This window comes from Ovis canadensis, chromosome 4 (genome assembly GCF_042477335.2).
Source record: "Ovis canadensis isolate MfBH-ARS-UI-01 breed Bighorn chromosome 4, ARS-UI_OviCan_v2, whole genome shotgun sequence".
NCBI classification, from domain to species: Eukaryota; Metazoa; Chordata; class Mammalia; order Artiodactyla; family Bovidae; genus Ovis; species Ovis canadensis.
The window spans coordinates 108,988,026-109,262,316 of NC_091248.1; the positions used below are offsets into that span (position 1 = coordinate 108,988,026).

Here is a 274,291-nt window from a genome sequence, read left to right on the forward strand (position 1 = left end):
TGGAGAATTCCATGGACAGAAGAGCCTAGCAGGCTACAGTCTAGCTGCAAAAGGAAAGCCAGTGATTCTTGCTGCTCAAAAGACATCCTTTAAAAAGAACTCAAGCCTTTCCCAAAAGGTAGCTTTAGCCATCGTCAAACTCTTCCTTAACAGCAGCACAGCTCAGACTAGTAGAACACTAGTCTTTCATGAGAATGAAACAAGCTATGAGAACCCACCAACACTATAAGTCACTTCTGGATTCACTTATATGGCTGCTGAGTGCCAAAAAAAGGGGGGAAGACCTAATCACTTTGGAGGAGAAATTAATGCCAGCTGCAGTGGTCAGGATCAACTCCCCAAAATAGTGGGTTTAATTAGAGCAAAGTTTCAAGGGAAGGGCAGATGGGGAGGAGACATCCCCAGAGATCAGGAAGAGGAGGTACATGTGCAGAGAGCCCAGCAAGGAGCAGCCTACACTGGCTAAAGCCAAGGATCCAGGTGGATAAGGCTAGCCTGGGGCCATATTGTGGAGGGCTTTAAATGTCAGGCCAAGCAATTTACCGGAACGAAACCGATCAAACAAGTGTTTTAGGAAGATGAATTTGAAGAGGACGTGCAGGATAAATTGGAAAATCTGGAAGCATGGCAACAATTAGGAAGCTGTAAGATTAATTAGGCTGTTGTAGTAGTCCTATGTGAGTTGATAAGGATATAAATGAGCATAGTGGCAGCAGAGATGGAAAGAGACAGCTGCAAGAGACATTGTTAAGAAAGAATGGATGAGATTGCTGCCTGATTGGACTGGGGACCCAGGGAGCTCAAGGAATCAAGATGAAAGCAGAGTTTTGAGCATGGGCGACTGGTAGGACAATGAACAAAGAAAGGGATGTGAGAAGAGGGAGCTGTTTCAGTACATATGAATCCAGTGCCACACATGAAGAATGTGCAGGATATCCAAGTGGAAATGTCTAACAGGTCACAGGAAATTTAACACTAGAGCTCAGGAGAGACAGTTATGGTTGGTGATGAACTTGGGAATCAAGTGCAGAGTAAGTCATAGAATGAATGAGACCTTTAAGGAAAAGCATGAACAGTGAGACAGAGGACCAAAGCCTGACCTTTAAGGAATGTCCGCATTCAAAGGATTTATATATATATATATTTTACAAAGCTGAGTTTAGAAGTGTCAACTATATACATGCTGCTTGTCTTCACCACTGAAATATCAGTTCAAAGTGTGTATCTGTTTGAGAAAGCCAAGCAACACAGTATTTTTATGTCACAGTAGGAACTAAATTATAAACACCTAAACATGCTTCTAAAACAAATCTGGCTGAAGAAAAGGCTGATATTCATAAAGAAGAAAGAATGATACAGTGAACATAATCTAAAAGATTAGTGTATTTGACCCCATAAGGATGAGTCAAGTGAAGAAAAATTTGTGAGAAATATACTATAAATAACATTTAATTAGAGAAAAGATTATTTACTCATTTTAACAGAAGTACCAAAAAATTTACCACATTTGCAATGCAGTGTCTTCTTGAAGTGTGAAGTCAAACTAATTCATTAAAATATTTTTAATAAAAGCTATAGTAAGTATATGTTGGCTGAAACATTTGTGAAGACAAATTAATATATGAAAGCTACCCAGAGTATAGTAACCCATACCACCCTTAGTAGGCAAACAAAATCTTTCCTTTTTTAACAAGTACCATTACTTTATGTGAAATATTTACTGTATGTTGCATTTTTGACACATAAACTTTAATATAAGAAATGACATATTATCTTTTATTTTTTATAATTGTGAAGTAGATACACAAACTTTTGAAGTGGTAGACTTAGATTGTAAAATGTTCTTATATTTAACATGCTTAATTGGTATTTTATCCTAACAAATTTAGCACATATCAAAAGCAGTTATAAGATAGAAACCTCCTTTCTTTTGGACATCTGACTTTTTAAAAACAGGAACAAGATTTACAAATTATACAAAAGCAGCAGCATATATAACACCGACATGGAGTTTTTGAGAAGATACTGGTTTCCCAGGTAAAGCAGTCTCTAATATGTCAACCCAGAAAACATATACAGATGCTAGCTAGCCTTAGATATACTACTTATACATTTAAAAAAAAAAGATGGAGAGTCAAGCAAAACTTACAAATTTGGTAATTTCCTACTTTCCAGATATTTTGAACACATCTAAGAAATTTAAACAGATAAGATAGAATATGATCTTAAAGAAGGGAACTCAATATTAGGGAATAGTGAAACTGAGTTATTAAAACCAAGGCAATTGTTTTCTTGATGTCTTCAGTCTCTTCACTAAGACCTAAATAGTTTAATTCTATCAGCTAAATTTAACCCAAGTTGACTTTTTATTTTTCTGTTTAGTTTACGGTCTTTTAGTCACATCAAGTCTTTGATGTAATTTTACGCTCACAGCACATTACAATTCAGACAAGGTGTGTTTCAAGTGCTTAATAGCCTTCGGTGGCTGCTGTAATTGAACAGCTCAGGTGTAAAGAGACATAAAGAGATACATGTGCACATGTGATTTCAAACCACTTCTTGGTGATAAGAAGCTAAGTTGACAGGTACCAGGAGAGGTAACAGTCAGAGGGTCTGGGGGACTTGGGTGGCGGTGGTGGGAATGGAAAGGGGATGGGGAGGGGATAGTCCCCTGGGAAAGCAACGTTTAGGCAGAACTTAGAAGGGTGCTGAGGAGGGTCAGAAAGACCAAGGGTGGGGCAGGAATGTCTCAGGCAGTGGGAGTGCGTGGGAGCCACTGAGAGGGCCAGTCTGGCTGGGGCAGGGAAGGACAGAGGCAAGGCAAGACTAGAGTGGAAGGGGTTGAGGGCATCACAGAGAAGACCATGCAGCATTTTTCAATCCATGTTCAAAAACTGTGAACTTCATAGAGAGCTGACCTTTTAAACATTAATACCATCAAATCTCTTTCAATAATATTTTAAAAATACACATGAATTAACATTATTTAGAAGTTTATCTCATTTCTTTACATCTGGGCCTTGGGCTGATTTGCCAAACACTGGGGAAATATAGACATTAAAAAAAATGAGCAATTTGCTTGTTTCTTTTTAATTATTTATACTAAATAATTCAATTGAAAAAACAATTTTGTGGGGAACAATACGGTGAATGATTCTTATTTGGCGGTTACAATGAAGAAGGACTCAAATTAATTAAGGGGTGACCACACTGTTTTGTGTCAACAAAAATCTGAAGGGTTGTAGTTTTTTCTGAAATGATAAAAAATTGAAGGTAATTTTTCTTGGTGTAGAATATGTTTCACACTAGCTATTTTCTGTTACATCTAAAGAGTTTGTAACATACACATAGTATCTTATTTCAGAAGAGGCAGTGACTCAGATGCTTAGATTCAACTTCTGATTCAGTCAAATGAAGTCCAAATGTTTGGAATTAAATTATCCACTACTCTCCAAAAATCCACAAAATATTCACACCAGAGAGGCCAAGATTAACTCTCCTAAAAAAAGAAAAAAAAAAAAAAAATTAGTGAAATTGATTGCCAAGCATTTAAGGTATTCCCCCGCCCCCGCCCCAAATAATAGGAGTCTTTACAAGGAATACAAGTTTAATTGACATTTAGTGCTTTTCTGCAATCAGTTATGTTATACATGGTTTATCAGATGAATTCTAGTAACAGTTATTACTTTCTTACCTGTGCTTAAAACCCAAATTTAGAACAAATGGTTTATGGAGTGTTGAAAATTAATTCTTCAGTGGAACTCAAGAACTACTATAACAGATGGAGTTAACAGGACAATTTTAGCAAGTAAGTAAAAGTGTCAATTAAATTTTTAAAAATGGAGATTTAGAGATGCTAGGCCTTTTAGAGACTTTACATATTTGATTTCAATTAGGAGTTTTCTAATTATTTGGGATGCTTCAGTAAATACAGGTATTACTAATATAGCTTAAATTAAGCCTTACTGCATATAATATAAAGAAAAATCTACTCCCTAGAGTAATACAACTGTATTCAAAGTAAGAGGGAAGGAGAAGAGCGCCAAAAGAGAACAGTGACTCATCCAACAGGATGACAAAGGAGAACTACACATCTCCACTATCTGGAGCTAGAAGAGTTTTAAGTGGTTGCTTTTGGGAGGTGGGCTTGGGGAATACTGGGAATGCCTTATTTCTGTCATGAAATTTTAGCACACTGTGACTTTTAAAATTATGAGTTTGTATTACTTTTAATAAAAAAAATTTTAAATATACCAAAAATGCCCTTCAAAAAGGGTAATTTCATCAACTGTGTTTTTTCTCCATACCCTCAACAACATGGCAAATGAGAAATTTCAGTATGATAGGGGAAAAAAAAAATTACAATTATAATGCTTTGTCTCAGTTTGTCACTTAGTTTCAAACTTTATGGTGTCTTTTGCTAAACAGGACACTTTACTGTGCAGTCAATTCTGTCTAGATTTTTTTCCTTCTTGGAAGTAAAACATTCATATCATTCTAGCAACTGCACAAATACATGGCACTGAATTGGTAATGCATTTGTATCAATCTGCTGTATTATGGGCATGATTCCAAGTGGACTATATTTGAGCCACTTGCTTATTTCCTTTATGACACAGGAGGGCAGTTTTTAACATTTGGTTGTTCTACAATGTATTAAAAAGATCAATCATATTTTAAAAGCTAGTAATTTCAGTTTTTTCCCCCTGGATTAAAAAAAATCAAATAAATAAAAAACAGATTTAGTTTAAAATGTTTCACTTATGTTTCCATATATAAGGGGCTCATTCAGAGAAAATAAGCACTTTAAGAACTGTATCAATTCTTTTGGGCCTCTGAGTAAATCACTGTCCCACTAAGTACTTTAAACTATGGCATTCAACACAAACTTGTATCAGTTATCAATTTAGATTTTTAGAGGAAAAGATAAATTTTCAATTAAAGTATTCACTATTTAAAATACTGCTAAATTAATTCCCCACTTCAAAAGAGCCTTCCAGAAACACTTTTAAATGAAGAATTACAAAGCCATAGCACATCCCATCTTTCTAATATATGTGTATCTATAACCAAATGCTGCTAGAAAATTTAGGGAAAAAAGTCTATTTATTGACACAGAAAAATATCCAAGCTACACCATAAGATTAAAAGGCAGCTCACAAGGTAATATGTTTGGGTACAATATATTTTTAAACAATATGAAAAAGAAAAACAGAATCAACTTTCCCCATAAAGTAACTGGAAAAACATACACTTCAAACTGAACCCAGTGGATACCTTGAAGGAGTGGCATTGAGAGAGAGTTGATCAGAGGGGAGTTTTCAATTTCTAGTTTATACACTGCTGTACTGTTTAAATATTTCTATATTGAGCATGCATTATTTTTGTAATTAAAAAATAAAAGAACCATGGTAGCAGAGATGCCTGACAAAAGTGAGTTTCCTATTTAATCTTTCTTACATTAAAAAAATACATGCTATAGGAAGCTGATAAATTTCTTAGAAAGCTGTTTATCAATTTCAGTTTATGTCCTAAAATCTTTGCATCTAATATGTTAAATTAAAGATAGAAAAAAAAAAAAGATAGGAATTTGTCTTTCTCCAGTGCAGTGCTGTCCAACAGAAAGATTAATATATAACCTTAAAAACTAAACAGTAAAAAGAAACAGGTGAAAATAATTTTATACTTCATTTAACTCAGTATATCCAACATATTATTTCAACATGTAATCAATACACAAAATTATTAAAGAGATATTTCACTTTATGATTTGATACTAGGTCTTTAAATTCTAGTCTACATATTTCACACTGTAGTGCGTGTGCACATGCTCAGTTGTGTCTGACTCTTCGCAACCCCATGGACTGCTGCCCTCCAGGCACCTCTGTCCATGAAATTTCCCAGCAAGAATACTGGAGTGGGTTGCCATTTCCTCCTCCAGGGGACCTTTTACATTGACAGCCCATGTCAGTCTAGACTAGTCATGTTTCAAATGCTCAATGCCACACACATGTGGCTGGTGGCTGCTGTGTGGGACAGTGCCGTTCTAAACCTGTATTAAATAGGACACATAAATAGAACTGAACAGAAACACGCAGATCAGAGCTGAACAGACTGATGCTTTCTACTCAGCTCTTTCCTTGTCATTTTTTTTAGCCTCAGGTTACTTAGTGCAGGCAGAGATGCACCCAGAACCCAGATTCTCAGACTTCCAGCCCATGCATTACCAGATTTACCCAGCATTAGCTGGGGTCCATTTACTTCACATACTGTTTTAAAGCGCTGAAATTTCAAATCACCAAAATGACAAGACAGCAATTTTGAGTTTACTGTAACAGTATGTGATCTTCATTACTAAGTATTTAGAAGACACAAAGTAAATAATTTCAACTGACCATTTTTCCATTCCAATTAACAGTATTATGGAATGGGTGCTGACTCAGTCTCTTTGGAAGTGTAAATATTTTGTAGAAGGCTCTGTGTCTGAAATGGGATAGCCTGAACAAACAGGACTCCAGTTGGTTTGTTTGTTTTTTTAATTTTAAAGTGGCGAGAGCCTGATATATCTGAATTGTCCCTCTGGGGGAACACCACTGTAAAAGCCAATAATGTGGTCGAATTATCTTTTTATCAATAGGGAAATGGATTAATGGACTTGCTCAAGATGGCAGAAATGGTTAGTGAAAGCGCTGAGCCAGTACTAGAAGCCATATCTTGTATTGTTTAGTCCACAAATCTTTTCACTATATGACGCTGCCTTCTGCACAATCCGAACGTAAGAAAAATCGTATAAAATAAGTACTTGTATTTTTAAAGCATTAATACCTACCCAAGCATTCCTGACTCTTTGGTTTTTATAATGTAGAGGAACATCAACAGTGTATGAAACATATTATTTCGGCCCTGGAACAAAGACAAAAAAACCCACCAAGATTTAAACCAAACTAGGACAAAAATTCAGTCTGAGTGCTAAGTGTGGATCCTATCAATTTATATTCTACTAATTCAGAATTCCATGTAATTCAGGCTTTCATTCATTCATTAAACAAAGTACCTACTTTTGTGCTATACGTGGGACTTCTGTGGTGAATAAAACAGAGAGGATCCATGTAATCAAGGAGCTTAAAGTCTAGCAGAAGGAAAAGGCAGACAGGAAACTCAGAACTAACGTGTGATGAATGTTATGAGAGAGGAGGAGGTGCAGGGTGCCATGGGAACAAATACATAAAAACTAGAGCAGTGAAGCAATGCCTCCCTGAGAAGAGATATTTTTAAGTTGAGACCTGAAAGATAAGCAGAAATAAACACACTGGGAAGTTCCCACACGAGGGGAGCAGCATTTACGAAGGACTGGATGGGAGATACTCTGAAGCTGGTACCTCTGTATCCTACACACAAAAGCAACAGTTTAAACAAAAGTTTTGAGATTAAAAAACCTTTAATCACACATTAAAATACATTATGATATATAACAGTATAAGTAATATATTAAATGTAAATTTATTTTATCTACAAGGGACAAGGCAGTATTTTGCTAGCACTAAACTCAAACTATTGATAGCTCCTGATCGAGATTTTCAGTTTACTGATTAACTTATACCTGTCCACTCTGATTTAAGTGTTTTGCCTAAAATATCTTTAGGATATATGATTTTTAAAGACAGTATTTCTTTAAATGGCCCAAATTATTTATACTTACAAAGCTGAAATATTAAACTAAAAAAAAGATGAAATATTCTCTCCTGGGTATCTGACAGAATGAAGAATATAATTTATGATTTAGTCTATGTAAAATTTCTTTAGTAAAGATGCTGGTAACAAAATAACCACAAAGGTCATGAACAGAACTGACGTTTATAATTAAGAGTAAAATGCCTGGATAGAAGTATAAACTGGTACAATAAATTTTTTCATATAGTAATTTAATAATATATTTTAACAGCCTTGAAAATATTCTATTACCTAGAATTCCATTTTTTGACTTTGAGCTAAAAAATTACCCAAAATATAGACAGTTATATGCATAAAGGTATTTACGACAATGAAGAATTAGAAACATCCAAAATGTCCAACTGTAGGGAGTGTTGCATAAATTATATCTTTATTATGAAGTTTTAAAATAGTCATTAAAAAGTGTTTTTATGAAGACTTTTAAAGTCATGGAAAATTATGTTATAATGTTAATTTTTTAAAGGATATAGAACTATACAAATATGATTTCAACCCATAAAAAAGTACAGAGAAAACCAAAATGAAAAAAAAAAAACACCAAACAGTAATAGCTTCCTCTAAATAATGGAATGAATTTTTCTTCCTTTTCTTCATACTTTTCCAAATTAAGTATATATTACTTTCAGAATTTTTTTTAAAAAGGGATATAAAAATAGCACTTTCCCCCTAACTTAAGAAGTTTACCTATTTCATAAAGAGAATCTAATTTTAAAAGAAATATCAAAGTAAGTCATCCATGCCATCAGTAATAGCAACTGCTCTATTTAGAAGCACCTTTGGAAGATTGTAGACATGGCGCTGGTAGGTGAGCTCATAATGGGGAGGGTTGACAGCACTCTGATAAATGCAGAAAACGTTCTCATTTGTCACATCTGTAAAGGAAATAGGCTACATTAAAAACCAAACGAAAAGCCCCCACTACATTATTTTACGTGAAAAGCTCAACTCATTCTTTTAGGAGAGGTTGTTTATACCTGGTTTATTTGGTGTCTGAACAAAGTGCTGAGAAGTAAATGTTTTTCCATCAGGATATTTAGGATGCGGAGGTAATCTGGAATCAAGGTAGGTGCAAAATACATGCATGACGATCTGAAGACAAAGAAATAATTTTTCAAAGTCAGCATGAAAACCTATGTGTGGTACTTTTCAAACATCTGTTTATAATGATTGCAATTTTTAAACTGTTCCCCAGAGAAAGAATTAGCAAAAATGCTTTTAAGTGGTTATATTTGTAAGATGAAATCTATAAAATGAAAAGATAAAAGACATTCCTAATGTTGTGTTAAGTGGATTATTCACCCTCATATAGTTAATTAACAGCAAAATCAAGATAAAATACACATATATTTAATTCTTGAATATCAGCATTTAAAACTTCATTTTCACATGCAACAGTCATTTTAAGAAAATAAACATAATTCTGAGAAACTATTAAATGCTCAAAACTTTACAGTCTTTGATCTCATAAATCTAATTCTAGGAATGTTTCTTAAAGTCATAACCCCAAATTAGAAGGAAACATGCATTATGTTACTCCCGACAGTATTTAAGATAGAAAAACAAAAATCCTGCCCCCTGCCCCCGCCACTACATATTTCCAAAACTTTTAGGTCAGTTAAATGACAGTGAGTAATAATGCAAATACTTAAACACTGAAAAGTGAAAGAAAGCAGGACACAAATTTTACAATTACATCTATGATTAAAAAAACATTAAAAATACCACAATCTAAGTAAAGAAAAAATAAGAAAATACACCAAAATATTAACAGTGGTTGGGTTAAGATGCCAGTACAATTTTAATTTTTTATTTCTACTTAATTTCTAAAGTTTTTTTATTAAAAAAAAAAATTTTTTTTTTCTTTTTTTCTTTTTCAGCCATGGCATGCAGCTTGCAGGATCTTAGTTCCCTGACCAGGGATTGAACCTGGGCTTACAGCAGTGAAAGCAGTGAGTCCTAACCACTGGACCACCAAGGAATTCCCTCTATGTTCTTTTAATGCTTATTTTATAATGGAAAAATAAACCCATAACAAAAGTGTCAAACTGAGAAAAATAAAAATAAATAAATAATAAAACAAAAATAAAATAAAATAAGTAAAAATAAAAATAAAACTGAGGACTTACAGCAGAATCTGTGGGCAGGTCTGTATCCCACTTGCGACCTTTAAAGTCTCCACCTCTATTCCATCGAAACGAGCTCATACAGCCTCCCTGAGAAAGTTCTGTAGCAACATAGGTGAAATTTAAAAAGCTAAGAATGTATAAGAAAGAAGAAACAGGCTAAGGGGTTACAACAAGGAAAGTGTGTGTATGTATATATAGAGAGAATCAAATATGGTGAAAGGATGGTAATTGTTCAATCTAGAAGCCCCATCTAAATGTTCACTGTGTTTTTTAGACAGTTTTATACTCGACATATACAACTTTATATATATATGTATACACACTCTGTATATATGTGCACACACACAGCTTTTTTTGGATGTATTACTATCCTGTTAACTATGAGGCAAAGTGAAGAGTTAGTCACTCAGTTGTGCCCAGCTCTTTGCAACCCCATGGACTGTAGCCTGTCAGACTTCTTCATCCATGGGGTTTTCCAGGCAAGAATACTGGAGTGGGTTGCCATTTTCTCCTCCAGGGGATCTTCCCGAACCAGGGATCAAAGCTGGGTCTCCCGGCATTGGCAGGTGGATTCTTTATCTCTGCACCACCTGGCTATGTATATAAGCTCTATTTTTCATAATATAAAAGTATGAGGTGTGATCACTGTGTTTGTGGTTCTCTTTTTAAAAGGCCTTATCCTCTTCTACAGATACATATCAAGATCCTTGCAGATCTGATGATGACATACAGAACTGGCCTCTAAGAATGCAGGAAGGGAGGAGGCAGATGGGACTATGGAAAGGGTGAGGGCTGCGCAGGGACTGATGGCTGCTAGAACTGGGTGCTAGGTAGAAGGCTGAGCAGACTCTCGTGTCTAGTTTTAAGTATGTTTGGATTCTCCTTATACAGAACATTCCTGGGGAGGAGAGGGTGGGGTGAATGAGGGAGTAGCACTGACATACACTGCCACGTGTCAAGCAGCTGGCCAGCGGGAAGCCGCAGCACAGCGCAGGGAGCTCAGCTCGGAGCTCTGTGACGACCCAGGTGGGTGAGACCTGCGGGGAGTGGTGCCAGGGAGGCTCACAAGGGAAGGGAGGACATATGTATGGCGGAAACTTACACATTATAAAGCAATTATACTCAAAAAAAAAGTCATGATACATTATACTCAATAAATAATTTGAGTATATATTATACTCAAAAAATAGTCATGATACAGAAGGGGCAACATAACACTTGCAAATTAAGATTTACGATAAACCTAAAAAGTGAAATAATATTTCTAAAACTTGTTTTAGTGATGAGACCATTTTACAGAGTCTATCCAAACAAATGTAGGGAGCCATAAACAGAGTATGTGGGGGTATCAGGGAGGCTAAATATCCTGATTCTCAAGTCAGTCTCCTGAGAAGATTGTGTACGTGTGTATACGTGCACACTCTCTGTCACTCAGTCATGTCTGACTCTTTTGAGACTTCACAGACTGCAGCCCGCCCAGGCTCCTTTGTCTATGGGATTTTACAGGCGAGAATACTGGAGTGGGTTGCCATTCTCTTCTCCAGAGGATCTTCCCAACCCAGGAAAATAACCAGGGTTATTTTCCCCAAATAACCAGGATATAACACAAATATAAAGAAGCAACATATTATACATGACCTATCAAAACTGAAAGAAATAAGATCAGCATACTAACATTATAAAGAATGTCACTGCGGCATCCACTCTTGGTGGTTTAAGAATAGAAAATGAATGAAATATTCACGTGAACCCATTCAGCTCATATTTAAGTTTCCCTATATAGGACAAAATTATTACTGTATTCAAGGATAACTACATTATTTTGACCATTTTTAAGAGCTCTCATTTTTTTCCCTCTTCAAATCAATAATTACCTTTGATCCTGTCAAACAAGTATTCCTGATTTGGAGTGAGGTCTAGATACTGCACGATTGTATTCAGAGTTGGAATGAGTGGAGCTTTGACTAAAGCAGCCTGTTTCAAGCTAGTAATACTAGCCTCTGTTAAAATTAAAACACACAGGACACACAGGTTATTCTTCATGTCGACCTTCAAAAGAACTTCAAATGCTCTTCCCTGAATAGACGTTGAAGGAATAAATAAAAGCAACGATAGTTTATCTTAACAACCTGCATTATCTATTTTACCTACAATTTACTTGACCATTTCTGGCAAGGTGGCAGCTATATAAACAACTAATACACAGGAGATTCTTGTGGGGTGTATATATTAATAAAAAGATACACAATAGCTTTCAAAATCAGATTGAATTAAAAGATGTCTATATGCCACTGACAAGTGAAAACTTTATGACAGTGATTTCTCTCTTCATTTCATGAAAGACTACTATCCAAAGAAATTAATAAACCAACAGAAAGTTTCAAAATGTCCAACCTTATTATACAATGTTGGGAAAAGAGGCTTTCTTATAGGTGACATTATTGCTAGAATATAAATTCATTTTAAGCTTTTTGATGGATTATGTACAAAGGCTTAATACATTTATACCTATTGAACTTACAACTTTACCTCTCAGAAATTATTGTAAAGAAGTAATTATAAATGTACACAAATATTTAAGTAAAAGGACAGTTACTCACAGCACTATTAGTAAGGGGAAAATCTTCTATTAAATAACAAAGATCAGTTAAATACAATATATTACATCCACAGAAAAGAAATATAAACTAGCCATAAAAATAGTACTGGAAAATACTTAACAAAAGGAAAAAGTGGAGGGAAAAAAGGAGGTATGACTTTAATTCAATTAAAAATATATACACATACATACTATTTGCTCAACTCCCAAATACATACTTTCCACATGTTAATGTTCTTAAATTATAACATACAACTGATATATACAGTATCATAGTATCTTTCTCCAAAAAAAGAATATACAATTGTAACTAAAACTGACTGATTCTCCATGTTTTTTTTAAATTTATTTTTAAATTGATGGACAATTGCTTTAAAGAATTTTACTGCTTTCTGCCAAATAAAAACATGAATCAGCCATAGGTATACATATGTCCCCTCCTTCTTGAAAGATCTTTCTACGAAAACTAAAACTGAACAGTTTTCATGATTAAAGTAAAAAACAAAACAAAAAACCAACTGACCGATTGTGGTTATCTCCTGAAGTACAATCACAGGTAATATTCTTTGTGTATTTCTATGTTGTTGCTGTTTAGTCGCTGAGTTGTGTCCAACTCTTTTGTGACCCCATGGACTATAGCCCACCAGACTCCTCTGTCCATGGGATTTCCCAGGCAAGAATACTGGAGTGGGTTGCCATTTCCTTCTCCAGGGGATGTTCCCAAACCAGGGATTGAACCTACACTGGCAGGTGGATTCTTTACCACCAGGAAAGCCCACTTTCCAAATTTTCTACAATGAACATACACATGTTGTTTTTGCAGTCATAAAACAACGCTGTTCTTTTCTAAAAAGCACATCACACTGGTAAAATGTGAAAGATACTTATTTTTATAGCTTATAAAAAAACTCAAAAAAGGTAACTGTAAGTTCAAATAATAGTACCAAGACCTAGGAAGTAACCCTTCTAACTTTGGAGTCAGAGAGCTCTGGCCTCAAATCACTGCTCTGTGACACTGGGCTAGTTACTTTACCTCTCTGAGTCCTAGCGGCCTGTTCCATAGAATAGGCACTAAAAGCTAGCTTTCAAGGTTAATGTAAATGTTGTGTACATTACATATAAAACATCTGGGGACTTCCGCAATGCAGGGGGCCCAGGTTTGATCCCTGGTCAGGGAACTAGATCCCACATGCTGCAACTAAGTAAGACCCAGCACAGCCAAATAAATAAATAAACAAACTGGGGTACTCAGCAAATGTTGTTGTTCAGTCGCTCAGTTGTGTCTGACTCTTTGTGACCCCTTGACTGCGGCACGTCAAGCTTTCCTGTCCTTCACTATCTCCCAGAGTTTGCTCAAACTCATGTCCACTGAGTCAATGATGCCAGTACTTTAGCAATGTACAATTCTATACTTAACCCAGAGAATAAAGACGGATGAAAAGATACCCAAAGCAAATGGAAAGTGTTAATTGCAATCCAAAGCTTTTACATATTTCAAAGAGAAATCCATTCTCTAGAAAGATCTGGTTGACTAAAATACTCCTTGTATTTTTGAAACTTCACTACTTAGCACTAAGTAAGTTATAGTATATATACTTTAGGCAAATTATATTATACTAAACTTTAACAGTTTTATTTTTAGCAGATAAATTGAAAATTGAGGACTTTAAATTAGCATTGTTATACATTTTTTATGCTTTGTACAATTTTGTAATTAATATCTAATAAGCTACTTGTATAAATAAAGAACTTGAATAAATAAAGAACATCTACAACTCAATAATAAAGACAACTCAATTTAAAAATGGGTAAAGGGGAAAAAAAAATGGGTAAAAGATCTGAAAAGGTATTTCTCCTAAGATGATATACAAATGGCCCAGCACATGAATAGATGCTCAGTATCATTAGCCATCAGGAAAATATAAAAAAAAAAAGAAAAAAAGGTAACAAAGGATGCTGTTAAATAGCCCATTACAAGAAGAAATTTTCCACTTGGCAGATTCACTGAAGGAACTCAAATGCTGGGCTCTGTTCTCACATACCTCCTATTTGCAGCTCTGGACAACCCATTCGCCTCATCTGCGTGCTGACAGACTCAATCTCTTGCACAAGCGGCACTAATATTGTCTCGTTGATCCACTAGGGAGAAATGAGATGAACAATTTTACACACATAATTTTAAAGCATTTCTCAAAAGATTTTCATGAAAGTTTTTTTTACTGTCTTGTACACTAATATTAATAGAGTACATAGTGAAAGAGAATGGAAGTAACAGCACCCAAAGCCTACAGAGTTAAGTAAATATGCTAACAGAATGTAAGTTAATGAAGTTATACTCTTAAATCAGATATGCCTGTTTGCCTGTTTTTTGAAGATATAAAATTTACAGTTACATGTTAAGTTTTTCTTACATTCTTCTTTCTATGATTATATATTAATACTTAGCTAAAAGGATCATCTTTAGTTTATATTTCTAGGGTAATCAGTCACATATTTATGCATGTAGCATTTTTTACTGGTTTGTGATTAGTATAATAGTTTTTAAAACAAGCATAACTGATTCTCTCTCAGCAGGCTCCCTCAATTCCCTAACCATGTGGAAAACTGATATTATTATATTAAAACTAGTTTGTGAATATTATACTATTCACTTTAGGACGAGGAATTTCAAACACCACTTTGCATGGCTGGTATCAAACTCATGCCGGTATGTGAGAAGACTGTTCAAAGAATCCACACCCAACCTGGTTTGTGTGTTATGGGTTTCGGGTGAGTGTTCAACACCAACTTCAACTACCCTTTCTGCTACCACATTTCTGTTTAACCATAAAGCAGAAGGATGAGAAAAAGTTTCAGATCAAATACAAGTTAAACAATTCTTAATAAAATTTTTGAATTAAAAAACCTCTGAAAATGATGTTTTTATAATTTAGTTAGCGAGAAAATTTGATATATTGGCAAGACCTGAATTGAATTCCTATGAAACTATTTTTAGACTTTATCTTACTCAGCATGATTGCTCATGTTTTGCTGCAAACAATAATGTGGTTGATTACTGAGTACTAAAAAGATCCTGCTAGTGTATTATAAAATATATGGTATATGTATACACTGCTTTTCAAAAGAAACTACACAAAATCCTCTAAATTTCAGACCGTTGTAGCCTAAGGAATTCAGATCAAGGATTGTGTTTGCATTTCTTCCAAGCTAATACTCCTGACCAAGACTTTGTCTTTTAAATATATTAGCATTTTTAGATAAGCCTATAAGTGGAAATAAAAGGAAATACAGTTCTAGGAAATCATTTCACTTGTTCATTCTTCCAACATTTATTAAATGTATCCTACTTGGCAGCCGCATTTAGGCTGCAACAAAATTGTTTGAGATGCAGGAGGGAGATCCAGGCCTCACTCCTAGAAGGCCTCACTGAGTAGTTCTAGCGCTGGCTCTGGAATTTTTATTCAAAAAAGCCAACCAGGCTTCTGGTTCAATAAAGTAGCCTACTATTTTCACCATACCCTCTCTTGACACCCTATGTAAATTATAGCAAAAGAACAAAAAATGAGTACAAACGACTTCAATATATAATATTTCCAGAAGATGGGGAGTCAGTGAGTAAATGGTGGAGGATGAAACAGTGGAAGAAGCTTCTACAGAGTCTAAGTGGAGCATCCCGTAGTGGAGGAGGGGCCAATTTACCCCCTAGACCGGGGACATGTGGGTACCACAGAGAGCAATAGAATGAGGTAGGGTTGAAACCAGGGAACTCACTCACTCTGTATGTGGGAGAGCTGGCTTTTGCCAACCTCTAGGCCAAAGATTAGAACGCTCTTCTCATGAAAAACTGAAGAAAAGGATGCAATCTGAAGTAGCTTCAAGTATATGTTATGGTCTTTAACACTGAAGTTTTCAGAGAATAATGACCTCATTTTTGCTTCCCTCACATGTCTAGACACACAACAGGCTCTGATAGGAAAGCTCTCTGAAAAGCAAAACTGAGATGTTGGGAAAGGGAAGATCTTAATAACTAAATACACTGTTCCTTTATCCACTCAAAATACGGTGATTTGCTAAGTATTGAGGGGGAAAAAGGCCCAAGAATGCAGATACCATGTGGTAAACGTCATGTTTATCCTTATGTGCGTCACCCATAGGGCAGTTTTAGTAATATTTAATTCTGATAGTCTAATAACTAACACCTCTAACTGATATGCTAATAACATACTTTGTGTATGAAGAGGCACTAATACTGTCCACAGAGTAATGTCAAAACTCACATTTCTGAACTTAGCTGTCCATGAATCCATATGATCAAGAAGTTGTCTATTCATAGTTACTCTTGCCCAAACCTGTTAAAAAAAAACATGTTTAGAATCAGTGAGGAAAAGTCTTGCCAGGTTATCAGTCATCCCTTCCCCCAACCTCAGAAATATTTTGAATACTTTGGAAAAAACTTCATGATCATCAATACTGACCTGATTAACATGTAGTAGTTGCTATTCATGCACATACATTTAAAATTCCTTACACTGGTATGTTTAAATATTCTTTTTAAGGAGAAAATTCAAAATCCTTTATTTGCTACTAAACTGATGAAACTACAAAATATTCTGTATCAAATGTATATTCTAGTCAAATGTTCTAATCTAAATGTTATTTTAAGATCAAGAATCTTATATATGTTAAGTACAAATAGATACCTGAGATATCTTTTTATGAATGAGTGCCACAAAATTTGTTTTCGGTAGGACACTAATGTTAACTCTGTGTTGTAAAGAGTAAAATGTAGAATATAATTCAAGTTTCAGTACACAGGTTAGCTAGGGGTCTTTCTAGTGTTTGAGAAAGTTGACAGTGAAGTCGCTCAGTTGTGTCCGACTCTTTGAGACGCTATGGACTGTAGTGGTTTGCCATTCCCTTCTCCAGAGGATCTTGTGACCCAGGGATTGAATCCAGGTCTCCCACACTACGGGTGGACTCTCTACCATCTGAGCCACCAGGAAAGCCCCTTTCTAGTGTATAACATGTGCCAGATTTACAGTTCTAGCCAGTAAAAGCGGATGTTACAGAAAACAACTTCCAGAAGTAGAAAAGAAGACTTGAACAACCTGTAAATCACAAACATCAAGTCACTTTCATTTTCCACTTACCTCCTCTGCAGCTTGTTTAGAGCTGAGATCGGCTTCATCTTTGTTAGCACATGGCGCCTGAGACCTACAGGCAAGCTGATACTGAAACTTCTTCAAAGTCTGTGCATAATCCCCCACAGAACGATTGTAGTTCCAGAAAGTAGGACTGGTGGACGGCGACGTAGAATCTGGGCTTCCTACAACGATGCATGTAAGGAGTATCAGTGTGCTGTACTGATTTTGATATCAGGGGCTGGTATATGAGCTCTGGGTATCTAGGAACCTATGCAATGGCAACCCAAGACAAAGCCTTCTCTCCTCCCAACATTATCTTTAGAGAAATGGAGTGCTTGTGCTAAATATTAAAAAGAACTTTTCCTGAGCAGTATCACTTTAACAGCCATAAGATTTCTAAGTGGTTGAAAGTGTCTGCTTATTTTTGTTGTAAAATTAAGCTTGTTTCATTCTCTAAGACTTTCCGATGATTCAGAGAGAAACAAAAGACAAATTTCATCAGGAAATAAATAGGCTAAGTTCTTGCTTGAATTTTTAGAAGCTCTTTCTGAATGGGATAACTACAGCCTCCTATTAATATACTAGTCTTTTGGCTAGCAGCTAAACTTAACTCTTCCCAGCACTACACTGTGGTCTATTTATAGTCTGTAGTAATTCTTGTGTTGTATTAAAAGAGACCGTCTGCTGATTACACTTCTAAGTTTATCATTTTACTTTTAGGAAACATAAACAGTCACATTTAGGGACTTTACCACAGTACTTAACCACACTTTAAGGTTTATCTCCTTTCCCAAACAAAATCTGAGCTCCTTGAGGGCAGGGAGTATTTTTTTCCCTAGTTTTATCTAGCACGTGTGCTCAATCGTGTCTGACTCTTTATAACCCCATGCACTATAGCCCACCAGGCTCCTCTGTCCATGGAATTTTCCAGGCAAGAATACTAGAGTGGGTTGCCATTTCCTATTACAGGGGAATCTTCCCAACCCAGGGACTGAACCGACGTCTTTTGCACCAGCAGGCGGGTTCTTTACCTCTGCGCCACCTGGGAAGCCCAGCATCTAGCACAATTCCTTAGTAAACAGCAAATTTTCAAGACAATCATATGATACTTTGTTGCCGTTCAGTCACTCAATCCTATCTGACTCAGTCATGTCTGACTCTTACTGGCCCCATGGACTGCAGCACCCCAGGGATCCCTGTCCTTTACCATCTCCCAGAGCTTGGTCAAACTCACGTTCATTGATACTTAGGAAGAGTTTTTTTTTTCAAAGTTTAACTGATGTCAAAATATCAATTGATATTTCATACCCTCACAGAGAAATCACAAACAGAGACTAGCTTTTTTAATCTTAGCAGTATTTTTAAAAGGCATGACTGTAAAATAATAAAACTGGTTTTCTTTTGATGTTTAGAGGCATGGAGGAGGAGAAATCATGAAAGGGACATGTGGCAGTGTTTCAAGTCACAGCATCAAAACCTTGGAGGCGAGCCAGTCTTATGCTGGTAGTACTGGTGAAAGTATGCTCCATACTGGCATAAAAATAATAGCTATATATAATAAAGAAACATCACACCTGGTATGATATTTTCCAAGTAGAACTTCTGGCAACATTGACTTAGAGGAATGAATTAATGTCAAGAAAAGTTTTAAACAAGTACAACGACTGAATAAATAGGGAATAAAAAAGGAAGAGACATGGGGTCATGATAAGAGCAAACAGTTTACCCTATTTTGACTAATTGTTTTGACTGTTAACTTTAAAAATGGTAATCAAGCTTTCTGAGGGCAAAGCTGAACTTAAGGAAAATTTCAAAGAAGATTGGCTTTAGATGACAAAATACATTTGCAGATGACAGAAATACATTTTTATATCTGTTGTACATGAGCTAAAGTACAAGGCAAAGATATAGCAAGAAGTGACACAATAGGGCCTCTCTGTAATGACCATCACCACCAAAACAGCACAAAATCTGTAGCTGAACAATCCCAAAGACGTAAGAATAATAAAATATATAATTTAAATGAATAATGGAGCTTGCAGATATGTAATGGGAATAGCCGCTAAAAATGAAGAGGGAATTGAAAATCAGAGTGGCCAGTGGTCTGTGTGTGAAGTGATACTGCAGTTGCTCTGGAGAATTTTGTAGGCTTTGGGAAACCTATCAGTGTGGATTTCAGTGCCTGGGAACTGGAAATGTGCATAAGGTATCGGGCTAGACTGAGACCTCCTTCCCACCTCTATTCCCTGCACCTGGCACACAGCTGACGACCTCAAGGGGCTGTATTCTCAGTGGATAAGGAAGAGAACATCTGTTCACTGACACCAGGAGGTAACAAGGAAGCCTGTCTCTCTTAGGTTGTTTTTAAAAAGAAATCCTCGGAGATTTAAAAATTACAGATCTGCCTTCATGTGGGTTTACAGCACCCATTTACATTCCCTGTAAGGTCCAGGAACCTCCAAGCCCAGAAATTACTTAAATTAACTCAGGATCAATGATATTCCTCAATCACCAGAAAGAGGCAAATATGAAACTGCTAGGAGGAAACAAGAGGCTTCCATCCAGCCTGCCTAGGACAAAAAAAGCACAGATGAAACTCTACAGAAGACGAGCTTACCAAAAGTGAAAAATGCGTAAAACACAAAGAAACCTATCTCCAAGCAAATGCATCAACAAGAAAAAAAATGTGAGTATGTAACCAAGAACTTTAGATAATGGAATTTTAAAGTATGCTTAAAGTGACTGAGATAAGAAAAAGAATGGAAAACATATGAACAAAGCAAGGTACTCTAAAATAAATCAGGCATATATCAAAGAGAAGCAAATAAAATGTTGAAACCAGGAAAAAAAAAAAATTTAAAAACTCAGTGAGTTAAACAGCAGTTTAAAGTTTAAATTAAAAAGACAGAACCATTGGTCCTAACTGGATAAAACAAATTGTGGGGTGAGGAGTAAAACAGAATGCTCTTCTTTATAGCAGAATGCCAAACTACTAAATATACACTGAAGAAATGGAAATATAGAAAGTCTCCATTTTGCAACTACTACTGTAGTAACTCACTGGATCATCAATGGATGCTAAAACTGCTGGAGTAAAAGACTGCTTAAGGGAACGGGACAGTCATAAGTCTCAAAAGCATCATACTATAGATTGTTTATAAATTGGAGAAGGGAAAAGCTACTGTGAACAAACTGCCATCACTATGACCAGGAGATCCAATTTAACTTTGCCAATAGAGGGACAAATGATATCATGTATCCTCTGATGTGATGCACTGAAAGGAACATACCACCAGCTAAGTTTTATTCTTGCCAAAAAATATTTAAGATGAATCTAACAATGAGAAAACCATCACACAAATACAAATATACAAAACTGGCCTTGTATCTTCAAAATGTAAACGTCATAAAAGACAAAAAAGAGAACACACACTCATAAATGGTCCAGATGAAAAAAGACTAAAGAAGCCTGACAGTTAAATGAAATATGTGGTCCCTGACTGGATCCTCCATCAATAAAAGAGCTACCAAGGTCATTATTGGGTCCACTGGAGGAAATGTAAATATAAAGAACAGTAGTAACTTAAATATGAAAATCATATGGTAGTCAGAAAGGAAAATGTCCTTGTTCTTAGGAGATGCATGTGAACTACCTTCTGAGAAACCTGTGTACAGGTCAAGAAGCAACAGTTTAGAACCAGATATGGAACAACAGATTGGTTCCAAATTGCAAAAGGAATCCGGCAAGGCTATATATTGTCACCCTGCTTATTTAACTTCTATGGAGAGTACATCATGTGAAATGATGGGCTAGATGAAGCACAAGCTGGAATCAAGATTGCCAGGAGAAATATCAACAACCTCGTAAATGCTGATGACACCACTCTAATGGCAGAAAATGAAGAGGAACTACAGAGCCTCTTGATGAGGGTGAAAGAGGAAAGTGAAAATGTTAGCTGAAAACTCAACATTCAAAAAGTGAAGATCATGGCATCTGGTTTCATCACTTCATGGCAAACAGAAGGGGAAAAAGTGGAAGCAGTGACAGACTTTATTTTCTTGGGCTCCAAAATCACTGCAGATGGTGACTGCAGCCATGAAATTAAAAGATGCTCCTTGCAAGGAAAGCTATGACAAACCCAGACAGTGTATCAAAAGGCAGAGACATCACTTTGACAACAAAGGTGTGTATAAGTCAAAGCTGTGGTTTTTCCAGTAGTCAGGTATGGATGTGAGAGCTCGATGATAAAGCCGGCTGAGCGCTGAAGAACAGATGCTTTTGAACTGTTGGTGTTGGAGAGGACTCCTGAGAGGTCCCTAGATTACAAGGAAATCAAACCAGTCAATCCTAAAGGAAATCAACCCTGAATATTCAGTGGAAGGACTGATGCTGAAGCTGAGGCTTCAATACCTTGGCCACCTCATGCAAACAATTATCTCAACGGCAAAGACTGATGCTGGGCAAGACAGAAGGCAAAAGGAGAAGGTGACGACAGAGGATGAGATGGTCAGATAGCATCACTGACTCAACAGACATGAATTTGAGCAAGCTCTAGGAGATAGTGAAAGACAGAGAAGTCTGCCGTGCTGCAGTGAGTGTCCATTTTCTCGTTATTGGAGAAAGGAGTTATAAATATGTAAAGGAAGGAGGCTAAGACAAACCCTGTATAGTTGGACTGGAATTGGAGGTATCATAGGAATTCATGGTTTTAATATAGATAGATGGATTCCCTGGTGGCTCAGACATTAAAGAGTCTGCTTGCAATGTGGGAGAGCTGGGTTTGATCCCTGGGTCGGGAAGATCTCCTGGAGAAGGAAATGGCAACCCACTCCAATATTCTTGCCTGGAAAATCCCATGGACGGAGGACCCTGGTAGGCTACAGTCTGTAGGGGTGCAAGGAGTTGGACACAACTGACCAACTTCACTTTCACTTTCATGGATGGATGGAGAAATATACAAGTGTGTGTGTGTGAGTGTGTTTCCATATGTTTCCTAACTGTCTTGCTCAGTGGACTTAAGATTAACCATGGCATATCCAGTGCACAGACATTAATTACGAGATAGCTTTCTCCACTAGAAGCAAACATGACCCCCTGGAAAAACAGACTAATTCCAAAGCTAGTTACTAGAGAAAGAAGAGCCTGGAATATCTTATGGGAGGTGGGCTGGGGGTAGGGTTGGGGGAAGGGGGAGGAGTGTTCAAAGAATGATACCAGAAGAACACAGAAGCTAGACAATCATACTAGCCAAATCTGAGACAATCTAAGCATCAAAACAAATAACCTAACTGGAGAAAAGAAGCTCTACCTTACAGGAGAATACTAACAAATATAGATATTTAACAAGTGGCTGCACAACAAACTGAATGTACATAATGCTAAATGATACACTTAAGATGTTTAAAATGGAAACTCTTTGTAAATTTAACCACACACACAACAAAAAAGGGATAAATAAAGGAATGAAAAAAATTAGAGAAGTACCATGACAACCAGTAATAATTAACTTTGAAAAGAATCTTAAAAGGGTATTAAAGCCATTAAGTGAAAATCTGATAAGGAAAAGGACATTTATAGTCTCAAAGTAGTTTTCCACAAAATATTAATACAGATTAATTCATACAAAATACTTAATTACCTAAAACCTATGGGCCCAGAAGGCTTAAAAGTATACAGATGGACATAGATACACAGGCAAATAACACCCAGAAGAAAATCAGTATAGCTGTTAATGTCAGACACAATAGACTCAAAGGCAAAAAGCCTAAGAGATAAAGATAAAAGGAGTAACTGACTAGAAGGATATTCTGAATTTACATGCACATAACATAATCTCATAAATAATTAGCAAATTTGACAGTTACAGGGAGACATTTATTGGGAAACAATCAGTGGGTGCATTTAGCACACTTTCTTAGTAACAAATTAAGCAGATCAAAATTAATAAAGAATTTAAGAATACCATTATGAAGCTTGACTCAATGAACAAACATGAAGCCCAATATTTGTAGACTATGCATTCTTTTCAACACACTAAGATCCACTCACAAAAAGTGGTCATAAGTAGCAGGCCTAGGTACAAGTTTCAAAAACTATGAAAAAATTAATAGGGTACAGACCAAAATCTCTAGTCACTGTACAATTAACTTAGGAGAGGGGAAAAAAAAAGATAACGAAGCCTTCCATTTCCCATATTTGGAAATTCAAAGCAACACCAATCACCCATCATACTTCCCAACAGTATTGCTAAATAACTTGTATAGGTCAAAGAAGAAATAAAAATGGAAGCCAGAAAACATCTGGCTGTGACAAAGGCAATGTAGAGGGTACACAGGGTTCTTTGAATTTTACTCTATAATTTTCGGTTTCCTTGAAATATTTCCAAATTTAAAAAGAAGAAAAAGCATGTATCGACAAATAACAAGGTAATATTGATTTGTTTCTTTGACATCTGTGGCACTTTCAGGCACAATTAAATTAAAAATCAATAGAGAGACTTCGAGTGACACAAAGAGCCATGGCCCAATAACTGGCTTCCTCACTGCGGCCGTGCTTTAGCACCGAGGGCGCTTTCTGTGCAAGTTCCTGAGGGGGAAAAATCATTACTTGGCTCGATAACCTAATTTGGTTTCAAATAATTGACTTTGTAATAATCAAATCCACCCCAAAGAGATTAAGATTTGCTAACATTGTTTCCCAAGGTAAACGAGAGACAAGTTAAAAACTGTTCTGAAGAACAGCAGCATGTCTGGTGGAAACCCATGCTCCCTCCATTCTCCCTGCTACACCGACCTTCGCAAGAACTACCCCAAAGAGACGACCCTCACTTCACCACGCCCTGCCAGACACCATTCAAAAACATTTTATAACCCCAACTTTTAAACAAATTATAAATTACGTTATACGAAAAAGCTTTTAATCGTAAATGAAAGGTTTAAGATTTCTGCTAGCTCAGTTCTATTTTACGTCTTAAATTTTGGTGAACTTGATTCTAACAGCACAAAATACAAAAACAAAATAAATTCCTCTGCTAAGCTACACAAGGTGTATTAGTAAAAAGACTTAAAACATGCATGGGACCAAAGTAAGAAAAATAATAGATGAACAACAGCACAACACCTCAAATATGTATATTTGTAAAATATATTCATACCCAGCTTAACTCTATGCTGTTTTTCTTCTTCACTTCTAAGGAAAGTATCCAAGGTTCGCAGGTCGGTCATGTAGTCTTCTTTGTCAGTAGGGGAGTTGTAGACGGTGGGTGAGGAACGGTAGCGAGATCTCAATCCACTGCTCTCCACTGGACCAACAGTGGTAGGATATGGAGAAGAAGGAGAGGGACTATAGCTTGCCAGCTGAACAAAGTAAAAGAACTTGATTTTATTTCTCTTTAATTGATATGTCTTTGTTTTGGTTTTTGAACTTTCAAAAAGTAACACACCAACTAGAATGGTCAAAATCCAGAGCACTGACAACATCAAACGCTGGCAAGGATGTAGAGTAACAGGAACTTGGATTCATTGCTGGTAAGAATGCAAAACAGTAGTCATTTTGGAAGACAGTTTGGCACTTTCGTACAAAACTAAACCATACAATAGCAAACATCCTGCTCCCTCGAATTTACCCAAAAAAGCTGCAAGTTTATATCCATACAAAGACTTGCACACAGGTCTTGTTTTCATTGCCAGACACTCCTCATTTAACAAGAGATATTAGGGAACCATCACCCCACATGCCATGCTGTATGCCCCCAAATAAAATTAAACAAATAAATAAATAAAGAGTCTGCAGAAAAATCCTAGATGGTTACCCTCAGTACATTGTCTTTTGCAAAAGCTAAATCTTTTTTTTTTTTTTTTTTTGAGGATTCTTTTAAGATGTGATATAAAGAACTTCTAACTGAGTTCTATTCTTGGCTCTTTTTAAAATTTTTGGCTGTGCTGGGTCTTCACTGCTGTTCGAGCAGGTTTTTCTCTAGCTGTGGAGAGTGGAGGCTTCTCTCTCCTGTGTGGGCTTCTCATTGCAGTTGTTTCTCTTATTAAGCAGTGGCTGCACATGGGCAGTAGCTGTGCCCCCAGGTTCTGGAGGGCAGGCTCAGGAACTGCAGTGCAAGGTTTAGTTGTCTCATGGCAATCTTCCCAGACTAGGGATCAAACCCATGTCTCCTGTACTGGCTGGCAGATTCTTCACCACTGAGTCACCAGGGAAGCCCTATTCTTGGCTCTTAAATAGGCAAATTTGGGCAAGTCAATTACCCACTGGTTCTGGGTTTCTTCATTGATTAAAAAAAAAAAAAGGAGTTTTGATTCACTAGGTGATTTTCAATTCAAACCTCCCACTTCTAAAATAGTAATCAAAATGTAAGTAGTAAGAGAAGCAGTAAGTAAAACAGTAGGAGATAAGAGTCCTACCTTGTTATAACCACTGATGGGTGAGTAGGTCACTCCGGGGCTGTAAGAACCACTGCCACCTGACGACAGACCCTGCAGCTGAGGGCTATATCCAGTTATACAGCTGGTGGTGAACTTGGGGCTGGTACTGGGTGAGCGAGATGGGCTATAACTTAACACACTCTGACCCTGAATTGAAGAAGGTGGAGAGGGGGGGATTTGGGCTGCTGCCAGATCACGTGGAGGAGTAGTCTGTACAACTAGAAGGAACAAATAACTGTGTGTAAGTATACCGCCTGCCAAGGCAGGAGACACAAGAGATGAGAGTTCGACCCCTGGGTTAGGAAGATCCCCTGGAGGAGGAAATGGCAACCCACTCCCCAGACAGAGGAGCCCCAAGGGCCACAGTCCATAGATCAAAAATTTTACCAGTGAGTTTCAAAGAGTTGGAAAGAATCCACGACTGAGCAACTGAGCACACATACAGTAAATAAAGTTTCTATGAAAACAAATGCAGTGAACTGAATCTTTTTTTGGTCAGGGAAATGGCAAGTAAGTGTGACTTGGTTGTTAAATTATATAAAGTAGTATTACCAAAATATCACAAAAGGTTGTGTACCATTTTCCATCAAGTTAAAAATAAGAAACTGGCTTTAATGCAGCAAAAATTAATCACTTAATTTTAACTGTAATTAAACAATGGAACAAACTTCCATGAGGCTATGAATGTTATTTAATTTATATAAATAGGAATATAATCATTGATCTTAAGACAATTTATTGTAAAACTGTTTAATAGAGTTGAATCAGATGGCATTAGAAATCCCTTCTAGCTGAGTTTATGAGAAAATTAAATTGAGAGATTTACTGCCAAACTTTCCCCTCACCTTTGCAAAAGGTATAAAACACTTACCAGCTGTTTTCAACCCTAAAAGTGTTTGCTGTCCAGGGCTAACAACCAGACTTGTTGGTGCCACAGTGTATTTGAAATACCTCCAAAAGTCAAATAAGGCGTTTAGACTGAAGAGAGACGCAAGGGCAAGCTCTGGAAGAGAACAATTTATTTTTTAAAAGGGGAGTGGAACATTTAAATGGGGGAAACAAAACCATGCATACTTTAGCAAATTATCAACAAAAAAATTAAAAACTATATTCTTATTCCTCATTAACAGTTAACATTTAATGAATGTCTATTATGTGTAGGGCATTTACCAGCGAGTTTCAAAATATTATCATTAATCCTTTTACAATTAACATTTTCACCTTTATTTTAAAGTTCTGCCAACAGTTGTAAAGAAGTCAGGTGACTTTTGCAATAGCACACAGCTAGTTACTGAAGCCATGATTCTAACTCAGGTATATAGAAACTCTTGCTCTTCCACTTGCCCCATCACTTCCCTATCACAGACTTTAATGTATGTATTAGACTTTGGAATTTATTTTAATGGCCACAAAGATTCTTTATACCTAAGGACTACTGAAGAACAGAGAGAGGAAGGAATGAGGAAACTGAGGAAGGTATCAATGGGAAAAAAATCTGGTTGGTCTTGAAAGGTGAAAACGTAGAGAAGTAAGGAAGGCAATTCAGGGAGAATAACAAATACAAATCTTACCAGCTCCACAGTTTATTTTTCTTCACAGAACTCATGATTACCTGAAATTGTACTGTTTATTAACTTGATTGTCTCTTCTACTAGAGTATTCCTCCCATGAGAGTACGGACCTTGTTCCCTTCCTGGTGTATTCCCAGTTTTGGGAACATAGCAGGCATTCAAATATGTGTTGAATTAAGGAATGAATACTAAGTTGAATTCAACTTGAGTGCAGTTTTTCATTGGGAGTAACTCTAAATCACAGTGAAAATTACTTACCTATATACCAGAGGGGCCAATATGTCACATTATAATAAGAACTAATCAATTTTCCAGTCCTGAAAAAAATCAGAAAGGCTTTTTAATATTAAGACACAGATACACACATCCCAAAAATCAGAACACAAAACCTGTGGAACCAACTGTTGGCCTCTTCAATTTTTACTTTTTTCCCATTTTTTTTGGCTAATTAACTTACATTTCAGTATATATCATTCCAGCCATAGACACATTTAGGAGTCCCCAAGCTAAAACCACTTTCCTAGCTTCTGTTTCTCTTCTCATCTTGATGGTTCTGTCAATAAGGGAAGCACTTGGGTTTGGCTCCCCTTGCATCTGTTCAAAATAAAAAAGCTTAGGAATTAATCAAAAGGAACTACTGCTCTAAGTAAGAAATCAAACTTGTGTCTATTATAGTTGTTCAGTCGCCCAGTGGGTAACTTAAAATTGCACATACTTTTTCCTCATCTTTCAAATGTTTTTCCAAGTTGTTTTTGCCCTTTAATGTTAGTTAATACCCTTTATTAATACCCTTTAATATGAAAAACAAACCCTAAATGACAGCTTCATTGGCATCACAGTGTACTCAATAGAGAACTGGGTGGTCCCTTCAGAGAATAACATTACCAATAAAGAAAACCGTCTTACTTTGCAATTCAAGGGTTAGTGTTGTATTTTTGGAATGTGTAACAAGGACCAGGCCAAGACCTATAAGAAATCCAAAATACCAAGTTTGGTGAGAAAATATTCCAAATAAAATATGTCATTATTCTCCTGCTACATGCTTGTGCAGAAATCATTAACTGCCTACGATCTTTACCAACTCTGCATCCAGGCCATCTTTGTGTTGCTAATAAAAGTATAAGGATTTAAGTTTTAGAAGGGCGAGTACTCGCGGTGTGAAGGGAGTAAAGGTGAGTGGGGACAGTGAGCAGTTTTGGTCCACATTGGGATGTATACTTCGTCTGTTTCGCTAGGGCCAATCTTTTGCAGACAAGTGTTAAGGTCTGTTCCTGCTCTAAGGAGTCATATCCCATTAAGTACAGACCAGTACCCTTCCTGCCACCCTGACCAGGAGCCAATATTCCCCAGTGCAGAAAGCTTCCCTCCCTGGCTGTCCCAGTACAAACTTTAGCAACTCCTATGGCTTCTTTCCTCCCTTCCACTACGGGCAGTAGGTGGTCTGGCCACATTCCCCTTTGGCTCAACCCTCCCCAGGTCCGCGGGCGCGAAACTCCTACGGGCCGCGCGGACTCCTACTCCAGGAAGCACAAAGATGACCCCGAAAACGCACCGTGTTCTTCGGCCGGAAGCGGCGGGTTCGCGCCACTCTCCACTGCACATGCGCGAAAGCAAGCGCGACAGCGAAATCGACCCACTCGTGCGTCTACAGTTACCGGAAGGACGGGACTGTCTCTTCTCGCGGGAAGAAGAGGAGGGGCGGGGGAAAGGAGGCTAGGAGCGTTACCAGGGAAACAGCCTCCGCATCTGTGGCTCCCACTTTGCTGCGGGGAGAAAGCTGAGCAGCAAAAATTCAGACCAGGTTCTGAACCCACAGTTAAAAAGTAATAACTATAACAAGCTGATTTTCTATATATTAATATCATTTTAGCTTCCTTTGGGCGTTTATGGACTCATATTTTTGAGCAGATTTTATTAAGCAATGTGGGTAATTGTAGGATGCAGAGTACTTGGTAATGTGTCCAGACACCGTCAGCAATGAGAAAGAATTTTTCACACCTCTGTGTTAAAAAAAATTATGTGTCCTGACCCCATGTAAAATTTTAAATATCCGTGTAATGAGGTTGCAGTAGTAACAAGAAAAACCAAATTGTGTTTTGTTAAAGTTGTTAGTGGTTTTGAGGTTTTACAAAGAAACAGTCTTTACTTTTCATGCATATTCTTTGGAAGAACTTCTAATCCTGAGGAAAAGGTTCATCAGGGAGTTCAGTTTGCTTTTATTTAGCAAATACAATGTGCCGCTGAACCGCACGCGGGATAATGTGAAAGTAAAACTTTCCCTGGTTTCTGCCTGGAGTAGCTCAGAGAGGGGATTGGGGTGGAATGGGGAGGCGGGAAGGTGAGCCCCAAGGAAGCGTGGCGGGCCCAGCCAGAGATCCCCGAAAGCTTCCTGGAGGAGGGGACGCCGGCCTGAAACAGTCAAGGTCCAGGATGCACAAGGTCTGGAGACTTGCTTGTGGGGATGCAGAGAAGCGTGCCTCTAATAAAAACATCACACTGTGTCCTGATAAGCTAGTGGATTGTCACAGCACGTCTCAATGGCCAGAAATTTTCCTAAAATGCTGCTAAGGTCCAACAGAAGAAAATGAAGTTTTCTTGTGGTATTGCATGTTAATGAAAATCTGCAGGTATGCTATGCTCTTAAAGATCTAACCAATTTTTTTAAAGTGGAGTTTTTATAATTTTTAGATTGCCTTAGCAGCAACCGTGCTTTGCTCTAGTTTTAGATTTAGGGATGAACTAACTTGAAAATTGTTCAAATGTTCAAAATTAGAATGGAGAAGGAAATGGCAACCCACTCCAGTGTTCTTGCCCAGAGAATCCCATGGACAGAGGAGCCTGGTGGGCTATAGTCCATGGGATCGAGAAGAAGAGTCGGACACAACTGAAAAACTAACACACACACAAAATTGGAATACCAGTTTCCTCCCCAACACATGTCTGAAAGAAACTGTACATGTTTGATGTAACTCACAACAGACACATCTATGTTTTCCCTCTTAATGTAATCTGTGAATTACTGTGCATTTATTCAAGGCTTAGAAAGGAACACTGCTGCTAAGTCACTTCAGTCGTGTCCGACTCTGTGCGACCCCATAGACAGCAGCCCAACAGGCTCCCCTGTCCCTGGGATTCTCCAGGCAAGAACACTGGAATGGGTTGCCATTTCCTTCTCCAATGCATGAAAGTGAAAAGTGAAAGTGAAGTCACTCAGTTGTATCCGACCCTCAGCGACCCCATGGACTGCAGCCTATCAGGCTCCTCCATCCATGGGATTTTCCAGGCAAGAGTACTGGAGTGGGTGCCATCACCTTCTCCAGAAAGGAACACTACTACTACCTAATTTAGATACATTGTTGGCATTATGTATGAGTTTTCCAGGGTTGCCATAGGAAAATACCACAGACTGCATCGCTTAAACAGTAGGAATCAATTCTTTTCACAGTTGTAGATGTTGGAAATCTAAGACCAAGGTGCTAGCAGGATTGATTTCTCCTGAGCCTGTGTCCTTTGGCTTGCAGATGGCTCTCTTCTGTGTCCTCACATAGCCTTTTCTTTTTTTCCCCTGTGCTTGCACATTCTTGATGTCTCTTCCTTTTCTCATAAGAACACCAGTCATTTTGGACTAGGGCCCCATCCTTATGACTTCATTTACCGTAATTATCTCTTTTTAGGCTCTATCTACAATTATAGTCAAATCAGGGCTTGAGGTTTCAACATAGGCTTTTTGGGGACCACAGTTCAGTCTACAACACGTTAGAACTATGTATGTTAAATTACAGTGGTATGATATATATCACAGAGACTGAAAAATGAAACTAGAAACTTAGAGACTTAGATTTACGTAAAGAAAATACCATGTATACAAGTTTCAAGACACACAAAAAGATTAAGGCAGAATGCACCATATTGAGGTATGGGGAATTACCTTAAATTTTCATAGATGTGACTTACACAAACCTTCCAAAAATTTAGCAATCCAAGAAATGTTTGTCAGTTCCTGTCACAATTAATGAAGTGTATATGTCATAATAGGTTGCCAAGGAAGTTGTCATACACCTCAAGTACTTCCTAGTCATCTTCATCCCTATGAGCATGTTTTGTTTTCAAAGCAAGAAGTCATCATGGGAGATCTTTTTTCTTTATTTTGGGAGGTGGATCCTCCCGCCATTCCTATAAGTTTTACCATTCCAAATCAAGATTATGAATGCCGGAAGGATGACTCTTGTGGGGTAATAGGGAACTTCCTGCTTTGGTATTTTGTCATTATACTGGTCCTGATGTTCTTCTCTCGGGCTTCTATCTGGGTAGGATATGATTTTTCATTTTAAATAATATATATTTAAATAAATTTACTGTATACTAGGGAATTTCCATAAAATAAATTTTACAGTGGTGAAACTAGTTTTTCCAAGTTTGTTTTCTAGTTTTGAAAATAATGCAGTATCATTCTAGAGGATCCAAAAATATAGAAAAGGATGAAGAAAATTTATCTACTGTTTCTTATTTCCTAGAGATAACCACTGTTAACATTTTGGAGTATGTTCTTCTAGTTCTTTTTTTTTTGTATCATAGTATATCTCTCTTCATATCTATTTTTTATCTTAGATGGTTTGCATTATGTTGTATAGATTTTCATATCTTGCTTTTATAAACTTAACATTATGTTGTAATACTTCATCAAATTATTTTCACACAGAAGAAGCACTCTTAATAACTGAATAATTTTGTCTTATGGTTGCACCATAGCAAATCTGCAGTTTTGAGACATTTAGATTGTTCTCAGTTGCTAAGTTCTCCACATGCTAAGTAAGCTGGGATAAAACTTCCCTGCTGGTTAATGACCTCCAAATTCCCTTTGTTACCATGTAATTCTAATCAAAGATTCCAAAGTTGTCATATTTATAGGATACATGTTGTGGGAATGAGGCAGTACATTATTCACACAGAATAAGATCCAGAACTAAACTAAACAGAGCTAAAGCCACCCCTCTGGACCACTACTAGGAGAAGAAAATGCCATCTTGGCCTTCTCTGTGGCTCAGATGGTAACGAATCTTCCTATAATGCGGGAGACCTGGTTTTGATCCCCAGGTTGGGAAGATTGCCTGGAGATGGAAATGGCAACGTACTCCAGTACTCTTGCCTGGAAAATCCTATGGATGGAGGAGCCTGGTAGGCTACAGTTCATGGGGTTGTAAAGAGTCGGACACAACTGAGTGACTTATACTGTCTTTCTTTCTTTCTTTCACCCGCTCCAGTATTCTTACCTGAAGAATTCCATGGACAGAGGAGCCTGGCAGGCTATTGTCCATGGTGTCACAGAGAGCTGGACGTGACTGAACAACTTTCACACACACACACAGGAGTGAGATAGTCCACTTAATCAGAGTTCTGATGCTCCCATATATTATGAGTAACCGAGGTCTTATAAGTCACTGATATGGAATCCTTGCTGGCTATTATTACCAGGCTGATGATTAATAAACCCACTACCATTTAGCCTTACAGCCAGAGCACTGGTCTGGCAATGGTCAGCTAGACTGAGTGCTATATCAGCTCTAGATGGATGGAGAGGAGGAGGCATATTTTGTCTGTGCCAGCTAGATTCCATTATAATAATCAAAGACTATTCTCCACCTCCTCCCCGTAAAAAGAAGTTTTATCTACAGTCTATATGCTTAAGGTAGATATTTTGCCAAAAGAATATTCAGAATACTGATAACTTATACAGGTCTTAGACTCTCTAGCTAACTACATTGAATTTGTCTAGACTGACAAGAAAAGCTACTTTAGAAAATTAATAAAAAATTGAAAATGACTCTTGACAGTTTCATCATGAAGACCATTTGAGAGGTCTAAGCTATTTCTCTGCTCCCATACTTGCACCAGCTTTTCGGAGTCATAGAGCAGCGAGCTTCAAGGACCTCAAATGAGCATATGGTCCAGCCTCCTCTTTGTAGGCAAGGAAGATATCAGTATCCTTCCTTTGTTTGTTTGTTGTTGTTGTTTTTTTCCATCGATAAAGCCCAAAGAGATTAAGTGACTTGTCCAATGTCATGAGTGGTTATGACAGAATAGACCCAGGTTTCCTGCCATATCATTTGTTTGTTTCATGGCATAGTTGAAATGTTGAATTATATCTATTCAGTGCTGATTAAAGTCCATGGGGTCGAAAAGAGTCGGATATGATTGAGCGATTGAACTGAACTAAGTGCTGATTAAAACCTTAATTATCTTAGAGGTTTTGTCTTTCTCTTTATACCCTTATGGCAGCTATAATCCATTCAACTGCTTCTTTTAAAGGGTCCCAGATTTGAAATCTGAGAACCACATGCGAGCTAGTCAAAAAGGATGAAATTTTTCCTTCACTTTGAACTTAATTTTCTCTGCTAAATTATGAACCTTTATTTACAAACCTTGAAGTAATGGTAAAATCATGATGGAAATGTGGTGACAATTATCCTCCAACATAAAGCACTCTGATCTCCTCTGGATTTGCCACCTTTTAAGACACAGGGACGAGGGAGCCTGGTGGGCTGCCGTCTATGGGGTCGTACAGTCGGACACGACTGAAGCGACTTAGAAGCAGCAAGACACATCTACCCTTTGGCTTTCATAGACTATATATGCTATATTTAGTTTATGTGTTTAGTGTTTATTCGGACAGTGCTGGTATTTTTCCAAACAGTACCAGTCCCAGTCCAAGCTCCTCTTTTTGCATATGTGGAAGTGGAGCTTAGAAGGGGTTAAGTGGCTTGGTAAAATCCCAGTGGTAGAAAGGCAGAGCCATAGCCCAGAGCTCCCCACCGTCCTACCCTCCCCTTTGGGGCAGGCACTTCTGCTGTTTTCACTCAACTGAGTCACACCCAGAGACACTTAATAAAATACTTTTGGTAACCATAGTTCATATGATTCCACTTAGCTTGATGTAAAATCTTTCTTTTGATTTTGTGATTGTATTTTGATTTGACACCAACTCAAATATGGAAGCTTTCCATGAAAAGAATATAAACCTAACTTTTTAAAGTTCATAAACTTCTAATATCTTCATAATCATCTCTAAACATTTTACATTTAAAATAAGCCCACCCAAAAACATTCTTCAAAAGGTATCCTTAAAGAGGATTCCACTCAAAATTCTCAGAAAATTATTTCAGTAACTCAAAAAACAAAGAGGTACCTCATTAGAGAAACTTACCAAACTTTGTGAAGATGGAGTATTAAGAAAAGAATGGGCCAAAGATCTCAGACTGCAGTTATAAATACCCAAGTATGGTACTTTTCAATCCAAAGGTAGTTTGGCTTTCTACACAAATTCATTTTTCCCCTAACTGTAGACAGTTTGAAGGATTAGATGGAAAAGAAAAATCAGTTTCAACTCTCAAAGCCGCTATTGCTAACTCTTGTGTGCATTCCTTGGCAGTTCTTCTTTTCATCTTTTTAGCTAAGTTGTGATCATACTGCATATACAAATTTGCATCTTGATTTTAGATTAATATTATAACATTTATTTCCTCATGTTATGACATAGCCTTATTATAATAATTTTTATAACTAGACATGATATGATTATATCATAATTTAACTATTTCTACTTTTGAATCTTGTATTTATATTATCCTAATTACATTGGGAGAATATGTCTATACACTAAACTTTCTTTTGGAGTTTATTTCTCAGTGATAGAGTCCCAGAATTATTATGTGCCAAAAGTGTTATGAGTATTTCTAAAGTACTTGATATATTCTGAAAGAGTTGCTTTGTGTGTGTATTTTTTGGCAAAACAATTTTTAGCATCAAAAAGTGGAATCTTGATCTGAAAAATGGGACAAATATATTTATGGAGTATTGGGGCAGAATATTTGAAATTGGAATTATTCAAAGAAATCAATTTCTGCTGGTTGCCATTTTCACAAGTAATATATTATGCTTGCATTTTGGAGGAATGTTTCTGAAGGATTTAGGAGATAGTAAGTCTATAAATTCATATAAAGATCTTAAAGAATTATCATAATGTGACCTGTAAAATGTCCTTTAAAAAGTAATTTAAAACTAATCCTAGTACTATCATTTTTTTAAGATTGTGTTTTGTGTTAGTTGCTCAGTCGTGTCTGACTGTTTGCAACCCCATAGACTAGCCTTCCAGGCTCCTCGTGGAATTCCTCGTGGAATTCTCTAGATGAGAATACTGGAGTGGGTAGCCATTCCCTTCTCCAGGAGATCTTCCCAACCCAGGGATGAACCCAAGTCTCCCACATTGCAGGCAGATTCTTTACTGTCTGAGTCATTTTTAAATGACATTTAAACAGTATTTCTCTATAATGTCAGTGAGTTCAGGAAAACTTTATAACGTATAGGTTGTCATTGGTCTTATTTTCTCTCAATCTTTTTTCCATTTTGCTGTTCAAAACATTTTGGTAGATCATGCTGTCAAAGCATGGTGTTCTTAATGGGCTGCAGAAGTAGGATCACTATAATAGGAACTCAATAAGTATTTATTGGACCGCACTGACTGCTTAAAATTAGACTGTCAAAGCAAAAATGAGTGAAAAACGACCAACTGAGATCACTATTACTAATCTGTATTTCTGAAATAGATGTCTGAGAAGAAAAAGGATGAAGACAATGGGACAAGTACTTCACCAAGTAAAGGTAAGAGCCAGTACTTATTTGATGTTGGACTATGATGAAAAAAAAATGTGTTGGGTGTGGAAAGCAGACAACAGAGATAAACAGTCAAGAGCATTATAGAGCCTCCCCAGACCTCTGGTGGCCCATGAATGAGCACTTTGCTTTGGTGCAGAAGGACAGCTTAGCTACTTCAGCAGAGCTGCTAGAGGCTATGCATTACTGGTAGGTAGAGCTCGAGCTGTCTTTTCATTTCTCAGCATTCTCCCATCACACAGCTTGCCTTTCACACATAATTATTGCTAGTGTTTCTGGAAGACTATGAGCTATACATGACATCTTTTTGAATAACTTATAACCAGTGGTGGAGAAGGAAATGGCAACCCACTCCAGTACTCTTGCCTGGAAAATCCCATGGACAGAGGAGCCTGGTAGGCTACAGTCCATGGGGTCGCAAAGAGTCAGGCACGACTGAGCGACTTCACTTCACTCACTTCATACTTTCTCACTGGAGAAGGAAATGGCAACCCACTCCAGTGTTCTTGCCTGGAGAATCCCATGGACAGAGGAGCCTGGCAGGCCACAGTCTGTGGGGTTGAAGAGAGTCAGACACAACTGGAGTGACTAAGCACGCACAAGCAGTGGTGTGCTGATAAGTCTTTAACAACTGGCTCTCCAAAAATGTGTGTGGTATATATCATTCAAAATTTTACTAGTATAAAGTATGTATATCAGATAATTTACAAATAATAAAATATATAATATACTTTATGGTGAATTCCATATAGACCACTGATTCTCACAAAGTACTTCTTTGATTTTGGCCACTTTCAGCCTTAGCCAACCTATAGTTACAACAGATAAATGGGTTTAGTCCCAATATGACTAAGGAATAGGACAAAAGAAACAGAAAGAGGTATGTTGGAACTTAACTTGGTTGTTAATGATGTGAGTGACTTCTTTGCTGAGCTAGATAATAGTTTTAGAATACTCTGGAAGAATATTTCCTCATTTTTGGTGCTGTTCACATTATAGCAGCTGCAGGCATGATACTTTTAAATGTTATCTGCATCAGTAACATATTCTCCACTACTTTGCATTGTGTGCCAAGTTGCTTCAGTCGTGTCCGACTCTTTGTGACCCCATGGACTGTAGCCCACCAGGCTCCTCTATCCATTGGATTCTCCAGGCAAGAATACCAGAGTGGGCTGCCATTTCCTCCTCCAGGGGATCTTCCCAACCCAGGGATTGAACCTAGGTCTCTTAAATCGCCTGCATTGGTAGGCAGGTTCTTTACCACTAGTGCCACCTGGGAAGCCTGTCTAGACGATCTACAGAACCTGTCTAGACAAATCTACATAAATGAAGACCTGATTCTTAGTGCTTGTTGATTTTTATCCCATCAAAACTACTTTCAGGTTACCAACATAATGTCTGGAGAAGGAAATGGCAACCCACTCCAGTATTCTTGCCTGGAGAATCCCAGGGATGGGGGAGCCCGGTCGGCTGCCGTCTATGGGGTCGCACAGAGTTGGACACGACTGAAGTGACTTAGCAGCAGCAGCAGCAGCAGCAGCAGCAGCAGCAGCAGCAACATAATATCACTGAACATGGGAGTTAGGAAGAGATGTATACCAGCGCATCATTACATAGTATTTTTAATATCCAGAAAGAACAGACATAAACAGTAGCTTCAAGAGCAAACCTCATAATGAAGTGTAGTAAAATAATTAAGGAAGTGATGAGTTTTGAGTATTTACTATATTTATTTGTAGCAAATTGATTTAGTGGTAAGCATGTATAATTTAATTTTTACTAATGGCTACATTTAACAGCCGTCTCGCAAAGTTCTGGAAAGTTTATCATTTCTTGTGAGCTGGCTGGTATGAGCCAAGTCCAGTACACCAGTGTATACAGAGAAAATCCTTTTTCATTTTCTGCTACCCAAATCACATTCATATACACACTTCAATCTGTCCAGTGGCTAGGACTCTGATCTTTCAATACGAGGGTCCTTGGTTTGATCCCTGGTTGGGGAACTAGATCCCACCTGCCACAACTAAGACCCTGTGCAGCCAAATAAGTAAATAAAAATATATTAAAAAAAAAAAAAAACCATCAAGGCAAAAGTTAAAAGGGTCCTCCTCAGAAAGGTTTGGAGACCTTTCCGTTGATATTATTTCAAGGGTCCATGAAACTTCAAAGGTAATATGTCAAGCATCTGTTTGATCCTTTTGGTTTTTAGGAGTTTGGGTATGGCACTGGAAAATGAAGTCAGCTGCCAACACTTGCAAATGAGTGGGGAAAAGTGGTGGCTTGGCAAATGGCAGCAAAGAGTGAGCCACACCATAGGCTTCCTTTTTAGTTAAGATGAGGTTATAGTAACCAAAAATGTGCCTAACTTGTTGATTTCTTTCATTGTTGTTAGAAAGCAAAGATATTTCCAATAAGCGGCGAGGCAAAGAGGGTGCCTGGGATTCTTTGCAAATGATGAAAAAACCAAAGCAGAGCCAACTTACCCCTGTAACTGACTCAGAAGTGGCTTTGGTCAATGCCTGTCTTGAACAAAGACGAGCAAGGCGCTATTCTGAATTCAGTCAAGTGAATCGGACCCAACATGACAGTGATACAACTGAGTGTGACAGTGAAGAATCTAACTCTGGAGCCTCCTCATGGAAGGAGAGTGAAAGTGAACCCCACCCATCACCAGCCAGTATTAAGAAGAGAAAAACAACTCAGAGGCAAAGGAATATGGGAGGTTACCAAATCAGGGAAAGGCCCTGCCTCCACTGCAAAGCCATGAGAACCAATGAATGGCTAACTCGCCATTTCCTTCAAAATGCTTCAGTAACAAGCTCAATGAAGGGAGATGAAAATTTTGGACTTGATATTAAGACAAAATTCAGTAAATTTTGAATTTTATCAAGTCCTTACCTCACTTGAAGCCAAATGAAAGAGATGAATAAAACATGAAAAGTCACCAGAGGTCTAGATGAGGAGGCTTTTACAATAAAGTCTCTCTACTAACAACAAAAACATTCTTGGAACCCAAGAGGTAAAATTTCAGATAATTCTTTGTCCAAAAACAGGCCAGTGAATTTGTTTATGGCACCGCTGAAGCATCAGAGATCTGTATCCACTATGATTTTTTTTATGCAAAAGAGCACAAGACAGATATTTTATGCCTTGAGTGTATGTATTTTGTTAATGTCTGTAATACAAATAAGGAAGGTCTTTGAAAATATATTTATGTTTAGAAACCACTTAAATTTATTCATATGTTTTGATTATCCAGTTGACTGAATGAATTAGGGAATGTTGGTTGGAATAGAATTGGCCCCAATTCCCCAGATCCATATTTACAGGTGAGTCTACCTGAGTTGTATATTTTTTTGGCAGCACAGCTTGTAGATCAGTTCCCCGACTGGGGATTGGACCTGGGCCCTCAGCAGTGAGAGCATGGCATCCTAACCATAGAGTCCTAACCACTGGACCACCAGGGAATTCCCTACATGAGCTGTATTGTTGCATATGTGTCAGCTTGGGGCTGGTGACAAGGAGCTGGAATGAGGCCTGATTCCTACAGTAGACCAGAAGGACAGCTGAGCCATGGGCTATCCTCGCTTATTGCAACTGGGGAGAGAAATCAAGCTCAACTCCAAATCAGCAAATTCAAGTGGGGGTTTGTAGCCAAGGGAAGAGTATCAGTGGATGGGATAGAAAATTCCTACAAGGAACCACCAGAGGTAGGAGAATTTGTGCTAAACTGACCTAGCATGATTCTTGCAAAAGGCAGACCAAGGACTTATACATCAAAAGTGGAGGATGAGGAACTGATCAGATGTCAAGGGTGATCAGACATCAAGGGTGGGAAACACTAAATTTACTTAACAGAATTCTTGCAAAAACTGGTCTGGGCAGCCAAAGGCAGGATGGGCACCAAGGGTGAGATCAGGGTAAGAAGAAGGCTCAGAGGAGACTAACTAGAATTTGTCAAAGAAAGAGTCTTTACTGAAAGTGAGTCTCAATCCAGATATACTTGGGCTAAGTTTTCCAGTTAGGTGGGGACCCCAGTGTGGGGCCGGGAATTCAAGCAGAGATGGTAGATAGTTGGCCATTCGGGAGGATGGCAGAACTCCAACTGGGATACAAAATAAGACCCAGATCCCAGAGAAGAGTCTGGCAAAGACAAGCCACAAGGGCTCTGCTCACTTAAGAAGGGCTTAAGTGTTCAGGAAAGATTTGGATACCACATTGATAAAGACTGCAGCTTAATACCAAGAACTGAGCCTTTTATGGGGTATTGGGAGAGATACAACAGAGCTATGACTGTGGACTTGGAGGTTACTCCTGATGACTTCAGGTTCCTTAACTGATGCCAACAAGGAGACCAGGGAGGCGATGTGGGAGCCCCAGCCATTGGAGCTAGGCCCCTGGAATCCAGGACATGGGGTGTCATTTCTGAGCTTTTTTGTAGAGACTGCCTTAACCATATTTCCTCAGGGTTCGAATTGGTCTGAGGCTGCAAGTGAAAAGCAGGACAGCTTCAAGATTTGACCTGGGCATCAACCTTTTCCACAAAGACTTCCTTTACTTCTTGATATCGTCCTCCACTTTGTCCCCTCAGGTGTAACCTGTGCCCTCCCTTATGCTCCAACGTACCTTGAAATGTTCTCTATCTCAGCACCTGTAACATTTTTTTTTTTAAGGGAAATTGGGGGCTCTTAGGTAATGAGGTTTTAAATTTTTTTAAAATTTATTTTTGGCTGTGCTGAGTCTTTGTTGCTATGTGTGGGCTTTTCTCTAGTTGCAGCGAGTGGGGGCTATTCTCTAGTTGTGGTGCATGGGTTTCCCGTGGTGGCTTCTCTTACCGCAGAGCACAGTCTCTCAGGCATGCAGGCTTTAGTAGTTGTGGCTCACAGGCTTAGTTGCCTTGTGGCACGTGGCATCTTTCTGGACCAGTGGTCGAATCTGTGTCCCCTGCATTGGTAGGTGGATTCTTAAGCAATGGACCACCAGGGAAGTTCATCACTCTTAGCATTTTAATGCCTGTATTTATTTGCAAGACCCTCTGTCATTTATATATATGTCCCTGGGTTGGGAAGATAAATATATATATATATAACATATATATATACACATATATACACACACATACATATATATACACATATACATATATATACATATACATATACATGTACATATATATATATATGTAACTTTAAAGGTACAGTCCATGACTTATCTTTGTATCTCTCTGACCCTGCACAGTGCCAAACAACATGATAGATAAATAATTTAGTTGAATTAATATGCAAAGGAATTCATGAATGCAAAAAAGAGAAACTGAGGAATGTAGAGGCAAAGAAAGCAGAGGAGCCAATACCTAAAATTTAGTGAATGATTCTGATATTTCTAACTTGATATGATCAAGATGCTTGTTACCTTGTTTATTTAAATAGCACCCAAATAATCAAACCCCAAGTACCAAAAACAAATGAAAAAATAAAAGGCTCAAAATATAGTAGTGAGTTGCGGGAGCAGGATTTAAATCTGAGTCATCTGACTTTGGAATTTGGGCTCTTAATTACTGTGGTCTTAACCACTATTCTCTGAAGCTGGAAAATCCTGATTTCAAGGTAAGTCAATTACCACCTCCTACACAGCCATAAGTGATTTTTAAAAAAAGCGTTAGTCACTCAGTTGTGTCTGACTCTTAGCGACCCATAGACTATAGCCTGCCAGGTTCCTCTGTCCATGGGTTTCTTCAGGCAAGAATACTGGACTGGGTTGCCATTCGCTTCCTAACCCAAGGATCGAACCCAGATCTCCTGCATTGCAGGTGGGTTTTTGACCAATCCGTCTGAGTTTCCCTGATAGCCCAGTTGGTAAAGAATCTGCTTGCAATGCAGGAGACTCCAGGTTGATTCCTGGGTTGGGAAGATCCCCTAGAGAAGGGATAGGCTACCCACTCCAGTATTCTTGGGCTTCCCTGTGGCTCAGCTGGTAAAGAATCTGCCTGCAATACAGGAGACCTGGGTTCGATCCCTGGGTTGGGAGAGGCTACCCGCTCCAGTATTCTGGCCTGGAGAATTCATAGTCCATGGGGTCTCAAGGAGTCAGACACGACTGAGAGACTTTCACTTCACTTTCACTGGGCCACCAGGGAAGCCCCATATCCAAGCTGATATAATCTCATCAGGAAAAGGAGGACAATGACAATTTTCCAGATAATAGAGTAAGTGACCATGCCCCAAATGTTTTGCTTGTGGATCCAAAAATATAACTGATGAACTACTATCCAAAAAGTCATTTATATCAAAGATTGCTACTTTTCATGGTCTCAGGTCAAAGTTGGGGGTGAGTGATGGCTGTATATTGGAAGAAGGAATCATGGACAAGTTAAATCAGGGGTTATAAATATGAAGGAGTTAGTCAGGATAGTTTGTAAGTACATTAAACCCAAAGCAGAGACCAAAAATAGCTGGAAGGACAGCCAAAGCCAAGGAGAGAAATACACTGAATCAAAGGAATAAGGCAAGGACAAGGACATGGAAGGGTGAGGAGCAAAAGCATGGCCAGGCTCACTGGAACTGTATTAATAAGTGAGGTATAGAACATGTGAAGTGGGAGAGAGTTCATGAAACTAAGGTTGCAAATACTAGTTTTGGCTTGGTGTTGATTGTACGCAGAGCCTGTGTGAGCTGTCAGGGTGTCCCTTGGGCTCTATAACAGTCCCTTCTTCAGTCTGTCCTTGCTGAATGGGATAAATTTAGCCACATCTGGTTTTTATGGTAGAAGGTTGTAACCTGTTCGGGTGGCTTGCTTGTGGGGAGGCATGGAATTCTTGGGCTTACTTCCTATCTGTTGCCCATCATTGCAACTAAATGACCAGAACTGACCTTTGTAGGAATGTCCACCTACATCAAGCATCACAACTCTTGTTAGGAACGGTGAAGGAGGGAACTATGGGATTCATTGAAGATTCTAACTGGGATAGATATAGTGAAAAATGATAGCATACACACAGGAGATGTTTGGAGAGAGGTTGGGGAGTAGGGGAACTGGAAAGTATGGCTACACTAGGTAGTCTCAAACTCTGAACCTCTCTGTCTTTCAAAGACCGGATGTTGTGGTTTGGGTGGGAGGGGAAACAAGCCAGTAGGTTAAACCAATAATAACAGCAACAGTAATAATACTGATCACAGATGACATTTAGAGAGTGTTTGCTATATGCCAGGCATTAAGTAAGCATTTTATAAGGATTAGTTTACCCTTCGCAAGCCTGCATCCAGTTTTATGGATGATATAACCGAGGTTCAGGGAAATCAAATGATATACCCAAGATCATGTAGCTGGTGAGTGTCTTGGATTTTGTCTGATCCCAAAGATTTTGTTTTTATGGTGGTGATAACATATTACCCATGTTCTTAATGGAGAGCAATTAGATAAGAACTTGAGAGACGAGACACCAAATACCAAACTGAGTCCAGAGACTAGAGAAGGACTGTTCATGGAAAATGGAGCCAAGAGCCAGAAATTGAGCTGAGACAGGAGCGATTAAGTGAAGTAGGATACGGCTCACACTGTTGAGTGGAGAGGCCTGACAGCATCATCTTGTCTCACCTGCAGTGGGTAAGCCTGGATGACTATCAGTAGATCAGGCAAAAACTCAGGGTAGACTTTTGAAAAAAGAAGGGAAATAGAAACTTAGCTGGAAGGGTAGATGAAGGTAGGAATGAGCTTTTTAGTGAATGTTGAGAAACAGGAGGCAGTAGTGACTAGAGCAGCGAGGTTCATGGGCAAGGATTTGAGAGAAGAATGGGGGGAGAAAATCAGATAGCTACAGTTCCTTCTATTATTACTGACCCTCCTATCTCAGGTCCCCAAAAGGGTCCTCCTGCCTTGTGTCATTGGAACCAACAGAATGAGGCTGAGCTGGGTTCAGAAGTAGAGGGACGCTGTGCTCTCCCGTCAAAGAATGGAGAGGTGGCAACTCGTGCCTCTGGAGTCCACACACTTCCCAAGAGGCCCTGGGCGGGGCTGCACCGAGGGATCTTGTCAGCAGTGATGGGGCGGAGATCTTGCAGCGTGGGTACGGCTGCTGTGCGCCAAGCTCCAGGTTGCACTGCCGGGAGCAGGGGGTCTGCACACGGCCCACTCTGCCGCCATCTTGAATTGCAGTGTTGGGAGCAGAGCTTCTGCACAGGGCCAGCCGAGCTGAGGTGTCCGAGCAGCCATTTTTCATAGAAACTCTCGGCTGAAGTGATGCGTGCGAGGCAGCACTCCATGAGCAAGTGAAACTAGACAAAGCACAAAGGAAAGGAAAGACGTGGGGGAAAAAAAGGTTACACTTTATTACCAAGATTTTATTTTTATTTTCTAGGAATTTTTAACGGGCTTTTCTGGTGACATCACCACTCACCCAGTTCTCTCACAAAAGAATACTATCTCCCAACAGATTCTAGGGTGCATGCGAGCTTCCTAAGTCGCTTTGGTCCTGTCTGACTCTTTGCGCCCCTATGAACCATATCCCGCCAGGCTCCTCTGTCCATGGGATTACCCCGGCAAGAATACTGGAGTCGGTTGCCATTTCCTCCTCCAGGGAATCTTCCCCACCCAGGGTTTGAACCCGTGTCTTTGATGTCTCCTGCATTGGCATGTGGGTTCTTTTCCACTAGTGCCACCAGATTCTAGGGTAGTGTTTCCAAAACAGTGACCCATTAATAGATTATGAAATTAATTTAGTTGGTAGTAACTAACGTTTATTAAAAAATAAACAAAATAAGGATAAGTATTGTTTTTGTTTCAGTGTGTGTACCAAGTTGCAATCACTGTAAAATGATTGGATATTTCTATCCTCTGGTAGGATAGAAAATAAAAGCCACCGCTCTGGAATAGTTTTTTTTTTGGTCAATTTTCTGTATTTGCCAGCTATTCCACTAAGTCAGTGGAGGCAGGTGTCACTCTACGCATTCGTGGTTGTTGTATGCTAGTAATTAGTAAATCTTCACTTACCCTATAGGATGGACCGACTGTCTAGATTAGTGAAAAGCTTGAATTAAATTATACGACTTTGAAAGAACTTGAGATTTATTATTTTCAAATAGAGTAAGTGAAAGCAAGCTAACCAACTGTTGCTTGGTACACTGGGGTGGATTTTGCCTTGGTGAATAAACAGGAGTAATTTGTAATTGACATTTCAAAGAAGCCTTAGAAACAGGCCAGCCTTTGTTTAAATCATAATTACCCTGTTTGTATGTAAAAGGATACTTCTAAAGCTTTTCAAAACAACTGGTTCTTTTAAGTAGATAATTATTCCCTTTCCAATCTTGTTTATACTATTCAGAATTGCAGTGAACTCTTTTTTTTTCCATAGATAGTACAAAGGTTAACTTCAGCCAGCCCTTCCTCAAATTATCACAAATTCCCAATTAGTGAATTCTAAACAGGGTTTCCCCTGTAACAATATACCAAAGACTTGTATGATGTGTTCTTTATTGCTTTGAATAACATCTGACAAGTTTCCAAGTACCAGGCCACCTGGATATTCTCTATCTGTCAGGAACATGTGGTCACAGAGGTGCACTGGAGGGTAAGAGGAAATACAAATCAGGCGCAAACATGCAGGGCAGTAAAGGAGACAAAAGGGAGAAAAGGCCCCTTCTCTCTGTCTATTTCTTTCCAGTATCTAATATATACCAACTGAAGTGTTCATTTGTAGGCACTTTATAGTGTAAAGAAGAGTTGCAATTTATATCTAAATTTAACAAAGCTACAGATGGAAATAGAAAACTAAACCTTTTTGTATGCATTCCGGCAGTTATTAGAGGGGGTTCAAGAGAAGCTGGCAGAGAAAGCACATATTACAAAAAAATTATACTTTTCTTTTTTTGTAAAACTTATCCCTCACTGCAGATTTCCACTTAGTGTGCAAAAGGAAATGCATGAAATACTTAAAATTTTTATAATCCCAGACAATCCGGTTTTCTAGTTCTTATCTTTTATCTTCTGAGCTTGGCCTCTTTCATAGGCAGATCCTCGGTCTGCCTGATTACAGGGGCCTGTTGTCTGTAATTGTCTTTGTTTATTAGGGCCCTCTGTCACCATGAAGTTTTCGTGTGTTCAAAATCTTGATTTAGCAGTGAGAACATCAGGCAGGGAGCCAACTCTGCTACTAATTAGTGTAAATCAAAAGGGGGAAGCAGGGAGATAAAAACCAGGTCCCCGTGGAAGGGGCTGCAGCCAGGGTTAGTAAGACTGATGTGGCAGGTCAGAGAGTTGAATGAGACAAAAGGCCTTAGAGAAATGCGACTTAGGGCCAGAGTCTTTTGTGTCTTTTCTTTGATTGCACCCCTTCAGATACAGCAAGAGTCTGTGGTAGCCTCCACTGATTGTTCTCCTTCTCCTTCTGTTAGCAGCTTCCCATTTTGTCCCTTTCTTCCCCTTCCCTCATAGGACTTAGGTCCCAGCTGGTCTAAGTCAATTAAGGTGGTTCCATTCCACTTGTCACCGAGTGGCATGTGACCTAATTCTGGAAAGGGACACTTGCTAGTGGGGACATTCTGGGAAAAGCTTCTTTGGTCTTAGAAAAGGCAAAATGGTCCCTTTCTGTTTAGCAGATGAAATTGTCACTTCAACTGTGACAGCTACCTGTTTCCATAAGGACATTAGTCTAAACATATTGGAGTGAGACTATGGAAAACCTAGATCCTGAGCTGCTAAATTACATTCTGGAAACATCCTACTTTTGGACTTCTTGTTGGGCAAGAAATTTTCCCTTAAACATTTTAAGTTGGCTTTTCTTGCAGCTGTTTTGGAGTCTTAGTCATCTTTTTCCTCTATAACTTTTAGAACAACTCCTTTTGCCTATTATAAAGTGCTCAGACATTAAATAAATGCTAAATAAGACATGTACTCCTTTGATGGAGCCTGTGGTGGTGTTAGTAAGAGCAGTTAATAGCTGAGAAAAGATCTTTATAAATGTTGTGGGTTTTTTGAGTTGACTGTTTCATCCCTGTTCTTTTCCATCAGTTTCCTCCCACCCCCGCCCTGATTCTCATGCATGTTGTTACAGTGTGATCCTGCCTGTTTCCACCCCTTCATCTTACCCAGGTATTGATTTCAGTAGAACTTTCTTCCAACCAAAATTCCTTCCTGAGAATTTGGAATTGGGAACAGGAAAGAGATCAGTCTCTTTAGGTGACTGGACTTAGAGCAAGTTTTCACATTTCCCTTTATGTAGATTGGAAACCAGGGAAAGTAGGTTGCAACAAGAACAAAAGAATGACACAGAGAAGGGCAGAGAGATGCAATGGAAAGTTCTGATGGTTTTCAAGTCTCTGGTTCCAGTTAATTCCCAAGGTTCATCTGTTTGCCCACTTAGAGGCATCATGACACTTCTCTAGCTGAATCTTATAAGTTCCCCTTTTTGCTTATGTTAACTTGAGTGAATTTCTTTTACTAGAGACTAAAAGAATCCTTAAAATAGTGGTATGCTGGTAAATGTTTAACAATTGTTTTTGTTAAAAGCCTTGATTTTGTAGCACTTGCTGATTTCTATGATATAAATACTCCCACTGTAGCTTATTTCAAATTACCTAGCCACCTTCCCACACTTGATTGCTCTGCCTGAAACACCAGTCACCAAGTCTTCAAATATTGGTCTCTTCAAATGTTGAACTGCCCCTCAATTTTAAGACCAATTTCAAAGCTCACTCCTCTAACATTTCCTGTGGATCTCCCAGGAAAGTTGGGTTCCCATAGTTGAGACCCCTATGTGTGTATGTATAGCCCATCTTGTTGTCATGAACCCCCAATCTTTCCTCTCATAGGTTTGATGTTCAAAAACTGGAATTTTTGGACAATGTGCATTGACACTCCTAAACCCCAGAACTTGGATTTTTGTACTTGAGCTCATGAAAGAACATTTCAGATGCATTGTTTAGGTTCAGTGATTTCAATATCTTGGTGCACTGGTAATTTGTACACCTATTTGAATAGTTACTCCTTGACATTTATACATGAAAAAATGAATGTGTTGATGTTAGTGATAAGAAGAGTATATCATAAATTTAGTTCATGAGACAAAGCTGGAAATCACTGGACACATTTGAAGGGGTATGTTTTAGCATCAGTTAGTCCAGTCTAGGGGTTAAGCGTGTTGACTTTGCTTATTTGTGGGAAAAAAAAAAATCAGAATTAAAGAACACATATAAGGTGCTGGAAAATATATTCTTGAAGACTATATTCTGAAAGGTGATGTGATCTAATTCCTTATATGAGAATTGAGTCCAGATGGAACAAAATTGAAAGACAAAACAAGAAAACTACAAAAGTACTAGAAAAACACACCAATAAAAAGTTTCCTAATCTCAAGTAGGGAAGACTTTTCCAAGCACAATACAAAGTCTAGACGCCTTAAGACAGAAGACAGATACTTGGACTGAATAAACCTATTTAAACTTTCATAGAGAGAGAGAGAGAGAGAGAGAGAATTGGAAAAAAAGAAAAAAAAACTCAATAAATAAAATGAAAAGACAAACTGGGAAAATTTTTGTAAGAAAATTAGGGCAGATCTTAATATCCCAAATATATAAAGAGTTTTAAAAATAAGATAAAGTCAAACAAGTTAGTAGAAAAATGGTCAAAGTATATGAATAGAAAGTTCATAGATGAGGAATGCCAAATGACAAAAAAAAAGTACACAAAAAGTTGTTCAACCTCACAAATAACTAAAGAAATAAAAACTAAAACTGAAATATTTTTATTTCAGATTTGTGTAGATCTAATGTGTGATGATACTAATATTGGGAAGCTGTGGAAAGCAGGCCCTTTCGAAGCAATGTTGGTGGGAAAGAAAATTGGTATAATTTGTTTGGAGGACAACCTGGGAATATAAAAAATGATCATACTCTGTGACCTAGCAGTTCCACGATTAAGAATTGGTAACATCCTTTCAGATGTGAAAAAAAAAAAAAATGTAGATACATACTTAAGAATATTCACTGAAGTATTATATACTTGCTTAGGTTGCCAGATTCCCAAAATCTACTTTTTAGAAATGACATTTTTATTATGTGCTTTCTGATTAGAAATACTCATGTGCATTGTATGAAATTCAAATAATGCAATTTTGTTAAAATGGAAAGAAAATTCTACCCTAAAGATGATAACTAACAGTTATGCTAACAGTTCAATGCATATTATTTCCAGGCCATTTTTGAACATAAACATATGTAATAAGTTGAACCCTTGCTTTCTCTAAACTTAGGAATGGGTTGGATTCAGATAAATATTTTGAGATGTATTTCTCCTCATCCCAACTCTTATGAGCTATCTGAAACTTACAAGCTGAATACATTCAGAAAGCTTAATATCCTTCACTATCTAAATTTACTAACCAAACTTTAATTCTTGCTGTCTAAATTCAGAAATAGATAAATTTAGATAGCCAGAGATAATTGTATGAATCTTTTTCCACAAAAGTTGAATTTTAATATATACTATTCAACAACTTGCTTTTTTTTTTTTTGCTTATAAATATACTTTTGACATCATTCCATCTAAGTTCATAAAGACCTATCTCATATCTTTTTCATGGTCACATAGCAGTCCATTGTTTAGTCACTCAGTTGTGTCTGACTCTTTTGTGATCCTGTGGGCTGTACCCCACCAGTCGCTTCTGTCCACAGGATTCTCCAGGCTAGAATACTGGAGTGGGTTGCCATTTCCTTCTTTAGGGGATCTTCCCCACTCAGGGATCGAACCTGCATCTCCTGCATTACAGGCAGATTCTTTATCACTAAGCCACAGGAGAAGCATTCTATTGCATAGCTCTATCCCTTGGACTGCAAGGAGCTCCAACCAGTCCATTCTGAAGGAGATCAGCCCTGGGATTTCTTTGGAAGGAATGATGCTAAAGCTGAAACTCCAGTACTTTGGACACCTCATGCGAAGAGTTGACTCATTGAAAAAGACTCTGATGCTGGGAAGGATTGGGGGCAGGAGGAGAAGGGGATGACAGAGGATGAGATGATTGGATGGCATCACTGACTCAATGGACGTGAATCTGAGTGAACTCCAGGAGTTGGTGATGGACAGGGAGGCCTGGTGTGCTGCAATTCATGGGGTCGCAAAGAGTCAGACACGACTGAGCAACTGAACTGAACTGAACTGATCATTTATTGAATGAGTTTCTTATTGATGAGCATTTTTTGGTAACCTTAGTTTATGTACTGACATGGAAAAGTGTCTAAGTGAGTTATACATGTGTATGTAGAATGTATATGTATTTCTTTTGTCTTTCCTTCCAGCTCTAAGAATTCATAAATATGTGTATTGGGGTTTTTTGGTTTGTTTTAAAATTTCAATCAGGTCCTATTTCTCTTAAACATGTGTGTGTGCCAAGTTGCTTCAGTAGTGTCAGATTCTGCAGCCCTATAGGCAGTAACCCACTAGGCTCCTCTGTCCATGGGATTCTTCAGGCAAGAATCCTGGAGTGGTTGCTATGCCTTCTTCCAAGAGATCTTGCTGACCCAGGGATTGAACCCTCATCTCTTATGTATCCTGTATTGGCAGGCAGGTTCTTTACCAGTAGTACCACCTGGGAAGCTCAAGAATGTATAACTTTTAGAGTTGCATGGTTTGGTTCTTAATTATAAGATATATTATAATTATACTTTTAATGTGTCCATGTTAGTTGCATCTCTCCATCTACAGTAAACTGTAGTCCTTTGAAATTGCAGGAATTGTCTTCACTTCTGTGTTTTCCAAAATGCCTATAAAAGTGTTCAGCACTCACTTTGGAAAACAGTTTGGCAGATCCTAAAAGAGTTAAACATAGAGTTACCCTCGGACCCAGAAATCCACTCTTTTACTTATTTAAATTTAAATCTGATTAACAATTCTATGTCTCTTTTACATCAACTATAGTTTTTTTTTTTTTAAATCTTTTGACCCCCTTTGCCCAAATAATACATTTTTTGAGCAAATCAGGAGGTTTTTTTTTTTATTCTTCAAAAAAAGTTTCTTGGCATTTAAAATATAATCTTGATGAAGATCTTGAAAGAAAATTACTAATTGAAATAATGTCACTGACATCTTTTTAAAAATTTTAATTCTGTAAACGTTATATACAAATAAAGCAACTGCTAAATTCCACAGGTGTAAAAATTACATATCTATTGCCATTGTTTGACAATTTCATCAAGAGAGTATAGATGAGAGCTTAGCCTGAAAGTTAAAAACACATCTTTTTTTATTTGGATTTTCTCAGGGGAAATAGCCTACAACAATGCATCTTCTGTTTGAGCATGTTTCAGGCTCTCCCCTGAGCCTGATCTTCTCCATATATGACGGGAAGAAGTGTGGAAAAGTAAATGTAACAAGTATTTGTTTTAGTGAAACCTTTAGAACCCATGTCTGAGCCTGGATTGGACACTAAGCCCAGGGATTTATAAAGGCCAAGCCTGCCCTCTGAGGTTTCAACCCTTGATATTCCCTATGAGTTGAGAAAAATAATGACTTCACCTTTGGTGTTTTTTTTTTATCATTTTTAATTGAAGTATAGTTGATTTACAATATTACATTTATTTCATATGTACAGCATAGTGATTCAGTATTTTTGCAAATTATACTCCCTTATAAGTTATTACAACATAATATATAGTATATATATTATAGTAAATATATAGTATATATTTGTTGCTTAATTTATTTGAAGTTAAAAAGTTGGATAGTATATATAGTCTATCTAAAATTTTATAAAAGAAAAAAATAACCTGGTTAATATATACCTGGAAAATAATTCTGATAAAATGTATATAACCAACTGGTAAGATCCCTTGAATTAGGAAATGGCAACCCACTCCAATATTCTTGCTTGGGAAATCCCATGGACAGAGGAGCCTGGTGGGCTGTAGTCCATGGGGTTGCAAAGAGTTGGATGACTTAGCAACTAAACAACAACAACAATAATCATCAGAGGAAGACTGGGATAAGGTGGGTGACAACATAAGAGGTAGTCACTTTTTTGCTATAATTTTCAGCAATATATGGATATTTTATTATAAGAATATTATTTTATGCATGGGGATGACCCAGAGAGATGTTATGGGGAGGGAGGTGGGAGGGGGGTTCATATTTGGGAACGCATGTAAGAATTAAAGATTTTAAAAGAATATTATTTTAGAAGCAGAAAAATATATAAAAAATATACAAATATAAGAGTGTTTCTTATGCTTTGAAATAGCAAAAAATTGGATGTCATAAATAAGGGATTGGTTAAATAAATTATATCCATATTATGGAATACAGTTTAGCTTTCCCCCAAATATAGTATCATCTCACACTTATACTGGAGAAGGCAATGGCACCCCACTCCAGTACCCTTGCCTGGAAAAATCCCATGGGTGGAGGAGCCTGGTGGACTGCAGTCCATGGGGTCACGAAGAGTTGGACGCAACTGAGCGACTTCACTTTCACTTTTCACTTTCATGCATTGGGGAAGGAAATGGCACCCCATTCCAGTGTTCTTGCCTAGAGAATCCCAGGGACAGGGGAGCCTGGTGGGCTGCCATCTATGGGGTCGCACAGAGTTGGACATGACTGAAGTGACTTAGCAGCGGCAGCAGCACACTTATACAAAGAACCAATAATAATGATATGTTTCTATATAGCTCAAATTGTTAATTATATCTAGTTAAATATCTCAACTTTCTGAGTTATTTCTGTAATGTTTCAATTCTTAATGAGCAGCATGAATTACTTTTGCAATTGGAATAAAAGGTTATTATTCAATGCATATTGAAATTATGGATTTTATAATATTTTTTAGGTTTTGAGAATTAAACCATTACCCCACCATGTTATATCAGATAAGCCTATTGCTTAACTTTTATGTGTTAGACTTTTGTATACATTTCTAGGAACACATAATGTATTTTAGTTAGAGACTGTTTAGATATCACTTTCCTTTTTTCTCTAGATCAGTGCTATTCAATAGAAATTTAATGCAAGCCACCTATGTCATTTTAAATTATCTAGTAACTACATTTTTTAATGTAGTTTTTTAAAACTTTTTTTGTAAAAGGAAATGTGATTAATTTTAATAATATAATTTATTAATTCAATATATGTAAAATACTATCATTTTGACATGTAATGAATATAAAAATTATTAATAACATATTTTACATTCTAATTTTCATACTAAGTCTTTGAAATCTGGTGTGTACTTTATATTGCAGCATATCTTAACTTGGATGCTAAATTTTCAACAGTTAAAATATCCTACCAAAACATTACATTATTTTTAAAGGAAGAATATTTTACACTCTGCTTCAGTTTTTAAACTTGAGTTAAAATTAATTAAAAATAAAAAATTCAGTTCCCTAGTCATACTAGTCATATTTCAAGTGGTCAATAGCTACATGTGGCTGGTGGCAACATACTTGAAACAGTGTGAATATAGATTTCCACTACTGCAGAAAGTTCTGCTAGACAGTGCTAGTCTAGACACTGAGCTCTTAACTGATAAAATCAGCTCATCTTCTGAGTCCTACTTATCAGTGCCTGTCACATAGTAGCTATTTCATAAATGAGGGATCCATTCATAAACCTGAGTTGGGGTGACCATAAATGGGAACCTGGTGCAGACTGAGAAGACCTTCACAGTATGGAGTTGGGTGGTTATCTCCCAGCTGAAGAAAGACAAATAGTTACTGTATCGGAGGTTTTTTGAGCCTGGTGTTTGCAAACAGCAAATGATCTACCAATTTCTATTTGTTTTTCCTGACTTAATATAAACAAGAATTTGTGGAATGGACTTTTAGACCTAAGCAAGTGCAGAGGTTGTGTTTGGAAGGCCAGGGCTCAGTGTAAACTGGGTCCTACTGAGTTGACACAGTGGCTGTCTGTTGGTGGCAAGTGAGGGCAGCACAGACGGTGGTGAGCTCTGAGGAGTTCCGAAGTATGGGTAGATGGGAAATGGGAGAGTATTAAGGTGAACCCAAAGCAAGAACTTGCAGACCAAAAGGAAAGCCAAGTCTATAAAGCACAGTATCAGTAAGGATGGCAAACCCAGTTGGGACCAAGGTATAAGGAAAGACGCCAGGATCTGTTTCTTCCCATCCCAACTTAGAGGGAGGTTTGGTCTTTTTTTTTAATGTAAATTATAAGCAAATTGAGAATTAAAGTTACTGTTAACCTCATAGAAGTATATAACCAAATCACTGGTTTAAATTTTGAGTGTATTTCCTTCCTATATAATCATTATTTTGAATGCATGTTTTATTTTATAAATGGATTTTAAAAAACACCTTAATATTCTGTAAACATCTTTCCATGTCTTTACATATTCTTCAGTTCAGTTCAGTTCAGTCGCTCAGTCGTGTCCAACTTTTTGTGACCCCCATGAATCTCAGCACACCAGGCCTCCCTGTCCGTCACCAACTCCCGGAGTTCACTCAGACTCATGTCCATCGAGTCAGTGATGCCATCCAGCCATCTCATCCTCGGTCATCCCCTTCTCCTCCTGCCCCCAATCCCTCCCAGCATCAGAGTCTTTTCCAATGAGTCAACTCTTCGCATGAGGTGGCCAAAGTACTGGAGTTTCAGCTTTAGCATCAGTCCTTCCAATGAACACCTAGGACTGATCTCCTTTAGAATGGACTGGTTGGATTGCCTTTCAGTCCAAGGGACTCTCAAGAGTTCTCCAACACCACAAGCATCAATTCTTCGGTGCTCAGCTTTCTTCACAGTCCAACTCTCACATCCATACATGATCACTGGAAAAACCATAGCCTTGACTAGACAGACCTTAGTCGGCAAAGTAATGTCTCTGCTTTTGAATATGCTATCTAGGTTGGTCATAACTTTCCTTCTAAGGAATAAGCGTCTTTTAATTTCATGGCTGCAATCACCATCTGCAGTGATTTTGGAGCCCCCCAAAATAAAGTCTGACACTGTTTCCACTATTTCCCCATCTATTTCCCATATATATTCTTAGTATTCTTTTATTTTTTAATTATCTATTTTATTTTTCGGCTGTGCTGGGTCTTCGTTGCTGCCTGCGGGCTTTCTCTAGCTGTGGTGAGCAGGGCAGGGGGCTACTCTCTAGTTGCCATATGAGGGCTTCTCATTGCATTCGCTTCTCCTATGGTGCACAGTCTTTAGATAGTGGGCTCTAGAATGTGGGCTTCAGTAGTTGTGGCTTATAGGCTTAGTTGTTCCATGGCATGTAGAATCTTCCTGGACCAGGAATCGAACCCATGTCCCCTGCATTGGCAGGCAGATTTTCTATCACTGGACCACCAGGAAAGTCCTTTTCTTATTATTCTTATACACCATTTTTAATGGGCCCCTTATTTTTGGTTGGTGTGGATTTGTTCCGTTTGATTTAACCAACTGTCAGTTAGAAGCCACTAAGATTTTTCACCATTTGAAACAATATAAATACTAGGTAAATCTTTGTGTATATTTGTGGTGATCTCTTTAGAATAAATTCCTAAAAGTAGAATGGTTAGGTGAGAGGTTAATATTTATAAGTTTTTGGATTTAAATTGCTAAATCCCTCTCTTGAAGCCTGTAACAATGTACACTCTTCCACGAACGCCTATTTCCCCAAACCCTCATCAATTCTGGGTAACATTAAAAACAAAGCAGCAACATCCACTATAGCCAAAAGCCCAACTTTGCTAACTTGACTGGTGAAAAAAGAAAATGGCACCTCAGTTTTTAAAACAGCATTTCTTTGGTTACTACAGATGTTGGACTAAACTAGCCATTTATTTGTATGTGTGTGAGATTGACCTGCCTATTTTTGTGACTGTCCATTTTCTACAAGATATTTACTTGGAGAGTTTTGTAAGTGCTGTCTACATAGTAAGGATAGTAAGCCTTAAAATATATGCTACAAATACTTCCCACTTGTACAGTATTTGCCTTTTCATTGTTTTCATATGTGGCTTCAACAGGTTTTTTTTTTAAATAAACCTTTAATTTTTGAGTAATTTTTAGAATAATTTAACTTTACCGAAAAGTTGCCAAGATAGTACAGAGAGTTCTTGCATACCTCTCACTCCACTTGCCCTAATGTGAACAGCTTACAGTAGTCCCCTCCTTACCTAGTGGACAGATGGCTAAAACCATAAATAGTACCAACCCCTTTATATAGTATGTGTTTTCTTACACATACATACCTATGATAAAGTTTAATTTATAAATTAGGCACAGTAAGAGATTAACAACAGTAATCAGTGAAATGGAACAATTATAACAACATACTGTAATGAAAGTTACGGGAATGTAGTCTTTCTCAAAATATCACTTTTACTTTTTCACCCAAAGGAAGACTCATCTGACTGCTTAGAACAGCACACAATTTAAAATTATGAATTGTTTATTTCCGTAAATTTCCATTTAATATTTTTGGGCCTCAGTTGACCTTGGGTAACTGAAACCTTGGAAAGCAAAACTGCAGATAAGGGTGAGCTACTGTATATAAGCATAGAATATTGGTCAAAACAAAGTTTAGAGTTTGGTTGATTAAAAATTGGAGCATACTTTTTTCAGACATTTGTGCATTTTCCATGCACGTCTATTAATCTATAACGTACTGAAACATATCATTAATAGTTTACTAATAGAGCTGTAGAACTTTTTTTTTTTTTTTTTTTACTATGAATCATAATGTTTCTACGTGCAAAGGCACTCAGAGTTTTGATTTTGAAGTGCTTTGGAGTCTGGTAACTCTACTGAAGGATTTAATTTGCAGTCCTGTGTCCTATGGTTTCATTTAGTGTCTTACTCTCCCTACTATCAGGCTACTTACTTTCTAGGGTTAAAGGGCAAAAGTGAAAAGTGTGCCTAACATCATTCTTAATAAGAAGTAACATGCCATGAGGGCACTTTTCTAAAGACAGCTATCATCTTACTCTTTCTCAATTACAGCTTCCCCAGGGATGGGTTGATAAAGAGGTGTTTGGTCTAAAGTGGTGTTTTCCTAGAATTGAGTGGAAATACCTTGAATGACTGGACAGCCCAGAGTGAGCAGTGACTCAGGGTCCAAGGATGCCTGCTCCACCCTGGTCACTCCTGGGTCTTTGTGTAAGTCATTTCCCCACTTGGGGCCTAATTTCCTCATCTGCAAAGCAAGGGGACTTCAATGATCTTTTTCCATCTGGAGATTTTCTCAGTGATTCTCAAAAACAGATTTATTGCAACTGATGGATAGGTTCATGATGTGGGTTGTGGTGAAGGTTTCATATGTCAAAGCTTTTCAAATGGCATATTTTTAAATACATGCAGTTTAATGTATGTCACATATATGTCAATACAGCTATCTAAAATAATTTTATCCAACTTTTAGAATGATGAGGCAATAGAAGGGATAATACTCTATTCTGATAAGCATCTGTTTATAATGTTAGTGAGAGAGAGAAACAACAGTGATTTCTGGAGTTTTCCCTATAGCTTCCTACTATGGCTTGTGCTTTCTCCTCCCCCAGCTTCTATGTTTTTAAATTACTATTTTCATCTATTCCAGGAAATGTTCATTTTCTTCATCTCAGGCATCATCTTTCAGTCCCTGCTCTTTTTTGGAATGCCTGAGGTTTAGGAGCGAGGGGGTCCAAGCTTCATTTGGACTTTACTGTGTCTCTAGGCTCATCCCCACCATCTTTTTCAGGAAAAGAAGAGAGCTATCATGTCCCTAACTCTTATAGTGAACTCAACTCATTGGGTAGTACCTCTCAGCAAAAAGTCCTCTTTGAAAGTACACTCTAAGGGAGACAAAATATATTCTTACAGTGGAACTTCATACTGTGACAGCTGGGTAAGGAAATGCTCAGAGGCTGTGGTGGAGATGGGCTCTGCCCCTCCTTTCCCACCCACTGCTAAATATTCTTTTCTTGACTTCTTCTATGCTCAGTCAGGCACCAGTCACTCACCAGGGACTCATGATCCTTCCACCAAAATACCTCTTTGAGCCCATCTTCTGCATTCCTTCTGGCACCACCCAATCCATATGCATCATTTAAAAATCTAGATTTCTCCAGGAAGCTCCTTGCTTGACTCCTTGCTTAAAACTTCTCTGCCCTGCAACCATGCTGCAAGATTCATCATTCTCAAGACTGCAGTCAGCTCAAAAACCTTCCAAGGCTCTCCATCTGCCCCTTTCATCAAGTATAAACTCTTCTGCTTGCACTGTGAGACCCTCTACCACCTAGTCCTTGCCTTCTCATATTCTATCTTCACCACCATGCCAGGCTCAAATTTCCTCCCAATTCTGTTGTATACTATTTTCTCCCAGTTCTCTACCTTTTACATGTTTCCCAACCACCAGAAATCTACCTGCCCTAAGATCCAGCTAAGGCTCCATCTTTTCCAAAAAGCTTTTTACTGATTCTGCAATACATTAATTTCAATTCATATGACTAATGTTTACTTGATAGGTTCTGGGCACATGAGGATGAATTATGGCTTCTACCTCTTGGTTTCTTTTTCTCCCCAATACCCAACAGAATGAAAAAAACAGAAACACTGTATATATACCTGTTGGTCTTCTTTACAGACCAGGACCTGGTAGACTGGAGTTGATGAAAAGAGAGAAAAAGAGAGAGAGAGAGCAGTATCTCTCGGGTTATGTGGAAAACCAATAAAGCCCATAGGTTTTACAGGAGTTGTACCACTCACAAAGGCACAGGGCGTCCTCTCAAGGAGGTCTTGAAAGCCTGGGCGCGAGAGTGAGCTCTGTAGGTTTCCACGTTCCAATGAGAATGAAGACAAAGCAGGATGCAGGGGACCCAGGTCTCTAGTGGACCAAGGGTATTTTATTAGCAGAAATGCAGGCTCATATATCTTTAGTAAAATGACTACTCAGCTATTACAAAGAATGAAATTCCATCAGTTGTAACAAAATGGATAGTCTAATACATACAAGGTTGCTGATGCTGAAAAGAGTCACTGAAGGGAGTTACTGAAAGGAATCTAAGCAGGTACCCTTTCCCATGGTCTCAGTCCTGAGAACTGCATGCAGCTGTACTCGTTCCAGGAATAGGAACTGATAAGGAACAGAGAATCCTGGAGAAATGGCACACAAAGGAAGAAACGTGCAACATATTGGATTCCTTAAAGTTGAACATCCCCTGACATATATCTTTCCCCTTAAAGTTGGTACTTGAAAATTCAGGTTCAGTTCAGTTTAGTTGCTCAGTCGTGTCCGACTCTTTGTGATCCCATGAACCACAGCACACCAGGCCTCGCTGTCCATCACCAACTCCCGGAGCTCACTCAAACTCATGTCCATCGAGTCGGTGATGCCATCCAGCCATCTCATCCTCTGTCGTCCTCTTCTCCTCCTGCCCTCAGTCTTTCCCAGCATCAGGGTCCTTTCCAATGAGTCAGTTCTTCGCATCAGGTGGCCAGAGTGTTGGAGTTTCAGCTTCAACATCAGTCCTTCCAATGAACACCCAGGACTGATCTCCTTTAGGATGGACTGGTTGGATCTCCTTGCAGTCCAAGGGACTCTCAAGAGTCTTCTCCAACACCACAGTTCGAAAGAATCAATTCTTCGGTGCTCAGCTTTCTTTATAGTCCAACTCTCACATCCGTACATGACCACTGGAAAAACCATAGCCTTGACAAACCCAAGGAGTTAGAATGTGTGCAGATAAAGAATTCGTTACATGGAGGACAGATGAAAACTTCCTTGTGTCTGTTGGTTGACACTTGCTAGGCTAATATAATGTATATGAATGACTAAAATATAATAAAATATGATTCCTAAAAATAGAAAAGTGCATTTTCTCTGTTTGCAATGAAGAACAAAGTCAGATTAATGTAGATGTATGTTTATAGACAGGGAAAGAAAACCTTTGTTTAAAAAAGCCTTTGTTTAAAAATCAGAATATATGGGACTTCCTGGTGGTCCAGTGATTAAGAATCTGTCTTGCAATGCAGGGGACGTGGGTTCAATCCCTGGTTGGGGAACTAAGATCTTACATGCCCTGGAACAACTAAGCACACTCCCACCACAACTAGCAAGTCCTTGCCCTGCAACAAAAGATCCTGCACGATGCAAGGAAGATCCTGCATGGTACAATGCAACTAAGATTCAACACAGTCAAAAAGAAAAAAAAATCAGAATACGTGTGATGGTCTAATATTTTCTAGAAAAAGCTCTAAAACACGGAAAGAAGTTTGGAGAGATACACACCAAATGGTTTTCTTTTGGTGGAGGAATTTTTGGTGTTGTTCAGTCGCTAAGTCTGTGACCCCTAAGTCTTTGTGACCCCATGAACTGCAGCAGGCCAGGCTTCCCTGTCCTTTGCTATCTCCTTGAATTTGCTCAAACTCATGTCCATTGAGTCAGTGATGCCATCCAATCATGTTATCCTCTGTTGTTCCCTTCTTCTCTTGCCCACAGTCTTTCCCAGCATCGGGGTCTTTTCCAACGAGTTGTCTGAGTCAGGTGGCCAAAGTATTGGAGCTTCAGCTTTAGCAAAGTAGGAAGTCAAGGGTGGAGGAATTATTGGTGATTAAATAAAACACTTTCTTTTAATCCAAACTTTCTGTAACAAGCAATTTCATTGTCATAATTAGAAAGACATTTTCATTTTAGGAAAAAGCACAGAAACAGGGACATCAATTTGGTACAAATGCAGATGGATTACTTTAGAAACAGTTCAGAAGTGAATATTAAATGGCCTTCTGTTTTGTTTTAATATAGAGTGAGGACTGGAATGGGCCATATCTACAGGGAGATTCAGCAGATGTGGACTAAGTGATTGTAGTGTTTCAGGGTAAACATTATAAAAATAAACAAATGAGCCAATTAATGGAATGTGATAGAAGGGATGCCTGAATAATTACTATAAATGCTGTGTCCTTTTTTTTGTCAGAGACCCAGAAAGGACTTTAGCCTCTAGGTCTATTAATCTGGCTTCTATTACTGGTCATAGTTAGTGGCACTTTACGTTCTAAATCATGAACACATAATTTGTCCTTGATATGCTCTAGCAATTTTGTTTTCTTTCCCTCAAAGTTTGTTATCTCATTGTAGGAACGTAAAATGTATGGATTGGTGATATCACACAGGTGGGTGACTGCAACCTTGAGAATCTGATCTGCAGGTAGGAATTTTACCATTTGGGAACTTGAGTTCTTAGACTGTCAACCGATCAGCCTTAGCTGTGGTCTCTATAAATAAAGTTCTGGAGTGACACTTAATTCTGGACTCTTGGAAGATCTTTGACTATGAGATCGATCCTGTTTTCTGGTGCCCTTTTAGGGCGTATCTACTGTCGAGAAACATCTGTAGGGTAAGTTATGCTTTCTGGTGCATATTTGAATTTTGTTTACCTGATTCACAGAGTATCATGTTAAACTGTTGTAGAATAATGAATGTAAGTGTTTGGCATTTTTAGAGTTCTTTTAGATTTGGAGAGGGAGTAATGGAAATAATAAGAATGAATGATTAAAAAGAAAGAGATAAATGAATTTAAAGGGGAAAAAAAAGCGAAAACAGAACACAGGTACCCGATTTCTCTTTGTTCTTAACCATTTTCCCCTCTGATGATTGTTATGTAGTGATGATAGACATCAGCGAAAATAAAGCTGTTTGGTCATTTATCTCAGTGTCATCTCAGTAAGTGATTGGGTTACTCTTGTCCTCCTTTCTACCTCTCTGAACTTTACCTTTCAAGTCAGCTCAAGTCCGCCTCATCTTCAGATTTAGTTTCTAGGCAGTGGGAGCTCATGAAGTGGGAGGACCAGGGCTTCAGACTTCAGTCCAAATCCAACTCTCATGGCTTTGTATTCATTTTTGCTCCAAATTATATCACTTTCAAGATTCTATGAAGAGCTTTAGGCAGCATTTCTTGAAGAGTGTTTTAGAGAATTAATGAAATAGCCAAATAAATTTGGCCCCAAAACAAAGGTGGTCAAGTAAATTTGGGAATCAGGGGCTTAAACAAATCATAGAATTTCTAGGAACTTTAACTAAATTAGTGTGCCTTGTAAATCTATAAGAGGGGATCTAGGTTGCTGCAGCTATCCATTTCTCCTTGATCATCAAACTCTTCCCCACCTTTATTGTTATTTTTTTATGTTGAACAACTCAAAGGGCTATTATTCCTTAGGACATGCACCAGGAAATACTGGCCCAGCATATTATTTTCCCAGTGCCTTTTCATTTTAAAGGACACCCGGGAGTCTACAGATTAGCTAGAAGGAATGAGACTCAAATGGAAGAACTTTCAGACCATCTGTGGCCAGGAGGCAGGAGAGCTTTGAAGAGCTCACATTCTATCACTTAAGTATTCCTCTGAAGTTCATTGGAAATTGGGTGGTGTTTGGTTTTAGAGAGTCTAGGTTCTGGTACTTTATTATGGCTCTTTGTACCTGTCCCTTCCCCTCTGCACAAATGGGCAGGGCAGTAACTACAGAAAGAGTAGGGAAGTCAGCCTACTCAGAGAATGGGAGAAAGGAAACACCTCTGTCACCAAGGAAGGGCTATAAGAATCTAGCTCTACTACTGAACTTTTTTTTAGAGAGTATATATTTACTTGTTTTGCAACTTCTCTTTCCTGGCAGGATGTCCTTGATATCCTTCATTCCTCATTGTGTGTGTGTGTAGAGAGAGAAAGAGACACACATACCATGTTTTATCCAGGTCTCAGTTGTCCCTAGCAATACCCCAAGTTTGGGCTGCATGAATGGGGTTTGGAGATGGAATACTGATACATTTCAGTTAACAATAAAAACACCTTAGATCTACTCAAATGTAAATTTGATTCCTTTTTTGAGCACTTATAAACACCAAATTAATCATTCTACCTTTTTGAAGCTAATTTCTGAAAAACAGGAACAGACAAGATGTACAAACCAATGCTTTATGAGCAGCAGATGTTATCTGGTAAATAATCATTAGCTAAAGGAAGGATAATTTTATTGGCAAACTTCCTGCTAGGCCTGGGTATAGTTCTTAATTATCATTTAAATAATATTTCCTTAGGGGAAGTAAAAGCCATTCTATCAACTCCTCATTCTGAGGCTGTGGGTCAGTATACTATTTATTAGTTTCTTGACTGTCAAAGAGATTATTGACTACTGCATTAACCTTTTATATGTAGAGACTTATAGGTGCAGAAAGCAACAGAAAACAGTATCCAGGTTTTGTTTTTAAGGTCATGTCTGTGGTTAATATTTTTTAGAGACCAAGTTCTTGAGATCATAAAAAGAATGAAGAAAAAATAAAAAGTCTGGTGGAACTGGAGAATGAAGAACATTTTCAGGTCTCTGTCCTGAGGGGACTTCTGCTTCCCAGAGTGAATAGTTCACAATTAGACGTGATGATAGAGATCTCTTATTTTGGATTTGTATCTTGTTTTCTCTGATGAAAACTGTGGAGTGCTAACCCATGGAGCTGGGACCCAGAACAGCTGGGCTTTTGTCCCAACTATATGACATTGAGTCATCTGTCTACCTTCTCTGCATTTTCCCATTCAGCATGTAGTGGTGGTTTAGTTGCCAAGTCGTGTCCAACTCTTGTGACCCCATGGACTGTAGCCCCCCAGGCTTCTCTGTCCCTAGGATTTTCCAGGCAAGAATACTGGACTGGATTGTCATTTCCTTCTCTTGGGGATCTTCCTGACCTTGGGATTGAACCTGGGTCTCCTGCACTGCAGGCAGATTCTTTACCAACTGAGCTACAGACCCTGTGTTACAGATCCCATTTGATATAATGAGGATAAATACACCATTCTTGTATCTCACAGGTGTTTTATAAGAATGAAAAGAGAAATCAAATCTGAAAGTTATTTTGAAAAATTATTGGCACCTTCAATGCATTATTTCTTCCCTAAATAATTTATAGTGTTAATATTCTGTTATGAAATTAATTGGATCACTTGAATGTCAACTGTGAAAAAAAAACTGCCATAGTTTAAAATAATCTCTACCTTCTGCCAGTTTTAATATCTAACCATATGGGGGGGGTGGAATATAATACATATGCTGTTGCTTGGATATTTAAAAACCCTTCTTGCAACCTCACAGTGATTTCACAATGATTCTGGTCTTGGAGGCTTGAGTTAAGATAGATATGAATTAATTTCCTGAAATTTATCCATGCTGAACTGTCCATTTCCCTGGAATGACCCAGTCATTGCCTTGACCTTTTAGCCATTTCAGCTTGTTTTCTGGAAATCACCCACCATCTTAGGAAAGACAACTTATGTCCAAATTCTCTTTGTCAACATCCAGGCAGTCAAAGTTATTTTAGAGTCCCAGGGAAGTGCTTATTCCATCATGACTGAAGATGTTCAAGTAATTATCCCACAGCCCACTCTTCCAGAGGCTTGCTGATCCGTATGAACTGAAGGTCCATCCTCTTTAATCTCTGGGTATCTTCTTCCATGGAAGGGATGTGTGGATGCCACTAGGGCCTTCTGAGCTCTGAGCCACCCCTGCAAAGTGGTAGGAAGTTTCTGTCCCTCTCTCATTTGATACAAGTGGTGAAGAATCCACCTGCAGTGTCAGAGACCTGGGTTTGATCTCTTGGTTGGGAAGATCCCCTGGAGGGGGACATGGCAATCCACTCCAGTATTCCTGCCTGGAGAATCCTCATGGACAGAGGAGCCTGGTGGGCTACAGTGCACGAGGTCACAGAGTCAGACACAACTGAGCAACTAAGCTCACAGTGCAAGTGGGATATGATAATAAAAAGTGTTATGAAAAGGGCAAAAAAGAGCCTCTGACATGAAAAACAAAGTGCAATCAGAAGAGTGTGACTCCAAGTAGGTAAAAGTAAGATGTTATTCATTTAGTTGTATTTATTTGTGGCTGTGCTGGGTCATTTTTGCTGCACACGGGCTTTCTCTAGTTGCAGCAAGTGGGGGCTACTCTCTAGTTGTGATGTGCGAGCTTCTCACTGCAGTGGCTTCTCTAGTTGCAGAGCACTAGCTCTATGGCGAGTGGGTTTCAGTAACTGGCACACAGGGATCAAACCAGTGTCCCCTGCACTGGCAAGCAGGTTCTTAACCAGTGGACCATCAGGGAGGTCCTCATTTAGTTTTTTTTTAAAATAATTGCATTAGTGTATTTGTGGCTGTGCTGGGTCTTCGTTGGTGCACACAGGCTTTCTCTAGTTGTGAGCTGGGGAGAGGGGTTATTGTCTAGCTGTAGCACTTGGGCTTCTCATTGCTGTGGCTTCTCTTGTTGTAGAGCAGGAGCTCTAGCGCGTTTGGGCTTCAGCTGTGGCAGGTGGGCTCAGCAATTGTATCTCCCGGGCTCTAGAGCACAGGCTCCACAGTTGTGACACACTGGGCTTAGCTGCTCCACAGGATATGAAATCTTTCCAGCTCAGGGATGGAACCTGTGTCTCTTGCATTGGCAGATGGGTTCTGTACCGGTGAGCCACCACGGAAGTCCCCTCATTTAGTTTTTGAGATTATCTCAGACTCTGGGTTCCTGGAAAGGGAGAATAAGCCATAAGACAATCACAGGACTGACTGTCATCCTATATTCACAGCATCTGTCTGGCCATAAGACCCATTAATGTCCCAGCCCATTTTAGGGTGCTGCCAGAATATGGGAAAGATGTGACCCCAACACCTATAGGACAGAAAGAATGCTTGGGACTGGGTATCACCATTTCCTTCACAATTGTAGATTCAAATGCATTGCTATAAACCACTCATACGTGTGACTGTGATCTTATCTTAGGTTCTATTTAACAAGCAGAATGAAGAAATGTTACTTAGAGAAAAGAATGGAATGGTAACTTCAACTCTGAAACTTATCATACATTGGAAAAGGCAGGTGTTTCAACATGAACATCAGAGAAATGGGCCATGCTCTGCTCTGATAAGGCCTGTGGTTCCACTTCATGATTTACTGGAAATTACACTCATATTATTTTCTGACTTCTCCAAGCTTCCCTAAGATTTTACAGCCAGTATCAGTGTCACTGCCTTAAGTCAGGCCCTGAAGCCCACCTGCCTATCCCAGCAGCCACTGCCTTATTTAGAAGCATCCAGGAGCAGCTTAAGTTAGCACAAAACAGCCTCTCATGCTTATCCTCTCCCCTCAAGTTTCCCTTGCTGAACTCTGACCTTGCTACCCACAACCCATCAGAGAGCTGTGCTTCCTGGCTGCCACTGATGATAGAATCCAGGGACACCTTGATGCTCTGACAGCCACGGCGGAGTCTCCCAACATGCCAAAGTCTCCTCGACTTGATAGCAGCCAAGTCGTGTGCCATCTCTCCTGTTTTGTTGGTGTGAAGAAAGGCCCCCTTCATCTGGATCACCTGGACAGTGCTGCACTTGCCTCTGTGACACAGAACTTTTCTTGGCTGGAGGGGGCGGCGCGGGATCGGCACTGATTTGCCAGGTAGGTTGGGGGAGGGGACGAGGAGATGAGGGGTTGGCGCGTTAAGGGGAGTGCTGGGGGAGCAGGAAAGAGCTAGGGAGGAGATATGTGGTAGGAAGTGATTCCCCAAATCTGCAACTCTAAAATACAAAGAATTCTGAAAACACTTCTTTTCCCCTAGATTTATTTGGTGGCAAACCCTGACCTGACCTAACTCATTTAGGGGCAAAAACCTGACCAGAACTGACTTGCCACTATTTGTTTCACTGCCAGAAATATTAACGTGTTTGAGGATGAAGTACTGCCACATGTGTAAAATACACCCTCCTACTTTTCTAAAATTGCACCCAGTCCCCAAATTCTTAATTTGAAACCTAAGGGTTTTCAGAGTAGGAACTATGGACCAGTACAGAGACTGAGAGAGAAAAAGAACGGAGTGATGGAAACACGATGTGCTCTCTTCTCGGCCCGGCCTGACAAACTGGTGTGTGTGTCCTGCGGAGAGCAAATGTTGGCAACAGCTGCAGCGGCCGCTTCACGCTGATTCCTATTCAGACAGGCCCAGACATGTCTCAGTCTCAGCAATGGACACAGCTTGGGTGCCCCAGCTGCACAGACTTGCAATCAGCCCTGCAAACAGGAGCTGAAGTAGCTGGTGGCAGACGTGCCTCTGAGGCAGGCACCCCGCCGCCCTGCCTTGACCCAGCCTTGGTGCGTTTTGTAGCGGTGGTTTGGTTTAGTCGCTAAGTCGTGTGGGACTCTTGAGACCGCATGGACTGTAGCCCGCCAGGCTCCTCTGTCCCTGGAATTCTCCAGGCAAGAATACTGCGGTGGGTTGCCAGCGCATACCTCTAAATCCACTTTTTTTTTTTTTTGGTGATGGTGTGTGTGGAGCGGGCGAGGGGGGGCGGGGGGAGGGATGTGTGTGTACCATTCCCATTATGTGCTCTTCTGCTAGTGAGGGCAAAAGGCTTTCTGGCTGGCTAAGTTCACCTCGAGCTGGGCTGAGGCAAACCATAGGCCGAGCAGTACCATCTTGCTTGAAGCACGAAACTGGAAATAGCCGGCTCTGCTGCGGCAAAATGGCTTCCCCTTTCCCAGCCACTGCGGATGCCCGGTGACTCATCGTCGCTTAGCTTCGATTCCAGCGTCCCCAGCCCCACAGCATCTGCCGTGCAGCCCTCTCCATTCCCGCAAGCAGGGACTGGAAATGGAGGAGAGAGAAAAGTCATTTAATGATTATTCATTTGCAAATATCTGTTTCTGCATCTTAAAACATTTCAGATTTCCCAAGAAGTGGGTAACCTCGGTTGCTGAGCACCCTAGTCTAGGGAGCAAACTGAACACTGGCTATTCTTTTAAAAAACCGGCCCATGAACATGCTTCAAGGTACACAGGTGCAGGGCTGATTTTTTTCCTCCCGATGCTTCTAGAATCCTGCTCCTCCCAGGCGAGCTGTCAGTCCCAGCTTCGCCTGCAGAGCTGTTTTTCCCCCCGCCGCTCGCCCTCCCCAACCGGTCCTTGCTGGTTTTGAGTATTCACCTCCTTACTACCCCCGCCCCCCTCGCTTTTCTTTTCTCTTAACTGCGCAAGCTGACGCAGGTCTGCGGGAGTGAATTAATGCTCTCCTCTTGATAGATTTGCTCTCAGGGAAACAGGGGCGTATGCGCCAATAGGAACAGAGGAAGGAGGAGGTGGCGTGGGCCCCAGGGTGAGGGGAGCTGGGAAGGTGGTGTGGGCCCCCGCGTGAGCGGGGGATGCATGAGGTAGTGCGGAGCCCCAGGGTTAGGGAGGATGGGGGAAGGAATTCTGTAATTAATCAAGGTAGCAGTTCTGTACCTTGGGGTGGTTTTTTTTTTTTTTTTTGTTCCCTTTTTTTCTTTCAACCAGGAGTTTAAGAAGAAAGAAAAGCTCCCAAGTACTTGCCCGAGCCGCATTTAAAACCAAAAGAGTTCTTCCCGTGATGCGGGATGACGGGCAACTAAATGGCAAAGGCAACTGCCCAAAAACTGAGGCATTTTTTAGGTGCGAGCCGGAAAAGGTTATGGTTTTACTCCAACCTGTAAGCGCTGGCAAGTCTCAGTGCTGATAATTTTAAGCTTTTTCACCTTGCCTTTAAAAAGAGTGAAAATTATTTCCTAGAAAGAGTTCGTTAAGAAAAAAAAAAAAGATAATGTCACAACTCCCTGCTAAATTTGGGAACGTTATGGCTGAGAACCAACGGACTCACTGGGACAGATGGATATCTCCAGAGCAGTTCTCAGAAAGCAGGCCTCGGAGGAGTGCTTTGCCTACTCTATGACACCGTGACACATTTGCTCATATTTACTACCTTCTTTTCTTTCTGTTTCCTTTTCCCGGTTTCTCCTACAACGGGATCAAAAAACCCCAGATTCTCTTCCCGCTTGAACTTTCGGTGGCCTTTCCTTCTCCCGGATGGTTCCTTGGTTCATCCTTGAAAATATTGTTTCCCGAAGTTTCCCATTTTTTTGCATTTGAGCCCTTCGGAGGAAAAAGCGCAAAACATTTTAAACTAAAACTCCCAAAGCGCGTGAAAAGTTATTTTTAGCAAGGATTTGCATTTCTCATTTACCTTATCTGTGATGTTTAGAACGCTGCACGAAGACAGAAGTTGATGGTGCAAAAATAATCTTTTCCTCCCCATTTACTGATCCAATTGGCAAAGCCACTGTTCCAAATAAAACTGAGCCACTTAGATCATAAAATTTAAACTCTGGAAAGCACCTCCGGAGCTTACCATCCTGGTTTTATGAAGGACTCGAAAGCATTTTTATTACGAAATAATACAATCATTGCAAAAAATGTAGAATAGAGAAAAAATGAAAAACATCCTTATTTTACTAATTCTACAATTATGGGATTGTTAACCATTAACATTTTGTTGTGTATCTATCTCTTCTTCTCTTTTCCAGACCCCCTTTTCCTCCTGTATTTGTGTGTTGTACGTATATATATACATACACATGAGCTAGCCTTTTACAAATGGCACTTAACTATTTGATAATCTATTTTTAAAAATTTAAAACATACGATGAACATATTTTCATGTCATCACGTTTCCCACAATGATTTTTTACGAACATCAAAGGATGTTCCTCTTGTTAGCCAGAATTTAAGTTTACATTAAAGGAAGGGGACCAAAAAAAAAACCAAAATCCACTTTAAATGAAAAGTTAATCGACAGCACCACTGTCTACACCTCCTTCTCAACCACATCAAGTACAGGAAGAGGAACAGACAAGGGTTCTGCAGCAGTGAAGCCATTCCCATTTCCATGCTCCTTTTTCAGCTCAGCACGGGAGGGAGGACGTGCGCGGGATCCAAGCCCGCCAGTGAGTTACACAAGCTACTGTGCTGTGGACTGCAAATAAGGTAATTTTGCCCCCAGTCCCCCGATTATTATGTCTTTCTGGGGTCAGGCCCCGCCTAAACTCAAAGCAATATCTGTGGTCCTAACAGCTAACACTGTCATCCCAACCTCTTCTCTTGTCACAAGGCAAGAAATAGACTTATTCAAACCTAATTTGATATTGCCCCACCCAGCACCCTAGCATGCACCCCAGTCTTCCTCTGCCCTGCTGGCCACCATGTGCTCTGTTAAAAGATCGAGCTAGAAGAGATTAAGAGGGTGGGTCAGATTTCAGCCTAAGAACAGACTAGAGAAAATTGCTTTGCTGCTTGGAGTTCCGAGGGCTATGGCACAGTGTACTAGAAATGTATATAATCACAAAAGGAGCTCAGATAGAAAATGTAAATAGGAGCTAGAAGAGTTTACTGTGACCTGCAGATCTGAAGTGGAACTTGTTAAGGGTTTTCGGGTTGTTCTGAAAATTTTCCAAATCTGATTTAAAGTTAGGGTGTAGTGATACCTCTCTTCCACATGTTCATTGACATTGGAGTCAGGACACCGTGCTGGGTGTGACCTACTCTGGTATTTCTTAAGTAATTCAAAAATGACATGCTATAAATCAGAATGTTAATTCATGAGCAAAGGAAATCAATCCACATCAGATCATTCAAGCATGTGCAACCACGTGCATACCGGCTGATACATTTTCCCCTTCAATTAAAATTCGGTTACCTTTAGGGTATTATGAAATGGATATTTAACAGTTGAATAATAATGCTTTAGGATGGCTGAGCACAGGAAATGAATAAATTTTAATCCAGCAGAAACTTCAACTCTACTGCAATTGATCACAAGTAGAAATGTAATTCCCCAAATGGAATTTAACCGGTTCTCTGGATCTTTAGAAAAGTCTGCATATTTTAGTAATCTGATGTTGGTTGTGAGTACTTTGGGGAAGCTATAGTCTGTGTGGTGATTAAGGAAACTAGGAAACTGAAAAAATTTCTTTGGTTCACAGATCCCTATAAGCTGCATACACCATTCCCCAGCATTGCAAAATGCCTCACCAAAATTAATTGGAAGAATTCTGCTTTTAAGAGAGAATGGATAAGTGATATCTGATTTTTATTTAATATAAGTAAATTATTCTGACTGGAAGTAGAAGTATCGACTTTGGCACATTAAGTATGTTAACTGGAGATGGGCTGTAGTCCTGGAAGACTCTCATTGACCTTTAGTGATAGTTCATGTTTGGAAAAAACGCATTGCCTTAATAGTCTCTTCTCTGTTCCCTGGTGAAAGGGGAGTATGAGATTGACATATATGTTGTTGTCTCTGCTCAGATTGCCTCTGATTAGGGAAATGATCCATTCATCACTTTGATTGGATATGATGGATATCTTCCTGTTTCGGGTCACCAACCCCAATGGCTATGTGTTCTCTCAAAGTAAGCCTGACTTTTTCTCTTCAACAAGAATCTAAAGAGATGTGTAGGAACTTCAAAACAAAATAAAAGTGATCTTTCTGTTTCTGCTTTACCCTAAACAGAATGCCTTATCTCTTAGTTGTGGCCCAGAAATGAGGCATATAGTGATATTTATAATCATTTCTTTTCCTAGCACATGATATCTTTCCGTATTGCCTGAATCAGAGCCCATTTCAGCTGTTAGGCTGGGCTATTAGAGTTCAGTGTTCACTGTGAGTCACCTAGGAGATTTGTTCCCATTGTCTCTGCTTTTTTGTGGTAGGATTGATAGAAAAGAGGAGGCGGATGTTACCTGCTGACAATTAGATTGCTGTAAGGATTTACGTAGGCAGTACAATGCATCTGGCATTTTACTTAAAATCTGTAGAAATCCTCTGTAATATCACAAAAAGGAGTTTTGTAGTTTTCCTTTTAAAATCTCATTACAGAACACCATTATGGCAACTGTGACCCACGTATATTAAAAATGAATCAGAGCTTCAGGTTTATTTTTGGAGAGAGCCGACTACCATAGTGTTTTTCAATGCGTGTTCAAAAGGAACTTGTACAAACACTAGTACTCATCTCATGAGAATAAAGGGTTCCGCAGTCAAGTTTGAGAAATATAGTCCACGGTGTCCCTCTTTTGGCGCTTCATTAAAAACTTTAAAGCATTAAAAAAAAACAAAAAAACACCTTTAGGAGTTCTGAAGTAAATTAGCCAATTTAACCCTATATTTTCCCAAAATGTTCTATCACAAAACCCTTGTTCTCTCCCCACATTTTTTTTTTTTTAATTTTTGTTTCCTGTTGCTCTTGTTTTTTGTTACTGTATTGTTAACATTTGGCCGGACTATAGTTCTACGGAACATGGTTAGAGGCAGGTATTCAGGTATTCATTTGAGGAGATGGAGAGATTATTTACTTCTTGCATCGTGAGACAGCCATGGCTGAGAAGCTCCAAGCAGAACCCTGTGTGAAGACTACTGGTCACTCTATGGGCAAAGGAGGACATGAGTGCAGTTCTAAAGGGGCCTTCCAGGCAGGAAGTGAGAGCAATGAACAGAATTCTAAAGGAAACTTCTCATCAGACTGAACAGCCATCTTTTTTTTTTTTTTCTGTATTGTCTTTCCATTGGATTTTAAAGAACTGTATGTGGGGGAAGACCCGGTCGAAGGTATCTGGAAACCTCAAGTGTTGGTGCTGATTCAAACCAGAACTGAGACTCAGGTTTGGAGGTTGAGCACAGGGGCTTGCCTCCGGGGATGGTCAGATGTTGTCTGATAAACAACAGCTAGCTATTTGCATGGCTCTGCATTGCTGTCAGCCTGCTTAGCCCATTCAGGATTGAAGCTATTTAAAAATCCATCTGGGAAAAAAAAAAAAAAAAAAACACACTTCACTAAGTTCCGTTCACAGGCTCACAGTGCTGTCACTGAGTTTGAGGAGCATTTAATATAGTTTTGTCTCACATCTTGGTTTTCACATAAGCTGTATCCCAGCTCAGCTTCTGAGCTTCCAGAGCAAAGACTTTGTATGCTGGCAGGAAGGCTGAGGCAGCCCTGAACCAACCACTAGAGGGGGTTGGGATCTGAAAGAGGAGAAGCACTACATCATCCATGGATGCTTCGAGAAGGAAAACTAAAATGAAGTACAAATCAAAATAGATTCAAAGAGAAAATATTCACTTCCTGCTCTGCCTTTGTTGACCTGTAGCTCTGATTTTCGAGGGTCTAATGCCGAAAGGCTGATTGAGGGGGGGCTTCTTTTTGCTTTCAGGCACCAGTTAAAACCCCTTATGTTTCTCTAATCACAGTTAAGCTGAGTTTGTTTTTTCCTCATTAGATGTAATAGTGCAGTTAGAAATAGTGTTCCTAACACCTGACACAGTGTCTGGCACATAGAAAGCAATCAATAAATACTTGTAAGACACATGAATTAATGAGAATCATTGAACCAAGAAAGGATACCCTAAGGAGCTGTGACAGGATATGGATGAGTGGCAACTTCATTCATTACTTTTACCAATTTTTTCTTTTCTTTTCTCTCCTTTTTTTTTTTTTTTAGTGTCAGAAATAAAAATATCAAAGCATCAGATCCAAAATGTTGAACAATGTCCAGCAATTCAAAGTCAGACTTTTTCCTGGGATGTTGTTTTTATTAAATATTCTCAAAATGAGATGATAGGTTGCATATATACTTTGTCCATATTGTTTAGAGATCCTGGGGAGTCCCAGCCTCTACCTGTCCCCTCAGAGTTTCTCTAACCCTGGCCAGGCCACAGTGGGCCCAGTTTAGTGGTCATAAGTAACTCCTGTAGCTGAGAAAATGAGGCCAAAGGTAGCCTTGTTGTCGATGGTGGCTGTGATTTTCTTACCACAGAAAGGGTTTCAGAGGTTCTTTGCATTTGTGAGTTTGTGACTTAGAAGTACAGATGCATAGAATCTTCTACTCTTGGGCTCTAAGAATTGGAAGAAATCCCAGAAAATGAGCTTGCTCAACCCCCACCCGATGCAGGAATTCCATCTATAATGTTAAATCTAGCTTTTCTTCCAACAACGCCCACAGAGGGGAGATGATTTAACTTGCTCTTTCTGCCATATAGAGGAACCATGTTTTTAAAGAGAGATATGTCCAGACTCTCTTAAGTTAGGTTTTCTGACTGTGCCTTTAGGTAGTATCTCAATTTAATACCATGACAATCTTGCTCTGATTTCCAGAGGAGGAACTGAGTGATGCATGGTAACTGCCTCCATACACTGTCCTCTTAAAGCTCACTGTTTTCACTTGGCTTCTTCCACATCCTATCTGAACCTGGAGCCAGCAACAACTCTTGGCTCCAACTCATACCATGGACCCAGTGCCAACTCTGAAGTTGAAGTGAAATCCATAGTGGACTTCATCAAGAGTCATGGGAAATTCAAGGGCTTCATTACCTTCCACAGCTATTCACAGCTGCTGATGTTCCCCTTTGAGTATACATGTGCCAAGTCACATAACTTTGACGAGCTGTTAAGTTTCTGAAACTTCATTTTAGCCTGGAAACAAACATCCATGGTGTGGACAGGTTAAGTTTCAGTCATAAAGATAGGTATTGAGATCTGGGTGGACTAGTGACAGGTTACAAAGATGAATGAGACATAATATGTCCAACCTCTGAGAAGACTGTGACTCAGGCAAAGATTTAAAACACTGGTTATGGACTTTCTGTTTCAAGTAGATTGTTGTCAGCAGCTAGCAGAAATGGAATAGATTATTCCAATTCAGGTGTATCTTTTATCTCATAGTTGTATTTCAGTTCTGTTATGCAATTTTCAGGGTTTGATGGTGAATGTTACCACTCAACATTGAATCAGGGATAAAAGAATGTCAGGGTTGAAAGTCAAAGGTACTTTTAGTAGCTCTGTGCATGTGCTAAGTCGCTTCAGTCATGTCCAGCTCTATGTGACCCTATAGACTGTAACCAGCCAGGCACCTCTGTCCATGGGATTCTCCAGGCAAGAATACTGGAGTGGGTTGCCATTCCCTCCTTCAAGGGATCTTCCTGACTCAACTCAGGGATAGAACCCGAGTTTTTTATGTCTCCTGCCTTGGCAGGTGGATTCTTTACAACTAGAGTCACGTGGGAAGCCCTTTAGTAACTCTAGATATCCTTAAATTATCGAAACCTGGTGTTTTCATCTCTACCAAATAATCCTCCAGCCCATAATTGGATCACTCCCTGTCTCTAAGGCAGCCTGTTCCATGTTGGGAAGATGAGATTGTTTGAATTCTGTCTCATAGTGAGCTCAAACCCTCTGCTTATGTTTTTCATGTATCAGCCTTAGTTTACCGTCTTGCTCCAGAGAGCAAGCTTATTTCCCTCTGAGAGACAAATTCATTAATTACTTGAAGATTAGTAGACTGCTTCTGCTAGGTTTTTCCTTATCCTAACTAAGTACCCTGGTCCCTTCAAGCTCTCAAGAATATGGTTCTAACTCCCCTCACCCTTCTGGTTGCTATCTCATGAATGTGCTTTGCTTTGTCTGTATTCTTCAAGGGCAGCTCCTGGAAGTGAATGTAGAACTTGTGTATATTAACAAGCACAGAGCAGAGCCTAACCATAACTGCCCTCATCCAGCTTATGCAGTTGAGGGTCATATTAGTTTTTTGGCAGTGGTGTCATGCCATTGACTCATGCTGGGCTCATTGACAGCTGAAACCCCCAGGGTCTCAGAGGATTCCGCCCAGCCATGTTTCCCCCATCTGGTAATTGTACAGTTGTTTTCCTGAATCCAAGTTCAAGACCTTGAATTATCCCTAGAAAGGACAGTAAAGCCTCCATCAGTCAAAACTGGAACCCTCAAATAATGGAAAATACTTTGTTGAGCTGTACTTCTTGGAAAAAGAGACAATCATAGGGAAATAAGCCAATGTAAGGATCACCAATTTAATGGACATAAACTTGGGCAAACTCTGAGATGGTGAGGGACAGGGAAGCACGGCGTGCTGCAGTTCATGGGGTTGCAGAGAGTCAGACAAGACTTGGCAACTGAACATCAACAACAGGGATTGAGTTAAAAAGGAAAAAACCCCAACTTCCAGGGTACATCCTTAGGTCAGTACACATTCTCTTTAGCCCCTTACTCCCACTGTCTTTCCTCCCATACTCCTGAATGAGGAAAGCTGGTGGCAAAATAATGACTCTGGTGTATTTATTGCCAACACCTGGATGATCAAATAAACAATGAGGGTCTATTGCGCTTTCAGAGCCAAAAGACGTAAACTTGTGCTCACTTCCCAGTGAAAACGATTGAAATAAAAACAATGTTATGCTTAATTAACCAAAGTCCAGTTCATCAGACTGTCCCTTTTACATCCTGCTATTGGGCTTCTGTTTTTCCAAGAAACTAGCACTATTCACCCACCTTTTCCCTGGTTCCCTCACTCTAGAGTGATGTGCCCCAAAGGCAGCACAAACTCTGGCAAGCCTGAACAGCTCCAAATACAAAGTGGGACCTATGTCCTCAGTCAAATATAGATATCTTGAGAAATCTATATGCAGGTCAGGAGGCAACAGTTAGAACTGGACGTGGAACAACAGACTGGTTCCAAATAGGAAAAGGAGTGCGTCAAGGCTGTATATTGTCACCCTGCTTGTTTAACTTCTGTGCAGAGTACATCATGAGAAACGCTGGGCTGGAAGAAGCACAAGCTGGAATCAAGGTTGCCAGGAGAAATATCAATAACCTCAGATATGCACATGACACCACTCTTATGGCAGAAAGTGAAGAGGAACTAAAAAACCTCTTGATGAAAGTGAAAGAGGAGAGAGAGTGAAAAAGTTGGCTTAAAGCTCAACATTCAGAAAATGAAGATCATGGCGTCTGGTCCCATCACTTCATGGGAAATAGATGGGGAAACAGTGGAAACAGTGTCAGACTTTATTTCTGGGGGCTCCAAAATCACTGCAGACGGTGACTGTAGCCATGAAATTAAAAGATGCTTACTCCTTGGAAGAAAAGTTATGACCAACCTAGATAGCATATTCAAAAGCAGAGACATTAGTTTGCTGACTAAGGTCCATCTAGTCAAGGCTATGGTTTTTCCAGTAGTCATGTATGGATGTGAGAGTTGGACTGTGAAGAAAGCTGAGCACCGAAGAATTGATGCTTTTGAACTGTGGTGTTGGAGAAGACTCTTGAGAGTCCCTTGGACTGCAAGGAGATCCAACTAGTCCATTCTGAAGGAGATCAGCCCTGGGATTTCTATGGAGGGAATGATGCTGAAGCTGAAACTCCAGTACTTTGGCCACCTCATGGGAAGATTTGACTCATTGGAAAAGACTCTGATGCTGGGAGGGATTGGGGTCAGGAGGAGAAGGGGACGACCGAGGATGAGATGGCTGGATGGCATCACTGACTCGATGGACATGAGTCTGAGTGACTCCGGGAGTTGGTGATGGACAGGGAGGTCTGGCGTGCTGCGATTCATGGGGTCACAAAGAGTCGGACACAACTGAGTGACTGAATTGAACTGAACAGAATGTGTCTTTGCCTACTAAGCTAGCAGGCACTATGTAATTTACGATAAAAGCCTTTAAATGCACTGATATAAAATAGAATATACCTTAAAAGTACATGAAACCCCGCCTTACCCAGTATTCTTCTGTGAGGCTAGATCTCTTCCAGGAGATAGTTTCTCTGTATTTAGAGCAAAGTTCTATGTTTCTTGCTGATTACCCTGTATTTAAAGCAAAGTTCTGGGTTTCCTGCTAGTTACCCTGATCAATGCAAAGAAATAGAGGAAAACAATAGAATGGGAAAGACTAGAGATCTCTTCAAGAAAATTAGAGATACCAAGGGAATATTTTATACAAAGATGGGCTCAATAAAGGACAGAAATGGTATGGACCTAACAGAAGCAGAAGATATTAAGAAGAGGTGGCAAGAACATACAGAAGAACTGTACAAAAAAGATCTTCATGACCCAGATAAGCACGATGGTGTGATCACTCACCTAGAGCCAGACATCCTGGAATGTGAAGTCAAGTGGGCCTTAGAAAGCATCACTACGAACAAAGCTAGTGGAGGTGATGGAATTCCAGTTGAGCTATTTCAAATCCTGAAGGATGATGCTGTGAAAGTGCTGCACTCAATATGCCAGGAAATTTGGAAAACTCAGCAGTGGCCATGGGACTGGAAAAGGTCAGTTTTCATTCCAATTCCAAAGAAAGGCAATGCCAAAGAATGCTCAAACTACCGCACAATTGCACTCGTCTCACATGCTAGTAAGTGAAGTCACTCAGTCGTGTGTGACTCTTTGTGACCCCATGGACTGTAGCCTACCAGGCTCCTCTGTCCATGGGGTTCTCCAGGCAAGAATACTGGAGTGTGTTGCCATTTCCTTCTCCAGGGGATCTTCCCAACCCAGGGATTGAACCTGGGTCTCCCGCATTGCAGGCAGACGCTTTATCCTCTGAGCCACCAGAGAAAGGTTTCAGTTCAGCTCAGTCATTCAGTCGTGTCTGACTCTTTGTGACCCCATGAATTGCAGCACGCCAGGTCTCCCTGTCCATCACCAACTCCTGGAGTTCACTCAGACTCACGTCCATCGAGTCAGTGATGCCATCCAGCCATCTCATCCTCTGTCATCCTCTTTTCCTGCTGCCCCCAATCCCTCCCAGAATCAGAGTCTTTTCCAATGAGTCAAATCTTCCCATGAGGTGGCCAAAGTACTGGAGTTTCAGCTTTAGCATCATTCCTTCCAAAGAACACCCAGGGCTGATCTCCTTCAGAATGGACTGGTTGGATCTCCTTGCAGTCCAAGGGACTCTCAAGGGTCTTCTCCAACACCACAGTTCAAAAGCATCAATTCTTCGGTGCTCAGCTTTCTTCACAGTCCAACTCTCACATCCATACATGACCACTGGAAAAACCATAGCCTTGACTAGACGGACCTTAGTCGGCAAAGTAATGTCTCTGCTTTTGAATATGCTATCTAGGTTGGTCATAACTTTTCTTCCAAGGAGTAGAAGGGTTTACACGCTGGTAAAGTAACGCTCAAAATTCTCCAAGCCAGGCTTCAGCAATACGTGAAGTGTGAACTTCCAGATGTTCAAGCTGGTTTTAGAAAAGGCAGAGGAACCAGAGATCAAATTGCCAACATCCACTGGATCATGGAAAAAGCAAGAGAGTTCCAGAAAAACATCTATTTCTGCTTTATTGACTATGCCAAAGCCTTTGACTGTGTGGATCACAATAAACTGTGGAAAATTCTGAAAGAGATGGGAATACCAGAACACCTGACCTGCTCTTGAGAAATCTGTATGCAGGTCAGGAAGCAACAGTTAGAACTGGACATGGAACAACAGACTGGTTCCAAATAGGAAAAGGAGTACGTTAAGGTTGTATATTGTCACTCTACTTATTTAACTGATATGCAGAGTACATCATGAGAAACGCTGGACTGGAAGAAGCACAAGCTGGAATCAAGATTGCCAGGAGAAATATCAATAATCTCAGATATGCAGATGACACCACCCTTATGGCAGAAAGTGAAGAAGAACTAAAGAGCCTCCTGATGAAAGTGAAAGAGAAGAGTGAAAAAGTTGGTTTAAAGCTCAACATTCAGAAAACTAAGATTGTGGCATCTGGTCCCATCACTTCATGGCAAATAGATGGGGAAACAGTGGAAACAGTGGCTGACTTTATTTTTCTGGGCTCCAAAATCACTGTAGATGGTGATTGAAGCCATGAAAATAAAAGATGCTTACTCCTTGGAAGGAAAGTTATGACCAACCTAGACAGCATATTAAAAAGCAGAGACATTAATTTGCCAACAGAAGTCTGTCTAGTTAAGACTATGGTTTTTTCCAGTGGTCATGTGTGGATGTGAGATTTGGACTATAAAGAAAGCTGAGCACCGAAGAATTGATGCGTTTGAATTGTAGTGCTGGAGAAGACTCTTGAGAGTCCCTTGGACTGCAAGGAGATCCAACCAGTCCATCCTAAAGGAGATCAGTTCTGAGTGTTCATTGGAAGGACTAATGTTGAAGCTGAAACTCCAATACTTTGGCCACCTCATGTGAAGAGCTGACTCATTTGAAAAGACCCTGATGCTGGGAAAGGTTGAGGGCAGGAGGAGAAGGGATGAGAGGATAAGATAGTTGGATGGCATCACCGACTCAATGAACGTGGGATTGGGTGGACTCTGGGAGTTGTCTGGGATGGACGGGGAGGCCTGGCGTGCTGCAGTTCATGGGGTCGCAAAGAGTCCGACGTGACTGAGTGACTGAATTGAACTGAACTGACCCTGTATTTAGAGCAAAGTTCTGGGTTTCCTGCTATTTGCCCTGAATTTAGAGCAAAGTTATAGGTTTCCTGTTAGTTATCCTGTATTTAGAGCAAAGTTCTGGGTTTCCTGCTAGTTACCCTGTATTTAGAGCAAAGTTCTGTGTTTCCTGCTCTGTTTGTCGTGATTCTTAAGGCTCACTCTCATTATGTGGTATCTCCTTGCCTGAGAATGGGCATTTATCAAGACTTGGTCCTAAATGATCACTTTTTATTAGTTACACATGGCTTGGCTAAAAGAGGCTCACACCCTAAATAAACCCATGGACTGTGTAGGGACAGAATGGCTGTGGCTCTTTAAGAGCACACAGAGATTTCAGTGGAAAGATTCTGTTGCAGCCATTTGTCCATGAAGAGTTAGGGGAAACAGAGGAGGACAAGTCAGGAATAATAACAGTGGCAGGAATAGAGCTTGGGAGCTTGCTGTTAGACTTTCTGAGGCCAGTGCGGATGGAAGGGAAACATTTAGAGGGTAAAATCAAAAGGCTTTTGTCATTTGTTAGAAGTGGAGTTTTTCTCACTGATGGTCACTGAATGGTGCCATTAACTGAGGGGGATATCCAGGAAGGTGAAGGAGGGGTGAGGTTGGAAAGATAATGAGTTCGACTTTGGATTATTGAGATTGAGATAATGGTGGTGTTTTTCAGGTGGTGATGTCCTATAAGTGTTGGGCTATGTGGCTCTGTGATTCTGCAGAGAGACTTAGAGGTAGTTGACATAGATAGGGTAGTTGGAACAGGAAAATAAGGAGACCATTTGAAGTAGGAAAAGCCCTGGGCGGCGGATGGGAGGGAGATGTTAGGCAGCGGAAGGGGTTTGCAATGAGGGAGGGCAACAGGGGGCTTCCCTGATAGCTCGGTAGGTTAAGAATCTGCCTGCGATGCAGGAGACTTGGGTTCAATCCCTGGGTTGGGAAGATCCCCTGGAGAAGGAAATGGCAACCCAGTCCAGAACTGAAAAAGCTCGCTTAAAACTCAGCATTCAAAAAACTAAGATCAGGGCATCCGGTCCCATCAGTTCAGTTCAGTTCAGTCGCTCAGTCATGTCCAACTCTGCGACCCCATGAATCGCAGCATGCCAGGTCTCCCTGTCCATCACCAACTCCCAGAGTTCACTCAAACTCACGTCCATCGAGTCGGTGGCGCCATCCAATCATCTCATCCTCTGTCATCCCCTTTTCCTCCTGCCCCCAATCCCTCCCAGCATCAGAGTCTTTTCCAATGAGTCAACTCTTCGTGTGAGGTGGCCAAAGTATTGGAGTTTCAGCTTTAGCATCATTCCCTCCAAAGAACACCCAGGGCTGATCTCCTTCAGAATGGACTGGTTGGATCTCCTTGCAGTCCAAGGGACTCTCAAGAGTCTTCTCCAACACCACAGTTCAAAAGCATCAATTCTTCGGTGCTCAGCTTTCTTCACAGTCCAACTCTCACACCCATACATGACCACAGGAAAACTCTTTTAATTTCATGACTGCAGTCACCATCTGGTCCCATCACTTCATGGCAAATAGATAGGGAGACAATGGAAACAATGACAGACTTTATTTTCTTGGACCCCAAAACCACTGCAGATGGTGACTGCAGCCATGAAATTAAAAGCTGTTTGCTTCTTAGAAGAAAGGAGTTCCCTGGTGGCTTAGATGGTAGAGCGTCTGTCTACAAGGTGTGAGACCCAGGTTGAATCCCTGGGTTGGGAAGATCCCCTGGAGAAGGAAATGGCAATCTACTCCAGTACTATTGCCTGGAAAATCCCATGGACAGAGGAGCCTGGTAGGCTACAGTCCACGGGGTCACAAAGAGTTGGACATGACTGAGCGACTTCGCTTTTACTTTCCTTAGAAGAGAAGCTATGACCAACCTAGAAAGCATATTAAAAAGCAGAGACACTACTTTGCCAACAAAGGTTCATCTAGTCTAAGCTGTGGTTTTTCCCGTAGTCATGTATGGATGTGAGAGTTGGACCATAAAGAAAGCTGAGCGCCGAAGAATTGATGCTTTTGAACTGTAATGTTGGAGAAGACTCTTGAGAGTCCTTTGGACTGCAAGGAGATCAAACCAGTCAATCCTAAAGGAAATCAATCCTGAATATTCATTGGAAGGACTGATGCTGAAGCTGAAACTCCATAACTTTGGCCACCTGATGTGAAGAACTGACTCATTGGAAAAGACCCTGGTGCTGGGAAAGGTTGAGGGCAGGAGGAGAAGGGGACAGCAGAGGATGAGATGGTTGGATGGCATCACCAACTCGATGGACATGAGTTTGAGCAAGCTCTGGAAGTTGGTGATGGACAGGGAGGCCTGGTGTGCTACATTCCGTGGGGTTCCAAAGAGGCAGACATGACTGAGTGAATTAAAGTGAATTAGCTTCCTTGGAGCTAATCCAGATACCTCTGATCTGTAATATGGTCCCTTGGTGGAATCTTAGTCATTTGTTGATGATTATAATCACAACTGGCATTTATTGAATGCCTATTCTATGTACATGATCTCGGCTCCTTCACTTAATCTTTCTGAGATTTCCTCAGAGAGAGGAAATCAGTTTTCCTCATCCGTAAAATGGGGATAATACTAATATCTACCTTGTGACATGGTAAGGATTAAACAAACCAATTTAGCATAATGTTTAACACATTAATAAGCACTCAACAAGTGATAGACTCATAACCATTATATTATCCTATTTAATTCTCACTGCCCTGCAAAATAAGTTGTATTACTATACTTTTTTGACAGAAGAAGCATTTGGAACTCAGATTAAGTAATTGCCTTAGATCACTTATGATGACCAGCTGATCACGCAGAATCAGGATTGAATCTGAAGCCAGGGTTTGGTGCACTGTGAAGCTCTTAGTGGGATTATCTGTGTCATGTGGCCACATGAAAGGGGTAAGTAAGTAATTTTGGTACCCAGGAAGATAGTTCAAGCAAGCAACATATTTGGTAATTGTTAATAACCAGGTGCTACTACACCTTCTGTGGGTGAAGGCAAAGACTCAAGAAACAAGAGTTTATAGTGTTAATTCCCAGTATTAGCCACTAGTCCTACTTTCCCCTGGTATAACCTGCCTGGTCTTCACCTTTGCCCAGCCTCATTCTTAGGGACTAGGTGACTTCGTCCATCTCTTCCCCAGCCATCTCCTGTTTGACCTCTACCAGCTCTCCATGGAAGGGGCCTCAGAGTTGGCCCATTGCTCAGCCCTTCTGAGTCATGATTGCCAGAAGTCTTTGTAGGCTAATGCTTCCTTCCTTTAGCATATGTCATATATCAGTGTTCACATATTACACAGGTGCACATTCTTGATTTCACGCACGCATATAGGTGCTGGGCACGTTATTTGATATCAGAACAAAGCCTGTTCAGTCCTTATGCTGAAAGTCCTCTAAGGGTAGGGGCCAAATGTCTTCCTCTATTTTTTTTTAATGTTTTATTTTATTTTTGGTAATACCATGCAGCTTATGGGATTTTAGTTTCCTGACCAGGGATTGAACCTGCACTCTAGGCAGTGAAAACATAGTCCTGACCACTGAACTGCCAGGGAATTCCCTCTCTTCCTTTGTTTGTGATTCCTCCTCTCCCACCAGAGGAAAAAATATTTGTACCTAGCACCCAACTAAAGAAGGAAGTGGCGTAGCCTCCCTAAGATGTAGAAGGTGCCAATGAGGAAAGCAGGCAGGATTTCAAATGGGTGGGTGAAGCCAGAAGCTCCTAAGAATATGAAAGGAAGGCTAAGTATAGTCTCTATTTGATAACACCTTTTTTCTTTTCAAATTAATCTTGTTTTTTTTTTCATAATCATGGCCCTCTACTAAGTTATCCCTGTTCTCAAGGTTCATGCACATAGGGGCTGGACTTATTTTTGATAATGAAGGAATTGCATATAGAGGTTGTATAGCTGTGAGAGGCTAGTGGGAATAGTATAACCAGAATTTATTCTCATTTACTCTTCAGACCAAGCCAGTGGAGAAAGTACTGATTGGTCCTATGACTCTGGCATCTAATACTCATTTGCCTTTGAATTGAAAGACAGGCAGGTTGACATGGCTTCCTCTCGCCAGCCAATCAGATCTTTAGTTCAGTTAGTCAATTCAGTCACTCAGTCGTGTCCAAATCTTTGCAACCCATGGACTGCAGCATCCCAGGCTTCCCTGTCCATCACAAACACCTGGAGCTTGCTCAAACTCATGTCCATCGAGTCAGTGATGCCATCCAACCATCTCATTTTCTGTCATCCCCTTCTCTTCCTGCCATCAATCTTTCCCGGCATCAGGGTCTTTTCCAGTGAGTCAGTTCTTCACATCAAGTGGTCAAAGTATGGCTTCCTCTGTCCATGGGATTCTCTAGGCAAGAATACTGGAGTGGATTGCCATGCTGTTCTCCAGGGGATCTTCTCTTATCTCCTGCAGTGGCAGGCAGGTTCTTTACCACTAGTTCCACCTGGGAAGCCCGATCAGATCTTAGCCACAAGCAAAAGAGACTTGGCTTGGCTTGAAGACAGTCATGGAGCATGTGTGAGACCGCCCCCATTAGGACTCTGGGGACTAAATACCATTAAAAGCTCTTTGATTGGAAGCAAAATTGGGTTATGATTATTTCTTTTTCTAATCCTGATATAGGAACATTATATCTTTGATTTATGTTGCCCTGAAACACAGCGAACTGCTATTTTAAAAAACCTTTATCTTTTAAAATCCCATTTAAAGCAAATGCTACCAACATCCTTTAAAAATGAAAAGAAATTGTGGTGAAATATACATATCATAAAGTGATTTTAACCATTTTGAGTGTGCAGTTCAGTGGCATTAGGTGCATTCACAGTGTTGTACAATCATCACCATCATCGATCTCCAGAAATTTTCCATCATCCCAAACTGAAACTCTGTACCCATTAAGCAACAACTTCCTGTTTTTTCTCTCTCCAGCCTGTGGTAATTCTATTCTATTTCTGTCTCTATGAATTTACCTATTCTAGGCACCACATATAAATGGAATCATATGGTACTTGTCCTCTCATGACTGGCTTATTTCACTTAGCATAATGTTTTTGAGATTCACCCATGTTGTGGTATATGTCAGCTCCTTCATCTTAAGAGAGTAACATTTTAGAGCTAGAAAGGGACTTCTGAGTTTATTAATTCAATAAATACTAGTTAAGCAACTGGATTGTGCTAAGTATCATGCTAGGTGCTGCATACTCTGGATCCATTGTTGACTTTTGGGTTTCTGTTTCTGATACGCTGCATGATAAAAGCTAGTGATGGCAAACCAACGACATTCCTCCCTCCAGGCTGCTCCGTCAATCTGAGTCTCAGATTCCATATCATTTCTCTTTAGACATTGACTTCCATTAGAGATCTGGATTTTCTTCATGTTAATGGCTTTCCTTGGGAGATATAGGTGGGAAGTGAATTTCAGCTTGCCTGGAATTCTGAGTGCTTGATTACTTAGTTCAGATTTCTTGCAGATTTAGATCTCAGCTTCTCAAGCTGAACTCTATCTTGGTGAAGTAGAGCCCAGCTTTTTTGACAGATCAAGGTGGGCCTAGGCGTTCATTTTCAGTGTTGGAAGGACAAAAGAGCCCCGATAGAGGCCCCCCAGCTCCACAACTCTTGACGAACTCTTCTTGACCAAACCTTAGACAGGCTTCCCTGAGCCCTCTTTTCTACTTAGCTTTATCCTTAGACTCTAAGTCAGTCTTAGCAAAGAATACTGATAAATCATCCCTCAGTCCTTGATATCTGATTAGGTTCATTATTCTCCACCATTAATGTCTAAATCTGTAGCCTGCCTGTTGCACAAATCCTGTTAGGTCAGTTAAGCAAAAATTCTCCCTATACTTTGTGTCTCCTCTCAGCAATTTTCCATCTACCGACCTCCTTGCTGTGCTATATTTAATAGATTTGAGGTTGAACACAATTAATCTCTCCTGTTGCATGACCTCTCTTGCAATAACCATTTTTTTTTCTTTTTGGCCACAGTGTACAACACATGGGATCTTAGTTCCCCAACCAGGCCTCTAACCTGTGGGCCTTGCATTGGAAGAATGGAGTCTTAACCACTAGACCACCAGGGAAGTCTTGTTGCAATAATCTTGAATAAAGTCTCCCTTACAGTTGTTAACAAATGTCAGAATAACATTTCTTTAACACTCCCAACCATGACCCTTGATTGAATCCTCTTCCCTTGAGAAAGTACAGAAAGAATGTGGATGGGGGACAGTAGAATTGGGGAGGCTTGTGCAATCTGGGGCACCTTGGACGGACTGAAAGTCTCCAGAGTCCTTAAGAAGTGGAGATCATGAGTGTCTTCCACTTATTCTTCTGTGACTTGGTAGAAAGGACACCAGACTCGGATTCTAGTAAATGTAAGAAGTCTTATTATTAATAATACCATTAAGCCTTATCTTTTTAGATTCCAAGGAAAACTGATAATTTATTAAGACTAACACATTTCTCCTATACCGTGTACCTCATATATTTTTGCCTTTTTAGTGGAGTCAGAAAAATTAGGTGTCAGATTCAAAACAGAAGCCACAAACTTTCCATCATGATCTACTCTCACCAGAGAAGGGCCTGTCAAGTGTGTGAAGCGTGTGATCTTGGGGTTGACTTGGGGTTTCTTTGATAGTCTTTATTTTTATTCTATTTATTTATTTATTTATTTAAATTTTAAAATCTTTAATTCTTACATGCATTCTCAAACATGAACCCCCCTCCCACCTCCCTCCCCATAACATCTTTCTGGGTCATCCCCATGCACCAGCCCCAAGCATGCTGCATCCTGCGTCAGACATAGACTGGCGATTCAATTCACATGATAGTATACATGTTAGAATGTCATTCTCCCAAATCATCCCACCCTCTCCCTCTCCCTCTGAGTCCAAAAGTCCGTTATACACATCTGTGTCTCTTTCCCTGTCTTGCATACAGGGTCGTCATTGCCATCTTCCTAAATTCCATATATATGTGTTAGTATACTGTATTGGTGTTTTTCTTTCTGGCTTACTTCACTCTGTATAATCGGCTCCAGTTTCATCCATCTCAACAGAACTGATTCAAATGAATTCTTTTTAACGGCTGAGTAATACTCCATTGTGTATATGTACCACAGCTTTCTTATCCATTCATCTGCTGATGGACATCTAGGTTGTTTCCATGTCCTGGCTATTATAAACAGTGCTGCGATGAACATTGGGGTACATGTGTCTCTTTCAATTCTGGTTTCCTCGGTGTGTATGCCCAGCAGTGGGATTGCTGGGTCATAAGGTAGTTCTATTTGCAATTTTTTAAGGAATCTCCACACTGTTCTCCATAGTGGCTGTACTAGTTTGCATTCCCACCAACAGTGTAGGAGGGTTCCCTTTTCTCCACACCCTCTCCAGCATTTATTGCTTGCAGATTTTTGGATCGCAGCCATTCTGACTGGTGTGAAGTGGTACCTCATTGTGGTTTTGATTTGCATTTCTCTAATAATGAGTGATGTTGAGCATCTTTTCATGTGTTTGTTAGCCATCCGTATGTCTTCTTTGGAGAAATGTCTATTTAGTTCTTTGGCCCATTTTTTGATTGGGTCGTTTATTTTTCTGGAGTTGAGCTGCATAAGTTGCTTGTATATTTTTGAGATTAGTTGTTTGTCAGTTGCTTCATTTGCTATTATTTTCTCCCATTCAGAGGGCTGTCTTTTCACCTTGCTTATAGTTTCCTTTGTTGTGCAGAAGCTTTTAATTTTAATTAGATCCCATTTGTTTATTTTTGCTTTTATTTCCAGCATTCTGGGAGGTGGATCATAGAGGATCCTGCTGTGATTTATGTCTGAGAGTGTTTTGCCTATGTTCTCCTCTAGGAGTTTTATAGTTTCTGATCTTACATTTAGATCTTTAATCCATTTTGAGTTTATTTTTGTGTGCGGTGTTAGAAAGTGATCTAGTTTCATTCTTTTACAAGTGGTTGACCAGTTTTCCCAGCACCACTTGTTAAAGAGATTGTCTTTACTCCATTGTATATTCTTGCCTCCTTTGTCAAAGATAAGGTGTCCATATGTATGTGGATTTATCTCTGGGCTTTCTATTTTGTTCCATTGATCTATATGTCTGTCTTTGTGCCAGTACCATACTGTCTTGATGACTGTGGCTTTGTAGTAGAGCCTGAAGTCAGGCAAGTTGATTCCTCCAGTTCCATTCTTCTTTCTCAAGATTGCTTTGGCTATTCGAGGTTTTTTGTATTTCCATACAAATCTTGAAATTATTTGTTCTAGTTCTGTGAAAAATGTGGCTGGTAACTTGATAGGGATTGCATTGAATTTGTAAATTGCTTTGGGTAGTATACTCATTTTCACTATATTGATTCTTCCAATCCATGAACATGGTATATTTCTCCATCTATTAGTGTCCTCTTTGATTTCTTTCATCAGTGTTTTATAGTTTTCCATATATAGGTCTTTAGTTTCTTTAGGAAGATATATTCCTAAGTATTTTATTCTTTTCGTTGCAATGGTGAATGGAATTGTTTCCTTAATTTCTTTTTCTACTTTCTCATTATTAGTGTATAGGAATGCAAGGGATTTCTGTGTGTTGATTTTATATCCTGCAACTTTACTATATTCATTGATGAGCTCTAGTAATTTTCTGGTGGAGTCTTTAGGGTTTTCCATGTAGAGGATCATGTCATCTGCAAACAGTGAGAGTTTTACTTCTTCTTTTCCAATTTGGATTCCTTTTATTTCTTTTTCTGCTCTGATTGCTGTGGCCAAAACTTCCAGAACTATGTTGAATAGTAGCGGTGAAAGTGGACACCCTTGTCTTGTTCCTGACTTTAGGGGAAATGCTTTCAATTTTTCACCATTGAGGATAATGTTTGCTGTGGGTTTGTCATAGATAGCTTTTATTATGTTGAGGTATGTTCCTTCTATTCCTGCTTTCTGGAGAGTTTTTATCATTATTTTTATTCTAGAGCTAACACCATCTCAGGTTTATAATCTGGCCTCTTCTGTCTGTGTAAGTTCTATCCAGCCCTGTGGGACTTCCCTGCTGCTGCTAAGTCACTTCAGTCATGTCCGACTCTGTGTGACCCCATAGACAGCAGCCCACCAGGCTCCCCCATCCCTGGGATTCTCCAGGCAAGAACACTGGAGTGGGTTGCCATTTCCTTCTCCAATGCATGAAAGTGAAAAGTGAAAGTGAAGTCCCTCAGTCGTGTTCGACTCTTAGCGACCCCATGGACTGCAGCCTACCAGGCTCCTCCATCCATGGGATTTTTCAGGCAAGAGTACTGGAGTGGGGTGCCATTGCCTTCTCCACTCAAAAAACGATACTATAAAACCAAGTGTTGAGCAATACAGAACGCTTGTCACAGACTTTTCCAGCCTGAGGAGCAGATTCCTGACTTTGTAGGTCAAGAGGCTTGGCCTTTATCACTCAAAAGAAATGGAAGAGGCATCAAAGACCCACTTGATGTACTGTCAGAGTTGCAAGAGTGCTTGGGAATTAGCATTTTTGAGGACATGAGTCTGCCTCAGACTCTTTATAAACACAGCTTGACTCAACCACTCTATGACTGGCATCCTTGGAACATGAAGTGGATACTGTTCTTTGGGGCCCTTATTGGGTCTGGCATCTGTGACCAAGAAACATTTTCTGGGTAAGTTCCTTTTGGACTTATTACTTAGTTCAGAGATACAGGAACCTACTAGATTTGGACATGAATGGCTGATTGTACCTCAGGTGGTATGGTGCTGGGAGGGAAGACCTGGATTCCTGTCCCAGCTGTGCCCCTGTATCATCTTGGACCAATTACTTCTTTCTCAGGCTCAGTTTTAGATATCTTGTCAAAACTAGATGGTCTTTGGTCCCTCCCCAGCCCAGTAATTCCTGCCAGTTCTTTCTTCCTGGTTTATTCCTAAGGTCAGTTTCAGGCATCTCCTACTTTGTTACTCCTGTGCTATGAACTACTAAGACTTACCAATTGTTTCTAATTTCTGCTGTGTTTTGTTCTTGATTATTCACTGAGTTGTGTCTAACTTTTATGATCTTATGGATTGTAGCTTGCCAGGCTCCTCTGTCTGTGGAACTTCCCAGGCAAGAATACTGGAGTCGGTTGCTCTTTCCTTCTCCAGGGATCTTTCTGACCTAGGGATTGAACACGTAGCTCCTACATTGCCAGGTGGATTCTTTACCACTGAACCACCAGGGAAGCCCAGTTTCTGTCATACTTAGAGGAAAACCTGGGTCACAGGCTTCTTGGCTTCACCTTCCTGTTAACGGTTAAGGTTTGGCAGACCCTTCTTGGTAGCATCTAGCATATGGAGATTTGATGGGTCTTGCTTAGCCTTAGCTATGAAAGGCAACCGTACACCTGTTCATTCTGTGTGTGCACGTGCACACGCACATGTGCTCCACGTGGAATGCCTTTTGGTTTACAAAGGAGAGGACATTTGGGAGGTAGGAGAGATGAAAGGATGCCATGGTACCCTACTGGAAGATTGAATTCTAATAACTCATTACTGCATAATGCTTTGCCATTTGCAAAGAGCTGTCACGTACATTATCTTTTGGATCACACAATTCTGCCAGGCAGGGGTGTTATTTTCCTCAATTTAAACATGAAAAAAATTCAGCCTTAGAAAGATTAAGGAACCTGCCCAAGGCTACTTAGCTGGTAAGCAGGGGAGTTGGAACTCTGCAAAACCCAAGTGCAGTCCATAGGGTCACAAAAAGTCGGACATGACTGAGCAACTGAACAACAATCTCCAGAAAGAATCGTATATCTAACTGATTTTTCTGTATCTGTTAGTTTACTCTCTATTATACTATCTGGCTAAAGGGACTTTGAGATTGTTTATTGAAGTAATTACTTATGTGTGATTGAGTAATTTTTATGTTGATGACTTCCGTTCACACCTGGTCTCTGCTGCCAAATAGCTCAGAGCACTTAGGCATAACAGGTGGTAAGGGAAGGAGGTTTTTCCACAGGCAGCTCAGCAGTAAGTGTGTAATACCTACATTTGCTGCTATGTGGGCTGACGCATAGAGCTCTCAGGCTCCCGCTGCACCTATTCACATGGCTGAAAAAAAAATCTTTATTTCTCAAGATACAGACTTCTCATATAATGCAGTGGACACCTGGGTTGATACTGCTTGCCTGGGGTCTGGAGTGCTCACCATAGGAGCTTACACAGAAAGCGCTGTGTGCCTGAGCAAATTGCAGACAGTTTTAATTAATGGTGTTATCCTTACCCCCAAATCTTTCTCGCCTTATAGTAGGGAACCCAGCAAAGGTGGAGGACTTCTTCCTGAGGTCCATAGACATAGCCTAGACACCCAACTTGGTGAACATTTAGAGCAAGGGGAAGTTGTTCTCTGAGCATTCGAGTGGTTGGATAGCCAGGAAGCAGGTTGGGTTATAGGGGGAACAGTGCTAATGGAGATGGAGGTGATGGTTTCAATCCCCCCTACACCCTCAGTCTCTGCTCCTTCCGCCAACCTCACCTACCTCCCCAGTCTCTCTCACTCTGCTGGTGTCTTCTGTCCTGGGCTCCGCTCATCTTAAGGATAGGATGGTGGCCAGGATGCCTAAAGGTGTACAGCAAGCAGAGAACAGGAAATAGTTGCAGAACTTGTCGCATTGGCAATAACTGGTAAGCATTTAAGAGTTCCATGAAATCATCTCAGATGTGGTGGCTTCTAAGACTGGCTGGGGATGCAAGTAAGAAAGGCACAAAGAACATGCTGCTTGGCCACCCACATGGTGAAAGCAGGGAGGGATAGAAGCTCAGAACCAAGATGACTACTGACTGTCCAGAACATGGGATGAGTGTGAGAGTGACTGAGAGTGGATCACTAACCATTGTGTTGGCAGCAGCTGCCAGTCCAGGTATTGGAGAGCACCAGAGTTAAGAAGAGCTGTAGGAACACCTACCTATGGGGAGTAGGAAGGGTAAAAATGGCAACCTGCAAACCCCAGCATGTCCCCCTCCCAGGCCAATTTTCCATCTTCAGAAAGAGCTTAAATCTTTGAAAAGATTTCCAGATGGTGGAGATAGGTTATGTTCCACCACCCACACTCTCAGGGTGCATTTTCCAAATAGAGACAAAGACAGTGAGGGCAAGAGAAAGGCTGCCCTTCACCTGGCACCCACTTACGTTTTTTGTGCTTCTAGGTATGGATGAACTTATGTTCATGAGAATAATGTTAGATCCTCCTTGCCTCCTGCCAGTTTTTAGTGCCATCTGAAGATTGTCCTTAACATTGTCTTTTCTGGTTGAGAAAAACCTTATGGGTGATGAAGGTTGGTCCTAAAGCCTGGGTGAGAGATTGGCTAGGCAGATAAAGAAAAGGGCTGGATATCCAGGCAGAGGAAACAGCATGTGCAAAGGCATAGGAGGGCAAAATGTATGGTGAATCTGGGATTTGAGTGAGGCTGGAGCCAAGAATGTGTAGGAGGGAGAGACGGAGGAGAGACATGTGGGGAAAGACTCTATTCTGTACCAGCTCTTCCGCCCTGCCTGTCTGCATGTTACAGATGTGTCTTTATCCTTTGGAGCTGGGCTAATTAGGACGTAATGAAATGAGCTGTGAGTTTAATCATCATCAGGGCCAATTAGATTCCCTGTACTCCCTTGTGGACTGTGCCCAGGAGTATGAAAGTTCTGCTGTGAAGTTATCACTTTGGGAGAATTAAAGCACATGGTGTGGATGAATGTGTAACATGATTTTAATATTCTTAAGAGCCCATTATTCTTATGTTCCTCTTTTTTTCTCTTCCTATTCCTTCTCCCTCCTTGTTCTCTTTGTGATACTCTAGTCAATGCTGTATTTTACCGATGCCTCATTTTGCTAACAAAGATGCCAGTGCACAGGCACTTTTCAGAACACCCATTTAAAAATTTTTATTTATTTTTGATCGGAGGATAACTGCTTTACAATATTGTATTGGTTTCTGCCATACATCAACATGAATCAGCCATAGATATAATATGTCCCCTCCCTCTGAACCTCCCTCCCATTCCACCCCTCCTCCTCCCCATCCCACCCCTCTAGGTTATCACACAGTCCCTGTTGAACTCCCTGCATCAAACAACAAATTCCCACTGGCTGTCTGTTTTACATTTGGTAACGTATGTTTCCATGCTGCCCTCCATTCTTTCTTCCCTCTCCTTCTCCCACTGTATCCACAAGTCTGTTCTATGTCTATATCTCCACTGCTGCCCTGCAAATAGGCAGAACACCCATTTTTAAGAGGCCTCTTTTTCTGGAGTATTGAGGACAGGTTGTGACAGAGCATGAGTTCTACAGATAGGTCCTGGTACTCAGCTAGGAGGAAGGGTTTCCCTTTTGTTTTAAACCTGTTACTTTTGCAAGGCTGCTTGCCTGTATCAGGGAAATGGTGGCTTCATTCCCCATCTTCCCAGGGCTGCAGTCCAACATCTAGCAAGTCTGTCAGGTTCGGACTGATACCTGCCAGCCAGTGGCTTCTCCACTGTGGCCTCAGAGACTCCCGTGGGATGCACTTGGCTGCCCACCTCTCAGGACCCTGTGGAGACCAGATGAGCAGGGGGAAAGTGAGGCTTCAGCAATGGCGTTCCCTTCAAATTTGCTGCCTGCAACAGAAGCAACTCTGCAGCGGACCTTACCTCCTTAGAGGCTAGACCAGACCCCCTGGAGACCCCCCAGAAGTTCCCAGAACAAAGTTAAGCTCTGCGAGTTCATCCGGATTAGACCGGTTTTCTGATGAGATGCTGATCTGCCACGTGAGGCTGCACGTTTAGCTCCCTGTGACAGAACCATTTTCTCTGTCAACAGGTCCTTCAGCCCACAGCCGTCTCCAACAGCTCTTCCCGCATTCATTTGTGTCAAAGGGATGACGCATGTGACAGTGTTGAGTGCCGATTCATTCGGGCCGTCACCTAGCAACGGCCTAATGGCTCCCCTGGCTCTCTGAGCCGGCTGAGAGCACAAAGGCAGCTTTTCAGGCTTGGCCTTCTCCCACCCACACACAGGACTTCGGGGGCCTCTACCCCTGCTGCTGCCTTGGGAGCTAAATGATGTATAGGAAACAAGTGCAGGACGAACAACAAAGGGGGACTTGGGACTGGCCAGCTTCCTTCTGGGCCCTGTCAGAGCCCCATTGGGAGGATGAATCCCAAATTCAGCCCCAGCACCATGCATTTGTGTAGGGCTCCGGAGCTGGAAGGGCCTGGAGAGGACCCAGCCTCTCCCCTCTTTGCTGAGAGGAAAAATAACTAACCCTCCCAGGATGGAAGGTCTGTTCTCTTTCCTTGCTCTTTCCAGCGTGGACATTCAGCCAGTTTCAGTCCTAGACCTTGACAGTGAAGAAGTGCCTCTTTATGTCTTGAGTTAGCTTTGCGTGTAGCTCAGGAACATTCCTTTCTGCAAAATATATATGTTTTTCATTATAAAGTAATATGACCACATTACAGAAAACAGATACGAGGGGAAAAAAGTAAGTCATCCATAATCCCATGACCCGAACATAAGCACTGTCAGCATTTGCTATATTTCCGTTGTCTGTTTTTCTTCCAATGCATCTGCTTTTTCCATAGTTACAGTCATGGCATACATACAATTTTGTGTCCTGCTCTTTCACTTAATATTTCCCTGAAAGTTATATACCATAAGCACTTTTTCATATTTGCCACGTAGCCTTGTTTTTAGTGGCTATATATTATAACCAAAGACTAGACCATTTCCTTTCATTATGTCTGGGATAGTAGACCTGGGGTTTATTTGCCAGCTGAAAGCTTTACCATTATTTTTTGCTTTTTTTCCCCCACTTTCCAGGCACCAAGTTTTCAGAATTAACGTCAGAAATGAAGATGAGATCAGCAAACTCAATCAGCTAATGAATTCAGACAACCTTAAGGTACCTAGTTCTCTTTCTCTTGAGTTAACCATGGTGGGAGAAGACTCTTGCAGCACTGGCATTGTTATTCCTGAGGAGTTTCTGTGTATAATCCTATATTAATCAACACGTCTTTATACAATGGAGAGAGTTGGTGGGAAAGTGCTCTCCAGGGAGATGGGGTCCTCAGCAGAGGGCTTCATCTTTTTGCCATTGACTTGTTACTCCTTGGGCTTTGCCGTGTGTTGCCTGCTGGGCAGGCCTGACCAGATAAAACTGTGAAACAGCAGAAGTTTGCCCTTGTGCAGAACTCAGCTTCTCAGGGACCACCCAGCCTTTTGGCAGTTGTTCTAGAAGAATGAGTTCATTGTGGTTTTTACCTGAACTATCCTTTAACCTGGTTTCACTTCTTTTCTCTTCAGCTCGACTTGTGGAAATCTCCCTCTACCCTCGGTCATCCTGCAGATGTCCTGGTCCCTTCTTTCAGTCTGCGGGAAGTCAAATCCTTCCTGGAGGACCATGGCTTAGAGTACGCAGTGACTGTTGAAGACCTGCAGGTGGGTAGGCCAAGGTCCCTCCACTGGTCTTGCATAGGACCAAGCAGCCAGAGTGGACTTGGAACATTTTCAAGTTCTGGCCTCACTCTTTTCCAGTGAACAGATGAAGACATTGAGGTATATGGAAGTAAAGTGCAGTGACTTGTTAGAGGAACATGTTGTGCTAGAAAGGGCTTACATGGCAAAAGGGCTTACATGGCAAACCAGTCAGATCTGGATCCAAATCCTCATTTTGCTAACTACTAGCTGTGTGATTTTGGACAAACTGTTACCCTCTTGAGACTCTGTTCCTTCATCAGTAAAATGGTAATAATTTATACCTACTTCATACGATTAATTGAGATTAAGTGCTTAAATGTACATAAAATGTCTAACAGTGCATGGTATGTCATGGCTTTCTCACAAGTATTAAGTCTCTTTTTTCTTTTTTGAAATCAAGAGGGAAGAATAGAATGTGTGCTGGTGGGAAGGTGCTGAAGGCCAGTCATAAAAAATATCCTTTGAGAATTCTTTCAAAGGATGTTTGGTCCAATGGCTTCACACTTTCATTGCAAGGGGGAGAAGTTCAATCCCTAGTCAGAGAACTAAGATCCCGCATGCCATGTGGCATGGGCAAAAATAAATAAATAATAAATAAGCATGGTTGGTGAAAGGGAGAATGTTACCAGCAGCCCCTAGCAGAGTCAGCGTCACTGCCCAAATCAGACACCAGCCTCACGAGCTGTATTTGAACAGCAGGACAGTGTCTGGCTCACGTTCTCTCCTTCACCGAGGTGGGTTGTGGGCTAATTGGTGATTTGGCCTGGGAGTTTCCTGATGGTGTGAGCAGCTGTGAGCTTATTAATCATCCTCACATGTCACAGACATCTGCCAGGAACCTTCAAAGTAGGAGTGGTTGTAAGAATTTCTTTGTTTCTGAATGGTTTCCCAAGCTGGGTATTTCAGAGGCACTGGATACCAGATGCAGGCTGACGTCTAGAGAATTCGTAGTATAGAATAACCAAATGGCACATATGTTGCTTCCAGGGAGAAAGTGAGTTTTGAATGAGGTGATATACATTGGGCTCCAAGAAGAAAGATTTTATAGATACGGGGAAGAAATCTGACCCCCTTTTACACCTTGACATTTGTGCTTCTTGATATGTGTGCTGAGGGTGCTGCCGTCTTGGCCAGCCCATATCCCAAGGTAGAGTGGAAACAACATGAACCTCTGTCCCCAGAGAATCACTTTGTAATGTTGCCATGTCTGTTTCAGACCGTTTTAGATAGTGAAGACCGAAAACTGCAACGCAATGTACGCCAAGAACTGAGCAGTAATTGCTTTAACTATGGGGCCTATCACACCCTGGAAGCTGTAAGTATTTCAGAGCAGGTGAAGATCAGATCATTGGCCTTCTGGGTTTTGTAACCCCTCTCCTTACTTCCAGGAGGTGTTTGTCCCTAGTACAGTATGCCTACAATGAGGGGTTAAAATGTGTACACTTCAATTTCTTTCTAACTCTTGGGTTGTTTATCTCCTAAGAGCAGAGTGAAATGCAAACTGAACATTTACTCCCACATGCATCCTTCTTTTCTTAAGCAACCCCTCAAAGAAAACCATGAAGTAATTGCAACCATTTTCAGTCCTCGTAATTCAACCTTGTTATATTCCACCAGAATCCCTGTACTTTATTCACCCAGATTAAAGTGTTACTTATCCCAGGCAAATAGACAAGTGATTATTTCCAAGGTTAACCAAATATTTCCACTCATTTATCATGAATACTTATAATGTATATTTGTTCCATAATACATGTTGGTGCTGTGTTTAGTTAGAATTCACTTATATAAATGGCTTTCAAGGTAAGCCAACCCTTCAAATAAGAAATTTGGAACAGAATAATTTAATGTAATATTGGAATTTGAAGAACCAAGAAGGACTGGAATGGAACTGAATCACGTAGCCTATGGTTTTCTTAGGCCGCTCAATGTTTTTTTCCTTAGTCTGGAAATTCTCTGCTAACTCAGGAACAAACCCCAAATCTAAACTGGTATTCTGTTTCCTATAGCTGAATATATATCCAAAGATAGAGTTCCTGGCATGCTTTTCATGAGGCATATACTTTGAATTATTTTTCTTTCAGATGAGGTTTTTTTCCCAAGCTTTTTTTCCACTTCTTTCCCAGGATTGTCAGTAGCTTTGTTTATTGTGTACACTTGGCCATACTGCCTCTTGATCCCTCTTGTGACCAGTGACATACATCTGCAACACAGCTGGATAAAGTCAGGAGTTCAGTCCAGGGCCATGGATGAAAATGGAGCTGAGGCCCACACAGGGATCCAACCCGTGATGATAGCCTCATTAACATGGGACACTCCTGAGCTGAGCTAACAGGTTGCAAATGTCACCCAAGATTCTGGAAACACCATCCCCTCACCTGACTGTTGCAGGATCCTCACATTCCTATCCACTCAATTTTGTTCTCTGACTTGAGGTATCATTGTCATCTGGCTTGCAGCAGAAGGCTGCTCGTATTCAGTTCTTTCTAAAAACAGCTTTTAGAAGCACATATCCCACAATCACTTGAACCTTCTTAGGTCTCTAAAGGGAATTCCATGTTTGTCTCTGCCAGGGTTTCTAATTTAAGACCCTTTGTGCATATTGTTGTGGTGGCAGTTACTTTTGTTATTGTTGTGGGTAAGCTTTCCCCTTGTGTTGGCACTGTGAATTTGCAACCCCATGTCTGGACACAGCTTGTTGTTTTAACTTTTCCTGAGTAATTCTCCTCTCATGACTCCAGGCAGGCATCTGGCTTTTGCTCCACTTTCTAGGGTTGGTGGGTAGAGTTTCCAGGCCCTTTTCATGGCCATAATTACCACTTTCCAGTTCCAAGTTGGAACTTGCTCCTTGCTCCAAGCAGGGTCCTTTGCCCTCTACTCCTCTTCCTGGTTGCTGTAAACCCTCAGAACCTAAGACGGATATCTAGCCGTGGGGCTTCATCTTTTGTCCTGTACTCTGTTAGCTTGCTCCTCTTCATTTCTGGCACAATTTTTCCTTTTTTTTTTTTTTTTGGCTTTTAAATTTGGCTGGGACTCATTTTCATAGTATTTTATCTGGCTTGCCTGTATATTTGAGAGCGAGTTTCTTGCTCAGTCTGCCATAATGTCTGCAAGTCTGATAAACCCTTTAAGCTTGATTTTATTGTGTATTGATTGCACACTTTCCTTCTCTGTAAAGCTCCTTCTTTCAAATTTAAGGTCTAAATATAAATTCATTTATTTCCTTATTTCAGCCCTCAAAAAGTTTGAACAACTAAGGTGGATGAATTCCATTTAAAGCAAACCTTTTCTTTTTTCTGAAAGCAAATGAAAGCATTCATAACCTTGCTTTATTACAGCTCTTCAATTGAGAGATCAAAGTCTTTAGAAGAATCACTTCCAAAGTGGAGTGCTTGTACAGTGTGGTGTAAGCAAGATAGTCCACTGGAATGGAGGAATAAACTGTTGCAATTTCTATTTATATTTCTACATATATTTGAATTTATTATTAATGTAACAACTTTTGTTTCTATTTTTTGTTTTATAATGTACATAATATACTTGTGTGGTATTATATATATTTATAGTACATGCTGAATTTTCATTCTAACTGATGGGAAAAGTGATGAAAAAAAAAAGGAGGGGGGTTCTTTCAAGAATCTTGGCTAAATGGGGCCCTTGCTGGTTATCTAGACTCAATTCAGTTCAGTTGCTAAATCCTGTCTGACTCTTTGTGACCCCATAGACTGTAGCATGCCAGGCTTCCCTGTCCTTCACCAACTTCCAGAGCTTGCTCAAATTCATGTCCATTGAGTCCTTGATGCCATCCAACCATCTTGTCCTCTGTCCTCCCCTTCTCCTCCTGCCTTCAATCTTTCCCAGCATTAGGGTCTTTTCAAATGAGTCAGTTCTTCTCATCATGTGGCCAAAGTATTAGGGCTTCAGGTTTAGCATCAGTCCTTCCAATGAATATTTAGGACTGATTTCCTTTAGGATTGACTGGTTTGATCTTCTTGCAGTCCAAGGGACTCTCAAGAGTCTTCTGCAATACCATAGTTCAAAAGCATCAATTCTTTGGCACTCAGCTTTCTTTGTGGTCCAACTCTCAATCCATACATGACTACTGGAAAAACCATAGCTTTGACAAGATGGACCTTTGTTGGCAAAGTAATGTCTCTGGTTTTTAATATGGTATCTAGGTTGGTTATAGCTTTTCTTCCAAGGAGCAAGCATCTTTTAATTTCATGGCTGCAGTCACTATCTGCAGTGATTTTGGAGCCCAAGAAAACAAAGTCTGTTACTGTTTTCATTGTTTCCCTATCTATTTGCCATGAAGTGTTGGGACTGGGTGCCTTGATCTTAGTTTTTTTGAATGTTGAGTTTTAAGCCAGCTTTTTCAGTCTCCTCCTTTACTTTCATTAAGAGGCTTTTCAGTTCCTCTTTGCTTTCTGCCATAAGGGTGGTGTCATCTGCATATTTGAGGTTATTGATATTTCTCCCAGCAATCTTGATTCCAGCTTGTGCTTCATCCAGCCCAGCATTTTGCATGATGTACTCTGCATATAACTTAAATAAGCAGGGTGATAATATATGACCTAGACTAGTATAGTGCAAAGGGCCACACTTTTGGAGCAGTATCTGTATAAGTGTTTCTACTCTTATTTAATGGACTATAATTTTATGGACAAATAAAATGTGTTTTTCTCTAGAAAATCATAGAGATGGATTCTTAGGCAGTCTGCTTGTAATAATAAGCATTTCATAATGTCAACCCCAAGGTTAGGGGACTATAAAAAAATCATTAATATCAACAAAATAAAGTTCACAGATACTCATCTAGAGCTGAACAAATTTTTGAAATGCCCCTGTGTTTACTTTTTCACGCTTCAGATTCACAAAGAGATGGACTTCATTGTCAAATCTTATCCTCGCTTGGTGAGCGCGGTGAAGATTGGGCATTCATTTGAGAACCGGTTGATGTATGTACTGAAGGTGAGGTTCCATGCATCTTGAAGGGCCCAACTGGACTCAGGCTCCTGGTTCCTTGTGTCTAGGACTCAGCCCTCACACTTTTGAAAGAGGCAGCTTGTAAGGACCTCCTTGACTTCAGGGAGGAGGATGAGGTGGGGACACCTCTGCTCGGGTTAGAAGTTGTTCTGACACAGGGTCCCCTGCTTCTGCTTGTTGTGAATGGAGTTAGAAGGAGCACATCCCTTTCCAAGTTTTGGCTGAAAGGCAGGATCAAGAAGAGGTGAGTGGACTTCCCTGGTGGTCCAGTGGTTAAGAATCCACCTGTCAATGCAGGGGACCTGGGTTCAATCCCTGGTCCAAGAAGATTCCACAAGCTGAGGGGCAACTAAGCCCGTGCACCACAGCTACTGAGCCGATGCTCTAGAGCCTGTGTGCCACAACTACTGAGCCTGCAGCTACTGAAGCCTGTGAGCCCTAGAGCCTTGCTCTGCAACAAGAGAAGTCACCGCAACTAGAGAAAGCCCACTAGAGAAAGCAGAGCAATGAAGACCCAGGGCAGCCAAGAAAATCTACAAAACTTGAAAAATGAAGGAAGTGGGAGGTGGTTACTGTTTCAGAAGGCTTTCAGATTGGCCACAGTCTTTTGCCTCCATTCCCATCTTCTGTAAATATGAAGACAAATTGGGATGGGTCTAAAAATTCCATTCTGCTTTTTAGGGGTACTTATTGGAAAAGCAATCTAGGAGGGTAATTTTGGGGTTGGTGTAATTTTAAGCCCAGTCTATGATCCTTGGCTGCATGAAGACTAATTTCCAGATATTTCTAACAGATTTTAGGTCTATATTGGCAAAAGAGGCAAAGAATTTATGGCAGTGACATAAATTACATAAATAATCCAGCCAAATGAATAAAAAGGAATTTGGAGATATAAACCATGGAACAAGTGATCGTGCCTAGAATTTTTCAAACCCTTAGATCCATATAGGTCCTGAGGGATCCAGGCTTACAGCAGTGGTGAAATTGCCAGTGGGAGAAGCCCTGCCTTTGAGCTGGTTGCTGTCAAATAATCTACATAAATTTAGATTATTTGCCAACTGATGGAGAACTTTGCTTCATTAGCACCAAACTCTGACCCAAGGGGACCCAACACTAAAAGGGAGCAGTCAGAATTCATTTCATGCAGTGAGCAATAGTGAACCCTTCCTTCCTCATTTTAAAACTGATTTCATTTATGGCATCAGCTAGAACAGGCTGGTTCATGCACTTTTGTGTCTCTCTCTGTTGAGATACCATTTGAGGTCATTCAAGAGACATAAAGCGAAAGTGAAGTCACTCAGGTGTGTCCGACTCTTTGCGACCCCATGGACTGAGTTCCTCCATCCATGGGATTTTCCAGGCAAGAATAGTGGAGTGGGTTGCCATTTCCTTCTCCAGGAGATCTTCCTGACCCAGGGATTGAACCCAGGTCTCCTGCATTGTAGGCAGACACTTTACCATCTGAGCCACCAGGGAAGTCCATTTAAGAGACATAATATTATCTCTAATCACACTGACATTATAATTCACAATAGCAATTGTTTCCCCTTCCCATTTGCTTCCAACCTTGGAGTGGTTCAAGCTGCCTGGAGCTGTGGTGCTGCAGTTGGGCCCTGCCAGTCAGCTAATTAAGCTTCTCGACCTGGAGAAGCCTGATAAATGGATGGTGCCCTCAGGAACATTTGGCCTCTGAATGATCTTAAATGGTTTAAATGAATAGGGGCGAGCTGGGAAGAAGAGAAGAGAGGTGAGTAGACACACAGCCAGACAGAATGGTAATTTTCTGGCCTCTTTTTCGTTCCAGTTCAGCACTGGAAAAGGCAGGCGGCGGCCGGCCATTTGGCTGAATGCAGGCATCCATGCCCGTGAGTGGATCGCACCGGCCACGGCAATCTGGACTGCGAGAAAGGTCATGTCGTATTAGCCCAGAATTCTGCAGGGCCAGGGGTGCCCTGTACTGTACTATGCAGCTGTACCTGGGGTGGGGGTATGGTAGGTTAGGAGAGTACTCTCATAGGAACAGTAGGCTGGGGGAGTCTTTCAAATTGGTGAAACAAAAGATCAGAACCCCACAGTCAGCCTCATCGTTTAGCTAAATGGCAATGTCCCCTCATAGCAGTGAGCATACTAATAATGAGCTGTAGCGGTGGCCCTGAATCACTGACACATAGTCAGTCCTGCAGGAAGGGACCAGGACCTTCTCAGCAGCAAGGCTCAGATAATTTTTACCTTCAGTCCCTTTCAGGCTCCCCTGGCCCTCAGGAACCTCATGCTATCTCCATGCTCTGTCCCTCTGGAAAGTCTAGTTTAAGCCAGTTCCAGGGAGGAGGGGTGGTGCGAGTGGAGGATCCATCTTCCCCAATCCTAGCACAGGGGCTCATATTCCTAATAACTATTATGATGTGTGATTCTCCCTTCCCTTGCTCCTACCCTCTGGAAAGAAGAATAAACCAGGCAGCCCAGGATTCACTGAAGTCGATGTCATCAGGTAGCCATGTTCCCTCAGATTTTGAAATGCTCTGTGGGCTTTGCAGAGAGCTGCACCTACAAGGGTGGCAGGGAGACTGCCAGAGGGTAGATGCTGTTCTAGGAGCTGGGCATCTGGGGAAGATACTCTGACTTAGATCTAGCAACCCAGCCTGCAAAGACATAGCTGACAAGCATGTTGTCTTTGCTTAGATTGCATGTGATTATGGGAGAGATCTGGTCATCACCTCCATCTTGAAGAAAATGGATATTTTCTTGTTGCCGGTGGCCAATCCTGATGGATATGTGTACACTCATACTCACGTGAGTAATACTGACAGGTGGTCTGGGCTTGGAGTTAAGACCTGTTGATTTCCTTGCTTTGTGACTGTATAGACCTTTATCTATGATCTTAGATAAAAATTCCATAAAATGTGTACTTTAGGAGCTTCCTTGGGGGGTCTCATTTTCCAGTCATTCTCTGGGCTGAGGGTTACCAGGGAATGTTTTTTTTTTCTTATAGAGAATCATCTAATGAACTCCCTATTATAGATCTTGAACAATTATCAACACTTTACCAATCTTCTTTTCATTTCTTTCCCTCTCACATATTTTTTTTTCCTAACGTGTTTTAAAGCAAATCCCTGACATCAGGTTACTTCATTCAAAACTTCTTTAGTCTTCATCTCTAGTTGATGATAATTGAAACACTACCATTATCAACAGTAAAAAAAATTGAATGGAAGTTTTTCAATGTAATCTGATATCCCTAATTATCTTTAAAATGTCTTTTGAGTCAATTTGTTGAAATTAGGATCCACATAAGGTCTGTACCTGTATTTGGTTGTTACAACTATGCAGGCTTTTTAATTATACAACGTCTTCCCCGCCCCTGCCCTGCCCCCACATGTCTTTTAGAACGACATTCATTTGTTGGAGAAACCCAAGTAAATTGTCATGTAGAATGTGTCACATTCTGAATTTGCCTGATGACTTCTTTGTTCTGTGCCATTTAATTTATTCCCTCATCGCCTATGTTTCCTGTTCACTTGTGGTCAGATCTAGATGCTCAGTTGGAGTCAGGTCAGTTTTTCAGGCAAGGATTAAATAGTTGCTGTGCACTTGCTATCACATCAGTTATCACTGAGGCCGATAATGTCCATTTGTTCCACTTTGACTGAAGCCCTAAATTATTCAACGGATTCAGGTGGCATCAGGTCATTTTGGGGAAGTCCTTTGCTCCCGATCAGGAGGCTAATTCTCCCTTCTGGGGAAGGAGAGGATCTGCAGTTAGAGAAGCTGAAGCCCTGATGATCCTCCAGATCTCTGAAGTTGCCTCCAGAACTTCAGGCAGCTTGCCCCATCCATGGTGCCATCTCTATAATAGGCCCCCCAAAGAAAATCTTCACCTCTTCTGTGCCCTGACCCATCTCTGAATGCTGTTTCTTCCTTGGTGAATTTTTCAGAACCGATTATGGAGGAAGACACGGTCTGTAAATCCTGGAAGCCCCTGCATTGGTACTGATCCAAATAGAAATTGGAATTCTCATTTTGGAGGTAGGTGGGGGAGAGAGTTATTAAATCCTGATACCTCTGGGTAGCCTGGTCCTCAGGTCTCTGAGCTGGCAGTGAGGGAACTGGTTTGTAGGCTATCTCCATTGCTGGTTCACTGAGAAACTGGGCAAATCCCTTATTCTGTGTATCACTCTATATTATTGTTCACTGTAATTTTGAAAGGGAATGACTGAGCAGTTTCTGTCCTCCTGAGAGAACACTATTATCTTTAAAACTATTCTATCTTATACAAATCCATGGGCTGACTTTCTACCTGGCTGTTCTGGTTCCTGGGCAAGTTACTGAATGGTGGAAAGGCTCTTGGTAGTAACAGAAGAGATCAATTAGCACTATTACCCCAACAGGCAGGATGACGTTATGAAGATTAAACTATAGCAGTTTATCCTTCAGTTCAGTTCAGTCGCTCAGTCGTGTCCGACTCTTTGCGACCCCATGAATCACAGCACACCAGGCCTCCCTGTCCATCACCAACTCCCGGAGTTCACTCAGATTCACGTCCATCAAGTCAGTGATGCCATTCAGCTATCTCATCTTCTGGCGTCCCCTTCTCCTCCTGTCCCCAATCCCTCCCAGCATCAGAATCTTTTCCAAAGAGTCAACTCTTTGCATGAGGTGGCCAAAGTACTGGAGTTTCAGCTTTAGCATCATTCCTTCCAAAGAAATCCCAGGGTTGATCTTCAGAATGGACTGGTTGGATCTCCTTGAAGTCCAAGGGACTCTCAAGAGTCTTCTCCAACACCACAGTTCAAAAGCATCAGTTCTTCAGCGCTCAGCCTTCTTCACAGTCCAACTCTCACATCCATACATGACTACTGGAAAAACCACAGCCTTGATAGATGGACCTTAGTCGGCAAAGTAATGTCTCTGCTTTTGAATATGCTGTCTAGGTTGGTCATAACTTTTCTTCCAAGGTGTAAGCATCTTTTAATTTCATGGCTGCAGTCACCATCTGTAGTGATTTTGGAGCCCCCCAAAATAAAGTCTGACACTGTTTCCACTGTTTCCCCATCTATTTCCCATGAAGTAATGGGACCAGATCTTCATTGTTTGAATGTTGAGCTTTAAGCCAGCTTTTTCACTCTCCTTTTTCACTTTCATCAAGAGGCTTTTTAGTTCCTCTTCACTTTCTGCCATAAGGGTGGTATCATCTGCATATCTGAGGTTATTGATATTTCTCCCGGCAATCTTGATTCCAGCTTGTGTTTCTTCCAGCCCAGTGTTTCTCATGATGTACTCTTCATATAAATTAAATAATCAGGGTGACAATATACAGTCTTGACGTACTACTTTTCCTATTTGGAACCAGTCTGTTGTTCCATGTCCAGTTCTAACTGTTGCTTCCTGACTTGCATACAGATTTCTCAAGAGGCAGGTCAGGTGGTCTGGTATTCCTATCTCTTTCAGAATTTTCCACAGTTTCTTGTGATCCACACAGTCAAAGGCTTTGGCATAGTCAATAAAGCAGAAATAGATGTTTTTCTGGAACTCTCTTGCTTTTTCCATGATCCAGTGGATGTTGGCAATTTGATCTCTGGTTCCTCTGCCTTTTCTAAAACCAGCTTGAACATCAGGAAGTTCACGGTTCACGTATTGCTGAAGCCTGGCTTGGAGAATTTTGAGCATGACTTTACTAGCATGTGAGATGAGTGCAATTGTGTGGTAGTTTGAGCATTCTTTGGCATTGCCTTTCTTTGGGCTTGGAATGAAAACTGACCTTTTCCAGTCCTGTGGCCACTGCTGAATTTTCCAAATTTGCTGGCATATCGAGTACAGCCCTTTCACAGCATCATCTTTCAGGATTTGAAATAGCTCAACTGGAATGCTATCACTTCCACTAGCTTTGTTCATAGTAATGCTTTCTAAGGCCCATTTGACTTCACATTCCAGGATGTCTGGCTCTAGATGAGTGATCACACCATCATGATTATCCGGGTTGTGAAGGTCTTTTTTGTACAGTTCTTCTGTGTATTCTTGCCACCTCTTCTTAATATCTTCTGCTTTTGTTAGGTCCATACCATTTCTGTCCTTTATCGAGCCCATCTATGCATGAAATGTTCCCTTGGTATCTCTAATTTTCTTGAAGAGATCTCTAGTCTTCCCCATTCTGTTCTTTATTTCTTTGCATTGATCGCTGAAGAAGGCTTTCTTATCTCTTCTTGCTATTCTTTGGAATTCTGCATTCAGATGCTTATATCTTTCCTTTTCTCCTTTGCTTTTTGCTTCTCTTCTTTTCACAGCTATTTGAAAGCCCTCCCCAGACAGCCATTTTGCTTTTTTGCATTTCTTTTCCATGGGGATGGTCTTGATCCCTGTCTCTTGTACAATGTCACGAAACTCATTCCATAGTTCATCAGGCACTCTATCTATCAGATCTAGGCCTTTAAATCTATTTCTCACTTCCACTGTATAATCATAAGGGATTTGATTTAGGTCATGCCTGAATGGTCTGGTGGTTTTCCCTACTTTCTTCAATTTAAGTCTGACTTTGGCAATAAGGAGTTCATGATCTGAGCCACAGGCAGCTCCTGGTCTTGTTTTTGTTGACTGTATAGAGCTTCTCCATCTTTGGCTGCAAAGAATATAATCAGTGTGATTTTGGTGTTGACCATCTGGTGATGTCCATGTGTAGAGTCTTCTCTTGTGTTGTTGGAAGAGGGTGTTTGCTATGACCAGTGCATTTTCTTGGCAAGATTCTATTAGTCTTTGCCCTGCTTCATTCTGTATTCCAAGGCCAAATTTGCCTGTTACTCCAGATATTTCTTGACTTCCTGCTTTTGCATTCCAGTCCCCTATAATGAAAAGGACATCTCTTTTAGGTGTTAGTTTACCCTTAGATATATAAATATGAACCTCTGCCCTTTGATGTTATGGAAAGAGAATGAGAATTAGGAGATGTGGGTTCTGAGTTCCAGCTATGTAAAAATCACCCCCACAGTAGTGCCAACTATATGCTATATAGCTTCCCATATATTTATTTATATATATATTTATATATATAAATTTATATATACTATTTATATATTTATTTATCCCATATATCTTATTTATTCTTCTGACCTAGAGAGTGAGTTTTCTTATTGGAAATGGGACAATGGAAGCTCAGTGACAATCTCAAGAGCATATGGTTGATGAAATTTAGGAACTAAACTCACTTTTCCATTCCAAATTCTGGTGGTTCTCTTTCACTGTTCCACAGCTGTACTGATGTTTTGCTTTTGATGTGATGTTTTAATGTAATGGTTTTAATTTTCTTACTTGCATAGAAATACCACACAAACCATTAGGGGAAAAGTAATGTGATTGTGGGAAAGGAGCTGATAAAAATGTGGCAACTGAGGGCATCAAAGCTAAGTCACAACAGGGATGCTTTCACATACATGTCAGATACCTTTGGGGGCTATATTGTGAAGTAATACAGAAGGCAATAATTTTAAATATCTGTCAAATAATCAAGAGATTTTAGCCACAACAATAGATTATTTTTGGCAGCACTTGGCCATTAAGATCTGAACCAAGAGAATTAGTTGGAGAATAAATGGAGTCATTTTCATTATTAATTAGTATTCATATTAATTATCAAGAATACATATTAATTACTCATTGTAAAATATGACATTAATTGTTGGTGATACAGTACAAGGTCAACTCTATCCATTTAAATGAATCTTATCAATTTTCCTGCTCAACACTGGCAGATTCAGCACCCCACTTCCACACCCTCCCCACAATATATACACATTGCAGACTAGATTATCAGGGTAGCCAGCGGCCTGTGCACGCTTTCTGCCTTTCCTCTGGGTGCAGAATCCTGCATTTCTATTTCCTTAGCCCATGGGTTAACGTTTCTGCTTGGGTCACTCCCCACAGGAGCGGGAACCAGTAGGGACCCTTGCTCTGACATGTATCATGGACCCCGTCCCCATTCAGAAGTGGAGGTGAAATTGGTGGCAGATTTCATTGCAGATCATGGGAACTTCAAATGCTTCATCGACCTGCACAGCTACTCCCAGCTGGTGATGTATCCATATGGCTATACGACTATGAGAGCCGGGGATGCTGATGAACTGGTAAGTGGTATATGTGTTTCCTCTGGGTGCTGCTACAGTGGTGGTTCTCAGGCTTTGTAGAGAAAGTCCAGAAGCTGGGCTTGTTTCCAGAAGGGCCCAGTGTTCTCTCTCTGTTCTCTGCAATGTGCCATCAGGCCTACTGGGAACAGGAAGAAGATGATCCTCCTTCTTTCTGTGTTTGCTGTGAGTTCCAAGGTCCACACTGGATGCTGTTTTTCCTTCTCACTTGTCTTTCTGACCAAAATGTATTGCAGATCCACTGCTCGTCAGGAACTGTGGGCGGCGTGGGCAGGGGGGAGGTGCTCCTCACTCGGGGTGTGGTCCCGGGGGTGCTCAGTGCTGCATGCAGTGCTTCACCCCAGGATGTGAGCAGACGCTTGGGGTGGACTCCCTGGAGTGGGCCTGACACCTGCAGAGTGACTGCAGGCCTCTCTCTCTCTGCTGGTGTGTTGGAGTGTGCCCCTCTGCCGGGGGTCACAGCTACAGGGCTTATGACTAGGTGTGGGCTAGATTCTGGTCTCAAGCAGGTCCTCTGTGTAGGGCACATCCATATATGGTGGCCCTGTCTCCACCTCTACTCTGAGAACACCCAAACTCTTAAAAGGTTTTCTCTTGAACATACTTGCCCTTCCCTTGTCTTCATGAACATGACAGTCCCTTCCCTCAGGTTAGGTGAACATGGTGATGCCTTTACTAGATTTCTAATGGGCTGGTGAGCAGCCCTCCAGATCTGCAAAGAGCTCAGTACAGCACCCCAACTTGAGTTGATAATGCACCTGTTTCCAGAGCACTTCTCTGGCCTTCTTCCACCTCTCTCCTTACCCTGGTCCCAAACTGGAAGTAAAGAACTGAGGATGTGATAGAAGGAGTTGGAGGAACCATTACGTTTTTCTCACTTTATAGTTGGGCCTTGGCTCTGGTCAGATGGGAAAGAAGGAGGCCAGAAGGGAACTTTGGGTGGTGGGGAGGGGTTGGGGGTGGGGGTTCGGGAATCTTCCAGTCCACTGCAGTACAGAACAGCTGAGGAATGTCTGGCTTCAGAGTCCATTCTTTCTCACTCTAATGATCTCCCTGCTCCTAGGATACAGTGGCGCAGAATGCAGCCAATGCTATGGCTTCCTTGTCGGGCACTCAGTACCGAGTGGGTTCTGTCGGCTCCGCTATCTGTAAGTACTCCCTGAGTTTACTGGTTACTAGGGAACACTTGGAGAGGCTACTTGAAGCTGGAGAAGAGCCGCAAGACAGCCTTTTTTTTATGTTGTAACCTGTTTTTGTTGCTAGTGATAGGCTGAATTTATGTCAATTCCGTGTGGTGGTAGTTGTTGCAGGCAACCATCTTCATCAAACTGGGGTGGTGGTACCAGGGCGTGGAGGGGACCCCCTCACCTTCCTGTCTGTAATGAACACATGCATAGCAGGCTTGGTTTAGGAGGTCCTCCCAACAGTCATTAGCATTGAGCTGAAAAAACAAAAAAACTGTGAAGACTCCAGACCTGACAAGGGTCTTGAGACCTACCACCTACAACTCAACCTCAGTTTCAGGAAATGCCCTTGTTTTGGTTTCTCGCTGAAGTGTCTCATCTGAGCATTTCACTCTGTTCCTGCTGAGATCCTTCTAGTTCCGTTATTCGGTGATCTGATCTTTAAATTTTTAGATCATATTGAAGGATATGATTGTTTTCCAAGGCCCTAGCTATAAATTGGAAATAGAAACACAAAACATGGGGAGCTAAGCTCCTTTCAAACAAGTGGCCTTCTTCTCCCCGTCTGGTGCCTCCCCTGTAAATAGTTTTCCAACAGTTGGTCTGCCCTCAAAGCCCCTGAAAACTTGCCGATACTGCTTTCCTTTTCCATACTGTAACTTGCTCTCCTGTCCTACTTACTTTGCCCTCAACTGCTGTTCTCAGTCTTTCTCTTCTGTGAAGATTCTCCATCCCACCTCCTAGGTCGTCATCTGTACTCTGACCTCAGCGCTCTTGTCTGTATTTCACATGCCACCAAGCTGCATAAAGCACTTAGCAGGATGTTGATGTTTGTGTTGCTAATTGCATCAACAAGCTAGTAATTACTCATGGTTTATCATTACTAGTTGTTGAATGGGAACACCTCTGAGAACAAACATATCAGGAGAGGTTCACCACCCTCTATTTAATTAGTCAGAACTGAGCCCTACGCCAAAGAGAGCTAAAGGAGCTTGGCAGGAGCCTTTTGAGGAGGTCCTCTCCAAAGATCTCTGCAGGTCGCCAGAGTCCTGGTCTTTGGGTCTAAATGCCAGTTTAAAGAATAGCCTTTTCCTCCCATATCAAAAAAACATTCTTCTTCCCAGCTGTGCCCAAAGTAAGAGATACTCATCAGATTGCTCCAGCAGAATAGGAGAAAGGCTCTCCTGAGTGTTATCAAGAGACATAATATTTTCTACTTCTTTCAAGAGTCCATCTTCTGTATTTTTAATAGGCTTTGCCTGCCCTCCTTTCTTCCCCTAAATGAAATCAATTTTTGTATAAAAACACTAACTCTCTGGGTTAGGGTGTGTAGGATATAAATACTTGATATTTGTTCCTTCAAGTGCTGACCCTTTCCTCAGATTAATCCTTTTAGATGAATTATAATATACATTTTAGATGAATTATAAAATTTGTATATATTATTCAATTATACAAATTATTTGTATTTGTATAAATATAAATAATTCTAAAATGGATTTCCACACTCTCCTGCCTTCTTTGAGCGTGTAGAAGAGATTTAAGTTCCTTTCTTCATGACTGAGTGGCCTTCTGGATGTCAGTTGTTGTATCTTGAAAGCCTTCTGTGCTATATTGGACTGTTCAATCCTTTTGCTAAACAGCCGAGCTTGTTTTGCTTCTTTAATTCTTGTGTCTGCTTTCTAGAATTTTCATGTCTCCTTCCTTAGGCCACCTTCCTCTAGCAACTCTTTCCCCTCCTCTTCAGAGATTCTGATCTACTAAGGGCTTAGAAACAAATTCTTTGAGATTGTTTGGCTCATGGGTAGATTGTGAGTTTTAAGGATGTTCATGACAGCATTGTTTAGTTATAGAAGACTGGGAAGCACCTAAATGTTTATCAGTAGAGTACTGAATAAAAATGTATTTGGTGCATTGCTACAGCGAAATGGAAAAGGAAATGGCAATCCACTCCAGTATTTTTGCTTGGAAAATCCCATGGACAGAGGAGCCTGGCAGGCTACAGTCTGTGGGGTCAGAAAGAGTTGGATATGATTAAGCAACTTCATCTCATTTACAGTGAAACATTATGCAGCCCTTAAGTGAATGAGGTGGATCTGTATGTGCTAATAGGAAATAATCTTCAATTGTTAATTGAAAAATAGCGTGTGCACACCAGTGTTATTAGTATGTTCCCAGTTATATTTAAAAAAGAGTAGGTAGGTAGACTTAGCAAGGACCCAAGTAAAGTGAAGTTCTTGAATCTGATCACTTTGTTCAGCAGAGGTCCTCTTGCCCTCTTCCTGAATTTAAAACCTGTTCTAAAATACTTGAGCTTGCTATGTAACTTGCTGGTACCATAGTCTGTTTCTTATTCAGCATTTTTCTCAAGGTAGAGAAAATCTGTAGGAATTATACAGGAATTTCAGAGAGATTAGGAGAGCCTATTCCATAACCTTAGGGAACATGTAATTGCAGCTGAAGCAGCATCTCTGCTACTGCTGCTGCTAAGTTGCTTTAGTTGTGTCCGACTCTGTGCGACCTCATAGACGGCAGCCCACCAGGCTCCCTTGTCCCTGGGATTCTCCAGGCAAGAATACTGGAGTGGGTTGCCATTTCCTTCTCCAATGCATGAAAGTGAAAAGTGAAAGTGAAGTCACTCAGTCGTGTCCGACTCAGCGACCCCATGGACTGCAGCCTACCAGGCTCCTCCATCCATGGGATTTTCCAGGCAGGAGTACTGGAGTGGGATGCCATTGCATTCTCTGTGAAGCAGCATCTCTAGAAAATCACAAATGGTATAAGAAACAACGTTCAGAAACAATGGAAGAATGAAGGGACTCATATTTTCATTTAACAGACATGTGTATATTATGGGCTTCCCTGGTAGCTTAGTTGGTAAAGAATTTGCCTGCAATGCAGGAGACTGCCACAACACAAGAGACACAGGTTCAATCCCTGGGTCAGGAAGGTCGCTTGGAGAAGGAAATGGCAGCCCACTCCAGTATTCTTGCCTGAGAAATCCCATGGACAGAGGAGCCTGGTGGGCTACAGTCCATGGGGCCACAAGAATTGCACACAACTGAGCAACTAAACCACCACCACCATATGTTATATATGTATATATATTATATATATATACATATATAACATTCTAACTGAACCCTAAGTAGGTTGAAGAAAGCATGGGCCTTGGCATCAGATGGATTTGAATTCCAGCCCTGCCATTTTCCATCTATATTTTCTTAGACAAAGTATTCTATTCTGAGCCTGGATTTTTTTCTCATCTGAAAAACAAGGATAGTAATACCCACCTCATTGGTTTATTAAAGATTAAATGTAAACTTACCAGTATGATGACTGGCTCATGGTAGATGTTCAACAAATGATAGCTGCTATTGACATTGCTATTTTATTATTCTGTATGATCTACACTACACCTTTATCCAGTTTCTGCTAGAGTTTGACTGGAAGAAACAGGAAAACAGGCCTTTTGCCTTTCCTCAGCCTTTTGACAAAGGGAAGTCCCGAGTGCTTCCTTCCCTCTGGGTTGTTAGTTACCTCTTGAGATGCAAAAAGTTATCCTAAAATTTAGCAGCTTAAAACAATAAACATAAATTTTCTTATACAGTTTCTGTGTGTCAGGAACGCAAGAGCTGCCTAGCTGGGTGGCTCTGGTTCAGACACTCTCAGGAGGTTGCAGTCAAGATGTCTTCCAGGGTTACAGTCATCTAGAGGCTTAATGGGGCTGAGGGTTCTGCTTCTCAGACTCACTCTGGTGCCTGCCAAGTGATTGCTAATTGTTGGCAGTGAGTTTTTCACCACATAGACCTCTTTATAAAGGTCTGCTTGAGTGTTCTTACAACGTAACAGCTGGCTCTATCAGAGCCAGTAATCCAAGAGAGAGCAAGGGCAGAAGCCATGATATTTATGACCTAGCTTTGAAGGGCGCACACTTTCATTTCTGCAGTCAAACAGATCATGTTGGCCCTGTCCAGTGTAGGAGGGCATTACCCAAGGAAGTGAATACTAGGAGATAAGGATCATTGTGGCTGTGTTGGAGGCTGCCTCCCACACTCTGCAGAGATTGGCTTCTAGTGACCTGAAGGAGTCCAAACAGTGAATTGGTGACAAATGGAAATGAGGATTTAAAATCTCTTGGATTGAGACTAGTGAAGACCTTCATGGTGCAGGACAGTCTGAGACATAGGGATCAGGTCAACATTTGTGTGTTGTAGGCCTGATGACTTCCAGAAAGAACTATAGATCATAAGGAACCACAGGTTGGCAGAGCTCCTAGCCCCATCCCATCTAACCCTGAAAGGAACTAGGCTTCAAAGTGTTTTCTCTTTTTGACTTAACAGATACATCCAGTGGGAACAGTGTTGACTGGGCATATGATAATGGCATCAAGTATGCGTTCATTTTTGAGTTGAGAGATACTGGTTTCTATGCCTTCACTCTGCCAGCCGACCAGATTATCCCCACTGCACAGGAGACCTGGCTGGGGCTGAAGACCATCATGGAGCATGTGCAGAACAGCATCTAGAAGAGAGCCTTGTTCTGTCTACGTTTTATATTCTCTTGTCCACACAGACACAGAGGCCATTATTAAAGAGAGCTTATTCCTTCACACGTGAGTCGGAGTCTTCTGGCTTTGTAGAGAACACAGGTCAGCCACCTGCCAGCCCCCTTCCTCGTAGTTTGTGCATTCTGGCCGTGTGCTGAGAGAAGCACTTCTGCCAGCCTGCTGTGTTTTGGTTCCGCTGTTTCACTGAGCCCTCTGTATGCCTTTCCTTCCATGTAGCTGGGTGGGCAAGCCACACTTAGGATCAACCCTTGCTGGGTGGCATGTCTCTACCTCATGTTTAGATCAAAAGGCGTGTGAAATGGTTCTCTAGTTTCATCTGATCTAGCCACACCCATGGCCTTGCTCTGGCGGGGGCCCCAAGGGAAGTGCTGTGGGAGGTAACGCTTGTCTTTTAGACTGGTCTCACAGATGTCATAGAACTTCCTTTAACTGATCTCACTCCTTCTTGAACATATTTTTCTTTGAAAAATAAATCCCATAGGGTCATCAGTACAGGTCATCCCCTTGTTTTGTTTTTGTTCATTCTTAGTCTGAATATAAAATGTAGACTCACATCTCATCACTGGGTCAAAAATTCCCAGATATTACAATTCTGATCACATTCTCCCCTTTATTATTCAGTGTAACTGGGATCCAGAAGGTGATCTGTGTCCTCATAGGTACTGCTCACTCAGAAAGCCTGGATTAAATGCTGATCTAATATAATAGCAGGATAGCTAAATTATCCCCATCTGTCCTGATGGGCTCACCTCTACTTTGGCTTTTGAACTACAGAGATCTTCCTCTCACCCTGTTGGTCCTAAATCACGCTTCTGGCTTGAGTAATCTTACTACACTTGCACATCCCTATTTGTTCTCTGGTGCACCTTGTGTTTCCTTCTCCTGGTTTTCATTTTTTGGTTTTGATCTTTAAAACTGCTTTTTCTATTTTGCATCCTGGACCTTGAGTAGCAAGGTGGAGCAAAGATTCATCAGTCAGGCTCCTCTTGTTACATTCTTCCTTAGCATATACCATCTGCCTCTTTTATTTTCTCTCTCTCTTTTATTAAATTTGCTCTCTTCAAACATGTCTGTAAATCTTACCCTTCTGCCTAGGATTTGTGCAGCATCTGGTATGTGCTCATAAGCCAATAAATATTCAATATGAGTCTCCTGATCATCTTCTATTCTTTGCCTTCACCTGAATGGAACCAAGCCATGGTTTTGAATATGCAGCTCTTTATAATGTCAAAAAGTCAATTTTAATCCCTGTCCATATCACATGACATATCCTTCTCCATCAGGCTGAGGGGCCTCCAGGGTAATGTTACCTTGGTGACTGCGCTCTGGTCCTGGGTCTAATTCTTAGTTTTTCAGCTCAGAGGCTTGATATTTTTTGTGTCTGTATTGATTAGACTTGGGGATGCTGACTCACGCCTACAGAGCTCAGATGAGGCACATGATAAAATCAGAATACAAATTTATTAATTTACATCATGGCATGTAACTGTTTAGTGGATTGGGTCCTCACGTCGGCCTGAACAGTACATTCTCTCCCTGTAGGCAAAGATACATGGGAAGCCAAATTATAATCAGAAGGTTGTTTAGTGAGCGGGGCGTCAGAGCAAGGAAAGTTAATTACAGTCTATGATTAGAATTTTTAATGTTATCCAGCTCTAATAACATGAAACATCTAATTCTATAACCAGAGCACACCTGCCAGCCAGCTGGTCGCTTGTGCTGGCTAGTCAGGGCTGCTTCAGACCAGACAATGCCTCAGTAGATATAACATGCTTGCCTCTGTGACTTGCCTGTAACCTCTGTTTGTGGAACCCCTTGCCCACCCCCAAGACTGAAATGGTCCTTTAGATTCCTTAAGAGAAAGATTTATTGAACAAGGCATAAAAAACCATAAAAGAATACCTGTGACTATAATAACATTGAGATATCATTAAAAGATGCTATAAAATGAGAAAACAAGTTGGAAATTAGAAGATAGCCATAATATTCATAATACACTCAAAAGACAAAGGACATACAAAGAACTCCTACAGATTAGTAAGAAAAGGACAAATAATCCAATAGAAAAGTGGATAAAAGATATGAGCAAGCCCTTCACTTAAGAAGCGGTAACAGGTATTCTGATAACATAGAAGAGATGATTGGGGCTTCCCCTGTGGCTCAGTGGTAAAGAAACTGCCTGCAGTGCAGGAGCTGCAGGAGAAGCAGGTTTGATCCCTGGGTCAGGAAGATCCCCTGGAGGAGGCCATGGCAACCCACTCCAGTATTCTGGCCTGGAGAGTCCCATGGACAGAGGAACTTGGCAGGCTACAGTCCAGAGGGTGGAGTTCCCTGGTGGCTCAGTGGTAAGGAATCTGCCTGCAGTGCGGGAGACATGGTTTCAATCCCTGGGTCAGGAAGATCTCCTGGAGAGGAAATGGCTGCCCACTCCAGTATTCTTGCCTGGAGAATCCCATGGACAGAGGAGCCTAGTGGGCTACAGTCCTGGGATCACAAAGAGTTGGACACGACTGAGTGACTGACACTTTCAGGAAGAGATGATTACTGATGGGAGACATATAGATCAAAACCAAAATGAAAAGCCACTTTATACCCATTCAGTTTATATAAGTCAGAAAGTTGGAGAACTTCCCTGGTGGACAGTGGATAGGAGTCTGCCTACCAAAGCAGAGGATACTGATTTGATCCCTGGTCTGGGAAGATTCCATATGGCGTGGAGCCACCAAGCCTGTGCACCACATCACTGAGCTTGTCTTTAGAACCTTCACACTCCAACTACTGAGCCAATGTGGTGCAACTACTGAAGTCGGTGTGCCGAAGAGCAGCCCCTGTTAGCCGGAACGCTTAGAGAAAGCCCACAAGCAGCAGTGAAGACCCAGTGCAGCCAAAAAAAAAAAAAAAAAGGAAAGTTGGAGAGGAGGCAGATAACAGGATCTCTTATACCTTGTTGGTGGGTGTGTGAATTAGCAAATTCACTCTGGAGAATAGTTTGGCATTATCTTCTAAATTTCACACTTCCATCCATCCCTTCCATCTCTTCCATCCCAAGCATTGTTGTTCAGTCGCTAGGTTGTATCCAACTCTTTTCGACCACATGGACTACACCATGCCAGGCTCCCTTGCCCTTCACTGTCTCCCAGAGTTATAAACCCAAGAAATTCTTGCAGTATGTAACAGGAGACATATATGAGAATCTTCACAGCAACACTGTTCATAACAGCAAAAACCTAAAAACAAAAGTCCACCAGTGGGACAGTGGGTGAATAAATATGGTATTTTCACATACTGAAATATTTTACTACAGTCAGAACAAAATTTAGTGTGATTTCCTTTCTAGAAAGTTCCAAATAATTGGGAGGTAAATATATATAAAATTTATATATACACATATACACACACACTTATAAGGAAGACATACAAAATTTGATAAAACGATGTAAAAAAGTAAGCAATAGTAAAATAAGACAGAGAAAGACAGATACTATATGTTATCAGTTATATGTAGAATCTGAAAAATAAAAGAGTGAATATAACAAAAAGGAACAGACTCACAGATAGAGAGAACAAACTAGTGTGTAATAGTGGGGAGAGGGAAGAGGGAGGGGGCAAGATAGGGGTAGGGGATTAAAAGGTACAAACGACTATGTATAAAATAAATGAGCTACAAGGCTATATATTGTCCAGCACAGGGAATATAGCAAATATTTTATAATAAATATAAATGGAATATAATCTTTAAAAGTTATGAATCACTTTGTTGTACACCTAAAACATACAATATTGTAAATCAGCTATAACTCAATAAAAAGGATAGGAGGGAAGCAAGATACAGTAGACCCACCCAGACCCCTTTTCCTGGTCAAGAGCGCTTATCCCTAGCTACTATGAATGTTGGCTGTCAACATATCAGGCCCCATCCCTCTCTGGAGTATTGCCATTAGCCAAATGGGGTTGCCTTACCCAGGAAACCATGCACCTGCTTTCCGTTTATCACTTCCCCAAATGTCAGTCCATCACTGACTGACTCTGGGTACAAACAGGTAGTCTTTGCTTCAAGGTAGAGTCAATGCTGTGCTTCACTGTATGCCTGAGAGCTCTGAATCCAGGCTTCAGCAGATTCCACATCCTTGCTTAGCTATTTTTCCCTCTCCATCCCTGCTTCCCAAACTCACCTTCTCCTGAGAACTCCCTCAGTAAATCATCTAAACAAGAATCTCATCTCAGGCTCTACTTGTAGGGAAATGGAGAACCTGGGATTTTGAATGATGATTACCTTAGATCGGGAGAGGTTGGGACATGAGATAAGGGTCAAAGCCCTTTGGTGAGTTGAAGGACCTGAGGTTTTGTTTTAGGTTACCTTTTTTTTTTTTCAGGTAAAAAACCTAATTCAACAGCTAAATAACAAAAGAAGGCATGCCATTAACCAAGGATTACAATTAATCCTTAATTACAATTAATTTGTAATTACAATTGCAATCAATTTGGATTAATTACAATTAATTACTTTGGCCACCTGATGTGAAGAACTGACTCACTAGGAAAGACCCTGATACTGGGAAAGATTGAAGGCAGGAGGAGAAGGGGACAACAGAGGATGAGATGGCTGGATGGCATCACTGACTCAATGGACATGAGTTTTAGTAAGCTTTGGGAGCTGATGATGCACAGGGAGGCCTGGCATGCTGCAGTCCATGGGGTTGCGAAGAGTCAGACACAACCGAGTGACTGAACTGACAATCTATTTCTAGGACTTCCCAGGTGGCTCAGTGGGTAAAGAATCTGCCAGAAATGCAGGAGACACAGGAGACATGGGTTTGATCCCTGGGTTGGGAAGATCCCCTGGAGGACGGAATGGCAACCCACTCCAATATTCTTGCCTGGAGAATCCCATGGACAGAGGAGCCTGGTAGGTTACAGTCTATAGGATTGCAAAGGGTCAGACACAACTGAGCATGCATGCATGGACCTGAAATCCAATTTTTAAAAATGTTTACAAAGATACAGTTTTTTTTTAAGGTTTTACTATGCAACATACACGCAACATGCATTTATTGAGAATCTAATGTATGCCAGGGACAATTTTAGATGCTGGCAAGCAATGTTAAACAAAAAGACAAAAATCCCTTCTTGCATGGAATTTCACTGTAGTTGGAGAGACAGGAAGTTCTCAAGAGAATTGTTAAATTAAAATTTTAATTTGGGAAACTTCCCTAATGGTTCAGTGGCTAAGGCTTCTTGCTTCCAATGCAGGGGGCCTGGGTTGGTGAGCTAGATCCCATGTGCTGAGACTAAGACCTGTCACAGCCAAATAAAATAAATTTTAATTTGGGTAATGAGAGATGCTATAAATAAAACCAGCTGCTGTCAGGAGAGTGATGGGTGGTGGTGGGGCCTCTAGATTGGAAATGTTAGAGAAGATGGCATCTGGCTTGTATAATATTATAATATTATTCTTACCTCTCTTCCTTGTATTCTTTTATACTCCCCCAAACCATGTGAAAAATGTGGGCTAATGTTATCCACGTTTTACAGGTAGAAAATCTGAAGAGCAATAAGGTTCTTGCCCAAAACAATATCTTCTGTTCCTAAGTGAAGACCCCACTGAAAAAGAGAAGAGCTAAATCATAAACATTCATGGACACAACTTGAATTTTTGAATCACATTTCAGTTCAAAAGGCTCTCATACCTCATCAAACCAGTCTCCATGGAATTTTTCACTATTAAGGACATGGAAGAGGATAGAAAAGGGATAATCCATTGATAATGGAAATAAAGTATTTTAAATTCTCTTTTTTGTAGTACTGGGAAGGGGCTTGCTGAGCCATTTTCAAGTCTTATACCCAGTCCTGTTGGGGACCAAAAGAAGACCTTCTATGAAGTAAATAATAGGATGGGGTAGGGGTATAGTCCATGGCTGTGGATGGAATTAGCTACTTGAAACCAGAGCTGCTTATTGAACTGCAGCCATCTGGGGACTTCAAGGCAGACCATATCCACTTGTCTGTGTTACACATGGCAAGGGGCAGCCAAATAGCCCAACTCCTTCACTCAGTCATGTGACCTTGGGCCTTGCTATAACCTCTGGGAGCCCTAGTTTCCTTTTCTTTAAGATGAGGATAGTGGCTGTATTTATAGTGACTTATGAAGAGGATTCAGTAAGCTAATGCATGAACGTCTTCAGCACTTTGCCTACAGGTGGAAGTACTCCATATGTGTCAGCTTGAATTATTATTCTCACCAAATGTTAAAAATTCATTTATGAATGAGGCATTGGCATTTTCCCTTATTAGAACCCTTATTTATTTATTGGCCACACCTCGTGGCATGTGAGATCTTAGTTCCCTAACCAGGGATCACACCATTGTGCCCTGCAGTGTAAGCACAGTCTTAGCCACTGGACTGCCAGGAAAGTCCCATAGAAGCCATAGATTTTTTTTAGACTAGTCTTAAGACTTAAAGATCTCAATAATTCACAGAAAAGCACTGGTTGGATGTTTCCATTTTGAGTATTATTTGGGTTTTGAAATTGCGGGGTTCTTTCTCTGGGAGCTTTTCTGTGTTAAACAGATATTGATGCCCTTTTAAGTAAAAGGATTAGTCAAAGGAACATGGCCTGAAACTTCCATAGGTCCAGCTTCCACGCACAGCCGTGTCAAGTGTGTAGGGTTACCATTGGTTTTTACAGGTGCTGCCTGCTATAAGTCTATTTTGGGTGAAGTTGAGGATATGTTCCAGTTTTGGAATGTCTTATGTAGATTGTACTTTTTTTATGTCACTATCTTCAGACCAACTATGAAGAATCATTTTTATCATTATCATCATCATCCTTATCTTTCTAGTTGATGAATTCTGGAATTTTGCCAAACCAGACAGCTTGTAAAATAAATTCTCTCTACTGTTTGTATTGAGCCTTAAATCATGAGCACCAGCTGTTTCTTGTATTTGAAGTAAAGCTCCAGGTGTACTGGTGGCATCCAGAGAGCATAGGCAGTTTTTTCCTCCTTAGAATATATGGGTACCGTGTGCAGCTGGGCAATTTGTTCCTTTAACTCAGAAAGTGAATCTCATAGTTTTTGTATTTCTTACAAAGCTGAGCTCAGCAGCTAGTAAATATTTGTCGATTTGATTTGCTGTAGGGCAGCAAGTTAACAATTGCATAAGCTGTACTCTCAACAAGTTCAGGCAGCAGAAAAAGAGTACTTTTTCCAACAAATATTATCAGTGGAATTCTTGGAAAATAGATAGGAATGTATATCCCTCAGTTCTAAGAGAAACAACATAAATTAAGCCTTCAGAGATAAGGAAGACTTGATGTTAAGTTGCTTGCATTTTTGTAATGATTTATATTTAAAAAATGCTTTTATTTATACTGGATAATTAAATTATCACAACCACCTGGGGATACATGCAAGCTGGGTATTCCTGTCCCTATTTACTGATGAGGAGTCAAAGAATTAAAGAGGTGAAGTAACCTGTCCAAACAAAAACAGATGGAAATGGTGAAGCAGATTCTCTAGGCCAGCACTAGAAATTGTTGCTGAGAAAGCAATTTGAATGCTTTTAAAATGCACAGAGTTCCTCCAGCTCTTTTGGTCTCACAACCCTATACTACCTTCCTGACCTCTGATAGCTTTGAGTTTCTAGGTTTGCAGCGATAAGAGGGAGTTTAGGGAAGAAACAGGAGCCACATTCTCCCTCTCCGGCTACCATTGCTGGCTGATGACACCCACAATTGAGGGGCATTGTGTGGTTCCCATGGGTCTGCCCCCTGTGCCTGCACCTAACATTGTCATCAAGGGACAATATTTTAATTATTATGAAACATCTGGAATGGACCAAAGACACTATTTCCATACATTAGGTACTTCGTGCACTTTCATAGAGATTAGACAGCCTATGGAACCACCTACTCCCATCTTTAACTATTAGCCTCTTGAAACCTTGAATGACAAAATGCCTACTGCTCTCAACAAACAGATACATTCTATTTGAGTATTTAAACGACTTGACCTAACCTTCAGTTCAGTTCAGTCGCTCAGTCGTGTCCAACTCTTTGCGACCCCATGAATCGCAGCATGCCAGGCCTCCCTGTCTATCACCATCTCCCGGAGTTCACTCAAACTCACGTCCATTGAGTCGGTGATGCCATCCAGCCATCTCATCCTCTGTCGTCCCCTTCTCCTCCTGTGCCCAATCCCTCCCAGCTGGTTCCAAATAGGAAAAGGAGTACATCAAGGCTGTATATTGTCACCTTGCTTATTTAACTTATATGCAGAGTACATCATGAGAAACACTGGGCTGGAAGAAGCACAAGCTGGTATCAAGATTGCTGGGAGAAATATCAATAATTTCAGATATGCAGATGACACCACCCTTATGGCAGAAAGTGAAGAGGAACTGAAAGGTCTCTTGATGAAAGGGAAAGAGGAGAGTGAAAAAGTTGGCTTAAAGCTCAACATTCAGAAAACAAAGATCATGGCATCTGGTCCCATCACTTCATGGGAAAAAGATGGGGAAACAATGGAAACAGTGTCAGGCTTTATTTTTTGGGGCTCCAAAATCACTGCAGATGGTGATTGCAGCCACGAAATTAAGACATTTACTCCTTGGAAGGAAAGTTATGAGCAACCTAGATAGCATATTAAAAAGCAGAGACATTACTTTGCCTACAAAGGTCTGTCTAGTCAAGGCTATGGTTTTTCCAGTGGTCATGTATGGATGTGAGAGTTGGACTGTGAAGAAAGCTGAGCGCCGAAGAACTGATACTTTTGAACTGTGGTGTTGGAGAGGACTCTTGAGAGTCCCTTGGACTGCAAGGCAATCCAACCAGTCCATTCTAAAGGAGATCAGCCCTGGGTGTTCTTTGGAAGGAATGATGCTAAAGCTGAAACTCCAGTACTTTGGCCACCTCATGCAAAGAGTTGACTTAACCTTAGAAAATCATTAACTCAGATTTTGGACTCTCAAGGGCAGAGCCAAGGTTTTATTTATTTTGGGTCCATAGTATGTGAGCAAAAAGTGGTGACCCCTACAGCAGTGTCATTTTCACATCTGATCCACTTGGCTAATGGGCTGAGGCAGTCTCCCTTCCTTGGCTCTGAGTACCTTGCCATGGTATTTTTCTCTTCTGATGGATGTAAGAAGCCCAGAGGTCAGGGAAAGCGAAGACCTCCTGCTCTCATTTCAGCAAATCTGTATGAGAAAACTCAGAGAAGTCAGGCTCAGTGGGAAAGGAAGGATGACCTATCTCATTGTTGTGAAGTGGTATTATTTCTTTATTTAAAATTAAAACAATATATATGTATTTCAATATTTTATTATTTGTTTTTGGCTGTGTCGTGTCTTAGTTGAAGCACGTGGGTTCTGGAGTTGTGGTGCATGGGTTTAGTTGCCCTGCAGCATATGAGATCTTCGTTCCTCCCTGAGGGATCGTACCCACATCCCCTGCGTTGGCAGGCTGATTCCTAACCACTGGACCACTAGGAAAGTCCCTAAAGTGGTATTTCTAGATACTTCTAGCAGCAGTTGGTGGTAAGCAGGTATTAACTTGCTAAGGAGGTATGTCAAAGAAGGCCCCATATCTTCCTCTCTCCCTCTTGCCCCAGGGCCATCAATAGGATAAATATCTTATAGGCATGCTTCTTTATGTCCTCCAGGCTCCTTGAGCCCTGGCAGGAAGTCTAGGAGCCTTCTGTTTACTCAGGAATACAAATAAGGTACTCCTGTAGCCAGAAAGATACTTGTTCAGGCTGAAAGTGGACAAATTGCTAGGCTGGGATGCATGCATGCTAAGTCTCTTCAGTTGTGTTCAACTATTTGCAACCCCATGGACTGTAACCTGCCAGGCTCCTCTGTCCATGGGTTTCTCCAGGCAAGAAAACTGGAGTGGGTTGCCATTCCCTTCTCCAGGGGCTCTTCCTGACCCAGGGATTGAGCCCATGTCTCCTGAGACTCCTGCCTTGTAGGCAGATTGTTTACTGCTGAGGCTGGGGAAGGCCTGCTAACTAATAGCACTGGCTCTGGAAGAGGGATTTCCCCTGCTACTCTTTGCCAGTGCTGCAGGGTTGGGGAGAGATAGAAGTGCCAGCTCTGCGGGCTCAGAGGTCAGTGGTATCATAACCTTTGGAAATTAAACTGAAAGATTGAGAGGAGGCAGTCCAGAGATAATTGTTCATACTCCCATAGAAGGAGCAATAATAACACATTGATCAGTGTTTCCCTGGGTTGCTCAAAGCTGATGGACTGTTTGCTCTAGTAGTATCAGAATTTCTCTGACACTTGAATCCCAATTTGTGGACCATTCCTCAGCTATTAGCACCATCCATATTTGAGCAATGTGAGATTCAGAGTAAAGTTGTTGTTTAGGATTTAATGGCCATGTATTCTAAATCTCTGTGTTTTTGTTAACACCCTGAATTGTCTGTCAAATTTTTCAAGATCTTAACACCCAAGGTGTTTCTATGATCTTGGGAACCAAAAGGTCTCACTCTTACTGCAAAACCATCTTCCAGAGTCAAGCTGCCTTCTCCTTTCATATATGGTAAATTTCTGAACATGTATATATACAAAAGTTTACAGTAGACACATATTCTAGTGATAACCTTTCCGACCCAGGGATTGAACCCGGGTTTCCCGCATTACGGGCAGATGATTTACCGTCTGAGCAGGGAATCCCGGTAACCTTTCTACTCAGAGTCAAATGACAGCATTAGGCTATATCCAGGAGCTTGTCAGAAACAGAATCCCTGGCTCCACTCCAGACCTTCTGAATCAGAGTCTGCATTGAACATGATTCTCAAGTAATTCACATGCCCAGTAAATTTTGAGAAGCACCGAGCTAAAAATATATTTACCAACTATACCTCACCTCAGCATCTTTTAGACAGATGTTCTCCACCCTGGTTGTACATTAGAATCACCCAGGGGTTTTGCAAACTACTGATGGCTTGGGTTCCACCTCAGGCCAATTGAAACAGAATCTGTGAACATTGGCTTATAAAGATCTCAGCTGATACTAATGGACAACCAAGGCTGAGAGCACTTTAAAATTTCAGCTGCACCGTGCAACTTGCAGGAATCTTAGTTCCCTGACCAGAGATCGAACCCAGAACCGCAGTAATGAAAGCACCGAGTCCTAACCATTGGGCAACCAGGGAATTCTCCCTGAGGAAACTGTTTTGAACACAATTTCCAGTGCAATTTTCACAATGTTTTACACATGGATAAATTCTCCATGGATCTCTTATCTTTCTGCACATCCAGATGATCTTTTCAAGGATGTTAGAACAGTAAATAGCTTTGGAGGATGGAGATAATGTTCCTTCTGGAGTGAAGGAAACAGTTGTTTACTGTTCAGTATAGTAGAATAGTCAGCATATTCAAACTGCAGAAAAATAAAGACAAAAAATCTTGAAAGCAAGAATGGGGAAAATGACCTTACAACTTACAGGGCAACAAGCATAAGAATTACAGTGAAATTGTCAGAAACTGTGAAAGCAAGAAGAGTGTGGAGTGAAATATTTAAAATTTTAAAGAAATTAAGACAAACAGGATTCCTGCCCAGTGAGATTATCCTTCAGGACTGAAAGAGACTCAAAAAGGCTATACAGTCTTGAGAAAAGGACACGGCTGGAGATATCTTGCTGCTTGATGTCAAACTATACTACAAAGATCTAATAATAAAACAGTATGGTACTGGCAAACACAGACACACAGACCAATGGAACAGAAGTGAGAGCTCAGAAATAAACCTATATGCGTAAGGACAATTTATGACAAAGGAACAAAGAACATACAATGGAAAAAGGATAGTCTCTTCAATGAGTAGTGTTGGGAAAACTGGATGGTCACATGAAAAAGAATGAAAGAATGAAATAGTGGTCTCACTGTCTTACACTGTACACAAAAGTTGACTCAAAATGGATTAAAGACTTGAATGTAAGACCTAAAACCACAAAATTGCTAGAAGAAAACATAGGTAGTCCCTGGTGGCTCAGATGGTAAAGAATCTGCCTGCAATGCCAGAGACCCGATTTCGATTCCTGAGTCCGGAAGTTCCCCTGGAGAAGGGAATGGCAACCCACTCCAGTATTCTTGCTGGTAGAATCCCATGGACAGAGGAGCCTGACTGGCTACACAGTTCATAGGGTCACAGAGAGTTAGAAACGACTGAGCGAGTAACACTTAACACTCAACCTCAAAGACATGTAGTGATATCTCAGTAACGTTTTATGGATCTGACTCCAAAGGCAAGAGAAACAAAAGCAAAAATAGACAAATGGAACCACACCAAACTAAAAAGCTTCTGTATAGTGAAGGAAACTGTCTTACATTGAAAAGGCAACATATTGAATGGAGAAGGTATGTGCAAATCATGTATCTGATAAGGGTCTAATATGCAAAATATTGGGCTGGGCAAAAAGTTCATTCAAGTTTTCTGTACCATCTTAAAGGAAAACCTGAATGAACTTATAGGCCAACTCAATATATATATAAAGAACTCATATAATTCAACAAAAAACCAGCAACCTTGATTAAAAAATTGGCACAGGACCTGAATAGACATTTTTTTGAAGAAGGCACACAGATGGGCAACACGCATGAGTAGATGTTCAGCATCACTGATTATTAGGGAAATGCAAATCAAAACCACAATGAGAGATCATCTCCCATCTATTAGAATGGCTATGACTGAAACGACAGGAAATAACAAATGTTGCAGAAGGTGTGGAGAAAAGGAAATCCTCATACACTGTTGGTGGGACTATAAATTGGTACAGCCACCATGAAAAGCAATATGGAGGTTTCTAAAAAAAATTAAGACTGGAATTACCATTTGACCCAGCTATCTCACTTCTATGTATTTATTTTAGAGAACATGAAAACATTAACTCAAAAAGATACATGCAACACTATATTCATTACAGCATTATTTACAATAGCCGAGATAAGGAAACAACCTAAGTGTCCATTGATGGATGCATGGATAAAGAAGATGGGTGTATACAAAATGGAATACACTCAGACATAAAAAAGAGAAATCTTGCCATTTGCAACAACATAGATAGATATTATGAAATAAGTGAACGAAGCCAGAGAAAGATAGATACCATATGATTTCACTCATATATTGTATCTGAAAAATAAAACAAATGAACAAATAAAACAAAAATAAACTCATAGAAACAGAGATCAGATTAGGGGCTGCCAGAGGGGAAGGGAGTTGAGAGGTGGGTAAAATAGAGGGAATGGGGTCAACTGAATGGTGATGAATGGTAACTAGATTTGTGATATTTATTTTATGGTATATACAGATTGAATTATAATGCTGTACACCTGAAACTTATATAATAATTAAATGGTTTAGTCACTAAGTCGTGTCTGACTCTTGCCTACCTATGGACTGTAGCCTGCTAAGCTCCTTTGTCTATGGGATTCTCCAGCAAGAATACTAGAGTGGGTTATCATTTCCTTCTTCAGGATAATAATGAAATATCAACATTAAAAAAAAGAGTGAGGGGATGACAAGCAGAGAGGCAAAAAAAAAAAAAAAAAAAAGACAAAACAAAACAGAAAGGGGACTTCCCTTTAGGTCCAGTGGTTAAGACTGAGTTCCCAGTTCAGGGGCACTGGTTCAGTTCCTGGTTGGAGAACTAAGATCCTGCATGCCGTGCAGAGCCTGGCCTAAGACATTAAATAAATAAATAAAGATGAAAATTTCTTTAAAAAAAAAAGAATGAAGAAGAAATACTTTTTCAGACAAACAAAATCTGAGGCAATTCATTGCAGCAGGCCGGCTCTGGAAAAAATATTTTTTTAAGTTTTTCAGGGAGTAGGAAAATGACATAGGTCAAAACGTTGTATCTATATAAAGAAAGTGGGAGGAATAAAAGAAGGTAAAATAAAATATTTTATTTTTCTTACTCTTAAAGTGATCTGAAAGATAACTTTAAAAATAGTAACAATTAGATTACAGTTTATGGATATGTGAAACATACTATATTTCAGCAATGTTATATGGGGCAAGAGGAAGAAACTGAAAATATTCTAAAGTATCCACACCACATGTGAAGCCGTGTTGTTTGAAGGCAGTCATAGAATAATTAAAAGTGTACATTGCAAATTCTAGGGCAATTACTAAAATAATTTTTAAAAGAAGCATTCTTGATAACGCCAAGGGAAAGAATAAAGTGGAATTCTTTGAAGAAAGAAAGTCACTCAGTTGTGTTTGACTCTTTGCGACCCCATGGACTGTAGCCTACCTGGCTTCTCCATCGGTGGGATTTTCGAGGCAAGAATACCGGAATGGGTTGCCATTTCCTTCTCCTGGAGATCTTCCTGAACCAGGGATTGAACCCAGGTGAGAGATGGATTATAAAGAAAGCTGAGTGCTGAAGAATTGATGCTTTTGAACTGTGATGTTGGAGAAGACTCTTGAGAGTCCCTTGGACTGCAAGGAGATCCAACCAATCCATCCTAAAGGAGATCAGTCCTGGGTGTTCACTGGAAGGACTGATGCTGAAGCTGAAACTCCAATACTTCCGCCACCTCATGCGAAGAACTGACTCATTTGAAAAGACCCTGATGCTGGGAAAGATTGAGGACAGGAGGAGAAGGGGACGACAGAGGGTGAGATGGCTGGATGGCATCACCGACTCAATGGACATGGGTTTGGGTGAATTCTGGGAGTCAGTGATGGACAGGGAGGCCTGGTGTGCTGTGGCTCATGGGGTCGCAAAGAGTCAGACACGACTGAGTGACTGAACTGAACTGAGCTCCTGCGTTGTAGGCAGACACTTGATCATCTGAGCCATCAGGATAGCTCTTTGAAAGGCTCAGTCAAAACAAGAGAAGGTGAGACTTCTCTGGCGGTCCAGTGGTGGGTGATCCCAATACAGGAGTCAGATCCCACATGCCACAGCAGAGAGTTTACACGCCACAACTAAAGATCTCGCAGGATGCAACTGAGACCCAGTGCAGCCAAATACATAAATAAATATATATTTTTTAAAACCAGAGAAGGCAGGTAAAGAGGGGAACAAAAGAAACAAAAACAAGTATAACACATAGAAAATGGTTACAATAATGGTAGATATCACTACAACTATGTTGTTGTTGTTCAGTTGCTCAGTCGTGTCCTACTCTTTGTGACCCCATGGACTGCAGCAAGCCAGGCTTCCTTGTCCTTCACTGTCTCCTGGAGTTTTCTCAAACTCACGTCCATTGAGTCAATGATGCTATCCAACCATCTCACTCACCCTCTGTCACCCCTTTCTCTTCCTGCCCTCAATCTTTCCCAGCATCAGGGTCTTTTCAATTGAGTCAGCTCTTCTCATCAGGTGTCCAAAGTATTGGAGCTTCAGCTTCAGCATCAGTCCTTCCGAGGAATATTCAGGGTTGATTTCCTTTAGGATTGAATGGTTGGATCTCCTTGCTGTCCAAGGGACTCTCAAGAGCCTTCTCTAACATCACAGTTCAAAACATCAATTCTTCGGCAGTCAGCCTTCCTTATGGTACAACTCTCACATCCATACATGACTACAGGAAAAACCATAGCTTTGACTATATGGACCTTTGTTGGCAAAGTGATGTGTCTGCTTTTTAATATGTTGTCTGGATTTGTGATAGCTTTTCTTACAAGGAGTGAGTGTCTTTTAATTTCATGGCTGCAGTCACTGCAGTGACTTTGGAGCCCAAGGAAACAAAGTCTGTCACCATTTCCATTGTTTCCCCATCTCTTTGCCATGAAGTGATGGGACCAGATGCCATGATCTTAGTTTTTTTAATGTTGAGTTTTAAGCCAGCTTTTTCACTCCCCTTTTTCACCTTCATCAAGAGGCTCTTTAGTTCCTTTTCACTTTCTGCCATAAGGGTGGTTGTCATCTGCATATCTGAGGTTGTTGATATTTATGCTGGCAATCTTGATTCCAGTTTGTGATTCATCCAGCTATATCAGTAATAGTTCACTCCAATGATAGTTCGAGTAATATTAACTCCAACTATATCAGTAATAAATTTAAATGTGAATAGTCTAATACATCAATTGAAAGACCAAAATTGTCAACTGTATAAAGAAGATCCAACTTTTAAGTTACCTGCAAGAACCTCCCTTTAAATATAAAGGTTCAGATATGTTAAAAGTATAGTGATGGAGAAAGCTATTCCGTGTTAACACTAGTTAAAAAGAAAGTTGTAGTAGCTGTCTTAATTACAGACAAAGCAGACTTCAGAAAAAGGAAACTTATCAGGATTAAAGAGGGGCATTATATAACAATAAATAATTTAACTTTCCAAGACTATATAATAGTTCTTAACATGTTTGCTCTTGCTGCTGCTGCTAAGTCACTTCAGTCCGACTCTGTGCGACCCCATAGACGGCAGCCCACCAGGCTCCCCCGTCCCTGGGATTCTCCAGGCAAGAACACTGGAGTGGGTTGCCATCTCCTTCTCCAATGCATAAAAGTGAAAAGTGAAAGTGAAGTCACTCAGTCGTGTCCGACACTCAGCAACCCCATGGACTGCAGCCTTCCAGGCTCCTCCGTCCATGGGATTTTCCAGGCAAGAGTACTGGAGTGGGGTGCCATTGCCTTCTCCCTTAACAGTGTTATAATTAATGAGACAAAAACTATAAAACTGCAAGGAGAAATAGAAAAATCTGCTATCTGGTTGGGAATTTCAAAACTCTTCTTTCAGTAATTTTTAGGTTAACCAGGCAGAGAATCAGAAAGAATATGATTGACCTAAACAGCACCATCAATTGACTTGATCTAATTGACATTTATGGAACACTTCATCCAACAACAATGGGATACACATTCTTCCCAAGTTCTCATGAACTTTCACTAAGATAAGCCACATTCTGGGTCATATACACAAAAAAATCTGGTGAATTACCTGGTGGTCCTGTGGCGAGGACTCTATGTTCTCACTGCCAAGGACAGAGGTTCAATCCTGGATCAGGGAACTAAGATCCTGCAAACCATGGTATGACCAGAAAATTTTTTAAAAACTTTAAAAATTAAAAAAACTAGAAATCATAGATTTCAGGTTCCCTACACTCAGGGTTCCTCTCCTATAATTTGATGTATTGCCTGGGCAGATGTCACTTGACTCTCTTTGTAGAAAACAGGGCTCAGGGAATTGGCACGAGTGCTGATATTACCCTGAGTAATAAAATCCTCTGTGACCCAGGGTTTTGTGTCTTTTGCTGGCATCCATGAAACAGTGGCAAGCCAAGTTAATTTGAAGTTGGGGTAAAAATTTGGCCTTTCAGTGTCCTTGACAATGTCTTCTATAGTTTTAATCTTTTCCTGTCCAAATCAATACCTAGCTACCTTGGTTATGCAATGAGTGTCCAAGTGAGGCTATTTGTTTCCAGAATGTTTATTTCCATTCATGTTTATCTCAGTTGCATCAAGTTTATCTCCACTGTTTAATCACTGGCACTACAATTTTCAGTTTGTTATTTTCCATTTTTACAAAATGTGGGCAAAATGTACAAATGATGCCATTTGGATAAAATCAGGTAAGGTGAGGAGCTAAACTGAAGGCACCACCTCCACCCCCAGCAACTCCTTCTGTTGCAAAAGAGGCTGAATTCAGCACATACAGGAAGTGTTACTATGTAATTGGTGTAAGTCAAGGAGAGCATGATCCTTGACCACAGTCCTTCAAGGTTCATGAAGTAAACATGGACCCAGAAGTAGTCTTAAAAGTCTTGATCCCGAGGCCTGCCATAGGGGAAGATGGTTCTAATGCAACACGACAAAAAGGAGCAGTGAAGATTCAATATCTTGACCACACATTGGATTCCAAAGGCAGAACCTTGTTGATGTATGCTGTGCTATGCTAAGTCACTTCAGTCATGTCTAACTCTTTGTGACCCCATGGACTGTAGTCTGCCACGATCCTCTGTCCATGGAATTTTCCAGGCAAGAATAGTGGAGTGGGTTGCCATGCCCTTCCCCAAGGAATCTTCCCAACTCAGGGATCAAACTCGTGTCTCTCAGGTCCAGCTTTGGCAGGCGAGTTCTTTACCAGTAGTGCCACCTGGGAAGCCCGAACCTTGCTCATAGCAGTACTCAAATAGCGTTCCCCCCCTCGTAATATGTTGATTTCAAAAACAGGGAAATCCTCTAGTATCTGTCAACATTGATTTAAATAAATTTTAATTAAAAAAAAAAACCTCAACACTATGTTAGAAAATAGGTACTCATAGAAATAAAGGCATGACAGTGTGAGATTTTTCAAAATCAATTAGTGCCAGATCATTAGGCCAGCATTCTTCAGATTTTTTTACCCTGCCCTCCTACAATTAAAAAGTTTGTAGTACATCACACCCAATATAATTACATATCTATAAATTCTGTATACATACCATTGCATTATCATGTATTTTATAAAACACAAACAAAAATTGAAATAAAAAGTATGAGATAAAAATACACTAGAAGTCATTAATTTCTACCTTTCTCCCCAGTAGGAGTGAATGCCTGGCTTTGGAAATCATTGGCTTTGATTGAAGAAGGCTTCTATAGCTTTGGAAATCATTGGCTTTGATTGAAGAAGGCTTCTATAGCTTTGGAAATCATTGGCTTTGATTGAAGAAGGGTTCTAACGCACATCTCTGATTTCCCTTGAGCTTTCTAATAGCTTCTAATAGTTTAGTAAGTGAATTCTTGCCTCTTCAACCACACCAGGGGGTGGGCAAACTACAGCCTGCAGGCCAAATCTAGTTCTACTTAGTTTTGTATAGCCCCAAAACTTTTTTAGAGTTTTAAATATAAGAAAGACTATTCAGTGAGATTCTGTCTTGCCTCATGCCCTTCCCCACCCTTCCCCGCCCTGCCAAAGACTGAAATATTTACTATTTGGTCCTGCTGGCCCGCAGATAGGGAAGGTGTCTAGTCACCTTGCCTTTCTTCCATACAGTAGGGTCTTCACCCGCTCTTCCCAGGGCTATATAGGGGGCTCCCTGGCTGTAGGGGTGGTCCCTGGCTGCAGATGCCTTTCCTCCAAAGAGTAGGAAGTGGGTTCTTGGGTGGTGGCTGCCAACCCTCTGCCTCACTGAGGAGCAAGCTCTTGTCCTGTGATCTGGGACACCTCATCATCATTTGCTGGGTGGTCCTGGTGTGGCCAGACCCTCAGCCACAGTGTGGTGAGACCTGTGGACTGAGGGCCAGAGAATGTCACTTGGCAAACCCTCTCCCCTTGAGGGACTGAGTGGAGGTGGAATAGAGCTGGGGTCTCCCCATTAGGTGGCTGACCTGGTAAGGCAGAGGGAGGGTGTACTGCAATAGAGAGGAGGCCAGCTGGCTGCCTAAGTGGAGGCAGCTGTGCGGCAGAGGATGACCCAAGAGCCTGTCATTAACTGCTGGACCTAGGTTTGGGGATGGCCACCCGTTCTGGGGGAGGGGAAGGCAAGACCCTGATATCCAAGGATTATACTCAAGTATGATACCATGTGAGGTCTCTGACTGTGCATGATAAGAAAGGAGTCCAGTAACTACAAGTGGGGAGCAGAACAGAGCAAAGATTTAGGTTCTGAGCTTGTGGATGCAGAGCTGGTAGATGCAGGCAAGGACAAAGCCCGAGAAAGAAGGGTTTGTTTTCCTAGGCTTTGGGCAGTTGGATCAACATAATAAGTAGGTCCTGGGCAGTGCCTGGGCTGTATGCAAATGTCCTGGGGTCATACAGATGGAAGACACAGCCCCAGCCCACGATGAGCTTGTCTCATATTAGACGGATTCTTGTGAAGAATTAGAATTTATATGGTGTGTAATGATAGAGGGAGGCATGAGGTATGATTGGAGATATGGTTGGTCAGCTATAGCTTCCCTTGTGGGGATGATCCCAGTGTGGGATTTTTCAGTAATAAAGTTGATTTAGAAACTCTAGGCTAGAGCAGCCTTAACCCACTGTATGGTGGGTCATTGTTTTCTTGGATTTTCAGTTCTCAATTTCCTTTGAAAGCACCTGTTTGGCATATTTCTGAAAGGTGGGATAAGCGTGTTTTGTGTTAATTAAATCACATTTTGAGTGTCCTGGGGGAGTTATATTAAGAGACTGTAGTAAATCCTCTTGTTAGTCAAAGAATCCTTTTGTACTGTGAATAATGATACTCGAGTTTTTCTGTTTTTTAAGATTACTTTTGATGTATTTATTTCCATTAAGCACCCAAGGAGGAATTTTGGAAATTAAACATAATTTAGTTTGTGAGTTTTATGTTGGAGCACCTCATGTGATCTCTGGAGATTCTTAGGGAGGTTTCTAACCAGGAGTGGGAATTAATACTTTTAATGAAGAAAAGATCCGGGGCAAGAATCAGATTTCCTATAACCTCTTCACCCTGCCTTGGATGGTTGACTCCTTCATACTCTGCCTAACTTAGCTCAAATTCCAGTCTCTCTCTTTTTTTGTTTTGAGCTTAAATTTTTTTGTGTGTGGTAAAATATGCATAACATAAAATTTACCACTTTAATCATTTTTAAGTGTATAGTTTATTTGCATTTAGTACATTCACATGTTGTACAATCATCAGCACCATCCATTTCCAGAACCTGTCATCTTCCCCAACTGAAACTCTGAACCCATTAACCACTAACCCCTATGATCCTTTACCCCCACTAGCCCTCAGTAACCATCATTCTACTGTCACTATGCATTTGACTATTCTAGGTATCAAATGCCACTTCTAAAACTTCATTTTTACTTAAATCAGTTTCACAGCACATGGTTTCAAGAGTCAAGTAGTTCTGTAAAGACTTGTAAAAAGCAGCTAAGTCCCGCTCCCCTTTCCTTCTTCCCATGTCTTGCTCTCCAGCGACAACCAAATTGAATTCTTTTAACCTTGACATTCACATCCATAAACCTTGATGTGGTGTTTATATTGCTACTTCTTGCTTTTTTAAGTTTTAGGCATTTTCTATTGATTTCTCACTATGAAAAATAAGAATTTAGCTTTCCCATATTACCCTTAAGATAGGTTTTACTATGAAGTATATGTACAAGAGCCTGTGTAAAACTTTCATTGCCTCTTAAAATTAACTCTTTTACCCACCATTCAGCATTAACAAGAACAAACACACCTTAGAAGCCTCTTTGCACACCCTTCCCTTCCCCAGATGAAACCACAAATCCATGATAATAATTTCCTTCCGTTTCCTTGTAATATCAGCTGTGCACATATTCCTGGACAATGTATTGTTCTGTCTTACCTGTCTGAACATATATAATGGAAACATATAGTGCATGTTCCAATTTGGCGTCTTTCACTCAACATCGCTGTTTTGAGGTTTGTCTGCTGGATGCATGTAGCTGTAATTGGTTCATTTTCTCTCCTCTGTTGTATTACAGCTACGTCTCCATTTTAGAAATGCAATCTTGGACATAAATCTTGCTGCATGGGCACAAGAGCTTCTTCATGGCATATAGCTGGGTGTGGAATTGTTCGGGTGTAGTATATGCGGCTTTACTAGGTAACAACGGTGTTCTGAAGTGATTTCACCACTTTAAAGCTCCACCAGGAGTGATGAGAGGTGCTCTTGCCCTCGACTCCTGGTATTGACTGACATTTAACTCTTGACAATTTGGTGGTATGATATGGTAATTTCATTGTGGTTTTAATTTTCTTTTCCCCAAATACTAAGTATAACTTTCATATGTTTATAGATCATTTGTGAGTCTTCTTTTGAGAAATGGATTTTTGTGTTCTTTGCCCATTAAAAAATGATTCACAGATGTTCTTTTTATATCATGGATATTGTTTTCCAGTTTTATGTATTACCAAAAAATCCTCTCAGGTTGAGGCTTATTTTCTATTCTCTGTTGCAAAGTTCTTAATTATAATGTAGTTGATTTTACTCATTTTTTCCCTTTATGGGAAACTTTATAGTTATGTTTTTTATTTTTTGCCTTTACATCTTATTTAGAAAAAATTATTACCTATTCCAATGTCATAAAATATTGTTTATGTTGTCTTCTGAGAGTGTTATAATTTGTCTTTACATTTAAGTGTTTTAATCTACCTGGAACTGATTTTTGTTTGTGGTAGGATTGAGATTTAATGCCATTTTCCTCATATAGATCTATGGTTGTCTCAGCAACATTCACTGAATAGTCTTTCTGTTCCACAATGATGTGCAGGGCCAAGTCTGCAAAAAACCGAAGTTTCCAAATATGCTTGGGTGTGTTTCTGCTATGTTCTGTTTATCTGTGCCAATACCATGCCATCTCAATTACTATAGTTCTGTGTTATTTTTAAATTTTCGCTTGCTTGTTAGTTTTCGGCTGTGCCGGGGCTCCGTTGCTGGGCGGGCGGGGGCTTCTCTCTAGCTGCGGCGCCCTGGCTTCTCATTGCAGGGGCTTCCTGTTGCAGAGCACAGGCTCTTGGGCACATGGGCTTCAGTAGTTGCGGTTCTCAGGCTCTAGAACAGAGTTTCCGGAGAAGGCGATGGCACCCCACTCCAGCACTCTTGCCTGGAAAATCCCATGGACAGAGGAGCCTGGTAGGCTCCAGTCCATGGGGTCGCGAAGAGTCGGACACGACTGAGCAACCTCACTTTCACTTTTCACTTTCATGCATTGGAGAAGGAAATGGCAACCCACTCCAGTGTTCTTGCCTGGAGAATCCCAGGGACGTGGGAGCCTGGTGGGCTGCCGTCTATGGGGTCGCACAGAGTTGGACACGACTGAAGCGACTTAGCAGCAGCAGCAGCAGCAGCAGCAGCAGAGTTTCATATAGTTTTATAATATGTACTAGTGTCTGATATAGAAAGTTCTAATTAGTTCTCCAGGATTCGCCTGACTCTTCTTTTGGCCTTTATTTTTTCATATACATTTACATCAGCTTATGAAGTTGTATGGGCTGTTGGATTTTTAAAGATTGGAATTATATTGAATCTCTAAATCTATTTGGGAAGAATGTAATTTTCCCAAATTACGTTCCCAAATTTGGGAAGAATTGAAATTCCTTATCCTACAATAAAGTATATCTTCAGATTTATTTCGAATTTTAGCATTTTTCAGTAAAGCTTTATAATTATCTTCAGGGGGGATTGCACATTATTTGCTAGAATAATTCCAAAATATTTTTATATGTTAAAAATTCTTGGGAAATTGAAAGTAGTAGTGACCCTCTTTGGAGAAGGCAATGGCAACCCACTCCAGTACTCTTGCCTGGAAAATCCCATGGATGGAGGAGCCTGGTAGGCTGCAGTCCATGGGGTCGCAAAGAGTCAGATACGACTGAGCAACTTCACTTTCACTTTTCACTTTCATGCGTTGGAGAAGGAAATGGCAACCCACTCCAGCATTCTTGCCTGGAGAATCTCAGGGACAAGGGAGCCTGGTGGGCTGCCGTCTATGGGGTCGCACAGAGTCGGACACGACTGAAGTGACTTAGCAGCAGCAGCAGTGACCGTATTGTTTCTGATAGTGCCTTTTGCCTTGATATTTATTTTTATCTTATATTAATAAAGCTACAGATATTTTCTTAATAAAGCTACAGATATTTTCTTTTGGTTAACATTTACCTGACATATCTTTCCCCCCCACTTTTGACTTTTAGTTTCTTTAGTTCTTATGCTTTAAGCATAGCTCGTGTGAACACATATAGCTAGGTTAAAAAAATCTATTCTGATAATTTTTGTCTGTACTAGCGGGTTAAAATCATTTAAATTTAAACTGAAATATATATTTAGGTAAGTTTCTTCTTTTTATGCTCTCTTTGTCATACTTTTACCCCCTGCCTTTTTAACTTTCCTTTCTCATCTTTTGATTTATTTTTCCCCCAGTATTTTATTTCATCTTTACCCTTTCTACCTGTTTGGAAGTTACTGCTTTAGCAAATTGAACATACATACTTAATCTAAGTCTAGAAAATTATCACTATCTACCCTTTCTTCCAACAGTTCTAGGTTAAAACACTTAAACACTAACTCTGATTATCTACTTGCAAGTAACTTGCTTTATTGTGCAGGATTTAAAGTATTGATGTTAAGCAATCCAGAGAAAAGTATTTTCCAAGAATTCATAACAATAAGTAAGCCTCTACATGAGTCTGTGGTCTAAATTTATGCTAACTATGCTGTCCAAAATAACTCAAGCAAATAATTTAGAGTGATCTCAGGTTGGTAGTGCCCCCCCCCCGCCGCCCCCACGCCCCTACCACCGGCAACTCATAAAAGTAAATACAAATCCTCTCTGGAGGAACTCAACTTCAGTCTAGGCCTCAAAGGAATTCCACAGATAAAGGTCCAAAGAAAATGATTGACTCACAGATAAATGGCACAAGAAAACAATGCGCTTTTTGAATAAGAACCAGCAGAAATAATATGCGGTAGACATAGACTTACAGTCTTCAGATACTGCAGTTACCTGACACAGAGTCTAAAATTACTAAATTTTATAAGTTTAAAAAAACAAACAAGAGGTTCTAAAATAGATAATAGGGGAGGGAGGTGGGAGGGGGGCTCATGTTTGGGAACGCATGTACATCCGTGGTGGATTCATGTCAATGTATGGCAAAACCAATACAGTATTGTAAAGTAAAATAAAGTAAAAATTAAAATTAAAAAAAAAGATCATTTCACCATGTAAAAAAATAAAATAAAATAAAATAAAAATAAAGTAAAATAGATAATAATTGCAAGTCTTTTGGGCTCAAAAAGAATCAAATAGAAATTCCAAAAAATGAAAAAGGAATACCATATTGTGTTGACTATAAAATAAGATTGTAAGATCCAGCATAATTTTATGGGCCATCAAAAACACTGCCAGTTATCATTCAAGAGGCCACTGATTATAAGATGCTCCTGGACTGTTGCAGGGGTGTTTAAATCTGAGAGGAAAGTTGTTTCAGAATTGATGAACTATATAAACTGAAAGTTAAAAAACTAGCAGATTGATTAAATTACAGATTAAGCTCAGCTGATGAGAGAATCAGTTAACTGGACTAAAGAAACAGTATTCAATGTAAGTAAATTGTCCAGATTGTAGCCCAGCGAGACAATGAAATAGAAATATGATAGAAAGACTACATCTTAGAGGATAGAATGAGAGCACAAAACATATACCTAATAAAATTCCAGAAGGTAATAAAGAGATTGGGTAAAAGCCAATGTTAAAAAGTATAATGACTGAAAAATTCATGAGAATAGTGGCAAGATAGCTATCCCCGGATACAGGAATCCAATCTCAAGCAGGATAAACCAAAAGAAACTTGTACCTAGACACATTATTGTGTATCTGAAGAATACATGAAGATAAAACTGCAGAACATCAAAGACAAAGAGGTCTTCAAAGCAACCAAAGGTAAGATCACATACTAAAGAACAGTAAATAGACTAATTGATTACCTTTTAACTGTGAAAGTGGAAGCTAGAAGACTGGGGGATAATGTTTTCAATGTGTTGAGAGAAAAACAATCAACCTAGAATTTATACTCAGTGAGACTCTTTCAAGAATTAAAGCAAATAAAGAATTTTCAAACAAAAACAGAGAGCTTTTTTTTTTTTTCACTAAAGGAAACATTTAAATATATACTTCAAGTAGGAGGAAAATGACCCTAGATACAAGGTATATTCTTCTAAGGAGGAAGATCAAGAACTCTATAGAGTTGAAAGACCTCTACTCGTCATGGGAAAAGTTTGCTTACCTCTCATGGGTCTTGCTTTTACTTCTTTTGGGATCTGTGGATTCTTACTTTCATGCCAACCCAGTGAGGCATTGTATTAAAAATATTTTATCTAGCACTTTACTTATTTCATTTGGGCAGGATTGGTCAGGTATATGACAGGAGGTGAAAGTCCTTCTAACAACTTCTTTAGAGTAACTCTCCTTGCATCTTCAGTCTATATGGAATCTATGTTACCTGTCCTTCTGGCACACTGTACCTTCCCCTTGTAACACATACATCAGCTATATTTTCACATTTATTTGTATGCTGTTTCAATTGTCTACTTAGCCCAGTAGAAACCTAAGGGCCAGATCTGTATCACTCTATTTTATTTCCACACCTTAGCAAGTGCTTGGTCCATAGTAGGTCTTCAGTAAGCATCTACCGAGTAAATAGTGTCTACTTAATTAGACATTATCTAATGTCTAAGTAATGTCTACAAATAAAAATTAATTAACGAGCAATTAATTTTGAGTGAGAAGCCAATGTTAGGTATTAAACACAGCTGTGTGTGTCTGCTTCGGATCCAGCCATGGAGTCAGTACTTAGGGCTGGTGAATTCCCACACAACTGTGCTGTCTTATAATATGGCACTCATTAGCCACATGTGGCCATTTAAATTATTTAAATCAACTAAAGCTAATTAAAAATTGAAATTCCTCAGTCATGCTAGCCACTGGTGGTTATCCTATTGGATGCTGCCGACGTAGAACATTTCCATTATCATAGAAAGTTCTACTGCATGTGCTGCCGTAGAATTCTCAAGAATTCTTAACTGTGCCTCTGTCTCTCTTTTGCTCTTGCTCTCGATCTCTCTCTCTTTCCCCACCCCTAAAGCAAGTGCAGGGGTTGTCTTATTATTAGTGACTTACAATGATGCTTTTGAACAAGAAGATGCTGGGTACTTTGGGTGACTAGTACCATCCCACTGTTTTTCTTTTAAATTCCTGAGCTATTGTTTACTAGTATATTCTTTTATTCCAAATTTCTACTGACGCTGAATGTTACTTGAGTAGAAAGCCTAATTGCTTTCTTTTCTAGGTCCTTAAACTCTTTGCTAATGTTTCAGTCTGAGAGTTCTCAAAGCCAGGGTTCTAGGAGAGTTTGGCATGTCTGAACAGCTGAACTGCGAGATAATGGAGTAGGTCCGGCGGGGTGTGGGAGCAGGGCATTCTCTCAATAAAAGAGCTCTCCTCTCTGCACACATGGCCGGTTAATTGGCCATTCTGGGAAAGCATGGATGGGGAGGGGGGCTTCTGAGAATCGCCGGTGACAGTTAAGTGGCCTTTTGTTGACGTCCTCTGCTGAACAACTTTGTTGGATTTAGTCTCTGCCTTTCCTCCACCTCCTGCAGATTTTCTGTTAGATTCATCATTTACCATTCAGGCATCATCTTTCACTTTCTCCTTCTAATATGACTGCTTTGTATGCTGGACTCTGCTTTATTCATACTGTTCCCAGACCATAAAGGGGGCTGTGTGGGGCTTCAGCAGACTGAGAAATTGACTCTGCTCTCTGTTGAGAACTATAATAATGACTGCAGTGACCTTCATGTCTAGCAGAAAATGCACTACCTATCCAGGCATAATGGTGACCACCTGAAGACAGCAAAAAGGGACCCTTCACTGAATTCCTTCTCACAGAATAGACATTTCCTTTGTTCTTCGCTCCATTTTCTTCTCTCCCCTTCTCTCCACTGCAGCTAGAGTCCTGACCTAAGATGCAGCTGTGACTAAGAGCTAATGCTTTGAGATAATAAAGACATTCTATTTTGCAGGCTTTGCCAAGCTAATTCACCCAAGTTGTCTCATCTAATATCCCCCAGAAAACCCTGTGAGGTAGGGAGGAGAGATATTATTAACCCTATTTGACTGATGAGTAAATTGAGACTTAGAGAGACTAGGTCAGTTGCCCCGGATCCTTTAGACAGGAAGTGAGTACCCAGCTCTGTGTCTAAACCCGGTGTTGTTTCAATGGCTTCCACAGCCTTATGTTCAAGGATCATATGTGTGAGTGGATGGGGAGGGAGAAGGAGCACAAAGAAGAGATTAGCAGGAGACTGGAAAGAAGCGATTTCCTTGGGCCTATGACTTCTCTCAGCCTTTCTCTGTAGATGGAGGATTCGATATTCACGAGAGGCTGGCCCAGTAAACCTCTGGGAAGGAAAACAGCTAAAGGCCTTGACTTCCTCTTTCCCTACCCCTGCCCCCTGCACCTTCCCAGGAGAGGACTTGCCTAGAAGTGGGAAGAGACACCCACTTCTGGAAGGCCTGACATGTGGGAGTCCCACACAGGGTCTCCCTAGAGAGAGCCTAACGCACGTCCTCTGCCGGGCCTGCCGGCTTTTAGGTGCTCTGCTGTCCTGAGGCCTGCCCATGCCTGTGTGCGAGGAAAACCCCTAAAGTTCGCCTGGAGGAAGAAGCATGCAGAGTTCCCCTGGAGGAGGCGTGGTTCGCAAGTGGTCCCCTGTGGGCAGGCGGACACTCCTGGTCTGCAGCTTTATCCTGGCAGCAGCTTTGGGCCAGATGAATTTCACAGGGTGAGTGGCTGCTCCTTAGTGGGAGGGAGGATTGCCAGGAGCCGGGTGACTTGGTGGCCCAGTGGGACCTGATAAGGGCAGAGGGATTCAGGATTTCATTTCCCATCCTGAACCCACTTCTTACTCCTTCACCTGCCAATTTCGCGTGTGAGGGCAGGACGCGCAGGTGTCTTATTATTCCTCCCCAAATCTAGAGTTCTTAGTCTACGTGAATCCCAAGAATCCAAGAATCCCCTGAAACCATGTGTAAAATTTTGTGTGTATCTACTTTTTCTCCAGTGTTCATAACTTTCCTCTGATTCTCAAAAAAGTCATAATCCCCAAAGGCTATGTGTTCCTAATGTGTGGGTGTGGTATTGTCCTCCTTTGAGTAAAATTAAGTATGAGTATTACATACCAGGCCCTCTACAGACATGATTGCTCAGCCTTCCAAAGGCCCCGCAAAGTGAGCACTCCATAGTATTTCCATAGTGGAGAAGCGGAAACACAAGCTTAGAGAGGGGGGTTCATCATCCAGGGTATCAGAGCCGGCCAGGGAGGGAGCCATGGCCATCCGGGCTCAGACCCCAGAGGCCACACCGCAACCTGCTCAGTTGCCCCGGCTCCCACCCCTCCAGGGGCCTGGGGAGGGGCTCAGCTTCCCCCTGTGAGGTAGGGTGAGATTCATCTCTTCCATGTCCTCCAGCTCTTGGGAGAAGGCAGCGGGGTTGGGGCAGACATAGCCTGGACCCTTGTATAAAGAGTACATGGGGCCACTATCAGTACCTCGCCTCCCTGTGTCTATCCCTTTCTCTCCTTCCTTCCTCTTTTTTCTTCCTCCCTTCTCCACCACCAGTCCTTAGGTGTCCTGTCTGCCCTGTCTTGGCAGTGGGTTCATCAGCAGCACTGACAGGCTTTATGGAGTCTCCAGGTGGTCTGTCTTTGGGTCTGGAGAGACCCCTTGGCCTCAGGCTAGAGGAGTTGGGAACTCCCCAGAGCTGCAGGTCCTTCTGCTCAGGGGTCCTCTAGCCTTCCAGCTATCCCGCCAGGTTCTCTTTTCCACTCTGCATCCTCCAGGCGGCACAGCCTTTCAGGAACCCCTCTGAGAAGCCCCTTTGGTCCCCTCTGTGTCTTTCCAGTGACCAGGTTCTTCGAATCCTGGCTAAAAATGAGAAGCAGCTTTCACTTCTCAGGGATCTGGAGGGCCTGAAGCCGCAGAAGGTGAGGAATCCGCGGGGCTTGGGGCCACATCCTCTCCTCCCTCACAGCGGCCTGCACCCTTGGCTCCTGTCCCGTTCCCTCCACCCCAAACCTGGCCCTCTGGGTGTGTCTGCCAGAGATGACAGCACCGGGGGAGAATCAAGCGAGGCTTTTCTTCAGGAGAGGCTGGGAACACTGGCCCAGGAAGTGGGGCAGCCCTGCTTGGCTTTCCACTCTGCCCTGTAAGCGAGGGCTGCTCTGAAAACGGCTGGAAGGTCCTAAAGCCACACGAGAGGCACGTGGGTCTTGGGTGGGATGCCATGCCGCACGCACTGGACACATCTGCTTCCCGACTGAAATGGCTTAGCTTGGCAAACCTGTTTCATTTGGGCTTGTCCCTCAGCCTGAGCCCTGGTTTCTGAGAATGTGTGTCCTCTGCAAGTATTCCACTAGGGAAGACGTTTTCTTCAATATAGAAGAGTTTGGTCTGAGGGCTGTTGAAACAACCAGATATTTCTGGATGTGCCCCAATGCCCACCATCCTATTTGTGTGAGTGCCCCTATCAACCAGGACTCAGAACACTTTACAATAATTCTCTCCATTTTACAAAATGAAAATCGGATAGCACAGGGCGCCAGATTGGGCCTCTCCTACCCCTCTGGGGCTTGGGGATAGTGATGTCTCCCTCTTCTCCCTAATGTTCTTGACCATGTGAATGTCCCAGATGATAAGCTGTCTCACCTTTAGAAAACTATTGTGGGCTCTTTGCATCTGGGTGAAGTTACATGGAGTGAGTGAGGCTGGGAGACAAAGGTGCTTAGCGTTACGGAAGGAAACTCCATGACCTGGGGATTTTGTTTGTCTCCATCTTTCCGGTCTGCCTTAAGGGTTTTGTTTTGGAACCGGGGCCCTCTCAGCTGTATAAGAGAAGATCACCGCTTCTCTGGGTGCCTGCAGGATGTGTGACACACGTGCCAATTGTTTTTTCTCCTTCGTGATCCAGGTGGACTTCTGGCGTGGCCCAGCCAGGCCCAGCCTCCCTGTGGACATGAGGGTTCCCTTCTCCGAATTGAAAGACATCAAAGCTTACCTGGAGTCTCACGGCCTTGCTTACAACATCATGATAAAGGACATCCAGGTGAGGTCCTGCCCCAACACTGAGGTTGGGGGTCTCACCTTCACATCCCTTGCAGGTTTGGGCCCAACCTGGAGAAAAAAATACCCAAAGCTAAAATGGATGTTTTCTTTCTGGAGTTTCATCTGCATTTTTGTGAACCTTCCAGGAAAGGAATGAAACCTCACGCTAGTCAAAGGAAATTTAAATCTAAGAAAGATCTTTCTAAAAAATTTAAATGTAAGAAAAATCCAAGAAAGAGTTCATAATTCACAGGTCAGGGTAGCTTGTGGAATCCTCTTCAACGAAAAAAAATTTTTTTGAACTTTATATAGTTTTAAAGGTTGCTTTCCACTTATAGTTATTACAAAACGTATTGGCTGTATTCCTTGTACACTACATCGCAGGGCCTATCTTACACCCACAGTCTATACTCCCCACTCCTCTGCCTCTGTCTTGCCCCTTGGCACCCCACTAGCTAACCACCAGTTTGTTCTCTAGATCTGTGAGTCTGCTTCTCTTTTGTTATATTCACTAGTTTGTTGTGTTTTTAAGAGTTCTCTTATGGAGGAATCTGTAGTTCATGGCAAAGGAGAAAACAGGGAGAAGGGAGGCTGGAGGGGGCAGCTCATCTCTCCCCTAGGCACTGAGGGCAGGGAGGGCTCTTCTGGACGGCTCTCTTTGCTTTTCTGACTGCTCCTTCCTGTCCCTGTGTGTCTCACCCATTCGATAGCAGGGAATTCCTTCACTCCAGAGAAGCAGGAAGAGGTGAGCGAAACCGCTCCTGTGAACCCTGCTGTGGTTCCCTTCCTGCCGCCTCCAATGCCGGCTCTCTCGGTACCGGGTGTCTCTCCCGGGCAGGACTCTTCCAGAAGAACAGCTCTGGGAGAAGTGACTACAGACCTGCCCTTGGTTAGGGCAAAGGGAGACTTCATTCCAGGCATCCCATTCTCTCCCCACCCTCACTCGTTGCTGCATCTTAATGGCATCTTTTCGGAACATCATGAAATTCTGTTTTAATTGCTCTGTCTTCCAGAATACCCACAAGGAGCCTCTTTCCTAAAATGATTCTTCTGGGGCATCCCTTGGTTAGACCTCTCTGGCTGCAGCCCTCTGCAGATGCTGCTGCGTACCTGTAGATTTGTATACACACAGGTTCCTGCCCAGCCATATTGTGCTGCGGCTGGTCTCCTCAACGGGCTCTGAGTGCGGGAACGGACAGTCCGCAGAGTGCACACACTCACCGCCTGCCAGGGGATAAACACATTAGGTGCATTCCTTTTCATGCAAGGACAGGGCTGGGGCACTGTGGTCCGTTCAAAGACCTTTCCTCCTCCTCAGGCACATCTGTTTCCTGGTCAACATCTGGGAGTAGGCTCTTTGTCCAGTTTAATCCCCCACAAACAAAAATGGGGAAACGCGCATAGACAAGAGAGGCTACCACATCAAATAATTCAGTGCTCAATTCTCATTTTTTGCCTGTGCCTGGATTTCTAAGTTTGCATTTCCCTGCATCTGCCCTGCCCTGGAGACTCTGCAGTATTTGGCAAACAGATATGAAGAGGTCTCTAAAATTTTTCTGTTGATTTCTGTGTATCAGGAGTGGCCCCAGAGGCACCTGGGAGTCTCTCTGAATCACTGGCTCCTCTGGGGCTCTCCTCTCCTGTCACCCCCAGCCCTGGATTCCCTTTAAGGATAACAAAAGGGGAGCTTTTCACTGCCTCTCAGTAGAGTGCCCTGGACTCTGGGTGCTAACCCAGTCAGGCAGGATTTTCACCAGCAACTTGCTCTGTCTGCAATGCATCAAGCTCTGATTGTCGTACTTGAGATCACATTTTGGCTTCCAGGAAGCTGGGGCTGGGGGGAGACTGCTGTGTTGAGCTGATTTGTGGTGATGATGGGGGAAGGTGTCCATGAGGAGGGAAACTCAGAGGTGTTAACAAAAGGGAAGGAGTTTGCACCACTCAGGTTGCTGGCCTCCAGTCTCACGTTTTAGTTATTGACGCACAGGACTGATTGCTTTCTGTCTTCTGGATCTTCTCACCCCAGTGTTTGGCGTAGTGTCTCCTGCACGGGACCCTCAGTAACTGTGTGCTGAATGAATTGCTCTATTGGCAGGTTCAGGAAAAGCGTGCCCAGAGAGACCTGATTAATATATTGGTCTTTGTCTCAAGAGTCCCCTCCTGAAGCCCCTCAAGGTATAGAATCATTTGCCTTATCTATCTTTATACCCCAGCATCTGCCATAGGGCCTGTCATTTAGGTAGGACTTAGTAAATGGCTTCCCTGGTAGCTCAGCTGAAAAGAATCCGCTTGCCATGCAGGAGACCCCAGTTCGATTCCTGGGTCGGGAAGACCCCTTGAAGAAGGGATAGGCTACCCATGCCAATATTCTTGGGCTTCCCTGGTGGCTCAGACAGTAAAGAATCTGCCTGCAATGTGGGAGACCTGGGTTCAATCCCTGGGTTGGGAAGATCCCCTGGAGGAGTGCATGGCAACCCACTCCAGTATTCTTACCTGGACAATCCCATAGATAGAGGAGCCTGGGGGCTACAGTCCATGGGGCTGCAAAGAGTCGGACATGACTGAGTGACTCAGCACAGCATAGCGCTAGTAAATGTTACTTCACTCAATGGTTGTGAGAAGGAAAGGAAAGAGGGTGTGTTTGCTGGTTAGTACCAGGCTGAGAGAAAGTGTGAAAAACCTTGATCCCAGCTTTCACCTTGGCCAGAGATACTGGAGATTTTTGAGGAAGGGACGTGCTCCCTACTACCTCCTGTCTTGTGATCAGAAAGATGCTTGAGATAGACTAGGTGGACTCATTCATTCCACCCACAGATACAGAGATGCCAACTGTGTGCTGGGTATTAGGCAAGGTACCGGAAAAACAAAGATAAAGAAATCCAGTCCCTGTATCCAGGGGAGCTGGAGTGCTGTGGGGGTGGGGAAGCGGAGGGGAGTAAATCAGTGATTACAATGGAGTGGATGATGCGCTGATGGAGTGGAGCAGGTTGCTATGGGAGCGGGTACAAGAGGCACTGCATGGTCGCTCTGAGGCTCTGAGAAGGCGGCAATTACGGTGTGGCTGAAGAGCGGGAGAAGGGAGGGCCGGGAGAAGGGAGGGCCGGGAGAAGGGAGGGCTGGGGAGGGGAAGGGGCCCATGATTGGCAATGAGGCCAGACCAGAGCACAAAGGGCACCCTCCACCAGGTGAAAAGGTTGAGAGAAAATCCCGAAAACCATGGGGGAGCCTTCGGAGGGCTCTGACACGATCAGATTTGCATTTAAGAAAAATCCTTCTGACAGTGACAATGTTGACAGTGTTGAGTTGGGGACAGGAGCAGGGAGAGACTGACAGGCAGGAGGGTGGTGAGGAAATTGCAGTGGGCCAGGAAAGAAATTATCTGATTTTGAGTGAGCTCTATTTGCATTTAATTTTTCTTCACCTCCTCATTCTTTTTAGCCCTTTGGTTTCTTTTTTCTTTTTTCTTTTTTTCCTCCCTGGGATGAGTCACCATGGAAAGGCTTCACTTGAGCAATCAGCTCTGTGGATTTTAATGGCTTTTTTTCTGATTACAAAATTAATAAATATTCATGATAGATAATTCGGAAAATAGGGGAAAGCACAAAGGAGAAAACAAAAATCACCCATGCTCCGAGCACGCTCTAGAGTAAAATACAATTTAGTGTAAATACTGCTTGGCCAATTTTCCCCTCTCTCCTGGATCATTCCCATTAGCATACAAATATAGAGTTATTTCTCTCATCTTAAAAAGGTCCTCTCTTGATCCCTTCCCTCAACCTCCAGCTATCACCCCACTTCTCTTATTCCAAGAGCAGAACTCCAGGAAATGTTGACTCTACATGCCATCTTCATCCCTCTTTTTGGGTAAACTGTCCACCGCTACCTTCACCCCAGTTGTCACACACAGCGTCACACAGCTCCCAGGTTCCCTCAGCAGTCAGCTCCGAGTGTGCATCGTGCTTCCAGCTTTTAGCCCGACCCATCACCCTCTCCTCTCTGGACTTCTGGGACATCACACTCTCCTGGGTCGTCCCATCTTCCTGGCTGCTTCTCTGCACGCTGTTCTGTTTCCTAGCTCTGTCCTTCGACCTCTTCTCTGTCCCCTCATCCAAGATCATGGAATTGAATACCTTCCACCTCCTGAGAACTCCCGTGTTGGTAGCTCCAGCCAGCCTCTCATATCTGATTGGAACTCCAGGTTCACATCTCTGACCATCTACTTGGCATTTCTACCTGGGTGTCTAATGGGCATCTCAGACTTCACAGGTACAAACCCAGCTCCCCTGGCCTGCTCCTCCACAGCCTCCCCCAGTGTAGCAAATGGCAATGCCGTCCTCTCGTTCCTCAGACAAGAAACCTGGAGTCATCCTTGACTCTTTTTCTCACATCATGCAGACAGTTCTTCAGTTCAGTTCAGTCACTCAGTCATGTCCAATTCTTTGTGACCCCATGGACTGCAGCACACCAGGCCTCCCTGTCCATCACCAACACCTGGAGTTTACTCAAACTCATGTCCATTGAGTTGGTGATGCCACCCAACCATCTCATCCTCTGTCATCCCCTTCTCCTCTTGCCTTCAATCTTTCCCAGCATCAGGGTCGTTTCCAATGAGTCAGCTCTTCGGATCAGGTGGCCAAAGTATTGGAGTTTCAGCTTCAACATCAGTCCGTCCAGTGAACATTCAGGACTGATCTCCTTCAGAATGGACTGGTTGGATCTCCTTGCAGTCCAAGGGACTCTCAAGAATCTTCTCCAACATCACAGTTCAAAAGCATCAATTCTTCGGTGCTCAGCTTTCTTCACAGTCCAACTCTCACATCCATACATGACTACTGGAAAAACCATAGCCTTGACTAGATGGACCTGTGTTGGCAAGGTAATGTCTCTGCTTTTTAATATGCTGTCTATGTTGGTCATAACTTTTCTTCTAAGGAGTAAGTGTCTTTTTATTTCATGGCTGCAGTCACCATCTGCAGTGATTTTGGAGCCCCCCAAAATAGTCTGTCACTGTTTCCACTGTTTCCCCATCTATTTGCAATGAAGTGATGGGACCTGATGCCATGATCTTTGTTTTCTGAATGCTGAGCTTTAAGCCAACTTTTTCACTCTTCTTTCACTTTCATTAAGAGGCTCTTTAGTTCTTCTTCACTTTCTGCCATAAGGGTGGTATCATCTGCATATCTGAGGTTTTTGATATTTCTCCCAGCAATCTTGATTCCAGCTTGTGCTTCATCCAGCCCAACGTTTCTCATGATGTACTCTGCATATAAGTTAAATAAGCAGGATGACAATATACAGCCTTGACATACTCCTTTTCCTATTTGGAACCAGTCTCTTGTTCCATGTCCAGTTCTAACTGTTGCTTCCTGACCTGCATACAGGTCTCTCAAGAGGCAGGTCAGGTGGTCTGTCCCACAGACAAATTAGCAAATCCTATCAGTTCTCCCTTCTGATGGTGAGATGTAGAGAGATGTATCTTGCAAATTCTACGCAAACACCATGGGTCAATACCCCATCAGCCCTCACCTGGATTATTCTAGTAGTTTCCTAACTGTTCTCCATGATTCCACCCTTGCCTCCTTATTGCCTAGTCTCAACACAGCAGTCAGAGGTGTTCTTTAAAAGTATGCAAGTCCTGTTATATCAGTCCTCTGCTTAAAACCCTCCATGTCTCCCCACTTCATTCACAGTAAAAGCCAAAGTCCTTAAAACTGCTGTAAGGCTCTACATATCCACGTGCTGCCCTGCACTGCTGACTCTTGCTTACTCTGCTCCAGGCACCATCACCTTCTTGACATTCCTCCAGCTTGCCTGAGCTATCCTTGCCTCAATGCCTTTGGCTAGGATTATATCTCAGGGCCTTTGCACTTGCTGGCCCTATATTGCTGGAATCCTGATTCTGCAAATATCAGCAGGTGGCTCACTGCTCTCAAAACCTGACTCACATATCAACTTTTCATCTTATGTTAAGTTGTACCCTTCTCCCACATTCCCCCAGTTCCCTCCCTCACTTTTCTTCTTGGCACCTATGGCCTTCTAATATCCTATATGGTTCACTTCTTTGTCTCGTTTATCGTCTGTCTCCCCTACCAGATTGTAGGGCTCGAGGAGGGCAGGCAGTTTCATTTTGTTGACTGTTGTGTCTTTAGTGCCCAGTGTGTGCATCACAGACATTACTCTGCTGAATGTGTGTGCATGCTAAGTCACTTCAGTCATGTCTGACTCTTGGTGACCTCATGGACTGTAGCCCACCTCTGTCTGTGGGATTCTCCAGGCAAGAGTACTGGAGTGGGTTGCTGTGCCCTCCCCCAGGGGATCTTCCCAACCCAGGGATCAAACCTGAGTCTCATATCTCCTGCACTGGCAGCTGGATTCTTTACCACTAGCACCACCTGGGAAGTCCAGTCTGCTGAACAGAAGAGATTAAAACGTGGGAATTGTGTTGGCTGGGGTCGGGGTGGGTGGCAGCTCTGAAGAGGAGAGGAGGACAGGAATAGGTGAGGAAAGATAGGAATCATGGGCAAGCCGCTGAGGGAGAGGCAGAGGCTAGCTGCCTGGGGGTGAGGGTTGAGGAGGGTCCAGGGGGTGGGGAGACGGGGCAGAAGAGCCAGCCTCTCTGTTGGTCCTGCGGAGGGCAGGGGCAGGGACTGTCTGACTCACCCGAGTGACCACTAATGGTCCACTTACTGTCCAAGTCTGACAGACACCAGGTTTCTGGAGGAACCCAGGTTTCCTGGTTGTGCCCTGTAATGACTATTCCACCTCGGAGTCCTGGAGTCACCTCGAGAGTTACTGTCATCCTGTTGTTGTCCCTCGTCATCATAGCTGGCATTTACTGCGTGCTAGGCAATGTTCTAAGCAGTTTACATGTATTCACCCTTCTAATCCTCACAAGAACACTTCAAGTATGTGTGAAAGTACATGATAACATGACCTCCATTTTATGAAAGCTCAGAAAAATTCATAATTTGGAGACCAAGGCACAGAGAACTTAGTCATTTGCCCGTCAGTGACAACAAAGGATTTAACCTGAGATAGCCTGACTCCAGGCCCTGGACTCTTTACTCTTATGCCATCTGCCTCCTTAGTGGGTGTCACTGTTGTTCATATGGTGTTTTAACTTTGCCTTTAGGATAGTGAAGCCCCAGTTCAGCTTTGACTTCTGAAGGGTTCATTCTAACAGTCCCAGATCTGTACCCTCCCAGCCCCACATCCCAGCATAGGCATGGACTGTGGTTGCTACCAGCCATGCAGCTACCACTGGAGATGTTAGGCCTGCAGAGGAGGTCAGGGGTGGGTAAGGAGAAGTGACTGCTGTCCTCATAGAGCCGTGTTAGAGCCGTCTCCTGTCCCCCACCCACTGCTTCCTGGAGCTGCTTCCATTTCATGTCTGTGGTTGGAGAGAGCTGTGAATGCAGGTTCCTTTCAGGTGTCATCTTCACCTTTGGGGCCCTCAGTCTGCTCCCCGCACCCTCCCCCCCCATCTTGGAGGTGCACTTCTTAATGTCTCTATCCTTCCTTACTCCTGTCATAAATTAATTTACACCAAGGTACTACTTTTTCTGTCAGGTTATGGCTTCCAGGAGGCAAATGGCTTACTTCTGAATCTGTTTTTTTCTCCAAGAAGCCTGACAGGGCTGTGGTGAGATGAGACTGCATTCTTAGATCTCCCATCCCCTTCCTTCCCTTACCTCAGCCCTATGAAGGGAGCAAACATCTGTGTATTTTTCAGGCCAGGACAGATTCATGTTCCTGGAATCCAGGGCCCAGCTGTGAGGGCTGAGCATTTCCAATTTGTAAGCGGGTGTCACATCCATTCACAAGGCTGTGAGGGTGTTTGGAAAGTTATTTGCAGTTGGGTGCCGACTTCCCATTTGCCTCCAAGCTGTTGTGCAGAACAAAGGACAACCTTGTGTGAACTCCCTTCCTGTGGGTGTCCCTGGGCTGTGTAGAAAGAACTGGGTCCTCCAGTCCTGTCTTCTCTCTCCTCCATCTTCACCCACCACGTCCACCCCTAGGAAGTCAGTCCTTTAACTTCATGGCGGTGTGGGACCAGCATGGGACAGAACCGGCCTTGACTCCGGGTACGTCAGCCCGACCTGCTCTTCCTGCAGCTGCTCACTGCAGCTGGTCGTGCCTGGCCCACGGTGACAGGCACACATCGGTCATGGGGGCTGCTGAGATTTCTGTCGATTTTCTGGGAAGAAGACAAATTTCCTTTGTTAGGACTTCCCGGGATGGTGCTTGTGTCAGTGAAGATCGGGGCTCCTCCAGCCATCTCTCTCTAAACCAGCAATCCCTGCTTTGCACAAGTGGGAACGTCCCCAGCCCAGCCAGTTTAGCTAGAAAACGTCACCATTATAAAGGCCACATGTGTAGTTGGTGCTCAAAAAGAAATGAGCCCCCAAGCTTTGATTTCCACTCCCATTTTTAAATTTGTGATTTGAGGTTTGTGAGTAAGTTGACAGGGGGAGTGGGGTGAGAGTGTCACCCGGCAGTGACCTCAGCCTCAGCAGGTGGGGATGGAGAGGGGCTGTCTTCTAGCCCTGGGACTGGAGACTCCATGGATGGCTGCTCCTTCATTTTCAGACATTGGGGGCATTTTTGCCTTTGTTTTTGTATTTATTCATTCAGAAGATTTTACTTATTGAAGTAATATGAGCATGCTGAGAAAAATGTGAAAATAGAGAAAAGGAAAAATTGCTTAAAATCACAAGCTTTCTATCCTGACAGTCATGTTAACATTTGGGTAAATTTTGTTGGCATTTTACTGTCTTGTTTTCCTATGCATGGGGTATTGCCTTTTTATTATTTTAAAGCGGTTTTAAATTATAAGAATAGTATGATGGGCTTTTCACCTGTTGTTAATATTTTATACATGTGCTTTCTCTTTCTCCCTCTGTGTATACACACACACACACAGATACATAGATGTATCTGTGTGTGTGTGTGATTCTTATTTGCCTTTAATTTTGCTAGCTAGCTGGCCTTAAGGGACATAGTGCTAGAAACTAGGGTAACTGGATTTTTATCTCGTCTCTGTCCCTTGTTAGCTTTGCTGTTAAGTCTGTTTATCTCTCTAATTTGCTTTATCTCTAAAACATGAATAGTTAATTCTTGTCCTGTCATCAGGTCATAAGATGAACTGAGATGATGGGTATTAAGATGCTTGGTAAACTAAAAGGCCCTGGCCTGAAGCAAGGCATCATCAGGATTTACTTGTGACCCAGAGGTGCACGGACTTTCCCGTGCACTTGTGACTCAGTGGTAAAGAATCCGCCTGCCATTGCAGGAGACACAGGTTCAATCCTTGGGTGTAGAAGTTCCCCTGGAGAAGAAAATGGCAACCCACTCCACTGTTCTTGCCTGGGACATCCCATGGACCCAGAAGCGTGGTGGGCTACAGTCCATGGGGTCGCAAAGAGTCAGACATGACTGAGCCTGACGTGACTAAACAACAACCACAGAGGGGCAAACCAGGGTGACTTTGGGTTGAGGGTCTTTGCTTTCCCTTTTGTTGCAAAGAGGCCCAGACCCCTCCCATGCTGTAGTCATCGCTGAGTCCTGGGGTGTCTTCGTCCCTGGGTGACAATGTAAGGGTATGAGTTTAGGATGAAGGGCACCTACCCATTTCACTGACTCCAAAAGTGGGGAAAATGCCCCAGGATGATGTGGGAGGTCACTTCAAAGTACCACAGAAGGACTGAGAGCCAGCTCCCAATTGCCACTCAAGTAAGGATGCTGCTTTGGCTCATCTGTACTTGTGTTTAACAGGCAGTTAAAATGGTGAGTGAAAGACTGTTGGCACATTAAGTAAAGTGATTTGGACAGGTCTCTCAAATGGCTTGGACGTCAACTGTCAGGGCTGCTTCCTGGAGTCGAGTTCGTGATGTGGGCCAGGTGAGCCCTCTGCTCTCCAAGGGGTCAGTGTACATAGTTCAGCTTGGGCTTTTGCTCAACAGAGTGTTCACAGAGGGCAAAAGCAATGTTGGCAGCCACCCATGAGCATATTTTCCAAAGCACTTTGGTATCTGTTATTACATTTTATCCTATTGAAATGGGCAAGGCAAGTCTCGATTTTCAAGCTGAGGAAACCAAGGTTAAGGTTCCACAGCAAGTCAGTTGCAGTGGCAGACTTAGGACCACATTCTCCAGACTCCTTGACCCATGCTCATTTGGGAAAAGGCAGGATGAATGCCAGCTTGCCAAGCAGAAGAATCACCCAGCAACCTGGCATCTCCTGTTGCACAGCTCACACTCATTCTGGCTCATTCTGCTATGTCGATGCTATCTTTGTGCAGCCAGCTGAGGCAGGGCCCAGAAGTGACATGCCTGGCCCAACCTCGCCTTCCCTTCCAATATGTGCTTCTGCCTCCCAGGTGCTGCTGGATGAGGAGAGAGAAGCCATGGCGAAATCCCGCCGGTTGGAGCGAAGCACCAGTAGCTTCAGTTACTCCTCTTACCACACTCTGGAGGAGGTGGGTCTGCCCCATCAGGCTCCAGACTCTGCTGTCCTCTTGGACCCTCGGGTTGTCCAGACTCAGGGCTCTGGGGATATAGCAGACTGTGAGCTGATGCCTAGAGAGTGTAGAGCAGACACTGGGAGAAAGTTATTGATGTCTGAGATAAATAATCCTGCCTTCAAGAAACTTAGAATATAAAAGGGGCAGGATGACTAAAAACAACACTGCAAGGACTATGAGATCTGTAAGTAGATGGAAGGGGCCAATAAAATGGAAGGAAGAGAAACTTCCAACCAGAGAGAGCCTGGCAGGCTAACCCTAGGGGGCTGAGTTGGCTCAGCACATGCTGCTCTTCCAGGCAAAGGCATAGCACTGCACGGAGGTGAAAAGTCTGGGAATCCAGGCTGACCACAGCTCCTGCCTTAGACCTGGAGGTAGTCTTTGGTTTTTGCAGTTCTTTTATATCCTCAAGGGAGGTGGGGATGCATTAAAGAGGGTGGTAGGATCAGGGAAGGAGAATATTCAGAGAGACCCTGGGGTTTGCTCCCTCCCTGCTTAACTGCCCATCTGAGAAACTTCTTTCCTTTCAGATCTATACCTGGATTGACAACTTTGTAACTGAGCATTCAGATATTGTCTCAAAACTTCAGATTGGCCACAGCTTTGAAAATCGGTCCATCCTTGTTCTGAAGGTAAAAGCTGGGAGTGTTGACCGCTAGACTATACAGTGAGTGCCTCAGGCATAAGACTGAGCTCATGTGGGGTTGTGGCTGGGTGGGGAGTCAGCCAGTCCGTTTAGGGAGAGAGGTGTGTACACTCGTGTCCTGAGGTGATGCACAAGCTTTGGGATGGTGATGTTCAGGGACCCACACCTTGTAGGTGTGGACAGTTGGCAGTGCAGTGACCTGGGCATATTCTGGGTCAGGAATCTGGTGGGAGGTTTGTTAAGGAGATGGAACTGCAGAATGGCAGTCATCAGCTTGAACTTGGGATGTGAGTGTGAGTGAATCAGCATTCTTCCTGTTAACTCAGCTGCTTCATCTGGTCAATGGGAAAAGAGGTACACAGAGGCCTCATTTACAAATGACTGAGGCCCTCTGGCTTAGGCAGCCCCATGGGTAGGCCTGAGTCTATGAGGAGACCTTCTAGCCCTTCACAGAGCCCACTGGAAACAGGGTTCCAGTAAACTTGGCGGCAGCAGTGCCCTTGGCCATGGAGGCGGCAGGAGAGGTGGAAGTTTGAAGCATACTGGAAAACAGTTCTTTGTATGTGCTCTGAGGGCACTCAAGAGCGTGGGCCTCGCAGGTCATTTGACACGCAGCTCTCAGAGAAGACAGACTCAGCTGTCCTCAGAAGTGCCCTGGGGGACTCTTCTGAAGGGTCATTTGGCCTCGGCTAACGTGGGACTTGACTTCACCTGTGCCTGCTTTGATTTCTCATAAGGGCTGCCTGTGTTCGCTCTTTAATGTTGTCTAAGCTCTTGCTACTCAGGGTGGTCCCTGGACCCACAGGAACAGCATTTCTGAGTTTGTTAGAAATTACCAACCTCACCTTCCAGATCTACTGCATCAGAATCTGAATTTTAGTAACATTTCTGGAGGATTCACGTGCCCTTGAAAGTTTGCGAAGCACTAGTCTAAAACACTTGCAGACCTGGGCAATTCTGTGCTTCTAACTAGATCACTTTGCCCCGCAAGAGCATCACTATGTTGCCAAGGTCCCCACATGTGTGCACTTTCCATGGGCTCCTACGCAGGTACCCACACATATAACCCCCCTCTCAGGAACAGGGAGCCACCGCAGGCACTGAAGATATATCTGGGGCCTCATTCTAGGCAGTCTGGGGACAGCCCTGTAGCTGTCGTGGTTCAAACTTGTGTGGGGCCTGGTGCTTTTCCCCAGTTCAGCACTGGAGGTTCTCGGCGTCCAGCCATCTGGATTGATTCTGGAATCCATTCCCGGGAGTGGATCACCCATGCCACCGGCATCTGGATTGCCAGGAAGGTCAGCATGGACCGTAGGGGCTGGGATGGGGTGGAGGGTTGGAGCTGCTCAACTATTTAAGGGCACCTCCAGTTGAAAACTTACTTGGTTCATCTGACTTGGAGTGCTTTCTGCACACCTGCCCTGTGGAACAGCTGCCATGTGCTCTGGCCATTTGCAGCCCAGAGCCCCCACCTTCTAGTTGTTGAAAATCCAAGCCTTCGGTTCTACACAAGGATGAACCTGATGACCCGATGCCATCCCTGCCTGTAGCCAGTGGCTGTACTGATGTCCTGCTGTACTCTGGAGGAGAGCCCGCCAGGACCTCCTGTCCCTCAGTCTGTACCTACTCGGCCCTTTCTTGCAGATTGTCAGTGAATATGGCAAAGACCGCATCGTAACAGATGTACTGAACGCCATGGACGTCTTCCTGGAGATTGTCTCTAATCCTGATGGGTTTGCTTATACCCACAGTATGGTGAGAGCACCTGAGAGGGAGGGGCTTAGGAATCAGGGGTCAGCTCTGGGGGTAATGGAGGAAAGAAAGGTCACGATGGCTTTGGGATGCTCTGCTGAGGTTCCCTGGGGACAGAGCCTTTGGGAGCTCCTTGCAGAGTCTCCGTGAGGCAGGCGGGCTGCTCAGGTGCTGTGGTTGCAACTGTCGCCCTCCAACTGCCCAGGGAAGTCCACTGTTATTTGGCTGTGCTCACGCCTCTCGCCGTACCCCAGCTTTAACCAGAAAGCATTTGATCTGCAGCCGTGGCTCAGTATGCCAGCCCCATCCTGCCCTAGAGATTCCTTCCTTTCATCCCTCCCTGTCCCACCAGACCCGCTTCCTAGACGAGGATGTCAGAGGCTCCCACCCAGAAAGGGCTCAGTCACCTGCCCTGCACTTTTTCAGAACCGCCTGTGGCGGAAGAACAAGTCCAGCAGACCGGGAACCTTCTGCATTGGTGTGGATCTCAACCGGAACTGGAAGTCAGGCTTTGGAGGTACCTCAGTCTCCTGCACCCCGAGGGCAGGGCTGGGGAGAACTTGGTCCTTGGCACATCTCCCACACAGATTATGTTGACACATAACCGGGGAGGCAGAGCACTTAGCTAATGCGAGTGAGTCGTGGCCAGGGACAGGCGGGCACATGCCTAGGATTGGCTGTGATATATGGGGAGAGGTTGCATATGTCTGTTAAGTGTATACATATGCTAAGCCTTCGTGGGAAACAGCTCCTTGAATGGGGACTAACTGCAAGGATCCGATCCTAAATATGGCAGAGAAAGGCTTAAGGAGGTCCAAAGTAGTCTTGCTTGTTATTTAAAACCCAGGATTTATGGTGCCCCCTGAATATCTCTAGCCCTTCCTTGAAGGGAGCACGCCACAGGAAAATGTCTCAAAACTCATTCCTTGAGAACTGTGACCCGAATTTTGCCCTCTGGGGAGGCCGGGACAAAGGTTTAAATATAGAATAAGCTAGTTTCTTATCATCAACACTGACTTAAGCCTGGCTTTTATTTTCGGTCCAATTACTTTGTGACCCTCGGCTGTTGTGTATCCACAGGGCCCTGTGATCCTAGGGAGAAGTGGGCAACTCCTCCTGAGTTCCCTTGGTGTTCTTCCTTATTATCTCCCTTGCCATGCCAGGGGCGTAAGGACCACATGGGGAAACTGAAACAGAGACCAGTATGTGAACCCTGGGAATGCAGCAGCTTGATGGGTGGGATGCTGGGTCTAACCAGGACAGTCTCCAAAGCAGAGGGTTGAATAGGCCTAGCCCTTGGCCTCCAGATGTGGCTGCCACACTATACCAGGAGTCAGAGTTTAGCTCCACAGGAGACAGTGCTATTGAAAAACAAATCTGCAGACCTGTTTGTTGGCTAATCCAACAAGGCAGAACATTCTAGATCCAGATGCCCATTGTTTCGAAAATCTGGCTTCTTTGAATCCGTTCTTTGAAAATAAGGATAGCTCTGAAGTCTACAGAGCAAAGCCAATCAGCCCACAGTGTAGGGGTTGCCTGAGAATCTGGGTTGTACTTGTAACTGCTTGTGTAAGGAAACACAGCTGTGTAAAATTAGGCATTTCCATCTCCAAATAACCAGACATTTGTCCCAAGAAAGCATCCACGTGGGCCCCTTAGAACTGGCTGAAGTGAGTGCCTATCTACCCTGAGACAGACTGGCTAGAAGAAAGACAAATTACCTCTTAAAGAAAATATCTTTTGTGGGTTTCACCACAGGGGGGAAAAAATCAGTATATACACAATGTGGAAAAAAAAGTGGAAAAAAAAAAAAGCCCAGAGGGGACAAAAAGCTCCCATAATCCCACTGCCCAAAGATTACTGCTTTTAATAATTTACCGTGTCCTTCCAGCGAGTTCCCCTTGCTACAAATTACATTTTTGAGAAGGAAAAATAAATAGCTAATGAATCCATTAGCAGGTACTTGTGAAACAGGCAGGCTCGGAGGACTTTGTGAACGTCAGAGAGAGGCAGGCAGCTAATTCCCATTTGGTCAGGGGAAGATTAGTTTATTCTGCTTAGCTCAAACCAGAACTAATGGCCTGAAGTGTTTCTCCATATTTGGGCAAAGCCACCTGGTCGTTGGCAGGGGAACCGCTTTCCATGCGTGGGCTGCAAAAGCAGACAAAGCTTGCAGCCTCCCCCGCTCTGCTCATCTGTTGCTATTTGTCATTCATCAAGTGTAGCAGGTGCAGAAGCTCCCAGCAGACACAACAAACAGGGCCGCTGTTAGCTGGGCCAGCTCCAGCCCACCAGGCTGCTCCTACCCCTTCATTCCCTGCAGGCATACCCCCTTCCAACCAGGGTCAGTCCTCACCCCTGGTGAGGTTGTGCAGACCAAGAGGGGATGCGCTTTCAGGTGACAGAATTGCCTCTGGGGCCTGTGGCCAGAAATAGCGAGTATCTGCTTAGTGACTCAGGCGGGAAGATTTTGTTTATGACTTTATTATTGCCTTAATTTGATTTCTGCATAATGAGTAATCTGTAGATCATCCTTCCCACCTATACCGCCCTCACCTGCACTCTTGGGGAGGACCTGTTTGCTGCAGTCCTAGGACAACATCTGAACCAGTCCATGGCCAACCACCTAGGTCTGCAGCCAGCTCATTGCCCTGGGGGTAAGGGGGCTGCTCTGGCATCCTCAGGAGGCTTCAGAAGTTGGGCAGCCCCCGGCTTCTGACCGGGCTTCTGTGCAGTCATTTCAGGGAGAAGTGAGAGCAGGGCCTGGGATGCTTCTTTCATGTGTTCCTGGCCCCCAAATCTTGACCAGCTCAGCCTAGCCCTCTACCAGCTGGCCACTGGGGAAGAGAGGAAAACAGGAGAGGAAGAAAAGAGATGAGGAGCAAAGAATCTAGTAGGAGATGGGAACAAATTAAGTTTGTGAGCAAAGTAGAGGAACAGTTACTCTTTGCCCTCCTTCCGACTTAGGTACCCATTCAGAAGAATTTTCAAGGATTTTTTGCATCTGTGCTTCCCAGAGCAGTCTTGGGCAACTATGGTGATCTATTCTCTCTTTTCCCAGCTCCAAGTCCATGCTGCCCTTGGGTTGGCACAGCTTGTGCAGACACTAAATCTGAGCACTCAACTGACCCAAGCCTTCCCCATGGAAGCGGAGGGTCGGCAGAGAAGGGTCAGCTCACAGGGGTCACTGCTCATAGGGGAAGCCAGGTTGGAGACCTAGCAGCAACTGCTGAGGCAGGCCTGACTTTCTAATGGAACCACAGTCAGGACTTAACCAAAAGACAAGCTAAGGGAGCAGTCTGCAGGGCACAGAGTTGCTGAGTTGTGGTGTGGCAACACTCCTCTGATGGATTAGACCAGGGTATGTAGCAGTAACAAGCATCCCTCCAAGTCTCAGTGGCCTAACACAGTAAAAAAAATTTATTTTTCATGTACGTAAAGTCCACTATTGGTAGGTGACCCTCCTTGATAGCTGTCTTCCATTGGTGACAGAGAGATCCAGGACACTTCTCCATTTAGAGGGTTTTTTTTTTTTTTTTTTTTGCTTTAATGACACAGAAGAGTATCAAGAAGTCATACTTGCTCTTAGCCTCAAACTAGAGGTGACCCATCATTACTGCTCACATTCTCATTGGTCAAAAGTAGCCACATGATCGCAACCAAACTGCAAAGAAGACTAGGATTAGAGAGGAATACAGAATATTTTGTGAGAGTCTTTCCCACGCCTGGGAATTTGAACCCTGTGGGTATCTTTATTCTACTTCCAGGAAACGGTTCTAACAACAACCCCTGCTCAGAGACTTATCATGGGCCCTCCCCTCAGTCAGAGCCAGAAGTGGCTGCCGTCGTGGACTTTATCATGTCCCATGGGAACGTCAAGGCTCTGATCTCCATCCACAGCTACTCTCAGATGCTCATGTACCCGTATGGCCACTCTCTGGAGCCTGTTTCAAACCAGGAGGAGTTGGTAAGATTGGCTGCTTAGGGCTTGGGGGAGGCATCCCGCAGACTCTCAACTCTCCCCCTGGTAGGGAGCAGGGTGAGGGTGAGGGGCTTGTTCTCACATGTGATCCAGTTCACAGCTGGAGATGCTGTGCTTCATTCCCGCAAGAGCCATCTACACATTCAACTTCCAAGACTCCTAAGTCCCTGGTTCGCAGCAGCTGGTGAGGGTGTGGGGGAGTGGGGACCCACTGCCTCTCACTCCCTGGATTGAATCTTGCAGTACCATCTCGCCAAGGATGCAGTGCAGGCCCTGTATGAGGTTCACGGGATCGAGTACATTTACGGCAGCATCAGTACCACCCTCTGTGAGTGAGCCGTCCCCTGGCTGCTGCTCCTGCGGGCGCCACATCCACCTGGGCTCAGGCAGGTGCAGGCTCTGCTGGCTGGCAGGCCTGGTTGGCCACAGGGCTGTGCCACAGATCCAGCAGGGCTGGGCCAGAGCTGATTTCCACATCTGAGTACAAGGGTGAATAGTGGTACCTAGACCCAGCACCCACTTCTCTATTAATTAGTGCGTGGCCCCTGATGGCTGGCTCACTGCGATGCCCCTTAGGCATACATATCCCAAGTCTGGTGGCCTCCAGGAGCTTTCATTTTGCTAGAGCAGAGCATGCACTGGGTGAGCAGGGTGTGGCCCAGGTTGAAGCCTGGGCCAGGAAGCTTGGTGTGGTCTGGGATGAGTGGGGATTTGGTCTCCAAGGCACACTGTCTTTGCAGGAAGCCTCTGTACCTTGTGACCACACCCTGTTCTTCCTTTTGGGGGGCATTTCTTTGCCCTTTTGTCCCCAGATGTGGCCAGCGGGATCACAGTTGACTGGGCCTATGACAGTGGCATCAAGTACTCCTTCAGCTTTGAGCTCCGGGACACGGGGCGCTATGGCTTCCTGCTGCCAGCTGCACAGATCATCCCCACGGCCCAGGAGACGTGGATGGCCATTCGGACCATCATGGAGCACACGCTGCATCATCCCTACTGACAGAACTGCGGAGGGGAGAGCCAGGGGAGTGGTTTTCTTTCCTGAGGCCTGGGATCCTCCTGAAATCCAAGTTATGGATCCCTTCCCCATCCCTGCCCTGACTCCTTAGGAAATAAAAACAAATTTGAAGAGGCTTGGTAGCTTCTGGTGCTGGCTGCCACTCCTTTGGGTTCAGGAAGGGACAGGGGCCTTGAAAATGCCTCTTGGCCTCCTAGGTACCCAGGAGAAAGGTGAGACTAGCAGGCATTCCCTTTTCTCCTCTTACAATGGTCTCGGGGCCCAAAACAGATAACACTACTCCTTGGAGCTACTAATATCCACATCAGCCTTTTGGCACTTAACTGTTAAGAGGACCCTGGAAGGGGCAGTGGTTGATCTGAAGGAGTGGATCTCCAGGGGCGGCGTTTCTGGCACCCTGAGTGAGAGGTGGGTACAGACAGGTGACCTCCTCTTCCTGCCGCATTTCCCATCCTGGGTAGGGAGGAGTTGCCTATATTGGAGAGACTTGTTTAGAGTCCCCCCTTTCGTCACCCAGATAACAAAAGTGAACAAGTCACTGGTGTGTGACCTACTCTTCCTGGGCACCCTCAGAGGCTCCCTTGGTCTTGGGAGCAGAGTTGCAGCCCGTCAGAGCCAGTATAGCAAAGTGCTGCACATCCAGAGAGAGAGGTCCTCTCGCTCCTCACCATAGTCGTCACGCACTGAGAAGTTAGTCCAGGCAAGGCCATTTACTAAGAAAGCACTTTATCTCAAGGAGAGATTCTAAGACACAAATGAGCTGCCTTCTCCCATCCTCAGGCTGCCTTGTCCCTTTTGCATTACCCCATCACTGGGGAGCAGGGATAGTGGGTCTGTCTGCCCTGCCTTCAGGGGCAAGCAGGTACCCCCAAGAACAGGAGGTCAACTAGAGAGCTGAGTGGGCTTGTGTAAGTCTGAGGCAGAAAGCAAGACCTTCATTTGCAAGGGTCAGACTTTTGTTATTGTTGTTGCTAAAGGATTGTGGGTACCAGAGAATGGATACATGTATGTGTATGGCTGAGTCACTCTGCTATGCTGCTGAAACTTTCACAACTCCAATATAAAATAAAAAGTTAAAAAAAACACAGAATTGTGGGTACCCATGAATTAGCCCCTGCAGGACACAAAGAGTGCAGGGTTTTACAGACAGGGAAGAAAAGGGGGGATGGTGGGAACAAGAACAACTTCTGCTTCCCACCCAACCTGTAGAAGAAGACAGAAGCTGGACCAGTTAGTGGAAAGAGAGCATCATGGTGATCAAAGCTCTAGGTAAGGGCCATGTCCAATATGGCGCCTGAGGCAAAGATTAACAGTGGCTGATAGGGAGTCTGGACAGGTGGTTAGAGGCAGCCATATGGCTGGGTACACATCAGTAAAGCAGCTGTTGAGAGCTCTGAGCAAAGAAATGAGAAGGTTGGCATGTGAGAAGGCCTAAGGTAGAGGCGAGAAGGCTGAGCTGATGGGCCATGCAGCCAGTGGCCGTGATGGCATGGTGGGCATGCCTGTGTCCAGGGCCAGCTGTACCTAGATCATCTCCAGGAAAAAGGCAACAAAGGAGGAAAGAATCCTGACTTGGGCTAGAGTTTCCTAAAAGAGACTTGAGTTTTTGTGTGTGTGTGTTTTTTTTTAAAGCTGGAAGCGGCCTAGAATTTCCAAGCTGAATTTTTCTGCTATTAACAGAAACCCGAGGCTGTGGGCTAAGTTAATATAAGCTATAGATAAATAAAGCAAGTCATACGTTTGCACACTGGAGTCTGTGATTATAACTTTTATGCCCTTTGCACAAATATTTTTATTTCAGCCTTGAGGGGAGGATATTCCTGGTGTATAGACTCATTAATAAGCTCAGATAAGGAGAGCATGATTTGGAGAGGTTTTAAAGATCATAAAAGGCCACACAGATGGAAAGTTGGAGATTTGAACTTGGGTTTGTCTAACTCCAAACCCACCATGTCACCATTTGTCTTAGTGTGGCTCGGGGCAGAATCTGTAGGGAGTCATTTAACATAAAGATGGCTAGATTCCATCTCCAGACTGAAACAGACTCTCTGGGGTGGGCCCCCAAATCCACCTTTTTACCATCCTGCCCAGGAGGTCTGAGGTTTCTAAAAGGCTGAGGACCTCTGATCCCTGCTCCCCTGACTTGAAGGAACATGTTCAAGTCTCCCAGGGACTCCTGGGGCTTTGGGCCTCCTACCCTCTGCTGCTATTAGGGCTGAAGGTGGCTACAACACTGGGGATCCTGTCACCCTTCTCCCAAATATTTCCCAGGGACTGCCTTGACCCTAGCCTAGTGCAGAGTAGTCTGCAGACCACAAGCATCAGCATCACCTGGGAGCTTGTTGGAACGGCAGATTATCTGGCCAGCTTAGCCCTCCTGAATCAGGATCTCTGAGGAGGGGACCCAGGTGATGCTAAAGCCTAGTCAGAGAAGCACAGTCCTAGAGGCAGCAGATCTGGACTCTGATGGGCTTCCCAATAACAGTGAAAATAATCAACTCTCTTCTGGCACACACTACACACCAGGCATGTTTCCAAGGATTCAACCCATTGCCTCCTTGCAACTCCAAGAGGTAGGACTAGTACTGTCTTTCATTTTCCAGAAGAGGAAGCTCAGACTCAGACTGGACATTGGCTTTTAAAAGGCACAAAGCTACTGAGTGGCAGGCCTGACGCAGGCCTGCAGGTCACCCTAGTCATGCTCAAAGCTCTTCAGGACCAGGGCCAGGAACTCATTCTCACAGCCACGTTGGCGAGATCTCTGTGCAGCCAACAGGCCCTCCGAAGTTGATGCTGAAACGGCTTTCCAGAGGGTGGTCTTCTTAAAAGGTAACTTTTCCCTTAAAAATCCTTCAATGACTTAAAACCCGCCCAAGGTACTGCTTGGCAGGCCCTGCCAGGCCCTGCGAGTGGCCAGCCATGTTTCGCCTTTGTTTTAATGCCTCGTTCATCAGCCCGAACCTCGCCAGTTTTCTCTCCGTTCCTTCAGCTCCTTCCCAACCAGAGGCCTTGCACGTGTTGCTCCTCCTTGTCTGCAATATTATGTCCTCTTCTTCTTCCCTCAAGTGTCCCACTCCTTAAGATTTCCCCTTCAGTATAATTTCCTCACTAGTCCTCCTCAGACCACCCACTGGAAGTAGATCTATCGTTTCCTTTTCTCAAACCTTACTTGTTTCTTTGGGTAAACTCCGGGACTTGGTGATGGACAGGGAGGCCTGGCATGCTGCAGTCCATGGGGCTGCAAAGAGTCGGACATGACTGAGTGACTGGACTGAACTGATTAATTTCTTTGACAGCAGTGATACTAGTTGACTTCTTTATCTGTGGTTCTGTCTACTGCTATTTGAGAGCCTATGAGGGTACTGACCATGTCTGGGTTTTTCCCTCTCGCTTGGCTCCTGTCAGGCACACAGTAGGTACTCAGTATTGAAGGGGTGTTTCTTTTTCTCTGCCTAGTGTAGGTTTAGCATAGGTGACAGAAACCCATCTTGCTGCTGCTGCTGCTAAGTCACTTCAGTCTTGTCCAACTCTGGGCAACCCCATAGACAGCAGCCCACCAGGCTCCCCTGTCCCTGGGATTCTCCAGGCAGGGATACTGGAGTGGGTTGCCATTTCCTTCTCTAATGCATGCATGCATGCTAAGTCACTTCAGTCGTGTCTGACTCTATGGGACCCCATGGACAGCAGCCCACCAGGCTCTTCTGTCTACAGAATTCTCTAGGCAAGAGTACTGGAGTGGGTTGCCATTTCCTTCTCCAAACTCATCTTACTGCGGCTTAACCAGATGAAGGTTTTGTTTCTCCTAACAAGTCATCTGAGCTGGGCAGTCCAGGGCTAGTTCAGTGCATCCGTGATGTGCTGGGGACACTGACCCCTCTGGCCTGTTCCATCTTTTCACTCTGTGATCCTCTTGACCTCTGGTCTGTCGCCATCATAGGACTGAATTCCAGACAGAAAGTGTAAGGGGCTGAGCTGACTGTCCATGAACTTAAATGTACGTCTTATTGGCTGGGACAGTCAGGTGGCCATGCCCACCTGCAAGAGAGGCTGGAAAGTTGCTTTCTAGCTGGTGATATTGCTGACCCTCCCCCCAGATTTGGAGTTCTGCTGGCAAGGAGGAAGGGGAGCATGGATATTGGAAAAGCAGCCGGCAGACTCTGCTGCAGCTTCTCTGAGAGGGCAGAGGATTTTCAGGGGCCTCTGAATCCATTTCTTTGCTCTAGCTCATCAAGTGACTGACTTAATCATAAAGCCATAGAACTTTCCAGCTTAAGGAGTCCTTTGAAAGTTTCTAATCCAACACTTTGCAGTTATAAAGATTGGAGGCCCTTGGATCATCCGACTTATGCAAGGCTCCACACAAACCTAATGGCTGAGAGAAGCCAGGGATCGTCCCCCTGGGACTGCGGGGTCTCTTCTAGCAAGCCCTGGGGCGTGATGGCGGGGTGAGGGTGCGGTTTAGGTTTATTAAGCAAAAGCTCAAGACTTAGACATGCAAGTTTGGGAGCTATTACAGAATAATCTCTTTTTCATAAAGCTTGAACTCCAGCCCCCGCACCCTGCCCCATTTCTTAGGTATATAATACTAAACAAGACCTTTTTTCCCCCTGCATTTTGCTTGTTTTTTTCTCCCAACAGACTGTCCTTTTTTGGTATGTTTTTCATCCTTTTCACCAGAAAAATTTATGAGCATTTATTTGAAAGAAAAAAAACATTGGAAAAACTGAAGGGAGAAAGAGCGATTATACATATGGAAAGCTATAAAGAACCACAGTGAATGTGCTGTGGTTATTGCTTTCTTAGAAAAACAAACTAGGCAGGCAGTTTGGAATGTGAAAGAGTCCTGTGTGAGGGCAGGGCAGGCGGCAGGGGCCGAGGGTGATGGGCTAATGGCTGGGGTCCTGGGAGTCCAGGGAGGTGCTGTCCACTTCCCCCCTCCTCCTCCCTCTCACCTCTGCATGCCCCCGACAGGGTCAGAGAGAAAATGACTTTACTGAAAGATAAAGTAAAAATTTAAAAAGCTTCCTTAGAAAAACAAGAAGGCCCAGGCAGCCACACAGTACGAACTGAGGGAGAACCCAGTTGACGTGGGGTCTGTCAGGGCTTGATAAACTGGCGAGGCCATGTTCCTCTTGCTGGTGGGGTGTGCGTCCTGAATAACAACTCCAGCCTGTTTGCCTTTGGAGGGTCCACCCCTCAGGGTTCGGGGCCATCCTTGGGAATGATGACACGGTTGCAAATCTATTCATTTGGTTTGTCCATTGCTAACCTCTCCCCAGGGTCTGCACTCGGCCTCTTGCTCTGTCCTAACTAGCTTCACCAAGTTCTGTGATTCTCCATTTGAGCCTCACCTCCTTACCCATCAGCCCACCTCCCTCAATTCCCCCAGACAGAGTCAAAACCAGGGGTAACATCTCACGAAATTTTACTTGGGAACACAGAAGGGAAATGCAGTGTAGAAAATAAAACACCTAAATTGGATGCTGGAGATTGCTGCCACTGGAGTTGGTGGTTCAGAGGTGGTTTCCTCTGCCTGTTCCTATTTTGCTGGGGCAGCCCATCCTGGCTCCAAGGGTAGGAATGCACCCTCAAGTGCTCCCCAGCTTCTCTCTCAGGCTTGGTCAGGAACATTTTCCCTTGTGCACACGGGGCACCCCCGCTCACTGTCTCTCTTTTCTGCATCTCTGTCCTGAAATTTGGGCTCTGATTTTGACTTTTTTTTTTTTTTTTCTGATTTTTCCTAAAAACCCACTGGAGTGCTTCTTTCTGTAGGTGACTCTTCCTCCAAAGAAAATTTCTGCCTTCATTCTGAGGATGAACACTGCTAGCTATGTTAAAGTGACAGCTCCATAACTTGCAAGCAAACAAATAGTCTCTACTGGGCACTCAGGTATGAAAGCAGAACTCAAGGAGGGCTGCTGATGGACCTTCTTCTCCTTGGCTTCCGTGCCCCCCCACCAAGACCGCCCTCCCTAATACAACCTTAGCAGGATGTGGTCCCTCTCAACCTACACTGCTCTGGGAGCACTTACCCACTGAGAACTCCAGGGCCCCTCTGTCTCTATTCTGACCTTCCCACAAACCTGGCAAACCTCTCTCCACTCTGCCCAGGGTAAAAATATAAGTGTCTTAGAATCATAAAGGGTCACAGCTGTGAGGGACTGTGGAGATCATTTTGACCAACTCTCTCATTGCATGGATGAAGAAACTGAGGTCCAGGGATGTGCAGGGAGCTGCCCCAAACCATTTGCTGGGTTTGTGGCAATCACTGTACAAGGCATTGCTGTCCCATTTTTCTCTCTTCTGAAGTTAGGCAGTGTCTGTGTTAGGTGGGTTCTTTTTTAAAACCAAAATTTATTGGAGTATAGTTGATTTACAATGTTGTGTTAGTTTCAGGTACACAGAAAAGTGAATCAGTATATATATATATATATATATATATATATATATATATATATATATATCTCCACTCTTTTTAGACTCCTTCCCAGTACAGACCATTGCAGAGTATTGGGTAAATTTCCCTGTGCTATACAGTGGGTTTTTATTAGTTATCTATTTTATAGCTAGATACATTTTTCAATCATGTGTGACAGAAAACCAACCTGAAAAAGCTTGTGGGAAAGAAGTAGAATTTGTTGGCTCGTCCCTAAAGCTGGGGTGGGGGCAGGGTGGCTCCATCCATCTGAGTCACATGGCCTCAGAGTTGGGAAAGGAGGACCTTAAGGGAAAATGAAGGTGCTGTTATCAGAAGGAGGAGGATACTGGGTGGGCAAATAAGAGATGTCCTTTACAGTCCACCACTTGGCTGCCCCAGATTCCCACAGACGTCTCTTCCCATGCACACTGTATGTAGCACGGACAGCCTTAAACACAGCTGCCAAGGCAGGACAGCTGATGTCTCAGTCCTTTACTGCATCTAGCCGCTCTGACTGCGCCCATCTGTCCTTTTCCAAGGTCTCCCTCGTCACTGTGCCCCTTGGACCTCTAATGTGGACGTGGGGGGCTGCATCTTCTTATGCTGCGTCACCAGCCCATTTTCCAGGTTTTGCCGTGGGGATCTCTAAGCGCTGTCTTAGGGCTCCTATTGGCCATGCTTGGGTGTTTTCTGGCAACAGGGCTGCCATGGATGTGTGTCCAGCTTATGCACTGCACAAAGGTATTCTGCTTAGGACAAGGAATGATGTCTGTCCAGAGAGGGAGGGGTGTCTTTCTCCATTTCCCATAAAGGCTCTCCTGGGCTAAAATTTATTGTCTTCTGACAATACAGGTACTTTAAAAATAGCTGTATGCTTACCTTAGTAAGTGCATCAGTTAGAATGCTTTTTACAGGAACAACAGAAATCCCAACTAATAAAAACAAAATGTATATTCTTTCATATTATACAGTCTAAATGTGGGGCAACAGACTGGACAATGTCCAGAGAAAGGTATCTCTTTCTCAAGAATAGGGAAATGTTTTCTAGAAGTTTCCTTGCTGGTTTCCCCTCATATCTCATTGACAAAACTGGGTCACATGCCTACCTCTAACCAATCACTTGCAAAATAGAATGAGATTCTTTGAAGACTGTCTTAGACCAATCTTAGAATTTGGGCTTCCCTTGAGGCTTAGCTGGTAAAGAATCTGCCTGCAATGTGGGAGACCTGGGTTCGATTCCTAGGTTGGGAAGATTCCCTGGAGAAGGCAAAGGCTGCCCACTCCAGTATTCTGGCCTGGAGAATTCGCAAAGAGTCGGACACGACTAAGTGACTTTCACTTTCATTTCGCTTTCAATCTTAGACTTTATCCCTAAGCTGGGAATGGGGTGACTTTGCTGAGGGGTGGCACCCGCATATACTCTGGGTTAGCTCAGCCAGCTCAGCAGCAGGAAGGAGGGAGGGACACTGAATTGGTCGATGTGGTGACAGCAGGGCCGTCTGTTTGCACTCGGGCGCTTGCCCAGTGGCTTGTCCTTGTATCTAGATGCCAGCCTGTTTTCTTTCTCATGCGACCAGGTCTTGGTGCTCTGCCTGTTCCCCCAGCTTTCAGCCCAGTGGCCCTCATCTTTGCCCTTACTCTGGACTGATGTGAAGCATGCCCATGGGTAGAAAGGCAGAGCTGCGGCCCTCTGCCCCCGGTTCCAGTCCAGCAAATTGGTCTTTACCAAAAGGCAATGTTCAGCATTTGGAGGGACCCCAGAAATTAGGCTTAACCTCTACTTGAGACCCACGTTCCTCTGCCACGGTGCTCTCAGCTTGCTGCTCAGTGCTGACCCTAATTTCAGCTTGTGGCACCCTCCTTTTCTGCTCTCCCTTTTCCAATGGGCTTGTCTTTTCTGAAAGGAATTCACAAAAGACCAAGAATTAGCCAGCACCCCCTTCAACATGGGTAGTGTGCATGAAACATTAAAAACTATAGGGCAGCTTTTGACTTAGAAAGAGAAATACTTCTTTCATAATGCAAACTAAAGAAAGGCCCTACAAAACTTTCCTGGGGTCGGCGGGGGGGTGGGGCACTGATTAGAGCAGCTCGAGAGCCCTGTAGACGCTTAAGAGATGAGGGGGACTATGAGGGATGGGTAGACATGGTTCCTGGTCTCAGGAAGTGTACAGTCTCACTGGGGAGACAGAAATAACACTTTAGGAATGATTAAGGAGAAATAACTGTGTTTATGTTCAAGCACCAAACAGTGTGATAAACATCACTTCCCTGCCCTACCTGGCAAAATCCAGTCATTAAGACCCAGGTCAGATTTCACTTTCTTGGTAAAGTCTTTGCTGGACACTCTTGGCTGGGTCCACAGTTCTGAGCCTGCAGCCATACCGATGTCTCTCACACCACGTTACGGAAAATGCGTATAGGTCTCCTATAGCGAGGGGAGCGGCCCAAGGAGTGTCTCGCATGTTTCATCCTATCTTGATGACAGCTTCTTGGAGACCTATTGCAGAACCAACACGTTGGCTGGTTATTTCTGTCTTTCCCACTAGAACTCTGTCAGCATCCTAACAAGTCACTGGGGAGCCTAGGGGCCCGATGGCCCCATCACTGAGGTGTGACGAGGCCACGCGTCCCCTGGGCTGTTCTCAGCCGGTGACTGAGCACAGCACCGCACTGGCAGCAGCGTTCCTGTCGGAGGCAGGCCTCCCTGAGCTGCCGTGTTGGCCCCAAGGTTCTGCATCGGCCTGGCTGAAATGTCCTCAGGACTGTGCTGCTGCCCGAATTCCTCCCACCCAGTCTGCCTTCTCCCTGCTCCCCTCCCAGGTGTCGGTCCTGCGGCGAGCTGAAGGCTCTTCTCCCCTCCCCTTTCTCTCTCATGGCTATGTCTCCCCGTGAATGTCACGCATGTTTAATTCTGTCTTGGTGACTGACAGCATCTAGGAAAACTTGAGAGAACACAACCAAGCTGGTTACTTCTGTGTGCCCCATCAGACCAAGTTCCATGAGATCAGGGGCCCATCTATCTTGGGCATCATGTCAGGGTGGAGCGGAGGACCAGGCCCAGAAGGATGAATGAGCAAAGAGATGAGCGTTCATTCAGAGGTGGGACAGAGAGGTGGGAAAAAAGCCAGAGGAAGCTTCAGGAAGGAGGTAAGATTTCCCTGGGGTGCGGAGGGCAGGCAAGGGTGCCAGAGTATAGAAAGGAACAGTCTTCATGGAGGCTCAGCATCTGTTGAGGATGAATTCAGCGTCTTATCACCTTCCCGGAGCTATGTTCAGGAGAGTTGTGGGTAAACACAATGGGTCACTCTGCCTTGGCCTAGGAAGTTTGGCCAGGTAGGGAGGGGGTAGGCTGGAGAGGCAGAAGGAACAGATGGAAACCAGAAAGGGCCGCCTTGGCTGTTTCATCAGTGCCGGAGCCTGAGGCCCTGACGCAGAGCAGGGCCCCCAGATGCCGCGAGGGAACCGCTTGACCCCTGTGGATTAGGGTGGATTTGTGTTAGATGTCTCTTCAGTGAGGTCAGCATCCTGTACACTGTGCAGTCCCCATAGGGGTCTGGCCCTGGTTCCCACCATCACACTTTCTGCTCAGAGGACATCTGATTACAGCTCCCACCGAGGGCAACCCTTGATTCCCAAAGCCCTAGAGCAGCAGGGAGGGAGGGGAACTTCTGTTCCCGTGCTGTGGCCTGATTCCCACAAGGCCGCTGAGACTGGTGGGAGTGGGGCTGGGAAGTTTCCTTCCCAGGGCTGTGCCCTTACAGGTCAGGCGACCCTAGACAAAACCAGGGTGGTTGAGGAGCCAGCAAGTCTGGCTCCCAGCTTGCTCTCTCGTGGGAACAAAAGAGCTGGTGTTCAGGAACGTGGGAGAAGGGGACACCCCACACAAGGCCCCAGCTGGTGCAGCCAGGCTACAGGGTCCCGGCTTCTTCTCCATTGCTGGGTCAGTAATAGGACTGGAGGGTCTGTGGGCAAGCAGGCTTCCAGTTGGGAGGCCTCAAGCCCTAGCTGACCCTCAGGCCCAGGCTGGGCCCTCATGGCCAGAGGTTGAGGCCTGGCTTATCTCTCCAGCTGCCCTGTTCCCTGCCACTTTATCATGGAGGGTGGGCCGGTGTCAGAGCCCGGAACTCCCCTCCCCACTGCCCGTGGGAAAGGGCCCAGGTGTGAGCAGAAGGACTACTCTTGGGCTCAGCCAGGAGACATCTGTCCTGGGAGAGTTTAAAAGGCCCCAGGACCTTCTCCGCATCTGCTGACCTTCCCAACTGACTGCAGCATGCAGGGGCTGCTGATTTTGAGTGTGCTGCTGGGGGCTGCCCTCGGCAAAGAGGACTTTGTGGGGTAGGAGCATGGAGAGGAGGGGGTGCTCAGAGGAGAGATGGGGGAGCACTCATCCGCCAGCCAGCACCTGGGGGAGATACATGGGAAGATGGCCAGAGGGCAGCAAATTAGCACATCCCAGAAGGCAGGCTGACTGGGGACCAGGACTGAGAAAGGGTCCAGTCTCTCAGGACAGCCTCGTGAGCCCTAGAGTATCTGAGCCCTAAAGAGGAATTTTCAAAAGCGGAGGCAGGAGGAGGCCTGGCGGTCTTTGGAGAGAGAAAGAGTCGAAGCTGGGGCGGTGATGGCAGCAGTGTCTAGAAGTTTCCAGGGGGCCCAGGGCTCCCATTGCTGGGATCCCCTGTGCTTTTCCTACTTGGCCCCGCCCCCCTGCTCCCACCTGGGGCGCGTGCATGGCCAGTAGGAGTTGCTCAGGCCCTCAGCCTCGCCTCCCGCTCTGCCCAGGCACCAGGTGCTCCGAATCTCTGCCGCCGATGAGGCCGAGGTGCAGACGGTGAAGGAGCTGGAGGACCTGGAGCACCTGCAGGTTAGAGGACGTGGGAGCAGCCCCAAGGCCCCAGGGTACCTCTGAGAGCAGACGGGCTTGCCCCAGACCTCCACCCATCCGGGGCCACCTGGGACCTGGGCTCTTTCTCCCCAGCTACCCAGGAATGAGCTTTGGGACTGATGATCCCTGTTAGGATGTGACTTAAACCTCCCAATTTTGGAATCTTGCTGCGTTTGCGCATCTGAGGAAAGGGCCTCCCCCACCCTCCCCCTGTCCCAACTTCTAGCTCTCGTCTCTCCCTTGCTGCCTCCAAGCCCCTCCATTCCACTTCCTGGGCCATTTCCCCGACCAAACTGGACTTTGTGCAGTGCCCAGGGGTTCCCCTCATCCTCTTCCTGTCATATTCATGCCCTATCCCCAGTTATATGGGAAATTCTGGCGCCAGCACCCCCTCCCATGGGTGCCCTTCCCCAGCCCGCAGTGACAGTGGCTCTTGTCTTCCCCAGTTGGACTTCTGGAGGGGCCCTGCCCAGCCAGGCTCCCCCATCGACGTCCGAGTGCCCTTCCCCAGCCTCCAGGCTGTTAAAGTCTTCCTGGAAGCCCATGGCATCAGATACAGGATCATGATCGAGGACGTGCAGTCGCTGCTAGACGAGGAGCAGGAGCAGATGTTCGCCTCCCAGAGCCGGGCCCGCAGCACCGACTCATTTAACTACGCCACCTACCACACCCTGGACGAGGTGAGGGGCCCCGGGAGGGCGCTGCCCCCCACGAGCGCCAAGCTCTTGGTCAGACCGGCAGATGGTGTCAGGGCCAGCCTGGAAGTGTGTGGATTCTGCCTCATCTCCACGCTGCCTGGAGGCTCGGGGTGGCAGCTCCTCCGCACTCAGGGCCCACAGCAGGCTCGCTCAGGGAGCTGCTAAGGGAGGCATCCAGGCTCCCCTCGGAAGCCACGAAGGCGGCCTTCCCTCCTCTGCCTCTTCAGATCTATGACTTCATGGACCTGCTGGTGGCCGAGCACCCGCAGCTTGTCAGCAAGCTCCAGATTGGCAGCAGCTATGAAGGCCGTCCCATCTACGTGCTGAAGGTAACGGGTGCCTGCCAGTGCTTGTACGTGGGCACTTCCGCAAGAATGGACGCCCGCATTTGTGAATAGGGCTCCTGGGGTGAGCCCAGGGTGACAGAAAACACACTGTTATACAGACTCCGTGTGTAGCACAGGTGTACACATACCTGTACACACAATTTAAACTTTTAGGTGACTCCCTGCTCCCAGTCAAGTGTCACATTGTGCAAAGTATCCCAGAGTTGGGTAGTCCAGATAAAATGCTCATGACCTTCGACAGAACTATGTGTGGGTCTGGGAACACGGTGGGGCCCGGAAGTCTGGCCAAGTCATATTTGCCCCATGCTACCCACTCCAGTATTCTTGGGCTTCCTTGGTGGCTCAGACGGTAAAGATTCCACCTGCAACGTGGGAGACCTGGGTTTGATTCCTGAGTCGGGAAGATCCCCTGGAAAAGGAAATGGCTTACCCACTCCAGTATACTGGCCTGGAGAGTTCCATGGACTGAGGAGCCTGGCAAGCTACAGTCCATGGCATCGCAAAGAGCTGGACACGACTGAGCGACTTTCACTTTCGCTTGAGCTGAGGGCAGGAAGCTAGGCTGTGCAGGATCCCTGTCCAGACCCACCTCTGCCTCCCACCTGAGTGACGGTCCCTCAGACGGAGTTTCAACCTGGGGTACAGAGACCAGACAGCCTAGGGTGCACTCCCTTTCCAGGGGATGAGATGGGGCCCCAGCTGAACTATTTCTTGCTCTTCTCATCCAGTTCAGCACTGGGGGAAGCAACCGTCCAGCCATCTGGATCGACTTAGGCATCCATTCCAGGGAGTGGATCACCCAGGCCACTGGGGTCTGGTTTGCAAAGAAGGTGAGCCTGGGGAGGTGAGGGTGCTCTCACCTGGCCCCTGCCTCCCATCCAGAAGCAGTGACCACAGAAGGAGGCTAAGGGCAGGCATCCATCGGTCCAGCACAGCAGATGCCTGGCTTGGCCTGCTCTGCCCCTCTGCTCCCTAACACCGCCCTCCCCCCGACCCCAGTTCACAGAAGACTACGGCCAGGACCCGACTTTCACTGCCATTCTTGACAGCATGGACATATTCTTGGAGATTGTCACCAACCCTGATGGTTTTGTCTTCACTCACAGCCAGGTATAGCCCTTCTGTTCTTGGGGGAAGCGGGGCAAGCCTCTGTCCTCTGTCCCCCCAACAAGCTACTCTCCCCTAATCTCAGCCCCCAGAAGTTGAGGGAAGGACAAACCTTTTCTCCTTGACTAGGGATTCTTGACCTTGGCATTCTTGACAGTTTGGGCAGATAATTCTTGGTGTGTCGGGAGCTGTCCTGTGTAAACATCTTTCTGACCTCCTCAAGCCCCCAGATGAGACGACTGCAAACATCTCCAGCTTGTGGGGGACAGAACTGTCCCCGGTGGAGACATGCTCCCCAGAAATTATTTCCTGGTTCTCTTTTATTTCTATGGGACAACTTGCTACCAATCAGCTATGTATGGGGTTGGGGGAATGCCACATGCCTTCTTCACTTTCCACCAGTAGAACCCTCTGCCAAGTGCCATCTATCATCTATCATCTCCTCCATCTTTCTTCAGCCAAGAGCCTCCTCTGCAGATCTTCCTCCCTGAAAACCAGCGGACAATGGTTTCTGATCCCCTACTGTGTCCGCACCCAGGCTCTGTGTTGATTGTGGCCCCTATTGGGTGGCTAACCATTCTCCTCTCTCAGAATCGATTGTGGCGCAAGACGCGATCTGTCACGAGCTCCCTCTGTGTTGGGGTGGACGCCAACCGGAACTGGGACGCCGGCTTTGGGAGTAAGGCCCAGTGTGGTTTTGGGGAGCAGGGGTGGGACCTCCAGAATGGTTTTTTACCATCCGTTGTTCTGTTGCCCCACCCGACTCCTGCCCCTGCCATGGGGGCATGTGGGGAATGCTGGCCCCTCCTCCAAGGTACTCAGTGAGGAAGGTGGCCTCTGAGACCTGCTTGTTCCTTGCCAGTAAAAGGAGAGCCTTCCCGATGGATCTGAGGTCTGAAGCCCATCAGGGGTTTTCCAGTATAACTTCAGCCCCTTCCTTCCGTGGTCACTGCACTGCAGGGAGCAGGCTCACACGGGGACCCTTCCTACCTCTCTGGGTGTGTTCTTGCTCTGTCCAAGTTTAGCTCGGGAGGGAGGCCCAGGACCCCCAGGTTATAAAAGGCCTCTCTGCCCTTTCCTTATCTGGGGTGGGGGTGAGGCCTCGTACATCTCACCTCCTGCAAAGACCAGAGGCCCCTGGAAACCAACTACTTGGGTGTAAAGAATGCCAGCTCTCCTCTCTCCCCTCCCACAGAAGCAGGAGCCAGCAGCAACCCCTGCTCGGAGACTTATCACGGCAAGTATGCCAATTCCGAAGTGGAGGTCAAGTCCATTGTGGACTTTGTGAAAGACCATGGGAACTTCAAGGCCTTCCTCTCCATCCACAGCTACTCCCAGCTCCTCCTCTATCCCTATGGCTACACAACACAATCAGTCTCTGACAAGAATGAGCTGGTATGTACCTGGTGCCTGCTTGTCCTCGCATCCCAAAGGCAGCTTTGTGCGGGCCCATCAAACCTGCTTAGTGAGGGCCTACACTGTGCCTAGCACCCCTTTCTCTCACGGACTCCTGATGGCTTGGGAAGACAAGCAAGGCCAATTAGACTCTCCGCCTGGGAAGCTGAGGCACAGAGTGCTTCGGTCACTCTTGTCACACGACAGAGCAAAGGGCAGGGCTGGACATTGAGCTAGTACAAGTTCACACTTGGAGCTGCAGAATGACCAAAGGGCGGCGAAGTACCAGCCAGACAGCCCACAAGCTCAGAATCATAGGGCTTCTGAGTTCCTGAGACTGACCCTGCAAGGCCCAGTGGGCTCCATGCTGTCTGCTGGGGGTGGGCTTCTGCAGGGCGTGTGCTCCTGGGTCACCCTGCCAGCCCCCAGGGGGATCTGGGGTTGCTGGCTGTGACAAGTCATCCTGCTTGGCGTTTTCTCCAGAATCAGGTGGCTAAGTCTGCTGTTGAGGCCCTGAGCTCTCTGTATGGGACCAGCTATAAGTATGGCAGCATCATCACAACAATTTGTAAGTGTGCACGGTCTCGTGGGTGGTCCTGGGAGGAAGCTAGGTTGACTTTTCCTGCCTATGGGAGTGTCTCTCCCAGAGGAAGTAGCCAGGGGTACCCCAATGTGGGGAGCATGGGCAAGGAGAATGGCCCCGGCTGACTGTTGGCTTGGTGGGCAGAGGGCCCTTTCCTGATGTGAACTCTGCCTTCCTTGATACCTTCAGACAAACACTTCAGTTCCTCTGAGAACTCTTGTCCCCTTATCTTGGGGTTAAATCCAGCTTCATATATGGAGCAGGTAGAGAGTTCTGCTGGCCTTGTAGATCCCCCAAGAAATTCAACTTAAAAAATACTTCTCCTCCAATGCCCTTCTATTATAGAATATATCTTATCTTTTCTCAGCTTACTTATCCATGCAATGCATCAAATGGAATTAAGTCAACAAATGTTTATTGGATACCTATGATACACTAGGGCTTGTTTTGTGTGCTTGAGACACAGTTGGGAATAAAATAAGCAGACTTCTATTCTAGTCAGGGACAGACCATTTATTCTAGACAATAAACATGAATAAGGAAATGATATGGTGTGTTAAGTGATCGATGCTAAGGAGAAAAGGAACTCCCAGGATAGGGTGAGGGGACTCAAGTAATGGGGGTGGAAGTGGGACCGAAGCATGAGCCTCAGTGAGAGCAAAATTTGGGCAAGTGTTGAAGGAAATGAGGGATGGAGCCAAGAGGCTATTTGAGGAAGAGATTCTAGGCAGAGGAATCTTCTAGAACAAAGTCCCTACCACATGCTCTGGCTTGATGTACTTTGGGAACAGCAGGAAGAGCAGAGACTCACTGGCTGCAGCAGAGACTCACTGGCTGCAGCAGAGACAGGTGTGGGGTGGAGGAGGTTCCGTAGGGCCCTGAGGGGATACAGCAAATTTGGGGTTCACTCTTCAGGGAAGAGTCCTAAAGAAGCAGAGCACAGGGGCACACTTCTGACTTCCTGCCCTGATTGCCCAGTTTTGGGGAGCAAGTGGGGTTGCAATCTCACCTCTGGCTGGCCTTGCTTTTGGACTGTTTGAAGTTTGTTTGGAGACTGTTTCAACCCTGAATGAAAAAGGTTTTTGCTTTGTTCAGCGTGTTATGGGGTTCAGTTCTGATCTGGAGCCACCTCCTCCTCCCCAGCCCAGTTCCTCGGGAGCTTTGTTTATTTACTGCAGAGCTGTCTGCCAAAGACAGCCGAGGGCTCCTGCTATGACTCTGGCCCTTTGCACTTTGCCCCTGCAGAGCAGGACCCTGGGGGACAATCCTGGTTACCAATATGTGGGGGCTTGACCCAAGCCACTGTTAGACGGAGGCGGCTTTCAAAATCATGGGAGCTTCCTTGCACGCCCTAGTGAGAGGAAAACCATTGCTGGTCTGCCTCTCTGGCCCTCTTGGACTGCAGTCTTTCAGGGGAGCTTCTTGGGAGGAAGCCAGGCTGCTTGGTCAAGAGTGGGAAGGTAGCAGAGGCTGACTCCAGTCGACACTGCATGAGGCTTTCGGCTTGGGACCGTTAGCTTGGCCCACGCAAATATTTTCAAGTGAGTGACCTTGTTCTGCCGGTTCTGCTCCTGCCGCAGACCAAGCCAGTGGAGGCAGCATTGACTGGTCCTACAACCAAGGCATCAAGTACTCCTTCACCTTTGAACTCCGGGACACGGGGCGCTACGGCTTCCTGCTGCCAGCCTCCCAGATCATCCCCACGGCCCAGGAGACGTGGCTGGGGCTTCTGGCCATCATGGAGCACACGCTGAATAACCCTTACTGACCCAGCCCTCCAGCACTCTCCTCCTCCTCCTCTTCAGCCCCACCCAATCAACCGAATAAAGTCTGAGAGTACATGGAACAGAATGGACTCTCGTGTGGGGGTGCAGGTGGCACGCCTGCCTTTTCAAGCTGGGGCAGAAGTCATTTAGTTCCTGCAGATCGCAGTGGAAATGTGTGGGTGGCTGGACTAGATGACCCTTAAACTTCCCTGCATTCCAAGGTCCTGTGAAGTTGTATCCAAGTGGCATCTGTTTTAATGAGACCACCCTGAGCTCAGCTCGTCAGTGGGGTGATTTGTTCATACCTTAGGAGCAAGCAGCAGCCACAGCTGCTAACCAAATGCCCAGCACCCTGCCGTGGTAAGGAATTCAGCTTGTACAATAGTCTAGCTAGTTGGATCCATTCATCTACAAAAGCAATAACCCTGAGTATGAAATAGAATAATCCTGGTGGTCACTGCTTTCCCAGATGGATGTCACAGTCAGGCAAAGCTTTCTATACAGCAAAATATGGTCTCCCAACTCCTGAACTAAACTGGAATAAAACAACTGCATTAAACATGGAATCATTTAAAGATAAAGAACAAACACCAATCCCAGGCATTTTTATTAATTGAAGTTTATCGCAAAGACTTTGCCTTTAGAGACAGAAGTAGTTTACTTCTCATGGCCACACGCTTTCTAGCATCTCCTAGTACACTGTCTGCGCCCCCTCTCCTCTCCCACCTACCGCCGCTCCTTACCATTTGCAAAATTTCTCAAACGGAAGACTCTCCTCTTGCTACATCACCTCCTCAGCTCCTAGAATCTGGCTTCCCTCCTTTGGCTTGGTGATTCTAGTGTCTGTGATATCACCCTAGTGGCTAGCACCACAAACATGTAGCATATATCTCAACTTTTTTTCAAAGCAAGAATCTATATTCGTTTCTTCCAGATCTCTTAAGGTGTGACTGTTGAGTAGGTAGTCAGTCCGAAGAAGTTACTGGGAAGTTGGGGTAGGGAGATGGCTCGGTAGCTCCCCAAACAGGGGAGCTGGGGTAAGGATGGCAGCCTTTCCCTGTATCAGCCAGACAAAGTACCACAATGCTTCCAACTCCAGTGACTTAAAAATCTGTGTCTTTTTCACATACAGTAGCCTGAAGTTCAACTGCTTTTTTTAAGGGCCCATTAGGGAATTTTCATCTTGGAGTTTTAAAAATAATTGTTGATAACCTAAAATTGAGGTATAGTTGATTTAGAATATATATATGTTTCAGGTATGCAAAATAGGGATTAAAAATTTTTATATATTATACACCATTCATTTTTTATTTTAATATGTTTTTGCTACCAAACATGCTGAAAAATAAAAAGGATGAGGCTGACTATACATATAGTACACATAAACTTACACATATATAAGTTTATGAGGCAAGGTGAAAGTGTAAATCAGTCTTTACAGAAAGATGATCTAAAGATTTTATAACCTTTCCTTCAGGTTATCTTTTGGGAAGCATTTCCCTTCAATTTATGTAGATAAGCTGAAACCCACTGTGATGGCTCAGCAAAAAAAAAAAAAAAAAAAATTGGACAAGAAAAAAAAAACTGATCTTACTGCTTAATACAGACTGATAAATGAATAAAAATATTACGTTAGCAAGATAGTGTATCCTCTTATTAAAACTGGATTACTTAGGGATCAATGGTGGAATTGCTTAATCTAAAATAAACTGTATTCCCTGATAGCAGAGGCCACTTGGTTTGGTATTCAGTCTGCAAAACCCTCAGAAGTACTTGACATACAGATACCCAATAAATATTTGTTGAACAAATGTTCTCCACATTTACTAGAAAACTTCTCATTTTTATAGTCTGTATTGTGTAGGCTTGCAAGTTATTTTGAATTTCCCTGAGCTGCAGTTTAGAAAGTAATGCTCTGAACAAGTAAAAGTATTAAGAAAGCTGAAAAGACAAGAAGCACAGCACCAGAATGAAAATGCCACGAGGCCAGGAACTGTGCTGTTTTGCTCAACACTGGTTTCTAATGAATGGCCAAGTACACGACACGTATCATGCACTTAATAAATGCTTCTCAAATGGAGACATGGAAATTAATTTAAAAAAAATTTTAACTTTATACTTTGCAGATATATATTTTTATAAATCTATGGATTAAATATTTGTATTTTCTAAATTAAACAATGCTAAAAGAGAAATGATAAATTTAGAAACTAATACCACATATATGAAAAAATTTTAATAACCCTGAGAAGAAAAGAGCCTTTATAAGTAAAAGGAGTTAAAAAAAAAAGACAACATTTCAAAAGAAAAATAGAAGATTCCTTCCCCAAAGAAGAAATACAAAAAGTTGATAAATGAAGGATACTGATTCTCTGGGCAAATTTTTTTATACATTAAAGAAAAATATATTATTTTTTCCCCATCAGATAAAGAATAAAAAGAGTGACAATCCAGTATTATCAAGAGTATGAAGAAATAAGACCTGTCATATACTGCTGGTGGGAGGATAGATTTATACCACCTTCCCAGGGGGAATTTGGTGATATAAATAAAACATTTCAGCATATTGCTGCTTTGATTCAGTAAGTCCACTTGGAGGAATTCATTTTATAAAAATTACCTGAGAAGTTCAAATAAACACAGGTACACATTGCAATAATAAAAACTTAAATAAAATAGAAAAGAACCTAGATAGATACCAGTATTAATATGGATATTACATGTTTACACAATGGAATATTGGGAAGCCGTTATAGTCTGTGATTGATATGGAAAAATGGTCACAATATACTGAGTGAAAGAAGCTGGTCACATGATGGAAATATTCTAAAATAGGATTGTGGTAATGCTTGCTCAACCCTGTAAATTTACTAAACTCCACTGAACTGTATCCTTCAAATGGGTCAATTTTATGGCATATGATTTGTATTTCCACAAAGTTTTTTAAAAAGCAGGCTATAATATAGTATATGGAGTATGAATCTCATTTTTGTTTGGAAAAACATATACCCACTATGCCTGGAAGTAGATATTCTCCAATAATAATAATTGCGGTTACCCTGGTTGATGGTTTTTCCTCTTTACACTTTTCTGAGTTTCTTGCAATGAAAGAAGCTACTACAAACACACCAGATCACCTGTGGGTAACGTTATCTAATATCAACTTCTTATCAAAATTAAACTCTAAATGATTGTCTTAATTTGTGCCCAGATTTTCATAACTTGTCTAAACTCATTTCTTCTGCTGTCGCCCTGAACAAGGTAATTGTCTTACTTTTGGAAAAGTTTATATTCCAGATAGAGCTGGAAGTAAGTGCCCTACCAAGGGCAGGGAACCAACATCTCCTTGTTGGGGCCAGAGGTAGTGCAGATGACAAATCCCAGGAGCGCTTGCTGCTCACATTCAGTTCCTGCAGCAATCTGGGGAATTGATTAGGCTAATGCCTATTCTCCAGGACTTTTCAAAAATCTTTATTTTAAAATGAACTCATTTATTCCATTCTTCGATCCTTATCTATGGTTCTCAGTGTGGCCTGTGAAGCCATTGGTGGTCCATAAGAATCCTTTGGGTGGTCTCTTGAATTAACACTAAGATATGTATGTCTAGCGTTGGCCTGAAGTTAAAATTGAAATGTCACTGAATACAATCCAGATATGACCTCACCAGTTCCTCATCCAGTGCAGGGCTGTTCATCATCTCAGCGATTGTTTTGCAAGGACATGTGGGACTAGGTGGATTTGAAGATGTAGACGGATCCTTGTTCTAAGGACTCTAGGGTCAGAAACATCATTCTGTGAACACACTGAGACCCAGATGCTCCTTACAGGAAACTGATATGACCAACCAAAACATTCAAACTGGCCAGATGAAGGAAGAGCACTGAGAAAGAAGCACAGAACACCCGTCAAATCTGAAAAAACAAAACTGTCAAAGGGTAATGAATTCTCTCCAAAGCTTTCAGGATCCATTTGGCAACTCAAACTGTGAGCATCATCTACCAACCCCAGAGACAAAGCGGCCAAATGTTTACTGCCAAACTAAAAGAAGAAAGTTAAGTCTTCTGTTTAACCACAGTGGTGTGTTCAGCTACATTTTTAGAGGAGTGCAGTGGAATGAGAGCTCTGCTCACACACGGACAGAGGCGCACAGGTTTGCTGCTTTTTCCTCCCATGAAGCCTAGGCCTGTGACCATGAGCCAATTCACACAATTTATGTCTCAGCCTACATCAGAAACATAGCCACAAAGGAAAGAGAAGATCGGACACAAATCATATCAATATAGTTTAACTGGAGAGTTCAACCATCAGGAAAACAGCCTACTTTCCCCCTACAATCTGTTGAAAAGCTTGTAACTCCCCTTCCCTAAGTGATACCTCATTAGGGACACGCTGAGAACCAAAACAAATCTCAGAATCCCTGGGGCACCTGTCTTCAAGATAGGTCACCAGACACAGACAACGGTGGAATGGGGAAATTCATGGTCCCAGAAGCAGATGCTTCTGTCCCTGAACTCCCATTGCCCTTCGTGTAGGTAGAGGAGGAAGGCTTTCAGTGGCATCTCGGGTAACGGGGAAGGAAGGGAGGCCGACAGCCAAGGGGATGTTACATTTTTGTTGGTGAACCGGAGGTATGGCCAGAGAGAGTGTGCTGGGCCCACCCAGAGGGGGAAGCCCAGGGCAGAGCGGTTTTCTCAACCTTCCAGCTCAGTGACTCAAGGGCAAGTTGCTTAATTTCCACTCGACCCTCAGTCTCTTCACCTAAAAACGGGGGCGCCTACCTTGTAGGGATGTTGGGATGGTCAAATGAGTCAAAACATACAATGAAGACTCTAAGAATACTACCTAACACATAGTAGGCACCCCATAAATGTTTACAAGCATTAATACCTGGAAATCTTTAAGATTTGAAACAAAAGAGAAAGTAAAACCTGCTCTCAGATGGGGAGATGGTGTATAACCCACAGCTGATGAATTCTGAAGGCTATGCTGAGGCTGAGGGGACCATGGAAACAGGCAGACTGTAGACAGCCAGGGTAACAATAAAGGTCCTCACAGCTTCCCGGGCACCTCCTGCAGAGGGTAATCTAAAATTCTCAGAGCTATGAATGCCTCGCCTACGAAAGTAGGACGTCCAAGGGAACAAGGGATAACAAACTTTCCAGGTCTCCAGAATGGGAGACCAGGGCTGAGTGGCTGCCACAGTGGGCTTTACATCTCAGACTTCAGTCTAGATGGATTTCTTTAGGTCATTTATTCACATACTCTTATTAAGGGTCACTGTCACGTAGTTGGTGATTTTTACCTTCTAGGAGCTTATAGTCAAAATAATTTTTAAAAATGTAGTCAATCAGTCCGTAGTGAAGTGACCTCTGTTGCCATACATTTCACCAGGTGCCTCAGGATGTTATGCATGTGAAGAGAATCTGAGTCTGCATTCGGAACAAAGAGGATCAGCATCAGAGAGTGAGACTGTAAGGGGATGGGGTGGCGGGGGAAGGAGGCAGTAGAGTTCTGTAAACACATAAAATCATGCACTGAATCCTGTTCTGTCAGGATCCAGTGCTGACAAATTGCCACCATTACACATTTCATGCTATAACTGACCTACGTGCCAGTTTAAGGACATGGCAATAGCAATTTCAATAATTACTGCAATTTTAGGAAAGTACTACTACCCAAATGTATTTTGAACACTTGGGAAGCACAATGTGTCCTATTTATTGTTTTTATAGGAAAAACATATTAATTTTAATCAAAAAAATAATTGAATAGAAGATAAGCATAGCATCATGCTCACATAAGCTGATGTAAAATACACATTTCTGATGTTTCTTGAAAAAAGAAAAAGGAGAGTATTATGGGAGTTACAACTTTGAAAGAACTGTGAAAAAATAAAAGCACATTATTGATACTGGGAGCATTTTAGAACTGGAGAAAGAAAGGTTCTTAATGATTATCTTCAGGATAGAACAGGAAGGGAGTCATGGATTTAAATCCAGGTGGACAGAAATTAATTATCCCCCCTAAAAAAGTCAGAGAACATAAAAGACAGAATCTACAGCGAATATATAGCATGACAGAAACCAAAACCAACACAAGAAAAATTGCCTACATATTTCTTTCTAGCCCAGGACTCTGATTTCACTTATATTCCACAAGGGAATTAGAGAAAAGAAGGTTTTGTTTTGTTCTGTGTTCTTGGTGAGTAGCCTAAAGTCTTATGAATTTTTGTATAATCTCAATAGCACCACGGGAAAAATCCCTCAGCAACTAATGAACACTATTTGTTCTCTTTTAACTCTGACTTACACCCTAGTCCAATATGATTGTGCTAGTTCTGACTTTCTACTAAAGGCGAAAAATAAAATTACTTTTAGGCCATTTAAATCATTCTATGTCTTTCAGTAGACTAACCCTGACATGACAGCCCGCGATGTTCTTTTTGTTCTCGAATGAGTAATGTTGCCTTCTCCTCCCTCTCCACTTCTTGCTTTCATGCTTCCCTCCTTCCTCCCCTCCTTTCTTTCTTAAATACACATCCGTTTAGAGTACTGAACGTATTCATTAGACTTTGACCATCACTGTTGTTCAGAGAGAGGAGTAGTTGTACCTCGAGGAAGCATTTTCCATCTAGGGGGTCCTAAGTTCCCAGGCAAGAGCAGCTCGCCAGCCTCTGCCACACTGACGAGAGTCCCATGGTATTGTGTTTAAGGTGGCCATCAGTCCCTGCCGGGCATGGAGAGAAACCCAGACCTTCTGACTAGAGAGCTAAGGTCTCCTGCCCTAACTGGAATGACTTCCTGATTCATTTATACAAAGAAAATCTGCGTTCCTGGGAGATACAGCAAAAAGAAGTACACTTTCCAATCACCCCAGTCTCATGTGACGCCCCGCAGATAATCTCAACAGAGAGGGACAACGAAGTTGGCAGCCTTCAGCATATTAATAGCAACAACAAATTAGCAACTATGTATTTTAATTGTCAACATTCATAATTGCACAGAGTATCACAGATCACTTAAATAACACATGTCAGTTAATCTAATGAAGAAACTAGTAATGTAGAACATTCAGAGCAATACCGTGAGCATGTAAAAACTGTCTGCGAGTGACATTTCACACACAGAGTACAGAATGAGAACAGGTCTTTGAGGAGTAGTTATTTAAAACCCTTACCAACAGGCAAAGCATTATGGAGAAACACACATCAATATAGCCAACCTGCCAGATCTCTCCAGTAAATGCACAGCAATTCTAATAGATTCGGCTATGCTGGCTGTGCGCACATACACAGTCATTTCAAACACTCTGGTGTTGTGTGGTGATGGGAATGCAGAACAGGAGCAAAAGGGGCTACCACTTACTTGTAAAACTGAATCCAGTGGGGGAAATCTAGACTCCTGGCTAGTCAACTTGAAAATGGAATAAACAGAACTCTGTCACAGGGAAAAAAAATTTTTTTTCTTAAAAATGTATATGTGTCCAAAATGGCTGAAAATCTTGTCCACGCTAGGGGAAAGTTGAATGTGGAAAAATCTGCATTTAAAAAAATCTATGCTGTAAAGAAAATAAAAAGCCAGAGCATTTTGGCATTAGCAAAAGGCTGCACTTAGTTCTCAGGCAATAAATTTATGGGGAAACATGACAGGCTCCTCATTAAAGCTTTGTGTACGTTGGCTGAATTTTATACAAGATTCTTGAATCTTATGGAAAATTGGGCACGGCCTGACATCTGAACAATGTCCCTGGTTTGTTTGATTTCTAAAGCATCGGAAAATGTTGCACTTTGGAAATCAAGTAGAGAAGAATAAACACACTAAAATAGAACTGGGCTGAATCTGAAAGTTATTTTTCCATATGTCTCTATAAGATATTTATTACCTTTATTTTCCTACAAATACAGCTTTCCATGCTGGAAATACTGTGATACCTTTTTTTTGGTGGTGAGAAAAATAGTCCTGTTAAGACAAATCTTACCCAGCAGCAATAACCACCTAAGGATAGGCAATTTTCAGCTGGCTTTTCAGAGGCTGGTTGCCATGACAAAGAGCACAATTTATTCCTCAGTCCCTTATCACAACTACAGATCACAGACCATAAAAATTAACAAGCCTCTTTTTCCTTTTCCTGATGATTTCAGAGTTCCTCATCCTTACCTGAGGTCTTTTGTTCCCCCAATTAAATGGAATGAATGTCAGTCATCTAGCAATTCAATTAATGCCGATTCAAAATTCTGGCCAAACAAGAATCTATAATCACAACCTCCTAATCACAGCTCAGTCATGAGAATGAAAAGTAAGCAGGAAATTGCACTAATTACTCAATTAGACTAATACTGTATTTTTAAGCAAGGATTTAAGGGGTTGTCAGCTCTGACAAAGGGCTGTGGAGTCGTCCTCACCTTGTGTGCTGGTAGTGACCCAACCAAAGCCAGTGTTTTCAAGGGGCCATGATTTCTACCCATCTAATATGGATATGCCTGAGCTGGATAATGGAAATTTACAACTAATACGCCAACCAAAAATGAGGGGCGACTCCAGGGGGCTTCAATGAATGGCTTTCAACCCAGCCCTGTACTGTGGATAGGGCTTTCCCATGAGGGTGGCTGAGCACACAGCATCACCTGTGCTGGCCCCAGAACATCTTGTGAGAGGGAGCTTTGCACACACATGAGAGCGGCTACTAAATCTTAACTGAGTAATGCTTATAGGTATCGGCTTCCAAACTCAAGACAGAACCTGTATCGGGTGGGTGCTGGGCAAAAGCTCCTCAGCCAAGCGGGTCCACACCTGATGGGGACCCTGGTGGCGGCTATGAATCATCCGCACCCCCAGGGGCAGCTTCTCAGGCTGCAAAGCCTACCTAGAGAACCTTCGTGAAACCAAGAACACTGAGTGAAAAAGAACTGGCTGGGAAGGACACACAGATGTGCCTGAAGTAGTTACAAAACAATGCAGGATACAGACCAAAACAAACTCGACCTTATTTTTTTAAAAATGAAAGCCTAAAAAAATTAAGACTGTTTTTTGCTACTCAGTTTCAGAGACTTAAATATCCTGTAAACAATAGGGAGGACACTAGAGCCTGTCATGCCTCTGGTTTTTGTAAAAATTCTTCCCAAGTTGGATGTGGGAAAGGAGCTGGAGACAGGAAGAGGACCTGACACACATGCTGAGGTCTTTGCAGCAGTTTCTGAAATGACCAACTTGGGGGCTGCTCGGGGCTCCAAAAGGAGAGAAAACATTTATTTGACTAAGGCAGACAAAGTCTTTTACTTCCAGGGTTTGCCTTGCAGGTGGCCACTGCCCAGTGAGCGGGGATTCTGGTGGCTGGCAGGACCCCCGACAGGCAGGTTCTGACCGCTGCGGGTGCCTGGAACCTTGGCATCTCTTCCAGAAGTGTTAGCTTGGCTCAGCCGGCCTGGAGGAAGCAAGAAAGCAGGGAGCAGAGCTGCAAAAATGATTGCAGAGACAATCTGCCAAGTATACTTTTAAACTAATGAAGTCTTATGCTACAAACCACTTTTAAGCTAATGAAGTTCTATTCAGCATCTACTTTAGGTTAAAACCTACTCTTGAGCCTTGAGATCAATTAGAAGGTGGGGAAGAGGGTAGGGATGAAAGGAAACCCAGATTGTTCTTCTTTCCTTTCTCTCCATTATCCCAACCAACCTCGCCTTTCGTCAGTAGAGAAGGGAACAGGAACGATACAGGAGAAAGAGAAAGCACTGGGCCAAACGAAAGGCTGGAAGTGTAAGAAGCAGCAGCAGAAGGAAGCAAAGTTTTCCAAGAAGGAATCGAGGGCTTCCCTGGTGGCTCAGTGGTAAAGAATCCACTGGCCAATGCGGAGACCTGGGTTCAATCCCTGGGTTGGGAAGACCTTCTTGGAGAAGGGAATGGCAACCCACTCCAGTATTCTTGCTTGGAAAATCCCATGGACAGAGGAGCCTATCAGGCTACAGTCCCTGGGAAGGCAAAAGAGTCAGACACGACTTAGCGACTAGACAACAAAAACAATGGTAATAATGAGGGGAAAGATGGAATGCTTTGTATTCCAAGAAGGAATCTGAATGCTTTAGGTTTGCCTCTCAACTCCGCCTAAGATACCCACTTTATTTGACTGAAAACTTCTCTTTCAGTTGTCTGTGTGCAATGCCTAATTCTTGCCATCATCTGGGAACACCTCCACTCACTCATTTTCCCTCTCCTCACAGAGCACCTGCATATTTCCCTCCCCCCCTGCAAATATTTTAAGAATCTGAATATAAGAGATCAAGCTTCTCATATAATGAGGTTGATGTTCAAAGCTGTAAATCTCAAGTTCTACAGAAACATTATTTCCAAAGGTCAAAATATCTTACTAGGATTGTCTGCAGGACCCTGGTCCTCTTCCAGGTAATATTCTATCTTCTTTAGGTCTTCCGGGGTAAATCTCCATTTATTCTCAGCTGGTAGGGGCGGCACTTTGGGACTGGATCGTTTCCGGGCAGAACCAGGAGGAAGGGCCTGCTGGCAAGATGCTGGCAGGGAACCTGTAATCAGTCCTTCTGGGAATTTCTGAGCTAAGACTTTTAGACCTAGGTATGGAAGATCATCAGAAAAAGCACTGTTAGCATGGTGAGGCCAAGGCAAACCTGGAAAGGAGCCCACGTGTCTCCTCAACACAAGGACGGGAAATCTTTCTTAATTGCTTCACCATTAAGTAAATTACACCAGAAAATGTCCGTTGTTATGTGGGATTCTGAGAATTCCACCATAAATTGCTTTGCTCAAGTCTTCAGCACGAAGGCTTTCTTACAGAACCATAAAGCAACATCATTCTTTCAGGAATTAGAAACATGTGCTGATTGAGCTAAGGGAAGTTTCACATATCCTGACTCCCTTCCGCCAGCATGTTTTTTTTCTCTTTTCAGAATACTGAATTCTGAGCTCTGCAGGGGAGGGGAGGGGGGAAGCTCTAGGAGTGAAGCTGAAGGAGTGTGAGTCTAAGTATCTGCCTTTTAAGTCCTAAGCAGAACATAGGCCCTCACCTCCGGAAAGCATGAAGAGGTTCTCAAATCCCCTCTCGCACATGGTGGTGGCCGCCTGGCTGGCCAGCCTCTCGTCGTCGTCATACAGGATGATGATCTTGCCATGGGCATTTTTCTAACAGTCACATGAGTTAAGGTTTGACCACACTGAGCTAATGCTCCTAGACTATAAGAAATGCCGAAGGAAGGAAAGCAGTCAAGGTTTGCCTATCTTGAGTTCAGGGAGCACGGGATGACCCCTCTTCAGGGCATCCTGGATTTTTTTTCCTGTGCTAAAAACCAGCACAAGCTGGTATCCTTTCCTTGTGTGTGTGTGTGTATATATATATATATATATATATATATATATCTCCAAGATGGCACTAGTTACATACTGTATACTCTTTGGCCCTTTCATCTGTACAGTCCTGGAGAGCAATTATTATAACCTCCATTTATAGATGAGGAAACATAAAAACTTTTGTGCCCAGTGTCCACTGCAGCCTTAGTTAGAACAGTAAAAAAGCGGGAATCACCTAAAAGTCCAGTCCTCCAGAGAGGAATGATTTAGTAAACTATAGTAAATCTAAAGATGAGATATTTTACTGCATCAAAAACAGAGTTTATAAAGAGCTTGTGTTAGTGTGGGGAAATTCACTGTAATAGGAAGTGGGGGAAGCAACTAAACACTAAATTATATATATAAGTATGACTTTCACTTTGTTAAAAAGACTACATAGAAGACCACCTGGAATAAAATACACAAAAGATACCGTAAGAGTTTGTTATTCAGTTGTGTGGTTATCGGAGACTTCAATTTTCTTTTTTATATATTTCAGTATTTAAATTTTCTATTTGTACAATTTTTATGAGCAAAGCAAATGAAAATTTTAAGAAGAAAAAAATTAAAATAGAAGGAAAAAATTCACTCCTTATATTTTACTTGGGGAAAATGGAAGAAAAAAAAAAGGTTTCTGGGGGAAAAAAATGTCTTAGGACTAAGTGTCAATAGATCCTAATGTTAATCTAACGTTTCTTGTCCAACTGCAGGACGGACTAGAAAGCAGCCTCAGCAGTAGCTAAGGATCCAAATTCTAAAATATGCTAAGTTAGCTAATTAGTGTCAGTCAATTTGATTCTTACAACCCTTATACCACCCAACTCCTTAAAGTGCAACAAAGGATACATACTCAAGAATATCATTTGAGTAAGGGTTCATTGTTCTAGACAGAGTTGCAATTGGGTAACTGTAAGCTGCAAAGAGAAGAAAAAGCTTAGGAAGTTTGTAGTTCTCAGTACAACTTGGCCCCAATCCCTAGCTGGTTTAACATCTAAGAGTTAAACATATTTTCAAACTCACTAGTGATAAACCTAAATACTTCTGTGAAAGAGAAGAGAACAGGACACAGTGAATGACAGGAAGCACTGCTTCACTGTTTCTGACATTTAGCCCTGGGCCCCTGATCCCTCTGAGAATTTCCCCAGCCTCTCTTAGAACATGCGGTGGAGCCAACTCACAGGTTCCCAGAACCCATCTGGCTAGCACTGTGCTGACCACGGGGTGTGGGTTGAGCCTGCCTGGGCTCAGGACCGGGCTCTGTTCTTGGGAGTGAGACACTGAACAGCCTTTCTCTCTTACCTCCAACAATGTGGCACTGCTGGTAAGAGTCTCTATCTCGTACATCTAGCAGCAGGAAAGGGCAGTCGGGATAAGGTTTGTCTTTGGTATTGGGCTCTGTTTTCTTCACAAGCCCTTTGTCTAGATCCAGTTCCCCAACACCACTGATGACGCTGCAAGTGCAAAAGTAGGTCGGCAGACACTAGTCAGGGGTGGGTGGCTTAAAGGTCAAATGCGTTTCTTCAGAATGGCGACAAGAGTGCTCAATGTCTTTTCAAAAAACACTTCAAAGAAAAAGGAAAATGGATATGGTGTCTCAGTTCTGTCTCTGAATGCAAGGTACTATGGATGGATCCTTATTCTATCACCCTGGACACCAAGGAAGGGATCCACTGTCCATACTCACCTTCAGAGAGTTCATGTTAGGTCATTAGCATGGCAGAGGGGGTAGAAACTGTAGGGCACATGCTGCCTCCAGCAACAAGGGCAGCATTCAGAGAAAGAAAGAGGTGAACAGTTAATCCAATGGAATTTTGATGAGTGTAAGAAAGCAGAGCAAAAGGAAAGAATAAGGTTGACAGGACAGGAAAACTGAAGACATTTCTATGTATATTATATGTAACATAAAGTAACAATGGTGTTTTAATATATTTCATATACTGTGACTTATCCAGTATGTCTTATACTCAGTGTCTTTAATAGTTATCTGTAGTCACTTAAATTTTTATAGCTTACGACGTTGAGGTTGAAGAGGCTTTTAAATTCTGTGGCATATGATAAGATGGTGGAAAAACTGCGATTAAAATGAGGAAGGTCTGTTTCTGACCCGTTTCTGAAGTCACAGAATTACCAAAATTGCTTGCCAGGTTAATATAGGCAAAATGTGGCATAAACATGAGTCGGAGAAAACATGTGTTATGAGCAAACTGGCAAGCAGTGAAATATCTGCATTGGGATAAGAAGATGATCACTTTTCTGGTAATATGAAGACACACATGCCAAACCACAGGTTGGTTAGTCTGTGGCAACAGCTCCTCTCCCATCACAGCAAGCCAAATTCTGCCTTTAAATCCAAAGAAAAGCTATAACTGTATGCCATGTGGTGCATATTTTATTGAACCAAAGAAGAAAAAACCTATGTCATATGAAACTACATCCTCATGGAAGCCTTGTTCATCTATCTTGTTTTGAATGCAATTTTAGAGTTCCTGGAACAGAAGTAGTTATGAAAATAATAGTAGTGCAATTGACAATAGCAATACTGTCTCCAGTAGAACTAGCCTGTCTGGTAGAACTGTTTTACCAGTAGAAGGGATGGATATATGCAGAAAATTAGTACCATCTTATAACCAACAGTGAATATAGGTGAGGAAGTACTGCATCGTGAAACTGCCACATGCATTTGAGAGTTGACATCAAGGCTGCTTTCACTCTCCTTTGCACCTATTTAATATCAGAGCACTATGTGTGGCACTCTATTTTTCTTCTGATTCTAGACAGGGTAATTATAAGCTGCAGCAGACAGAAAAGGAGAGGGGGGGAAATCATACTCTCTGAGTCAAAAGACAGTGGTTGTAAAACTGAGTCCTAATAGCAAACTTGCATATATGAAAGCTCAGAAGAACGGGGTTGAGGAATGAAAATTAATGCTCTCCTATCAATATTAACTAAGAATGCTGTGAAAAGATTCAGGAGGTGGCATTTATATATAGAGAAAATCAAATGGCTGGGATGAAAATGTGGGATTTCACGACGCCAACCTGTTTCTAAGGTAATTAAGTCACTGACATGGTACATAGATTAATGAAGGTAAAATGCAGTGAAAACATGAATCTGATAAGAGCACCTCTGAAGAGTCGAGCGGCTAAAGTCCCCGGCTCCCTCACTGTTGATGAACTGTACGGGGCTTGGCGACTGCTCCCCAGGGCTCCCATTTCCGTTGGTCTTGGCAGTGATTTCAGCATCAGGCTCTGAAGTTGCAGAATCATTGTCTAAAATTTGCAAATGAATAAATAAATAAATTTAACCTCAGAATTTGTATTTACTTGTTAGGTATTTCCACTGAAAGTAGGTGGAGAAAAGGAACTCATATGATCATTATTAAATTGTTCTCTAAGTTCTAACATACAGATTCTCAAACCGTAGTCTGTGGACCCAGGAGTCCCAAAGACCCTTTTTCAGGGGATCTGAAAGGTGAAAACTATTTTCATAATACTACGATGTTCAGTTCAGTTCAGTTCAGTTCAGTTCAGTAGCTCAGTCGTGTCCGACTCTTCACGACCCCATGAATCTATTTGTCTTTTTTATCATGCTGATATTTGCATTGAGGATAAACATGGCAGTAAGATAAAGTAGTAATCATCATTTTTATTAAATGTCCTCCTTAAATAACACACCTTTAAAATATTCTGTGTGATGAAATGGGGGAATCCACACACAACAAAGTTGCTACATACCAACATCCCATTGGTGTTTCAAGGGAAAGTATGCGTGGGATTTGTGCTGCTTTTGCCTTGAACTCCACTTTTATGTGGAAGAAAAACTGACATGAAAACTATAGTTATTTAGGCTTGTGCATTTGGCATATATTTTCTAAAAGATGATCTACGTGGATTTCTCATTTCAAGGAAAACAACCAATGGTATTTGTTGCAATGATTAAATTTTAAACAAAAATAGAATTTTGGAAACTATTTGCCACCAAGAGCTTGACTTCTTTACCATCTTAATGACTTTTTGATAAGGTGGGTGTTGAGGTCAATAAATGTGACTTTTTGATATTGTATAGTGAAATTTGTCAACATTTGGAAGATAACTCTTAACTCAGTGAAAGCAGTGAAAATGAAAGTCGCTCAGTCGTGTCCAACTCTTTGCGACCTCATGGTCTAGAATACTAGAGTGGGTAGCCTTTCCCTTACCAGGGGATCTTCCCAACCCAGGGACTGAACCCAGGTCTCCTGCATTGCAGGTGGATTTTTTACCAGCTGAGCCACAAGGGAAGCCCAAGAATACTGGAGTGGGTAGCCTATCCCTTCTCCAGGGGATCTTCCTGACCCAAGAATCAAACAGGGGTCTCCTGCATTGCAGGCGAATTCTTTACCAACTGAGATATCAGGGAAGCCCTCATCAGTATTTTCCAAATGACCAATGAATGATGTTATAAAATTACGTATGAGTAAAAAATACATTCAGAGTTCAAAACAGACCGATGGGTTCAATGTAACAGGGTATGAAAAGTTCATTGATATGGTTTCAGATTCCATACTACAACCAACCTTTAAGAAGGTACCAGCTATCAAGTTTTGATGTAGTGTCAAAAAAAAAAAAAATCCATATTAGATGAAAGGGCTATTAAAATGTTCTTCCTTTTTTCAATTACAGATCTGGGTGAGGCCAGAGTTTCTTCAGGTTACTTCAGCCCAAAGAGCATATTGCAACAGACTGAATGCAGAAGGCATGAGATATTAGCTGTCTTCTGTTGAATCAGACATTAACAAGACTTACAAAGAGTGTGAAACAATGTTATGCTTCATATTATTTTGTTTTGGTGACACAGCTATTTTGCATAAAAATACATTATTTAGGTTTGCAATGGGTTTAGTATTATTATTTTTAAGGTAAATAGCAAATAAATATTCTTAAAATTCTATTTAAATTTTTAATATCTCAAGTATTAATAGACATAATTCACAAAAACCAAAACTCTTTGAGGTCGTCAAAAATTAAGGTGTGAGAATTTGCTGTTCTAACCAGTATAATGAGAAAATAAATAGAAATAAGAAGTGTAGTTATTAAAGAGAATATCAAATTTTACTTTGCATATGATATACCTAGAAAATTTAAGAGAATCCTATGAAAATAAGGAAAATATTCATAAATATGTTAGATTTTAAAATTAATATAGATTGTAAGGTTAATTTAAAAAATAAGCTATTTATAAAATAAATAAATACTGACAATCAAAATATTTTTTCTATATACCAATAAGAAAATAACATGAAGAACATCTCATTTATGATAACAGCTAGTTACAAAATATACCCTCTTAGAAAATTAACCTATTAAAGAATGTAAAGGCCCTATGAAAACTGATAAGTGCTTTACAGGTCTTATAAAAATTTTACTTAGGGACATTAAAGAAGACCTGGATGAAGAGAGAGTGACATATTGTGCATATTCCTGACTTAGCGATTAAAGTGAAATGATGTTAATCCTTTCCTATTTAATTTTCAGCCTTAAAACAAATCCCAATGGACTTTTTTTTTTTAAAAAAAAGCTTAAAAGGATTTTAAAGATGAGAAGAAAAAAGATATATGTATACGTAATTTGGAGAACCTGCCTTTTCAAGTAAGTCACATATATTGAAAAGGTAAAGGATCAAAACAGTGCAGTAGCACAATGGAAAATTACAAAGAACACAGAAACAAATCCTAGGAGATATATGTATAAATAAATCTAATGTATATTAAAGGCACAAAAACCAGTAGGTAAAGGGAGAACTATTAAATAAATAGTGCTGGGATAATCTGTCAACTATTTTAAAAAAAGCAAACTTAGATAACCTCTTCTTATTTTGGATTTTATGACTCTAAAGCACTAAAATGAAAATACAACAGGCTAATAGATTTAATCATGAAAAAATGCAAACCTCAAATATGTCAAAAGTCAACACAAAGAAAATCAAAAATCACAAATTAGGGGAAAAAATCCATGACATACGTAAGTGAGAAAAGGTTAATATACTTAGTTCATTAATATTTTAAAACTAGTTCTTTAGTAGAAAAAAGAGTGTATGCACAAAATAAAAATGTAATCAAGATAAAACTGTTAACATGGAAAGGAAGCCTTCTTTGCACTCCAGAACTGCAGGCCGTCAGGCCCCTTCACCCAAGCGAACTACCTTTAAATATTTGTCTCCTTCCAAAAATGAAACAACTACATATTTTATATATACTTATTTCCCCCCTTCTTACATATCCAGAAAGATGCTATTCATACTGCTCTACACTATGGTTTATTGTTTACTTTTTTCTTTTAACTTAATAATATCAAGTAAAGGTTTTTCTCATTTATTTTCAAGGCTATATTGGTTTCCAATGAATAAAGAGATCATAATCATTTAAAGATTTTACAAATCAGTAAGTAAAAGATGAACATTCTATTAGAAAAAAGCAAGAAAAGACATGCCCTCAAAAGAAGGAATATCTATGACTAACAAACACAGATATGTATGCCAAGGCTCAATCTCGTTTTCAGATAAATTAAAAATAAAACTGCTATATACCATTTTTCATCCATCAAACTGGGAAACATTCACAAAAGTGAGAACTGTTCAGCACTGGCTGGTATGGGGAGAAATGGGTCCTCTTATTTGTTTGGTGGGAATACATTATCTTTCTGGAGATAATGTGGAATCAGCACCGAGCATCTTACAATGGTTCCACCCTTTGACCATCTGCAGCAGTTTATCTTCAGGAAATAAGTCAGAACCATACAAAAATTTATGTATTTACATTACAACATTCTCTCATAAACATGAAAAATCAGAAAAACATTAATGGCCAACAATAGGAGAATAATTAAATAAATCATGGCATATCTAAAGGGTGGACATTATATGACAACACAGCCTTTACAAATTGAGCTTTTGAAATCTACTTAATGACTTAGCAAAGTTTTCATGATAAAATGTTCAATGAAAACAGCATAATACAAAACTATATAGAACAGTACGGATTTGGGTGGGGAAAACAGACCAAAATGTTAATAGGGTTTATTAGTTATTTTAATTTTCTTTTTTATATATTTTTAAACAGGTTTCTGATTTTCTAGAAATATATTTTAAAGCAGGGAAAAAAGAAATATTATAAAAGGAGTTTTTTTTTATCCCTTCAAAAACAGCCAATGTGTATACAGATACAATCTGTTCTACAGGCATTCCTGAGTGAGTTATTATTCTGTATAGAGCACTAAAAACACTAATATTACTCACACATTATGGTGTCCTACTTTACAAGAGCCTATTTTGCTCTGCAAATTTATCTCAGAAGAGAAAATTGCATGTGCCCATATGTCCTGGTGTTGCAATCTCGACAATGAATTAAAGGACAAAATCCAGGTACTTTATAATAACCAGGTTAAAACTGGGAGTACTCGAATGAGGAGACTCAATTATCTCTATTACAAAGAGCCCTTATTTCTCTGCAGTGTGAGAGGCATCCGTCAAAAGATAAATTCCTATCTTTTTTAGATTCTCTTTATCCTCCCTAACAAAAACAAGCCCAGGGAAATGACAGTTGAGTTGTACAAACCCGGTGTTCAGACTTCCTGAGAAACTTGTCTTGAAATCAGAAGTCAAATTCCTGGCCTCCATCAACCTTAACAAAACACATCCCCCTTCAACAAGCAGCTGCACATTGACAGCTGAGGACTTCAGGATGAATAAAGACCTTGGCTCTGTGGATTCTTTTCATGATAGTACACCTAAGAGGCTTTCTTTTCAACTTGGTATTTAAGAAGGGAGATCTGGTGCCTATCTTGCTAGCTTTATCTCATAACCCTCCCTTAGACCCCAGCCAGACTGGGCCATGTGACTCCCCAAACACGCTTGGACTTCTCCGTGCCTTCGCTCAGGCTGCTCCTCAGCCTGAGACACTCTCACCCTTCACTTGCACCTGTTGAGATTCCACGCCCTGAAGGCCACGGTGTGCACGTGCACACATGTATTGGGGAGGAAAATAATAACAGAAAGACAGGTTACTCATACTTCAGAAATTCATATGACTCCATGTAAGCAGAGCTGTGTCTTTTTCATCTTTGTAGTCTCATAGCACCTAACTCTGTGGCCTGTACATATACAGAGAGCAGTAAAAATATTTGTTTAAAAAATTAATTAGTATATTAAACACATTTAAAACATTTAAGGCTAAAAATGTTATAACCAGTAAACCAGACAGCTTTTTTTTTTTAAAGAAATAAGAATTAGCAAAGCACCAGATAGCATTTCTCAGAGAGTCACAATCTAATTACAGACAGATACATCAAAGTCCCTGTGAACACAATAGCACAGGATCCCACAGTCAAATGGTCAATTTGTCATTTTCCCCAAATCCTCAATTCTCATTACCTTCTAGCCTTTGAATCTCCTCAGCTGTCACTTCCAGTGTTTGATCAGATAGGGACGCAACCTGGATGGCCTGATAGGAAACAGAATGAAATGTGTAGATGTGTGTATGTTTGTCTTTAAACAGAGGCAATTCTGTTTTTAACAGAAGACGAGGAAATATCAGACATCAAAGATCTCCTGTTTTAAGAAACTGTCAGTGTCCCAGGTTGAAGACTAAATCTCAGGTCTTCTTACTTTGACGGCAGTAATTACATTTTCTTTATTCCAGAAGAAAAAACTTGTTTAAAACATTACATGATAAACTTAAAAGACCAAAAGGATAATTTTGGACAAGAAACATAAATACGAGTTTAAAACTGCCTTCATGTATATTCTAGTTTCAATATAACATGCTATTTCTTAAAAAATGCATAACAGCATTGTATTAGCAATTATTCAATGAAGAAATAAATGTAATTATGGCTATATTGATTATAATGTTGTACACCCAATACATCGTTTTTAAAGTACTTTTGTGTTGTGGGAAGTGATAAAGTAGGAGATTGTGATTAATATGCAAATACTACTATATATAAAATAGATAATTAACAAGGACCTACTGTATAGCACAGGGAACTCAATATTCTATAATAACTTATATGAGAAAAGAATCTGAAAAAGAATATATATACATATAATAACTGATTCACTGTGCTGTACACCTGAAACTAACACAACATTATAAATCAACTATACTCCAATAAACATTTAAAAAATAGTACGTAGAATTCAAATTAAAAAATAAATAAATCACTTTTCACAACTTAGCTCATTAGACTAACATCCACCTTGAGTTGTACATCACTGGAACCCTTGTTTGGGGGCCAGAGAGACATTTTGTCCATAATTTTCAAATGAAAGAAGAAAGTGACTTTACTAAAGTAACAAAATAGCCCATGGCAGAAAGACTTGTAAAAAGAGTACAGTCATAGATGGGATATTACCTGCTTTCCACAGAGAAATATGTCCAAGCAATAAAGAACCCAGAATTCTAGGTTCTTATTATTAAGATAAATTGACAAGGAAAAGTAAAACTTAAACTACAAATTTGATGATTAAAAAGTAGAATTTATATTTTACTGTATAAAATTCTTTTCAAAGAAAAAAGTTTCATACCAATTAGCCCTCTCATAGGTGAAATATAAAGAAGCAGATGAAAACCCTCAGCAAACATTACTCAGAGTTGAATTTAGAAATATAGAAAGTAGCACAAATTAGATAGTCTTTATTCCAATGGAAGATCATTAAACTTACCAGCTGGGCAAAAGTTGTTACTTTCAGTCTCTTGAAAAGCTCATCTTTTTTGTATCTATAATCTGCAAAGCAGAACGGGACAAATATTTTTCCAGGTTTATTTTGCTTTCTTGGAGGTATTAATTCTTTCTAGTCATCAAGAAACTTCATCAAGAAACTTCATGAAGAAATGTACCCAAAAATGGTATATTTTTCCAGTTATTTGCATGTATTTCCTTGCATTACCTCATTTGATCCACATGATAGCTTCAGAATTAAATGTGGCAGGTGTTGTATCATTTTTGTCTGGCCAGGAGAAGCCTCCAGCTGAAACTCTAAGCTACCTCTTTGGGTCCAGCGATTTGACCTCTTCCCTTTATTTTTATTGGTCTACAGTTATCCTTACTATGCTGTCTCTACTTTGACCCCACTGTATTGCATACATTTTTGTAAGTCCTTCTCAGAACAAGCAGGGGATAAATATCTTAATTTTACAAATGAGGACAGAGACCCAGAGAAGCTGAAGTGCCCTAGGTCAAGAGCAGGTAAGACATTTATACCCTACTATTTTATCTCTGTCCTAGAAAGAGAATAATTATTCCTGAGGAATAATTATGCTAGAAACAGAGGACTACCTTTTTTTCCTGGAGTACAATACTGGGCACAAACTTATGACTGGTCCTGATAATCTCTTATATCAATTTTCCTTCAACTTTACTTCAGTAAAAATCAACTTACTGCAGTTTTGCAACAGGAAAAAGTTATGGAGATCTATTGTACAACAAAGTAAATATACTTAGCAGTAGTGAACTGTACACTGAAAAGTTTATAATGAAAGATTTATAATGGTAAATCTTGTATTGTGGGTTTTTTTAAAAGCAAAATTAGAAAAAAAAGAAAAATCAACTGAAAACATCAATATTTACTCAGTGCTATCTTTACAATTCTGAGACATAACTCAAACTTTTTCATTTGTTTGTGTTAATAATTCTTCACATATTAAACAGTTTTAAGAAATACAGCCAATCTCACTTTATTATTTGTCCCATAGAGGCATGTTAAAAGCTGGCCTCCCTAAACTTTTCTGAAGAAGACTTGCCAATTCTGAAGAGTTTCCAGCATTGAACTCCTGCCCACCCCTACTCTTCACTCTTCTAGTTTATATATTGACATCCTTGACTCCTTAAATACTACCTCATTATTTCAGAATTACTAAAGGTTAGCTGGATAATTACTTTAGTCTCATAAACAAAGAATCCTAACAAGGAAAGGATTAAAGGTACTTAATATTATTTACTTGGTTATACTAATCATTCCCATGAATTTTTCAAAAAACCAGCACAGACCAGAGAGCTACTTTGGAGGATAATGTGAGCATGATTTACCAAACACCTTGAAGCTCAGAGTTGGGAAATGATATTATCTTAAAAACATGCCTTCTCTAAGTACCTCAAGACTCTTTCTGACGAGGAACTAAAGCTTCTCTGTTCTAAAATGTCCTAAAGATAGCAATTTGGCTAAAAATTGATCTTTCTTCCAGGAAATTCTTAAAACAGTTTCTTCTAGATACAAGATAACAAACCTAGACGCAAAGTAGCTTCTAAAACACATCAGGATGCAGACCCGAATAAGCTGAGCAGAAGCTTTAGAAAGTGCAACTCAACTACAGTATTTCTCTCAGTTGCCACCAACTTGCCCACCCAAAGTCATTTATGTAAATCAAAATGGCAATAAGTCAGCCAAAGAAAATAGTCAATAGCTTTCAAAGTAGTTTGCACTGTGGCATTTATCCATTGCTATTCTTTTGGTATAGTTAACATAGTTGGAAATACTACTCTAGTTCTTCACATTCTATGTACAAAATACACACATTAAAATCCTCTTTAAATAGAAATCACCTTAAATAAGAAAACAGCCACTGCTGTTTTCTAATGATCGGCATTTCCAGCATCCTCTCATAAGCACTAGAAATTGCACTGCACATTTGAATCTGAACTCTACATACCTGGTTCTGGTTTAGAAGGACAGCCATCATGAGGACTTTCTGACATTATTACTCAGATAAAAGATTAAGCTAGACGTTTTACAGCAAGTCTTAAATTTTATAAAAAGGATAACTTGGAAAGCTCTGTCAGTCTGTCCTTGCAAGGGCGAACAGAGCTTTAAGAATGGAGCTTCTGCTACTGTAGCTTCTCCCGGACTCTATAATGGAGACAAACAATCCTAGTTTCAGAAATGTTATCAAGTTTTGCTTCTCCGGTAAGTCTGGAGTCTAAGTGTGTCTCTCTCGAGTTACTGGAAGGACAGAGACCTAACTATCTAGGACGCTTCACACCGGGTCCAACCAGTGTCATCTAACCACCAGAAGCCAAGAATGGGCTTTGTGAATGGTCAATAGACACAGGGTGTCTATTTTCCCCAGGCAGAGTTGAAAGAATATTCAGATCACAAAGGAATTCTGCGTTTTCAGGGTTCTGTTAAATCGCGTTATTAGCAAAGGGAAGTGGGCTCACAGTGGAAGACAAATCAAAGGAACAGGACAAGGTTTGTGATTTCACAGAAAGACATGGCATCTAAGGTAATCTGAGGAAAGAGATGGGTTTAGGGTGTCACAGAACAAGGCAACATTCTCCTCCTTCTGACCCAAAAGAATACCTACAACAGAAGATGGGAAAAGAAAAGGGAATATTTTCCAAGATGTAGATCCCAAACCAGAACCTGAAGTAATTCTAGCTGGAGTATCAGCACAAAGTGTGTGAAACAAGGTGAGTGGGACCTCCTGTCTTACTAAAAGGAAGCCCACAACCTCTGAAGAGGGAAGGTGAAGTACGCATTTTCAAGGACTCTAACCCACAGGTATTTCTTTTGGGAGATAAGTTCCATTTAAAGTTTATATATCCCAGAAACCACATTGTGCTTTAATGAGGAATATTTTAAACAGGGTTTCAGCAAGCTGGGTGGAATGGGACAATTTTTATATGGGGCAAATTTTGGTGTGGATGGGTCAGTTTACACTCGGCTACCTATGCTTAGGAGGTGAAAAAGGCTACAAACCAGAACAGAAGCAGGCCAGTTGAATTTTGCTCACAGTGAATGAATTAAGGATGACAACAATAAAGTTTAGGTGAGTAAACAAGATTTTTTTCATAGTTTAAAAATTTAATATACACATATGTATATATGTAAAGTGGAATATTTTACAGATACATAACATTTTAAATATATAGCATAAATGTATAAAGTATAAAATATATAAGAAAAAAGGATACTGTGACATTACACATTAAAAAACAAATGTCTATAGCATCAGTCGTTATAGCTGAATGTAGCGAAAAAGAGATTCAGCATGGAGCTGCTCCTGAGTCCACGTCTATTGTCTGGGGTTTCTCAATACTGCAGCAATTCAAAAGGAACAGGAACATTATCATTTAAATTAAAATGATATGCAAAAACAAAAGTTCTGGTGAATTCTGGATTTGTAATATTTTCTTCCCAGAAGGTATATTCTACCAGAGCCAGGTCTTGAACTGCTACCAGTCAGAGCGCCTCTCTGCCGCCATTAGCTCAATACTGCCCTAACACTGGGTTCTCCTACTGAAGCTATGAGCAAATCCATCTTAGAAAACAGATGTCCCTGCTTCTCTGATTCTGGCCATGATGTGTACATTTTACATCTGTTTTGGACACAGATTGAAAAATTATGATTTTGTGCAAGTGCAGTGCACTCAGTGACTAGAAGCATATCTTTGCCGAAGATTAGTTTTTTAAAAGGATGTGCATGAAATATGATTTTTAATTAAAAGAAAGCTGACTGCAATGAATTTATAATGCATAACACCACTTTAAGAATAAGCTCTTTCTCACACCTCTAAGTCTTTCATGAATACTGTCGAATTTATACTAAAAAGAATGCTATGAAATAAGATATTATTACTCCTATCTCAGGTACAGAGAAAATAAGAAAATAGGAAAGATTAAGTACCTTGAATACAGATTATAAAGACTGCAGTACAATGAAGCTAGAAGCTGGGGTTCTCACTGCTTAACTAGAGATTATTTCATAGTCCAACGTTATTATCTCCCATGGGATTTAAGGCGGGCAGAACTCAGACCCAAAGACCACAACCTCAGCAGCTGACCCGATGGTACAGTGTTTCCCACATCCTTCAAGGCATCTGCCGTGCTCACCTGACTCCCATAGCTTTGTATGCGAGTCACCTGTAGAGTATGGTTAGGATTGTTAATAACCAACTTACAGAGCCACTATAGGGTTCCATTACCCCACACCATAAATAGCGTTACTCACTTTTTTTGATCTCTTCTAGCTTCTCAATGTACTTAGTCATACTGTTACCTAAAAAGAGAAGGATTTTAAATATGCTTTTAATGGAAGAAAATGACGTCTGAGCCTTCCCATCCTGTTTTTACAGAACTGCAGTAGACAAATGGATCAGACATAGTAAATAGTCTTTAGGATTATACGGCATTATTAAAAGATAAGGAATCCAGGGAAATGTTTTGGTCAAATGTGTTAAGCTGAGGTGCACACCCAATAAACATTAAGAAGTCCCCACAGGCACTACAAATGATCACTTTATGTAATTTCTTTTCTTTCCGAGTTAAGCCTTTCATCCTCCATTTATTTGCCCCATAAGCTTTTTTCGTGGGGAAGGTGTGCAGAAGAAGAGAAAGAAACAACAACCTCTGAATGTCTAAAATGAGCTGCTGTGCCCAGCCAAGTAACCCTTTCCTCTTCACTGAATCTTTGTGGTTTCCTTCTCTTCCCTGAACTTGGTCTTCCACTATTCATGCTGATACTGCAGTCTGAACTAGACCACACAGTCTGTATACCAGTATTCACCATGGATTTGATTTGCTGAGAAATCACAGCAGATCCTCAGCACTGTGGGGAGTCCTCCACCCTCATGTTTTATGGCCTGGTTCTATAACACTAGGTTCTAGCCAAGGTGGTTTGGAGAGTTTTCATGCATTAAAACTGGGCCAGGATCCTTATGGTTTCCGAATGAACTAAAGTCTGGTTCTCAAGCCAGGGGCTATTATTTTTTTACCGAGCATGCTTCAATTTGATTCAATTCAGCACAGCAAGCTCTATCTGGCACCTCACATGTATAGCAAAAAAAAAAGGAAAACATTAAAAATAATTTTTCATTTCTAAAACTGTGCTCCTAACTTTTAAGCCTTGAGAGCAACTAGTCAGTTTCAGTCACAAACTTTGGGTAAAAGAAATGCTTCCGATTAATGGTATAAGCACTGTTCTGAACTTTTCTTCATGTGTAGGTGACAAGCAGAGAAAGAAAATTATTTCTCTGAAACCCAAAGCACATTTTCAAAAAACAACTTATATCACTTGTTATTACTAAATCTATACCATCATGGAATAAAATTTCACTGAGTTAGAATATTCTTTTTTCATCTGACAACACACAGTCCCCAGATCAGAACCGAAGAGCAGGACTGATTCAGTGTAGTCCTGAACCCAGACTGTATCCTTCCAAAAGCTCAGAGAGACGTGACAGTAGTAGGGCTGCTCAGAAGGCCTGAGGCTTCTCAAGACAGACACTGAGAACACCTCAGAAGAGATCCAGAAAGGACCAAAGACCAAGGCTGGAATCAAATATAATCTTTTCTAGGTTCTTCAGGCTGGAATGAACCTGAGATGTTGACCAGATCTCCACAGTGGAAACCGTGAATCCTTCCCAGATTCACAGCCTCTCCTGTGCAAGTCCGCACTTGGGCAGGAACCCAACTGGTCAGTACTTAGGTTAGAAGACAGGGCAAATGGCATGCTCTTCACTGTCCCACAGTCTTATTCTTAAACGACTTTATAGGAGCACGTTCCTGGGCCCATTACAGTGCCAGGCTGTTGATGTGGCAGTTAGTTTCTTTTTGCTGGAGAAGCTTCAGGTCTCCTTCCAGAATTGTCGAAAAATTGAGGTACAAAATGTCCACTGACTTGTCCGGAGAGAGCAAGTTAGTAACTAAGTCGAGATTAGTATTCCCAACCTCCTGGTTTCTAACATGGCTCGTAGAGACACACTGATTCTCTAGCTGTGCTGTTTTAAAAACATGATTTCACTGTGAGGTAAATATGTAGGAAGTGTTACTTTCTTCATAGTAGCAGGTGGGAACCATTTCATGCTCTCAAATTCCCTGAGGCATGCTATGCATGGGAAACAATAGCCAACCTTATCATATAGTCTCTATTATTAAAACACTGCATTTCCAGTCTATAGCAGTTTCTACTAACAATGTGTCTAAAATCCATTTCTCAGTCAGTTAACAACATTTTCAGAATATTTACACAGCACTTCATCTTTGTACCAGCAGAGCCTCACAATGACCCTGTGAGGTATGTTTTCATTCCTACTGATTATTTTTTCCACTAAAGGAGAAGACAGAGAAGCAAAGTCTTTTGCAGAGGTGTACAAATACTTGGCAAAATTAGGAATAAATCTAAGAGTGCTATTGATAAGAAGCTTTTTTCATTATGGCTATTCATTCTCTCCTGTAGGGGGGAAATAAAAGAAAATGGAAGATTTCTGCATTGCTTCAATTGGAGAAATGACTAACCAACACAAAAGAAATCCCTAAAAATGATTTTAGAAAATATGAAAAGTAGTATTTTTACCCCACTTCATGTACTGCTTGTATCTTAACTAAGCAGCTCACCTTACTGGATCTAATTTCATCTGAAAACAGCTTTTTGACTACCTTTTAAAAAGAATACAAATGAATCAATTCTATAATTGACTTATTTATAAACACATTTTTATTTTATACAAAAGTAAGGAGGCTAAAAGACTATCAACAGAATAATTTTTTAATTGAAATTACACATTACTGCCAGATAAATTTTCCTAGACAAGACTTTGATTAAAAAAGAAAGTCAGTGGCTCCCCACTGCTTGCTGACTGAAGTTTAAACTCCTTGCTGTACTACTGAAGGCGCCAACGTCTTACCTACCTCTTCAATCTTGCCTTAATTACTAAACTTGACAAACTCTCTGTGAGTCTTTGGCTCTCTAACATGTCACCTTGCCCACATAATCATAATAGCTCACCCAGCTGGAAGTGACCTTTCCCTCCTCTGAACTTCTACAGCACTCAGCTTACCACTCACAAGGCATTTATCATTGTACTGCCTTATTTGTGTGTAAGTCTTATCTATCTTATTATACTGAAAGCCCCAAATAACTATTTACACACACATAGACAGATGCACACATGCACAGAATATCTTCATCCTTTCCACTGTCTAGGGTTGGAGGCACTCAAAAATACTTGCTAAATGAGAAATACTATGAGATCTACTGGCTGAAGAATCCTTATAATGGATCATATTATAATGTAAATAATCATACCCCAATTTGCTTTGAGTTTTTGGATGCCTGATTTTCTCTAAGCTATACACAACTTTATTTATATACAGTACATATATGTTACACACTACTTAAATGACCTATATTGTTTCAGGACTCAGGTAATAGAAATGTATACGGTGATATTTAGCCTCTACTTAGTTTATAATTTAAGTTGCAAAAAAAAGATATATAAAAAGGTTTTACAAGTGGAATCAAGAGAAAGAGACAACTCAACTATATTGATATTGCTAAGCAAAGATACAGCATAATCAACGAACTGAGGGGTTCATTCATTAGAGTTTTTCCTTTGTTTTCCTATAATGTAATAACCTTATTTGTACTGAGCCAGTAAGAAAAGCAAGTGATTTTGAGCAGCAGTAATCTAAAGTGGTTAAGATTTATAAGGCAGGAACTCAGTTGCTAAGAGACAATTCCACTGCTTTATTTTTCTTCAATATTTCCCTCCTCTATGGAGAAGTTCTTTTGGCTCGGAAGGAGCAGAAAGCGTGAAAAGAGGCACAGAGGTCCTTTGTTAATCTCAATAAGTTACACGAGTGCATAGTGCTTTCTGGTTTGTAAAAGGCTTTCACATACATTTCTTCCTTTGGCATAAGAAACAGAATTAAATACCAAGTAAAGATGAAGAGTACCTAGTCTGTAATGAGTTTCAGTGCTTAGGATCAAGGCTATTAGCAGATATTCAGGAAAAGTAAAGACTAAGAAGAAAAAAAGAAAATGACTAGTTTGTATGGAGATAAGAAAAGTAAGATGAATTTTTAAAAAATTAAAAATAGCTAGAAAAGACTGAGTGGAGATAGTCTATGGACTTTTAGAGAGCTAAAGAAATTTGAAATTAGATTGAATATAGATTGAAATGAGAGAATAATGCCAGAAATGAAAGCGTTCAGGAGGCTAACAAAGGAAGAGCCCTGTGGTTTGGAAATTGTCCCTTAATCAGCCTGCAGGGCTACAGAGCAGGAAGCCAGAGAGGGTGCTTGAGAATACACAAGGACCCTGCGGTGGTGACCGAACAAAGTGCCGGCAGGGATTTCATCGCAAGCATAATCCATTCCGGGCACAGTCTGGCAGTGCTGGGGAGCTGGGAAGATACACTCAGGCACCTATGGAACAAAAGAAATATTTGAAGTTCAAAATAATTCTGATATTTCTAGCCATGGCTATACAATGGTGTTTGAATTTATAAGAGACGTAGCGCCAGAAGGACAGAAATAAAATATTATCTTTACCCAGGAAGAAGATATCTGGCTTTGAAGAACTCAGTAGAAGGCGATTTGGGTGAAGATTGGAGATGCCACAAAATTCTTGATTTCTCGGGATTAACTCTGAGTTGCTCACTGTTTGGTAAGAAAAGATTAAAGACCCATCTATTTAGCCTAGAAATAAGAAATGCTCATTTGTTCCTGTGCCTATTTCTACTGCTCTGACTGCAGAGCTTAAAATCATACCTCAGACAGGAATTCCTTACTCTTACTTGACCTTTAAAGTCAGTCTGGTGTTTTCACAGCCAGGATTCCTCACACTTTTCACCTTATGGCAGACACACATAAGTGATAACATTTGGACACAACACCGAGGTTTGGGCTGTCTCAGGCCCTGACGGCTAGCCAGAGGGCTAAAGAGATCCGTATCCTGGCTCATAACCCACAGGCTGCTGTACTGAATATACAGTAAGTAAGGTAAGTCACACACACACAAAATGAATAGAAAAAATGAAAATCTTTCCCTTAAACTGACTTTAACATAATTTTTAAAATCTGAAACAAAAAATCGAACACTAGAATTACATTTCTTCCATACTGACTTTAAAATACACTGGGTTTCCGGCAATGAAGCATACTTTGGCCCTTCCAAAGGTATTATAAAACTAGACTTCTGCTTCCAGGAAGATGAGGTAGGATGTACTTTTCTCTACTCCTCCAGCTAAGTACAAGAAAATCCCCAGATGACCCACAAAATAGGAGGAAATATCTGCAAATTATCCTTCAGATAAGGGTCTACTATCCAGGGTATATAACAGAATTCTTGTAACTCAACAATAAAAAGAAAAATAACCCAACTTAAAAAAGAAAACAGGCCAAGGATATGAATAGCCATCTCTCCACAGGAGATGTATAATTGCCAATAAGCACATTAAAAGGTGCTCAACATCATTACTCATTAGGAAAATGCAAATCAAAACCACAATGAAAATACCACTTCACACCCACAAAGATGACTATAATCAAAACGATGGACAACAACAAGTATTGTTGAGGATGTGGAGAAAAAAAGAGCCCTCCTACACTGCTGATGGGAATGCAAAGTGCAGCTGCTTTGGAACACAGTTTGGCAGTTCCTCAAAAAATTAACATCTGACCACAGACTTAACATCTGACCAAGAATTCAACTTCTAGATATATAACCAAGAGAACTGAAAACAAGTTCACACAAAAACATGTATGCTAATGTTTTAGCAGCATTATGGTCAAAAAACATAAATAAACCAAACATCTATCAAATGATGAGAAGATACACCAACTGCGGTGCTGTGCTTAGTCGCTCAGTTGTGTCCAGCTCTTTGTGATCCCATGGACTGTAGTGCACCAGGCTCCTCTGTCCATGGGGATTCTCCAGGCAAAAATACCAGAGTGGGCTGCCATGCCCTCCTCCAGGGAATCTTCCCAACTCAGGGGTCAAACCCAGGTCTCCCGCACAGCAGGTGGATTCTTTACCATCTGAGACATCAGGAATAGCTATATAAAAGAATATCGTTTAGCATTAAAATAAAGTATTGACACATGCTAGAACAGTGATGAACCTTGAAAACATTATGCTAAGTGAAAGAAGTTGTACACAAAGGTCACATGTTGTATGATTGCATTTTTATGAAATATTCAGAAGAGGCAAAGTCATAGATACCAAACATAGATTAGTGATTCCCAGGAACTGGTAAAAGTAAGGCATAGGAAATTACTGCTTTGGGTATGGGGTTTCTTTATGGGATGACAGAAATATCCGGGGGGCACTAGTGGTAAAGAATCCACCTGCAAATTCAGGAGATGCAACAGATACGGGTTTGATCCCTGAGTTGGGAAGATTCTCCTGGAGAAGGAAACAGAAACCCACTCCAGTATTCTTGTCTGGAAAATCTCATGAACAGAGGAGCCTGGCAGGCTACAGTTGCAGGCTCCATGGGGCTGTGAAGAGTCGGACACGACTGAGCACGCATGCACACACACACAAAGAAATCTTCTACAGTTAGATAGTATTGATGGTTTGACAACCTTGTGAATGTTCTAAAAATGTCTGAATTGTACATTTGTAAAGGTTGAATTTTATGGTATGTAAATTATGTCTGAATTTAAGAAAACATACCCAGTTAGAAAAAAAGACTGAATAGAAAAAGAAAATCCTGGATGGGGTAAATTAAGAGTTTGGGATTAGAAGCTACATATTACTATATATAAAATAGATAAACAAGGTCCTACTGTATAGCACAGGCAACTATATTCAATAGCTTATAATAACCTATAATGGAAAAGAATCTGAAAAAGAAAATATGTTTTATGTATACATACATATATATATAAAACTGAGTCATTGCTATACACTAGAAACGAACATGACATTATAAATCAACTATACTTAAAATTAAAAAAAATACTGGACATTATATATAAAACAAACATAAAAAGACTCTGATATGTGGAGCAAGGAAGGCAGATTGGCTAGGGACTTTGGGACCTGAGCAATGACATAATGGTTGAGCTACCTGGGTGTGTGTGTGTTTGGTTTTTGTCTCATTACCCTCAACTTGGAGCTGAAGAAGCCAGAAATCCAAAAACACCAACACATGAAAAAATTCCTAAAAGGACAGCAAGACAGAAAACTATCAGATAATAACTGCCTTATTCCAGTTGCATTCCACAAAAAAGCTATGTCTTACCCTTACGTGCCCACAAAGGCCAGATGGGGAATCTTGATTTTCATCTTTGTTGGGCTATGATGAGATGCTATCAGAGTACCAAAAAGGAGGAGAAAGAGGCTGAAAACACACTCAAAGATATAACTGCTGAAACCTTTTCAAATTTGTTTTCAGTCCCTGGTGGCTCAGACGGTAAAGAATCTGCCTGCAATTTGGGAGACCCAGGTTTGATGCCTGGGTTGGGGAGATCTGGAGAAGGGAATGGCAATCTACTGCAGTATTTCTTGCCTGGAGAATTCCATGGACAGAGGCTACAGTCCATGGGGTTGCAGAGTCAGACACGACTGAAAGACTAATACTTCCAACACTATCAAATTTGGCAAGTAACATAAACTTCAGATTTATAATAAAAGGAAATACTGTTTGGCGTTTACTCCAAAGAAATTCACAGCAAGATGTTATCATAGTCAGACTTCTGAAAACTAAAGAAAGAAATCTCAAAAGCAGCAACAGAAAAATGACACCTGACCTATATGGGAAAAACAGTTTGAATAACAGGAGATTTCTCATCAAAAAATCAGGTGTCCAGAAGAAAGTGGCACAATATTTTTCAAGTGCTGGAAGAAAAGAACTGTCAACTGGAATAGAAGAGAAGATACCCTTTAGGAAAATATAGAAGAGAAGATGCCCTTTAGGAAAGAAGAGAAGATACCCTTTAGGAAAATATAGAAGAGAAGATACCCTTTAGGAAAGAAAAGAAATCAAGACATTCTCATTAAGGAAAACTAAGAGACTTTGTTACCAGTAGACCTATCCTAAAGAATGGTTAAAGGAAGCTCTCTACTTAGAAAGGAAAAGATAAAAGAAGGTATCTCACAATATCATGAAAAAAAGAATTCACTAAGCAAAACTATGCCTCTTTTCAAGTACCCATGGAACATATACCCTTGGTATATGTTTCAATACATTAAAAAAAATAATATATACAGAGTACATTCTCTAACCACAGTGGTATTAAACTAGAAGTCATTAACAGAAAGATAAGGGGAAAATCTCCAAATACTTGTAACTAAATAACATACTTCTAAATAATCCATGGATCAAAGAAGTTTTAAGAGAGGTAAAAAGATACATTGAAATGAATGAAAATGAAAATTCAACATATAAAAATTTTTGAGACACAGCTATTAATCAGTGCTGAGAGAAATTTGTATTACTAACTATATGCATTAAAAAGAGAAAAAATCTTTAATCAATAATCTGAATGCTTACCTCAAGAATCTAGAAACAAGAGCAAAATAAACCCAAAGCAAGCAGAAGAAAAGAAATCATAAAGAGAAAAAACAATAAAATTTAAAACAGAAAACACAGAGAAAATTGATGAAACCAAAAGCTGGTTCTTTGAAAAGATCAATAAAATGGATAAATCTGTAGTGAAGAAAAAAAAGACACAAATTACCAATGTCAGTAATGAAAGAGAGGCTTCACTTCAGACATTACAGATATCAGAAGGATAACAAGGAAATGCTACAAACAACTCTTATGCACATAAATTTGAAACCTTGGATGAAATGTACTAATTCCTCAAAAAACACAAACCTACAACTCATCTACTATGAAACAAACAATTTGAATATCCCCTTACCTATTAAAAATTAAATTCAAAATTTAAAAACTCAAAAAAGTCTCCAGGCATAACAGTTTTATTGGAGAATTCTACCAAATATTTAAGAAAGAATTGACATTAATAATACACAATCTCTTCCAGAAGAACAGAACAGGAGGGAATACTTCCCAACTCATTTTATGAGACCAGTATTACAACAATACTAAAAACAGACAAAGACAATCCAAAAAACAATCCAAAACTACAAACCAATGTCCCTCATGAATACAGACACAAAAATCTTTAATGAAATAATAAATAGAATTCAGTAATATATAATAAGAATTATTATACCATGATTAAGTGAGGTTTACTCAATGAATGCAAAACTAGTACAATATTTAAAAATCAATAAAAGTAATCCACTATATTATCAAGATAAAGAAAAAATACATATGATTATATCAATTGAGGTAGTAAAAAAGTATTCAATAAAATTCAATTGTCATTCGGGGTTAAAACTCTTAGAAAAATAGGAACAGGAGGAAACTCCCTCAACCTGATACAGCTAACATTATCCTTAATGATGAAAGACAATGATTTCCCTCTAAGTCTGGGGTAAAGATAAGGATGTTTGCTCCAATCACTCATTTAACATAGTTCTGCCAATTCTGACGCGCGCGCGCGCGCGTGTCTGTGTGTGTGTGTGTGTGTGTGTGTGTGTGTGTGTGGCTAAGTCGCTTCAGTCGTGTCCGACCCTGTGCGACCCCATAGACGGCAGCCCACCAGGCTCCCCCATCCCTGGGATTCTCTAGGCAAGAACACTGGAGTGGGTTGCCATTTCAGTGCAATAAGGTAATAAAAGGAAATAAACACATGTAGACTGGAAAAGAAGAAATAAAACTTTCCTTTTTTAGATGACATGATTGTCTATATAGAAAAGCCCAAGGAATCTACCAAAAACTCCTCCGTTACCTAATAAGTACTTTTAGCAACATCTCTGGATACAAGTTAAATACACAAAATTAAGCTGTATTTCTATATGATAGCAATGAAAACGTGGACACAGAAATTTAAAAATATAATTTTAAAATTATATTGCTCATTGCCATTCAAAATTGCTCAGAAAAAGAGAAATACTTATCTGTAAATCCAACAAAATATGTATAGGATTTATATGCAGAAAACTGTACAATGCTGATGAAAGAAACAAAGAGTCAAGTATATGGAGAGAAATAGCATATTAATGGAATGTAAGACTCAACATAGGAACATGTCAATTTTCCCCAAATTGATAAGACAGGTTGAATGAAATTCCTATCAAATGTATATCAATATTTTTAAAGTGTAAATAAGATTATTCTACAGTTTACATGGAAAAAGGCAAAGGAATTAGAGTAGTAAAGTAATTTCATAAAGAAAAATAAAGTGGGGATAATCCATCTAACCAATATCCAATTTACTATATACAGCTATGGTAATCAAGACTGTGTTATTGGCAAAGGGATAGACACACAAATCAATGGGACATGGAAACAACCTAGATGTCCATCAGCAGATGAATGGATAAGACAGCTGTGGTACATACACACAATGGAGTATTACTCAGCCATTAGGAAGAATACATTTGAATCAGTTCTAGTGAGGTGGATGAAACTGGAGCCTATTATACAGAGTGAAGTAAGCCAGAAAGAAAAACACCAATACAGTATACAATGCATATATATGGAATTTAGAAAGATGTAACAATAACCCTGTATGCAAGACAGCAAAAGAGACACAGATGTATTAAGTCTTTTGGACTCTGTGGGAGAGGGCAAGGGCGGGATGATATGGGAGAATGGCATTGAAACATGTGAATTATCATATGTGAAACGAATCGCCAGTCCAGGTTCGATGCGTGATACAGGTGCTTGGGGCTGGTGCACTGGGATGACCCAGAGGGATGGGATGGATGGGGAAGGAGGTGGGAGGGGGGTTCAGGATGGGGAACACATGTACACCATGGCGGATTCAAGTCATTGTATAGCAAAACCAATATAATATTGTAAAGTAAAATGAATAACTTAATTTTTTAAAAAAAATCAACGGAACAGAATACAGAAACAAGAAATAGATCCACATAAACATGCCCACTGGTTTTTGACAAAGGTGAACATACAATCCAATGGAAGAAATGCAACCTTTTAAACAAATGGTGTAGAGTAATTGGACATCTGCAAGCAAAAGTTAATCTCAATCTAAGTTGCACATCTTACACAGAAATTACCTCAAAATGTATCAGGGACTTACATATAAACCTAAAATACATAACTTATAGAAAAAATTATGATAGAAAATCCTTGGGATCTAGGTTAGGCAAAGCATTCTTAGGCCTGACAACAAAAGCAGGATCCATAAAAGGAAATAATGATATCCTGGACTTTACCCACATTAAAAACTTTTGCTGTTTGAAAGACCCTGTAGGAAGATCAAAACGACAGGCTACAGACTGGCAGAAACTATTTGCAAACCATGTATCCAACAAAGGACTAGTAGCTAGGATATATAAAGAACACTCAAAACTCAACAACTAAAAAGCAAGCAATACAATTAGAACACAGGCAAAAAAGACAAACATTTCAGTGAAGATGAAATACAGATATATAGACGGCAAATAAGCACACAAAGAGATATTCAACATAAGTCATTAGAGAAATGCAAAACACAAGGGCAATGATATGCTACTACACATCTATCAGAATGGCTAAAATTAAAAATGGCAACACCAACAAATGCTAAGGATATGGAGAAACTGGATCACACTGCTCATGGGAGTGTAAAATGGCCCAGTCACTCTGGAAAACAGTTTGGCAGTTTCTTAAAATGCTACGAATGCAACTGCCAAACAACCTAGTAACTGCACTTCTGGGCACTAATCCCAGAGAAATGAAGGCTTATTTTCACACAAAAATCTGTATTCAAGTGTTTATAGCACATTTACTTGTAACAATCAAAAAGGGGAAACAATTCAAATGTCCTTCACTAGGAAAATGATTAAACTCATGACTCTGCAATCCCATGGATAGTAGCCCACCAGGCTCCTCTGTCCATGGAACTTCCCTGGCAAGAATACTGGAGAGGGTTGTCATTTCCTCCTCCAGGAGATTGAACCCGAGTCTCCTGCATCGCGTGCACTGGCAGGCGGATTCTGTACCACTCTGCCACCTGTGAAGCCCATGGTGCATCCATACTATGGAATATTCCTAAGAAGTGAAGTCGCTTAGTCGTGTCCAACTCTTTGCGACCCCACGGACTGTAACCTGCCAGGCTCCTCCATCCATGGGATTTTCCAGGCAAGAATACTGGAGTGGGTTGCCATTTCCTTCTCCAGAGGATCTTCCCAACCCAGGGATAGAACCTGGGTCTCCTGCACTGCAGGGAGGCTCTTTACCATCTGCGCCACCACTCAGGAATAAAAAGGGATGAACTACTAATACGTGCAACAACCTGGTTAAATCTCCAGAGAACTTCCTGAGGAAAAAAATCCAGTCAAAGTTATATACTGTATGATTCCATCTATATATAAGCTGTGAAATGACAAAATTATAGAAGTGAAGAACAGATTGGTGGGAGCCAGGGGTTAAGGAGCAGGTGAGGGTGGAAAGTGGATATGAAGCATCCTTGTGGTCATGGAAGAAAAGTTCTGCATTGAGACTCTCTATCAATGTCAATATCATGGTTGGGGTAGTGCAGTATCGTTCTGCAAGATGTTACTATAGGAAACTAGGTAAAGTATATGGAATCTCTGTTTTATTTCTTACCATTCCATGTGACTCTACAATGACCTCAAAAGCCCAGATGGTGAAGAATCTACCTGCAATGCAAGAGACCTGGGTTCAACCCCTGGGTTGGGAAGATCCCCTGGAGAAGGGAAGGGCAACCCACTCTAGTATTCTTGCTGGAGAATTCCAGGCAAGAATGGACAGAGGAGCCTGGTGGGCTACTGTCCATGGGGTCACAAAGAGTTGGATACAACTTAGTGACTAACACTATGTATAAACACTAACAAGTTTAATTAACAAAAACACTAGATTAAAAAATCTCAGAATATAAAAGGATATAGGCAATTACTTTGTATTGTAAAAAGAAGATACAAATATCTCAATTTCCAAAAAACTGAATGATTTTCAGATATCATAATTGAGTCAAACTTTGGTTATGAGTTGAGGAACTGAAGAGAAAGAAATGGGTTTTCATTCAGAAAACACAATTCAATTTCCAGGAGGAAAAAAAAAGATGTTATAAATAAATCTATATAGCTGAAAAACATTTCAGCTCTTACAAATTTTAATTTTAAGAAGGCTCCAAAAGAAAGCATTAAGCAGTCTTTAAAACATTATCTGTACTTCTCAGAGAAAATATGGTATTTTTAATAAAAAGTACTTGCCTCTCAGAATAACTTTTTCCAGAAGGGTGGGTCACAGTTGCAATTATGGGGAGAAAGGTAGAGATGCAGGAGCTGAGGGCATTGGTGGTAGAAGAAATGAGGCTGGAGGAAATAACTGGGACAATGTGGCCAAAGACACAGTACACAGGAACTCAGGCCAGGTCTCCAAAGTTGACTTCTATTATCCTGCACACAAATCCTAGTTCTGTCTCCTTTATTGAACTTTAAGTAAATCACGTAATCTCTGGACTAAGACTTCCTCTTCCTCAAAGACAGAGATAACATTTTTTACCTCCTCCCATAAAACAGGATATTTGCAAGGACAGATATCTGAACAGCACAAAAATGTTTGAAAGAACGGTCCCAAGAAAGTATCTGCAAAGCAGGCTCATTTAAAACATTTAAGTCCATTTTATATGGGGAAAAATGCATAACAGAAGACAATAATTTTGAAGAAGACTAGGAGAAAGAGAAAGAAAATGAATGAGATTTAAACAGTCAACATCTCAGTTTATTTTCTTAGTTGTCTTGAGTGGTAGAAAATTCAGTATTGCTAAAGGCATGTGGCACTCCAATCAACTAGCAAAACCATCTTAATAGGATGGATTTTCCACAGCAGACTTTAAAAGGTTGAAAAAAACTAAACAAACAACCAAAATCTCACAAGACTGCAAATCCACCAGGGGCTTGGGGAGTGGTTTTCATCCTGACACTGAAAAATGTCAACAGCATGGAAATAAGCAGTAATACACTCTTAAATTTCATTTTACCTGAATTGCAGCACTAATTTAATTTTGTCTGGTATTTTAGTTACTCATTCAAGTCTGTCTGCCTCCACTTGAATCTAAGCTCTTTGATTGCAATAATCAACAGTTCACACTCATCTTTACGTGTCCCATAGCCCAGAACCTTGCATGTAGCTACACTCTGCAAATAGGGAGTTGAACAAACATTCACAAAGTATAATCGATTACTCCCAGTTTTAAGCAATATACTTAAATTGCTTAATATACTTAAAGGTCTTCCAAGATAGAGATGACATCCTGATATTTTTATTAGCCTCAGTCCTGTAACTTATTAAACAATTTTTTAAAATCAGTTTTGCAATTTATAGTGAGCTCAATAATGTGAATGGAGTTTTTAAAGATAATCTGAAAAATAGCTTTCATAAGTCCTGAACTCAGAAAGACATTAGACAAGACAGTGAGAAACTTTTAGCTATGATTTGTATCAGGCATGACATACTGCTTTTTGTCAATAATCAGCTATTAAGATTTTTTTTTTAAGTTGTAATTTGCTAATCTTTACTCACCAGTGTCTAGTCTTGACTTGACATGCTGATACCTTGGGTTTTGTGGTATCCTTCTGGTCAGATACTAAAAAATAAGAAAATTCACAAATAATTGGGTTAATGTTGGGAAAGGGACAATATACTTTAACAATTAGAACAAATTCTAAAATTTAATTGAATTTAAAGATGGAAGGAGCTCTAGAGGTCCAACAGGGCTCCTCACTACAGCTTCTCCACAGGTGAAGACGGTTATCATGTTCTGTCAAAACATTTCCATATTTTGTCAAAATAATCTCATAGCACTATGCAATTAGGAAAAAAGCTCTTGAAAATGATTTCCGACATTGAGCCAAAATTGATCTAATTTCCACCCAGTCCACTGATACAACCTAGAATGAACCATTCCACCCTGCCTCAAGCAAGCCATTAAGATAACTAAAGGCAGCTCTTTTCTCCTTTTTAATTTTCTCCTTTACATGATGATTTGAAGGCTGTCTTCTCTGGATGCCCTCTAGATTTTATCTATGCAACCCCTAAAAAACGGCACGCAGACCTGAGCACGCTGCCCAGATGTTGCCAGGTCAGGACCCGGTTTGGCAGGTCTTTCCTGCAACTCCCCTTGAGTTGAAGCTTCACAGATGTCACCGTGATGGCATCTGCTCTCACGGCAGCTGGGGTGTATCACGGGCTCAGGGAAAGTTTATGGTCAGTAAAAAGCTGTCAGGTCTCCCCTGTCCTATGCTTTGGTAGTAAATCTGAATCCAAGTACAAGGCATTTACCCATATTAAATTTCAGTGGCATTTTCAAAAGCCATTAAGAGAGGGAAGGCTAATGAATAAAGACATTACAAAATACAACTTTCTTGCTCAGGCTTTTTTCCTGGCCTACAAGTATGAAAAGCAGATGTTCAGTGACAGGTAGCAGTGGAATCTGAGATTAGAACTGGGTAATATCTCTCCAGCTTCATTTTCTGTTCTCTCCCACATGTTCCTGGGTTGAAGTTGCCCAAATGTTCTCCAAATGTACCAGGTTCACTCAGGTTTCCAGTCTTAGCAAATTGTCAACTGTCCATGCGTAAAACTTCACTTCCTCTATAAAGGTGTCCAGGGTGAAATTAGCTACTTTCTCTCTGGCTCCTAGAGGATTGAACCCTGCACTATTGTTTATACCGTGACCTTCTTTTCTAGTCTAGGATTTCCTTGAGAGTAGGAATGATAACTTCCTCAAATTTGTTTTCACCCAGGACCTTGCACATGGAGGACACATTTACTGATATTCAACCAGTAAATAAATATCTAGAATGAAGACTTTGTGGTTTGCTGTTCAGTCACTCAGTTGTGTCTGATTCTTTCTGACCCCATGGACTGCAGCACACCAGGCTTCCCTATCCTTCACCATCTCCTGGAGCTTGCTCAAACTCGTGTCCATCGAGTTGGTGATGCCATCCAACCATCTCATCCTCTTATCATTCCCTTCTCCCCCTACCTTCAATCTTCCCCAGCATCAGGGTCTTTTCTAATGAGTCAGCTCTTTGAATCAGGTGGCCAAAGTATTGGTGCTTCAGCTCCAGCATCAGTCCTTTCAATGAATATTCAGGACTGATTTCCTTTAGGTTTGACTGGTTGAACTCCTTGCAGTCCAAGGGACTCTTAAGAGTCTTCTACAACACCACAGTTCAAAAATAGCAATTCTTTAGTGCTTGGCCTTCTTTATGGTCCAAATTTCAAATCCATACATGACTACTGGAAAAACCATAGCTTTGACTGGATGAACCTTTGTTGGCAAAGTAATGTCTCTGCTTTTAATACACTGTCTAGGTTGGTCATAGCTTTTCTTCCAAGGAGGAAGTATCTTTTAATTTCATGGCTGCAATCACCATCTGCACTGATTTTGAAGCCCAAGAAAATAAAGTCTGCCACTGTTTCCATTGTTTCCCCATCTGTTTGCCATGAAGGGATGAGACTGGATGCCATGGTCTTCATTTTTTGAATGCTGACTTTTAAGCCAGCTTTTTCATTCTCCTCTTTTACTTTCATCAAGAGGCTCTTTAGTTCCTCTTCACCTTCTGCCATATGGGTGGTGTCATCTCCATATGTGAGGTTGTTGATATTTCTCCCAGCAATCTTGATTCCAGCTTGTGCTTCATCCAGCCTGATGTTTCTCATAATGTACTCTGCATATAAATTAAATGAGCAGGGTGACAATATATAGCCTTGATGTGCTCTTTTCCCAATTTGGAACCAGTATGTTGTTCCATATCCAGTTCTAACTGTTGCTTCTTGACCTGCATACAGGTTTCACAGGAGGCAGGTCAGGTGGTCTGGTATTCCCATCTCTTTCAGAATTTTCCAGTTTGTTGTGATCCACATAGTCAGTGGCTTTAGCATAGTCAATGAAGCAGAAGTAGATGTTTTTCTGGTATTCTCTTGCCTTTTCAGTGATCCAATGGATGTTGGCAATTTGATCTATGGTTCCTCTGCCTTTTCTAAATCCAGCTTGAACATCTGGAAGTTCACGGTTCATGTACTATTAAAGCCTAGCTTGGAGAATTTTGAGCATTGCTTTGCTAGCATGTGAGATGAGTGCAACTATGCGATAGTTTGAACATTCTTTGGCATTGCCCTTCTTTGAGATTGGAATGAAAACTGACCTTTTCCAGTCCTGTGGCTGGCCACTGCTGACTTTTCCAAATTTGCTGGCATATTGAAGGAAGCACTTTCACAGCATTATCTTTTAGCTCAGTTGGAATTCTATCACCTCCACTAGCTTTGTTTGCAGTGATGCCTCCTAAGGCACACTTGACTTTGCACTCCAAGATGACTGGCTCTAGGTGAGTGATCACACTGTTGTGGTTATCTGGATCATTAAGATCTTTTTTGTATAGTTCTTCTGTGTAATTATGCTACCTTTTCTTAATATCTTCTGCTTCTGTTATGTCCATACAGTTTTTGTCCTTTATTCTGAGGATTATATTACAGCAACTATTTAGTTTCTTAGAAGAGAACATTAGATTTTAAAACCTGTATCATTTGCCCTTGAAAACAGAGTTAAATTACAGCATGCCCTGTTGAGAGGACTGAAAAACAAATCTACATATTAAAATACTTTTTCAAATGACTCACAAAGCATTAAAAAAAATAGGGTATATATATATGTCTTACAGAATATCTATTAGTCAGAGTTTTTTATTTTGGAAACCAGAAAGAAGTTTTTAAAATTGGGATACCTACAGAAAATTATCGACATTTAATTTTGACAAGGACATAAACAAAAAGTAAAACCTCACAATTTCCATCTGCTATTTTAATATTAAAAAGAAAGAAAAAAATCCTAGAATAAAAAGATCAGCTCTATAGTGTTATTAAAACACTCATGGATATTTCTGTGTTTTTCACTTCACCCCAGGCAAATAAAACCTTTGTCATGGACACTTGGCATGGGTACTCAGAGGTGGAACCCCTGAGCTTCTTTATCCTGAGACAGGTTGGTAAGCTCCATCTGATCAGTAACCCCACTGTCGGTAAGAAAAAGTGACTCTAAGATGAACACAGAGAAGATTCTTCAGTGAGAGACGGAAAATATTCAGAGACTGAAAAGAGGGACTATAGGATGAGTTCCCCAGAGGGAGACGATACTGTGGCAAAACAAAATAAACAACAAAAAAAAACCAGGGAAAATATGTGCCTGTTAAATTAAGGAAAGCTAAAACTCCAATTTAGTTATCTCAGGCTAAGGGGTTTTCTTTTTTCTGTCTTTCCCTTTCTTTCTCTCCTTCACACTCTGTATTTTTATAGTTTCTATATACTGTTTCCTGTTTTTACTTTTGTTTTTCCCACTAGTTTCCTAGCAAAGCTTCTTTTGAAAGATTCCAGGCTAGTCTCTGCTGAACCAGGGGGATTTGTCCATACCTCAGCCAACATAGCTAAGAAGTGAGGGTGTCTCTGGGGACCAGGTGCGGTGGCGGCAGAATGATGGGGAACGAAAGTGTGGACAGCTGCAACGGCTGAGCCCTTCCCGCCCCCGGTTTTCCCTTACATAGACTAATGAGAAATCCATATGCGACAGGACAAAAATGTAGTGTTTCTTGCCCATTTTCCCATTTTGGTCCAAATTCTTGTTCCTGACTTTCTGGTACCAACCACAACGTAAAACTCTTGTGTTCTAGCATACGCAGAATACAGTTTATGGAACTGCCAGACTTTTTTTTCCTTAAAATCCTTGCTTTCAGGGTGACTGTTTCTTGACCTACTGACCAACTAGCTTCTTTTTTTCAATTACATAAACAGGATGGAATGGTGGAAAGTGAAAGAGCTGAGGGAAGCAGCTGTTTCAAGGAGGACTATTCATTCGTTCGACAAAGGCTTATTGAGCACCGACCATTCATTCAGTCGACATTTACTGGGTGCCTACTAGGAGTAAGCCATCACGCTGAGGACACAGAGGTAACAAAACACAGTCCTTGCCATCCAGCTCTCACTGATGCCGGGACGTGAGACAAGCGAGCAGATGTCACACCGCACGATGAACAAGCAGAGGGAAGCAGGGTGCGTGTGTTAAGATTGGAACTACTTCCTGAGGAGTGACTTCTGAGCTGAGACCTGAGGGCTGGGGAAGTTAGTCAAGCTGACCTAGTAGAGGGTGGGAGCTGCAGGGTTCCTGGTAACTGTCAGACCTGTAGGAATGTGGGCAGTATGGGGTCAAGTGGGGCTAGAGGAGCAGGCGGGAGCAGAGCACAAAGGGCCTCGTACTCATGCTGAGAAACCTAGAGCTTATTCTGTAGATCACTGTGGATCCTGTAGACCAAAAGGGGCCATTTTGCTCCCCCAACTCACAGGGATATTTGTCAATGTATGGACTGGGTGGTGGGTAAGTTACCAACGTCTAGTAAGTAGAGGCCAGGGATGCTGTTTATGGAACTGCATGATGACAGGAGGAGCCTCCCAACCCCCAGAAAGAATGAGCTGGCTCCAAATGTCGATCGTGCTTAAATTGAGGAACCCTCGTGTTGATGATGGGAGTAACTGAAGAAGGTTTAGGGAGAAGGGATGGGATCCTATTTCCATTTTAGGAAGATCACTCTGGCAGCACCCTGGAAAACTAATAGGATCACAGTCAAGAGTGGAGGCACAAAGATCAGGTAAGAGGTCATGCTCAGAGAATCTGTGGTCTTAAGAAAGTGGCAGTAAAGGTGAGAGGCAGACAGTTTTAAAAAGTCTTTAAGATATAAAATCTTTAAAATTGACCGGTATAACAGGGGAAGGGCAGTGATTGTCATTGTCATTCAGTTGCTCAGTTGTGTCTGACTCCTCGTGACCCATGGATGGTAGCCCACCAGGCTCCTTTGTCCATGGAATTTTCCAGGCAAGAATATTGGAATGGGTTGTCTTGGACTACAAGGTGATCCAACCAATCCACCCTAAAGGAGATCAGTCCTGGGTGTTCATTGGAAGGACTGATGTTGAAGCTGAAACTCCAATATTTTGGCCACCTGATGCGAAGAGCTGACTCATTTGAAAAGACCCTGATGCTGGCAAAGATTGAGGGCAGGATGAGAAGGGCCAACAGAGGATGAGATGGTTGGATGGCATCACCAACTTGATGGACATGGGTTTGGGTAGACTCTTCTGGGAGTTGGTGATGGACAGGGAGGCCTGGCATGCTGCGGTTCATAGGGTCGCAAAGAATTGGGCATGACTTAGTGACTGAACTGAACTGAAAGGACCTTCCCGACTCAGGGATTGAACCTGTGTCTCTTGCATCTCCTGCAATGGCAGGCAGATTCCTTTCCACTCCACCATCTGGCAAGCCCAAAGGACAGTGATACCATTCCCAAAAAAAGAACTTAAGGAGGAAGCATATATTGGAAAACATCATGTATTCTGTTTGGGGCATTTTGAAAATGAGGTATCTGTGGGTTTTCCAAAATGGAAGTGGTAAGCTGGATTATCTAGGGGGTCTGCAGATCAAGAGAGATTTCTGAACTAGAAAAATACAAGATTTGGGGGTTGTCGGCATGCAGGCAGCAGGGGAAGCCATGGGAATGACAGAATCACCACTGGAGAATGTACAGGCTGAGGGAAAAAGTCTCCAACATTTATGGTCAGGTGGAGAAAAGCACTGTGGGTGAAACTTGCAAGAGGCCACAAGAAAGTGGGTCATGAGAATTAAAGGAGAGTTTCAGGAAGAAGGGAATGGTCAACAGTGATTGATGCTGTCAAGTCAGAGAATAGCAGATCAAATATGAACAAGTGAACAAGAATGCAGGTCAAGAAAGAGAAAACAGAAAAGTGAGTTTGGACTGAACAAACCGACAGTGGTTGATGACCCTGACGGATGCCATTACAGTAAACTGACACCAAGAAAAGCAAAAAGCAAGTTAAGTGTATGAGAAGGGAGGATAGTAGCCAGCTGGGTCTTTTTTTTTTTTTTTCCTTCAGAGTTGCTAAAGAGTAGTTTTTGTTGTTTGAAGAAAGGAGAGGTTCGAGGATGTTTATAAGCAAATGGGCTGAATAAAAGGCTGAAAATGAGGCGAGCAGTTATGAAAACGAGGGAGTAGGAGAAGATGAGGCCCAGAGCCCAGGCAGAACGTGCAGCTTTGGAAATATGTTTAAGATAATGAAATAAGGGGACTTGCCTGGTGGTCCAGTGGTTGAGACTCCATGCTTTCAATGCAGGGGGGTGGGTTTGCTCCCTGGTTGGGGGAAAAAGGATCCCACAGGCTGTGTGGTGCAGCCAATAAATAATGAAATAAGATAGGTGGCCATGATGAAGGTTCAATGGGAGGGAGGAGGGAGAAAGTTGAGAAACTTCATGTTTGTGGTATTAGTACAGGCTCTTTGAAAGCAACCCAAAGTGTCAGAGGCCCTTTGAGGGCTTACATCTTTAGGGAGGGTTGAAAGAAAATACCCTCCCCATCTACCTGCCTACTGTGCTCTTTAACTTCTAGTCAGCTTTCAAGACCCAGCACAAGCACATCTTCCAGGAAGATTCCTCCTCTGGGGAGTGCAGCCAGATAGCAATCTCTTCCCTGCCTAGACTGTCCTAGCACTGTGTACCATTTACACCCCTCACTGCCTGCACTTGGGACAGAGGCTCTACCTCGGTACCTGGCACAGGGCCTTGCACCAGCGTGAGAGTAATAAGTACTGCCAGATGCATGGAGATGGTCCTGAGACCTGAGCCACACGCAGTGTGAGTGCTAGTGCCCTGTGGGCAGCACTGACATCAAGGGCTGGAGGAACCTGGAACAGAGAGAGCTCTCACACTGGGGGTGATACGGGAGACTGCATGGAAGAAATGGCCCTGGAGCTGGGTTTCAAGGGCTGAAGTTCTGTGGATAACAAGATGGGGAAAAGGGATGGAAAAAGTATTCTAAGTGGAAGAAATTATAATAGCAAGGACACTTTTAAAAGCATGTTTGCATGAGTGCTAAGTCACTTTAGTCGTGTCCGATTCTTTGCAACCCTATGGACTGCAGCACACCAGGCACCTCTGTCTGTGGGATTCTCCAGGCAAGAATACTGGAGTGGGTTGCAATGCCGTCCTCCAGGGGATCTTCCTGACACAGGGATCGAACCCAAGTCTCTTATGTCTCCTGCACTGGCAGGTGGGTTCTTTACCACTAGCACCACCTGGGAAGCCTCAAAAGCATGTTGAAAGAACAGCAAACTGTTCTATTTGCTGGAGAAGACCCAACAACAATAAAGGTAATCGCTGCTAACATTTACTGAGCACTTAACTGTGTTGTCAGGCACTCAGCTAAGCATTTCTCTGCATTATCTCCTTTAATCCTCACAACCACCAATAAAATGGATACTAGTGTTAGCCTTATTCTACATATTAGGAAATGGGAATAAAGAGGTGGAGTGACTTTCTGAGGTTAGCTGGTAAGAGTGATAGAATCTGGAATTAAACTGGACAGTCTGGCTCTAGAACTTGAACTCTTACTCGACTGCACAGCCTCATTCAGGCAGCGGTTCTGAATATGGGGTCCATGGATGGAACTTAGGAGGTCCATGAGTCCCATGAATCTGTATGCAAAAACTTTGAGTGTATGTACATTTTTCTAGGAGAAGGGTCCTTGATTTTCACCAAATTTTCAAAGGGGTCTATCACCAAATGGTTAAGAGTCACAGGTATATAGAATCCTATGCTGTAAGGTTGGACATGGATACAGAAGCACCAGGTGGAAACCTCTGAATTTATAATAGCAAGGTCTGAGGGTCTGGACTAGCCCTGAAGATGATGGAAGATACCAGAAACACTGATATATGAGTCACACAATCAAAGGAGTATTTTGGCAGATCACTATTACATGCAAGGTAAGACCATGTATTTGGGAATACATGGAGGTTGGAGAAGAAGGGAGAATAATGAGATGTCAACAGTGGGGTTTTTCTGCAGGAAAATCACTAAAAAAAAGGAGGGAGATTGTCTGAATCACAGGTCACTCAAAAACGAATAAGCTTTTCTGATTTCCCACTTCTTTTCAAATGAAATTCACAAGGTTGTTCACATTAAAATGACAATGTATGATTTACAATTAAGGACTAAAACAACATTCCATTACATATTTTGTTCAGAATTTCCCTACTTATCTTATTTACATAAAGAGAAAGTCAATAAAATGAAGGTACTAGGTATCAATTTTAAAAGATTTTTTTTTTAATGGGAGTTTTAATCTGGTCCAATTCTGCTGATCTTAAACACCAGCCTTGACCCACGCTGCATGTGCAGCAGCCCTTACTCTGCCAGCAGCCACCACATGTGGCAGACTGTATTTTTCAAGATGGCCACAACAGGATTTCCCAACCCACTTACACTGTGATGTTGACACTCCTCCCAATGAGGGGTGGGGGGTCTATGCTCTTTCCCCTTGAATCTGAACGGGCATGTGACTGATGGAGGTGATACCACAGGACTTCTGAGGCAGGATCATAAAAGACAATACAGCTTCAACCTGGTTCTTTTGAGACACTTGTTCTTGGGACCCAGCTCACACTACAGGGAAGGCCAAGTCACATGGAAAAGGTCATTTGTAGGTGGCGTGGCTGACAGCACCAGCTGAGGTCTACATCAGCAATCTGATGTGAAAAAATCCTTCAAGATAACTTTAGACCCAGTTTCTATCTATCTGCAAAAACACATCAGAGAGAGCCCAAGTACCAAGTTAAGCCTAGTCAACCTCTAGAACTTGACCAATAATAATGTCAATTTATCACATCTCCTACACACTCCCTCTCTTTTGGGGGCTTTATATCCTTAAAATAGTGCCCTTTTAATGAGGCTTTTACTGAGGTTTTGGAAGGAAGTACATTTGTTCACTATGCTGTCTTCACCCAGTAGGTCATGATCCTACCTTCTTCAGTTTGTTGTTGTTCTAAGCCACTAAATATTGAGAAAACTCATGACAAACCAACACATAATTGGAACGCCATCTCACCCCTTTTACTTTCTAGCTAACCTCCTTGTTTTATTTATTTTGGCTGTGCCATGTAGCATGTGGGATCTTAATTCCCTGGCCAGGGATTGAACCTGTGCAGAACGCAGGAATGAACCTTTCAGGGGAAGTGCAGAATCTTAACCACTGGCCTGCCAGGGAAGTCCCTCTAGCTATGTTACTTGTGGGTGGCAGGGGTGGGGGGAACCACTACACTAAGCAACTGCATCTTACTCTTCCATCCGTTGCAAGGTGGCCACTGTCTGCATCATTCTACTATGGTTCCTGGAGGAGCCAGCCAATCTCAGAGTTCCCCTAACTGCTAAATATAAAGGTTACTTCTCAGTCTCTAACTGACAGGACCTTTCTGCACAGTGTTATATAGTCCTACCTTCTTCAGTTTTCACTTGACTTCAATAATAGCTCTCTCTCCTGATTCTCCAATGATTCATGGATCCTCCTCTTAGCCATTTAAATACTGTCTTCCCTAGGATTCTATCTTCTTAATCTATAAGTTCTCTGTGGGCCATTTAGCCTTAATTCTGTTTACATGCTTCTAATTCCCAAATAGTGAACTCTAGCCTTGACTTCTCAGGGAAGGAAATGGCAACCCACTCCAGTACTCTTGCCTGGAAAATCCCATGGACGGAGGAGGTAGGCTGTAGTCCATGGGGTGGCTAAGAGGCGGGCATGACTGAGCGGCTTCACTTTCACTTTTCACTTTCATGTACTGGAGAAGGAAATGGCAACCCACTCCAGTGTTCTTGCCTGGAGAATCCCAGGGAAGGAGGAGCCTAGTGGGCTGCCATCAATGGGGTTGCACAGAGTCGGACACGATTGAAGTGACTTAGCAGCAGCAGCAGCAGCAGCAGCAGTAGCCTTGACTTCTTCTCCTAGCTGAGATATATTCATTTACTCATTTAACAAATATTTAAAGAACAATTGTGTGCCAGGCAGTGGCACAGTACAGACAAGATCCCTATCTTTTCTTGTAGATGTGCCAGAAATAGACAAGCAAATAAAATAATTACAGATCATGACCTACTGGGTGAAGATAGCATATTGAACAAATCCACTTCCTTCCAAAACCTCAGTAAAAACCTCATTAAAAGGATACTATTTTAAGGACATAAAGCCCCCCAAAGAGAGAGCGAGTATAGGAGAAATGATAACATGTGTTTTCAGAAGTCTAGGAAGCTCATCAGCAAGTGAAAATTACTTGATATACTCAAGAAAATTGAAGGGAAAGCCAAGAAAAATTCTTAAAAGGCCCAGGAATTGACAGCTCCAGGCACCTCCAGAAGTAAAAGGGCTGAAATAAGCAAAATTGGTTGAAATCTGAATGAGAAGCTACTGGATCAACAAAACCTTCTCCCTCTGTGTCACTGGGTGACTGCCCTTCCCCCACCACAGCAGCTATCCATAGAGTTATTTCTTGAAAAGGGTTTCTGGACTTGGGGTGGGATAGTTTCCAGACACAGGGAAAAGCTATCATTACTGAAAATAGGGATATTAAGTGACTGGTGCATACTCATGTTGAAATTTAGCCCCTAACTTTAATGTCTCCAGCAACTCAACTAGGCTTCTACTCTCAGGTTTCCCTGGTGGCTCAGATAGTAAAGAAACTGTCTGCAATGGAGGAAAACCAGGTTCAATCCCTGGGTTGGGAAGATCTCCTGGAAAAGAGAATGGCTACCCACTCTAGCAATCTTGCCTGTAGAATTACATGGAGAGAGGAGCCTGGAAGGCTACAGTCCATGGGGTTGCAAAGAGCTGGACACAACTGAACAACAACATTAAGTGTACAAAAGAATTATGTCTTAAAAAATGTATATATCTTAATTAAAAAATACTTTTTTGCTAAAATATGCTAACTATCATCTGAGCTTTAAGCAAGTTGTAGTAGTAACTCAAAGATCACAGATCATCATAACAAACATTAATAAACAGTTTGAAATAATTGTGATAATTACCAAAATGTGACACAGAGACATGAAGTGAGCAAATGCTGTTGGGAAAATGATGCCAAAAGACTTGCTTGATACAGAATTTCACAAACCTTCAATTTCTGAAAATGCAGTAACTGCTAAATGCAATAAAACAAAATACACCTGTATGAATACACATAGTAGCAGCATTCATAATAGCCCGAAAATGGAAACAACGAAAATGTCCATCAATAAAAGGATGCATGAAAAAAATGTGGCAGATCCATGCAAAGGAATATTACTCAGTAATAAAAAGGAATGAAATATCAAAGCATAATACAACATTCATGAACTTTTAAAACATTATGAAACATGCCAGTCACATAAGACATTTTGCATAATTCAATTTACATGAAATGTAGAGAACAGGCAAATCCACAGAGACAGAAACAGACAGGAGAGGATTAAGGAGTGATAGCTAGAGGTTACAGAGTTTCTTTGGGGGTGATGAAAATGCTCTGAAATTGGTTTCGGTGATGACTGCAGAACTCTGTGAAGATACTGTTGTTGTTTAGATGCTAACTTGTGTCCAACTTTTTCCGACCCTATGGACTATAGCCTGCCGGGCTCCTCTGTCCATGGGATTTCCCAAGCAAGAATACTGGAGAGGGTTGCCAATTCCTACTTCAGGGTATCTTCCCCACCCAGGGATTAAACCTGCATCTCCTGCATTGGCAGGTGACTTCTTTACCACTCAGCCATCTGGGAAGCCCCAATATCAGTTAGGAAAATGCAAATTAAGACCATGAGGAGGTATCACTACACACCTATTAAAACAACTAAAATAAAAAATGCTTGTAATATTCAATGTTGCCAAGAATGTAAAAAAAAACACTGGATTTCTCATACACTAGGGCTGGGAATGCAAAATGCTACACCCACTCTGGAAAACTGGTTTGGCAGTTTCTTAAAAAACTTACTATACGGGAACTTCCAGTGCTTCAGTGGCTAAGATTCCGTGCTCCCAATGCAGGGTTTGATCCTTGGTCAGGGAACTAGTTTCCGCATACTGCAACTAGGAGTTTGAATGCCGAAACTAAAAGATCCTGCATTCCACATGCTGCAATGAAGACCTTGCACAGCCACATATTTTAAAAAGAAACACACCTAAATATAAGCTTACCATACCCAGCAACTGCACTCTTGAGCATCTATCCCAGAGAAATGAAAATTAACATCCACACAAAGAACTGTACCCCAAAGATCATATCTCTGTTTGTTGCCCAAACAGAAAGCAACCAAAATATCCTACAATAGTTTAATGGTTAAACAAACTGCTTTACATCCATACTACAGAATACCAATCAGCAATAAAAACAAATGAACTATTGCTACAGGCAACAACGTGAATGCGTCTTAATAATACTATTTTGAGTGAAAAAAGCCAGTCTTAAAAGGTCACAAACTATAAGATTTCCATTTATGTAACATTTTCAAAATTACAGAAATAAGAGGCCACATTAATGGTTGCCAGGGGTTAGGATGGTGAGGAGGAAAGTGGGTATGACTAGCAACGAGTAGCTTGAGGGAGAGATTTGTGGCATGGAATAGTTCTCTGTCTTGATTGTAAATCAACACTCATGCAAATCTTGATTATATTAAATCTATACATGTGATAAGATAGCTCCAAACTACACACATGTTGTACAAATGTCAAATTTCTGCTTTTCATATTGTACTATATTTACATAAAATATAATCATTGAGGGAAACTGGGTAAAGGGTACATGGGGTCACTTTGTACTATTTTGGAAACTTCCTGTGAATTTATTTAAAAATAAAGGTTTTTTTAAAAGGACATTAGAGCCCAAATCAGAGTTCTTTAAGAATTAACAACATGATGGCAGAAATTAAAAACTCAATACAAAGACTGGAGGATAAAGTTACATCTTCCAAAGAGAACAAAAAAAAACAAAGATGTAGAAAATAGGAGATAAAATTTAAGAAAATTAGGGAACCAGTCATATAGAAGCAACATAATAATGAATTCAAGAAAGAGAGGATGGAGAAAAATGGTGGATGTGAGTCAATAACAATTTTTTAAAATGTTTACGGAATAGAAAGTCATGAGTTTCTGGTGCCTCTCCCCCAAAAAAGTGAGAACAAACATCTATCAAGAAATATCTTTGTGAAACATCATAACGCTGGTGACAAAGAGAAGATTCTATGAGCTCCCAGAAAGGAACACTCAAGTGGCATACAAAGGAACAGAATGGTTTTGAATGTCTCCACAACAAAAAGTGAGTGCTATTAGACCACAGCGCAATGTTTCCAATAGATTGATGATTTCTAACCAAGAACTCCATACCTAACTAAGCTCTCAGGCATATAAACATGAAGGTAAAATAAAATTTTTAGATATGCCTAATGTTGCAGACATAAATTTAATATATTTATTTCTTATGCAGTTGTGCTCCATGAAAACAAGAGAGTAAGCTGAACATCTTTATCCAGGGCACAACTATGCAACCATAAAGGGCATCTCTGCTCCTCTACCCCTACACTCCTAAGACTATTCATCCTCTTTCTCCCATATTTCTGATCTCATTATGGCATCAGCACCAGTGAGTAGCCCAAGCTCAAAGTCATCCATCACACTCTCATTTCTCAAGTTAATCATTAAGTCATGATTATTTTATCCCCTAAGTATTTCTTTCTGACCCTAGTTCCACAGCCTTACTGGAGGTCTGTATCATAATAACCACCTAACCCCAATCTCCCTAGCCCCAGGCCTGGCCCCCTCAAATCCATTGTCGGCAATGTAGTTACAGCCATCACCTAAAATGCACAACTGATCATGGCACTGGGCTGCTTAAAACCCCAAAGCTTTTCAAATTCTGACCAGCAGTCAAAAGGCCTTGGTCAAAGTGTTACTCTTCACACCTACCTCCCCTACATCCATGGTAGACATTACAATGGATCATGGCACTCCCCTGCAGAGCCGAAATCCAACCTTACTCAACAAAGGTACAGCTTTCTCAACAAAGCTCATAGACATCCATCATGAGAGGAAACAAGCTGCAACTCCAGTTTATTACACTGGCAAGGCACAGGGGCCCCGCCTCTCTACGAGGCGCTGTCTACCTGCGTGTTTCACATCTCCTTAACTTGGCTCCAGCTGTCCTCTCTAGCTCCTGCTGTCCTGTCTGCCTGGGATGTTTCTTCATCTGCCTAGTAATCTGAGACTTCAGATCATCTCCAGACCGCTTCTCTCATTCCCTCAGGTGAGCCCTAGCTTTCTTCTCTGCTCTCCTAACATCTTATTCTCCAACCACATTGAACTCAAATTGTTTACAAGTCTTCCTCACTAGACTTAATAAACAGGCCTTGTCTGATTCTCTTTGTATTTCTAGCACCCCCTGCACAGTAGGAATCCAGTAAACATTTGTTGCGGTGAAATGAACCTATATGCAGAGGGCAACTGGTTGTGAAACTGCCAAGTAAGTAAAAGGTCTTAATCGAGGAGGGGGTAAAATTTATGTCCTATTTTGCATCCTTTCCAATTGGCTTCGTCTGCTTATTCCTGCTCTTTCTGTATCCCCATAATCAGAAATGATGGCTCCTTTAATTTGGTTCCTTTAGTGTTTCGGGCTTCATCCTGATGTTATTTTTAGCTGCTTATTTTTTTAGCTGCCATTCTTAGACTGTAAGCCCTCTGAGGGAAGGGATTGTGTCTTCATGCATTTCGCTTCTTATGGCGACAAACATAATGAGCCTGTGCGGGATGGTGGCCTGTGGCCGCAGGATAGGGGTCAGGCATTTCATCCCCCCCTGACCCGCCCCGCCTCCCTCCCCCTCCAGACCCCTCCTCACACCGCCGCTTCCCGCCTTCCGGACGGCGGAAGTCGCTGGCTACTCTTCCCCGCCCATGTGGAGCCTTTTCCGGTGCGCCCTCCCCCTCCGATTCTCCGATCCGGACCTGGCCCTCACCTCAGGATTCCCAATGTGCCTCCGGACAGACATATTTGCTCCAACCGACCACGCTCGGCTTTCTAGCCTCACCGGTAGCCTCTAACCCTAGCTTCCTACCCCCACAACCCCCGCTCAGCCGCCTCCCTACAACCTCTTCTCCGATTGGCCTGCTTTCTCCTACCAGCCAATGGATGCCCTGTTTACTCTCTCATTGCAGGGTCAAGGGAGAATGAGACGGTGCTCAATGGTTGCCAAGGGCAACGCGGGACGCCGGCTGGCGAGGCTCTTTGTGCTCTCGGCGGGGCCTGCAGACTCCAGCCTCCGCGCGGGATGAGGGCCGCGGGGGGAGGGGAAGCTGCAGACAGCGCGTGGGCGGCTGCGGAGAGCTCGAGGGGGGAGGGGCTCGAAAGCGTGGAAAAACCAAGTGTTTCTAGCTAAGGTGGAAGCACAAACACCGCGCAGGGTCGCCCCTCTTTAAGGCTGTTTTAGCCAAAGATCTGGATACTTCTTCCACAATAGAGGATAGTTATGGGACATGGTTGTTCACAGGGATGAGAATCTGTAGTTTATTTTCAGGTTAAGTTAATATGCAAATTGTGCAAAATGTCACGTGGAAATACAGGCGTTATTGTTGCTTTAAAAGCTTTTAACTAGCAACAGAACAGCAGCCTTAATTGCAAAGCACACACATCATTCAGTGATTCTTCATTCATTTAACAAATATTTAATAAGCACCTTATGAGAAAAGCTGCAGAAGGTTTTGTGGAGGATGGGAGGATGACTAAGACCCAGTCCCGTTGTCATGGAAACCATTGTGACTCCTGCCATCAGCCACCACCTGTTCTTATTCCAGATCTGAAAATTAAGTCCTAGCACCTTTACAAAACAATCACACACACAGTTTGACTTGGCTCCAAAATGTCCCACCAAATCCATCAAAATTATTATTTCCTTTTACATGGGGGGAACAACACAGTAACCCTTTGTCCTTTGCTTTAAGTTGTTTTTCCAGGAATGGAGAAAGGTTACCCTGAACTGTTCATACTGGCTAGCTCTTTGCTTGTGAATAATAGCATACATCTGAGCTGTTTCAGGGTCTGGGCAGATGACCCATTCAACAACATGGCGTGACACGCCCTTGTCCTTTCAGACTCCTCAGCAACCCACCCTTCCGGTCAAATCTTGAGTCGTATTGTCACTCAGAGCTGCTTGATCTCCAGGATCTTAAACTGGCTGTCTTCTTGCACGTTCATGCCTCCTGAGTTTTAACTTCCTTGTTATCTCCAATCCTTCCACTCTTTGCAATTACCAGTTTTTCTCCCCTCCACTAAAATAAGGAAGAGTTTAGAGACTGCATTGGAAGTGGGAGGATATTTAGAATCTTTTGCATAGCAAGCAGAGGCTTCTGGACACATTACAACTTAGAAAGATGTTTACCTGGTGCAGAGTGGGGGTGGTGTGGTGATAGAGATTATGGGTAGAATAAACAGGAGAAAGGAAAGCAGAGAGGGAGATAATAAGGGACTAAACTAAGGGGTTGTGAGAAAGAGGAAAAGAGATTTAAAGACAGAAGAGGTAAGGAGTGCAAGAGATAGGAAGGAATCAAGGATGATTATCATTTTTATACCTCAGAGACTGAATAGATAATAGTGATAATACAGTAATCAAGTTAAAGTACAATGGATGTCAAGAAATCAAAAGAACAGAAAGTACAAGACCCAGTAGGTCCTCCAAGTTGGAAGCTCAGCTTCCATTTATCAGTGTTTGGACTGTCTGTATGGTTGGCTCCCCTTTGTTGCAGAGGGAATGGGAATATCAGGTTTCTTTGCCTCAGCAGTCATTGTGGTTGTCAAATTTGGGCTGCATATAAAGCAATCAGAGATATTACAGAAATGTGGCTACTCAGGTCCAATTGTCAGAGATGCTGACTCTTTGTGTCTGGGGTAGAAATGTAGGAATCTGTAATTTAAATGTGTCTTCCCCAACTCCCACCCCTGAGTCTGATGCACAGGGTCCAAGGGCCACACCTTGAGAAACTAGAAGAGCCTTCTATTAATATTTCCTTCCATTTTGCCTCAGTGGAATTTTTGGAAAGCTTAAAGCTATAAATCAAAAGTTTTTAACATCATGAGTTTCTCTTTAGGATTTCTTTTGGGTCCTGCTATAGCAAAACTGCTTCAAAATTAAAGCAAGGTGCTTATCTGCAATATAGAAAGTAGGTAAATCACACAACATAGTAATTCATAAAAGAAAAGCATTTGATAAACTGTGAAGAAATATCCAACTAGTAGGGAAAGAAAAAATAATTAGATCCCGTTTTTTGACTAACAAATAGAAAAGGTTTTTTTTTTCTCTTTTTTTAATGATAAATGCTAAGTGTTGGCTAACGATTTGTGAGACAAGCATGCTCATACATTGTGAGTGCAAATACAAAGAAGTGAAAAGTAATTCAAGAATGGGTATCAAAAAAGCCCTCTAATTTTGATATGGGGAGAATTCTTCCTGAGGAAGTAATCAGGGGGTTGCACAAACATCACACCCACAAATGTTTACTGGAATCTTATTTTAAATGATGAAAAACTGACACAACCTAATTGATCATTAGTTTAAAAATGATTAAAATAAATAATGGCATATCCATAATGAGTAATATTATGGAACCATTAAAAAATATGTTTCAGAGAATAATGAAGGCAATGGAGAGCTAACTGTTCCTGAGAGAGTAAGTGGAAAGAGCTGGAAACCAATTTTTTAGTTAATAGACTCCTGATTTGTGTGGAGAAAAACATAGGTATTCACATACACGAAAAAATCTGAGCAAAAAATATTTAAAATGTAAACCATCTCTAGATTATGGGATACAGTTATTTATTTTATTCTTTACACTTTGTGCATTTTGCAAATCTGCTTCAGGGACTGTGAATTAATTTTATATCTTAATAAAAACCATTCTGTCCATAAGAAACAAAAAACTTGATTCTGACTTCGGCCTGAAAATTGTCTCTGGTCTTTGGGCCAATTTAGAGCTAAACTGAATTCTACGCAATTCTGCTCTCTGAAGAGCTACATCTCTCCCGTTCTTGGCAGTAAAAGACTCTCTAGGCACTTGAGTAAGATCCTTGCAATCAGAGTCATGATTGCTAAGAGGTTCAAGCTTTGTTTGTAAGAGAAGAAGTTCTGATTCTTTTCTTTAAAAGTTCCTACTTTCACTGATTAACTTATTTTTCATGAAGTTAGAAGTGCTCTTGTGAACTTCCATTTGTTGGATGTCTTCTTTTTAACCCTGTATATGTTCCAGAAAGCTTCTGGTCTCTACAGAGTCGATGTGAGCCCCAGGTAGGTAAGTGTTGCTGGTTTAGGGCTATTTAATGTCTTAGGTACTCCTGTGCTTGGTCAGTCCCCTCTACCCAGCCTCCTCTCCCCAACAACTAGATGGATGTTTGGGTATCAGGTAGACTGGCCCTCTCTGAGCTAAAACCTTCTGGACCCCTTTATGCCAAATCCATCCTCTCCTCCAATCTCATGCCAACTTGCTCTCCAGCTCCAGCTCTCAGCCCAGTTTCCTGCTCAGAGCCGAGCATCCTCCCCTCAGACTTGTCTCATGACAATGTTTCTGGGATCTGGGCCTTGCCTCCCTTCCTTGGCTTCATTTCCCTTCATTTCCTAAATGATGTGCACTTTCAGATGTTAAGGAACTAATTCTGTCCAATCCAGTCCAGTCCTGGGTTCCTTCCCTGAGCCCCCAGAAATGAAACTGCCCCTGAGGCAGTGAACCACCAATCCATAGGCTGCCCCCACACCCACCCCCCTCCTCCGGGATGAGGTCTCTACAGTTCTGGTAACAATTTGATGTCGTTCTACCTGGTGGTGGAATGTGCCGAGGAAAGAACACATTAACCGCTGATTGGAGAGCTGACCCTTGCCCTTCTCCAGCTTAGGACACGGTTGAATTGCTTTATCTGGGCCCAAAGACCTCCAGCATCCATGCAGCCCCTTCCAGGGGAGTAATACCTACCTCCCAGAATTTCTTTGGCTATACTGCTCACTGGTGAAACAAAAAAAATTGGCATGCTGGTTCCTTACCTGATCGGATTGGCATTCCCACATATACAGTTTTGCAGCCACTTCTGAGAGCCACATGAGTCTCTTACACTATATACTACACTATAGCGTTTCCTCCCAAAGAGATACAAGACCTTCTTTACCACTTGTGAACCTAGGACATTCAGTTGTCATATGTCATGTTTTGCTTCTGGGATTTGCATAACAATGCTTTGCCATGGACCCAGTTCCAAGTGGACTCAGCAGCCAACATGGGTCCCAGAATGGTCTGCCCCAAGGTGATAGAGGAGAAGTCAGTGTTGGGAGTTAACTGTGTCACTCTGGGCACAGTGGTCAGCTGGAGAGCTTGTGCCCAATAAAAGTCCAGTAAAAGTGGCTCAAGTGTGTCATATGGTCCCATTTCTCAAAATAATCTAGAAACCTGGATTCTCATTTGAAATCTACAGGCCACTAACTTACAACCCCTGTACTAGACTCTGTAAATATAATTCCTGTGTTTCTTGGTTTTTAAATAATCAAGATCATACCCAAGGTAAAAACAAACATTGGTGGAAGTCCTGCTTCTATTTAGGATGGAGGAAGCAGCAAAGGACATCACTCACATCTTAACAATAAGAAAAAAATGAATAATCTACAAAATCATGTTTTCTTAAATCCTTCAGAGAGCTGAGATCACAAGGTAGCCAAATAACCAAATTTCAAGAAGTGACAAGTTCTACTGTGGAGAGGAAGGACACACAGACTGCTTTGTGTTTAGCAGACCACTGGAGAAAAGGTGATGGCCATAGAAGTGAGTAAAAAAAATATCAGCTACAATCTTCACTAATTCCTAAAGGCTGAGTTTAGCCTAGCAGATCAGTTTAGAATAACTGGGAGCCTGTGTTTGTTAATTTTATGCATCAATTTGACTAGGCGTGATACCCAGATATTTGGCCAAACACTATTCTGGATGTTTCTGAAGAGGTTTGGTTTTGTTTTTTAACGAACATAGCAATTTAAATCAATAGGCTTTGAATAAAGCAGATTGCCCTTGATATGTGGGTGGGCCATAACCAATCAGTTGAAGATCTTAAAAGACTAAGGTCCCTGAAGGAAATGGGAATTTTGTCAGCAGATGGCTTTTAGATTTGAGGTATAGAATCAGCTCTCCTCTGGGGCTTTTGCCTGCCAGCCTACCCAACAGATTTTGGACTTGCCAGCCTCCATAATTGTGACAGCCTCCATGTATATCTGAGAGAGAGAGAAAATAAATCTTATTTATATTTAAATATATAAATATACATTTGTATCTGTATGTATTTATACTGATTTTGTTTCTCTGGAGAACCCTGACTAGCACAGAGTCCCAGACACAAGGAGAGTTTCTGTTCACTTGCAAAATCTTCTCCGTAGGTGGTTAATAGGTGCTCCTAAGGAAGACTGGGGGCAGGACAGGAGATCTGAGGGAGCCCTCTTGGGGGTATAGGTTTGTAGAGGTAACTGGCTGCTGCTGGGAATAGGCACAAACCACCACCAGGGTCTGTATCATCTGACCCTTCTTTATTAAAGCAAAAAAGCTTTAAGCCACAAGAGGAGAGGCAGTAGACCCTCCTGCCCCCAGAGTCATCAGGAGAGGGGTTGAAGCAAAGACCATCTGCAGATGGGGGATGGCAGGAAATCATTTCTCATTCACAGGAGCTGAGCGGCCATCTGTTGCTTCAGGAGGAAGTATAGAAACAGAAGCTGTTTGTTCCTGGGGCAGTCCAGGGAGGGTGGGAGAAATCATGGAAACCTCAGGTCCAAGAACCTACACCAACATAAAACAGAGGTATACACCCACTGGGAGAGAAACACATGCCTCTCTCCTGCTCAAACCCCACCAAAGACACAAGGCAGAGCTTGGCTATCATGGGAGGTGTGGGGAAGGAGGGTAGGAACATTAAGAAGGTCCCACTCCCCAGGCGCAGATGCACAGGCCTTATCTGAGACTGGACCAGGAGAATCAGGGACCACCACCTGCTTCCAACACGGTCTGGTAACAAGCAGCCTGTTGCTGAGGTAGAGACAAGACTGTGAGAGAAAATCCTCCAGCAATCCATACTCCACACTAAGCACAAGGTAATGGCACTTGCTGCTACACCAAGGGTAATGATAGTGACAACTAAATTCAAACCAGCTCAACTACTGCCTCAGAGAGGGCACAGGCGACCCACTTCAGTACTCTTGCCTAGAAAATCCCATGGACAGAAGAGCCTGGGAGACTGCAGTCCGTGGGGTTGCTAAGAGTCGGACACCACTGACATGACTTAGCAGGAGCAGCAGCAACTACTGCCTACATCAACTCAGTTTAGTTCAGTCTCTCATTAGTGTCCGACTCTTTGCAACCCCATGAACCGCAGCATGCCAGGCCTCACCAACTCCCGGAGTCCACCCAAACCCATGTCCATTGAGTTGGTGATGCCATCTAACCATCTTATCCTCTGTCATCCCCTTCTCCCCCTGCCCTCAATCTTTCCCAGCTCAACTCAAGCCCCATAATAAATGCCTAACAGAAGAAACATGACTCTTTCCAGGCATAAACACTATTTGCTTCCATCTTCGTTGGCTTCTGCACATAACGTCCAGCATTTGACAACAAATTATGACAATACAAAAAGGAAAAAATGAGAGCGAGAAAGAGCAGAAGGTTTATCATCAAGAGATAAAGCTATCAACAGAACCAGATCTCAGCAATAAGGGCCTATCAGATAGAAACTTCTAAATGTCTATGACTAATACATTAAAGATCTAGTGGAAAAGGCAGAAAACATGAATGAACATATGGGAAATTTTGTAGCTAGATGGAAACTCTAAAAAGTAAATGTGAGAGATAAAAAAATACAATAGCAAAGATCAAGAATTCTTGTAATAGAATCATCAGCAGACTAGATAACTAGAAGACAGTACATTAGAAATTATCCAAAATGAAACACAAGGAGAAGAAAGTGGGGGAAGAGGGTACAGAAGTGAGAATTTTAAAACTGTAGGACAGGAAATTCCCTGGCAGTCCAGTGATTAGGACTTGATGCTCTCACTGCCAGTGCCTGGGTTCAGTCCCTGGTTAGGAAACTAATCCCACAAAAAAATGGCCAAAATGGCAAAAAAAAAGAAAAAGAAAAAACTATGAAACTGTGGGACAATATCAAGGAGAAGGTAGAGAATGGAGCAATAGAAATATTTAAAGATATAATGGCCAAGAATTTTCCAAAATTAATGAAATACAACAAACCACAGATCCAAGAGGCCCATAAACACAACCAAACCAAAGCAAAGTCAAATCTACCGATACGATCATATGTCATTTTGTATGTGCTTTACTAATACTGCAATTTTTACAAACTAAAGTTTTGTGGCAGCCTTACATTGAACAAGTGTATTTTCAATTTTTCCAACAGCATTTATTTACTTCATGTTTCTGTGTCACATTTTGTTAATTCTCACAATATTTCAAACTTGTTTCAAACAAATTATATTTGTTAATGATGATCTGTGATCATTGATCTTTGATATTACTACTACAACTTGTGAAAAGCTCAGATGATGGTTAGCCTTTTTTAGCAATACAGGATTTTAAAATTAAGGTACACATATATATAGGTTTTAGACATACTGCTGTTGTACAGTTAGCAGTCTACAGGATAGTGTAAGCATAACTTTTTTATGCACTGGGAAACCAGAAAATGCATGTGACTAGTTGATTGTGGTGGTCTGGAATCGAAACCATGATATCTCTGAAAAATGCCTATATGCTCACAGTCAATTTGCTAACAACTAAAAATTTCTCTTTTTTGGAAGAAAATCTCAAAGGCAACCAAGGGGGGAAAATTATACACAGAGGAGGAAAGATAATACAGCAAACTCCTTGTCAGTAACTATACAGAACAGAAGACATTTTTAAGCACAGAAAGGAAAAAGTCAACCTAGAATTCTATGCTCAGTATAAATATCTACTGAAAATGAAGATGATAAAGACTTTTGCAGACACCAAAAATTGAACGAACCTATTGCTAATAAACCTGTGTTACACAAAAAGTTAAAGAAAGTTCTTTGGCAGAAAGAGTATGATACTAGTGGAAATTTGGACGTACATAAGTGAAGAGTAATGGAAATGACAAAATGAGGATAAATATAAAAGATGTTTTTAAATATTTATTCTATTTGAAAGAAAATTTACAAAGTACAAATAGTAACAAGGTATTATGGGATTTATAACATACGGAATTAAAATATATAATAACAATGGCACAAAAGTTAGGAGAGGAAATTGAGATGTGCTGTTGTAATGATCTTAAACTAAACATGGAGTGTTATGTTATTTCAAGGCAGACTATAATAAGTTTAGGATGTATATTGCAAGCACTTAAAAAGTCATAAATAACAAGCCAATAATGGAGATTAAATGGATTAATAAAAATACTGCTACTCCAAAGAAGGCAGAAAAAAAAGAACAAATAATAAATGGAACAAATAGGATACAAAGAGCAAGATACTAGGTTTCAATCCAAGCATGTGTGTGTGCATGCATGTTAAGTTGCTTCAGTCATGTCCAACTGTCTGTGACCCTATGGACTGAAGCCCACCACGCTCCTCTGTCCATGGGCTTCCCTAGGCAAGAATACTGGGATGTGTTGGCATTTCCTTATCCAGGGGATCTTCCCGATCCAGGGATCCAACCTGTGTCTCCTGCGACTCCTGCATTGCAGATGTATTATTTTACCACTGAGCCATCCAGGAAGCCCAATCCAAGCATACCAATAGTTAAAACAAATATAAATAATTCTACACCAGGAGTCAGTAAATATGGCCCTCTGCTCAAGCCTAGCCTGCTGCCTGTTTTTATAAAATAAGTTTCATTGGAACACAGTCATGCCCATGAATTTATGCATTACCTCTGGCTTCCTTCTCACTATAATGGCAGAGTCAAGCATTTGCAACAGAGACTGGATCACTTTCAAACCTAAAATACTTACTATCTGGCCCTTTGCCAAAAACATTTGCAAACAAACCCCTGCTATAAACACCCCAATTATCAATAAATGGTAAAGACTGTTATATTGACTAAAGAAAACCATCTATTTGTTATCTACAAGAAATATACTTTAAATATAAAACTACTCATTGGTTAAATGTAAATGGATAGAAAAAACTATACCATGTAAACACTGATCAAAGGAAAGCTGGACTAGGGAAAGGAAAGTCTGTTCAACAAATGGTGCCGTAGTGGGGAGGGATAAATTAGGAGGATGGGGTTAACATACACATTACTATATATAAAGAAGATATATATATATATATATATATATATATATATATATAGTAGATATATGTAACCCATAAGGATCTACTTTGTAGCGCAGGGAACTCTACTCAATACTCTGTAATAACCTGTAGGGGAAAAGAATCTGAAAAGGAATAGATATGTATATATTTATAACTGAATCACTTTGCTGCACACCTAAAATTAACCCAACATTGTAAATCAACTATATTCTAATATAATATTTCTAAATGGTGCTGGGAAAACTGGATTTCGCATGTAAAATAACAAAGTTAAACCTTATACCATATACAAAAATTATCTCAAAATGTATCAAAGATTTAAATACAAGAGCCATAACTATAAAACTGTTAGAAAACATAGGGAGAAATCTTTATAACATTGGACTTGGTGATGATTTCTGAGCCAAGAGCTCAGGCAACAAAAGAAAAAATACTTAATTGATCTTCATCGAGAATAAAACATTTATACTTTAAAGGACACTGTAGACGGAATGAAAAGATAACCTACAGAAAGGAAGAAAATATTCGCAGGAAAAAAATTGTTGCATAATCAGAATCATGAATCTGATAACAGATTAATATCTGGAATATATGAGGAACTCTTAAAAATCAACACCAGCAACAACAAAAGAAAGAAACAACCAAAATTTAGACAGGGCAAAGACTTAAATAAACATTTCTGCAAAGAAAATACTCAAATGACCAGTAAGAAAATGAAAAGATATTCAACATCATTAGTCATTAGAGAAAAGTAAATTAAAACTAAAATAAGGTACCGCTTGATAACCAGTAGGATGGCTGCTGCTGCTGCTGCTAAGTCGCTTCAGTCATGTCTGACTCTGTGCGACCCCATAGACAGCAGCCTACCAGGCTCCCCCGTCCCTGGGATTCTCCAGGCAAGAACACTGGAGTGGGTTGCCATTTCCTTCTCCAATGCATGAAAGTGAAAAGTGAAAGTGAAGTCGCTCATTCGTGTCCGACCCTCAGCGACTCCATGGACTGCAGCCTTCCAGGCTAAGATTATTTAAAAAATGGAAAACAGGTGTTGGTGAGGATGTGGATTGGAATGCTTATGCATTGCTAGTGGGAAGATAAAATGACGCATCTCCTATGTAAAAATACTTTGTGTGGATTCAGTGGTTCAGTTGTGTCCAGCTTTTTGCGACCCTATAGATTGTAACACTCCAGAATCCTGTCCATGGAATCTTCCCTGGCAAGAATAATGGAATGGGATGCCATTTCCTCCTCCAGGGGAATCTTCCCAACCCCAGAGATCAAACCCACATCTCTTGTTTCTCCTGCATTGCAGATGGATTCTTTACCACCAAGCCACTGGGGAAGTCTATGAAAAAATAGTTGATGGTTCTTCAAAAACATAGACATAGAATTACCATATGACTCAGCAATTCCACTCCTTGGCATATACCTGAAAGAGTTGAAAACGGGACCTAAACAGATACTTGTATACCAATGTTCATATTGGCATTATTCACTTTAGCCAAAAGGTAGAAACAACCCAAGTCTCTATCAACTGATGAATAAACAAAATACGCTAAATATATATATATATAATATATACTTTAAAAAGTTTAAAATGGTAAGCTTTCTGTTATATATACTTTATCACAATGAAAATAAAACAACAGGTTGGACTGGCTATATTAATTTTACACCAAGTAGACTTCAGTGATTTTCCAGAGTCTTATGACCAGATCTTATTCTTTAGATGACACATAAGACCTTTGAAATTCTGTTCTCTGCCTACCATTTCAGCCCAATCTCTTACCATATAGAATGGCTTCAAGTGGGCCATGTTGCCTCTTGCCCCTGAGTCTTTGTGCTGGCTATTCTTTCTGTTTGGAAAATCCTATTTTCACTCTTCACTCTCCCTTTAGGATAAAATTCATCTCTTCCTGGCAGCCTTCCCTGGCTGACTTCTACCCTCATCTCAGACACTGGGAAGTGCTTTTGTAATTTATTTGTTTGGCTGTGCCAGGTCTTAGTTGTGACATGCAGGATCATTGTGGCAGCATGTGGGATAATTTTTCTTTGTTTTAGTTGTAACATGGGAACTCTTAGTTGTAGCATGTAGGATCTAGATCCCTGACCTGGGATTGAACCTGGGCACCCTGCTTTGGAAGCGTGGAGTCTTAACCACTAGACCACCAGGAAATCCCTGGAAAGTGGTTTTTCAAAATGCTTCCATGGAACTCTTCCACGGTAGACACAGTGTGTCTACCATGCTGTGCTGTGATGGGTGATTCCATGCCTGCCTCCTTCACTACCTTATCAGCTCCTTGAAGGCAGGAATATAGTTCTTTATATTTCCAGTGCCTGATACGGTGCCTGGCATATAGTAGGCACACAATAAATATTTGTCAAAGGAATGAAGTTCTCTGACAGTGCTCATGAAGGCACATGGGAGATCAAACCATAGGAAAATTTCCCCTTTATCACACTGGTCATTTTTAACCTTTTTTTCTGCTGTCTAATATATCCGTATATAGGGCACAGTTGTAAAGTATCGTCCAAAATGATAAATAATATTAGCATTTGATTGTTGAACTAGTGAAATCCACGCAAAATGAATGTGAATAAATGTCTGCAAATGTCATCCTAAGAAACAGGACGCAGCAGGTCCTGGAAATTTAATCAAGGCGTGATGGGATGTGGAGCAAAGCTGCAACCTCACCAACGGCCTCAACAGCTGAAAAAGGAATATGTGAGCAGAAGGGGGTCTGTAGGGAGTGCTGAAAAGTGGAGCCAAGGAACAAACATTTGTCATGATGTCTCCAGCCCTGTCAAGGGAAAGAGTTGTTTTCTGACCATTTGACACAAATATGCAGTCCACTCTATATCCCTATGGATGCCACAGAGCTCGTCCAATTCCCTCCCTTTGTTCTGATTTCATGCTCACAAACAACCTCTTGATTATAATTTGGCTTTCCATGTAGATTTTCCAACAGGAGAGAATGCGCTGACCAGTCAGCATGAACATCTGGTCTCTTTGGCAAGGAGCGTCCTCTTTGTATATGAACGCATTGCATTGGTGTTCTGGTTTATACATCAGTCAGTTCATACACCCTGGGGGCTGCAGAGGTTCTCATTCTCCAAGCTCTTGTGAGACTGCCTGCGAGGTCCTGTTCCCCTTTGCTTGCATCCTGCCTTGGCATGAGCTGAGGACAAAGTATCACAAGTCAGCCACTGCTTCTCCAGGTTTGAGCCCTTCTTGTTCAGACTTACAACTTCCCTGTAGAAGAAAGGGGCTTTTGGAACCACAGCTTAAGCTGCTGCTCAGGGTCTTTCATCAGGACTTTCTCTCCTCTTCAAACGTTTGGCCTCTGCTGATGATACAGTTCTCATCTTTCCATACCATGATTCCTTGCCAGTGTGTTTATTTATCTTAATAATCATTTCCAAAGGCCTGAGATTAGGCAAAATAATTTCAACAGAACATGGTTAGAATTGCTGTGAGTCTGGCGAGGACTTACCCTGTAAAACTCAGGCACAATTAGCATGGAAGATACAAATGGATTCCAGCTTCTATCTGGTTGTTATTCTTGTTGAAATGAATGCTTGGACAATTTCTATAGGCCTAAGGCCACAACTAATGGGTGTTCCGTGGGGGTGTTTTGAGTTCTAGAAAGTTAAGGGCGAAATTAATGGAGTTGCTGAGAGGAAATGCCAAACGGATCTACACTAGGCTGGAGAGAGACCTTGAATACATATTCAGGCTGAAAAGAAGCTGTATAGAAAGTAGAGGAAAGGAAGATGGGGTTGGTGAACTCTAAGGCAAAATTTGTAACTAAGGGCTTCCCGGGTGGCTCAAATGGTAAAGAATCCGCATGTAACGCAGAAGACTTAGGTTCAATCCCTGGGTCAGGAAGATCCCCTAGAGGAGGAAATGACAACCCACTCCAGTATTCTTGCCTGGGGAATTCCATGGACAGAGGAGCCTGGTGGGCTACAGTCCACGGGGTCACAAAGAGTCAGACATAACTGAGCAACTAACACTTTCACTTTCAAGCGTTTATCCTTCCTTTTCAGCAGGAACTGTTTCAGGGTAAGCAAAGAGCCCTAGCCGATGAGGCAAAGCGATAACAGAAGAGTGCCAGCAAATAAATGTGGAAGGAATTACACAATAAGGAAAGCAATAGTTGGGAAATTCGAATGAAAATACTCTTTCAGGCAAGGTGCGTCCATTGATTTTAAAAGACTGGTGAATCATGCTGAAGAGCTGATACCTGTATAGCACCAAAGCAACACACTACAAGGAGATTTCCAGTGGTAAGGTGAAAAACGGGTACAGCAAAGGTGTTAGACTGTCATCACTCTCATCCTGGCCTCAGCCCTAGTGTTCCTAAGAGATGGTCATCCACGTGCTATGTGTCCTGTAATATGACTTAATATTGAGTACACAGTATAACCGATGATGCATTCTATTCAAATATACCTCACTTGAGTAAATACTTTAGATATGTTTTATTTTGCATGGAAAACAGGAGATGGAGGCACAAGTTGAACAATACCACGAGGGAGTAACCAAACAAATCCTGATGGTAGGATGTTCCACAAGACAACTGATCTGGCCTCTTCAGTAGTCAGTGTCATGGAAAAAGTGACTGTGCTGTGTTCAAAGACACTTAAGAGACATAAAATCAAGAGGTACTCTAAGGTCCTGGATTGGATACTGATTCAGATGAACCAATTGTAAAGAACATTTTTTAAACAAATGGGGAAATTGGAATTTGTATTGGGTACTAGATTAAATGAAACTTACACAAAGGTCAAGACGACTGGAAAAAAAAGACTTCAAAAAAGTGTATATAGTAATATGTCATTTTGGTTAAAACATTCAGTTCAGTTCAGTCGCTTAGTCATGTATGACTCTTTGCAACTCCGTGGACTGCAGCATGCCAGGCCTCCCTGTCCATCACAACTCCAGGAGCTTACTCAAACTCAACTCCATTGAATTGGTGATGCCATCCAACCATCTCATCTTCTGTCATCCCCTTCTCCTCCTGCCCTCAATCTTTCCCAGCATCAGGGTCTTTTCCAATGAGTCAGCTCTTCACATCAGGTGGCCAAAGTATTGGAGTTTCAGCTTCAGCATCAGTTCTTCCAGTGAACACCCAGGACTGATTTCCTATAGGATGGACTGGTTGGATCTCCTTGTAGTCCAAGGGACTCTCAAGAGCCTTCTTCAACACCACAATTTTTCAGTGTTCAGCTTTTTTCATATTCTCACATCCATACATGTCTACTAGAAAAACCATAGCTTTGACTAGATGGACATTTGTTGACAAAGTAATGTCTCTGCTTTTTAATATTCTGTCTAGGTTGGTCATAACTTTCCTTCCAAGGAGCAAGTGTCTTTTAATTTCATGGCTGCAGTCACCATCTCCAGTGATTTTGGAGCCCCCTCCCAAAATAAAGTCTGTCACTGTTTCCCCATCTATTTCCCATGAAGTGATGGGACCAGATGCCATGATCTTAGTTTTCTGAATGTTGAGCTTTAAGCCAACTTTTTCACTCTCCTCTTTCGCTTTCATCGACAGGCTCTTTAGTTCTTCACTTTTGCAATAAGGGTGCTGTCATCTGCATATCTGGGGATATTGATATTTCTCCCAGCTATCTTGATTCCAGCTGTGTTTCATCCAGCCCAGCGTTACTCATGATGTACTCTGCATAGAAGTTAAATAAGCAGGGTGATAATATACAGCCTTGGCATACTCCTTTTCCTATTTGGAACCAGTCTGTTGTTCCATGTCTAGTTCTAACTGTTGCGTCTTGATGTGCACACAGATTTCTCAGGAGGCAGGTCAGGTGGTCTGGTATTTCCATCTCTTTAAGAATTTTCCACAGCTTGTTGTGAGCCACGTAGTCAAAGGCTTTGGTGTAGTCAATAAAGCAGACGTAGAATTTTTTTGGAACTCTCTCACTTTTTTTATGATCCAGCGGATGTTGGTAATTTGATCTCTGGTTCCTCTGCCTTTTCTAAAACCAACTTGAACATCTGGAAGTTCATGGTTCACGTACTGCTGAAGCCTGGCTTGGAGAATTTTGAGCATTACTTTACTAGCGTGTGAGATGAGTGCAATTGTGCAGCAGTTTGAGCATTCTTTGGCATTGCCTTTCTTTGGGATTGGAATGAAAACGGACCTTTTCCAGTCCTGTGGCCACTGTTGAGTCTTCCAAATTTGCTGGCATATTGAGTGCAGCACTTTCACAACATCATCTTTTAGGATTTGAAAGAGCTCAATTGGAATTCCATCACCTCCACTAGCTTTGTTCGTAGTGATGCTTCCTAAAGCCCACTTGACAGTGATCACACCATCGTGATTATCTGGGTCATGAAGATCTTTTTTGTACAGTTCTTCTGTGTATTCTTGCCACCTCTTCTTAATATCTTCTGCTTCTGTTAGGCCCATACCATTTCTGTCCTTTATTGCGCCCATCATTGCATGAAATGTTCCCTTGGTATCTCTAATTTTCTTGAAGGGATCTCTAGTCTTTCCAATTCTATTATTTTCCCCCATTTCTTTGCACTGAGGAAGGCTTTCTTATCTCTCCTTGCTATTCTTTGGATCTCTGAATTCAAATGGCTATATCTTTCCTTTTCTCCTTTGCCTTTCACTTCTCTTCTTTTCACAGCTATTTGTAAGTCCTCCTCAGACAGCCATTTAGCCTTTTTGCGTTTCTTTTGCTTGCGGATGGTCTTGATCGCTGTCTCCTGTACAATGTCATGAACCTCCGTCCATAGTTCTTCAGGCACTCTGTCTATCAGATCTAATCCCTTGAATCTATTTGTCACTTACAGTGTATAATCGTAAGGGATTTGATTTAGGTCATACCTGAATGGTCTAGTGATCTTCCATACTTTCTTCAGTTTAAGTCTGAAATCTGGCAATAAGGAGTTCATGATCTGAGGCACAGTCGGCTCCCAGTCTTGTTTTTGCTGACTGTATAGAGTTTCTCCATCTTTGACTACAAAGAATATATTCAATCTGATTTCGGTATTGACCATCTGGTGATGTCTATGTCTAGAGTCGTCTCTTGCGTTGTTGGAAGAGGGTGTTTGCTATCACCAGTGCGTTCTCTTGCCAAAACTATTAGCCTTTGTCCTGCTTCATTCTGTACTCCAAGGCCAAATTTGCCTGTTACTCCAGGTGTTTCTTGACTTCTTACTTTTGCATTCTAGTCCCCTATAATGAAAGTGGCATCTTTTTTGGGTGTTAGTTCTAAAAGGTCTTGTAGGTCTTCATAGAACCATTCAACTTCAGCTTCTTCAGCATCACTGGTTGGGACATAGAATTGGATTACTATGATATTGAATGGCTTGCCTTGGAAATGAACAGAGATCATTCTGTCGTTTTTGAGAATGCATCCAATACTGCATTTCAGACTCTCTTGTTGACCACGATGGCCACTCAATTTCTTCTAAGGGATTCCTGCCCACAGTAGTAGATATAATGGTCATCTGAGTTAAATTCACCCATTCCAGTCCATCTTAGTTTGCTGATTCCTAGAATGTCAACATTCACCCTTGCCATCTCTTGTTTGACCACTTCCAATTTGCCTTGATTCATGGACTTAACATTCCAGGTTCCTATGCAATATTGCTGTTTACAGCATCGGACCTTGCTTCTATCACCAGTCACACACACAACGGGGTGTTGTTTTTGCTTTGGCTCCATCGCTTCATTCTTTCTGGAGTTATTTCTCCACTGATCTCTAGTAGCATCTTGGGCACCTACTGACCTGGGGAGTTTCTCTTTCAGTATCCTATCATTTTGCCTTTTCATACTATTCATGGGGTTCTCAAGGCAAGAATACTGAAGTGGTTTGCTGTTGCCTTCTCCAGTGGACCACATTTTGTCAGACCTCATGGCTTAGTTTCATTGGGTTAGACAAGGCTGTGGTCCGTGTGATCAGATTGGCTAGTTGTCTGTGATTGTGGTTTCAGTCTGTCTGCCCTCTGATGCCCTCTCTCAGCGCCTACCGTCATACTGGGGTTTCTCTTACCTTGGATCGGAGTATCTCTTCCTGGCTGCTCCAGCAAAGCGCAGCTGCTGCTCCTTACCTTGGATGTGGGGGTATCTCCTCATGGGCGCTGCCCCTGACCTTGGACGTGGGGTAGCTCCTCTTGGCCACACCTGTGCCGCGCAGCCGCTGCTCCTGCACCTGCAGTGGCCACAGGACTGGAAAAGGTCAGTTTTCATTCCGATCCCAAAGAAAGGCAATGCCAAAGAATGCTCAAACTATCACACAACTGCATTCATCTCACACGCTAGCAAAGTAATGCTCAAAATTCTCCAAGCCAGGCTTCAGCAATGTGTGAACCATGAACTTCCAGATGTTCAAGCTGATTTTAGAAAGGCAGAAGAACCAGAGATAAATTGCCAACATCCGCAATTTGTTGTGGATCATCGGAAAAGCAAGAGAGTTCCAGAAAAACATCTACTTCTGCTGTATTGGCTATGCCAAAGCCTTTGACTGTGTGGATCACAAGAAACTGTGGAAAATTCTGAGAGAGATGGGAATACCAGACCGCCTGACCTGCCTCTTGAGAAACCTGTATGCAGGTCAGGAAGCAACAGTTAGAACTGGACGTGGAACAACTGATTGGTTCCAAATAGGAAAAGGATTATGCCAAGGCTGTATATTGTCACCCTGCTTATTTAACTTATATGCAGAGTACATCATGAGAAATGAGGGGCTGGATGAAGCACAAGCTGGAATCAAGATAGCTGGGAGAAATATCAATATCCCCAGATATGCAGATGACAGCACCCTATGGCGAAAGTGAAGAACTAAGTAGCCTCTTGATGAAATTGAAAGAGGAGAGTGAAAAAGTTGGCTTAAAGCTCAACATTCAGAAAACTAAGATCATGGCATCTGGTCCCATCACTTCATGGTAAGTAGATGGGGAAAATGTGGAAACAGTGGCTGACTTTATTTTGGGGGGCTCCAAAATCACTGGAGATGGTGACTGCAGCCATGAAATTAAAAGAGACTTACTCCTTGAAAGGAAAGTTATGACCAACTTTGACAGCATATTAAAAAGCAGAGACATTACTTTGTCAACAGAAGTCCGTCAAGTCAAAGTTATGGTTTTCCCAGTAGTCATATATGGATATGAGATTTGGACTATGAAGAAAGCTGATTGCAGAAAAATTGATGCTTTTGAACTGTGGTGTTGGAGAAGACTCTTGAGAGTCCATTGGAATGCAAGGAGATCCAACCAGTCCATCCTAAAGGAGCTCAGTCCTGGGTATTCATTGGAAGGACTGATGTTGAAGCTGAAGCTCCAATACTTTGGCCACCTGATGTGAAGAGCTGACTCATTGGAAAAGACCCTGATGCTGGGAAAGATTGAAGGCCAGAGGAGAAAGGGATGACAGAGGATGAGATGGTTGGATGGCATCACTAACTCAATGGACATGAGTTTAGGTTAACTCCAGGAGTTGGTGATGGACAGGGAGGCCTGGCGTGCTGCAGTTCATGGGGTCACAAAGAGTCAGACAGGACTGAGCGACTGAACTAAACTGAACTGAATAATTAGTGATGTTGAGCATTTTTTTCATTTGTTTGTTAGCCATCTGTATGTTTTCTTTGGAGAAATAAATATCTATTTAGGTCTTCTGCCTGTTTTTTAATTGGGCTTTTTTTTTTTACATTGAGATGCATGTGCTGTTTGTATATTTTGGAGATTAGTCCCTTGCCAGATGATTCATTTGCAAATATTTTCTCCTATTCTGTGGGTTGTCTTCTTGTCTTGTTTATGGTTTCATTTCCTGCACAAAAGCTTTTAATTAGTTCTTTTTTTAAAAATATTCATTACTCTATAAGAGGTGTGTCAAAAAAGACCTTGCTGCAGTTTATGTCAAAGAGTGTTCTGCCTAAATGTTCCCCTAAGAGTTTTATAGCATCCTGCCTTACATTTAGGTTTTTAATCCATTTTGAGTTTTGTTGTGTAAGGAAGTCTCACACTTCTTTTGTTAAATTCAGTCCTAAGTATTTTTTGATGCTACCATAAATGGAATTGTTTCCTTAATTTTATTTTTCAGTTGTCCATTACTAGTGTGTAGAAATACAACTGATTTTTAAATCTTGTGTCCTGTAATCTTGTTGAAATTTTATTAGTGCTAACATTTTGTCTGTGTTTTAGGATTTACTGTATGCAAAATAATATCATCTAGAAATAGACATAGATTTTTACCTTTTCCTTCCCAATCTGTGTGTCTTTTTTTTTTTTTAAATTGTGCTGGCTGGAACCTCCAGTACCATGTGGATTAGAAGTGTTGACAGCAGACACCCTTGTCTTGTTCCTGATCTTAGGGAGAAAAGCTTTCAGTCTTTCACCATTGAGTATGTCTTCTGAGGGGGGTTTGTAGATGCCCTTTTATCAGACTGAGGAAGTTCTCTTCTATTTATACTTTTTTTTAGTGTTTTTTATTATGAAAGGGTGTTGACATTTGTGAGATGCTTGTTCTGGTATCTATTGAGATGATCATATGATCATATGGTACCATGCTTCATTCTATTAATATAATGTGTTACACTGATTTTTCTACATTGAACCAAAACATATTCTGTCATAGTGTATAAGCCTTCTTCCATGTGGCAAGATTCAATTTTCTGGTATTTATTGAGAACTTTTGTGTCTAAGATCTTAAGGGATACTGATCTTTAGTTTTCTTAAAATCTTTGTCTGGTTTTGGTATTAGGTTAACAATGGCTTCATAGAATGAGTTGGAAAGTATGCCTTCGTCTTGTATTTTTTGCAACAGTTTGTAAAGGACTGATGTTAATTCTTCTTTACATATTTGGTAGAATTCACTGCTAAAACCATGTGGTTCTGGGATTTTCTTTGTTGGAAGTTTTTGATTATTAATTCAATCTCTTTACTTGTTACAGGTTTATTCAAAATTTCTATTTCTTCTTCAGTCAGTTTGATAATATGCATCTCTCTAGGAATTTGTGCATCTTATCTAGGTGCCTAATTTTTTGGCATATGATTATTCATAGAACAATTTTTATAATCATTTTTTATTTCTGTGAGGCACTAGTGTTGTCTGTCTTTCATTCTTGATTTTAGTAATTTGAGTGTCCTCATATTTTCTTGGTCAGTCTAGCTAATATTTAGTCAATTTTGTTGATCTTTTCAAAGAACCAACTTTTAGTTTCATTGAATATCTCTATTATTTTTCTATTCTCTATTTCATTTATTTCAGGTCTAAGCTTTATTATTTTACCAGGGGCTTCCCTGGTAGCTCAACTGGTAAAGAATCCACCTGGAGACCCCAGTTCAAAAGAGATAGACAACCCACTCTAGTATTTTTGGGCTCACCAGGTGGCTCAGATGGTAAAGAATCCACATGCAATGCAGGAGACCCGGGCTCAATCCCTGGGCTGGGAAGATCTGCTGGAGAAGGGAATGGCTACCCACTCCAGTATTCTGGCCTGGAGAATTCCAATGACAGAGGAGCCTGGCAGGCCATGGGGTTGCAAAGAGTCGGGACAAAACTGAGTGACTTTCACTTTCAAGCTTTATTATTTCTATCTTTATGTTTGTTTTGGGTTTAGATTGCTCTCTTTTACTAGTTTTTCAATATGGGAGGTTAGGTTGTTGTCAAGAAAACTTTATTCTTTTAAATATAACAATTTAAACTCTACACTTGCATTTGAGGACTGCTTTCATTGCATCCCAAGAGGTTTGGTATGCCATGTTTTCATTTTCATCAAAGTGCAGCTAACCCCTTAACCATGCAGTTTGAACTGCACAGGTTCACTTATATATGGATTTTTTCAACAAATATATACTACAGGACTGTACAATCTACAGTTTGCTGAAACCATGGATGCAGAACTTAGGATATGGAGGGTTGACTGTAAAGTTATACACAGATTTTTGACTCCATGGAAGATCTGTGCCCCTAAACCTGTGTTGTTCTAGGGTCAGCTGTATTTTTTAATTTCCCTTGTGACGTTTCCTTGAGCGGGTGACTATTTAGGGGTGTGTTGTTTAATTTCCAAATATTTGTGAATTCCCCAAATTTCCTTCTGTTAATGATTTCTAATTTCAGTTTGTTTTAGTCAGGGAAAATACTTTATATGATTTCTGTCTATTTAAATTTATTAAGACTTATTTTATGGGAAAGATTGAAGGCAGGAGGAGAAGGGGATGACAGAGGATGAGATGGTTAGATGGCATCACTGACTCAATGGACATTAGTTTGGGTAAACTGTGGGAGTCAGTGATGGACAGGGAGGCCTGGTGTGCTGCAGTTCATGGGGTGCAAAGAGTCGGACACAACTGAACGACTGAACTGAAATGAACTGATTTTATGGTCTGACATATGGTCTATCCTGGAGAATGTTCCATGTACACTTGAGAATGATGTGTAGTCTAACGTCACTGAGTGGAGTATTCTGTAGATGTCTGTTAGATCTAGTTGGTTTATAGTGTTGTTGAAGTCTTCTGTTTCCTTGTTAATCTGTCTTGTTGTTTTACATTAATGAAACTGGGTTAAATTTCTGACTATTGTTGAATTGCTGATGTGGTCCAGAGGTCTCTAAGAATCTTTTCATCTTTCTTCATTCTTTTTTATTTCTCTTCTTCAGACTGGATAACTCAACGGAACTATTTCCAAGTTTGAAAACCTTAAATTTGCCTGCTCAAATCTATTCTAGAGCCCCTCTAGTGAATTTTTCATTTCTGTTATGCAGTAGTATTTTCCAACTGCAGAATTTTTAATTGGTTCTTTTTTTTTAAAAAAAAATATGTCTACCTCTTTATTGAGATAAAGATACCAAGGGAACATTTCATGCAAAGATGGGCTCAATAAAGGAGAGAAATTGTATGGACCTAACAGAAGCAAAAAATATTAAGAAGAGGTGGCAAGAATACACAGAAGACCTGTAAAAAAAGATCTTCATGACCCAGATAATCACGATGGTGTGATCCCTCACCTAGAGCCAGACATCCTGGAATGTGAAGTCAAATGGGCCTTAAAAAGCATCACTATGAACAAAGCTAGTAGAGGTGATGGAATTCCAGTTGAGCTCTTTCAAATCCTGAAAGCTGATGCTGTGAAAGTGCTGCACTCAATATGCCAGCAAATTTGGAAAACTCAACAGTGGCCACAGGACTGGAAAAGGTCAGTTTTCATTCCAATCCCAAAGAAAGGCAATGCCAAAGAATGCTCAAACTGCTGCATAATTGCACTCATCTCACATGCTAGTAATGTTCAAAATTCTCCAAGGCAGGCTTTAGCAATATGTGAACCGTGAACTTCCAGATGTTTAAGCTGGTTCTAGAAAAGGCAGAGGAACCAGAGATCAAATTGCCAACATCCGCTGGATCATGGAAAAAGCAAGAGAATACCAGAAAAACATCTACTTCTGCTTTATTGGCTATGCCAAAGCCTTTGACTGTGTGGATCACAATAAACTGTGGAAAATTCTGAGAGAGATGGGAATACCAGACCACCTGACCTGCCTCTTGAGAAACCTGAATGCAGGTCAGGAAGCAACAGTTAGAACTGGACATGGAACAACAGACTGGTTCCAAATAGGAAAAGGAGTACGTCAAGGCTGTATATTGTCATCCTGCTTATTTAACTTCTATGCAGAGTACGTCATGAGAAACACTGGGCTTGAAGAAGCACAAGCTGGAATCAAGATTGCCAGGAGAAATATCAATAACCTCAGATATGCAGATGACACCACCCTTATGGCAGAAAGTGAAGAGGAACTAAAAAGCCTCTTGATGAAAGTGAAAGAGGAGAGTGAAAAAGTTGGCTTAAACAAAGATCTTGGCACCTGGTCCCATCACTTCATGGGAAATAGATGGGGAAACAGTGGAAACAGTGTCAGACTTTATTTTTCTGGGCTCCAAAATCACTGCAGATGGTGACCGCAGCCATGAAATTAAAAGACGCTTACTCCTTGGAAGAAAAGTTATGACCAACCTAGATAGCACATTGAAAAGCAGAGACATTACTTTGCCAACAAAGGTCTGTCTAGTCAAGATATAGTTTTTCCAGTGGTCATGTATGGATGCGAGAGTTGGACTGTGAAGAAAGCTGAGTGCCAAAGAATTAATGCTTTTGAACTGTGGTGTTGGAGAAGACTCTTGAGAGTCCCTTGGACTGCAAGGAGATCCAACCAGTCCATTCTAAAGGAGATCAGCCCTGAGTGTTCTTTGGAAGGAATGATGCTAAAGCTGAAACTCCAATAATTTGGCCACCTCATGTGAAGAGCTGACTTATTGGAAAAGACTCTGATGCTGGGAGGGGTTGGGGGCAGGAGATAAAGGGGACGACAGAGGATGATGAGAGAGATGGCTGGATGGCATCACCAACTCAATGGACATGAGTTTGAGTGAACTCTGGGAGATGGTGAGGGACAGGGAGGCCTGGTGTGCTGCAAGTCATGGATTGCAAAGAGTCGGACACAAGTGACCGACTGAACTGAACCTCTTTGTTGATATTTGTTATTTGATGAGATATTGTCCTCATACTTTCTATTAGGGTTTTAGACATGGTTTCAGTTCATTCTTTTAAAATATTTATAATAGCTGATTTAAGTCTTTGTCCTTTCAGTCCAACGTCTGGGCTTCCTCAGGGAGTTTCTATGGATTGCTTTTCCCCCCTGTGTATTGACCCTATGTTCATATTTATTTTCTTCTCTCAATTTTTTTTATGAAAATTGGACATTTACAATAATATAATATGGCAAACCGGAATTCAGATTGGCAATCTGGAATACAATCTTTAAATCAAATTCTCTCCCCTCCCCAGGGTTTCTCATTGCTGTTTCTGTTTGTTATTGTTTGCTTAATGACTTTTTTGAACAAATTCTGTAAAGTATATATTCTTTGCTGTGTATGACTGTTGAAATGTCTGCTTTCTTAGCTTGCTGCAGCTAATAATAGGCAGACATTTCTAGGAATCAATAAGTCTTCCAGTCTTTGCAGAAGAGTTCAGAGTGTATGTTGGGGCACTTCTTCAACACTAAGCTAGGCAGTTGAAAAGTCTTCCTTTGCCTTCACTTCCTGCTTGCTCTGACTTCCCTGATAGCTCAGTTGGTAAAGAATCTGCCTGCAATGCAGGAGACCCCAGTTCAATTCCCTGGTCGGGAAGATCCGCTGGAGAAGGGAGAAGCTACCCATTTCAGTATTCTTGGACTTCCCTTGTGGCCCAGCTGGTAAAGAATCCACCTGCAATGTGGGAGACCTGGATTCAGTCCCTGGATTGGGAAGATCCCCTGGAGAAGAGAAAGGCTACTCACTCTAGTATTCTGGCCTGGAGAATTCCATGGACTACAGTCCATGGGTTGCAAAGACTCAGACACAGCTGAGCAACTTTCATTTCACTTCCTGCTTGCAGAGACTCAAGGTCAGTAAAAATAAGTTCCTAAGGTCTTTGCTGAATATATGCACAGCCCTGGGTATGAGCACAGCCTGATATATACACGTGGCCTTCTAGATATCCAGGAATATTTTTACATATTGTTTCACTGTCAAATTTTCCTGTTAAGTGTTTTGGTTAGTCCTTTATTTGTGCCATCCATTAGCCAATGAATGAGGCAGTTGTGAAGTTTAACAAGCACCTCTAATTGTTTTTGATAATTGTCTCGGGGAAAAGGTTTTTGGCATTAGATGAACCCCGAGTTAGTCAAATAAAACCAACCTTGCAAGTGAGATCTCCCAGGATCCACCAGGTAGGTCAGATTATGACAATTCTTTATGAGTGAGCTTTGAAGGAGCTCCAGCTCCATTCTGCCCTTCTAGTAGCTGCCAGGCGGTGGGTTTTCACTGTAATTGTGAACTGTTGGTTTCCAAGACAACCGTGGAGCTGGAAAGACATGCATTGGAATAGGGCAAATTAAATTATTATACAAACCTCAGTTCTTACTGAGATTTAGCTTTTTTAAAAATAAATACTTTTTGGATTACTGTAACTCTTTAATTTCCAGAGTTCTGAAAAAAATGGATTCTGATTATTTTTGCTAGTTTTCCATTGTTTTTGCAGAAGAGAGAATTTTGAGGTTCTTAGCCCACTGTTTTTGCTGACATCACTCAGTAGCAGTAATTTCTAGGTAAAGGTGTTTCATAGTTTTGGTTTGTCAACAATTTTCTTATTTTTGACAATACACATGTGATGTGTCTGCAAGAATAAGTTGTCATTTACATAAAGAAAAAGAAAATCTAAAACTAAAGTCTGTGAAATTTTAGTTGCCATCTCAGTGTATTTGGCTATTCACTGACCATAAATTGGAAAATTAATATTCTTTTAATTTTCTCTGATTTTTTTTTACTTATCATTGTCAATGTACTTCTAATGATTAGAAATAAAGCCCTTAAAATGAAAAGCCTACCTGCATTTTTGTGGGGGCAGCAAAAAGAAAATGGTGTGATGACCATGATTCTTCAGTTAGTTTTAAGAAAGAGAACTCCTTGGCCAAAGCAGTCGTCATTAGAGTGACCATATGCCCTGGTTTTCCTGGGATAGTCCCAGCTTGTACCTGGGGTCATACTGTAATATTTCATAGCCCCCACTTTACATTCACAAAAGTGTCCCAGTTTGGATGATACATTTTATGGCCACTCTAGTTATTGACAGCAGCAGGAGGTGAGGAAGCCTGGAGATTACTCAGGGACTGCTGCAAGAAGAGAACACGCAGGAAACCAGTCTAGTACAAAGAATGGCCCTGGGAATGAACAATTGAAAGTCCTGAGTTCTGACTCTCCAACAAATGCAAAGAGGTTCCTCAAGCGTCTCTTGGATCACCATCTTGGGTGAGTTCTTGATTAAGGTTGATTCCTTCTGAGTTGCTACAAGGCAATCACTAGATGCTTCTCCCACCTGCCTTGGCTAGCCAGGTAGTTTAGGCCTGTCTCCAGGCTCTTGCAGGCATTTCCAATTTATCACTGGTGAGAGAAGCCTCATGGTAGGCCCTCTCTGGGCTCCTCGAGTTGGAGTTTGTAGTGCTGAGTTATCTGATGAAAGAAATTCTGCTATAATGGTTGTCCTGGTGTCAGGAGCTTTGCTGAAGCTTCTTCAAAAGTACAGAGAGAGAGACTCACGTTAGCTTCAGGCACTTAGGTAAGTAATCAGGTTTGGAAGAACAGAAGCTGAGTTGTGTTGCCCGGCGTTTACTGAGAATAGGTTCCTGATTTCAGGGTGGCTGTTAAATGCAAAGTCTGGCTGTGGTGACTTTTGGATGCCTCTGGTGTGCCTATGTTTCATTAGCATCTAAGATTTTGGGAGGAGAGGAGTATCAGACAGGAATTCTCCTTGTCTGGGGCAAGTATCTGGATGTTTCTCATCAAAAAAATAAAACACAACAAATCCTAGAATCCAGTGTGATTATCACAGCAATGCAAACCCTTTCTACAGACGAAATCTTCCAACAAAGTAGTCAGAAAGCAAAGGTGATTTCTGACTTCATCTTCATCTTCTGAAGACCTTCATCAAGGGTCTTCATCTGAAAACCTATTCTGACCCTCACATGCAATGCAGGCATGGGCCTGGGGTACTGATAATGCAAAGCTCTTTTTAAAAACAGCCAGTGTGGGGTAAATTGGCAGATAGAGTCGAGTCAATATTAACTCATATGAGACAAGATTCAGCTGGAGAGATAATCTTTTGAAAGGTATTCTTGAGTGCCTACAAAATTGTCTGCCACATTTATTTATTTTTTTTCTCCTTTCTTTAGTTAACATACTGGACTCTATCCACTGATCTTCAAATATTAAGCCTATTTTCTGTTTGGTGGATAAACTCCCCTGTTGGTCATGATGTATTATCGTTTTTACATATTGCATCCAGTTTATTAATATTTTATCTATTCATGGAGAATATTGACCTGGAAGGTTTTTTTTGTAATGGGTTTGGTTTCAGTATCATGGTGCTGTTGATCCCATAAAATGGCTGAGAAGTGTTGCCTCCTATATTTCCCGAAAGCACTTGTGTAAGATTGGTATGATTTCTTCCTAAATATTTAATAAAAACCAGGGAAACTATCTGGGCTTAGGGTTTTCCTTGTGGAAAGATTTTTTATACTCAACTCTGAGTTATAATTTACATGCACTAATTTTAGGCACAATCCAGTGAATTTTAACAAACGTATTGATTCAGGTAACCACATCTGCAAGTAATTCCATTATCTCTCTATAAGTTCCCCCATGCCCTGTGTAGACAGTATACTTTCCCCTCATCCTAGGCTACCACTGAGCTACTTTCTATCACTATAGGTTGCTGTTCAGTTGTGTCTGACTCTTTGCAACCCCATGAACTGCAGCACACCAGGCTTCCCTGTTCTTCACTATCTCCTTGATTTTGTTCAAACTCTTGTCCATTGAGTCAGTGATGCCATCCAACCATCTCATCCTCTGTCACCCCCTTCTCCTCTTGCATCTTCCCCATCATCAGGGTCTTTTCCAGTGAGCCAGTTCTTTGCCACAGGTGGCCAAAGTATTGGAGCTTCAGCTCAGCACCAGCCCTTCCAATAAATATTCAGGGTTGAGTTCCTTTAGGATTGAGTGGTTGGATCTCCTTGCTGTCCATGAGAGTCTTCTCAAAACTCTCAAGAATCTTCTCCAGCACAGTTCAAAAGCAACATTTGGTGCTCAGCCATCTTTATGGTCCAACTCTTGCATCTGGAGATGTGACTACTGGAAAAATCATAGCTTTGACTATATGGACCTTTGTTGGCAAAGTGATGTCTCTGCTTTTTAATACAGTGTTTAGGTTTGTCATAGCTGTTCCTTCCAAGGAGCAAGAGTCTTTTAATTTCATGGCTGCGGTCACCATCACATTGATTTTGGAGCTGAAGAAAATGAAACCTGACACTCTCTTTCCACATTTTCCCCATCTACTTGCCATTAAGTGATGTGACCAGATGCCGTGATCTTAGTTTTTTGAATCTTGAGTTTTAAGCCAGCTTTTTCACTATCCTCTTTCACCTTCATCAAGAGGCTCTTTAGTTCTTCTTCACTTTCTGCCATTAAAGTGGTATCATCAGCATATCTGAGGTTGTTGATATTTCTCCTGGCAATCTTGATTCCAGTTTCTGATTCATCTAGCCCCACATTTCACATGATGTACTCTGCATATAAGTTAAATAAGCAGGGTGAAAAAATACAGCCTTGATGTACTCCTTTCCCAGTTTTGAACCAGTCCATTGTTCCATGTCCAGGTCTAACTGTTGCTTCTTGTCCTGCATACAGGTTTCTCAGGAGACAGGTAATGTGGTCTGGTATTCCCATCTCATTAAGAATATTCCACAGTTTGTTGTGATCCACACAGTCAAAGGCTTTAGCATAGTCAGTGAAGCAGATTTTTTTTTCAGCATTCACTTGGTTTTTCTATGATCCACTGTATGTTGGCAATTTGCTCTCTGGTTCTTCCGCTTTCTCTAAATCTAACTTGTACATCTCAAAGTTCTTGGTTCACGTACTGCTAAAGCCTAGCTGAAAATCTTGAGCGTAATCTTGTTGGCATGTGAAATGAGTGCAATTGTATGGTAATTTGAGCATTCTTCAGCATTACTTTTCTTTGGGATTGGAATGAAAATTGACCTTTTCCAGTCCTGTGGCTGTTGCTGAGTTTTCCAAATTTGCTGGCATATTGAGTGCAGCACTTTCACAGCATCATCTTTTAGGATTTGGAATAACTAAGCTGGAATTCCATCACCTCCACTAGCTTTGTTCATAGTAATGCTTCCTAAGGCTCACTTGACTTCACACTCCAGAATGTCTGGCTCTAGGTGAGTGACCTCACCATCATTGTTATCCGGATCATTAAGAGCTGTTTTGTACACTTCTTCTGTGTATTCGTGCCACCTTTTCTTAATCTCTTCTGCTTATGTTAGGTCCTTGCCATTTTTGTCCTTTATTATGCCTATCTTTTCATGAAATGTTCCCTTGTTATCTCCAATTTTCTTAAAGAGATCTCAAGTCTTTCCCATTCCATGTTTTCTTCTATTTCTTTGCATTGTTCACTTAAGAGGGCTTATCTCTCCTTACTATTGTCTGAAACTCTGCATTCAGTTGGGTATATCTTTCTCTTTCTCCTTTGCCTTTCCCTTCTCTTCTTTTCTCAGCTATTTGTAAGGCCTCCTCAGACAACCATTAGAGGTTAGATTTGCATTTTCTAGAATTTCATTTAAATGGAATCGTATAGCATGGTTCATTTAAATGGAACCATATAGCATGGTTCTTGTTCATTATCATGTATTTTTGAGATTTATCCATGTTGCTGTACGTAGTAACACTTGGTTTCTTCTTTTTTGCTGAGCGGATATACTAAAATTTGTGTATCCATTCACCTGTTGACATTTGAGTTGTTTTAGACTTTATTATGAATGAAACTGCTATCAATATTCATGTATAAGTCTCTTCAGTAAACAGGAGTGGACTTGCTGGCTTATATGGTAAGTGTATGTTTAATTTTATAAGAAATTGCCAAACTGTTTTCCAAAATGGTTATACAATTCTACCTTCTCAAAATATGAGTTCCAATTTCTCCACAACTTCTCCAACACTTAGAAAGGTAGCTTTTAAAAACTGTAATCATTCTGGTGAGTGTGTAGTTATAAATTATTATACTTTTAGTTTTCATTTCCATGATGACTGATATAAATTTATCTTTTCATGTACTTATTGCCTATGTGTCTTATTTTGTAAAGATCTCTTCAAATCTAGTCTCATTTTAAAATTGGTAGTTTGTCTTCTTATTAATAAACTGTGGTAGATCTATAGATATATTCTGGATACAAGCCCTTTATCTGATATATGTGTTGTGGATACTTGCCTTTTTGGGCATCAATTAGTATTACAAACTGTATTTTTTGAGAACTTTCCTCATTTCATCTTGGTGGTCAAAATTATTTAAAATATTATTTATTACACTTTTAATGTCTTTAGGGTCTGTGGTGTTAGCATCTTTTCATTCCTGATATCCAAGAAGCACTTTTTCACTTTGTTAATTTTTCCTTTATCTATCTCTTTTCTCACTTGTTAATTTCTGCTTTTATCTTTATTATTTCTTTCCTTTTATGGTCATGGGCTTGCTTTGCTCTTCTAATTCAGTTCTTAAAGGAAGCTTAGGTCATTGATTCCAGATCTTTCTTTTTTTAATAAGATAAAACTTTTCCTATAAGCACTGCCTTAGCTGCATCCTAGAAGTTTTAATATATTGTATCTTCATCGTCATTCAGTTAAAAATATTTCCTCAAATTTTCCTTGTGATTGCATCTTTAACCCATGAATCATTTATGTTCGTTTATTTTCCTTCTATTTGGGATTATGAGGAACATATGAAAGAAACTTAAACTCCCATTGACATTTGATTTATTGTTCGACATCTTTAAGCCTTATTGCATGCCTGTGTTTGTTGCCTCCTGTGGCCTCCTAATAAGCTCACCTGCATCCAAGCCCGACAAGTACACGTGACTTCTTACTGCCTCTTTCCCTCTCTTCATGCTGGGTGGAACCTCTTTCAAATTTTACTGTCAGGTATTTCTCTTTATAAAATGTTGCACATTCACTATCCACTCTCTTTCTGTGTTCTGGACTTCTCCTCTGGGAAACTGCTCTCTCATCACTCACTTTGGAACTTCCACACTAAGTGAGGAATTAATATTTCTTTGATCATCCCAAAGGATCCCTTTCGTATTGACATCCAAACATCAAGTTGGAGCGTCTCCATGTTATGATGGAGTTGCTATCATAGGATTGTTTTTTGTTTTTTTGCATTCTAACTTAATGCCTTTGCAGTCAGAGAATACACTCTGTATAATTTCCATCCTTTTACATTTGATGAAATTTATTTTATGGCCCAACATGTAGTTTATCGTGGTGACTGTATCATATGAACTTGAAAAGAATAGCCTTTCTTAAATCATTAGAAGTAGTGCTCTACAAATGTCAATTAGGTCAACTTGATTAATAGGGTTGTTCAAGTCTTCTATATCTTAACTAATATTCTGTCCTTTTGTTCTGTTAATCACTGAGAAAGAAAGGCTGAAATCCACAACCACAACTGTGAATTTGTATAATATTTTTAGTTACACTAGTTTTTCTCTCATGTATCTTAAAGCTCTGTTATTAGATGCAGATGTATTTAGTCTTACTATGTCTAAATGACTTGATTATTTTAGTTCTTTTTTTCCTTGTAGATAAGTTTTTATTCATTTATTGGGAAATCTTTTCATGCTTTTCTACATATACTCTGTTGATATTTAGCAAAATATAAAGCAAGAGAGGACATAATGTCATATACAGCATTATCCTTAATACTATAAAAATCAAACAAAGAAATAAAGCAAAGCAAATAAATTCTGTACTACCTGGTCAAATTAACTTGGGAAACAGCAACCTCACCGAAGTTCATGGGCTATATAGGCTTACGATTATTCCATTATGTTATATTTTAGGTTTTTAAAATTGTATTGTAAATCTGTAAGATATAATACTTAGATAATTTGATTATTTTATCATTATTGAAATGTTCTAAGACAGGAAAAAGTTTAAAATGACTCATAAAATTTCCTTCTCTCTCTGGTATATGTAACCTGACTAAGCTCCACATTTTACTACCTGGATTAGGTTATATTGTATTGGCACTATTGACCTGAGACTGGGGAGATTATCTGGGTAGGCCTGACCTAATCACATGAAAGCAGAAAGATTTCTCCAGCTGGTCACAGAAGAGGAGTCAGGAATTTGCAGCTTGAGAAGGATTCAGTGCTCTTTGCTGGCTTGAAGATGGAGGGATCCACACAAGGAATGAGGGTAACCCCTAGCAGCTGAGTGAGATCCCTAGCTGACAACAAAGAAATGGGGAACTCAGTTATACAACCACAAGGAACTGAATCCTTCCAACTACAGTAGCGAACTTGAAAAGAGCTTTTTACCCCCAGAGTTTCCAGATGAAAACTCAACCTGGCTAATTTGAGCCTTGTCACGTCTTAGCTAGAGAAACCTGTCAGGCTATGCCAGTCTTCTAACGCACAGAATGTGAACTGATACATGGGTATTGTTTTAGGCTGCCAGGCTTGTGGTAACTTATTATGCAGCAACAGGAAACCAGTGTGGTTCTTCCTTAACTCTTAGCAACATTCTAAGTCTATAAAGTAGACTTTATTCTAATGTCTACTTTCTCTGATACTTATATAGATGATCCAGATTTCTTATAACTAGTGTTTGCATGTTATATCTCTCCATCTTTTTATTTTAGTCTATTTCTTTGTATATCAAGTCTGATTCTTATAGTCATCATACAGTTGGGCCTTGCTTTGTTATTTACTCAGACAAGCTCTGCCTTATAATTATTTTCATTTATTTACATTTAATTACATATATTGTCTGGCTTATGTCTACCATCTTGCTACCACTTTTCTATTTCTCTCATCTGATTTTTGTTTTCTTTCTCTTCTTTTCTGCCTTCTTTTGCCCTAACTACATAGTTTTTAGTGTTTCATTTTATTTCCTCTATTGCATTACTGGTTATGACTCTTTGTTTTTTCATTTGTGTGACTGTCCTATGTCTTATGATATTCACCTTTAATGTGTTACACTGCACCTTCAGATAGTATCATATTTAATATGAAGCATGCAACTATATACCTCCGTGTGTGCTCAGCTGCTCAGTAATGTCCAGCTCTTTGTGACCCTATGAACTGTAGTCTGCCAGGCTCCTCTACCCATGAGATTTTCCAGGCAAGAATACTAGAGCCAGTTGCCATTTCTTCCTTCAGGGGATCTTCCTGACCCAGGGATCAAATTTGTGTCTCTTATGTCTCCTGCATTGGGAGGCAGATTCTTTGCCCCTGGTGTCACCTGGAAAGCCCATACTTCTACATACAGCCCCCATATTTGGTTCTCATTGTCATATTTTACTTCTACATATATAAATCCCACAATACATCAATAATATGCTTGTTTAAACAGTCAAATATACTTTAAAGAAATTACACAAACAAGAAAATGATTTATTTTAACCCATATACTTGCCACTTCTGATGCCTCTGTGTGTGTTTGTGTATGTAGATCTGAGGTTTCTTCCTTCAAGAAGCAATCATTTTCCTTCACATTGAAAAACTTCATTAACATTTCTTGCAGTATGTAGTGCTGAAGACACATTATTTCAGCTTTGTGTTTGTCTGAGAATGGCTCTATGTCACCTTCATTAAAAAGAATCTTTATATTTTGGAACAAATTTAGGTTTATAGAATAGTTGCAAAGCTAACAGGGAATTCTCATAAGTCCCTCATGATTTCTTCTATTTTTAACATTATACATTTGTCAAAGCTAAGAAACCAACATGGTACATCTTTATTCATTAAATTCTGGAACTTTTCCCATGAATATCCTCTTTCCATTCCAACATCCTATCTAGGGAGCCGCGTCGCACTTAGTACTCATGTGCCCTTAGATTCTTTGGGTCTGTGATAGTTTCTCAGTCTTTCCTTGTGTTTTATGGCCTTGAGGGGTTTGAAGAGCACTACTTAGGCCTCTTTTTTAATGTTCTATGATTTGGAGATTGTTTTTCTCTCGGATAGTTATGGGTTGTGGGTTTTGGAAGGAAGATCACAGAGGTGAAGTGCCTTTTTCATCACATCTCATCAGGAGGTACACAGTGTCCGCAGGATATGGTCATATTATTTTATGATTTAGTCTATTAATGTGGGTTATATTAATTTATTTTCTTCTCATCTTTATTGAGATGTTATTTACAAATAACATGTGTAAATTTAAGATGGACACTGATGATTAGCTACATATTACAAAATTAATACCACAATAAGGTTGGTTAATATCTCTATCCTGTCACATAATTATAATTGTGTATGTGGTGATAACATTTAAGACCAAATTTAAGTGTATAATGCAGTATTAATAATTATAGATACCTTTATATTGATAATTTCTAAGTGTTGATTCAATCTTGCATTCCTAATATGAACTTCAGTTAGTTATATGTATTTTCCTTTTTATACATTGGTGGGTTCAATTTACTAGCATTTTGTGTCTAACTCATGAGCGATATTAGTCTATAGTTTTCTTGAAATCAGGCTTTGTTTGATTTTTATATTTAGGATAATTCTAGTTTCATAAAATAATTTGGGAAGTGTTTCCTTCTTTTGTATTTTCTATAAGAGAGTATGCATAGTCAGTGTTATTTCTCCCTTAAATATTTAGTAGAATTCACATTGAAACTGTCTTTTACAGGGTTTATTTGTGGGGGGTGTTTAAACTACAAATCTTTTTTTTTTCTCTAATAGATAAGAGGGTTATCAGAACTATCCTTATCTGTTCCTTCTGTGGCAAGTTTTGGCAATGTGTGTCTTTCAAGGAGTTGGTTCATTTTATCAAAGATTTTGAATTTTGAGACATAGAGTTGTTTTTATTTATTTTTATAATCAATTTATTTATTTTAATTGGAGGCTAATTACTTTACAATATTGTAGTGATTTTTGCCATACATCGACATGAATCAGCCACAGACGCACATGCGTTCCCCATCCAGGACCCCCCTCCCACCTCCCTCCCCATCCCATCCCCCAGGGTCATCCCAGTGCACCAGCCCTGAGCACCCTGTCTCATGTGTCGAACCTGGACTGGCAATTTGCTTCACATGTGATAATACACACGTTTCATCACTATGCTTTCGAATCATCCCATCCTCGCCTTCTCCCACAGAGTCCAGAAGACTGCTCTTTACATCTGTGTCTCTTTTGCTGTCTCACATTTAGGGTCATCATTACCATCTTTCTAAATTCTGTATATATGCATAAGTATACTGTATTGGTGTTTTTCTTTCTGGCTTACTTCAGTCTGTATAATAGGTTCCAGTTTCATCCACATCATTAGAACTGATTCAAATGCATTCTTTTTAATGGCTGATTAATATTCCATTGTGCATATGTACCACAGCTTTCTTATCCATTTGTCTGCCAATGGGCATCTAGGTTGCTTCCATGTCTTGGCTATTGTAAACAGTGCTGTGATGAACATTGGGATATACGTGCCTCTTACAATTCTGGTTTCCTTGGTGTGTATGCCCTAGAGTTGTTTTTAACATTGCCTTATCTTTTGAATATTGGCGGGGTTTCTCTTCTTTTATTCCTAATACTGGTAGTTTTTATCTTCTCTCTCTCTTTTCCTTTTGGTTATTTGTGCTAATATTTGTTTCTTACTGGGAAGTAGGGTACATTCAGGGAGCAACAACATGTCCAGAAAATCAGTATGCTGTGAAAATCACTGGTCTAAGAACACCTGTAGATTTTTGATTCTCAGTGAAAAATGTTATTTCTTGGTATTAGGAAGGCTAGTGCTATCGATCATGCTGGGGATCTTTGTATTGAGATGAATGGTGAATTTATGTTCTAGCATAATTCCTTGACAATCTGAGTTAAATGGGTGCCTTTAGGCATGGGTCTAGAATGCTCTTGTGATAAGGGATAAGTTAATGGCTCAAGGTTCTAGAAACTTGCTTTAAAGCTCATTCTTCAAGATTGTTAAAAGCTGGTTCTTTGGGAGCATGTTTACAGTAAGTAAATATTTAGGCATATTGGTCATAAAGAAAAGAACAAAATTACCACTATCAGGGATAAAGGAAGGGATATCACTGCAACTCCAACAGACATTAAAAAGGTAAGAACAGGGGCTTCCCTGGTGATCCAGTGGTAAGAATCTGCCTCCCAATGCAGGGATTTGGTCTTTGGTCAGGGAATTAAGATTGCACATCCCTGGGGCACTAAGCCCACAGACCACAACTGGCAAGACCATGCACCGCCAACGAAGAGCCTATGCCCCGGAACCAAGACCCAGAGCGACCAAAGTATCAGTCAGTCAATATAAGAAAAAAGAAACACCAATAGGTATATGAAAAAAAATGTGTGCCAATGAATCTGACAGTGATTCAAACTGCCAAAGCTTTCTCAAGGAGAAATTGATAACCTGAACAGTCTCATATCTATTAAAGAAATAGAATTTGTAGATTTAAAAATCTCCCTTCCCCTCAAAATAAACTGAGCAACAAAAATCCCTCTAGGTCTAGATAGCTTCACTAATGAATTCTACCAATAATCAAGGGAGAAAAATACCAATTCTATACAAAATTTATCAGAAAAGAGAAGAAGAAACATTTTCCAATTTGTCTTATTAGGTCAGTGTTACCTTGATACCAGAGTTGGCAAAGACATTATAAGAAACCTGTATATCACTATCTTTCACGAGTGTTAATCACACAAGTCTTGTCTGACTCTTTTGCAACCCCATGGATCGAAACCTGCCAGGCTCCTCTGTCCATGAAATTCTCTAGGCAAGAATACTGGAGTGGATTGTCATTTCCTTCTCCAGGGATCTTTCATGAACATAGGCAAAAATTTTCATAAATGTTTAGCAAATCAAATCCAAATCAAATAATACAACATTTACATTTACTTAAGAGGAATATGTCCACACAAAGCTTTGCATATGAATGTTCATAGCAGCTAAACTTGTAATATTGCAAAACGGAAACAACCAAAATATTCATCTACAGATGACTAGATAAATGGATAGGTGATTCCAGGTAGCTGTGGAATACTATTTAATAATGAAAAGGAACAAAGTTATGATACATACAACAACATGGATAGATCTCAAAATCATTGTGTTGAGGGAAAGAAGTCATCCAAAAAGGAGTACATACAAAGAATTTTTTTATGTAAAATTCTAGAGACGCCTAACTAACCCATCGTGACAGATACTGGATCACTGATTGCCTGGGGATGGGGTTGGTGGATAGGAATTGAGGAAAGGAAAATAAGCACACCGCAAAAGAGCAGGAGGAAATTTTGGGGGTGACAGATATATTCATAATCACTATCTGGATTATGGTGATGATTTGGGGGATATAAAGATAATTCGTGAATTTTGTTTTAAATATATGTGATTTGTTATACATCAGTTATATCTCTATATAAAACTGTTAAAAACTCACCCCTAAAAAAAAAAGAGAAGGCTGAGGAAACCTTTGGTCTCTGGTGGTTATCCATCTCTGGCTCTGCCTAGTGCTCAGTCTTGGGCTTCCTAACACCTTGGTTCTCCCTTATTTTGACCCTGTATCTTAGCTTTTACTTCCTTTTGCTGCATCAGAAGTTTATAGGGTTAGAACTCGGAAGAGTACTGGTTCTTTTCACTCTTTCTCTTAAGCCCCTCTTATATCCCTAGTTTGCTCTCTTGTCATTTTCAAAGCTAAGACCATTGCCAAAGCAACAATTTTTGTTCCCTCTATACATCCTCTGTATGGTCCCTGGCCCTATAGGCTGAGGCCCTTCTATTGCCTCTCTACAAAACCAAAAGTTTAAATGCAGCAAGTGTTGCCATCTGTTTACATTGCAGTGCTCTTGAGCGTTTAGCCTTAACCTAACTCCATCCTTCGAATGAAGTAACGGAAGACAGTTTCACCTCTGAAGATGGTCCAGGCCGCTACATCCAGGGCTTTGGGCCCTATCTGTTTTGAGAGGGTGGCAGAAGACCTCTTTTCCTTCATATTCCATTTTCTGTTTCTGGGAATCATTTTAACCAATTTCATAGCTTCCAGCTGCTTCATCTTGAGAGCAGAGAGTGCTACACTAATAGCAGGCAGTTCTCCCAGTGCAATTTATGGCTGCACAGCTCTGAAAATTACAGTCATTTACAGTCTTCTCCATTAGTGCCCCGACCCCATCCAGTTATGTCTGCATGTGTTTGGTTCCTGATGTCTAAAGCTTCTTGTTGCTTTACTACCTGAGCTCCCCAAGCTGAAAATGTACTTTTTCCATTTCCTGTAGGGGCCTTCTAATCTGGCAGTCATGAATATTCAGATCATAGGGTGACCTTTGTTTGTTTGTTTTCTGTTATTGGGTTCACTAATTCTATTACAGGCCTGTAGTTTTCCAGAGCTAGTTCTCTGATAGGAGAAATTATCAGTGAATTCTGATTCTTCCCAAAGTTCTATGACTTAGGTTAGTCCTGTCTACCTCTTTTCTATGAGCTGGGTAGTTTTGCTTTAAACTTCTCCCCAAATCAGTCCTATCCCAGTGTCAAACCCACACATGGCTTCTTGTGGCTCCCCTCCACTGAGTCTCATCAGCTATTAGGCCAACCCAGAGGTCTAAGTGAATCCCACTCCCTGGTTTCTTCATCTCAGAGGCCAGGAATGCTTCAGTAGTGTTGTTCTCAAACTGTAGTGTCCCTCATTCACTTCAAGGGTTTGTTAAAACATGAATTGCTGAGCCCATCCTCAGGGTTGCTGATTCAGGGGGACTAAGTATTTGCATTTTACCAAATTCTAGATGATGCTGATGTTGCTGGTCAGGGAGCTACATGTTGAGAAAGCACTGCTGTAGTCCATTCTCAGCAGTTGCCCAAGGCAGTATATGACCCTCCTGTCCCTATGCCTCTTTCCTTTGTTATCGGCTGCTGGTCTATCTTCCCATCTGTCTTTCATGCACATCCTTGGTTCTGTCAGTTGTTCCAAGCCCTTTGGCCCATCTTGCTGGTTCTTTGCACTCCAGGAAGCCCCTTCTCTAGCTCTAGCCTCTTGGCAAGGGAGTTGCTATTAATATTTCAGTACCAAAACCCTTAGCCACCTTGAAGAGAGGTGTCCAGAACCACTTTGACCAAATCTTAACCCACAGTTCT

General features: G+C 41.5%; 5 protein-coding genes and 1 long non-coding RNA gene across 24 annotated transcripts; 4 read left to right on the top strand and 2 right to left on the bottom strand.

The window, feature by feature from the left end:
* Nucleotides 1-1,547: 1,547 nt before the first annotated feature.
* On the bottom strand, nt 1,548-29,274 carry TMEM209 (transmembrane protein 209). Of its 4 annotated transcripts, none has more exons than XM_069586961.1 (16): nt 29,157-29,261; nt 28,511-28,570; nt 28,062-28,198; nt 27,863-27,921; nt 26,905-27,036; nt 26,013-26,251; nt 24,755-24,956; nt 17,607-17,782; nt 16,734-16,805; nt 14,499-14,595; nt 11,732-11,857; nt 9,858-9,955; nt 8,706-8,820; nt 8,506-8,603; nt 6,830-6,903; nt 1,548-3,499 (listed from the first exon to the last, which is right to left on the bottom strand). In XM_069586961.1, the coding sequence occupies exons 3-16, from the start codon at nt 28,196-28,198 to the stop codon at nt 3,445-3,447; spliced, it is 1,680 nt and encodes a 559-aa protein (XP_069443062.1). In that variant the 5' UTR covers nt 28,511-28,570; nt 29,157-29,261; the 3' UTR covers nt 1,548-3,444. The 4 variants fall into 4 exon arrangements, with proteins under 4 accessions (XP_069443062.1, XP_069443063.1, XP_069443061.1 ...); XM_069586962.1 differs by having other exon boundaries at nt 28,993-29,163; XM_069586960.1 differs by lacking the exon at nt 28,511-28,570 and having other exon boundaries at nt 29,157-29,274.
* A 2,454-nt stretch (nt 29,275-31,728) lies between these two features.
* Nucleotides 31,729-39,151, top strand: SSMEM1 (serine rich single-pass membrane protein 1). The gene is made up of 3 exons (XM_069588833.1): nt 31,729-31,911; nt 36,205-36,259; nt 38,664-39,151. The coding sequence occupies exons 1-3, from the start codon at nt 31,729-31,731 to the stop codon at nt 39,149-39,151; spliced, it is 726 nt and encodes a 241-aa protein (XP_069444934.1).
* Nucleotides 39,152-66,293: 27,142 nt separating this feature from the next.
* LOC138438923 (carboxypeptidase A5) lies at nt 66,294-163,170 on the top strand. Of its 9 annotated transcripts, XM_069586972.1 has the most exons (13): nt 142,621-142,810; nt 143,929-144,010; nt 144,994-145,128; nt 147,223-147,302; nt 149,718-150,003; nt 155,507-155,605; nt 156,181-156,282; nt 157,493-157,594; nt 157,941-158,051; nt 158,475-158,565; nt 161,816-162,015; nt 162,274-162,358; nt 162,843-163,170. In XM_069586972.1, the coding sequence occupies exons 5-13, from the start codon at nt 149,830-149,832 to the stop codon at nt 163,028-163,030; spliced, it is 1,152 nt and encodes a 383-aa protein (XP_069443073.1). In that variant the 5' UTR covers nt 142,621-142,810; nt 143,929-144,010; nt 144,994-145,128; nt 147,223-147,302; nt 149,718-149,829; the 3' UTR covers nt 163,031-163,170. The 9 variants fall into 9 exon arrangements, with proteins under 9 accessions (XP_069443069.1, XP_069443068.1, XP_069443067.1 ...); XM_069586968.1 differs by lacking the exons at nt 142,621-142,810; nt 143,929-144,010; nt 144,994-145,128; ... (8 more) ...; nt 162,274-162,358; nt 162,843-163,170 and adding exons at nt 66,294-66,634; nt 69,924-70,006; nt 95,073-95,154; ... (7 more) ...; nt 109,905-109,989; nt 114,369-114,637; XM_069586967.1 differs by lacking the exons at nt 142,621-142,810; nt 143,929-144,010; nt 144,994-145,128; ... (8 more) ...; nt 162,274-162,358; nt 162,843-163,170 and adding exons at nt 67,177-67,443; nt 69,924-70,006; nt 95,073-95,154; ... (7 more) ...; nt 109,905-109,989; nt 114,369-114,637.
* A 10,281-nt stretch (nt 163,171-173,451) lies between these two features.
* LOC138438925 (carboxypeptidase A1) lies at nt 173,452-180,332 on the top strand. Of its 2 annotated transcripts, none has more exons than XM_069586973.1 (10): nt 173,452-173,804; nt 174,249-174,330; nt 174,798-175,031; nt 175,277-175,378; nt 176,125-176,226; nt 176,396-176,506; nt 177,095-177,182; nt 177,699-177,898; nt 178,382-178,466; nt 180,062-180,332. In XM_069586973.1, exons 1-10 carry the CDS (start codon nt 173,740-173,742, stop codon nt 180,247-180,249), a joined length of 1,257 nt encoding a protein of 418 aa, XP_069443074.1. In that variant the 5' UTR covers nt 173,452-173,739; the 3' UTR covers nt 180,250-180,332. The 2 variants fall into 2 exon arrangements, with proteins under 2 accessions (XP_069443074.1, XP_069443075.1); XM_069586974.1 differs by lacking the exon at nt 178,382-178,466 and adding an exon at nt 178,559-178,560 and having other exon boundaries at nt 173,680-173,804; nt 177,699-177,902; nt 180,068-180,326.
* Nucleotides 180,333-189,471: 9,139 nt separating this feature from the next.
* CEP41 (centrosomal protein 41) lies at nt 189,472-235,399 on the bottom strand. 7 transcript variants are annotated; one of them, XM_069586976.1, is made up of 11 exons: nt 235,261-235,399; nt 219,924-219,987; nt 205,577-205,624; nt 201,292-201,353; nt 199,999-200,068; nt 194,720-194,864; nt 192,895-193,046; nt 192,442-192,509; nt 191,277-191,391; nt 190,608-190,823; nt 189,472-189,667 (listed from the first exon to the last, which is right to left on the bottom strand). In XM_069586976.1, the coding sequence occupies exons 1-11, from the start codon at nt 235,291-235,293 to the stop codon at nt 189,519-189,521; spliced, it is 1,122 nt and encodes a 373-aa protein (XP_069443077.1). In that variant the 5' UTR covers nt 235,294-235,399; the 3' UTR covers nt 189,472-189,518. The 7 variants fall into 7 exon arrangements, with proteins under 7 accessions (XP_069443077.1, XP_069443076.1, XP_069443081.1 ...); XM_069586975.1 differs by having other exon boundaries at nt 189,472-189,697; nt 235,261-235,390; XM_069586980.1 differs by lacking the exons at nt 205,577-205,624; nt 219,924-219,987; nt 235,261-235,399 and adding exons at nt 203,276-203,472; nt 205,253-205,316; nt 205,459-205,488.
* LOC138438928 (uncharacterized) lies at nt 234,413-238,214 on the top strand. Its single transcript, XR_011256505.1, has 3 exons — nt 234,413-234,554; nt 234,684-234,770; nt 235,460-238,214. It is a non-coding gene; the product is annotated as an uncharacterized lncRNA (long non-coding RNA).
* Nucleotides 238,215-274,291: the final 36,077 nt, after the last annotated feature.

Bases quoted from the DNA above. Each gene is read 5' to 3' on its own strand.
- CEP41 (XM_069586975.1), bottom strand. From the start codon at position 235,293: ATGTCTGTCCGGAGGCACATTGGGAATCCTGAG. The intron at 192,510-192,894 runs GTAAGAGAGAAA...TTCTCTTTGCAG, and splicing joins GCAGTGCCACATTGTTGGAG to CTTACAGTTACCCAATTGCA. The intron at 190,824-191,276 runs GTGAGGGCCTAT...TTCCATACCTAG, and splicing joins CCTCTTCATGCTTTCCGGAG to GTCTAAAAGTCTTAGCTCAG.
- LOC138438925 (XM_069586973.1), top strand. From the start codon at position 173,740: ATGCAGGGGCTGCTGATTTTGAGTGTGCTGCTGGGGGCTGCCCTCGGC. The intron at 173,805-174,248 runs GTAGGAGCATGG...CGCTCTGCCCAG, and splicing joins GGCAAAGAGGACTTTGTGGG to GCACCAGGTGCTCCGAATCT. The intron at 175,379-176,124 runs GTAACGGGTGCC...CTTCTCATCCAG, and splicing joins GTCCCATCTACGTGCTGAAG to TTCAGCACTGGGGGAAGCAA.
- LOC138438923 (XM_069586963.1), top strand. From the start codon at position 119,404: ATGGGTTTGATCCCTGGGTTGGGAAGATCCCCTGGAGGACGGAATGGC. The intron at 119,502-142,620 runs GTAGGTTACAGT...GCCGGCTTTTAG, and splicing joins CCCATGGACAGAGGAGCCTG to GTGCTCTGCTGTCCTGAGGC. The intron at 162,359-162,842 runs GTGAGTGAGCCG...TTTTGTCCCCAG, and splicing joins CAGCATCAGTACCACCCTCT to ATGTGGCCAGCGGGATCACA.
- SSMEM1 (XM_069588833.1), top strand. From the start codon at position 31,729: ATGGGAGATCTTTTTTCTTTATTTTGGGAGGTGGATCCTCCCGCCATT. The intron at 31,912-36,204 runs GTAGGATATGAT...TTTCTGAAATAG, and splicing joins TCTCTCGGGCTTCTATCTGG to ATGTCTGAGAAGAAAAAGGA. The intron at 36,260-38,663 runs GTAAGAGCCAGT...CATTGTTGTTAG, and splicing joins AAGTACTTCACCAAGTAAAG to AAAGCAAAGATATTTCCAAT.
- TMEM209 (XM_069586959.1), bottom strand. From the start codon at position 29,055: ATGTGGCCAGACCACCTACTGCCCGTAGTGGAAGGGAGGAAAGAAGCC. The intron at 26,252-26,904 runs GTAAGTGTTTTA...TGTTCCTTCTAG, and splicing joins TTTAGGGTTGAAAACAGCTG to TTGTACAGACTACTCCTCCA. The intron at 3,500-6,829 runs GTAGGTATTAAT...TTCTTTTTTTAG, and splicing joins AAAGAGTCAGGAATGCTTGG to GAGAGTTAATCTTGGCCTCT.